The 288358-nt window shown below is 39.5% G+C and overlaps 3 protein-coding genes across 14 annotated transcripts; all 3 read right to left on the bottom strand.

Moving 5' to 3' along the window:
* Window positions 1-55854: 55854 nt before the first annotated feature.
* SMOC2 (SPARC related modular calcium binding 2) lies at window positions 55855-205232 on the bottom strand. 7 transcript variants are annotated; one of them, XM_037392066.1, is made up of 13 exons: window positions 204587-205232; window positions 158287-158458; window positions 144060-144166; window positions 142846-142945; window positions 135280-135327; window positions 130963-131046; window positions 130093-130167; window positions 103395-103581; window positions 96201-96283; window positions 63954-64056; window positions 62749-63023; window positions 60236-60276; window positions 55855-57489 (listed from the first exon to the last, which is right to left on the bottom strand). In XM_037392066.1, exons 1-13 carry the CDS (start codon window positions 204659-204661, stop codon window positions 57466-57468), a joined length of 1374 nt encoding a protein of 457 aa, XP_037247963.1. In that variant the 5' UTR covers window positions 204662-205232; the 3' UTR covers window positions 55855-57465. The 7 variants fall into 7 exon arrangements, with proteins under 7 accessions (XP_037247963.1, XP_037247964.1, XP_037247965.1 ...); XM_037392067.1 differs by having other exon boundaries at window positions 60236-60279; window positions 62776-63023; XM_037392068.1 differs by having other exon boundaries at window positions 62776-63023.
* A 16120-nt stretch (window positions 205233-221352) lies between these two features.
* Window positions 221353-251436, bottom strand: LOC119149992 (sulfotransferase 6B1-like). 6 transcript variants are annotated; one of them, XR_005104911.1, is made up of 10 exons: window positions 251110-251436; window positions 248656-248801; window positions 248104-248193; window positions 247295-247421; window positions 246775-246869; window positions 246200-246356; window positions 236941-237093; window positions 234949-236267; window positions 233892-233996; window positions 221353-221937 (listed from the first exon to the last, which is right to left on the bottom strand). XR_005104911.1 is itself a non-coding variant. In XM_037391999.1 (7 exons), the coding sequence occupies exons 1-7, from the start codon at window positions 251309-251311 to the stop codon at window positions 237062-237064; spliced, it is 849 nt and encodes a 282-aa protein (XP_037247896.1). In that variant the 5' UTR covers window positions 251312-251436; the 3' UTR covers window positions 236320-237061. The 6 variants fall into 6 exon arrangements, 4 of the variants coding, with proteins under 4 accessions (XP_037247896.1, XP_037247893.1, XP_037247894.1 ...); XR_005104910.1 differs by having other exon boundaries at window positions 233892-236267; XM_037391999.1 differs by lacking the exons at window positions 221353-221937; window positions 233892-233996; window positions 234949-236267 and having other exon boundaries at window positions 236320-237093.
* Window positions 251437-256517: 5081 nt separating this feature from the next.
* On the bottom strand, window positions 256518-263960 carry LOC119150215 (sulfotransferase 6B1-like). Its single transcript, XM_037392555.1, has 8 exons — window positions 263853-263960; window positions 263194-263439; window positions 261584-261723; window positions 260848-260937; window positions 260086-260212; window positions 259193-259287; window positions 258519-258675; window positions 256518-257547 (listed from the first exon to the last, which is right to left on the bottom strand). The coding sequence occupies exons 2-8, from the start codon at window positions 263393-263395 to the stop codon at window positions 257417-257419; spliced, it is 942 nt and encodes a 313-aa protein (XP_037248452.1). The 5' UTR covers window positions 263396-263439; window positions 263853-263960; the 3' UTR covers window positions 256518-257416.
* Between the last annotated feature and the right edge of the window lie 24398 nt (window positions 263961-288358).

Raw genomic sequence — 288358 nt, 5'->3', positions numbered from 1 at the left:
CAGAAGCTGGTCTGTTCTGGCTGATGCTACACCTCATACGACACTTCACAGTTAAAAGCAACTGTTGTAAGCAAGTTAGTTCAGAGCGCTTTATAGTATTTTTCTCATCTAGCTTTATAAAACTCAAATTTTAACCTTTTTACATTTGCTGTAGCATTATATGAATGTATTATATGCACATTTTAGTATAATGAAGTGTACAGTATATCTATTGTATGAACTATACCCTTACATGTTGGTTTAAGTAAATTAAAAAACATAATTAGAATAATTTTACTGATAAAAAGCTTAATTTTTGCCATTTAAAAATAACTTTTATTTGGAAAGAACTGCTTTATCCCATGATAAATAATATCTCCTCCCTTCTGTCTTTCAAATATAATCTTTATAGGCTACCTGTCCCTGTAGTTTAGCTTGGTATCCAGTTGCTGCAGCAAAGTGTTATTTGAACACAATCAGAACTGCTCAAAACTAATTCTATTGACAATAACTGTACTATATGCATATCAAATTCATACAATCAGATTGACACAGTTTTCTATGTAAACCACATTTATTTATACGTGGAGTCATTCCCTGCCACTGGACTTACACAGTATTTGGAAAGTTGAAATCTGCAATTTAGATTCAGCTACTATACTATTTTTGAACTATTGCTAGCAAATGATCCTTTCCGCATCATTCCTACCTGTTGCATTGCTCAGATTTTCAAGTTTTCATTTTCAAATTCAGATGTGTATATCCATCTTGAGCAGACTGTGATATTTTTGCTCTCTGAATCTTCACTGACAGAAGGCAGCCTTGGGTTATGAAATCAGAAAGAGCCCAGGTTGTAAGAAACCTGCACATTCATTTAACATATGGTGGGCATTGTATCTGAGTACAGTCTCTTTAAAGTGTGCTTAAGGAATGGAAATGAAGTGACAATTTACATCTTTCTAGCTCTGCTCGAAATATTACCAGAAGACTCTTAGTAAGAGAAAGGGAGAAGCAAGGACAGCGGTTGTGGTTGTGGTTACTTTAGCATCAGGATCTGTGATGGGAGCACTTAGCATAGTTAAGTTTTGCAAGATGGCCAAAGCAGTTGAAGAGGGCTTCTAAAAATATAAAATCCAAAAGGTGTTAGAAAGATTTAAAACAGGAGCAAAGAAAGCACTTAAAAGGCTGAGTCATTAGAAGAAACCTGAGCAGGATCCTAATCAAACATCTTATTTTTTGGCAAGGAAGGGGGCAGAAGCCTTTTGATAAAAGATTTTAAATTCACTTATATACTAGCTTAGCCCATATCAAACTATTGTGGCTTTCAAATGAACATCTTTATATTTATACTCCACCTGAGCCTTTCTTAACCCATGTAGAAAAGACTGCTCACAAACAGTGAATGCTCAGAATGATTGTTGGGGGCACAGATGAAACAGAAAGCAAATGCCCGGGTTTGGCTGTGGGGGACAGTAAGCCTACATTTTGTCAGAAAAGCACTTAGCAAATATGTGAATAAATAAAATAATATTTTTTTAAAAAAAGCTATTTAGATCTTTTTGTCTTCCAGACAAAGCTAATACTGGACTCCTGTTTCAAAACAAAAGAAAAAACACTTTCTCCACCCAATGGCTATGATCAAACTCATATTCTACACTAAAGTGCAAAGATGCCCAGTTTTTGCTAGCAGTTTCCATGTATCCACCCTGCTCTCCAATTCTGGATGTATTTTTGGATGAAGACTGTGCCAATAGCCACTTTTGAGTGAAGAAGTCAGAGCTATATTTGCTGGGAATGATTAAAAAGCTTTTTTTTTTCAGTTTCTTCTGCAGATTTGCATGCATTTACACAGGATATTTTTGCTTATTAGCTCTCAGATGGTTGGTCCCTTCCATGTGTCCTAACAGATGTATGTGGTGATACCTTTAGCTTACTGTGATTTTACTGTGCAGGTGACTTTTCCCCCCCATGTTTTCTCTTGTCTCAGGTGACATTTATACTATGGTGGTTTTATTTGTTTGCTTTAGGTCAGAAGTCTGGCTCCTCCAAAGGTGGCTCTGAGCATCTGGCCTTGCTTTTCTACCATTTTTCTCCTGATCAAATCATCATATGTATAGACCTGCATGTACTCTATACAATCAAAAATGTGTTTCATTTTCTGGTGAATCACTGCGGCTGCCAAACACAACCCAAATGGCAGTCTGAGGAACAGTGGCTCCCAACGGGGATAGAGAATGTGCAGAAATGTTTCCTTAAGGCACCTGCCAGAAACCTGCTGATGCATCATGTGTAGAAAAATATTTGGCAACAGTCTTTTCTTCGGTAGTGAGAAATGTTGCCTTTGCAGATATTTGCTTAATTTCTTTGGTCTGCCCATAAAAGAGTCTCGGTCTTTTTCTACCATGACCGGTTAGTGTACCTACTCAGCTAATTCTTCTGGTCATTTTAATGACTCTTGGACAGTTTGCTGATTTATTCTGCCTCAGCTTGGAAACAAAATGACTTATACAAGTCAGGCACCATGGGCTCCTAGTAACAATTGGTGTAGTTTGAAACACTTTGTTGAAATCTTCCTTAGTAACTCAGAGACACCCTGGCATTTTTAGTTGTTTTTTTATTCCTTCTCCTTTCAGTGAGTGTATCTTTAGATAAAATCATCAGATGAACACATTTTTAGCTCATTAATGGATACCTTTCTACTTAACAACTAACTATAAGGAGAAAACAAAATATAACATGCCTTTAGGGGAGACCCTGAACAGGCATCACTTATTACATAGCTACAGGTTGTGCAGGGGAACATCTCAGCACTCATGGCACTGCCTGCTCACCTGGCTAGTTAAACATGCTGATAACATCTGTCAAGCTATCATCATCTACTGCAACTTCCAGACAGTAGCTAACAACTAACCTGGGCCAACATCTCCTCTCCCACCTACCCTATCTGAATTCCTTGGCCCCAATGGAAAGTGACAAGGGTGGCTGACAGCAGAATGTGCTGATCTGAGTGAAATGTAGGTAGGAACAGCAGCCAAATGATTGCATAACTGATCATCTCAGTTAATACTTCTCTGCAGATAAATTTATTTTCACACCAAGATACTCTGCTTCTTTGGTCCATGGCAGCATATGGATGGGATGTGTTTCTAAAATGATGTGACATCTTCTGCCATTTAAGGTCACAGATTAGTACAAGGAAAAGCACTGAGGAAGGTTCAGAGCACAATTATCCATCGATCTGAATAAGAATGGCATCTGCAATTACTCATGCTGGGACAAAAGTCAGAAGAACCATTAATCCTCACGCTTCAGGACATAATTGAGCAACAGCCGGAGTCAGGAATAATTTTCCTCTATGACAGAGCATTGCACAATTTGTGTATTAGGGGGTTTTATGTCTACATTTGAGATGGCTGGCACCAGCTCAGTTGAAGACAGAAGGTCAAATTAGATGGTCCTCTGATTTCTTCTGTAGCAGTTACTATGTTTGTCACTGACAGAGTCACTGTAACAATCCCAAGCTGTCTCAGGCGTCATGTAGGCGTTAATGGCTGCTTCTTCATTCTCTGTTTTCCATCTGCTTTGGATAACCTGGAAATTAATACCACTTGAGTCTGTGGTGAAATCTTGTACCAACAAGTAGCAAAATGAGGATATGGAAGTGCAAGAGACTATGCAACAAATAAACATCTTCCACATTAGCCTGTTTATCTTTACTAGTACTCACTAATTAGCAAACGCTTTCTTATTAGGAAGACCCCTCTGCAAGAAAAAAAAAAAAAGTTCAACGGCTTTAGCATCACTTCAGTGCCTCACTATGAATAGTTGTATCTCTATGCTCAGCTCTCAGGTGAAGGGCTAGCAGGATTTTCATGAACCACAAAATGGAAATTGTGGAAATGACAATTCAGATAAGAATGAGTGAATAACTTAAATGCAACAGTCATGGAGGTTCAGCCCTGCACTCTGCTCTTAAAAGAAAACAATGATATTGATTGTTCAGCTAGTTCAGTACACAACCTTAAGCGAGTTAGAAATGCAAATTTGGTGCTATATAATTTGATTCACACTGAATGGGGGAAAGGGAAATCTCCCCAAGTATTTCCAGTCTTGCAAGTGTGCATGGTTTTAGGATTTATATTGCCAATGTCATTTCTGAGCACTACCAGAGCAGGGAAATTTTCAAATTACGTCCCACTTCAGGCTTATCTATTGAACGCTTATTTTAGCTTGAGCCTGATTTCTTTGTCTAGTCTGAGCAGTAGCAACCAGACTCACCCACTGCTCAGTATAAGCACAAAAAGCCTGAATGAAGTCAAAGCTTTGTAATCATCTAGTATAATGGCTGCCTAGACAGTCTTCTCATTTGAAGTTGATAGTTTTAGTCTCTACAGTTGCTTAAACAAGTGTTGTTTGGCTTTCATTCTGCTTCTTAAAGGTAAAATTAAATTCTGTATAGATTGTAGAATTTTTCTGACAATAAAAAATACCTCCAAAGCTCCATATTCTTTATATGGGATATTTATACAAAGGATTACTTTAATTGATATTTCTGAAAAAATGAACTCTAGAAAATGGCTATAGTTACACAGAATGTACATCTTGTTATCATAGTAACAGGTGTGAAAGAAATTTTGTACTATACAAAGTTATTTACTGAGAAGTTTCTGAGTCACTTGAGGCAATTTTCATGTAATAGAAGACCAGGGCAAACTGAAGCAACATGAATTTAAAGACATTTATGAGGTCTCCTTGTATTTGAGGATGTCTTTTCAGTGGTTGCAGTGAACAGAAATAAAAGCAAAGAAATTCAAGGAAACTGCAAATAGTATAGATGGCTCAATCCTAAATCAAGTCATTTTACATTTTTATAAGGTGCTTTTTTCAGAGTATTCCCAGGATAACTGTACTGAAATCTGGAAATTGAGACGTAATTTATTTGCTATTCTGCACGTGTCCACGTTTATGTTTTTCAGAATTAAATAGTTGATTGCTGGATAAAAAAATATTAAGAATTTAATTTTAGTAACCTTTAAAATACCCTATAAAGGACATGTAATATGGATTATCAAATTATTTATGTTGTAAATTAAATTTAAAAGCAAGCAATCTTCAGAGAAAGATTGACCAAACATAATAATTTTTAAATTAAATATTCTCCCCATTTCTTTCTGTGTATCAGATAAAGAGAAAATTAAGAGGTAGAAAACTCAATAGTAATTATTTTTTCCCCTCCACCCTCTTCTTCTTTTACCATTGTGGATATTCATGGCATCCGATCTACTTTATGTGCACACCTCTTAATATGTTTTCTAACCAGTGCTTGTGAGAGATAAAGGGAGACTGAAAGGAATTGAGAAACATAAAGGCACTGGGAGGGACATGAAGTGAAAGACGGACACTTCACAAATCAGAGATGGTAAGAGGTTTTGGAGCTGTGGAAGAACAAGCCTAATACATAATACGTACATTCTAACTGAAGTCTTGCTCTGTAATATCCACACTATCTTCCATAAAAAGTGATATACAGAAAGAAGCAGTCAAGTTTATACCCCATTGATTGATTTTATTTTTGTTTATACTTTGTCCTTTACATATGTTGATTTTGAAGCACCATGCTGCATAAGCCTCTGTACTTTTCATAGTTCTCGATTTGCTCCAAGAATATTTTATTGCCTCTATGCATTTTCTAATTACAAGCTTCTAATTATAAGTCTGAGTGGCATCTCCTTAAACTGAGTGCTGATGAATAACTAACAGCATTAAGTGATTTCAGCTGTTTTTATTTAATTTATCTATTACAGATTTACTCTACTGTTGAAAGAAGGCTTAAGCAGCACGTATACAAAAAGCAAGGAGTTTTCAAAGAGGAAAAATAAAAAATTTGTACTGACATATGTTCTCAGTTTTTTTAGAAAACTTCAAATTTCCTGAAATACTCTGAAACCCAATAGAGACCTATACTAATGCTTGAGTGATGGTTTCTGAGACTGAAAAAGGCCAGCTATTACATCCATACTTAGTAACTTTAACCACTTGCATGGCATTATTGATGCTAGTTGGAACACTTCATAATTAACTCATATATGCACATACCTTCATAAAATCAGAGTTACATTGTATGTGCAAATATCTATTCTGGTTTAACTCTTAAGATAAATAAAATGAAAAAAAAAACAGAAAAGAAATTGCAGTGTAGGTTTATTAATCAGTTCTAATTGTTTTCAATATTATTAATTCCATTGCGTAAGCAGTCAAAAATAATTATGCCATTTGTATTGAAAATATAACTTTATTGAGTCCAACACTGAAATGAGTGACTTGAAAATACTTTTTAACTATGAAGAAGCAGCCCTGTAGATATAGGGATGGCATTCTTTTCTTCCTCCTTTTGACCTTGCTCAGTAACATGCTCCCCACAAGGCTAGCTCTTACCTAAACCAGTACTTAGACTCAGCTTCGCAATTCTTCCACTCATAGACTGTAACTCTTGACCGTGGTAACCCATACCAATCACATTCACTGGGAGAATTAATTTGGCTTCAGCACCTGAAAATCTTGCCTTCAGGAGGTGGGATCACTGCTGTACTATGGCCAGACAACTGTCTTGAAGGAATGTAGTAAAGAAATTTAAAATATTAATTCTAATGTAGCCAAGGCTGTACACGTCTACCTTCCTTCTTTTCCTATGTCAGTCCTCCTCACCTTGCCTCTCCCTGCTTTATAGTTTGGCTTCTCCTTAACCCTATGACACGTATGCCACATGTCAAAGGCATCTCATTGTTAAAACCAGACAGCTCTTCTCTCTTGTGCCTTTAAGCCTACTAAGACTGGTTTGAGTAGACCACTGATGACTGAGAGCTAGGGTATAAACCAGCTGAGATGGTATCCTGCTTCCTGCATACCAACACTTTCTTGAATTAATCCTAACGATAAAAAAAATCCCAAACCAAACAAAAAAGTCATACAAACGTATGGAACACATGATATTGCTAACTTAGAGCAGGTTCAGAACTAACCTGGTACACATGAAAAATATGTCTTTCGGAACATGATAAGTAAATAGAAAACCACTGTATGGAAATTATTTACTCATGTGACATCAAACAATAGCCCTGTTTGGAGTGACTAATAGATGTGAGAGTTATGTTAGGCTTCATTCAGATTACAGAAAATCAATCAGTAAAAAGAATATAAAATCTTCACAACAGAGATGATTTGGTTTCCTGTGTGAGGAAGAGACATGCTTCAGGAGACTTATGCTTGTCCTTGTTTGAACTAACACAGATAAACCACACTAAGAAAATAGCCTAAAATTAATTAATTCTAACTCCAACTGTATGTACTTCTTTACAAAAAAATACAGTGCAAATCTGAAAAAAGGTATGTAAAGGCAGTTTAACGACCTCTAGCTTTTATTTCACAGCTTGCTGTATCTCTGTGGTCACGTCCATGCTGAGAATTTTCCTTAGCTGTTTTGTCATTGAAATGGCACTTCTACAGCTACCATGCTGGTAGTCACAGTGGAGACATTGGTACATAAAAGGCAACTGGACTTTCATCATCTCTTCATCTCATTGTACTCAGACTATGGCTGGATGACAGGGTGGAAGGAGGGACAAAGCTCACTATTTTCATGTCTTTGCCAGCATCCCCACTATTGCTTCTGCAGGGGATGTTGTATTTCTCAATTGGACAGAGAACTAAAAGCAAACAAACAAACAAAAAAACCCCAAACAAACCACCAACAACAAAAATCTCAGGTACAAGCGCCCTGTCATTTGCTGGACCTCTGAGCTGCCTGTACATAAACCATTCCTGAACTGGGAGATCTATAGCCTCATTACCATGGCACTGTTACTGTGAGCCATTCTGCAGTCAGGCACTTACACAGCACTGAGGCTGAAGCTTACATCTCCCCCATACTTCTAGGCTTTGTAGAATGTTTAGCATACAAATCCAGATTTTTTGGCAGAGTAACCTGCTTTGGTATTAATGAAAATCTTGACTCTGTATGCATTTGTTCAAAGAAACTGTGACCTGGACTCATATCTTAATTCTTCTGTGAGACCCATTTCTAAATCTTTACAAAAAGGACAGAACAACCCAGTTTTGATGGAGAAGTGTAATTCTGCCTTTTATTTCTTGGCCTGAGCTCTTAGGAACAGCATGTAATGTAAGGAAGATGAAAATTGTGCACACATTGATTCGGAGTTGTGGGACAAGAGAAAAAAAATAATCAAAACTGTCCTATCTTTTACAACCAACTGGCATACATTTCACAGTTTCCAAAAGCAATGTAAGTTACTGATGCATAAACATATTGAGAATAGTCTGTGCTCTGTTTATTTCTGCTGGAATGATGAAAACTATTGAGTGAAGGCCAAATATCAATCTTAGTCAGCCATGCTGTAGTGAAATAATTGCAGTTTCATTGATCCAATTCAATCCATCAGTCACGTGTACTGTCCTGGTAATTAAGTATTTAACAACCTCTGTTCTTCCGACACAAAAGGCTGTGGCAAAGCAATATTTGGATCAGGCTGCCTTGAAACAGAATAGCAAACTATTTTTGTGATTATTTGCAAAAATTAATTCCTTATTTTTGCAAAACTCAGTGAAGCAGTTATGTATTTCTGTGCCACTGCCAAAAATGCAGCACTTCATTTTCCTCTGTCCAATGACTCTGTTTTTCTATGTAGGCATTTATAAGTGAGAATAACTGTATAAGGGCTCTTTGTGTCTGTTGTGTCAATGATTTAAAAAAATCTACAGTATGAGGTGATTACTTTGACAAGGATATCTGTTAGACAGCAATATAGTCTACTCAAGAGAAGTGATGGAAACCCCAGTGTTTGAGACTGTAAAACTAAAGAGGAAATAGAGCCAAAAATATATGAATGAGAGAAATCCTTCCTTCTAGGTATATGACCTAGCGGACACAGAAATTTTTTCATCAGTGATTTTATTTTAAGGAAATATTTCATAAAGCTCCATTTGAAAATATTCTTATTGAAAAAAGCTACTATAATCTCAACAGAAAAACGTTTTTTTTCTTCCTTTGTCTTTCTTTTCTTTATTTGCTGCTGTTTTTATTAGAGAAAACCAAGAAACAAAACCAAATGAAATTGTTAAGATCTGTTTCAAATGCACTCCTATCTCCTGCATAGGAGTGCAAGGTTTGCTTCCATGTATGAATCCCATGTACTCAAACCATTTGTTTCTTTGGGCTCCAAGGTCATTGCCTTCATTCACACAGTTCTAACAGAGTTTGTACATAACGTGTCACCCTTAAAGCTGGTGGCTTGAAAATACAAAGGTTGCTTGATTTTTCAGTTAATGTCACACCATTTTCATACAACCAGCAATGTTGACCTGTTTGGGTTTTAGTTTGGTAGGTTTTTGGGGTTTTTTTTTGTCAAAACTATGATGTATGTGTTCAAAATATCTTTCCATACCAAAGACCTTTTTCTGTGAAGGAAAAAGAGCAAGATGGCCAAAACAATTCAGGTAGACTGGAAAGGTGAAAAGAATTGGAAAGAAGCTTTACATCAGGTTTGATGAAACAAAGAAACCAGGAAAATGCTACAAAAAATAAGGTAGCCCTAGAAAAAGCAGGAATGATGGAAACTGGCTTCTTACTTGAAAAGGTTACAATTATGAGACAGTGATAAACACATCCTGTATTTTAGTTCTTTCATGCTGTAAAAGCGCTGTGACGGTATAAATGCCACATTTCTGGCTATGTGAGGATCTCCTTGCCAAAGAAGCTGTGAGCCATACACTAAGAATCTCTGGAAGAGAAGCCTGGAGATGTGAGAGCGAGCATCATCTGGAGGCACATGAAACCCAGGCATATGCAGCAAATCTCAGCAATGCCAGGGATGAAGCAACCCTAGGATGCTGCTTCAGCTCAGCCTGGCTAGGAAGGAGGTGGTCAGGGATCAGAGATCACAGGGAGGATTTAAAGCTATTTTTGATTCTACTGGCCTGGCCTGCAAGCTCCTTGCAGTACAGTACAGAAGGACACGAGTGGATTTGATGAAGCACAGGGGTGCAGTCAGCTAAACAGATCTGTCAAATCCCATTGATTAAGTATGTTTTTCTCTGGACTGAGATAACAAAGCATATTTTGGTAGATGCAAATTTTTATTATTTTTGTGTGTGTGTTAGTATTTAGCCTGTGCTAATGCTTTGAACAGCAATGAGTCTCCTTATGCTTCATCTGCTTTGGAAATACCTAGAAGAGATAGTATACTGTTCCATCAGTGCAGAGGAACCTTGTGTCAGTCACTAATTCACTGATGCTGTAGATATTTCCCACTGATTGACTCCCCTAATATTCAGAAAGAACCTATAGTAATATAATTGTCTTCCAGAATCTATGAGGTAAATTAAGGTAAGCTACCCAAGCACTTACTCAGCATGTTTCTCTTTTTAGCAAAAGGTGGGTAGATAGGTCCTTCAACTCTGATCATCAAATTCAATGAAATACACATTTATCTTCATTTCCATTTCATGAAAAGAGAGTTAATTGCTTCATTCTCCTGGACCACAGCCAGGGTTTTTTTCCTGGATGGCTGAGTTACAATGTTCTCTTCTGTCTAAGACCAAGACTGGAGGTAATAGTTCTAATATAAAGATGCTCTGTTCTCTGGGAAAGAAATATGGAAAACACGTTTAATCAGGACATTTTTAACTTGCTGTATCTAACATAGTATATGTGGCCATATGGCACAATGTTAGTTCTCAGTTGTTATCTCTATAAAACAGCCTCTGAATAAATGTTTCTAAAATTTTTCTACTTCCCATACCATCACAATATGTCTATATATGTTATTTATATGCATGGATGGGCATACATACTTATTTATTCCCATACTTTCATCAGTTGACAGATACATTATCAAATGACTACTCATTTGGGGGAGTTGAATTTATGACACTTTCCACATACCTAACTTTCAGAAAATGCTGAGCATCCAGTGTTCAAGGCTGTAAGGCAATGTAATAAATTCAGCACTTAGGATTGTCAGTCAACTGTACAGATCTTAGCCATACATTACCAAAAGAAAGGTTTTCTTGTTAGGTTGGGGGTTTTTTTTGACTGAATGCTAATAAATAGTGTCAGCTGTAAAAACCCATTCCAGAGTGATTTCAGGGTGGAAATGGACACATTCACTTCTGTCTTGGAAACATAAGGATGTGAAAACTGATACTTATGAGGGATTTCTTGCAAAAGGCTGAAATTTAGAAAATGATTGGAGCGTCTCTTACATAGTCAGGAAAGAAGTTTTTTGGAGGTCTGGGCTTTTTTTTCAGAATGAGCAAATGTAGAAAGAAAAACCCTTATACACTGATTTACCTATCCTGTTGTATAGCTGTCATGGTTTTTCTTCCAGATATATTTTCTTGATGGAGGAACAAGGATCTGGGTTTAAACTGGTACTTAAACATATCTGCAGACAAGAGTTGCACAGTATCTGTCTCTTTCTCCTGTCTTTCAAATAGGACTTTAAATTGATCTTAACCTTGTTGGGGCCCTTTTGCTGTAAGAGGTATTTTGGTAAAGCTGTGTATCTTGCTAGGAAGACACAAGACATGGCTTTCCAGGACTTAAGTGCAAATCCAGAGATCAAGTCCATCTCTTGTGTTTGCCTTTCCCCATCATACTAGAGATTCAATCAGACCCATGCATTTATAAGGCCATTCAAGCTTTGGTGACGTTCTATTCTACAGTTTTTTTCTCTTTCTGGGAGAATTTAAAACAAATTAAACCCAACCCAACCCTTCCCTTCCCTGGTTTTCGTTCTTTCAAATACACCATATCTAAAAAACCCTTGGAGCCAAAGCATACCACCATTTCACATTCTGTTAATTTTTATCTGAACATGATTCACAGCACATTCAGTTTCCTATGCCTTAATACTACATGCATGCTGTATAAGCAGCCAGTTCTGGTAAGAGATACTCCAGTGATGTTAGTTGGCTAAGTCCTAACAGCTGGTTTAAAACAACAGTGAGGTGATGGCAGCCAAAAATTCCCCAGTAGGTTCCCTCTAAGCAGTTTCTTGTTGTTGTCTTCTGCTCCTCCTGAGCTGGTAGCATGCAGAGAGCCAGCAATGGAGTTGCACAAAGACATGGGAGCTGCCAGCGCTAGTGTCTGCACAGCCTATGTGCCATTGTACAGTCTTTGCTGCTTCATTGTGCCTCCTGTGTTCACTGGCCCTGAAGAAATTGTGATATGGATTGGTTTGGTTTGGTTTAAATGGGACACCAGTAAGTGAGGGACAGGCTTGACATTAAGGTTAGTTCTGTATCTGCCTAGGAATCTCTTTCCACCTATAGCAGGTTTGTTCAATCTGTGCTTGTACCCACTCACATGTGGCTCCCATCTCCACAGAAAATTAGCCTCGAAAGCAGCAGGAGAGGTAAGGCTAAAGGAGTGGTTGGCTGGATAGAGCTGACCACAGCTGAAGAGCCTCTCTGCAATGAAAGTTGATGGGATCATAATTTGGCCTGTTTTTACTTCACTTGTTCAATGTACTTCTAGGTAGGTGAGCTCCCCCAAGCTCACAGACCCCCACAGCCTTTCTGGCATCGAAAGTTTGATCTCAGACTAAGTCATATCCCTTGTGTTCGGTCTTAGGGTTTCACCCAAGCCTTGCATAGCTATAAAGCTGGCCACAGTGCATCAGAAGAAATAATTAGCAGGTCATTGCACCTATGGTTTTTTTTCTGACTGAATGCTTTTGAGACCTTAACAACAGAAGAAAAAGATACTCAAGGTTTGTTCTCCATGTATTGTATGTGTATCCTGGCAATAACTGTAGTACTTGTGACTCCTTTGATGGTTGAATGGGGTATTACAACAACTACCAGGTAGCCTTAAAAATCTCTGCATAACTCTGTATTACAGTAGCTATTGAAGAGTTGACAGCAGCTGTAGGAACAGACTGTACAGGTGCAAAGGTTACAGCATGCAGAGGGGAAAGTGCAAATATACTCAATCTTGCACTTACTTAGTATGTAACTCTTCCCGGGACTATCATAAGCTCTTTGATTTGAATTTAATTTCCGATCCACACATGATGTTACTCACATATTAGTGATTTGCAAACTACCGACAGAATTTCTTCAAGCAGCAATACCAGTGCATTCAGGTAGCTTTCTCTAGGCTTTGCATCTAAAGCCTCTGCAGTTGCATGTGAATTAAATTATAGGGACAACCCTCATTTCTCTTGCTTTCCTGTCTGGTCGTGTGTTCTTGTATTCCTTCAGTAAAGTATATTGTGATCTGAGGGTCATTTTGATGCTGTTCTCACCACACATATTTACTAGTGACATTTTCATGGTGTGTCCCCGGATTCTGGTTCTCTACTCTGCAAGGAAGCTTGCTTCATTCAATCATTTGCAGTTACTGCTGCCCAAAGAGACAGTCTTTTCTAGTGATACCGGTGCTTTAAGGGCAAGCATGTACTGCATAGGAAAAAGGGGTTATATTAAAAGGAGGAGAAAGTTCATTGGTTTGAACCATGTGATGAAATTACTCGTGCAGCTATTAATAAAACATCCTCAGAATGCTCCACTAACACATATAACAATTCTCACGTCAAAATGCTAGAGGAAACAGTACTCTAAAAAGTTGTTCTAACCCAAGCATCCAATACCTCACAGACATGAACAGAATGAAATCCAAATTAGTACTATATGGGGTTTTAACACTACCAATTTCAAAAATCTCAAAGCACTTTTGAATAAGATCAGCTTATAGGAATAATTTTAAGCAGAAAAGTATGAAAAATAGTTGGCAATTGCTTAAGGATATTTTCAGTTGTTAGTCAAGAATTTGAAATCCCATGATCCAAAAGGAAGGCCACATGGATTAGAAAAACACTTGACTGAGAGTGAAAAATGAAAGCAGCTATTTAAAATGTATCTAACTATTGGAAAATTAGGTAAATTGGCAGAAATTAATGTAAACCAGAAATTAAGACTTAGAATGTATTAAGGAAACTATAGGTTCTAATGAACAAATAGAATTGTTGCAGTATTAATCTTTTTCTAGTTGTCAGTGGTAGAATTGTTAATTGTAGTATGAAAAACATAGAACTGTTCAGGAAATACATTATCAGATAAAGCTTGAATAGAACATTAAAATGAGATTTTCAACATTTTTCCACATGCAATAAATAGGGAGAAAACAGAGGTTCTGTTCATACTTTACGTATAACAAAAAAAAAAAAAAGCATTTAAAAACGTCTTGATGTGATCTTAAGAAGTTATCTAGTCCATTTCCTGACCCCAAAAACACTTTTGTTATTTATGACAAATGTGTGTCTAATGTGTTTTTACAGACCTCCAGCACTGAAAACTCTGCATTTTCCTTTGGCAATCTATTTTAGTATTCTACCATTCTTGCCCTTATAAAGTTTTTTCCCATCTAACCTTTCCTAATATCTTTTATTTCTTGTTCCAGATTAAGCCCACTCTTTATTGTCCAATCCACCATGGTCACTGAGAACAGATTATTCCTTTCATCCTTGCAATTACGCATTTGAGCACTGTTATTATGTCCATTTCAGTCTTCTCTCTATTAGGAGAGACAAATACAGTTATTTCATCCTCTCATCATAGGTCATGTTTTCTAGACCTCTGATCATTTCTGTCACTTCTGCTTGGATTACCTCCAATATTTTCATATCTTTCTTGAAACTCACTGCTCAAAACGGAACTCCAGCTGAGGCTTTAACAGTGCTAAGAGCAGAAGGATTATTTAATGTCCTATCTTGTTTATACATCCCACTGCGATGTTAGCCTTTCCACAACATCAGAATATTTCTGACTTGTATTCGACTTACGATTCACTCAAACCCCAAACCGAGCTTCTAAAAAATGGCTACCATCCTGGGGGTTTTGGTGCTTTCTCCCCCCACCCTGTATCTCTGTGGCTGATTTTTTCTTATACTTGTTACTACTGAATTTCATCTAGTCTTTTTTTCAGACCATTTCTTCAGTTTGCTATCATTTTGACTTCTCTTCCTGTTTTTCTAGCCTCCAATCGACTGTAAATGTAATAATCTTATTCTCTCTTCCCTCCTGAAGGTCAGGCAGTCATGAAAATATTGACCACACCTAGATTCAGGGCAGCATGCGACTGGATATGTCCTGTTGCTGACCGTGGACTGTTGCTAACAACTGTCTGGAACTGCTATCCATGTGATTTTGTGTGCAGTTTGTGGTCAACACGTGATTTTCTTGGGATCCTCATAAGATGGTCAAAAACTTCATTAAAAGGAATATATACCACTTCTTCAGTCTGTTCTCCACTCTATTACTGTGTTAGAAAAAGAAATTAGGCATGATTTGTTCTTGGCAAATCCTTATTAGGTTTTAGTCTGATGAAATAGTTTCCATTTTGACAGAAGATACTAAACAAAAACTACTAAAGCTTGACATTTCAACCAGTGAATAAAGGTTAACTTGCATCGAAGATTTTAAATAGAGCTGGTTGAGTGTCTGTTTAAATTGTGAATATAATTTTCCAGTAAGTTTGGAAAGAGTAGGGAAGTTCCGATAAAACAGAAAAATCTTAATGTCATGCCAATATTCATAAAAGATAAGTAAGATGAATAAGTTATAGTCCTGGTCTTCCCAAACATTAGTCCAGTTATCTAACAACCAATGATGTTCATTAATAAAGATGAAGAGAAGGTGATACAATGGAAGTCAGTCTGATATAATAGAAGACATTTAAGATAACCTCTATGGGAAAAAGTATTTTCACAAAAGACTTTGTATTTTATTCATAGAAATATTTTTATTTATAAAAATGCAAGAATGCAGACAATATTGCCAAACTTTTGTAAAATATTTGACATGTGAATGGGTTCCACTTTAGTTAACAAAAAACCAAAACATCACCACCCATACAACCATAGTAGATAAATAGTTAACTGAGTAATAACCAAAATGTAATTGTTCACAGTAATCATCTCTGAATGGGTAGGTTTCTGTGGGGGTCCTGAGAGGATGAACTGGTACTAAATTTATTTCAATTTGTATTGTTTTCTGGGGAAGCATGTGAAGTAATTTCTGCAAAATTTCAGGGGACAAAATGATAATGGAAGTACTGATAAGAAAGAAAGAATTTCCTGTGAGGTGGGTATGAGGAAATCAAAAAAGATTTTAAAGATACCACATATAAAATTATGTATTTAAAAGCAAAAATTGTATCTCAGATGTCTCATAAAGCTCTGATTTTGATTAGCTGCAAGCCATGGTGGTGAACCGATCATATTGCATGACTATGGGGAAAGAATAGCATGTTGCGTAACGGCATGAATAAGAACATTGATTTAAAATAAGGAGGTATTTAGTTCTGTCAAGGTATTTCTGTATTTGGCACAGTTCTAAAGATAATCTCTGATTCTGATGTTTACAAGGTTGCTTAAAGTATGGGGAAACATGCCTTGCTCTTAAAGTCTCAAGAATTTCTGACATTTTTACAGAGATAGCTAAGTCACTTGACTGGAGGAAAACGTTTTACAAAAAACAACACTTGCAAATGGTGGGGATTTAAAGACTGTTATTATTCTTTGAACAATTTTGTTTCTGTGGTTACAAATGGCAGAATGAAAAAGTGTAAATATATAAAATATAAATAAGTAAATAGTGTGTCTGCATACTAAGCAGAAACTGACAAAATTTTTATAGGTTTACAAAGCTGGAAGAAAGTGAAGAAAATCGAAACCTTTACATTTATATTCCTTAAACTTTTATATTTTTTTATATAATATGTAATAAGAAATGCCTGAATTTTAGTCTCTGGAAAATGGAAACAAACTCTTATTTCCCCCATTTTTTCTCCATATCACCTCCCTTTTTTCAGTTAGTTCTGTTATAGAATCTTACCTGTTTTTTTATATTCTCTTTTACTTTTCACAGAAATTTATTAACACAAATATTTTGGTTTGTTTCTACAGTTTCTCAGATGTGCCTGTAAAGAAGGAGAGGCTGGCCAAGACACAAGCTCATTGAGTGTATAATTTGTACGTGACTAATACATGTCTTGCACAATCTCATACAGGGTAGGCAATCAATCTGAAGTTGATTTTTGAGGCATCTCAGAAATAAGCTCCATGCGTACCTGTGAAAAAATAACAGTTAGCTCTTCCAGGCAAGAATGAACAGTATCACCATCTCTGATGAAACCACAAATAGTGCAGCCCGTTTGTTTAAATATACAATAACTCATGTAGAGAAGTACATTCTTTGGAAACAAAAATGAGCTTGCAGTTTTTTCTAACCTTTTGCAGACATAAACATTAGTCACTTTCTGAGACTTTCCTGTAATCTGTCCTAATTATATGTGTACAGTATGTTTTCATCGTTAAGATGAACTAAACTTGCATAAAGGGTTTTTTAAACTGCCAATATTGAAACAAAACCACACTGATATACTGTTCAGTGTTCTATTTATGAGAGGTGTGTTTTCATGAATACTGACAACTTGCACGAGATTTTTGTGCCATTTTCCTTTTGATGATTCAGTTTTCTTATAGGACATGATACAACACCCAAAAGGTACTTCTCCCCTTTACAGAGAGCTTTAAAATTAATAGATGAAAAACACTAGCTCTCTTAGAACTCCTAAAGGCTGCTGAGTTGGCTAAAGCTCTAGGAACTGGAGACATCATTGAGTGATTAATCCAAAAGACCAACGATGCATTTTCACAGCAGAGATAATCCATTTCTGTGAATCACCAAAAAGGTATTAGGTTTTGTTTTCAAAGACAGCTGCAAAGGAGATGAAAGGAAAATGCAGGGTTGGGCTGACTGACAAGGTGACAGTATTTCCTGTGCTGCTTGAATAGCATCTCAAAGCTATACTGTTAATCTTGGGAGATGCCTCTAGTAATATGTTCACAGTAGAGATGACAACAGAGTGTCAAATACATACTTCAAGTTAGGCAAAGCCTGCTGAAGCTAGTACTTTATTGTGTCTATTCTTAACAGTTGATCAATCCATCAGCACAGAAGCCCTAGAACAGACAAGAAGATCTAATGGTAAATCTCTTCATTTTTGCCACATCAAGGAGTGAAAATTCACCACAAAGTAATAGAAAATGATAAAAAATCTGGTCACACGATAAGTTTGCTGTCTGGGGAAATAGTGTGTCTTTAATGCATGCCTATCCTCGGACATCTAATATACACTGTATTAGATTAAGGTTTTGCTAGTAGTGTATGATTTAGTTTGAAAAGTTAAATACTAGGAAGCCAGGAAAAAATAGATTTATCTATGGTATCTAAGGAACTTAATTCCCTTCACTTACACATGTGGAGCACATAAACATGTTGCCATGTAATTAAAACCAGTATGTACCATGTATATCCACAGCAATACTACTAACTTGACCATGCTGCTTTTGGTGCCTAGAGTCACACCTCCACATTATGCCATATGAATATATCACTTGCAGCTGTTGTTGGCACTTGGCACTTTTCAGTACTCTCCATTCTATTTAGCATTTTTGGATTCTCGTTCTCTCACTGCTGCTGCTGCTGTTGCCTCAAAGCTTTGTAAAATACAGCTCTGTTACTGTGTTGTGTTCTCTGGCAGTGATCAGAAAAAAAAGTAGCACTGTGAGTTTAAGCTTGATCTTATACATAACAATAACCAGGTTAATAAATGTGAGCAGTACGAGGGACATGGAGTACTTCTATCTCAAAGATAGCTCACTACCTTAACATAGTCAGAAAGGCTCCCCCAAGACCAGTATCCATCAGACTCCAAACCTGACTGATGTCAGGCAGCAGGTCATTCGACTGTACAAAGAGTTTATAACCTTCACCTACCCTTTTAAGAGCTTTCACTTTACAGAGGAACTTTTTCTCTTTTTTAAGAGAACTGCTAATTTATTCTGGGGAAACAGAAGCAGATCAAGAGCCCTTTCCTGCTTTGCTGAGTTGTCCCTGGGATAAGAAAAATTACTTACAAAAAGAACAGAGAGACAAGGCAGGTGGCAGATGCCTCCCACTGTCACTGCCACCCCCTCCTTCTTCTGTAGCTATTGCAAGCAGAACATTAGAATTTCTGCTGTTTACTTAGTTTGCATGGCACTGCAGTTTCGTTTGTCCACTTTAGATGGCATATTATTGTTCATTTGTCTCCTCTCCTCTGTTTCTACAGAAGCAGATCTTTACTATCCTCTCTCATAAACAACAACAAAATAAGACAAAGATCTGCCTTATGAGGAAAGAAAACATTTGCCTTCAGCTGTATGTCGCCCTCTTTATTTCCGAAACATTTTTTTGTAAACCAGAGCAAACAATGAAGAGATTTTACAAAAAGTCCTTTCACGCCTACCCAGAGTGCTAGACAGCTAGAACAAATTTGTCAGCATGGTATTGTGAAGTACATTCCTGGAAGCTGATGGGCCCCTAATCCCACCATTTAAAAGTACCAAACTGCAAGGCTGAAAGACTTGAATTAGACAGTTCAAAGTTGCAAGGTTTTAAATAGCTTCAAGCTGAAGTCTAACAATGGAAGAGAAAAAGAATCATCCAACCTCCCCTCTTCTGTTTACATCCTTCCTCATGCCTGTCTGTGGCTCTTATCCACTACAATCTCCACATGTCTTAAAAAGGTTTTCTGAAGATGTCTGTATGAATGACTTTCTACTGTAGCAATAGACTGAAAGGTATTTCTGATTTGAGCTAGTGATATACATGCACATTTTCTGGAATTAACTTAAATATTAGCTATCAAAACATTTCTATTCAACTTTTTGTTTTCCAGGTGCCTTTTTTATGCAAGACAGATTTTATCTTTTACAAATAATCACACTTTTCAGGATCTTGTCTCCTCAGAAGAATAAAAGTTTAGAACTGCTGTATCAAATTTAATTTGCAAATAAAAAAATTACTCTAGTCAAAAAAAGGCATGGGAGAGGTAAAGTCAGTATGAAAAGCTGAAGAGGGATTAGAGGGGAAGGGAGGATGCAAGTCTGAGATCTTCCCTGATTATTTTCCTTTCCTTGCATTTGAGTATTTTGTGATTTTGGCTGGGAAAGAAGTGCTGAAATGCCGTGACCAAAACCGAAATTGGGGTATTTTTGGACAGAATGGAAACAGGAAGGATTAATAACCTTAAAAAACAGCCCTTTTCTTTTGAGATTTCCAGCTTAATTTTGTAGTTCCAAGGTGCTATATTATTTTCAGCTTGAAGATATACAAATGTAGACTATTGAAAGACCATTCCATATTGCAAGCTGAAGCAGTGCAGTTTTGTCTAAGAACAATGCAAACGTGTGATGTTCTTACGTACTAGGGAGATGTGGCTGTGGTATGGAAAAGCCCTGAGAGGTTACATCTCAGCTCTAACTTGAGAGCAGATGCCTACAAAGAAATATTCAGGGCTGCAAAAAGGTGACAGAATTTCGGGGGGGAAATGGGGGAGGCTAAATGAACTACCACAAGAAGATGTACTTTTCAGAAATTTTACATCACAAGATGTACTTTTCAGAAATTTTACATCCTCAAGGGTGGGTGAGATTTGGGACTTCTTTCTCTGGAGCGATACTTATTTGACCCAATTGCTTATTTTCATCCCATGCTCATACCATGCAGCACTTGGTTGCTGGAAGCCATCAAGAACCATGTAAAAAAGAATGAATTTCAGGCACATGAGCGTAGAAGTTTTCCTAAGTACATCCCTTCCTAAGATGTGTTGAAATCCACAGCTGAGTGTCTGGTTTTCATACACTTCTTTTACCCTTCTGGTCTCAATTTCTTGATTAGCTCTGTCCTTACAGCACTAGAGGGAATAACTCAGCTGCTATGTTACCAGCCATTTTGCCCAGAGCACTGTCTGGTTTGACACAGCCTGGGCTTGATATGTTTTGACACATCTAGCTGAACAGAGATTTGAAGATCCTGCTCTTCCCTGGACACACAAAACCTTTATGGCTACATGCGCTAACGGTTGCTGGCCTGTGCTTGCTCCTGACTGTGCCTAGTTGTGTCCCAGGAACCGTTCTAACAATTTCACAGCACAGATAATCAAGGTTCAGAGCTTGTACACACCCTTGCCTATGCCTGTTTGATCTGCCCTGTGTGCTCCTTTTTAAAAGCAGAAAGTACATTTGAAGAAAATCAAAATGTCATCAACTCTAAACAATGGCATCTCCTACCTGGATGTAGTCATATGATTTACATAACTTTGGGGCAGACAAAAATTTATATAGATTTGGGGTTAATGTTTGGGTTTATGGGGGTTTATTTGTTTGTTTCTATGTTTTTTAGGTAGCTGGGAAGATCAGAGAGAAAAAAATATCCCCACATGTTGTTTAGTTCCTCTGGAAACAAAATGTTTTTGCTTCTGGGCACACTTAGTGAAAGCCAAAAATACAAGCTGCAAGAAAACTGAAACACTGCTAACAGAATAGGTGTGCTCTCCCTTCCTTCCTTACATCACCCCAGTAAAGGAGATCTAGTTTCATCTTTGTTCTGTTATCAAGAACAGCAATATTTTTGAGCTAAGGCTTGCCATGTGCTAGCAGAGAGCCTTTATCCCAGGCTGTTGAAGCTATTCCACTTATATACAATACTGAGATGTTTTGCTTAGATCAGGGTGACTATGGGTGACTGTGTTCTGGCTGTTAAGCTAGGCTCTGCTGTTAGGAAGGCCCAGTTTAGAGTTCTTGTTCCAGTTTGAAATTTTAAATTTTCGAAATAGAGATTTGAAATTTTAAAATGGTTATTTTTAAAGCTGTAAGTCCTTTAAAAATGGGTTACTAGCAATGCTTTAATGCAAAAAGTTTGCATTTGCATGACTTCTCTGGTTTTAATACATTTCTTCTTATACCAGTTTCACCTAAAGATAGAACCTGCAGTAAAAGCCTCCTGCTTGCTGCCTTAGAGACCATTTCTCTTCACTTGCCTGGTCTCACATCCCTGAAGCTATTGGAGCACTTGCTCATGTGAAAACCCATTTGGGTTTACTGTGGCAGGTAAGCAAGAGTTGTGCTGGGCCCAGGATAAAGGAGCCCAGGTGCCAAGTTATCAATGTGGTGTGCAGTTTGGCAGGTGGCCTCAACTCATTCTTCAACCCAGGAATGCTGTCTGTGCTACTCTGTGTCACTGAATTAAATATACATGTAGCTGTATTTAATGCTGTACTGCAGTGGTAAACACGGGTAGTCAACATCATGAGGCAACAGCTCTCTGCAGGCCATTCCCAGTGCATGGACCATAGTTTGGGAACCACTGGACTAGCCAATGGTTGCAAAGGGCTCTGAAGAGGTAATTGCTATGTCAGTGCTAAGTATTATTATTATTTTGCTAGCTAGCAAAACCCAAAAGATAATGATATGATACATAATACCTCATACTGTACCGGAAGACATACTTGTCCTTGGTTTTGGTTGCAGTTTTGTGGAATCAGAAATGAAGGGGAGCCATATCTTTCACTGCCCTTAAAATGAGAAAGGCAGAAAGAGGGTTCTAAAGAGCCACACATGAAAATGTCAGGGGAAAGAATGCTCATGAACAGTACCTGGCCAAGATTTGCATCTTACTGACCCTGGCTTGTCCTCCAACAGGACAGGACCTGGGGCACTCCCCACTCCCTCACACGCAGAAGCACTTGCAGAGAAATCTGTGCTTGGGGAAACACAGAATCTCTGTCTTCTCACATGACTGCTCCTCACCCTGGAAACATTGACCTTCACATTTACTGACATACACAGGTGAAGACATTTTTGCCCATTAAGTTAATAACTTCTGGATTTCTATTGTTGCATATAATTTCTATTCCCAGAGGATTCCTACATTGCTAGGCTTCCTTCTTTGAACTATGTGAAACACAGTTTAGAATCCTCACTTTGCAGAAAAGGAATTGCACCAAAGAAATGAAGCCCAGATTTTCAAACTGGATTAGGCATCTCATTTTTTTCTAGATTCCAGCAGGTGTTAGGTGTGTACATAGCTCTGAAATTCAAGTGATGGGCTGAGGTTCACACAGAAAGATACTGGGACCCCTTGGAATAGTTCCCAGCTTTCCTAAATCCAGATGGAACAATCTAAGCAGTGGGATACATTCACTGTTGCCAGCTTCTGACCTTTTACATTCATATTAGCAAGCTTTTATTTGCGAGCAATAACACCAAAGTTTTGAAGGTTGACAGCAACGATTTTTACTGTAATCGCAGAGCTGCATGCCCCAATGCTATAAGGAATACTTTAAAAAAGGTATGACCTATGATGACATTATTAGTGTTGGCTCTGCCATGGATATGCAGGGCAATATCAGAAATGCTAGTTAAATGTTGTTTGCATACTGCACCCCTCCCTTAAGCACCAACCTGTAATAATATATCACAAGACAGCAAGTCAGCATACATACATCTGCTAATCAGTTATTTTGTGGGTTGCGTATGGCCTTGCTTAAAGTGGGTCCAATCCCACACAGGCAGTACTAATCCTTGCAAATACAGTCAGAATCTATTTGCAGATAAGGGCAGGAGCAGTCAGTACCAGTTCAGGTTTTTATGGTTATTTAAATACCCAACAAAGAATCTGTAATCCCAGTCCTGCAATCACCCTCACATGAATGGAATTCAGTAATAATGCCTCGTTCTTAAAGGATACTTTCCAACAGTGCATCCTGAGTGGCTTTACAAAGGGAGACATGCATCTTCACCCTGTTTGACAAGCTGGGAAACCAATACACACAGAGATGTAATCGTACTAAATGAAAAGCCAGTAGTCCAGACAGGAATAAAACCCTGACAACCTGAGCCTGATGTGCTCTTCTCCAGTGCACTGGGGGAGCTGTGAAGAGCCATGCAAGTGTGGAGTCATGACTTCTGCCTCCAAATCTAGCATAAACCCCATTGTACTTATAGTCATTTCATTCCGTACAGCATATGAGCTCATTTATGTCACCAGGAATTGCTTTTCAATCAGCAGCTGTGAATGTATTTTACCTATTTTTAAAAAAATCTGTCTGTGGAAGAAAACACTATTTACAGTTACAGAGACACCGAAAGTGGAGAGACCTGAGCTATGACTTCCCTAACTCTTAGGCCCTGATTCTTCCCACAAATGAATAAGCTTATACATGAGGAGTCACAAATACTTTATTAGGGTGTTTCACACTCCAAGCTAAGTCAGTGTATAAATGAGGAATATTATTCTTAAACCTCTGCTTACAACAGCATTCAAATATTTATGAAGTGACTCAGAAAGTTACAGGTACAAGATCTACTGGGATTTAGAAACTGTGCTCATTAACACTCTTCTACCATTTGTGTGTATAAAAGCCACCCATGATTGAGTACAAAGTGGAAAAGCATGAATCATTTATTGGAATTCTGTTTTGGGTGAATAGAGTAGATATGGTTTGTTTTGTCAAAGAGGTACTAAATAATGACTTCTGAAAACCACATTCCCCTCCCCTGCCCCACCCTAATGTTATTAGCATTTATTCCAATTGTCATTGATGCTCAGTCTGGCTAAAAACATCTAGTCTTGGCTAGGGTTTTCAATGGCAGCTGGGTGGCTCAGACTTCATGGAAAATCTAAACTCTAATTGAAGTAGTAAAATTGTAATCTTTTCTAGGACTTGGAAGCATTAGCTCTGACCCATTTCCCATGAAAAAGGGATAAGGAGTGAGCTTTGCCTCATACTTCTGCAGTGCTGCCTAGTCATCCCACATCTCTTTTCTGTCCAGCACAGCAGATACAATTTTTTGTTGATGGGCATCCTTCCACATCTGGCTGTATCTATATTAGCTACATGGGTTAACTCATCCCACTGACAGCTGTCAGTTCACTCCATTCACCTCACTTCTCCTCCAGCCTTTCCCATACCACATTCTCCCAGCTGGATGTTACTGCTACAGCTAACCTGTTCCCCTAAGCTGTTTCAAAAACGAGCTGCCTTTTCAAGGAAAATGAACAGTTGTAGTTTAGGAGAGGTACATGCCTGTTCTTTGCTAGTCCCTGTCTGAAACAAGACACACAGCATTCGCAGTCATCAGCACAACTGTGGAGTAAATGGACTGAAGACAGCAATTTTTTTGGCCAGCACAAAGCCAGCTGCCATCACCTTTCCCTTGATACTTCACTAGCCTGGTTGTGTATCTTGTATGTTTATAGTTTACATATACATATATAAAAAAATATGATGGGTTTTTGTTTTTGTTTTTGTTTTTTTTCAGTACACCAGTCAGGAAAGTTAGCTACAATAGAATTGTCTTTTTTTTGATGAAAGGGGGAAAAAAATTGAAAGAAGTCAAAATTGCCAGACAGAATGGAAAATCTTTTCAGAAGACAACACAAGTGTAAGCCCCCAAATACAAGTGTGCGTTGCCAGGAAAAATTACCTTTGAGCCAATGTAACAATAACAACAACATGCAGAAACCAGTAAGAAAACAAATACAGAAAGAGTAAAAGAAAGGTTATGAAGACTCAGAAAGAATACAAAGGTACAAATAGAACTGACAAGCTGATTGCTGTTTTGTAAACCTCTGAGATGAGTAATTCAAAGGTTAAACTGCTAAAAAAATGCAGATGTTTTAGCATCTGTTCATTAACCTCTCTTTCCACACACTTTTACAAAGACACAGAACTGAACCCCGCTCCCTAAATAACATGAATATCATCAGCTGCTGGGAGTATCTTAGGAAGATAAGAACTCTTGTCTTTGTTGGCTGGAGGTGGCTAGAGCATTGGACTTTACAAGAGTCACCTTGCAAAGAGCTTTGAAAGAAAGGTAGCTAATGTTCAAAGCTTATGCCTGAAGGGGTCCATTGCATAAGGGGGCAAGTTCCTACAAGTCTCACTGGGCTTGTACCCAGCTGGATACTGCAGATGTCTGTCCACAGGCATCTGAACTTCAATGCTGGTGGGCACTGAGGAATTGGTCTGGTAGTAAGGAAAAAAGTGGCAATGTTGGCAAAGAAATTAAGAGCACCTCTTATCACAGTGTGCTCCCTTCTCCTCACAGACAGGCTGCAGAGAGTTTGCCAAGCATCCTTACAGGCATGCTAACCTGGCCAGCATGCTCAGGCCTGCAAGATCCTGTATACTCTGGAGGGTGTGTTTAGGCCTCTCCCTGCACAGACTATGAGTCTGGCCAAGGTGATGCTGACCTATCCCCAGTATATTCCTTTTTTTTTTTTTTTTTTTTTGTTGTGTGTGTTGTGAAGCCTCCCCTGAGGGCCCACACAGAGGCTCAAAAGGGGTGCAGAAATGCTGAGTTAATGTCCTGGAGAGACAGAAAGACTCAAGAGGAAAATGATGTATTCCTCAGGCACCAGCCAGAGCCAGTGAGGCCCAGCAGTTGGTGTCTATCCCCATGGACCCCTGAGCTCCAGCAATGACTCTTCCAGAATTTCTGGCATCTTCCATGCTAAGGCAAATACCAGTTCCCAAAGAAAATGAGGAAAAAGCCATTGAAACTCCACCATAGGGGAGAATACAAGGTTTGGCATTCATCTTTAGTCTGAAGAAATGTATCCTCATCTGAAACTCTTCTGAAGGGTGTAACCATGTTGTTTCTGCACAACTAGTCTGGAAAGCTCATCATCATCTGTTTTTTTCACAAGTCTCAGGGATTCTTGCTTCTCTCAGGCCTGCATATAATGTGATGTTTCCTCACAAAACTGTACCCTTGCATGTGTTGAATGCCTCCAAACCTCAATAGCTACTATTGGTTTGGGGCAAAATTCTTAGGGATGAGAGACAGAAAACCTCCAGTTTTCAACCTGAATTATCTCCCCACCAAATCCAAACTTCCCGCAGCCTTCAGCCATTCAGCCATTTGCTAATCACAACTTGCCTGCATCAGTGCCCAGTTCATCGAGATTATTGTTATTTTCTGTTTGCTTTTTTTTCCAGGCTGGTTTAGATTCTTCCCTTCTCTTAACCATACAATCAGACTCTTTTCCTTTGTGTTTTGATTGGCAAGTGTGTGTGGAAATGTTACACACCCAGCCACTTCTGAGCAAGCCTCCAAGATAGGTTGTCATTACCACCGGTATTTAACTGTCAGTGGCAAGTACTATGGTGTTACCTGAGGGACAGTAAATACTTAATTTGATGTAAAACTTTACTCCAGGAAGATGCTTGCCATTCTGGACCCTGTTAAGTGCTTGTGTTTGTGCTCTGGTAGATGAAGGCCCTGGAGAATTCTGTATTTTCCTTGGAGTCAGATTTAGGAGGGGTGTCTGGCTTATAGGCTGATCCACACTTGTTTTCCAAAGTTAACTTCATGTCATTTGGAATATATTATTCAAAAAATCACTAGTCTGAGAGAAAGAGAGCCTGAAAATGATTAAATACTTTAAATAAAAGAAGACAAATAATGTGAGAAACTACCACCAGCCTAAATTTTACTATCCATTACATTTCATGTTGGATGATTTAATTAATGAACTTGTCTGCAACTAGTTCTTTACAGAAAACGTCATGCATTTCATTATTTATTTTCTCATTGGTGTGGTTTCTTTGTTTTGATTTTTTTGTTTTGTTTAATTTTCTTCTGTACCCCCAGCCCACTGAAGGCGAAGCATGATGTTCAAAAGGCTGTTTATATTAAAAAACAACAAAGCAACAGACCAAAACCACAGTCCTGTGTTCATCTATAGCTAACAGTTAATAATAGATAAACAAGGACTAATAAAATAAAAGCTTACATGGCTGCTTGCCCAAAACACAGAACAAGCCAGATTTGGAGGTTTGGAAAAGCTGAGTTGTTTATTCTCCTGAGCACACCTCTGGAGCTAATACAGTCGCTAAAGGAAGGGAAGTCACAGACCATGTTTTGTATAGAAGTTTGTCCCACAGGATTCCTGAATCAGCCATGCAAAAGCAGAGCTGATTACCAAGCACACAAAAGAGTAACTATATATTTCTGTTAAATAATTTTTTATTTACTCTTAAATTAAAAAAATATTTTCAGAAGCTGCCAAGTAATGTCTTAATTACAAATGGGTAATCTTTTAAAATAAATTAAAGGTGAAATTTATGAAGACTGAGATCTCCAGGCCAATATAATCTCTTCAGTCCATTTTTTTTTGTGTATTACATTATATTTTGAGAATAGAAGCCTGGGTGTTGGCCTACATAAAGTCTGAGTACCTATTTAACTGTCTAGAGTTTGTATGAGAAAAGTGAACCAAATAGATATTGTGTAATAACCTATTCTGGAATAATTCCTATTAGAAATGCTATTCTGAAATAAAAGCCTTTTTATTCCATAATTGTTTAGATACTGTTGAAGTGGAGGGTTCTGGTCACATCCCTCAGTGCCAAAAAGCACTTTAAAACCTTTCTAATGTGCAAGAGATGTGAATGGAGAGAAGTGGTTTATTGCTGAAGATCCAAGATGGATTGCAAAAATAATTGTTTGTTAACATTTAATTATCTATAAAAGTATCAAAATAATGAAAACTGCTTATTTTAATAGCTGTGGCTACATGAATTGATATGAGATGCAAACTTACACTTCTCAGTCTTTAATACTGAGCTTAAACTCCTTCACTTTTAACATACAAAATTATGATGAGAGTCACAGAGATGCATATCCATAACAGTGAACAGCTTAAACTGTCTTCACCAACACAATTAAACCAGTTTTGAAGCTGTGCATAAGGATGGTTGCCACTGTGTTAGGAAATATGTGGTCAATTCTCACTGCTCCTGACTTGCTCTTGCTACTTCCACTGACTTGTTCTCAGCCTTGGACTTCATATCTTAGTCTTCCTGTTTCACAAAAATGCACTTAATTTTTTGAGATGGTTTAAAATTGCTGTAGGAAATCCATTACATTAGGACAAGGTAGGTTATATTATAAAAACTTCGTTTACTAATAGCCTAGCCAAATGTCCTGAGAGTACTGCAATCATTTCTTCTTATTACACAGGGGTGCTAGGAAGGAGAAAAGTGTTTCTTAGCCCTGCTTATCTCAGCATTTCTGTTTCAACACTACCTTGAAACAAAACAAAGGTGGCTGTGAGCCCAGGGATAAATGAAGCCAGACCTGTACAGACCATGGGTAGTAGGTCAAGTCATGTCAAAGACCTGATAATAATAAAATCTGGGCAGAAGGAAGATGATTTGAACTGGTATAAAATACTTTCAAATCAAATGCTAGGCATATATATGTTTGTCCCTGCAATGTGAACCACTGGGACCCATGTTCACATCATCTTTATCCACAGTTTCCTGTTATTGATGTGTTTAGGAGATCGCTTCTGAATGATACAAACTACCACAGAAATTAGAGAGGAAAGAAGAAGGACATGCCCTGTCCTTCCCCATCAGATGATCTTTCCACTATCATTTTATAAAGGTACTGCCTTTCTGTTAATTCACTTATTTTTTTCAAGTATAGATGTTAAGGAATAGATTTTTGCAGGCAATAACATGCTGAACTAATTGAAAAGCAATACTGTGCAGTGCAGAGACTGTATTGAAAACTGGAAGCCATAGGCTGTATAAGAAGGAGAAATATCTTTTGAGTAGGTTTTGGAACAAAGGTAAACTCAGTCTGCCCTCGTGCCTGAAGACTTCATTTGTCTTCAAAGTCATAAAAAATAAGTCAAGACGACCACTGCCATCTTTTGCAGTATCAACAGAACTAATCAGAGAAATCAGGTGAAATAATATAATTGTACTAAAAGATTGGAATTCATTGTTCTGGAAAACTATCAAGTGAAGCCAGGAGGGGAAAATCTGAGAGCAAGAGAGAGAGAGGCACATTTTATGCCCTATTTGGGGTATCATGATAAAAAGCAACATTCAGAGACCAATGTAGTTAATCTAAGATTATCAGTCTCTAAGAAGAGATACCACTTATGGAATAAGAGGGAAGTAAACGTGTTTTGGACAAACACTAGTTTTGACTCTACTGAAATAAATATCAAAACTTTCATTGTCTTCCATGAGCTTGCATTTTATCCAATGCACTCTTCAAGTCTGCTAATGTGTAAACCACTTAGGCATGCAAAGAATGCTGAATTAGCAGCCTGTCTTTTAACATTACAAAATTTACAGCCTTGCTGAAAGTAGAAGGCAGGTGAGAGTAAATGACAATTTGGGGGGAGGGACTAAGAGGCAAATAAAGAGAAGAGAAGGCAAAGCGAAAGAGGAATATTTAGTAATGATTTACAACAATACTATAAATAAGCAGCTCATGATGATAGGAAAAAAGTGACTGGCAATGAATAAAGTTTTCACTGGGAACAGGTATGTCAAGTGTGTGTTCAAGTGAACTATTAATGAAAACATTAGAAGTCAGCACCTACAGTATCTGGTGTTCATGGTTTAAAACCAATTTATCCATGGTGCTTATTTCATTATACCAGATTAGAAAAATGCCAAAGTGACATTTCTCAGATGGCCCCAGCAGAAGCAAGCTTTGCCATATAAGCAGTCATCTAGGCTCCAGATTAGAAGATGAGGGTGGTGGTGGAAATTGTTGTGAGCCATATAAAAAATTGTGGTAAAGTCCACCAGTTTTAAGAGTAGACTGGGTTTACGTTATCTGCAGACATCAAAATGCAATCAGATCTTTTCTGAGTCCTCTATCCTCATATGTTTCTTTAACAGCTCATAAATACTAGCCTGTGCATGTGGACCTTCTGTGTAGGGCAGGCGTGGGGATGATGAAGAAGAATGAAATGAATGCACCTGATTAATTCACAATAATCTCTGGGATCAGGGAGCTGGCTGTGATGGATGTGCCACAGTTCCCGAACCAGGGGGAGTTCTGCCTCTCACTGCCTCTCAACCAGAGTCAAGTTGGTTAAAAGAGTGAGACCTATTTTGTGTAAAGCCACACTGCTGGCACAGTTTCCTTAATTCTACATGAAATTTTCCCAGGAAATTTCACTGATGTGCATAAGTTCCCAAAACACAAAGGCCACACTTTAAAATACCCTCTGATAAGACACTCCCATTTGTCCTAATGTATCCAAGGGTGGCTTTTTTTTGTTTGGGTTGGGTTTTGGGTTGGGGTTTTTGGGGGTTTTGGGTTTTGTTGTTTTTTGCTTTTTTCTTGAAGGGGGTGTGAGGGGTGTGGGAGGCTGCTATGTAATATTTCATCTGTCCAGAAAAGACCAACTACAACTCAAGCAGCAAGTGAGAAGACCCTAATTATAGCAGCTGTTGGGATGAACTAAGAACCTCTGTCTTCTCTGAATTTTTTCCATCTAATGATGAAACATCTACTGATGGTTCAGCTCCTCTGACAGGAGTTCTGTAACAGATATAATGCCAGGTTACACTATATGCAACATTATCTCGGTATACTCAGAGGAAACAAGAATAGAAAAGATGTTAAAGCTCCAGGCCCAGCTGGTGCTGTGTCTACACTAGCACTCTAATGGCAGCACTATGATAGAAAAGAGAAAGAATTATTGGCATAAAAAGCCCTTTGTTTACATAAACCTTTGGAGGGTTCTGCAATGTTGACATTTAAATGTTGTTCTGGAGACAAAATCAGCAATGGCATTCTGGAATTGGACCACATACCAATATGCACTAAGTTGCTGAAGCTGGAGACTGGGGGTGAAGGGAGTGGGGGTGGGGAAGAAAAAATCTAGGCAGACCCAAAAAGTTAAACTCTAACAGTCTGAAAGATTAAAGAAAAAAGCTTCATAGAATGGTAGAAAAAGAGGCTAAAAGGGAACGAGACATTTGCTCCACCCGCTAGCCCAAGTGAGAATCATTCATGTCTGATTTGTCTGATTCTTCTCTACAACATGTACAGTGTGCTCTTTAAGACCCTAAGCACTAGCCTTTCCTGCAATGTTTATCACTTCACTGTCCCTACTACTTGAGAGGTTTTTGTGGTGTCAAATCTGAATCTTTCCTGCTACACTTCAAGTGTATCATTTCTGTTCCTTTCCTGGTGGAAGATGAGAACAATTCTTTCCTCCATAGCAACATTTTAAGCATGTGAACATCATTACAGTATCTCCCTTCAGTCTTTTCTAGTCTTACAGACACTAAATATATACAATTATATCAACCTTGCAGTCAATTTACAATCTAATCTCTTCCATTTAATAAGCTATAAGTAATTCAAGTTACTACACCGATAATGATATGCCAGTTTTTTTCTGATGGTTTTCCGTTCACAGTTACCTATTGAAAAATTATAAAATACTAACAACCCCCTGCCCTTTTAGTTTGAAAGACCCACACAAATAAAAGACAGAAATGAGTAACTGATTATTTAAAAAAAAAAAACAAAACCAACCAAACCAAACAAAACAGTTCAGCTGACTCATTAAGTACTGTTGAGATGTTGAAAGCAGGAGAAAACTCTTTAAAATCCTTTTACATAATTTAATTGTTTCAAGTGGGCTTCAGATAGTGACTTCCCAGGCCTCATGTGCAGGCTTGGACAGCTGTAGTTGTCTCCAAGCCTGCCTGTGTTACAGTGGCCATCCTGGTCACTTCCAGGCACAGCAGACAGAGGTGTCCTTCCATGCCTCTTTGACAGTTCAAGCTAGAAATGCCCAGGGCAGCAGCACAAAATTTTGAATTTTGCAGTGGAGCAGTCTCTGTGCCATGGGAAAAACATGCTGCCACTGTGGTATTTAAACTGTCTGGGTCTCATATGCTACTCTGGTACCATATGTATTACTAAAATTTCCATTTCAGGCCTTTAATAATCTATTACTCAAAACCTGCTTTCTCCCTCAGGGTCCATTATGTACCATCACAGTACATCACTGTTTAGTGATTCTGTTTCAAACATCCTCATTCCCAGGTCTTCGCAGCCTGCTTTTGTCATGAATTTTCTGTTTGCCTTTAGAAACAAGCATTGAACAAGCCAGGTTGGAAGTAACCCCAAAAGATCATCTGGTCCAACATTTATACAACATTTCCTATTCCTCCCTTTACCATTGACCAGTATTTATCTGCAATTTCGTAAGCTGTCAAATGATTAGGGAAATCCTAAAACTTCCCAAAACAAATTCTGAAGATTTTGTGGCATTTAAAAATAGATATTAACAGGTAGTGGAAGATTTGTGGTAACACAAGTATCTACCACTGTGCAAAAGGCAGCAAAAATTCCAACTTTACTGATCACTGCAAAAAGACTGGCCAAAAAGCTTTCAAGTCCTCCAACTCCTGGTTCCATTAACCCAGTTGGCAGCCTGTTAACACAGCAGTCAGCTGAAGAACAGCTTCTGGCAAGTGCCAGCGCCTTTGCTACAGTACAGTAATTGTGCTTACCGGCTCTCAAAAATACTTGGCTTTATAAACAACTGCTTCACTAAATGCCTATAATTTCTCTATCTGAGTCTGGGCAGAAATGCAGACAAACTGTCAACTCACATGACAAGTCAGAGCCTTACATCACAAAGGAGAGGGTTTCATCTGGAAAAAGTCTTTTCCACAGTACCATGCCCTGGCTACGGTCACCTTGCAATGAAGCAGTCAAAAGGAAGCTCCTCTGTAATATCTCCAGCCCCTGTTCCTTTCCAAGCTTCCATCAGACCTCTTGCAGGTAGTTGGCAATTGCAATTGCTTGATTTCCTTGGCTAGATTCTTCTAGTGAAGCACACAACAGAAGTGACCATGGCTTTACTTGACATGAGGAAAAATGGTTTTAGATTTTCTGTGTTAATTTAGGGATTTTCTGTGTTAACTTAGGGGTTTATGACTTGATACCCTGATCAGGACCATATCTGAACATATCCTGAATTCAGCCTAAAGCCCAAACGTGACCCAATAGATGCACAAAACTTTACCTGGATTTAGTTAAACTTAGGTAACTCCCCATACAGACTTGTTACCAAGATATTTCATAATATTTTTCATTTGTTTCTGATGCGGGGAAGGCCTGATTAGGCTGAATGGAAACCAAGTTTAAACTGCAGCAGGACAGGAGATCTGCAGACTGTGAGATCATAAAACACCAAAAAGGCCATGTTGCCTGGCTGGTCTTACATGTTTTCAACAGCAAAATCATCTCTTCTGGAAAAGTCACCCAGGATTTATTTGAATACTACAAAACAGCAATTATTCTGCTTCCTTGGACTGTACTGGGGCTGATCACTCTCTCTCTTAAAACGTATGTGTTGTTTATCCACATCAGCACCCTAAGGAGCTGTGACCTTAGCCCTCCATGTCCTTGCCCACCCCTGGGGACCCCTCCATGCTGTCCACAGCCCATGACCCTGTGTCAGCCCCTTCCCCAGCTACTCTGCAGCAGGGCTGGTCTCCAGTCCCCCTCAGCCTTGCCCTGCCTGGCCATGGGCCCTGCTGAGCTGGGCCCACCACAGGCCCACATCCCATCCTGGCCTCTGCCTGTCCCTGTCCCCAGGGATGTGCCTAGGTCTGGGGCTGCCCTGGTGCCCCTGCTGCCCACTCCTGGCTGCAGCTTGCGGTGGGCCCTGGCTGCTGGGCCTGCCCCAGCGGGCCCCCATGGGCATGCATACGGCCCTGCAGGGCCCGGACACTGGCAGATTCAAGAGAGTACTACTGGGAATTTTTTTCCCTCAGGAAGTTACCCCATGTTAGTTAAATTTCTTCTCTGTCTTCTGTTTGATTATCTAAGCATACTGTACTGTTTACTTTTCTCCTTGCTAGGTAATATTATGAGCATACAGCTCAGACTCTTTTCTGCACCTTCTCTGGTTCTGGAAAGTCTTTTCAAAGCTGTGAATACTCATGCACACCCTTGCTTTCCTACAAACTGTATCCATATCAGAAACAGAGATAACATTACCTCTCTGTTCACCTTCACAGGTAAGAAGCCAAAGGTCCTTTTGGAAATGGCTTTACCCAGATGCTAATATTTGCCTGTTAGACCAACGCAATAAATGTCCACCCTGACTTTTGAAAGCCATATTTTTACTTTAAAAAAAGGTGTATTTTGCTGTAGAGACAAGGTCCAGAGTTCAGTTTTCAAGTCCCTTTTACTCTGATGATGCCTTTGTTACTTTAATGGTAGTTGCCTGAGGCTCCTAGACCTGGCAAACATGAACAGCTTTTCATCTTCATAAAAATGAGCTGAGATCGTTCACTGAGTTTTCCATTGTTTATCAGCCCTAGTAAATATTTGTGGGTGTCCCTATTCATAAACTATTTCATATTTGCAAAGGAGTCTTTCCAAAAAATGAGAGGGGGAAAAAATGGGGGGAAATATCTGGAATGCCAGTGGTAGCTGCAGCCAGTGCAGTGAATGCCAAGGCGACTGCAATGTTCTCTGCGGTGGGTCCTTGAGTCTTCCTACCCTGTTCACATTGTCTTTTCTGTATCAAGAACAACATTACCAGTTAAAACAAAGCCTTTACCTTGCATGTTTTCTTGCAAACAAGGTTGACTGAAGTTTACTTCTGGAACAGTTTAAAGTAGCCAAGAAACAGACAGACAATCCTGACTGTAGCAGATCATGTTTCAAGAAACCCTCAGAGCCATTTTTTTTCCAGTCATGACCTTCCCATCACATAAAGAGGAGCTGAGCTGTTTTAAGAACATGCTTTTGTTCCATATGGAAATTCCCGAGTATGCCATTCATAGTCTTCCAGTCTGATGGAGATTTGAAAGCACTAACACTGCCTTTAGTGAGAAAGTATCCAGATTCCCTCAAGTTTATGCTCATTCCTAGTGCCTTTGAGATACAAGTGTTGTGTTGGAGGTAGAAAGAGACAAAAGAAATTGTTACTCAAAGATTTGATGTTTAGTTTGGGCCAAAAACACATAGTAAACCTGAATATCGTTATTGGGAAATGCCATCTTGATGTATTATTTTTTATGTTTCATTTGCTTTCATCATTACTGGCCAGATGAGGTCTCCCATAACATAAAGTGGTATACTTCATACAGGATCCATTCCTCATGCTGCAGCCCTTATGTTGGCCAGAGGAGACCAAGGCAGCTGAACCACACAACCTTTGTGGCAACATCTCCAAATCTGATCTTGCTGGATTATTTTTTTTTAATAGAAAGTTCATTTTTCTATGCAAACCAGATGTTTTCTTTTTCTCTCAAAAATAGTTCAAACAGAATATTTCCAGCTAGCTGGCCTCCACAATTTGCAAAAACCATTATGCTTATACTTACGCTTTTCTGGCAAATACAGCTAAACTTTGGGCAACTTTTTCTTCATTTGCTTTTGTCTGTGAAAATTTATGTGCCATTTATTTTAATTTCTATTTTTTATTTTCTTTTATTCTGCATTTGTACCTATAATAAGATGGCTCCAACAGGGGGGCTCATAAGAGGTTATTATCAAGCTAAATGAGTTATGCCAGTAATTTTAAATTTTGGGTATTTATATTTTTATTACTAAAATTTCTTTTAATTCATTTTAAGAAAAAAATAATGCCACTTATGGAAAGCAAACCTGCTAAAACAAAACTAAACAGAATGAGCTCAAAAGACCTTTTAAGAGACAAGAAAACGAATTAATTTTTCTTCTTATGCTCTGTCACTTAGCAAAACCCCCAAGACGTGCTGTCCAGCACTGGTCCACACTGTAAACATCAGTACACCACTGCTACCAGCTGCTTGGTAGTTCAAGTGGTTTAGATTTATGCTACAGATTAAAAGGTCTCACATTTCTTCTTCTCTTATTGTTCAGGTGGGATTCAGTATGTTTTTACTGGATGGAAATGCTGGTTTCAGCTTGCTTTTATTGAATAATAAAAAAAAAAAAAAAAGAAGAAGATCCACATGGGAAAAAAAAAAAGAAAAAGTACTCAAAAGATATTGCAAGTGTCAATCCCAGTGCATTCAGAATTAATTACTATCATGTCTTGACCATGAGACCAAACCATGTCCTTCTGTGCATATACGCACAATTGCATGGTTTTACATGATAACATATATGTTGCATCTTGGAAATCTGTTTTTATCCCCTGCACAGACAGCAGGGCAGAGGAGAATTTACCAAAAATTATATGTATATGTAAATGATATTTTTATATCATATATAAATATTTATATTTTAAAGCATTGCTCTGGGACTCAGAGGAATTGGGTTCTCTTTCTGGCACTCCCACAAACATCCTGTTTAGCAAGGCTATAATAATGCCACCATTTGAGGATGTCAGAGTAACAGATTCCATACCAACCCCAACCACAGTATTTCCTGTTTTTTGCAATCTCTACATGTTACTAATGCTTAGCATTTTTGGATGATTTTGGGGAAGGTAGGAAAAAGGAAGGGATATTGGGAGATGGAATTTTGGCAATAGATGTGCAGACTCAAATTCAGGAAGGTAAATATGAGAAGGCCCAAGTCCTGCTGCAAGTCAGAATGGGAATAAAACATACACATCTTAGTCATCCTGTCCCTTTTCTATTTATGAAACAAATCTAAGTCTCACCTCTAGCTGCATAATTTTGTCTACTTGGGAATACAAATTATTGTCACAGCTTATGTTAACTTAATATATTTTGGTTGCTCATGATAAAAGGACTTCTTTTAAAGAAGCTTAGGTAATATTGGTCTTGTTCATTGTGTTTTCCTCCAATGTCTTTCCCAAGATGACAATATTTGTAATAGAACAGTTGTCATTCTGAGTTTTTCATTACTTCCCTTGAGATAGCTGTCAATGCAAACAGCCAAAATCATGTAGCAGAAACTGCATTGCTCTTCTCCAAGAGATCCCAAGTTACCAGCATGTGGTTCTCATTTGGAAAGACTGACAAGGAACAGTGTTCTCATAGTAGCTCCAAACAAAAAACATTTACTTGAAACTGAAGAGTACAGTGAGAGGTGATGTCCTCAGGAATACTTTTTTTCATTTTTATGCCAAAAGTGGTACAAAAAGATGCATTCATTTGCCAGCCTCAGTACCTGCCAAGATACAGAGAAAGGTCACCTATGTGAGCTCAATTAACTGAAGAAACACAACTGAAAAGGGGAACATTTGTATCAGTGCATCATGGTATCAAGTTGAATTCATATCCTGGTTGAAAATGAAGTGTATTTAAAGGCTGATAAATTCTAAAGTATGATTTAAGTTCAGTATTTTCCCAGCTGTGGCCACATACAGTAACATTAAAACTATACTCATCTAATTGCCTTTACCTACAGCCATGAAACCACTTACAACCTCCCCTCGTGTCTAAACATGATAATAAAATCAAAACAAATTTTCCCGTTCCAATATGATCAGGTTTTTTCTATTTGACTTTACTGGTTATGCACAAAACATCAGCCATAATTCTGAAACCTGTGTGATGTTGTTGTTTAGTACAAATGTAAATTCTATTAAATATAGCTCTGCTACAGAATATCATACATACTATTTTATGTGCCTAATCCTTTTCTAGAAAAAAAAATATACATAGTCTGAGTTAAACGGATTTTATTGGCCAGCTTCAACATCTGAAAGATTCAGGTCCAAGACCTAACTCATCTTTGGTTTCCTCCTAAGTTATAGGACTCAGAAAGCAGAAACAATCTGACAAAGCAAGTAGGCAGAGAAGTTCTTATCATAGGTAGCTTACCCTTAATAGAAAAAAATCAAGGACCTATAAAGTCTCTTAAGTAAATTTGGATAAATAAAAGTTAAAAGTAAGTGTAGATCAGGACAGAAATAATGGGAATTAGGTCTTAAGCTTCTGGCACTGCAATGTGTGAAAAAGATGGTCTTGCTAGACATGATATTATGATTTTGTGATAGCAAGAGGCAGGGAAGTATTGTGAAGTAAAAAGAAAGAATTATAATATGTGGCAAACAGTTCAGCATCTTCTTATAAAAAAAAAAAAAAAGGACTGTATTGAGGAAATTAGAGGCAAGTCATATTATTTTTCAAAAAAACCAGAATTTCTGCTTTTAAAATTTTGGAAACTCAAAAAAGTCTAACTTTTATTAGAAGATTTTATATTTCTGAGTACCTGTATCCTCCTGCATTGAAATTAAGTTCAGTTTTAATAAAGTATTTTATTTGTTAAAAAATAATTAAAATCTGCTTTGAATGACATAAAACATTTTTCTTTTTTTCCTTTCTCAGTGAAAGTTCCCTCCATTGGCACAAGTAAGGATAAGAGTTTAAAAAATCTCAGTTTTTTTCCTGTAAAAGAATATAGTTTCCCGTGCCACTTGTCTTCTTCCATGTTTTTAGTTGAGCTACTTCTTAGTTCTTTGACTATTCAGAAAAGGGAAAACTTTCAGCTTGCTCTGAGATCAAACTTTGAAGTGACCATGTGTAATATTTTTGTTAGCAATATTGCTGATTACCCAGCTGATTAATCGCTTTCGGCACTAGTACAGATTACTTCCCAGGGCCACAGCCTGAGATGGGGAGTCAGAGAAAATCATATATGTTTTATGACAGCGGGTGGGAAACCTATTTTTCTTGTGTGGGGTTCTTAAAAGCAGGGAAATAAAATAGTTCCCAAAAGCTTTCCTGAACATGCTGAGGCAGGGTGTTAGATCCAAGGACATCCAGCACAACCGAGATTGTCTAGTCAACCACCCAGACATCTAACTCGCAGACATCACACTTGTAGAAGTTTACAAGGAGGTTAGGCACAGATGAGGGAACCAAGACAGGCAGTGCAAATTAGAACAGATCCGTAGGTACTCTGCCTACTATGTGTTTGAATTAACTAAAATAAACCTGTAAACGCTACAGAACAGCTTGGTAAGAAATAAATTACTTTGAATATGAGAAAGTCCAGAATATCACCCTTTAGATGGATTCAGTACAGTATTTTTTGGTCATATAGGTGATTTTGCTGTTCTGGAATGTTATAAACTATCATGAACATGCCAGTAAAACATGGTTCTATCACTGAATTTGCTCTCAGTGTCTCAATGCAATGTACAATCTGACACTTGATGAGACAGTACAAATGTATTTATCCCAACAGCATACAAGGATGGGCACAAAAGGCACCTTCAGACTACTAGGCAGGTATTCAGAAGAGAAATCTGGGCAAAAGGAGGAAGAAGTACATTAAACTGATTACAGTAATGATAAAAATCCAACCCTCCACATAGGTTCTGCTGGGAGGTAGAATATGATGGGATGGGAGTGGCAGCAGGAATTTATGCCAGATGTGGAAAGCAGGGAGAGGACAATGCTGGCTCACTGTAGGATGCCTGTTCTCCTCCTACCAATTTTTAATGACTACCAGTGAAAGAGTATATTCAAGAATATCTCTCCCTTGAGTGCTTGTGTTCCTGACAAGTATGAAATATAGGCAGGAGGGCTTGGCTATACCTTCAAAATGCGAAGCAGAACTAGTCAAAAAGCTTGAGTGTAATCTTTCTGCTAGTTAAGAAGATTTTGTCTAACAGTTATCATGAAAAATTACCTAGTTATTTTGTTTTGAGGTTTCCAGCAGAGAGACAAAATACTAAATTACATCTTAAGGTCTCCAAAAGTAAAACTTCTTTATTTTCTTGCCCAGTAAAATGTTTGAGGTATTTTCTCCCTATCTTTGATTTTTTTCTCCAGTGCGATTCCTCCTCTCTTTTGTTATAATAGTCAAAACAGCAAAAGAGAAAATAATTGTTTCCAGTCAGAAAGACTTTTTATATCACCTCCACTCTCAAAAAACTTCAGATTAGAAAATAATGCTCTATTTTATTATTTGTAACACTTCAAGTGGAGAAAAACAACTCTCTAAAGTGTCAATGCTCTGACAAGAACAAGAGGAGCCAGATTGTCTGACTCTTCCTAATAGGTAGAGAACCCTCAGAGACTACCGGTGCTGTTTTGCCATTGCCTTGAAGGAGAGACTAGGAAAGCGACTGCAGCCTTTTCCCTCTCTCACACTCCTGCCACCCATGGTGCAGGGTTAAGTTAGGCATCTTCAAAGAGAAAAGGTTCAGACAAAGCAACCATAAATCTATCAGAAATTGCTCTCATGGTGGTAGATTGTTAGCCTACTGGCACGCCACTGGGTTTGGCTTTGTTTAACAGCTTGGCATTCTACAAAAAAATAAATCAGGCCTTTAATTTAGATGCTAAGTTTATGCCTTCAAGTTTCAATATTTTCATCCAAGATTTTTAGAACGTACCCATTATTTTTGCAGATCACATAATCAGATAGTACTAATAACAATACCACCTAATTGGCTAGAGCACATTTCTCTAGTCCTAATGATCATAATAAAATATTATATGTGTCGATTGTTACACAAGAAAAAAACTAAAGAACCTTAATACTACAAAGGAGTTTTGTTCCTGCTTAGGTATGAAATTGCTTATTCTGACACAAGTCTGTGGAGTTGCAGTTCAGTGTCATCCCAATTAAACTAAACCTGCTATAACTTCAATAGAGCGGTGTTTGCAAGTGACGCTTTTCTCCTCTGAGAGCAAACGTGGAGCAATATTTCTCTCATACTCAAGGTCTAGATTTGTCTCCCTACAGATTTGGTTTCTGTGGTTGCTGTATCAAAACTGAGTCTGACCATAGTGAAAAATGTCAGGTTCTGTGCTATGTGTGAAACATAGGTCACAGATTAGACTAGATCTCTGTTCCTCATTTAAGTATATTGCATCTCCATAACAACGTAACAATTATTGGCAGATTAGTAATAAAAATCCCACAGTGCTTAAATCCCTCTCTAAGTGTGTCCTGGGAGAAGATCTGGTAGTTAAGAGCAAACAAACAGGAAAAATTACCATCAGTATAATACCAACATAGCTGGTTCTTTGAGAAAAAGCTATGCTCTTCACAGCTCAAATGCAAACAAGCTCCTGAGCAGTTAATTTATTGTATTTCCAAAAAATTGTCTTAGCAGATCCCAAACACAACAGCAAGAGAAGAATTAGGGTAATTGTTCAACACAAGGTATGGAAAGAAAGTATGAAGATCTTGGAGATAATAATTTTGTTCATCAACCTTCCGTCCCACAGAAGAAAGCTAGCATGAAATTTCTTGGAGCTTATTTTGGCTGGGAAAGAATAATTGGACTGTGTTCTCCATAGCCTGATCATGGTTTTAAATTAATTTTCATGTGTGTACAGCTCCCTAAGCAAATCTATTTACAGGAATTAAGCAAACCACATACAAAATCTATTAATTAGAAATTGCCCAAGAATGAAGGTGATATTTTCTAGCTCCACTTAGTTATTGAAATGTAATAAACGCAGGCAGGTGGGAAGGAAGTTAAAGTGGACAAAAGAAAGCCAGGCTTCCATTTCATGGTGTCAGACTTACTCTTTGGGCAAATTCCATGACTACTTATTCTTTGCTTCTGTACAGAATGTAGCTATTCTTTCTATTGGATTCTATTGAGGTTCTGCAGGGCTTAATGTTTTTTTGAAATGCATTCAGATTTTCTGATGGTATTGCAGAATGTCATGTATTAAACTTGGTTTGGAAGTGCATAAAAATACAAACCCTCAGTTTACATGTTCTCAACTGCCTTAAGACTGAACAAAAGTGGAAGTGAGGTGGACCCACCTCTTGGCAGACTCCAGTTAAGTTCTATGAGTTGATGCCATATCTGAATCTGGTCTGCTGTATGCAGAGACCTTCAGTACATGTGGCTAATTATATTACAAAATCATAACAACAGCACCTTGTGTGTAATGCAGAATAGACCCACCTTTTTCATACTGGGGTACTCTGAGACATGCTCAATTTTGTTGAGGTCTGGCCAGACCCACCTAACACAGATAAACAGGTCTTGCTACAAATTACACCTAGTTCTTCCTTTCCTCTGGGTCAAGCTTGTTACCCTTGTCCTATTTTTAAACCTGACAGGTTTGTGGGATAAGTTGTTCTTGGCGTTCAGTGATAGAATAAAGCTTAGAAAAGAAAAGGAGAGACAAAAGCATGATTTATTTGTAGCAAAGAAACCATCATCAGGCAACTCAAGCACTGAAGTAGTTTTATTCCAAATGTTATAAAATACTCAGGTTTGGACCCCAAATTGATATGCCTTTGACAAACCTCATGCTATGAATCAACTTGAAATTGCTATTTCTGTCTAACCACCTTTTCTTCTCTAGAAAAATATGTTCTCAGATAGTCCTTAATGAAGGGACAAACACTAAGTGCAGATGTTGTCACTTAAGAGAAATTACTGATTGCTATGGAGAGGCTTCTCCCTACACTGGAACAGGCATGTTACTAGAATAGATACCAGGCATAGGATCCATCCTTAGCAGTAATGGAAGGCTGAGATTTCTTCTTCACAAATTAGATATGGAAGAGCGATCAGGCCCTCCAACTAAAAGAAAAGAAAACCTAGCTTCAGTAGGAGGTAAATCACAGTAAAGGCTTAGCTCAATAGCTGACTTCTGCTGACTTCCAGTGGGTAGAAGACAACGGATCGTTTCAGTTGAAAAAGTTTCTTATGTCACTGGCTCAGTACCTTTAACCAAAACTATAGTGGATTGGGTGAATGTTTCCTAGAACTGAGAGATTCCCTTCACTCTGGTTTGACAAACACCTTGTCAGCTACTAGGAAAGGTAACTGTGGCAGCTATGTTCTAGAAATGCTATTATAGTCTAAATGCTCATTAATTTTTCAGGTCTGTGGGATGGTAGGAAAACAGTAATTTCCGGTAGCCTAACAAGATGTGAGAAAAGATTGTTATCTAGAATTGTTTACAGATTAAGGTACCAGAAGTAAACATGGAAGCTGCTTGTGAGGTGCTGTGGGTGAAGCACAGAAATGCCACATCCAGCCAACTCCCTGATGAATTCATTTCATAATTAACACAGGCAGGATTAGAAGCTAGATCTCACTCCCACTGGAACCAGTGATCATTTTCTCTGCTGAGCAAGACAATTAGCACAAGATTAAGGCACTTAGCACACAAGCTGAAACTCAGTTCTCTACAAGGCCAGGTGGAAGAGCTATGTTTAAGTCCTTCTCAGACCCTTATGAATTCTCATGAAATCAAAGCTGTTAATTTATCTCCTGTCAGTCCTGAAATCCTTAAGCCTTAGACAAAGAATCATTCTGCCTTTCCTGGGTGTAACATAACATAAATTTGTAGATGTGAACAAAAGACTTGGCTCCATGAAAGTTAGGAAATTTAGGTAACTTGTACTCCTCTCATAATTCTTCATGGTTTGACAGCAACAACATGCTGCTGCTGAGGTGAATAAAGCCTCCATGGAAGCTCTGTGCCACAGGCCCACTGCTGCCATGAGGGGAAAATGGGATATTCCATCAAACGGCTCAATATAAGGATGTCCCTTCAGGTGATGTATATGGAAAGTACATATCTAGGACACATTCATCTTTGGAGATTTAACACTGAAGAAACACATACTAATGACAGTTTCTCTATTTTTAAGGGTAAAGAAGAGAAACATGAAAGCTCCAAATTAACCGTGCAACAAGTTTGTAGATGTTGAATTGAACAAAGCCAGGAAGGAATATTTTACTAACCTAAACTGATCATTGTATATCAGATGCGGCGAAGGAAAGAGAAGAACAGAAAATAAACTGTTTAATTTTTCTTTTATAATTGAAAGGTAAGATTTTATGTTATTATTGGTTAGGAAAAATATGTAGCCACCTGAACACCATATTCAGTAATCATTACAAACACCTCTGCAGTTCTGATGTTTTAAAATTACAAGATCCTAAACAGCTTGAACACAGACAGAATTCTGAAGAACTGCTGTGTTCCTGTCCCCCTAAAGCACTAACTGGAAGCCTGGATATAGTGCACAAGCCAGCTCTTATTTATTAGTCCTTTTTGGGAAATTATGCCTAATATTAATAAATGAAACAATAATTTAAACCACACAGACTTCTGGTTTCATTTTACACAATAAAAATTCTTTGTGAGCTAGTGATAGTATATTCTGTAGACACTGGGACAGCAGCGGGGGGGACAGATGCTTCATCTGGAGGAAAGCTTTGAAGGATGCTATTATCAACACACTCTAGCTAGCTGAGCTTTAATATTTTGCTTTAATATCAATCAGTGAATGCAAGTTATGCTTTGGGACAAATAATTCATAGTTGTTGTGCTAGTCACCATAAGAAGAGACCTGAGTCTTTTGAAATACTCGATCATGCCTTTTGTAGAAATGTTTAAAGAACCTGAGCATCACAGGATGTCTTTAGATGTTGTTTTAAACTGTCTACGCTTGAAACATTTTGTTCCTTACTATGAACTGTTAGCTTGGTCTCCTAAGCAGATGTGATGTGTATATATGTATTCCTAGTAAATTTTGAACTCCTCAGACAATTTCAGGACAAAGGAGTGAAGAGCTTCAAGATATTGTTTCCACAAGTATCTTTAAAGTTGTGTTTTATTAGGTAACAGGAAATTCAGTCACACATGTCAAACCATCAGACATAAGGCCCTGCTCATAGATATAGTCTTTTTTTTTTTTCTATAAGCCTCCTTCCAGTACTTACCTGGTTCTATGTCTATCTATATAATGAGCTTAATGAAACCTGTTTAAACTGCCCTATCAAATAGTGGGACCTCTTTGCATTCCTGGGAAATGCATAAATAATGTAATATGTGGGGTGAGAACCCCAGCTAGACACATATGGGTCAGCCCAGATGTGGGATCTTGACCGTTTAAACCTGCAAGCCCTGCCCAGAGCGTCTCATTTAGCAAGTGCTTCAGTAAATTTCTATTTGTTTGCTGAGTTGCAGCTCAGGCTCTCAGGGACGTAGGGTCCAGGGCAACTTTCACTACTTATGGACAGGGAACAGGGGAACAAGCATTTCTTTGTCCAGCTCCATCTCTGTTGGTCAATGGGTGCCAGGCCAGTCTCTCAAAGTTTTCATTCCAACACAGCTACATCTCATTGCACAAAGGCAGATAAAATGAGAAACAAGCCTAATATTCACAGGATCAGTTGAAACAAGAATGGGTAGTGCTTGTTTTTCCTCCTTCTAGCTTTCAACTAACAAGAAAAAGTGCCATTGAGATTTGGTGACAACCAAATGGCACAATATTGTGCAAACTTTTAATCTTCATTCCCTTTAAAAATCTAAAGTAGCATGCCTGAACCTAAACACTGGAGCCAGTATTTCCCTCTGGAAAACAAACATCAGTAAAGTTTGGCAGATCCAAATCCTACAAATTAATCTCACCTCTAATTAAAAGTTATGTTGAAGAGTTCATTTTAAATGAGTGGCGTTAAAGGCACTTTACCTTTCTTCCTCTGTATGTATTACCCATCTGTTTTGAAATTCACAAGCTTGCGAAAGCCAAGAAGAACCACATAATCTACAGTCTGACTTCCTGCCATAGGGATCTACAGACCCTTGCTCAGTCACTACTGCTCCAGGCTCAGCGTTCTGGCTGAGTCAGTGAGTATCTTCAGGGATACACCAACCTTGATTTAGGAAGTGAAATTCTGTCCCCACAGAAGCATATGGAAAGTCTTTCCCACATCCTGGCTATATAATTACTACCTAAACATTTGTCTATGACAAACTTTCAGCAAATATGAAGAAATACAGAGGAACCTGGTAATATTTGCTTTGCACATCTCTGTGTTTAGGATCTGCAGTGATGTTATTTGATGAAGTGGTTGATCTCTAGAGCTCTGAGTAATTCTTCATTTCATTACATGTGACCAGAGATAGATTCAAAAGGACATACAAACACACTGTAATCTAGGCAATCAGCAATGCTGCTACAGATACCAAAACACAAACCAGCAAATTTACCAGGCTGCAATATCAGTTAATTTGCAAACTGGGAGAAATTAGATTTTCCAACAGAACCTCAAGGCAGAACTGATTCTTTTCCAAGGTGCAAGAATTAACATCCCTATTAGCAGATGAAAATGAGTTGTAGTGGTTTCATGTGTAGTATTATACATGGACTTTTTCTAAGAAATCCATGGAACATAGTCAAGAAATATCTACTGTCAATGCCTTGTATTGACTAAACCAGAGAAAACACCACTTTTGAAAAAAAAAAATCAGAAAATCTACAAACTAAAACAGTTTAGGAACTACTATTTTAGAAGCCTGTTGCCCTGTTCTTTGCATTAGCAAATTAATTGGACAGATAACCCCTGAAAGAGAAGCTGAGACAAATGGAAGAGAAATTGATGCAAAAATAACAAAGAAACTTCAAAAACACCACATAAAAGGATTATGAAAACACAGCATTTGCCCTAAGAATGTTACAATTAAATTAAATTTCATACATTATTTTTCTAAATAATGCTACTGCCTGAATCCATATTTGGGTTACTGATCTAGTGAAGTCTATGGGATTGCTTACTATAAAGTCACAAAGGTATGATATGCTTTCACACCTGCTGGTGCAATGACACTGGGGGCCAGTCTAGTCAGGCCTGCATGTAGCATTGGAAGTGCTGAATTTAAATTTAATATGTCCCATGCTTGGTGGCCCTAGTGACCATAGTAGGTGGGAGTCTCTCTGTGTTTGGAAATGTAGATTACAGCCTTAAATTAGGAGGACAATAGATTAGCACTGAAGGTGTCAATCTGTTGTCCAGAACAACAGAATTGGCAGGTCTAATTCTAAACCTGCAAAGAAAATGCATTTTCGCTGCAATGCCTCTGCCTCAGTTATCTTTTTCCATGTGTTACTTGCACTCATAATACTGTTTGAAATAATTTTTAGTGTTTTGCAAAGGTTTTGTCCCAGCTCATGGCCTGGAAAGTTACCTAGAATTTGCTACTATATGTCTTGCATTTTAGTTGTTTCCAGACCACAAGAGGAAAATATAACCAAACACAAATCTCCTGTGTGATGTACGTGCTTGTCAGGCAGACAAACAAAGAGAACTTGCTTCAAGTCAGTTGAGACATAAGTTAATGAAGCTTATTTTGATTTTCTGGAAATACTTTTTTCTGTCTTTTGGTGGCCAACACTCCACCCAGCCTGACCAGAACTCGTGCATAGCTTTTGGGGGGCAAATTTACTATTCACCACAAACCTCACCATAACTCTACCCAGTCAAAAAACCTTTATGGAAAGCCTTCAGTCTCTCTAATTTTGCTGAGAATTTCCGTATGAAACTGTTTTCAGAGTAACTAAATCAAACCTGAAAGCCATTATAAAACAACCTTTTTTTTTTCTTCCCACCCCCCCTTCAGAATCAATGCCCAAGGCTTTCTAGAACACGTGCAACCCAGTTTGTGATGCAAACTGCAGATTTGCCATGCTCCTGGAAACAGATGTGTGTATAGCCTGGCCTGCCGACCTTGTTCTGTTACTGGAAACAGGTTCTCAGAAGACTTGTACAAGGATGGTGAAACTCAGCTAGGATATAAGCACTGCATATAACTTTTGTGGCTCTATTCAGCAGGACAGATTTTATCCACTATTAGAAACAGTGGATAAACCTAATTTGCTGATTGGCCTTTAAATTTTAGATTATGCACTTGCTTCTAATTTGATTTTCTTAAGATCACTCACTTTAAAACTTACAATTTGCTGACTTTTCCCAATGCGTGGATCAACATTTTTCCTTCTGATTATGGCCTAAACCATTAGATTAGTACAGATGTCTGGATTACATATTAGATACTTTGATTTTAGCTTCACCCATGAGAAAAAATAAAATTAAACTTTTAAAATATATCTGTTCCATAAAACCAGCATGGCCTTGTTCTTGAAATTCCTATCTTGGATTCACATGCTCCTCATTACTCAGAAAGTCAGCCAGTAAGCAGAGATACATTCCTCTGCATCTGGGGCCAACTATGCCCTTTTCTGAGGTCTTAGTGTGAATTAAAGTTGAACTAATGGTTGCCCTAACTTAGTGCTGGCAAACGACCATTTCTCCTCCCTGCTCATGGAAGCCAGGCCTTGCGCACTTGTGCAATACAGAGTAGGTCCCATCTGTTTCATCTGTTTGGTCATGCCCATACTTATTAAGGCTGATGGAAAGTCTGCTCTGAGCCTGGCACCATTTGCAGGGATGGTTCACGCTGAGGCTTGTCCAGAGTCTCACTCAGTGTCTGAGCCCACAGAGCCATGATCTGAAGTGATGGCGCTGAAGCCCTGCTTTGAAATGGACTCAAGCACCACATTTAAACCTGGCACTTAACCAGGGGTTCATTTAGCCCATCTAGGAGCACACTCCTGACAGGGTTAAAGAGCATAAGGAGGAACACAGTGAATGGAGTATAACAGACTAGCACACTCGTGGCACGTAGGCTGAGGTGGAAGGGGAAACGGTAGCAGCGCTTTGCAAACAGGTTAGCTCACAACCCGCACTCATTGCACTATCAGCTCCTGGTTCCAGGGAACTGGGAATACTCGGATTTCAGAACACCTTAACTCACTACCTGTGAGAGTATGCGTATGTTGACTCTCACAGGAATGAGACATGATAAAGTGATGCTTCCATTCCCCTCTCAAATCTGGCTTACTCTTTAAATCCACACTGTGCTTATTGGAGTCCCAGCCTCTGGTCTTGAACACTGGCTTAATGCTCCTGGGGAACCAGAGCACAGCTGGTCTGCACAGTGATTTAGAGAAAGGTAGGGATCTTTATGTGGGAACAGAAACCTGCTTGTGTGTTAAGTTGTCTGAATAAACATAGGTTTTGCTATTAACTGCAGCACTGAGTATTTATTGGAGGCAATCCACAAAGGATATTGTACAGAGGGCATTATCTTTATATGCAGGAACCTCTGTACGCATTTTCCTGTAGCCAATGTATCATACTTCACTATTAAATGTTGTTCTTAAAAATCTGAGTTGAAAGTTCACCAAAAGGCAAACTTCATAGCACAAGAAAGCATTTTACAAGTTTCCACATGCAGTTTTGCCTTTGCACTTCCACCTGGATCATTTGTATTCCACTCCTTGCTATCTTCAAAACAAAGGCTGTCAGCCGCATCTAATTATCTCATAGTTTTGTGATATACTACAACCACATGGGGGTTAGGACAAAAATAGTGAACTGCCTTATACTCATGGCAGACACTGAAGGAATGGGAAATTTGTGAAATCCTGTAGCATAACAGTGCCACGTAGTAGATCAGCACATGCTGAATTTTGCTCGTGGAAACGTGTGTAAAAGATTATAAATGTTAATTAAACTTGTGATGCAATCAATTCCCTAAAAAAATTAAATTTTATTTTCCTAAAATATATTAGTTTTTGTTTTCATTGTTTCTTATTTTAAAAGTAGCAATGAATAGAATTATGATGGAAGCTAAATATAATCTAAATGCATGAAGAGCAAAATGTGAAAGTGCCATCAGCAAAGCATTGTCACAAATACACCGATGCTGCATGAGCATGTTAGATGTTAGATCTTTCTCAACTGTGTTTTCTATGGTCCAGAAGAAGACTGGCAACGCTGGTCAGTACAGAGAGCAATTGGTATATGTGTAGTGTTTCATGGTGTAAAAGACTGTTACAAGCCTAAAAGAAAAAGAAGAACCAAGATAAAATAAAATAAAAGATACACTAACAGTTGCAATCGACCATGGCTGCTAAAGTACCTGTTACTGGGTTCCCCCCTATGACAAGGTCTATACACTAACAATACAAACTAAAGCAAGACCTGTAATGGAAAATCTCTCTGAAACTTACTGCTTCATTTCTATGGCTCAGGCCATAATGACCAGTTTCTTAAGCAAAATGCATCAAAAGTGATGTTGAAAATTAAAAGAAAAAACGAGGTGTGGGGCAGGATATATGATGATTGAGTCTCTGCTCCAGTATTAATTTGTGTTTAGCTTCTAGTTAAAAGCAATGCTCGATGCTTCTGACTAAACAGCTGTGGCATTTGGACCACCACTTCACAGAGATGTTTGGCTCGTACTGGTGCCTAAATCCTCATTTCTCCCTGTGAAAAGGATGCTGAGCCCTGGGAAGTTGCCTTGTCACAGATTTCAGGAGTTCATGAGACCAGAGACTCCAGAGTTTAAAACAATCTCTCTCCCACCCAGATGCACCCCTACATGCCCTGCAAGCAACCCAGGACAACTGTGCCAGTTGTCATTTTCGTGCATTCTATAGCTGTACTGCCTGGCTCAACGAGAAAGCCTTCCAGGCAGAGATTGTCCTGGGAACGACAATATGGACTGGCTACACTGCTTACTGCCAGGACTTATGTTCTGGACAGTTAAAAGTCTCTGGGCCTGAAGTGGTGCAGCAGGCACTGGTTGTAAGACAGACTGGATGGGCACCCTCAGGGTCAATCTCCTCTTCCCTGGTCCCTCTCCCCCATCCTCCTCCAAGCCTTGCATGGACATGTAGCTGGCTTTTTTCCTCTCTCCCAGCTCTACCCAGGTGAAGCACCTTCCCAGACCCTCCTGAGGGGTATCCCAGCCTATCTCAGTTTGCTATTTGCATTAGTACAGCATGTGGTGAACTTGTTCCTTTACCTTCTCTACTGCACCACTGAAAATCTAAAGTGTGAGGCATTTCTTGCCATTAGCTAGTTTCCAAGTAATTTTCTGGATGACTATTCAAGGCTAATGAGGTCTGACTTCTTGTTATCAGGTCACTGCAACATTTCTTACCTTGAAAATAGTTCTAGTCTGAACTTGTGATACTTTCCATAGGCTCCAAACTTTCATGAACATACCTCTCATACTCTGTTTCTCTTTTTCTGTCTCACACATAGATACAAACTCTTAAAGATTAAAGATTTTGAGAAGTATTTAAACAATTAGTTTTTAGCCACCCCAAGAGTGAACATGAAGGCAACCACAAAAAAAGGCAATGAGAAACCAGTACTCTTGTAATCCTTTGCCATCAATGTGTTGATTAAAGGAAATGTTAAACTGTAGGGTATCAACCAAGCCTGTAGAGGATCTATTGGTACAACAAATGAAATAAAAAACTAAAAAAAAAATAATTAAAATATCTAATTACACTTCGCTTGCATCTTTACTGAAAAAGAAATACAAAAGGAAATTTATCTTTGTTGTGGTTCAGATTTCCTCATCCTGCTCAAATCTGTTCTTAATTTAGAAATATGCTGGTTTCTGCTTTCACATTTTCATTAAATGTTGCTTAGACTTCCTGAATCTAAAGGAAGCCTTGAGATTGGCTATGAAAACAAATGTTGCTTGGAACAAAGTGCTGGAGCCACTGGGATACAGAGAACAAAATTCAGACCTTATGCACGGACAAGGAAGCAATCCAAGGGCATGCTGGACCTCTTGTATAGGTCAGAAAGTCATGCTGTGTGAGAGAGATGCTGTGCCCAGGAATAGGAAATTTTCTGCCTCCTTTTCACCTGTGACCCTTCTATTTTTTATCTCTCCCGGGTGCCTTAGACTTTTCCTCCTTGTGGAAGTCTTATGGGCAGTTTGTTTTTGTCTTTACCATTTCTATCCTTGCTTCGCTTGTATTCCTCTTTCCTCTGTCATTCCTTCCTTTTTACCCTGTTCTCCCATTTCTAACTTCTATCTCTCCTACCTTACTTGTTCTTTCTCTATGACTACTCCTTCTTCACTCCCATATGTGGTTTTAGCACAGAGCCCTGGCCATCCTCTTCAGTTCCCCTGTGGTCTCTCCGTGATTCTCCTTTCATTCCTCTCCTCTCTCTCTGTTCCTTTGCTTCATTTTCCTTCTCCCTCTCTCTTTTAATTAGTGTTTTTTAAATTGCATATTCTTTTTCTTTCCTTTTCAGCACCTCATCCTTCATATATTTTGTCTTGCAAAATTTTTCTTGAAACCTATATAAAGTAGCAACAATACTATTCAGGCTCCTGGAATAACAGAAAGAGATGGGCTAGAGAACAAGTTTCCTCCTTCAATGCTGAGCATTCAACACAAAGAAATACACTCAGAATGAGAGAAGCACACCTCCCATCTGCAGAGCATTAAAGAGCTGACACGCACGGACACTGCTCCATCATACAGTGCTGAGCAGAAAGAGGAATTGTTAGATGGGAGTTAACTGAGCACATGCATCTGTTGAGGGGTCACAGTATTTTTCAAATACTCCTTACCCAAGACCATTGACTTCCACTCAGATGAATCATGATGTTGTCTCACTCTGAGTGTGGATTTGACGGATTAAAAAGCAAGAAGTTAGGGTTTGTCATTGATGATACAGGGCAAGAGTTTTCAGCGGATCACAGTCCACCAGGGTAAAAAACCTGAGCTATAGAGTAATATCCTGTAATTTACAGCATCTGTCATCGTGGGTTTTCTTGTGTTTTTTTCTGGGTCTTGGTTCCACTAGTGCCCTAGGCTAGGGGTCTCAGAAGACTGAACCCAAGCTGTGGGTTCAGGAAGACTGCCTGAGGACCTACCTGACAACAGAGCCAGAGGTGCTCCTCATGTATTGGTCAAAGTGGGGTTTGACACGTATCAGACTTTGAATGGTAAAAGAGATATGCTAGGATATTATTTCAGGTTTGAGAATGTTTGCATTCAGTCCCATGGCAGGATTGTTTTGCAAGCTGGAAAAGTTCTGCAGGTCACTAATTCACAGAGCTTCAACTGTGTTGCATAGATACAAATTAGTATAAATACTCTTATCCATATTAGAATTTTATTCATGTTCTGTGTGCATACAGTGCTAAATCCATTAGTTCATCAGGCTCCAGTCCTGTTAAATGAAAATGTAGCATTTCTTTGCCTCATACAGGGATAGCAAGGTACCCAAAGACTGTAAAATGACACTTAGATGAAGCATGACAAATTAATGTTTGGAAACCTAAATTCTTTCAAACAAATATGATGTTTAAAAATCTTGGGGAAAGAGCAAAGATGCTGCTACCTTTCACAATATCTAATGTGGGGATAAAAGTGGTGTCAAAATGCCCCTTTTCAGTGTTTACACTTCATGCTTTTTAGATAACGGAAAAGAAGTTTCGACATAAAAATAACCACTAAACCAAAAAATACTTTTTAAAGTGAAATTTCATGGAAACCCTCAATCACATTAAATCAATCAGTCATGGTTTAGTGAAAGCAATGTTTCTTAATAGAAACTTCATTCAGCTTTTTTTTTTTTGCCCCCCCCCCCGACTGACTACTTGGGATATAGGCATCTTCATGCATGTTCTTCAGGTACTGAGTGGCCTTTATAAATCTTTATAAATATCTATTTGTGGTGTAGTACAAAAGTGCAGCATTCCACCTACGATCCCATAGACTAATCTTTTATGAGTGATTTTCTCTATTTAACCAAGAATGGATTCCATGCCTGTGCAAAGAAGAATTCCGTATTTGATAAGAAGGAAGCAACCTTATACATTGAATTGATGTCAAGAGTAAAGAGCATTTCTAGAGAAAGGATGACCCAGATGGCTGTATTTTATGGAAAAGATTGTTCACATGCACAGAATGGACTCTCATTTCACTATCTCTCCTTCCAACAGGCTTTGTATTCCAGCAGTGACATTAGTCAGAGAATAGTGTATGATGAAATAGGGAAGGTAGATACAGGAAAGGCAAAATATTGCATATATTTTCATTGTTAATCCAGATAAAAAACAGATTGACTTCTCTCCCTGACACACCCCCCCTCATTGGATGTCCTGGAGAAATGTGTTCTGAATGCTTTCCACATGAGCTTTTGTTTAAAGAAAAGAGGAAAAAACACCCCACGTATTATTTATGCTTTTTAAACAAAGGACATATTTTCACTTAAAAAACTTGAACTGAAACAATTAAATGGGGCAAAGAGTACAGTTCGTATCAGTAATTTACTATAATAATTCTAATGTTTAGACATCAATAAACTTACTTGGTTGTTGTTTAATGTCAAAGTAATTACTCCAAAATTACATCAATTTGCCATCCTAAAGAAAAGAAATGTAATAAACCTTTCATTTTCTGCATTAAAGTCTCTTTCACACTAGTTTCAATAACCTAGTTATATAATATGCTGGTGTAAATATTTAAAAGGGACAATTAAATTATCTTTGCCATGGAAGATTTCTTAAACTATATTAATCCATCTTTTATTACTAAAATAAAGGAAAAGATTAATTAAATCTATCAAATCTTAGACACACTTAAATGTTTTTGATGATGTAATCTATATTTTTGTTTCTCCTTCCAGCTTTCTAGGAATGCCTGCTTACTCCATTAGCCTATGGCACTTGTGACAGGTAAAATCCTGGTCAAAATGAGAAAAGCACAGTGTATTCCTTTGTTATATGCGGTAGAGTGTTTAGCTTGAGCCTTCTCCCTTATTCTCATATGGACTGATGCTTCTTTGCTCTCTTATTATCTGAAATTACATTAGCAAGAAAATTTGTCATTTCGAGCAATCATCTAGGTCCCTGTTCTGCAAAAGGAGTATCTGAAAGCTAGGCATTTTGTTAGACTGTGACAAGACTGAGAAACAAGTGATTCTGCTAAAACAGCAACTATGAAATTGGCCTACTTCTAGGGCTGGAGATAAAATGTGAAAGTTGTCCAAAGTGTTGACAAAACTTGGAACATTGCTTACTGTGTGGCCTGTTGACTAATGGACGTTGCAGCAAGCTGGACAAATCATTGAACACATACACATTTTTAAAAGTTAATATGCTTCTACTTACAACTTCATAAAAGCTCTAAATAAATTTGTTCAAAAATAGCTGGAACTAGAACAAATATTGGTCAATGAGAAGCAGAGTATATGTTGTGCTTTTAATAAGAACAGAACTAAAATTGAAACTAAATTGTTGCACATGGAATAGGATAAAAACTAGAACTAATTAATTACTGTGGAACTAAATGAACACTGGTACTGTAGTTTGAGCCTAAGGGCCTATGCACATGGATTCCTTCTGGTATCAGGGCTGTGCTTGGTTAAAACTAGAAGTGCCTATTTTGAGAAAGCAGTGGTATGAATAGGGCATGAATGACCATAGGAGAGAATTCAATAAAGGGGCAAGGGAAGATGAGAAGATGGACATAAGGTAAAGTCATGAGTTTTCTTGTAAACTCAACGGAGTGGTGAAGTCATAACTGTGTGTACTTGCTTCTAAACATGGCTATCTGCGTTGCAGAAGAAAATCCACCAGCATGGTTTGATAACATATTGATCTTTAATCTATTAAGAGGACTAAATTAAAAGTTTAACAGTATAAAAGAATAACAAATACGTTTTAAAACAAAAATAAAAGATAACACTCATTTGCATCTTGGTTCCTCCTGCTGCCAAAGCTTAGAGTACACAATTTCTGGGGTACAATTCCATTGCATACAGTATTTCCTATCACTTCAGCATATGTTGAAATTGAAATGAACATTTAAATTTGCAAAAAAGCTTTTCTAGGCACAAGCTCAAGCCAGGGTGCTATTATGATTACCTAGTCACATGTCAGATCCCACACATTATTTAAATAAACCAGAATGAAATCACTGCTTGTTGCAACATTCCTGCTGTTTCATGTCAGCTCCTAGATGCCAGCAGTCCACCTACCACTGCGTCAATCAACCCAGCTGCTTGTAACTCACAGTTGTTAAAGAGCTGGACCTTTTTCACTTGGGTCCCCTGCTCTAAATTCATATCCTCAAGTTCTCATTCCCCTCAGGCACACACACCAAAAAGTATTGGGGGGAAAAATGACAGAGAAGGTACGAAAACTTCTGAGAAGTTCTTTCAGACAGCAAGGAAAAAGCCTCAGGCAGGGGTGATGTTAGTAGTCCCTCCTGATGGCAACTGTTCATCATTTCTTCAGCTTTACCTCTAGTGGACCCCAAGGCAAACCAAAGAGTTGATGGGGGCAGCCAGGTGTGGAGAAAGAAAAGGTTGAACAACCTGTTTAGCCTTCCTTGCCTCTTTATAGTTAGATTTACAGTTCTGACCCATATAAACTCTGCTCCTGCTTTGCGCTGACCACAGAAACATGCTTGGAGGCCCAGGCTGAACCAGACTGGAGTGACATTACAATCCACCTTCTCCTTATTGGTTTGCCGTATTAATAACACAAGTGAAAACAAACAGGGAAAAAAATACTACCAAAACTTATAAAGGAAGGCACCTCAAAAATGGATACAATTTTCTACAAGTATCCCAAGTGCAGAAAAACTGTTTTGAATCCATTAGTGGTTGCATTCTCATTACATGATCTTTGGAAAGCATCATAATAACAATAAATCCAAAATGAAATAAAATATTGCCAACAATGAAAAATCTGTTCTGTTAAAAACTGCAAACCCAAGTAAACAGCAATTTACACACTTTCCTCAGTCCTGCAAACCTGAAACATCCAACACTGCTTGGACACAATTGAGAGTACAGTAGACTTTTCAGCATAACTCTACTTAAATGACAGTATTGATTAAGAAAAACAAGGGATACTATTGAAACCAGAATACATAGAATCAGGTTTCTATGCTACTGTTTGCCAAAAAGCTATTTTTTAAAAAGTGGTTTAAATGCAAACTTTTACATCTCCAACACGTTTTACATATTTCAGAAAACAAAAGAATACACATACATTGTATGTGATAATTTTTCAAAACTAGCCATTACATTTTCACAGATTAAAAAAAAAGTCTGTTTAAATATTTCATTTCTACAAAGTGAATTTACATTTTTAAGTACAAAGTGCAAATACTACAGTTGTTTTTATTGCCTTTTGGTGAGGAAATCTCCCACATGTCAGAGATCTGCCTTGAATCAATAAGGTGTTCACCCTTGCTTCTTAGAAACTTGCTGAAAGGAAGTTTGAAAAAATTTGCATTATTAATGATGTTTTCAAGTAGTCAGGTATAAACATGTATCTGTATGTTCAGCAGTGTCCACATACCACTATCAGAACAAGAGTTCTGCAGAAATATATATAGAGAATAAAAAAACCCTGCCCTGTAGTCCTTCATGGCATCAACATCTTTACTATTCCTTACTTATGGACTCTTTAAATCTATACCTGTCAAACACACAGTTTTAGCAACTGCCTGGGCAAGTCCCTGGTGCAATATACCTTTCTATGGCATGTGATGTATAAGGAATGGGCTACTGGCCAAAGTCTTATGAAAAATCTATAGTTTCCTTGTAAACTTTTTGCTAGGCTGCAAAAGGTCCTCTGGGTCTCATTGAGAGTGTGTGCATGTATGTGTATGTTTGTTGGACAGGGTGGAGCTGAGCAAGGCTGCCAGCTGACCTGGCCACTAACCCAGTTCTGTCAGATCCATCACGTATTTGACCTCTTTTAGAGTGACCACAGCTGAGACTCAGTTAGCATATTACTATAGGTATCTATATGTCCTTTCTTTCAGTAAGATTGCATGTGCGTGTAGACATACAGATGTGCAGATATGTAAAAAAATTAATAATATTTAGGAATACATGCCGAAATACACACAAACATGCATATAACTGAATTGCCACAGGAAACTAGCAGAAAATGAACTCTTGAGTGCCCATCTCCTAAGTGATGCAAATCTGATAACTCCATCTTCGTAGGGTGGTTTCTTCTGAGTGGCTCCTGCCCAGCCCAGTTGCTTTTCAATAACTTCCTTTCAAGTTAAAACTTTAATGATGAAAGCCACCTTCTGCATTTGCAGCCTTGTATTGTTCAAGTACGAAACTGCCAACAGATGGTTTGCTGAGCCAGCCTTAATTCAAGGCTATCATTTGTCAGCAACAGCTTTTAAAATAATTGGTGCTGAGTCAGCAAAATTATTGAACAAAATTAAAAAACATGGACGCGCTAGCACACTTTTATTACACATTCTGCAAGTCAGGATCAGATTACAAGAAAGGGGAGAGGGCTTGTCATGCTTCAAGTGTAATGCACGTGTGCCAGTAATTGCCATTATATAATTAAAATAACCCTTTTGAATGTTTTTGAGTTCCGACGGGATAATTGTTTTCAGGCTGCCTTGTTTAAAGCATAAGTGATTTGTGGGGGGAACTTGAAAAGTTAAGACCACAAACATTTGTTTAAACAAACAGAAACTTATCACATCCCTCTAGCTGTGAGAATATTTTATGTTCCATCAAAGGTATGTAGGAGGTCTCTCATAGAACCCACAACCAATGTTGAGCTTGCCTTAGGAAGTGTGAACCTAACATCAAACAAATCAGAGATAAAGCAATTAACAAATTGACTGGCAACAATGAGAAGAAGATTTCTCTTGGCTCGTAGGCAGGTTCACCCTGGGTTCAGTTTTTAACAAATTAATCTAGGTTTCTGATAGATAGGAAGACATTACCCACAACTATGGTTTTGGGATATTTTTAGCCAAATTGCTATTTTCCCAGGTGCAGGGTTACTTGAGTTTTCTTATAGTAAGTCTGTATAAATATTTTTTAAAAAAAATTCATCATTTACTGATGCTTTTGTGGGCACTAATCATTATTTCCTCTAATTAATACAAAAGTGAGGCAGGAATGGTATAAAAATGATTCTTTTACTAGACCATTCAATAGCTGGAAGACTCACAAGTCCTTCTTCAGACCCATGCAAAAGTGCTAGGAAGTTGTGCCGATGTACAGAAAACTGCATCTTTAGGATTAGTAAACAAAAATAGACGCACACAAATGAGAAACCTTTTTAAAACTTTTTTTCAATCTTTTTTCCTGGGCTTCCACTTGAGCCCTTGATGTAAAAACTCTGCTTTTTGTGCCTTTTGTAGCTCTGAATGCCTTGAGTAGTCAAAACTCCACAAATGACACACACTGGTGTTATTGGGAAAAACAAAATAAAGTCTTTGTAGAAAATTAATGCAAAAAGAGATCATGGATTACGTTGCCAGGGCATTTGACAATTGCTACAACCATTCTGTAGACCTAACCAAATTTAGTTTTAAAACACATCAGCAGATTGATGCAAATCCTAGTTCTCCAGCATCACTTTGCTCAGCCAGCAAAGGAATTTGCAAGTGACAGCTCTTTTCTCTACGCTAAGATTTTAAAAGGTGTTTAAAGCCACCATATAATATGGGGGTTGTGAAATGTATAGATTTTCATAGAGCATGGGAAATGCATGGCTTTGTTCACAAAGTGTAATTGCAATCAGTATGTTTGTGTCTATCATGTGACATGCAAGAAAGTTAACGGAATTCAGTTAAAGGAAAAGGTAAATGAAAATAAAGCAGTGCACATTTAAAAGTGTATGGGAATGCTGTCATTCAGGAATAAAGAAGACTTATATGAGGGCTCAATTACTTTCATCCAATTATGACTAACATACATGCCACTTTACTAGGAACATCTGCATGCAGGCCTACTTCACTTTGCATTTATGCACATTTACTCTGCACCTGTCGTTGACTGATTCAGCTTTCCTTAGATAGAACTTAAGTCAAAATTTGTTAATCGAGATGCTGCTCTACATTTTCCTGGCAAGTCTGCAGAATGACAGATGAATGCAGTTTGAAGATGTAGGGATAACTGCTAAAACCCCCAGAAGTTCAGCTGGGCAAGGCAGGAATGGAGATCTTTCCTCACTACTCACCTGCCTGCTGGATGAAGTGCTCTCAGTGTTGGTTTTAGGGGCTGCTAAAAGAGGGAAAAGAAAACATTATAAATATAGCTCCTAAGTTATATGTACCATCCCCAAGAATTGAAGCCTTCATTCTGAAAAGGTATTTTTAGAGCAGGGTAACTACTTTCAATAAATGAGATAAAACTTTACATATCTTTCATTGAAACATCCACTCTTTCTCTCCTCAATACAGGTGTTGCTTCTTTCATGGAGTTATATGAAAGCTGAATGACAGCATTGCTTGACAGTTAATATGTGACATTTGCTTAGGACAGATTGCATCTAGTCAGTGTTGAGCATTTCCAACTTATCAAATCTTTAGTAGTAAATACAGCCTACTATCCCTGGTGGGAAAGAAGCATGGACAAGCAGACTGTCTGGAAAGCATTCACTTTGTTTAAATATATTGCACAGGAACAGCTCTACAAGCCAAAGACATTGTTTGCATTTAATCTGTAAAACAACATGGTTATCACTGCTTTTTAAGTTTTTTTAGTGGCAAAGCCCAAGACAGTGCTCTAAATGTGGGAAAAAAAACCCCACAGCTACATGAGTCTGCTGGCCCATTCAACTCCACAAGCAAATCTGGGAGGCTAGGGAGGTACTCACTCTCTGATTTCCATCTCAGTTTTCTAGTCAGTCAAGCTGTACTGGGACAAAGTGGAACAAAATGGGACCTTGAAAAACACTGCAGTAACTAGCATTCCCCTGAGAAAGTATGTTTTGCTTCCAGTGGTTCTCACAAGACAACTGGAACTCACACAGAATGATGCAGAGCCACCTCCTTATCTCATCTCTCACACCTCAGGTGATGGGGTCTCACCTATTCCTAGAAACATAACTCTAGCCATAGCAAAGTGGCAATTGATTTATTTTGTGCAAGTGAAAGGATTATCAGAAAGGAAATTTTAATTGTCAAACAGGAGAAACAAAAGAGAATGCTGATATTCCAACAAAAGCCAATTTTACTGTCTTGTCTTTAAAAGTATGTATTTCTAGGAAAGCAATCAAATGATTTGGTTTAGAATTTTTTTCCAACTGGTTGCCACTATGTTTTAATGCAAAAGTTCCGAGGTATTTTTTCTTTAAAAAAAAAAATGCATGTTCTTATTCTTGAATACAGTCTATTAAAAATCTCCAGTGATGGTGAATGTAATTTTTACTTCAGCTAGATCTGTGTGTGTTCTTCATATAATTTCATGCATCTTACAACTTCCTTTTCCAAAACAGGTAGTTTATTGTAATCTTTGTTTTTTCAATGGAATGAGCACAAGGAAAACTGGGGTTTGATTTCAGTCTTTCTATAGTTTTCCTTTATGTCTTGGGGCAATGATTTTGAACCCAAATTTAATCTACAATAAGAGACCAAGGAGTGTCAGCTGCAGCAGGACAGAAGTGTCTTGAAATGGATGCTAACATATGAAGTGACCATAATGGCCTTCACTTTAAAACACTAGTTGCCAAATAGTGTAAATGAAAAAGGTATTTTTCAGTATCCACATCTACAGCATAAAGGTAACATTCATATACATTTTTTTACTTTCATCACCTAAGTGAAAATTGCAAGGTATTATTATATAGGTCCACAAAACCCAGAAGAAAAACCCCTGGATTTGATATATTTGTTTTGAGAGATCTGTGTCTGTGAGCCACAGACATTTTACTTTATTAGTACAATGTAAAGCTGTTCCATCTTTCTGCAGTATTCCCTTTCTAGACTCGAATACATCCAATTTTGTGGAAACTGTTTTATTTCTGACCGCATTTCCCACTTGACTTGCTTTTCATTTCCTATGACACCTTTGTTTTACTGCCCTGACTTCATCTGAAGGTCCCAGACAAACAAAACAATGTGTTCTACAACTTCTTACAGTAATGGGATCTGCTGTTGTTGTTTACAATTAAGGTTTTCTAAATCCTTCCTCATTTTAGGAATTGTGTGATTGAACTCTGCAGGGACCATTACATGCTGTAGTTAGTCATTCCCCTTTCTACCAGTTTGGCAGCAGGGTAAGGTGGCTGTGTACCAGCAGCTGTTCCACCTGTTTGGCAGATGACCACATTCCTCACTGTATCTCTAACCACATTTGAGAAGTGAGAAGTCATTAGAAAGTTCAATAATGTTCTTCCTTCCCAGCAGGGATCCAAAAAGCACAGGTGTGATACTTCCACTCATTCAGGACATAGTACTGTAGTAACATTAAAATGACTTTTTGATGAATGTTAATGTTATTGTATCTTCTTAGGTTTCCTACTGTAATACATTTAATGGTCAGAATAAATGGGAAGTTTTTGATTCTTTTGGAGCAAAGTGATGATCTGCCTACACAGAAGCAGCTTTCCTGCCATCTGTCCTAAGCAACAGCTGCATTAGCTACAGACAGGTGTATTGTTTTATTTTGTATACTTCTGGCATATACAAATATCAGACTTCATCATCTTTGAAGAATCTAGCGAAAAGGATAGTTAGAAAAGGTTCTTACTATGGCGTTTCTTTGTTTCTGCTTTACCTTCTTCTTTTGTTACTCCCAAGCAGCCCATTAATTCCTGAACTGACAAGGATTTATCATTGTTTACATCACAGTACTCCACAAACTTCTTCACACATTTTTTGGGTTTTGATTTCTTTCTTAGGAATCTCTTAAATGGCTTGATTTCTTTCTTGCCAATGTCACCACTGGAATTTTTATCTAGCTGTTTGAAATACCAATGGACCACTCTCTCTTCCAGAGTGTGATTTGGATCAGGCTCTGAAACCCTGAAACAGAAAAAAAGAATTTAGTCTCCATTCTGATACGTAAACCTCAGTTTCTACCTTTATTTCAGAATAGTTAAATCACTGTCAGATACTTTGTTACAAAAACCTCTCTGCTTTTGGACAAAAAGCTTCTTCTAGCAAATGCCTCTTTTTTTCTCTTTGGACAACTGTATCCTAAATTTTACACTAAGAGCTGTAATCTGCTCTTAGGTAAGCCTCTGAAACTGTGTTGAGGTCAGCACCATGCTCAGAAAATAGTGCTTTCCCCTTTCATTTCCTGAAACAGAGAAAAGTGAAGAGAGAAATAAAAGAGAAGACAGTTTCATAGATCGCAGACACATTAAAACATGTAATATACCCAAATGAAGTAGGTCAACAGTCAGCATCACCAAATACCTAGGCTCCAATTGCAACCCATGATGGATGCTTTTAGAGATAAAATACCTAAATGTATTGAATTACTGGGTAAGTTATAACAATAAATGTCACCTCTTCCTCAGATGGTGAGCAACTGACCTGCAGACACACAAAGTTTGACAGCATGTACACATTTTTACTTCTATCTGTGACTGTTCGTTTTACAAGCAACTAGGCAAAATATGAATTGGGAAGGTAGCACACATTCATTAAGTAAAGCATCAGAGGAGAACAAAGACTGAGACACATTGTACCAGCAGCTATAGATAAACTTTAAGCTGTGCTGCTGCTGAGAATTCAGCTATCAAGTGCATCTCTTAAGTGGACATAGTCCACAGTGGTTACCATGAAGAACAGTTATCACCGTGGTAACTTTGAAGTAAACTCTCCCATATAAGTTCTTGGCAATTTACCCTTTGTGAAGGCAGAATAATTACTTCTCAAAGCCCTCAACAATTCATTCATCACTGCAAGAATCCTTTTAAAGACACACTAAAAGGATCTGGAACCTACCGGCTAGAAGACAATGATGGATCAGAGACTGCATGCACCATATCTGTAGACAATGCATCCAAAACACTAGTCAGAAACTCATTCTTCTTGGCCCCAGGACAACCTAGAAAACAAGATTTTTTTTATTTTTTTTCTTGTTTCCTTTTTTTACAAAATCTAAATTCTAACAATAGTTCAAACTTAATGTGACTCCCTTGTACACAAACGCTCACAAATTGTGGACAAGTTCATAACATAATTCAAAGACAAGCATCTAAAGTCAAGTACGTATCTGTATCATAGAGCAGGAATAGAGAAACATACTTCTGAATTCCACCAACTGAGAACCTGGTTTGCATACCACAGGTGCTTTTCTTTCAATTTTGTCCATTATTTTTCCTTCTTCAAAGTATTGTTTTCTATGGGTGTCACATTTTGAAAGGTAAAGCTTTGAAATTACAAAATACATGACACAGACCACTTGAAACACGGACTAGAAGCCCATAGCAGAACACTTCTTTCAGATTTCCACTTTTGCTCCTCTGAATTACCATTGGCTTTCTCAAGACACATTCTCCCAGTGCATTGGTCTTCCTCTCTGTAAAATGACAGTCAACTCCTTGCCCTTTTCACTTTTCTCTTGGACAGGGGTTAACTCCCATTATATGGCACCTAGCCCAATTGGATCCTGCTAAGTTGGTACGTTGGTTCATACTGTGACATCCTATGGTGATGACAGATCATCCTCATAACTACATTCCTTTATGCCACAAAGTTCTTCTCTGAAGGAAACGGACAGCACATTTCAGACACATAATACATCAGATAAACATATACTGAAAGATCCATTCTTAGAGCAGTGCAGCTCGAGCAGATAAATTCATCTGACAAGCACATGGATGTTGACACATGGAGGTTTGCTTATACAATACACCTGCTTCCTCCTCTCTTCCCTAAAGCCCTGAGCCAAACACCAAGTCTTCCCCTAGCCCTGCAATAGTTGAGTTAAACCAGGGGTCCTCAAACTACAGCCCACAGGCTGGATACGGCCCCCAAGGGTCCTCAATCCGGCCCTCCGTATTTACAGAACCCCCCCACCCCCTCTTTGCTGGGGGTTGGGGGGAGAAACCAAGCAGCCACAGATGGCCTCCTGCCACCTCATCCACGCGCCGGTCCCCTGTTTAAAAAGTTTGAGGACCCCTGAGTTAAACTCTAGGATGATCCACGGGCAGTGACATAGATATGACAAGCTTGAAGCTGGAGCCCACAGTAGGACTTTCACAGAAAATTCTGTGCTGGAGGCCCACTCACCCACAGTTCTGTTCTTAAGTGAAAAAGGGAAATGCTTTGAAGTGTTGTGGAAAAGGAAGATTAGTCAATCAGTAGGGATTCATTATTTCATGACACTTCTCAGCAACCTCTGGAGCAGGCAATAGGATTATCTGAGCCTGAAAAGCCTCATCTTGCCCAGCAAATTATTTTTTAATACATCCCATGTTGATCCAAGGAAATGAACCTGTGTTATATTAGCCCTTAGCTGTGTTGCAGTAAGAATAGCTCAGCTATTATGCATAGCAGCAGCACCCACTACATATTGTTGTTGAACACATTCATGCAGTTAGGAGTTCTCTGTCTCTTATGTGTTTGCTTTTGGCACCAAGGACATTTTATTCCAGTAACTGTAAAAGGCATATAACAGGAATTCACTGAAACAAGTTTCACTGTACTAAAAGTACACATCTGAAACCAGTTGTCACTCTCCTAGATATGTTCCTCTTCCCTTAGCCTTTAACCATGTGGGGTTTTTTTCCTATTACAACTGAAGGAAAAAAAAAAGAAAGAAAGAAAAAACCCCACCCCACAGCTATGACTATAATCCTAAATTTGAGTTCAGTGATACAAGCACTTGAGCTTTCTCTGTAAGGCACAGAAATTAGAAGGGTGGCAAGAGATTACTAGGAAGGGACAGAAGACTACACCAACAGGTTCCTGGTAGCATTCTGTGCGTAAGTGTGTTATCTAGAGCAAAGAAACTGCTGTAAGGCTCAGACACTGCAACTGTGTAATTTAGTTGTGCTTTGAGATTTAAAAGAAGCCACATAACTTTGCAAGTCACAAAAGCATGGTTCCCCAGAGATGAGCAGGCAGAGCCCAAGCAGTGACCATGCAGAAGGCACATCCAGTCATGTTAGTATGGCAACCTGTCTGAACCACGCAACTAAATGTCTGAGCAAACCTACTGAGCACTACATCTTCGTAGCAAGGATACTTGGCCTGTGGACCAGAGCTGGTTCTCTTCAAAGAACATGCAGAAAGAGGTCTGTCTGAGGCTCTCCGTGTAGACCTATCTTGAATGACACAGGCTTTATTTTGTTTTGTGCTGAGGTCGTGTTACTGTCATTAGGCAGAAGCCTGAATCTTGCTCCAAACATGAGTTGAGAATTGATACTGGCCTTGTGGAAAATGCAGACAATACCTCAGCATGTAACAATGCAGTGCAATATAGATAAAAGACAATTTTACTTTTTTTCTTTCTCTGTCCTTTTTTTGATAGATAATAATATTAAAATCCAATTTGATTTAGGTGCTCCACCTGAATTTTTCATGTCAGTTATGAGTGTATTCCTGAAACATCTGGAAGAAATGCAAAAGTATGCTCTAGATAGTTTCCACTGCTGTTCAGGGAGCTGCTGAGTGTACATATGCTACAAATGTAGAGATCAAAATCATGACTTAGCTTGCTATTTATGAGATACAGCTAGGTAGGGGAAAGTATCAACTCCTAAATTTACAAGAAATCACGGGAAAAGATTCCATAGTTTAAAACCTTTCTCTGACAAGTCTCCCTAAGATTAAGAAAGGTTTATAAATATGTGTTGCATGAAGTTGCAATAGCAGCTGACAGCAACAGAAATCTTCTTATAGAAATCTCGCTGTTAAAATGAACACAATCAGTTGCTGTGAAACATTCTGAACTATAACTCTGCTACTTAATGTAAAATGACACCCCACAAAATCCTCACCAGTTAAATACAGAGAAAATATTCAGTTTCTCCCAATTATAATTTTTGCTGATGTGTGGGCAATCACACAGCAATTTACTTCACAGTGAAATCTCTGTTCTTTGCACGTGTTATTAACTCTGAATAATTCTCTGGAGGCTTCACACTGAGCTTTAATTTTCAACAAACTGTGGATGAAATGGCGAGACTAGGGGAGCTTTAGCTTGATTGTAATGAATAATTCACTCTTACTGGACTAAATACAGAAAGGGAAAGACTAGTCTTTTATGGGAGCCTTATGCTTCTCACTATGGTTTATGTGCTTCAGTTTCTTCTTCTGCAGCTGCTTGTCCTGTGTGGATTTGACAGCTTACATAAATAATAATTTGTTGTTAAAGGGTTGAAGTTGAAACCACATGGAATTAACCTACAGGTTCGAAGATATAACACAGAACTGAATGTTTGCTTTAAGGATAGTTTTACCCAAAGTAAACCTTAGACCAACACATACATACCACAAATGACGGGAATATGCAAACACCTCATTTCAGCTATAATATAAAGGTAATCAAAGAATCGTCATTATACATTATATATCTCATATGTACATGTGTCTCTATAAATATATCTACCTTTAGTACTGAGGATGGATTTTGGGTGTTAAATCTGTGGGGCAGTTGTCTGTAAACCTTCTAAAATATGCACCCAAGTGCTTTGGAGCTCCCTGCTTGGTTGATACTAATCTACTACTGTCAGTCTTGGAAGATTATCTTTTACAACACATCTGAAGTCATGGCTAGGAAAGTATTAAAATATTTTCTTAATTTCTGTAAAAATGTGAATACAATAGATAGGATTAATCACTTTAAAAGGGAGTTTACAGTAATCTTCCTGCAAGAGAGGAAACTGTCTTGAGTCAGTCACTCAAGTAATTAAAAGCATGACAACTTCCAATTAGCAAATCTAAAGCTTCTTTTTTATTCCCTGTTTGCTAATATGACTATCAGGCTTAGCAGTGCACTCAAATACAATGACCACTGAAACACATTTGAAGAGTATAAGTAAGTTTTGATCTGCCAAAAATCAGAATGATCAGAACTACTCATCTTTCTTGGGCAGTTTTTTACTTCATTGAAATGATAGATCCTTAGAATTATAGAATTGTTTGGACTGGAAGGGACCTTAAAAATCATCTAGTTCCAACCCGCTGCTACGGGCAGGGACACCTTCCACTAGAGCAGGTTGCTCAAAGCCCTGTCCAACTTGGCCTTGAACACTTCCAGGGATGGGGCATCCACAGCTTCTCTGGGCAGCCTGTTCCAGTGTCTCAGTACCCTCACAGTAAAGAACTTCTTCCTAATATCTAACCTAAATCTACCCTCTTTTAGTTTAAAATATAGTGGTACAGCAGAAAAAAAAATTAACAAAGCTTGTCAGTGCTACTGGTTATCCTGGAAGAGCAGACACTACAAGGAAAATATTTTTTCTTGGGCTCTACGCACACTTATACGTACAGTTCATGAGTTTATTTCTGTTGATCCATATAAATCACAAGTTTGTGTTTGTCTAGATATGCTGAGGGCTTTGCTAATTTTTTGGAGGACTTCCTGAGCCCAATTACAGCAAAAAAAAAGCCCTTCAAAAGAAGAGCCTGGGAACAGAAATTTGTAACTTTGATGGAGACTAAAAGTCATGGCCTCAACAGTCAGTGATTTTATGGCTTGTTGCAGTTTGTTTCCTCACAAACAATAATTATCTATTAGTCTCTGTCCTAGAGGACCTTAGGAAATGATCATCTCTCTCCTTGCTAACATCCCTCAGGGATTACTTTTTTTTCTTTGTTATTTTTTTCTCTTTTCCTCTTCCTTTCCTTTTCTTTCCTTTCCTCTCTCTTCTCTTCTCTTTTTCTCTTTTATTTTCCTTTTATTTTTTCCTTTTATTCTTATTTTTTAATTATTTTTATTTTCTCTTCTCTTTTCTCTCTCAAATATTTTACCAATTAAATGAATTAAATTAAAACTCAGAGCTACATTCTCTTTCATATGTGCTTACCCAAATTTCAGAAATAATGAAGTAGAATAGAGCAGATGTAAGCTGGAAGGGAGCTACAGACCCATTGCTTTGTAGTCCCAGATATCGATGTCTTACAGGGAAGAAGCATTATTTCTGGAGAACGGCAGGAAGCAGATTTCAGTTCTCCGCATATATTTAACCTTATTTTTGTTATATTGTAAAATGATCTTTCTGTTCTAATTTCAGGTGGTAGAAACCAAGAGAGTTAACAAAGGATGCTCTCTCAAGGCCCGGTCTTTCAATCCCAGGCATTCATATCATACCAAAGTACATTGAGTGGGATTTGTTGAACTTGAGCTTGCTGAAATGAGGTGTCTCACCCGTAACAGTTATTTAAGCTCAATATAAAGGAACCAATTCAGAAAGCCCTCATCCTAACTACCTTAAACTTTTTCTTAGAACAGGATAGGTTCTCCCTTAAAATGTGTCTCTTCTTCCCCATCAACTACTGAGCAAGTCCAGCCAGCTAACTTACACTCCAGGTGGTGTAAAACTGCTTGTGATGAATTCTATATGTATCTGTTTTCTAAGTTCATTGAGACTCAAACTACTCTGCTATTCTTTGGGTAAATGTTGTGGAAAGAATAGATAATGTTCCTAGCAGAAATGTATATGATCCTATAAACAGTTTTTGCAGGGAACTGAATGATAAAGTTAGGCTAGGGCATTTGCTGATAGGAAAAGCAAGCAGTTCATTACATTTATTTCGATTCTTGTAATATTATTGTTAAACAAGAAAAAGAAGAATCGTCAGAACACAGGCAGCATGAAATAACTAACTTTTGATTACCACTTTTTAGTTTATTTTTTCCTCCATGAGACTCGGAAAGGTTTTTGAGAAGCTAGTTTCTTGCTGATAACAGTGCAGAAATGTCACTGTGAGAACAGGCAGGGATGAACCAGCTAGAACACTGTAATCCTCTCAGATGCTATCCAAAACTCAAAGCAGAACTTGAGAAGGTCTGTGGACCTTATGTGCTTTTTTTAAACGTTCTCTTGTAGACTCTCATCTTTCTAGTTTTGACTGGGAACAGGAAAAAGATCTGAAAACTCAGATGGTAAGGAGGTCTTGCTCCTTTGCTGCCTAACTGGACACAAGGCAGCTGATGTTTTTACTGGGTAAACACTGCCTACACAACATCTACCCCCGTTTTGCAGGCCAAAGACATTTCAGTGTGCTGAGAAGAATCTGAAATTCTGAGCATTTAGGTTCAGCCTGTGCCAATACAAACTCCTAACCTTTAGAGGCTTGTCACCTTACATTTAACATGATCTACAATAAAGCCATGTGGGTCCAGCTCCAACGTAAGACAAACAACATATTTGACGGAACTGTTGGCACAGTGACACAAGTCAATCAGCCCACTGATTAGGACATGGAGAGAAGAGTTTCAAGATTAGAAAGAGGCCCCCAAAAATGCCAGAAGAGGAAAGCGACTGGATCTCATTTTCAAAAGGTTATACTATTGCTTCACGTGTCCAATTTCATGACTGCCTGTCCCTGAGATATATAGCTGGTACTTCTGATTTCAGTAACACTTTCAACACTAGCTTATTACAATTAAATATTTTGGAATCCAGTTTTGTATAGTATGGCAAGCATCTGAATCTCTGCATTATCACTCTGAGAGTCTCAACAATTAACAACCAATATTACTTAGGGAGTCAAAACGCAGCCCTTTTTAGCAGACATTTATTACTTCCAATTCACTTGTATTTTCATCATGCTGTTACGTCTCCTCTCAAGAGATGGGTATGAAATAACCAAATTTAATCACCTCCATTTAAATATCCATTAAAAAGGAAAAGCTATTAAAAAAAAAGTATGTTGTTGCAATTATGGAAGTGACCCCAGAAATAAGGTGCATAATTCAGGTCTCCTGCTGGAAAAATTGAACTATGGGGACTTGCTTACTGGGGATGTTTTTTACATTACTTAATTAATCTAAGCAGTCTTCTCCTTGGAAACATGCATGAAAAACAGTCTTTTCTACAAACTGGTGTTGATTTCAACTTTTCTGGGTATCTCTCACTTTTATCATCAGAGGCATCAACTGAAAATCTCAAAAGCATCCACTCTCAGCTAAAGGCACAAAAAAAAGTCTCTATTCTTTAATGTTCATTAAAGCAAAAGATGAAGGAAATTCAGAGCTGAGTTAGAAACTATCAGCTCAGAGGCACACGTTTATGTGGGAGCAATATTCAGAGTCCCTGCCCACAGAGTGGAACTAGATTTTCAGAGAAAAGAGCATAACCTTCGTGCCTGTCTGCAGTTCTTACACTGTCATAAGACAGGATGGATGGAGATGTAGGGCCAATAGTCATTAAAGATGCCTTTCAGTCCCTCAAAGACTGCTAAATACATGATGGATTTCTTTTTTTAAAGCGCCTTTGAAGAACTGTGCTTTTTTCTTTTTTTCTTTTTCTTTTTTTTTTTTTTTTTTTTTAATGCAGATGGTACAGAGTAACCCTGACCTGTGGTGCACAAATGGGGAGTCCCATGGATGCAGTGACTTGGTGTCTCTATCCTGGAAATGGAAGCAGTGGCAGAACCACCAATTATGAAGTTAAGTCACTGCCACAAGGGCACAAAGCATATTGTTGAGTGGTGTGGGATGAGCTGGAAAAGAAGATGGATAAGGGAGAGGCAGAAAAGAGGTAGAAGACAGAAGATCTAGCTATGTTGCAAGCAGTCAGGTGAAGTATCAGAATCTTTACCCATGCTTTATTTTGCTTAAACAGATACCTATAAGTACTGAATTTGAATTAGGACACATTTTCATCTATGCTATCTGATTATTTTTTCTCCCTCCCTCCCATAACTAGCAAATGAAAGATTTAGAAATTGGATTTCCAACACAGAAAGGAGCTGGTAGTAAGGGGAGGTAGGCATGGCTAATTCTTGGAACATTAACTGTATACTGAATTTTAACTCAGAATTTTTTACAGCAGTGATTAAAAGAGGTTTATAAAATGGAAATCCTGGAAGCAACTGAAGTGAAATAAGAGTCAGCAAGAACGACTAAAGCATTACTTGAACACTATGGAATGAACCAGTCCTTGGAAACCTGGCATCATGAATATCTATCTCTCTTTATGTAGTATTTAATTTGGGATTGGCAGTTGTGTTACCTTCCTGGACACTTTCCCTGAAACATGACAGATTTCCTCTGCGAATACCATTTCAAATCTCAGTGGTTCATCCTTTACTAAATAAAAAAAAGCTGTAAAATTACTAATACATATGCATAAATACAGCTTTACAATTGCTGAGTATGAAACTTTTACAAGGTATGATATTAAGCAAGAATGAAATGCCTTTAGTTCCTGCTGAAGGAAGTGGGCATACTATGACAGATTGAAGGCTCAGGCCTTAATAGTTAGACACTATTCATTTAATTTAAAAATGAAGGTGCACTCCTAAGTCATCATTACCCAGATCACTTCTCCAGGGGTGACAGAGCAAGATCTCTGTAGCTACAGCAGGTTTCCAAACAAACTTTTTTTGCAAATTGACCTCTATTTGCAATGGATCCTCCAAGCCAAATACAATACTGTGTACCTCATTAAACCACAATAAAATAATGTTCAAGTAATTATGAGCTTGACTTCATCCCCCAAAAAGCAGGGCAATTCAGAGTTAATCATGTCACCCTTAATTTGCAATTTACAGTAAGTGCTGAGGAAATGAACACAGTGCTTGGTAGCAAAGATCATGCAATGACAGAAGCACAATGGAGTAAATTAAAGATGGAGATGAATGTAATTATGGTTCAAAAGTGTCTGCCAGGAAGGATGCAATGCAGCTGACTTCATGTAAAATAGTTTACAGCATGTGGTTTGATTACAAAGTGCCTTGGGTCGTTTTACATCAGGGAGATCCAATTACACGATAGCACTCCATTATGGACCATGAGGATGGTTTCCTCACTGGATCACTAGGTCGGATGCCAGTTTTACTGTGTGCAGTGTGGTCTGTTTCCCTCGTGTGCTGCACGTCTTGCATTTGGTCAGGAATGAAGCTAGGAATATCCTGCAGCCATGCCAAGGCCTGGATTTCCTTGTATTTGTGCAGAAGGCCACGCTGTCAGCTGCAGCAGAGGCTGTGGAGTTTAATGCTAATCATGTTGCCCAGAGTCAGTCACTTGGTATTAACAGGTAATATCCAATGGGGCTGAAGAGAAAGGCTATTGAAAAGTTAAAACCTTCTCAGGCTTACTGACCATGGGACTCGAGAGGAAACAAAGAGATAGTGAAACACCCTATCATACCCCTCCAGCAGTCAGGCTTGGTCTGAAAAAATAAAATACATGACCCCATTTTATACAGAGGCTGACATGACATGGCATGCTGCAAAACTGGTGTGTGGACACTGTTATAGGAGTGTGTGTGTCCTATTTCTGGAGCAGCCCATGAAATCTCATTTGTTGATAACACAGTACAGCAACACACAAAGGAGGTTCTCATGCATCTTGCTGTCTGCTGCTGCATAAATGGAGAGATGAGAACAAGACATCACATTACACCTTTGTGCCCAGGGCATTGCAGGCTATAGGGGAAAATACAATATGAATGTACAACAGCAGCATCCCAGATGCTCATACCCAGCAAAATCAAGTCCCTCTTGTGCATGCATAAATAACCTGATTTCCAGGTATGAATTTTGCAGCAGTAAGTGCTTGCCTGTTGGTGACGGGAACTGAAATAATGACTGTGATTATAATCCATACACCCCACATCTTCATTCAAACTCTCTTGTGAATACTCCTTTGGTATAAATATACATACTCTAATGTTGATTTAGTAAACAGCGGTCATTTTCCATCTCAAGCGAACGAATGTAAAGCACTTATTCAAAACTAGAGGTCCACACTCCATACTTGGAGACACCCAACACTGCAAATTCAAACACAGTCTCAGACCATGAATTTTATACAACTAGAGTAAACCAAGCCCTCTGCAGATGGCTATATAGGGCTTCACATGTTAGATTGTAAAAAAATCAATAGGTGTTCTAATATGGTTACAATCAGAAGGCAGAAGAGAAGGTAATAAGAAAAAATATCCTTAAACCTTTAAGAATGCCTAAGATTAGATTATGACTATCAGTGTGTGTGTGTGTGGATTACAAGGACAAGATGGATAGTTAAAACCCATCCATTTCTTTCAGCTGGTACAAGCCCATTCACAGAGGGTTTTGCAGCAGGATTCAACTGTGTGCCATCAGAAAGACCAAAGCTTAAACCAGAACAATTTACTTGTGTGAAGCAGAAGGACATAGATATATGGCAAGGGTAGTGAAAGGAGGAGACAAGCATGGAAATTAGAAGGGATCAGGTAGAAAGTCAAGGGAGAAAAGGAGGCATGGAAACTAGTGGGGAAAAAAGCTGCCTGAAGTTTCAAGTGAACTCACACGGACAGCCTGTGCTCTGACAAACACCTCCGACAGCACTGACAGAATATTAATCTTCCTCCCCCATTCTCCTCCAAACAAAACTGAGATAGCTCTGTGTTCACAAGAGTAGGCTTTTGGTGGTTTTGTTTTCTCTGCTTCTGCCAAAGCTATGTGGATAACATGGCTGAATCTTTGCATCTTTAGCTGCATTTGCAGAGACAGAGGGTTTATATGTCTTCCTGTTGCTTCTGGCACTCTTGGTATGTGACCATGAAGTAGCTCTCTCTAGGCCTGGCCAGGAGACAAAAATTCCATCATGTGGAAAGTGACAGGATTAAGTAATTTAGATTTTAGCCTGGTGCAGAACGAGCATTTTTTCCCTTTTCTTTTTCTTTCTTTTTTTTAAGAATAAAACACCCCATCCCATCCTGGCCAAATAGCTTGGTGATGAGGGCACGCAACTGAGATGGGGGAGACTAAGGTTCAACTCCCTGATCCAAACCAGACAGAGCAGGGAGTTGAAACCTGGCTTGCTGTTATCCCAGCGGAGTACCCTAATCTCTGACACTAGAGAGTCAGGTTCAATTCCCTGCTCTGTCTGGTTTGGATCAGGGATTTAAACCTAGGTCCTTTCCTTTTCAGCTGAGTGCTCTAATCATCGAGCTATCGTGTGTCCACAGAAGTGTTCCTTTTGTTGTGAGCAAACTCTTCAGAACAATCACAGTGTCAGCAACCACTTCTAATGCTACATTAAAACTTTTTCTTCAGAAAAATAACAATAGCATCAGACTGGACAGCATGTCCTTTAAGTTAAGGCTTAATCCTGCATGGTGTACAGAAATGGAACCAACATCTTCCAAAAAGCCTGGCAAGTAGGTCAACAAACAGAATAATCTCACTAGATCAAATGAATCCATGAGCTTAAAGAAAAACATGGGCTTCAGTGCTTTGCTGGATCAAGGCCACTGCACTTTGCATACCGAAGAGTTGAATTCTCAGTGAATAAGTTTTTTACCTTGCATGTTTGGGACTCAAGACTTTTTGCCTTACCAAACAACAGAGTTGTGGGAACTGATGCTTACGCAGTACTTTATCATTCTGCCATACTATAAGTCAGTGTTTACATTTTTTTTCAGTAATGCATACACACAAGAGAAGCCTGTTGTTTGATATAGGGACTCATTAAGTCTGTTGGAGTTTATTTTCTAACTTTAAATCCATTCTAGTTAAAACGGAGCATTTAACTTGTCTATTATTCAAGACAAATGTTTCACTTAGGAGACATAAAGAACGTAGACAATACAAGTTCCAGTGGGATAATGTTGAATTCAGAGCACAGTACAAAAAATAGGGGCTCTGGAGGGAATCAAACATTCAGATATCGTGGGATAAAGCAAAAAAGGAAAGATCATTCACAGGGGCAACAAAAAGCATAGGGTACTTTAGTGGTTCTATCTCAACTTGATAGTTAAATTTCCATTCACAACCCAGAGTACAAGCTTCACTTCAGTCACTTTTACTCTTTCAATGAAAAAGTTTTTGTTCAATTATCTAAATTTTACATGGATAGAGAACTCGAGGTTCTCACACAGTACCTTCAGAAACATCACCAAACCTGGTGCTTAATAACATGACTTAGTAAGGCACCTGGGACTGTCTGTAATATTAAATGTATCTTGGGTTGTTCTGATTCCTGTGATCTACTGAAGCAGAATCAATACAATCTATGAATTTCATGGGTGTATAAAGATAGAAACATCTATTGACAAGGAGAGAGGATGGGAGTTCCATATCCAAGTTTTACAATAATTTTGAGTGTCCTTTAGTTTTTATATTTGGGGAGGGGTTCTGCATGAAAAGGATCACTTTTCTTCTCTCACTTATTTGAGAGGTTCCATTAATGCCACTGACATGTTTTGAAATGGTTACCAGGAAACACTGCAAAAGAATATAACTGCCTAGCTACCAAAGCACATTTTAAGAATAAATTGCTTTTCTTTTATGACAGGCATTTATCTGTAGTCTCTGCTGAAAATATAACGAGTATAGAATGTCCTCACTTTATCTGTCCTGTGTTACAGCATTCTGCTTTATCTGTAAACAGAGATCACAAAGGCGGCAGCTGGGGGGTAGAGGGGCTGGGGAATGAGCATTTTGCTGTTGAAGGAACGAGTTCAACTTTTGGTTTGGTTACAAGTAAATTAACCCAGTTAATTCCTTCTTCTCTCCAAATTACAAGTGTTACTAAGGGAAACTGCTGAAGCTAAACAACTGAGAGCGAAATCAGATCTGTCAGGGGAAACTTGACTTGAGCCTATGCACAGGGTATGAATCCTTACTTTAATATAAAATACATTTGTAAATGAATACTTCAAAAAGATAAACATATTCCTCAGTATTAGGACTGAAAACTGGCCCATTTATGAGAGCCATCTGAGATATAAGGCACACAAAGTACCCTTCTCTTTCTGCACAGTTGAATAAGTTCTGAAATTCACTATAGAAGGAGGGAAAAGTTTTAACATCAAGACATTCACTGTGTCCCACAATGAGCTTACTTTCTGTATAGCAGCCTATATATCCTCCTGAATTAAGAATATGGCATAAGATTACAGTTAGGATAAGATCCAGTGGGTCTAATGTGTGTTTTTTTCACTCTCCCTCCATAAGACCAGGTTTGACTTGAAGCAAGAGGTCCAGGTTTAATAGACTCATTCAGGTAATAGTTTTATGATAAGAAACGCATGCCTCTCACATAAACCAGAGTTTTCTGACCTGCTTCCCAGGGCGACTTTACTTGGGCGGACTGTAAAGAATCAGAGCAGTGTGTATCTGTTCAAATTCCTCCTTCCCCCCCAGCCTTCCACACAAAGTGACTATCAAGTGAAGCCTGCCCACAAGATACCCCACAGCCAGATACGAATGAGAGCTAGCAACAACAAAGCATTCACCCAAATGCTTAGTTAGGTCTCCAAGCTTAAAGCTCAAGCAGCTGAGGAATTTGACAAAACAAGGTTTCACTGTAAAATAAACTGTACAGTTTTCACTCTCCCAGAAGAGTTCTGCTTTCCCAAATAACCCTAGTTTCACCAAGCCACCTGCCTATGTCAGGGAAATTAATGAACTTCAAAAGTAAAAGCAACTTGTGATGAACAGTGAACCCTGTTTTTCTAAACATCGGAAATGCCAGCACCACAGCAGCGTGCCTTCTTTTTTACCAAGCCATACAGGGAGCTGTAAATTAAAGCCTGATTCCTGGACCTTACATGGCCAGCCACTGCACTGCACATTCATCTCTTTCCTTGATTCAATTGCCAAGCTTGCAATAAGGTTGTGTGATGCATGCCTTAAAACACAAACTTGGCTCCAAGAGAACTGTGCACCCTGTTAATATAGGTGTCAAAATATCTGTCTTAAGAAACCGGTTTTTAATAGGAACTTCAAATGAGTGATTTTTTGTCATCCATATTGGATTAAACTTTTGCTATTGACAAACACATCTAGAGAAAAAAATGCTATGCATAAATCATGGACAGCTCATAGAATTAATGAAATGGGCTTGTAAACATGTGAGACACAGATGTTGTGGCTGTTTGCCTTGATTTTTTTAATCAAGAAGCAAAAACAAGAGGAAAAAGAAACCAGCATTGTGTCAAAGAAAGTGGACGGTCAAAAACCCCCTATTCTGCAAAAAAGTGTTTGCAAAAAAATAAGCTTAGCTCAGCTTGCAACAGGAAAGCATTGGAGTTTCATTAAAAAAAAATAAGAATTAAAAGTAATTCAGGAAATAAAGTAAATTTTCATTAAAAAAATAAAGTTTCATTAAAAAAATAAAAACTAAAAGTAATTCAGGAAACAAAGTGATTTTTTTTAATAAGAGAAACTAGTTTCCTTTGATTCAGTAGGAAACAGCTTAAGTTCAGCTAGAGAAACGTAGTTCCTTTCAAAATCTGACAGCAGAACTGTGTATCTAAAATTAATTATTTTTATCCATGACTTTGGTTCAAATCAATATGGCAATGTCAATGACATCTAGAGCATGAGCTGTCTGTAGGTGCCATTTGTGTAGTTTAGATAATCTCAACCTCTCCAGCCCAGCTGGTGTTCTAATTACACTGAAGTATGCTTTGCCCAAGCAGATAGGAAAACTTGGATTACACTAAATGATTACGGAGGAAGTGAGACATTTAACAAAAGTTCTTAATTAACTAAGTATCCTGGCTTGCCAGGGGAAAAAAGACTCATACTGTATACAGAAACCAGTCCTTTGATATATATACAGCACAAGATGCATCAATTGTGTCTTTTTGGAAGCAATCTTCCTGCATTTCTAAGACAAAATATGTTGACACAGTTGTAAGGGCTGGAAAGTTACATTTTCTCTCATGGTTAAGAACACTCCAATTTGTTAATAGGTCTGCATGAAAAATCAGAAAGGTAAGTATGCAGATACCAAGGGGTGAAAAATCTTGCCATTTCTAGTGATGTACATGTAAACTACCACTCTGTAGCTTTAACATACAGGAAATCATTCATAAATGGAGAGTGCAGATATGCTCAAGGAGTCACATCATATGTGCAGGGAACTTGACATTGCCTGAGGTTGTTGAGCTCACCAAAAAGAACTCTTCTTCCCTGGAGGAATGTCATACAACAACCTCTAGGCAGACAATGCAGGCACATACATGTGCCTACAGGAAAGGTGGGCTGGCCAGAGCAGTTCACCCCACTTCTGGCAGGGAAAGAGTTCAAAACCCCTGCTAGGTCTCACTGACAGGAAAAGATACAAAGAGCTCATTCATCACATCTTGCCTCCAGCCCAGGCTCATGTCTGAGCAAGCTGGCCTGTGCCACATGTGGAAGGAGTTGATTGTCCCAACTCATCTCAGCACACGAGTGCACACAGCTGGTGTCACCCCAACCTCCCCCCTGCAGCCACTCCAGAGTCTGGCATCTGAACTGCCTTGCTCTGGAGCAGGAGAGCAGAAGCAGAGGAACAGACCTCTGCTCAGATGTTTGGAGAGCAGAAGACACCTACACTCCAGGTGCCAGCAGCACTCTCCAGGAAAAATTAGTATTTGTGAGAGATACCTGGACTGTAACACTGACACTTCTTGAAACCTAACAACCCTTGCTACTGAACCTCACTTATTACTTCCCTTCTGTGAAATAAGCAATAAAAATAATAATGAAAATATCAGAGCTCTCTATACTGAGCCCTCTGTAGGGACCGGTAGGTACACTGTTCTGGTTATCAGCGTCATTTGTACCAGTTTCAATCCTAACAGAATGGGGTGAGATTCTTTTCAATTCAAAGCAAAGAATTAAAAGCAGAATTTGAGTCACAGTTTCACAGATTAAATAAAACAAATAGCTTTAGAAAAAGTAACTGCCCAGCATAGCAATAAACTATTATTTACTAAGTCAATTACAAAGCTACCTTCAAGCAGTTATCTATACAATCATCTGGATATTATCAGCTAATGTTAGAGGACGTAATATGTATGTACTTATTTTTTTTATTCTTAATAAAATGACACAACAAATTTTAAAACTGATGATAGCAAAACCACTGTTTTCTTAAATTTGAATAGTACAGCCAACTTGAGTGAGGCTAAGGAAAATTTTCATTTTTTTCTTTAAAGTATGTCACAACAGTTCATTACAAGCAGCAGAAATAGGATACAGCTCACAGAACGGGTTCAGTTCAATTCAATAAATGAGAAAATTCTTTATTGAGCTGGCTTCAATATATTCATAAGTAGAACCTGTTTAAGACCCTTTCATAGAAGGGTAAGTTGAGAAGCATAAGAGGATCTCTGTGCGTACAACATGTGCATGTTAGTATAAACACAGATTTAAATTTAGGGCTATATAAACTATCATATAAAAGCTTTTAATCTGCATAAATCAGAAACACATTATTCCTGCACTGTGAAAGTACAAGCACACCACACCAAACAAACACCAGAAGAAACTATACTCCAGTGCACCTTCACAAATCCTGTGCAAGCATGTTATCCAGGAAAAAAAGAATCCAAAACTCTCTTGCATAAATATTTTAGAGAGTTTTAAAACATTTTATTAGGATTTATTTTTTTTTTTATCATTCCAGCCTTTTCTTTGTTCCTGTGAATTCAGCTATACAGATCTCAGAGGGAGATAAAAATTCTAGCAAATAAAATACTTCAAATAACTTAAAATTTACTTCTTGCATTCAAAGACTAATGGATCAAGTACCAGATATACTGAAAAATTTGCAAGGGTGGAAATATGTGCTACATATCTTAACGGAAAACCAGGAATCTTCTTTTCTCAGTGGATCAGAGATCTTGTTTCATGATGATTTAAGTATTACTTCTCTGAACTAAAAGTAAGGGGATCGAAATCTCCAGCATACATGAAGGGGTAAATCTTTTTAGTCACTGGTGATTATTTCAATACACACATATACACATTACACACAACTAATGGAGGTTTTTATGGTGCCTTCCTGCTTGAAATGTTGAAAATGAGAGACACATAGAAGTAATGGCGAGTGAGACTTTAGAACCAAATGCTAAATGCAATCTATGTGTTAAATCCAAAATACATTCTATTCTTTTCACCACCGGATAAATAGTAGATATAGGACAGTTAACTACATAGTTGAATACGTCAGTCAATAGCTATGTCTAGACCCTGGGTTTCCATTATGAGAGTCAAATTTTCAAACTCCAGGTTTATTTTCTGTGGACAAATCTGCCCAGCTCTAGTAAACATTTTCTGTTGTAACTGTGGATGGCTACAAAACCTAGGAACACTTTGTTTCTTGGTACTTTTCCTCGTTATAAAGTTCACAGCACAGAAGAGTCTGTAGTGATGAGTAAGTCATAAAAGAAGATGAATATTCACTCTGGTTCTTAAATGAATTTGATTCAATAACCCTTGCTTTGCCTTTAATTGTGTTCCAAAGCTAATTTCAAGTTGGATCACTACCAGCAAATCCAGATTATGTACTCAAGGAACCCAACATTCAGACTTGTAAGGACAGATTCTGTAACTCTCCAGTTAGGCAATAGGACTCATACCCTGGGACTGAAAAACCCTGACTTTCCACTGATTCTGAGTGCCTGCATCTGATTTAGCAGTCAGAGACTACATAGCATGTAGAATATCAAGGGTTATGGAACCAACCTAAACCTTCGTTCTACAAACCCTTATGCCTGAACTTAACTTTACAACCACATGTAAAGATTCCATTGATTTTAATGGAAGCAATCACAAGAAGAATGTGGATAAATGTTTGCAGAATCTGGGTTCAGCAGGTCCTGAATTGTATTTTAGGAAGATTTACAATTAATTGCTTGTGGATGACTTACAAAGCAAGAAGCTTTACCAGAAGACATTTCTAGATAGCAAACAAATTCAAGAACTTCACAAGCATAAAGGGCAAAATTTGTAAATAATTTTTTCCCAAAATTATTCATGGATTTTTGCCATATGCTAACATCAGGAATCTATGAACAGTAGCACTCCTGCTGAGCTACAGAGAAGCAAATTTCTGAATCCTGTGAAGCATTCTGAATCCTTTGAAAGAATTCCCAGATGTTTGCATGGTGTAATTTCATTTCCTGCTCGAGGGCTCTCAGTTGTGGAGGCCTACAAGTTGTATTGAACCCGAGCAATAACATCGTGTATTTGAAAACCACTGAGACTGTCTCGTATACACTGTCATCTTTGTGAACATTTCTTCTACATCTCTTCACTGAGCCCAGAGAAATGCATTCTCTGCTGTCTAAATACCTGATGCAAAAAGGGACCTGGAGGAAAGCCAGCTGGCTTAAGCTCAGCCAGTGTGAAACAGAGGTGACATATGTTGGCAGACGGAAGCACTTTGAGGAATTGGCAGGAACTTTCACTGCCTCTTCAGCTGATGGCATCTGTCCACCCATTGTCCAAGTGGCTTTACAATCATCTAGACTGCAAATTTTCCAGGCATCATCTTGTTATTCTGTGTTTGCACAGTGCCCAGAACACTGGGATCCCAGACTATACAACTTTAAACTATTGTGATACAAACAATTACCTATACTAAGCACAGAGACTTCCCAAGCTCATTCCCATGCAGGTATGCCATCCTCTGTGGCTGTGCCAAGGTTGCAGCATTTCCTTACAAAGACATAGCACATATAGTCAATCATCTCTCTGATCCCATATGACCAGGAGGACACCACCTGGCATTACCATTAAGCCTCAGCTGGAAACTTTGCTTAAATACTGGTATTTTACTTTCTAAAATAAAACTAGTGAGAGCGTGCAACACTGATTTTGTCACTGATTTTGTCTCTTACACTGGTGACCAGTTCCACTGGTCTTCCCAGGTAAGCCATGCTAGTATTTAAGAAAATGGGATCATCGAATATACTCTCTGATTTTCAGAGACAGCCTTTTTCTCAAAAACAAATGAACAGAAAGATTAATGAAGCAGGATAAAGTAAAGATGTTTTCTTCAGAAAATTATATCTACTGATAAAAGATCAGAGTATCAACAATTTTGATTACATCTTGTTAATTTTCCTCGACAAGTGAGCTAAACTCATTGCTGGAGTTTATATGAACATATAACATATACCATCTATATGTTATATGCACTTTCAGGCATTACTCATCAGCTAAATCTGATATTATTTCTGTGTTATACCTTAACATACTCAAAATGTTAGGAAGTGGGAAGTCTTGCACTGCCTTGATTTTTCACAAGCCTTAACCTCATAACTCTGCCTGGATTTCAAAAAGTCAATGTTTGATACAAAACACAAAATTACTGGGGTGGTTTATTATCAGTACAGGGTATTTTCAAAGTTGTTGGGAACTGAAAATCTCACTGAATGCACTGGAAACAAAGTGCTCATTTTATATGAAAACCGGAACGCTTTTCCAAGTGACTAAATGCAAAGAATAAATACCTAACCATTGTTGTTCCCTCTTGAAAATACAGCTGCAGATATACATTCATTCAGAAATGAAAATATTTCTTTTTCCCTGTCCACAGATTAAACATGAGAGCTGTTTCTGCCAGATAATCAAGGAGAACTTGTATCCAAGTATGAAAACACAAGAAAACAAGATGTCCATTTTGCAGGGAACAGCCTTAAAAACCAATGGCATGTTTTCATTCATTTTATACTCTATCAGATGAAAAAGGAGAAGCCCCATACCATGCGTCTTAGAAGACATAGCGTCTTCTTATGCAACTCCCACTCACTGTCATGATAAGGTTCAGGTGTCATTTTTCATTATGATTAAAGCCCTGGCAGACTAAAAGGTTTTCTCTTTTTCTGTTCAGTTATATGAGTTTTTCCTGCCATCATTCAGATTGCGAGATGATAATGATTGCAGGCACTCTGGCAGAAAACACTGAGCTTATTCTACATCAATCTTCCCCTCCTGTGTTGTTTTTTCTACTCCTCACCCAAGAACCACAATCAAGTTGCCTGAAGTTATTACGAGATACCTCTCCCATGTCTTCACTGTACCAGAAATTATTTCAAGATTTTTTTTAAATGCATTTCTTGAAGCTTAGTAGCTTTAAGAATACAGCATCAAAGTTTTTTCAATGAGGGCAAATATTTTAATCCCTTTTATGTTCCAATGTGATTAAAGATTCCCTCTGCTTATGCTTATGCTGCGCACAGTCAATACCTCAGTATCTATAGGCATGCACTTACAAGCAGCTGTTTTAAAAGGGTCTGAAGTATTTTCACAGTAAACTTCAGGCTTCTTTTAAAAGACAATAAGTATCCCGATTTTCTTAATACTTACATACATTTTCTGCTGAGCTCTGCTGAGCTAAAAGAAACAAAGCTGTTTAACATGCACCATTTTGCACTTTCTTTTGGATTTCTTGATTAGGCTAATCTCTGCATCAAAACATTTCACATAAATTCATTTCCTTCTTTGTCTTTTTGGTATTAGAAAAAAAAAAAAGAATAAAGATAAAAGGAGAGTAAATATAATGCTCAACAGAAAGGAAGGTATCTCAGCTCTCCATTCTAGAGCATCTCTGTCCCCAGGGAGGGCTTAATGCTACGTGCTTTTAAGCAGCTGAACACTGACCAACAGAAATTTCTTGAAGTACAGAGCATTACTGCATGCACAGAGGCTCAGGGATTTCAACAGTAAGCAGGGCCGAGCAGTCTAGATGGAGTGCTAGTTTAAGGAGAATGAAATTTAAGATTTCATTAGACTAAAATGGTTTCAGGGAGCCATTAGTCATTTCTCTCCCCCTCCCACTGACCTGATATCCACGGTGTAGGTAATATTCCAAATACTTAAGTGAGATAAAGGAGTATCTGAAAAAATGCCATTTTTCAAACAGATGCTCTCATACCCAATTGGTATTGTCAGACTTATTTCCCTGCTAAAAGCACTTCAGAGTGGAACAGTGCAAGAAAAAAATGTTGCTGTGTGATCCAGTCTCAGCTGAATACCATCAACCACAGCAGAGACAAAGCTAGGCTGTATCTCACTGCTTGTGGAATACCACAGCTGTTCATTTTCATGATTTGTTTAGGTAAGGTGTCAATTACGTCATTTAACTTGAGCTATCAAAATATATTCAACTACTGTTGTTAGTCATACTTGCTCCCTCTACAGTTAATGGAGACAGGCACTTCCAGAAAGAGATTCAATCTAAAAGAGATAGCACTGGGACACACAGACAAAATGCTAGCATAAGGATCTGAAGCAATTGAATATTTATATATCAAAATCTCTATTCTACCTTCAGATACCAAAAAAGGCCATTTGTTTGAATGGGTAAGAATTAATGTCTTGTGGATTTTTTCCCCCTCTTCAGTGTGATGACTACAAGCCCATGATAGATTTTCCTACTCTGCTGCATGTGGTTTGACCAGTAATGCATTCTGAGTTTCATCCAGGAGAGCTGTGTAATTACATCTTACAGGCTAATCTGCCATGACATTACAAAGTCTGTCCAAACTTTCACTGTCTTGCAAGACCATACTTGTTTTTAGGTAGGAAGTTCACTGTTTTGACCATTGTTAATGGGTACACTCCTTGCTATACGATGTTCAGAGATAGTCAAACAAAATTACACCATGTGGAGGTAGGGAAATGTGAAATATAAGCACAGATTTATAAAGCAGCTAGAAACTTTTCAGTAAAAATTACATACAAACATTAAATCTCTAAATCAGCTCCATGAGTTAATAATACTCATGAAAATGAGACTGTTATCCATGATGCTGTTCTGTTTTTTAAAAGAAAAAGAAAAACAAAAACAAATGTATTCAACCAAAGCTTTTTCACTGCTGGATTTAGAACTCCAAATGTATTAAATGATGGATTGAATGTATGGATTTAAATGTATAGACAAATTAAAGTTAGGAATTAACAAATCTTTCTGCAATGTCTTTTTTCAGGTTTACTGAAGTTTTATGGTGGAACAGGTTTCACTTAGTTTATTAATTCTCACTGATGGCAAACCAATTTTTTTATGCATGTGTATTTATATATATACATTATATTCATGTATCTATATATACTTTCACTCAAAAATAATAATTTCCCTAGTAAAGATGGAAGAAAAGGGTCCATCTTTATCAGAATGAATGGCAAAATCATCAATTGCAGGGAGTAGCATTTGTCTACATATTTACATCATTGATGATTAAACCAACACAGCTTCATGTGAGTCAGTGGAGCATTTCTGGTGTCCACTTGGCCTTAGAAAAAGCATTTCTGGGGGAAAGCATTCTCTCACTTAATCATTCTTTGGCCCAGAAGGCAAAAAATACCATCAGAAACCCATTTGAAGAGTGCTAGTGCAGCACCAGTGACTGTACAGCTGCTGGGTGACAGCCCCCTGGGAAGCCAGCCAGACACAGGAGGACATTCTCCCTTTCTGGGCATGTGTCCCCTGGAGGTGTCCATCCCACTGCTCCCACTGAGAGCAGGACCCGATGGCACAGAGCAGCACAGCAGGCGAGGCTGCTCTGCTTAACAAGGGATTTGTCTGGAAAGGGAGGACAGCAACAAGTGAGGTAAGAAAGAGAATTTATATTCTTTGGCATAGCCTCCAGGACTTTTTTTTTAATGCTGAGAAGCAAATGAAGTCAGTGTTTATTAGTCCTAATATAGTCCTGTAAAATAAACATAAAATTATAGGTTAACATTAAATAGAGCAGTGAATGAAATGCTATTGCTGAGCCAGTAGCATCACCTTTAATTAGCCAGCTTTTCTCTTTTGCTAGTTGTGACACAGCTGTGTCTTTCACTGGCACTTTATTGGTAGCTCAAATGCTTTCACTGGAATTTTTTCAGTGAATTCATGCATAACTGGAAGTTGCAGCAGCTCCTATGTGCTTGAGCATTTTTTTTTATTTCAGATATTAATATTTCTGCTTTAAGTTGGGGAAAGATATTGTTTTGTTAAGAAATGACAAGTTGAGGAAAAAATAAAGCAATATGAAGAACTGTGGCCAGACCATTAGTAATTAAATACAGGATGGGGAAATGGACAGAAGAGGGTGTGCAGGAAATAAATGTGATCTGTAGAGCCCTGAAAAATAACTTGCAGGCCTGCCTTCCTCTGGAGCCAGACTGCCCACTGGGAGATGACAATATCATCATGTAGACAGACAACAGGGTAATAATGTTGAAGGTACTAAATCCAAAAGCCCAAGCAAACTGTTGGAGGTTAAAGAGACAGAGTTCTCTTTGGAGGTTCAGCTGCTCTGAAGCCACAGCAGTGGCCTGAGGGCTTATTGCTGGACACTTCCCTCATTACACAGCGGCCTGACCCGCAGACCTGCGCAGCTGCTGGAAGTTCTGCCCAGCCCAATGCCTCGCCAGGCCGTACTCCACACTCAAATTAGCGTCTGGGTTACAGTGGGGGGGCTTGGACAGAGCCAGCGCTCGCGGTACCAGCCTGGGTGCAGCGTGCACCCCTCTGCCCATCCGCCAAGCACACTGGTGCTGCGTTAACCCCACTGCACTGCAGACGTGGACATCTCCTTTTTGACAGCCACAACTTTGCCTGGCCAGCATCCCCCACCACTTCTGTCTCAGGCTACCAGCACAGCATCATTGTAGCGGACATAACATGTGCAAAGGGCCCTTCACTGAGCTGTCACTAACCTGTAGGAGGCCTATGGTAAGGTACCCAGATGATCAGGATAGCAGAGGGCTGGAAAGCCAGGCTTCCTCCTGCAGCCCCATACATTAGAGGAGATGTAGCTACTGCTTTGGAAGGGGAAGCAGACGTTCCCCTGCCTCTCTCAGCACTACGGAGCTGAGGAGGAGCAAGCCTGGCCCTCCAGCACACCTCTGCACCACACCACTGAACCTCACCTCTCCCGTCCTCCCTGCAGACCCCACCAGGCTGCAGACAGATCCCCTCCATCATCCTTGCCACCCAGCTATTCGGTTCTGCCATCGCTGCCGTGAAGTTTCCCACCAGCTTTGCACCAACATTTCCTGCTTATCATTCAAACACTTAACCAGGCAGGTCCGTTCCATACAACCCCCTTTTGCCAACTATCTCTTGGTAAACAAAGCAGTACACAGGGCTCAGGACAACAGCTACAGGCTCGTTCAAAACAGCCAGCAACTTCAAATGGTGGTTGACAACTCGGAGCTTTCGGATTCAATAGCAGAAAGGGATATTTTAAATATTAGCTTATGCAGCCAAAAAACTGGTTACATCATAAAAATACAGTCCTTTTAAATCACAGCTTAGTGGAGGAAGTTACATGCTAGCTGACCTAACAATCTGAAGCTCATGGAAAGGCAGGCGTATATATACAGTCTGCATTATGATCAGAAAGACTCAATTAATTGATACTTTTAAAAACAAGGGAAGTTTTCATCATTCAACCATTTAAGAAGTGTAGCAAAGTAAGATGATTTTCTACTCTGTGCCGGTACCGGACTACACAGAGGAAATGAAATACTGTGTGAAACCACAGCAAGCAAGATGAGGCAGACCAGTGGTGATACCTCGGCATTTTGGCTGAGAAATAGTCTGGTACCTTAGGAAATCTGATGTGCTCATGGTCAAAAGCAGAGGAACTGCAGAAGTGCAATGGAACCTACCTCACAAGGAAAAGCACTTAAGCCTCTATCACTTTCTTTATTTTAAAGATGCCTTTGAAGTAAGACACTTTATATGATGGCTGTTTGGCTGTGGGTCTTGCATCATTGTGGTTTGAATGTTTCCGACTATTTAACTTTGGAAAAAGAAGATGCACTGCCAACAACCAAAAGCAAACTGTACTTATCCACACATAATTCACCCATAACTTAAATCATGAGTTTTGCTCCACAAAATATAAACTGTTCAGAGTCAGTGCTGGGTTATCCCATCACAAACACAGCAAATAAAGCCTTTACAATAAGAAGAAAATTGGGCAGTTAGAATGTTTCTCTTTCTCTTAAGTAACAAAAATGTGAAATAAACAAATGAGTTACAGCTCTCATGCATGATTTTCAGGAGAAAATATTAACTGCTTAAATGCCAAGGTTAAACTAAGCTTATGAAGATCCATAGGACAAAACAACAGCTGAGACAGTCACTAGTAGGCTGTGAAATCAGAAACCAACATGTAGTAGTGCACTTCTGTCCCTTCTCTGGGCTGTTCTATGACCCTGGGAGCTACCAACTAGGCATCAGCACCTTGAGTAATGGGTTGGGTGGTTAAGTACCCCTTGATTGTACCAGTAACTTCTACTTGGCTAAGCCAGAGAATGGCACTGTCCGCACTGGATCTCCCCTTGACTGGTTGAAGCAGGGAATGAGAATGGAGACAATCAGTTATTCCCTGACAACCCTGGAATGCTCCTGCCCAGATCATAGCCCGAGTGGTAGCCTGAGTAGAATGATACCACAATTCTTGGAATTTTGAAAAATTACCAACTCAGGTTGTGGCCAGGATGGAAAGTCACTGATGACTGAACCCGATCATCTCACAGCCTTATAAACAGTGGTCCTAAAGTGAGACCTTTCTGAACTTTCCTGGACCACAGTGGGCTGTGACCAGCATCTCTCTCTGAGCACGACACTGCTCAGAGCTCGCAAACCACCAAGACTGCAATACTAGGGGGACTGTCGCAGAAAGCCAATGATGGGACCTGGACTGATACCACTGCTCCTCAATGTTCAACCTTTTGCCCATTAAGGAATGCAAAAGATATTAGATGTATTTCACTGAACTCGAGGGGAATATATAACAGGTATACCTTTGTTATAATATGCATTGCAAACTTGAAGTAGTTAGGTTATTTTTGTTATTTAATACAAATTTTATTGATTTGCTTTGTTGCTAAAATCCTACAGATAATCTTGAACAATAATCGTAAACAAATCCTTTCTCCACCCTTCAGATACAAACCATTGTCCAAGTCTGAGACTAAGATTGGACTCAGCCGCACCTAAACTCCATGAGAGTTCAGAAAGCAAGGAGATCCGTTCTGAACCTCATGATTCAATGGTAAAATTCCCCTTACTCTTTATATTTCTCTAGATCTAATCAATTGTCCAACTCTGAGAACAGAAATAGATCCAGCCGCACTTAAACTCTCTAAGAGTGTAAAAAACAAGGGAGTCCACTCTAAAACTCGTGACTCAACAGAAGGATCTCCTTTACCCTCTTATACCTTTGTTCATTATAAACTATTTCCAGATCTATTCTGACTCGATTTCAATTTGATTTATCTCTGTGCATTTACTGCATGTAATAAATCATAGAGCAAACCTTACCATCAAGTCTTGTACAGTCACCTTTCCACAAATTCATATTAAACTTATTTCACTCAAACTCTGGTGGTAATTCTTTAAGCAACCTGACCTAAACCACTCCTTTCAGGACAAATCCTTCTTGTATCACTGAATAAACCTTAGACATTAAAATTGGAAACCTTTCAGATGCTTATTAATTCACTGCTATCAAAACCGTGATATACCAATCTTTTTGGAGAAATTCTTTAGGAGCAAAAATTGTAATGAGAAGTATCTGAAGTGAGGCTTTTCAGAGAGCTGCAGGATTGCCAGAGTGGACAAATATGAGTCAAATGCTGATATTATTTCACCAGTAGAAATCTATAGTAACTTCAGTGTAATTCTACTGGATTCCAGCTGGGCTAATTGAGATCAGCATCTCAGGAAAAGGAAATATTCAGCAGGGGAAAGCTATGCTACTTTGAGAAAATAGAAAAGGGAGACATTCAGGACACTTAGTAGATGGACTTAATGAATTTGCATGTTCACCCAAGTCAGTAGATTGTATTACTGTTACAGTTTGTAAGGTACTGCCATTTCCAGACTACAGTTTTCCCTCCCAAATTATCCTTTTGTATGAGAAGTATCACAACTATAGGAACTTAAAAAAATGTAGTTTTAAAGAAAAGGATAAACTTAAACCAAAATGAAATGTAAAAAAAATTAATGGTCTGACTAAAAGCCTCAAAACCATGGAAACCCGGTAAAGTCTGAAAACCAGCTTGACATTGTATCCTCCTCTCATTTGTATGCCTTTTACTCCTTTGGATTTCTTTTTTCATTTTGTTTTGTTGATTTGTTTGTGGGGGTTTTTTTTCTGCACAAAAATCAAGGCTACTTCTAATTAAATAATGTTATGTGAGCAAAATCACATTTCCCATAGTACTTTTCAAATTTTTGCACTTACTTTTCAAATTTCAGGTCTTGGTAATGGGAATTATATTACAGGAAAACCAGATAAATTCGCAGACTAAGTAGAAATACAAAAATCTGAAGCTATATAAAGTATTACCCATAGTTTATCCAGCCCTCACACACAGCAGAGTCTAAAACAGAGCCTTCTTGCATTTGATGCATACTTTTGAAATAAGAAAAAGATTTGCCCTTGAGGTAAATTATTAGTTTAGTGGTCTGGCACTGTCTCAAAATGCTATCATGTCTTGCTCTTTTATATATCCAAGTCCTTTTCTTCCAAGCTGCTTAGAGCAGAGGCAAGACTTGGCTTTATGAACAGGTAGCTTATCCATTGTCTAGGGCAGTGATCTCCAAAGTGGGGTGCACACCCCAGAAGGGGCACAAGACAATCAGTTAGAGTGCAGAAACAAAATATTTTTTGTACTATTAATACATAAGATTGCATTTATTTCATCCTTTTTTAATTTCTATATTTGGGGTTGATTTACAATGTACTTAATATATCAGCCCAGTTGAACATTATATAGTTTATAAATAAATATACATTTATTGAGAGTAGATGCTGAAAAACTGAGTATTAAAAAGTAGTGAATACATATAGTGCTTGAATATACCTTCACTCACACCCCCAGCCTGAAAAACTACAGTTCCAGGAACTGACATATCTTCAGCTTGGCTGAATTTGACCTATTACCACTCATGATTTTAGAAACATGCAGGGGCACCTACACCTCATTCCATCATGCTATAGGTTTAGCTAAACTAGCCTTCATGCTATACTCTTTTGAATGCTCTTGACCAGCTTGTGTAGAAAACTGAATTTCTGTTTAACACAGCAGTTATCCAAAATCTGAAATAAACCATTCAAGACTCTACACAATATGTCAGTTCATTACAGGGCTTGCAATTTACTGTATAACACAGAGGAGAACAAAAGGTCAAAATAAGACCATTTGAAAAATGACCATGAGAAAAGTAAAAAATCCTTCTGTTTTCCCAGTATGTGACATTCTCTAGACAGTTTTCTGGGTTCATTTTCATTATCTCACAATAACTAGTTTCTGAGAAGGATCAAAACCACAAGTAACCTCAGAAAAATGCTTTGGCTTTAAAAAAAGGACAAGAAATCTAATGGGAAGAATTATTATTATATAACTTCTTACCCATTCCTAACAGATACAGGTGGCTTGGATCGTTCTTACAAATGTTAGATTAGCCTTCAATTTCAGATGCTTTATATTAAGTTACCCTTAGGATGTGAGGATATATTCTTAGCTCGGTTTAAATCAGTAGGAATTTTGCCATAGACTCCAAGGGGCCCTCACCTTCTACAGTTTTGCCTTAACAAGATATCAGTGTTTGCCAAAAACTGCATCTTGATTTATTTGCAAATTATTGCTAAAAATATTTGGCTTAACATGTAATGGGGTCAAATTTTCAGGTGGTATAAATCAGCATAGCTGCAGAACTATGCCAATTTAATCCACCTGAGGATGTACTAGTGGATTTTATCCTATTTAATATCATTCATAGCAGTGAAGTAATTGTTTTAAAATCTTCCTGGTTTTACACAGGAGGCAGTCACAGTGGTTTCACCTAAGGCTACTGCATTTTTGTGGGTATAAGCTGCAAATCAAGCAAACCCATCCTTTTAAAAATGTATTATTCTTTGAAATTAAGTACACAATTACCTTACATTTTTTATTCAGTCCTGGCAGTATTCAGCAATCAGATGCTGTATTTAATTTAGACAACAAAAATGCAAACATAGCTTTGCAAAATTGCTTAGAATAGAGAAACTTTGAGTAACAGTGGTTCATTTCTACTAAAAAGTTGATTCATATTAGACATTTGTGCAAATTTGTGTTAAACAATTAGCTACACCTGTGCAAGATTATCTTTCAACCTCCTTTTTTCAAAAAATTATTTAAAGTAAACTCAATTCATTTTTACTTGATGTAGTGTCTGCATCATAAAAGATATATTTGCCAGCTGGGGACTTGGACATTTAAGAGACTAGATGAGAGAGAGAAAAAAGAAAGCTTTATGAGGGAGAGAGAAAGAAAGAAAGAAAAAAAAACACCTTAACACAACTGCAACTGTGAAGTAACCTCTTCCACCTATTACTTCTATAGGCAGGTACTACATGGTGCTACAGAACAGAAGGAAGAGGTTCTGCTATCTAACCCGTAAGTATTTAAGAAATGTTAGGAAATTTTGGTATTTGTCTTACTTTAAAATACTATAAAGCATTTGGAAGTCAAAGATTAAGCAATGTTAACATATGGGAGAGCAAATACACATCATACATAATAATTTATGATAATTATGAAGTCACTTTGCTGCAGTGGTTTATCGGTCTGAAGCTCACATAATGCAAAATACCATAAAGTAGAAAAAGAAAATCAAGAGACCATTGCTTAACTAAATGACAACGAACTTGTCAGGTAGGAGTTTACAGCATGGAATGTTTTTGTTAATTGTTTCGCTGGAAAAGTTTGGATAAACGACTTTGACTTTGGATAAATCTTTATTACTGTACTGTTCAAAAGCACAACCAGTTTGGATAAGAAATAGATGTGTGAAAGCTTAAAACCCTTCACCTGTCCATGCTCCCTCCAAGATTCCAGCTAGCAAATGCTTCTTCAGAATTTTTAGCAAAAGGTAGGAGTGGCCAGCAAGTGATATCTTTCAGTGCAAAACTTGTTTCTTCAGCTTCCGGTCTGCTATACTCTCTTCTGAGTGTAAGTTCTTTTATCCAAGTCTGTAACTATGCAAGTGCTGTTTGAAATTGTCACAGATGGCCAACTTTCCATTGGTTTCCCTGTAGTAAGGACTGTGAAATAATATAGAATAGTTTGGATTGGAAGGGACCATTAAAGGTCATCTAGTCCAATCCCCCTGCAGTGAGCAGGGACATCTTGAACTAGATCAGGTGGCTCAGAGCCCCATGCAGCCTGACCTTGAATATTTTCAGGGATGGGACATCTACCGTCTCTCTGGGCAACCTGTTCCAGTGTTTCACCACCGTCATCATAAAAAATGTCTTCCTTATATCTAGTCTGAATCTACCCTTTTTTAGTTTAGAACCATTATCCCTTGTCCTATCATAACAGGCCCTACTAAAAAGTCTGTCCCCATCTTTCTTATAAGCCCCCTTTAAGTATTGAAAGGCCGCAATAAGGTCCAAAATATTTCCCAAATATCCCTGAAATACCTGCTAAATTCCCTGAATTTACAACAGTAGTAAGTAACATCAGTAAGCAAGTACTAACTGATGAAATGACGTTTGAACATCATCAGTCTGACTGTCTGTCAACAGAGGTGTATTTGCCACTAAGTTTCATATATAGGAGGATTTATGTGGCACATATGGTTCTTGCTCAACAATGTGAGCAGCTAAACAGCAGAACTGCAAGTCAAGAATGCTCCATCCCTTTTTTGTGAAGGAAGAGAAATAGAGACAATTTCCTAAAGGCTATGAAATTCAGGCTCCAAGGTGAATTTTTAGTGTAGATCAGTTTTTCATCTTTAAGTATATATATATATGTTCAGTATCTTCACTGATAAGCCATAATGTGGAGTGAGTGCCTCAATCCTTCGACCCTGCCTCCCACTGTCTCTTCCATAAAGTAACCAAAATCTACCTAAAAACCTAACCAGATTTTCTGCCCCATTGCTAGTTCTTTAGAAGACTGTTCCCTCACTGCTTTAATAGTTGGAAACCACTTTACAGCTCCCAGGTGACATTCATTCAGGGTAGTTCATACCTATTTTTCTTGTGTCAAAATTGTCATGGAGGAAATGTTTCTTTTATTCATGGTCTTAGAGAAACACTATTGCGTCCAGACCTTGTCTTGTTTGTCTAAATGAAGCAAATGCTAGCTGCCTTCTTTTGGAAAGTAGCTGCTTTCCGTGATACAATAGTGCTAGCTAACTTCTCCTGTGTATCCATTTTCCTGAACACAAACAACCAGAATTGTACCCATGGTTCTAGACAGAATCCAGAAAAAATAACAGGGCTATATAAAATGGTAGAAATGTTTCCTTGTCTGCCTTGTCTGACCTTTTCCCACTGTCTGTCCCATCATACCTAGCTAGATGTTTTTGGGTCACACTTGCCATTTTTTCAGCCACAGTAATTGGACAGCTTACAGTTAATCCTATGACTGATATATTTCTATGTAGAACACAACACATAATTATATATGGTATAATAACATATCATTCCTATTTCTTCTTTTTTTATTACACCTTGCAAATAAATTTGTTTCATCACAAAGAGTACTAATGTGTGCTTCATTCAATATACATTTCAACACTGCTGGGCATGTTTAGTTCAGAACTATTGTCTAGAAGTTTCTCTGGGTGGCTAAACTGAAATGTTGTTCATGACACCAAAAAAAACTGCCCACATTATTTGCTTCTTTCTGGATCTTTACAATAGCTGACAGTGATTCATAATTCCTTCATAATGTGCAATATCGCTAAATCTGCTACACCTCAAGGTATTCAAACATATTAAAAGGCCGTTTAAAAAGTGAAGCAAGTCAGCTACACTGACTTCTGTGTAGCTCAATTATCCAGAGATAAGGTATCTGACATGCTACTAACAAGTGTGAATAAAAGAAAATTCTAATAAACACCAAGGTTTGTTCCTACAACAGAGAAGGATAATACTATTCTGAGGCAAACTGTCAACGATACTCCTGGAAAAAAGTAGGTAGATGATGCATTTTTTAGGCTTATTTGAAGACAGAGGCCAATCTCCCATGGATTTTGTTAGAACAAGGGTTATGAAGTATGGACCAAGTTATTCTGGACATGTTTGCTGACTTCTCTGGTATGACAACGGCAAGGAATAATACCAGTAAGAAAACATAACTGCCTTTAAGCTACTGAGAAAAATGAGCCTTACTTTCTCTGACAATATCCCAGGACTTATATTTACATACATTGTTCCAAAGTCAAAGACTTCAGTCAGTGGCAAATCAATATAGCGATACCTAAAAGATATAGGGTAAGAAATTGCTTTCTAATGTACTGCAGTAAATAAACAAGGCATTGGAATGCATGAAACAAAATGTATCTATTTCACTGACCTTGAAGCTGGCGTCCTTTGTACAAATCCTTGGTTTTGGTTGGGTGAGCTCTGGCACTGTTATCACACTTAGGTTGTTCATACCTAAAGAACAGGGAGAGAATAAAACCAGCCAAGGTTAATTTGACTTACAAACTTGTGTATATTCAGTGATTGAATTTACATCAACTAATTTATTTCCAATACTGTAGTCCAAATTATACTTGTACCTTCTTTTGTTCAGGGAACAAGCCTGTTTTGCATTCAGAAAGGGCAATGCAAATTCATCTGCCTATTTTCTACTTACCTCAAAGAAACCAGCACATCTTTAATCTCCTGGGGTTGATACAAGCTAAAAACTTACGATCTATTCCAAAGCCTATTCTACAGGGAGGAAAACTGAGGAAGGAGAAAACGGTGGGGAATTGCTATAAGGTAATACATAATAAAAAATAACTTTGATAAACCACCAACCAAAACCAAAACCAAAACCAAAGTCAGACTCCCCTCCCACCTACCAAATCAAAAAGCCATAAACAATACGACAAACTCTGACATCTGACACAGGATTTATGTTGGGAAACACCACAGAAGCAATTTCAAAATCACAGCAAGTCAGGTAGTTATTTACTACTGCAGCTCTAAAGCCATGTGCTACTGTATTGTCTAAAAAAAAAAACAAACCACCAAACAGTTAGTTTACATAAGAAGGCTTAATCATGAACATACTAACATTCTGAACACGAGCAAAGAACTGGTAGGGTTTCCAGAAGAAAGGGAATTGGGCTAGAACTGCTTGAAATGGACTGTGAAAAACTGAATCTCCACCTGCTACTTGAATATTCTGGTTCCTCTATGCTTTCTGAGTTTACTTACAGTCACTTTGTTTGTCCAGCTGGTAGCAAGAAACTGTGCTATATGTACTTCCTACAAAGGTTGATTTACACAACATCTCTAGCAATATCTTTTATGTAAATCTGGGGGGCATGTAAGCATCTGCTGCTGAATCTCCTTTTTTCTTATGTCCCCCTATCGATGCCTAGTGGGTTTTCACTCAGCTTGACAGAATATTTCTGAGAAATTTTATTTTCTCATTCTCCTAAAGAAGCTTGAAGCTGCAGAATTTAATGTGTAGCATTTCTGAGAAAGTTTCAGATCTCAGTTAAACACACTTAGTAATATGACTTGTGCCCATGTACCTGTGTGTGCACATACGTATCTGTTCACTTCATGTAGGTTCTTCCATATTTTATACAACTGCTCATCTCTCTTTCAAATTCCCCTATTCTAAGTTTCCCAAAATAACATTTACTAAGCAGCATACTAAAATGTCTAATTAAAATACACTAGCCCAAACTTTTGAAACAAGACATTTTTAAAAGTATTAAATGGTGGCTGTGTCCTGGGTCCAGGCCAGTCTGCCCCTAAAAATAATACTGAAGTATTTTGATCTTAATTATCAGGCAGAATTTAAAAAAAAAAAAACCAAACCCAACGATATTTTTCCTTTGAGTGCTTAATTTATTTCTGAAACTGCCTACTGGCCCATCAAATTTCGGCTGCTGCAAGAAGGTAGTGCTGTTTTCACGGACATGGGAGAGAGAGCTACAGACACTTTTTTTTTCCTTGAAGAACAGAAGGAATAGAAGCTGCTTTGATAGCATGGGTTGGATTCAGATACCTGATGGATGACCACTTCAATCAGCCAAGAAAAGAGTGAAAGGCAAATCTCTAAGCGGTGCTCACTAATGCAGTATCTGGCAAACAGCCTATTAATCTGATACCTGATTCTGCATTCCCCTCGTCCTCTTCCACTGTTGTTTACTACTCTGTGCCTACACTTTCTTTTTTGGCCTCTAATCTTCTACCCTTTTGGCTTATATCTTTGTTAAATACACATGTAGTTCAGCACATACAAACTAAATCTATTAAAGTCCAATAGGTTTTAAAATGCTGCAATGTGAAAGGTCTATGTTTAACTCTTTAAAGCAACTGAAGAAAGAAAATTAATCAGAAATTTACCGTACAGGAATAGACATGCTAAGAACTGATAAGAAAAACACACTTGCCTCAGTTTTCAGGGGAAAAGGGTGGGAAAGGGATAGCATGTCAGAATGGAGCACTGGCAAGTTAAAAATAATGTAGTCAAAAGTCATCCCAATTTACTCTTTTGAATGTTAAGGGGGAAAGAATTCCTAGCAGTGAATGTGTATCTAGGGCTGGCAAGGGCTTATGAAGGCTGCTTTATACCTCTGAGAAGTCTGCTGGGAAGCACTGAGATTTACTGAGGTGTACAAAGCAGTAAAGGATGGAGGCTTTTGCAGTGTGAGCAACCTCATGAAGCAGCTGATTTATGTTCCTTTTTAAGTTTAGAGAATCTAGTGCAAGTACATTGGTGATTACTTTGCCCATGACCCTAGCTGCTAATAAGCCATATGGCCCAGTTGAGCAAAAAGGCCCAGGGTCACACTGTGATGTCCAAGAGGCACTGGGAGCCAGCTGGGGAGGACCATACTGATAGACTGTTGGGGTAATGGTTGGTTGTACCCTTTAAATGCATTACTCCCTTTTAGTCAAATGGATGTTTCCTCTAGTTTCATAAGAGCCAGCTTTATACCACAATTTTGCTATTTCTTGTGAGTTTTACTGTCTTAAATGTCCTACAGTAGTTCTTCATTCACATATCTTTATTTTAACTCTAGAATGAGATTTGTTTTTCTGGGTTACCTTCACTGAAAAATTATTTCCCCCCCCCCAGATGACGGGACATTAGAAGGTGAATGAGTTTAAATAACTTCCTTTCATTTTGGGAGTGTAATTAATGTGACTGCTATTTATTGTAGTATTCAGAGCCTGTTGATATGACACATTTCACCCTAATGAATGTATTCAAAACAAGCAATATGCAAAATGCTAAGCTGTTCTGGCAACAGCTTCTCAGATCTGTCTATCCTTTCACTGTTGTCTCCTTGTGATCCAATCCAGATTTGCAGAACAGAAACTCCAGGATGTAATGCATCCATCTTGCTACCAGGAGTACTAATGCTATCAGTTCCTGCAGTAGAGTTTTAACAGCTACTCTTCTAATTTGTATTTTTCAATGGAAAGCTGGAAGATAGCGTACACCATTTTGCATGAGGCCCTGGTTCTTTACACTAGGCAAGACTCACATGTTCACTCTTCCTAATCTGTAAGAAAGAATTACAAAAAGACAACTGCATATTTATTGTCATATTCTGACTCCCCTTTACTTCCCTCTGCTAGAGAAAAAGTTTAATTTTGTCAATATAGGAAAAAAAAAAACCATCAAGAGGTAATTAATTGGATTCCAGCCCACCTAAATCTTTCTCATAAATGAGGTCTAGACACTCTTCTTAAACTCCAGGCAGTAATCCCACCTGCTTGTTTACTAGGACTGTAGATTCCTAGATAAAGCAGTCATTCTTTATTTAGTGTGAAACTCCTAAAATTGAGTATTCTACTTATGCATCTGTGCTCAGGCATGTCCTCTCCAGGGATATTACTAAATATTAATTCCTTAGACCTCCGTTGAGAACTGCCCATAAGTCCAGCAAAGCTCAACAAATTAGAAACGGTCAAGACCACAGCAGTTGATCTTATGAGTATCAGTCATCAGGCAGAGCACTCGTCAAGCAAAAGGAAGATTTGTGTTTAAACCACATGCATGAAATGACTGAATCCAATTTGTCAGCATTCCAGCTTTGGAGACATGCAGCACAGTGAAAGCCTTCCCTGCCACCTCTTCTCCCACAGCTGAGTGACTGTGCAGCTGCCAAACACAAAAGGTCAGCAGACCAAACAGGAAAAAAAGGAGACAGAGACTGATTCTAGATACATAGGTAATTCATCAAGGGGTTGGGAAGAGCTAGAATTCCAGTCTGTATGACAGTAGAAGCCAAAATGATACACACTGCAAGCACACCATATATATGAATAGGAAAGTGAGCTGGTTGATTTTCAAGGATCACCACCTCCAGTTTCATGAATGGTTCATCTCAATGTGCAGGACGTTTCAGGAACCCTGCACAGATGAATAAGAAGCACCTAACAAAATTCAGACTTAAAAAAAGCATACAAAGAGTGGAATACAAAGTGGTGATACAGGAGGAATATACAGACAATATGCAAGTGTGTTGGGATGTGGTTAGGAAAGCCAAAGTCCTCTGGAGCTAAATCTGGTAAGAAGCACGAATGGCAACAAGGAGGACTTCTTACATGCCTATCAGCAGCAAAAAGATGACTAGGGAAAATGTGGACCTGCTGCTGAGTAGGACAGGGGACCTTTGTGACAAAGGACAAAGAGGACGGCAGAAGTACACAAGGCACCACCTTCTCCTTGGTCTTTCCTTGTAAGGCCAGGCTTCAGGAATCCCAGATCCCTGAGACCAGTAGTAAAGTGTAGAGCAAGAAAGACTCAACCTCAGTTGAAAAGAATCAAGTCAGGGATTTTTTGAACAAACTGGACATACACAAATCCATGGGACCTGATGGGATGCACTCACAAGTGCTGAAGGAGCCAGCTGATGACCTTGTGAGGCCTTTATATTTGAAAGGTGGTAGTGACTGGGGGAGGTTCCCAAGGACTTCAAATGCAAAATGTCACTTCTATCTTCAAGAAGGGCAAGGAAAAGCCAAATAACAAACCAGTCAGCCTTACCTCAATTCCTGGGAAGGTGATGAAGCAAATCCTCCTGGAATCTATTTCAAGACATATGAGGGACAAGAAGGTGACTGAGAGTAGTCAGCATGGATTTATGAAGAGGAAATCACACTTGGCCAACCCTGCAGCCTTCTACGATGAGATGACTTGCTCAGTGGATAAGGAAAGAAGAGCAGATATTGTTTATCTTAATTTTAGCAAGGCTTTTGACACTGTCTCTGATTATGTTCTCATAGACAAACTGATGAAGGATGTGCTAAATAGATGAACAGTGGGGTGTGTTGAAAACTGGTTGAACTACCAGTCACAAAGAGTTAGGATCGGCAGCAAAAATTTCAGCTGGAAGAGAGTCACAAGTGGAATACCTCAGACTTCAGTGCTAGAGCCAATATTGTTTAACCTTTTTATTAATGACCAGGATTCTGGGACAGAGAACAGCTTTAGCAAGTTTGTGGATGACACAAAATTGGGAGGAGTGGTTGATACATCTGACCTCAATGGACTGGAGAAATGGGCTGGCAGGAACCTCATGAAGTTCAAAAAAAGATAAATGCAAAAATTCCACACCTGGGGAAGATTAACTCCCTGGACCAGCACAGGATGGGGGCCAACCAGCTGGAAAAGAACTTTGCAGCAAGGGCCTGGGATTTCTGGTGGACAGCAGGCTCAATATGAGGCAGCAATGTGCCCTTGCAGCAAAGAAGGCCAACAACCTCTGGGGCTGCAGTAGAAAGAGTATTGCCAGCAGGTCAAGGGAGGTGATCCTTCCCCTCCCATGCACACTGGTGAGATATATATGGAGTGCTGGATTCAGCTCTGGGCTCCCCCAAAAAGACCCCAAACAAGAGAAACATGGACATACTGGAGTGGGTCTAGCAAAGGGCCATGAGTATGATTAAAGGACTGGAGCATTTAACGTAATAAGGAAAGGGTGAAGAACTGGGACTGTCCAGACTCAGGAAGAGAAGGTTCAGGGAGGATATTATTTGGGGGGTGGGGCAGTTGGGGTGGAGCAGAATAAAGAAAATGGAATCAGACTTTTCCCAGTGATGTCCAGTGACCGGAAAAGAGGCAACGGGCACAAAATGAAATACAGGAAATTTTACTAAAATATAAGAATTTATTTATTTATTGAACTGTGATGATGATCAAACACTAGAACAGGCTGCTGAGAGAGGCTGTGGACCTCCATCCGTGGACATATTCAAAGCCCAGCTGGACACAGTCCTGAGCAATGTACTCTAGCTGACCTTGCTTTGAGTAGAGGAACTGGACTAGAGGATCTCCAGATGTCCCTGCCAATCTTAACTATTCTGTGATTCTATAATAAAATGATACTCATAACGAAGAACTACAAAAATTTCAGCAGAATCCTCATTGCTTGATGAGCACAAGAAGATGATTTGGACACAAATTAGAGAACAGGAACTAAGACTCCATAAAATAATTTAACTATAACTCAAAGAAGGATTAGCACTAAGAACAACAAACAGTGAACAAACTTAGGGAGGGAGAACAGAGGAAGAGCAGACAATGGAGCCTCTGGAACCTCTAGAGGACATCTCTAGGTCCTCACATGTACTGATTCTATAGTTTCAGGACCAAATCTGGACTTTTTGTTTTGTTTTGTTTTGCAATATATGGATCTAAACTTGCCAGAAACAGCAACTTTAAGTCATGCTCACTTCAGCTGGTACTGTAATCGGCATGGTCTAGACTACAGTATGAACAGCTATCAGTAAATCAGCACTTGAAGAATATGTATGACAAACACTCCCCAAGAATATAATAGTTTACAGCAAGTGGCTTATAATTTTTTTTCACAAACCTTATACAAACAAAGAAAAATTATTTTGCTTAAGCTTGAAAAGATTTATGATTGCATCAAGATACCCATACTGCCTGCCAGCTTTACATGAGCTTCTATATCATTCCTGCAAGGGCCAAAACCTTAATAACCAGCCTAAATAACATCCTTTGGAACCTGATACTTGCCTTGCCTGCATCTGCCTTAGGTGGCTCACAGCACTTTACCATGTATCCGGATCAGCACAGACGACTGAACTCCAAGCTTCTATTTATAACACACTAAAATGATATTTCCGCTCTATGGGTTCCCAAGCAGTCATTCCATCAAAGCCAGTCATATGAAATAGTTGAGGAGGTTGCTGGAAAAATAACTGAACATTTCTGAGGTTGGACGTGGTTTCTGCCATACACCATCTTACTTGGTTCTATATTCAGGGTAAGGAGTGTGAGGTTTCCTCTGGCCTTATTCATGATCTGCTCCAAGCCTTGGCTTCCCAGCACAAAATAGAAGTAAAAAAAGAGGACTAGGGAAGCAAACTGATTGTGACATTGCAGTGAAATAGTCTGTAGCCATCTGGCCTTAACTTTTAGTGTTTCTTAGAAATATTTCACTTCATAGTAGAATATGATGTAATTCCACCAGCAACAGAAACCTACATGCTAGTACATGCACAATAAGGTAACTTCTCACTACCACTTTTGAGTACTGGATGTGTATTCCCTTACCTGGTTGATGTACCAGGGATGGGACGTCCCGTATCCACCAGAACACACCAGCAGTAGCCCGTGGAAGGATGGCACTGCACTGGTTTGTAGAGGCCACCCTGAGCACACTCTGGAATGAACACATTGTCTTTCTGGGGCTGTTTAGCTTCCTCCAGGGCTGACTGAAGTTCTTGATCACATGATGATGCTTTTGGAAGGAAAAGAAAAAATGCTGAAGAAGCTATACGGAAAGTGCCTGCCAGATTAATCAAAGAGTTTTTATATCTTTCTTTGATTGTATATAAGGACTGTGTTTGAAGAGGCTCGTTACAACTCAATTACCAGCCACACTGGTTTATGCTGTATACTGTTAGGAACTTTAGTTTCCTTTTCATGGAGCTGCTTCATAATACAGTCCTAATAATAACTTGACACACCTTTTCCTATACCAGATATAATCTATGAATAACCAAATACTTTCTCTGCTGCCTTTAAAAAATTCCTCACCCGCTCCACAGTCCCTAAACTACTGATCCTTTTCAGAGGGAACAATAAAAATCCATCTTAGGATTTCTTATATGAATTATTAATCTAGATATTCATTTAGATGTTTATAGTCTGCTCTTTCTTTCCAGTTTTGGAACAATCTCTTAATACAGTGAAAATTCTTCCACCTTCTTTTCTGGGTATTCTGGTATTGGTGATGTATCATTTGCTCTGGAGACCAAAGATCCACAAGAAAAAAATACTTTTTCTTTACCTCTGCATTAACAATATGTCCCAGATCTCTTCTGGATATGAGAAAAGCTTACATGTCTACATATTCCTAGTCTTTATGTGAAACTATGAACGAGAAGCAAAGAGAAGAAAACCCAGGGCCTGAAAGTACCAGTCAGTTTACAACTATCAGTAAAAAATAAACCACCTCTGCTGAGGATTTTTGATCACTAATAAACTGGTATATGTGGCACTGCAGAGACAATAAATAAGACAGACAATTTACTCAAGCCATTATTTCTCCAGGAACTTGAAAGTCATTCTCCTATCATGTGAAATTTAGATGGTTAATAAAAGAGCTTCTGTATAATTCCCAAACTAACCCAGTGAACAAAAATTAAATACTTGAAAAACAAGAACGTTAAGCACACTACACATACATAAATTACTGTCAGGAAAAATTCAAGTTAGTAGAATTTCAATCAATAAAAGATTCTCTTTAGTCAAAGAAAAGTAATTTTAATGTTATCAAAAAAAAAAAAGTGGGCAATATTTCCTCTTCTTTCAAGTAATTTAAAAACCAGTGACACACACTTATTCTCTGAATCTCTAGCAGGATTTACTTCTTGATTTTTCACAGTTCAACCCATAGAAAAATAAGTTGAACCCTGACTGGGTTTTCTAGCATATCTGTAATGAGTTTCAGCTTCATTCTAATCTCATTTACTCTTATCCACAGGGTTCAGAAAATACTTTGCAAATTGTAGGCAAAAACAGACAGAAAGTCACTAGTTTTGTCCAGAATGTTACTGCTCCTTGCCAGCTTCTTGCAGATGACCAAAATCAGTAAGACTTCTATCGCAGGAGAAAAGGTGAGAGGAAGTTAAAGACCTTCATATTTTACATGGCACACAATTCCATCTACACAATGGCCTGGTTTCCAAAACTGTGTATTTGTTCCAATCCATGCAAAAGGTTTTTTAAAAAAGCATACTTCTTTCTAACTTGATTGCAAGGCACAGATGAAGTGTTTTGTCCATTCTTTGGTTAATTTTTTTTTTCCCTCTTTGTTTCATGCAGTATTTGAGCAGGAGAGCTAGATAAATTGTTTGATTTTGCATGTTTTTGTCTTGGTCTGCCCACAGACATAATCAGAGATTGAATAGCTCTCAAAGTAACAATGTTTAGATAATAAACTGTATTTAAGAGAATCAGTGTAGTGAGGACAGAAAGGCTCCTTTAAAAGGGGGAAAAAGCCAATTATTTGCATGTCAAAACCTTCACAGAAATAGCTATGGTTTCACAAATTAGAAATTCGTCACCAGCGTCCTCTTAGAGTAGTGAAAATAAATCTTTCCCTCAGTGAATATGAATTATGATGATTATCAAGTTACAAGGTACGACAACCCTGGAAAACACATCACTTAGCTTAGTTGTTCACTTTTTATGTTTTGTATAATCAAGCAAAAGGGAGCAAATGGGGTGAAGCAGCTGCAGTGAGAGGGAGGAAACTATTACTCCTCTTTAAACTCCACTGAATTCTTTTCTCTTTCATACTGATAAACCTTGGGACCATTCCATTAGCTACTGTGGCCTCTTGTTTTACATCCTTGTAACTAGCAACACAATCTGGCAGATGTGCAGGTATTATCTCTCGCAGGCCCTGAGGAGTGATATATTTTCATGCTCTCAGCTTTGTTTAGAAAATACAGTGGCGTATAGAGACTACATAGTCTAGTCATCCAGACAGACAAAATGTAACAGAGAGGGTGTGATGGAGAATTCCCAGTGCAGAAGCAGATATGAAGTGTTTCAGCTGTGAGCCTAAACTACACCACCTGATTTCAGGGAGGCTCTGGTTTCCACTGATTGAAATATCCAGCGAGGGACTGCACTGCTGACTCAAAACCACTGGAGTTATAGACCAGTGCAGTCACCTGTGTTGTGGTGTACTAGGAGCTGGTGTTACAGACCTAGATAAATGGTCTTTACTCTCCTGATAGACTTACTAAGGCAAGGTTTTCTGCAAGCTGCTGCTCAAGGTAGAAACTTGTCTCTTTTGCATGAGGTCAGGTTTGTTCTGGTCCTTTTTCTCCCTTATGTCTGGTTTTAAGTCTCAAAGGTACAGAAAAGCAGTATTATGGGAGAGATTTCAAAGGAGGGTTGTGAATGTGACTTAAGGCTTTAGGAAGGACAATCAGAAGACCGGTAGCACTTAACATTGCAAGTGAGATTGGAAACAGGACAGCCAGTGACAGTAATCAAAGGAAAGTTTAAAGATAAAAGGGAATGTTCTTATGGCACAAGTCTATGAAAATAGACACACAAAAAAAGCAGGATTCATACCAAACACTAAGGTAAAAGTCCTGAAACTAGGAGGATTCTAGTGATGAAAAGTCTGCCTTTGAAGAACAGCATCAGCACAGGCATTAAAGACAAAAAAAAAAAATAAAAGAAACTATAGTATTTTCAGGAAGGACTTTCCCCTTCTTGGAACCTCTAATTTCTTACTCTTACCCCTACAGATGGGAAATTGTAACAAGAAGAATTTATCATCAGTCTTAAGCTAGTTGTCAGATAAAATGTAGATTATTTTTGATAAATTGGAAAAAATATAGATTAGTGTGATGGACACTACATCTGTCAGCTCTCTATGTGCCAAATAACTAAGCCTTATTACAAATCTGCTGAACCTGTTCATTCATTTTATTCACCAAAATGCAGAATAGTTTATTTGCCTCCCTTACACAATGGCTAATGAGCTTCAGGGCAGCTAGCAGGCAATCTGCTTACTGACTGCCCAAAAGAGCAATTTCTGCAGAATCCAATGCTCTTGTATGATTTTGACATGACTGTTTGTGCTACCATTGCTACTTCCATGTTTGTTTTCCCCACTACAACACTGTTTCTACATGAAGTAAAGGAAAATCACTCTCAGGTGCTTACCTATGATCCTGTCTGCTTTTCCCAGAACCAGTATGTTAGTCCTCTGTGTAATTCTCTCTGATGGAACCATTCATTCCCTTTCAAACTATTTTTTTTTTCTGTTATTTACATCAGGAGTACTGGAAAGATACAATTGTAGCCCTTTGATGACCGAGAGCTCTTACCCCAGAGCTACCAAACCACTGTAAATAATTGCCTTTGTAATGTCAGAAGAGTCATGGTCAACAAACATTTCTTTGCCAGAACTAGTGACAAATGTCATTAACTTAGAAAATGTCTGAGTTTGTCCAAACAATCTCTGATCTGGAACCACAACAGATGGATGCCAGAAGTTCATAAAGTGAATAGTATGGAAAAAGATCTATGCCACAATGAACGTAGGATAAATACCTCAAACATTAAAATGCATCAAACTTTCTATGGAATGTGTTACTACAATAACATTCCTTCTGGGAAGAGAAAAGCATGGATACTCCAGCTGCTTCTTTTCAGGTAATATGCTTAAACTGTTGTTATTTCACTTAGTTCCTTTGTTTTTATTTTACTGGAAAAAACGGATGTTTTTCCAAGCATCTTAATTTGATGAAATAGACATGTCTGAAAAATCCTTTCCATGTAGTCTACCATGTTAGCCAGCCCCACTATAGCTCAGTTGGGATCCTTAAGTTCAGGTTGATAAACTTTCTGTAGATTCTACCCAAAACTATATTTTATTCCATGTTCATAAGCATTAGTGATTCAACACACAAATTTCAATCATGTCAGAAAATAAACCTTTTTGCCCTGTTTTACACCAAGAGCCCTTGTACCACTTAATGACTATTTAGTTACTCAGAAAAAGGAATTCTTGCATGATGAAGTAAAACTCTTGCACACCACTAAGAATGAGGTTAAAAATCTGCTTTAAATCTATTCTATGTTGCTCTTCCTATGTCATATTTCTATTCCATTTCTTCTCTTTTTATTTTAAATATTAGTTAAAAATATACTTTTCCTGTTCTCGTTCAAGGGGCCTTCATAGTCCATTACAACCCACCAGCTGAAATGCTGCATCTTGTGCCAACAAGAAAGACACTCTAGCTAATAACAAACTCTGTGGATAAGTTTCACGTTCTGTATAAAGTCTTCAGTTAATTCTTGTTTCCAATTATCCGTAAGAAAACAGTCTGGATTTCAATGAATCAATTTACATGAAGAAAAAAATACCTCAATAGTAGCAGGGTATAACACTGTAAATCCTTATTTATGAAAGACTCCATTTATTCATCTCCGATGGGTTACTTAAACTGTTAATTAATGGTTACTAGGGAATGTCCTAGAGGAGAAAAGAGGTGGCTTTTCTGGAAAAGTCATCCTGAACAAACTCTGTAACTGTATATTTGTCTGTAGCACATCTAAAACATCAAGTACCATGCTATGTAAGTTACGATAATAATCTTGTTAGTCTTGTAACAGGAGATGGTTTAGCCCTTTGTTTCAGAAATTCTGGCAGTTATTGTGCAGTGTCTTATCACAGCTTCTCCCAACATATGGATTTTCATGATTACAATTAATCTTGATTATTTTTTTTTTTTTGCTTAAATGTAAATCGCTGTATTTATATCTAAATTTCAGTGTGTTCTGCAGAAACAAGTTGCCAAATCTGCAGAAAATTACAGAGGCGTCTGAATGCTACTTTAACATTTCCTGCCACTATACAAACATTTCCTTCCAATTTCCTTAACCCCACAATGTGTATATGACAAACAGAATCCATTCCAAGAAATTCTGTTTTCAGTTGATTCCTTCTCTCCCCCTTTTCTTATTATCATAATGGGCCATGAAAGGACAATTAAGATAGCCTGGTTTCCAGGGTAAAGGGATCTTTTATTAGGGCTTGAAGCTCAATGTCCTCTACAGAAAGCAGGTAGTAAGAAACCTGTGAACAAAAATACTCTGAAAAGTGATACACATGCTCTGGAGGACTGCAGTGTAACATTACAGTCAGTTAATATTGCAGTTCTCCCATGTTTCTATGAGGATATACAGACAGAGTGTGTTTATGTCCAAATTTCAGTACACAGAGACTCAAATTGTACGAAAATTTCTGCTAATCAAAATATTATGCAAATCATGTCTCTCCTAGTTAACTAAGCCTAATTTAGGCACACCTTTAGAACACCTCAAATACTGATTTAAACAAGTTTTGTGCTAGCTCATTTCACAACTGTAATAAATAGGATGGATAAATGGCCACCCTAAATAGTCACCTGTGCAACCCTTCAACAAATTCACATCTCACGGGGATAAGAATTTGATCCATTTGGTTAGGATGAACCCTTCTTGAACCTGTGAAGTTAATAGGCCCTCAGGAAACTGATTACAATGTGTTTTTATATTTTCAAATAGTTTTTATAGTATTCAAATTTCATTGAATGGATTTCCACTTACACTACACCAAATTGTATTTCCACATATGACCAAAATGTTTGCTTTAGCAAGGCAGTGGGAAGCGGGATGATTTCTGTTCAAGCTATGCTCTCCCTGCAGAGGGATTTAGGTTGAGTGGATAGTAAAATGATCCATTCCAGCAGCAGTCCTGTTATTCCTAAATCCAGCAAACATGCACCTTCAAGGTGAACTTGTAAGTTCTTTACTTCTGTTTGACCAATTTCATCACCCAGAATCCATCATGTCCGCTCTTGCTATAAAGACAGCTAATATAAATGACAAAAAACTGCTAAATTATTTCATTCTAATGAAGGTGAGGTGTAACTCCATAGCTACACATTCTGTCAGGGTTTCCAGCTTTTCATTTAGACCTTCTCTAGCATGACAGAGTCCTTCTCTGAAGAGGCAGATGAGGTGGCAAATGTGGTTTAAGATTCCAGCTTCATACTCTTTATGTACCCAAAGTTATCTCCTCATCCCTCATGGCCAGGGCATGGACACCTCACACCAATCTCTCTTAAGACCTGTTATTACAAGAATTTGCCTGCCTGCCCTCACTTGACAGTTTCAAATAAACTTGACTAACAGAAATCAAGTGCAGCTCAATGCTACAAACAAATGCAGGAATTCATTTACTCATTCTACTAGATTCTTACAAAGATTATTCATTAACTTCAATCAAATGAAGAGTATTTATGTGGCCCAATCTTCCCTAATAGAAATCCACAGAAAAATACCCACTAAATTCAACGGACAACACCTCAGGCCTCAGCTAAATATATCCACGTGTATGTTTCCAGTTAAGCCTAATGTTTGCTCATGGACCAAGTACTGATTGTAAGGAATAGGTAACTTTAATAAACACTCAACCTTAGCCCCAACATCTAGATGGAAACCAAAACCTAAGACTAAATTACAGTATCAATACTCATCTGGCACCACATGTTTTGATTTACATTAGGTTCAGATACGCACCAGCATCACGGTTCTCAAGGCCTGGAGAAAGCTGGCAACATTCCTACCCGTATTTTTTCTTGTTTGTGAAAACCCGTGAGAACCAAATATTTCAGGCCCCTTGTGTGCATTTGCAGAGTGCTCTCAAATCTAAAGCTGATCACTATTTTGCACTTTTGGAGCCTGGGTAGATGATTGTGGCTAAACACAAAGCTCATGGCTTCAACATAGCCCTAAAGACTAATTTATGTACTTTACTCTACTGAACAAAGCAGGATAAATCACAGACAGATGGTCTCATTTATCTGTGTGGTTTCATATGCAAAGGCACTGCAATACACTGAAGGATCATCTGGAAATGCACTGAGCCCATCTAAACAAAAATCCAAAACACAGAGATCACCAATTCCCATTTAGCTTTACCTGAAAATAATATGATCACAGGCAATCTAATCTACCTGTCTACACCAGGATTTTCTCAACTTTTACCCTGGGTTTGAGTAGCCAAGTAGCACTATGTCAAATCAAGATTTCTGCAATACACATATTCTGGTTCTACCAGTAGGCAAAAGTTTTTGGGCCCATAAGACAAAGACCTCAGGTGAAAATAGGATGATTTGCTCATTAACCAAAATCCAAGCCCACTTGTCTACTGGAATTTTTAAAAGAGTTTCTGGTTTACAGAAGGTTTTGCACATACCTCTGCAATTCTTTATTTTTCTTAGAATTTGAAATTCTAGGAGTACTGTGAGAAAGACTGTAACCACAACATGTAAAATGAAAAGAACTGTTTTACCACAGAAGTCTGCTATTTTAGCATTTTGTTTGTTTGTTTACTTTTTAGCCCAATTTCTTGGTTAAAGAGATGAGAAATATTATGTAAGTATTCACATTTGTAATCTCACAGAATTCTAACTGATTTAAACTACTCAGTTATTTGCTTACAATCCTTTCTCTCCTTCACTAAGTTCTCACACTGCCATTGTACACATAGGGGGTCAAACTAGCTACCTGTTTTTAAAGAAAATGTAATTCTATATTTTGCTATTCTTGTTCAGATTGAAAGAAACAGTAGTTTGACATCTGTCCACTGACTTGAGGACAACTCACAGAGAAGCTCGTCTTCATTTACAAGCATGACAGAATCTGTCTGTAAATGTTTAAGTATTAGCATTTACTTTTGCTGTAGATAAATAACAGAGAAGCATTAGACTATAACATTATTACATTAGGTTATAAATCTGAGTTGTTTCAAAGATGCATTTTGCATTAGAGCCAAAATGTATATTCTGAACATCCTGAGTCAAACATCTATTATACCATCTATGAAATGTGAGAGAGCAGTGAACCCAGCATAGCATATTTTTGTGAAATCTTTAATGGCAGTGGTGAAAGTGATAGTAAACCTTTGCAAAGTGGGTTGTATTAGCCAAACTTGATCCAAGGACTGTTTACACCTTACCCTCTACAATGGATCTTTGAATGCAACCTTAACACAAATCAAAAATCTTTTTAAGCCAGTTGGTCAATCACATGGCATAAGACTTCAAAAGGAGAGTGAAAAATCTTCTGGTCATCTGAGATCAGGTCCCCCATCCCTTTTTCTCAGTGGCTTGAGGACATTCACTCAATTACAAGGATGGATTGTTATCTCCAGGTGCTCTTGCTTGACTTTGTTAACTTGGCTCCCCAAAAATGAGAGAGGATACTGTGCAAAAGACTGCCCCATCCTGCAAAGATACATCTGAAAGCAGTTACTTGTTAAATGGGATGAATATTGGTTTTCCTACGTAAGAGGAAATATCGATTCCCATTATTGCTAGGTATTGCCTCACCCTACCCAAAGCAGAGCAGCACCACAGCATTCAAACTGCAAAACCAACCAACCAAACAAACAAGCCACCACCCAAAATTAAAGCAAATTAAAATCACCGACTTTTCCAAAACTGTGGCTAGCTGGCCAGTTTGCTATAGCAGTCTAAAGGCTCATTCATTAAACAAAATTGTGCAAAGCTGCCATTCTTGCTCTATGAGTATATTGACCAGCAAATGTTAGTCTTCTGCCAGTGGAAAAATCTCTCATTTTTAAAGAAATATTTGAAGTGAAAATAAAGCTGGTTCACTTTTTCCACAGAGCTGTGAAAATTAAAGTCTTTGCCAGGTGGGCTGAGGGTAAGTGTTTGAATAGCTCTACTAAATATTACAAAACAAAATGTGCAAACTGGGATGCCTAGATTCATACTTTGGCATTAAAATAAACCAGCCAGCTTACAGGAATGTTTATCAACCCAGCACTTCCCCTCCGTGAAACAGTTGTTTCTGTTCACCACTTGGGAAACCGAGATACTTACATCAGTGCCTGGATATGACTTTGGATACTTGACCTTAGGAACCAAGTAATTTTAATTTCAGAGGTGTACAGTGGCATCTCTGGCTGCAGTTTGGGCCATATTCCTGCCAATGGTCCACACTGCTAATGCTGTTGGCACCATGCAGTGTTTTCCAGCCTTATTGCTTAACTCCTGCCTGAGATGGCTGCACTCCACCTACGCTTTATTTTCTGAGTATCAACTAATTTCCAATCACCTTACAGACACAACCATGACTACTGTCGCAGAAGCCACCAGAAGCCAGGAGGACTTGTGGCTTTTTTACAGGAATGTGATCTAAGGTGCACAGTGAAAAAATATGCAGGTTTATTACAAAAATAAGAGAACGTTACTTTGCATTTAGGTAGTTCTCCCTTATGTGTCTCAGAGTGTCTTACAAAATGGTCAATATAAAGTGCACCTCTGTCTAGTTCATAGCAGACTGGATGGCATTGCATAACAGTAAGGATTTGGCCCTCTGACACTGAGCAGGAATACAGAGATTAAACAGGCTGTTGAAACAGAAATTCTCCTTTTTTTCCTCAGTGTTTCAGGGAATGTTACTTTGACAGGCATAATGCAAAATTTCATGTTACCATCATTCCCACTGCCTCTTCTGCGGCTAAGCACCTCCAGAGATCTCAGATGTGTACCCTTCAAACCTACTTGATTTTAAAAATCCCAACATTTAAAAATGTTATTAAGGCTGTGAGTTATAATTGCACCCTTAAAAGCTAATTAATGACAGATGAATTAAAAACCGGCTACTTTTATACTGGCTTGCACTTCATCTTGTGAAAGAGAAGGCAAGAAGCAGGTGGAAAATGAGGGTGCATATTATTGCTCATGTCTCTAATTACATTGTATTGTGCAACAAAAGTCTTTTAACAGGGCAGGAAGCAAATTCTGTAAAGTGCTATCATCTGTTGAGCCACACTGCTCCCAGAATGCATTGACTCTTGTATGAGATCTGACAAATAACATGAACATGAAACCTGGTCAAAAAGTAACTGCACTGCTCTAACCCTGCACAAATCCAAAGGCTCATCTTAGATGAAATGCTGTACAGGTTCCCCCACCCCAGCACATTATATCCAAAATACACTATTTATACAGAAGGTAGGAAGTCACTATTCATAACAGGAGAGGTACAGGAGTCAGATAGGAGACTGTTTACTGCTTTCGGCCAAGTTTTGTGTGCAGTAGAGAGAATGAGCCAAAGAGTAAAAGCCAATAAGAATATTCAGCTCCAACAACTTTTTAATATAGTTTTATGTAGCTTTTTTTTTTCCCCCCTTTTCTCATATGGCCATGGTTAAACAGCTCAGCTTGTGCTTTGGTTTCAACAGCAAAGCCAAATCTTTGGCTTGGCTTTACCTTCAAACTTTGGAGAAAAACAAGGGTAATCTGAATTGAAAATAAAAATGCTAATTCCACCCCACTTTCATCTCTGTTTTCAAAAAGAAATTGTTCTCTGAGGTGTAGATAATGCCAAATATAGTGTGATAGTGAAACATCCCTATGCTTTTGAAGAATGGAAAGCCCCTATCCTATTGAACATTCCAGGCCACAATTTCTACTCCTGTAAACTGGAACCATTCCAGTGTACACAGCAGGGATCACCAACAGAAAAGTCAGTCCATAGCATATCCAGAACAATTTCAAAAGCTTCTTAGATGATGCACAGTAGCAAAGTCAAAAACTTTTTGAACCAGTAAAATTAGTGTTTTAAAGTGTGACTAACGACCCTTAATCCTTTACAACCCATGGTTACTTTAAGTGCTCAGAAGATTATTAGTTTTAAAAGTTTAACATACCACACAAATGACCTGTATCAATGGAATAAGCCTTGCATAAATACTTCCCAAAACTTCATTGTATGTGAGAGTAAAGAACGGGTTTCAGAAAGCGTTAGTTTTCACAGTGTTTGCTTAGCTTGCTTTCCACCAATATTTTCAACCCTTTCAGACCTGCTCCCATCCTGTCTCCCCACACACACATGCACGTCTACCTCAGGCATCATTTGATTCGAAGCTTCCTATGACCAAAAGAGAAAATCTAAAGGAATTTTCTTGGCTGAACTGTTCAAGTAAACCAGATTCTAAATATTTCACTTTTTCAGATAGCAAGCATCACAGGAAACAGCAATGTTGGCATTCAGTCACCTAATAAGGAAACATTTTTATTATCACTTATGTGAAGACAGTTCTGTTATTTTTTCTACATATTATACATTGTATGCTTTGTTTCCTTCTTAATTTGGGAAGATTAAAGGTTGTTTGATGGCTTGAAAATAACGCAAAAGGAAGCTTAATCCATGATGCTCCCAGGAGGCTGTGAAGCTGTTGCAACCGGAGCTGTTGCTGATTAAATTTGTCTATTGTTATAAAGCATTCTGGGCCAAAACAATCAACCACTGGCATCATTAATGAAGCCCACAAGGGCCTTTAGTGGGACTTGTTTTCATCAATCAGGAGGAACAAACACAGGCTAAAGAAGACTGGAAAAGCCTGTATATTTACAAACCTGCTTGCCTTGGGTCACTCTTGTGAATACGGTACGATCCCATAGCAAGTACCATAGAATATTAGAAATTTTTCCTTAAACATGTAGGCTCATTTAGACAAAGATAACATAGAGGTGAAGACACTAGCTCTCCCTTGCACCAAAGTCATGGGCATCCTTTTTTTTTTTTGCTTGTGTTATATATTTATTGCAATCATGAAATGGCAGGTACAGTTTATAGACAGAAGGGGAGGAATCTTTGAAGTTGTCAATCAGTTGCAACAAAAAAAGGGTGAAAATCAAATGTCATGATTTACATGACTGAAACAAAGAAACTAACAAACAAAACAAAAGGCAGGAAGTCTAGATGCAAAATTGAAACTGAGAGGAAGGCTTTGGGTTTTGCCTTTTCATTTAAAGAAATGCAACTATTTCAGCTGGTCAGTACAACATCTTTTTCTTTACTTCCACCTTCTATACTATGTTAAGTCTGTAAAGCTCCTTATCGTATTCAATAGTCAATGTACTAGACACTGTCTCAACCATCTCTCTGCTGAAACTTTTGCTTCTGCTTGCACTGATCTGTCCAGGCTGCAGCAGCCTTCCCAGCAGCAGAAGCAGGCTTAGAGCCCTGGTATTTCTGGCTAGCTGCCCCAAATGTAAGCAATGAGACCACGCTGTCTCCCTGCACTAGCTGACGTCAGATGCTTTCGCATACAATACTTTGTAGGCTGCTTAAGTCTCCCCAGTGACATCCTGAGGAAGTAAAACTGGCACAGAATATAGGTCAAGACTCTGCACACCGGTCATTCAGACTGACAGTGTTGATGTTATGACACTTAAGCATTGAGTTTTATTTGAAAACTACAAATGAACTTCCACAAAAAACTCACAGCCTTGACTACGGAAACATTCTTCCTCAGAAAAACACTAAATTAATGCTGAAAATATACTCCACTAGCTTTAGGATCAAACACCTAGTTGCTTCTGCAGTATCCTTCAGTATCCTGCAGTATGGATACAACTGGATACTGTACCCTTGAAATGGTCCCTGAAATCCTACATAAATAGGTAATGACACCTTTCCACACTTACTCAATCTAGGAATCAGACTCTCTCTCCTATCCATTGCACTGTTCAACTGGTTGCTCCGAAGAACCCTCAGCTTGGTTTTGGAGTCACTGCATTTTCAGAATAAAGCCTACAAATTCACAGCGTGATCTACAGCCTTCACAGTCATTCTCCCTCATAAGGCTTCCAGTTTATGCCTTTGGCTGGAATAATCAAAAAGATCAGGCAGAATAATAGAGATAAAAAATCAGTGCTACAAGAAAAGCCTAAACCAGCAGCATTTGAGATTGAAGAATGATATCTAGGCAAAAATCAAGAAATATGCAGTGAAGATCAGCTATTGACAGACAAGAAAGCAGACAGCAATGAAAGGACTGGAAACAGAACAGGGAATACTACGGATGCAACCAACAGTAAGGATGATTAATTAAGCCAGAGATAACAGAGATTATGACAAAAATGCAGAAGGCTCCAATAAAAGCAGATATGAATAAAGGTGAATTAAGCTTAAAGATAGTATTCTGACACACAAACTTTCTTACTCAGTTATACCAGGAACAAAAAGTTTTCATCTACCCTTGCTGTGGACAGGGGATGCTCCATATAAAAGTCACATAGGCTCATTTTGACAAGCATATTGAAAAGGTAAATGTACCATAGCATCCTTGAGGCTAGCACTATGGTTAGTCATGTGACATTATATTCTCAGACATGCATGAAGGTATTCACAAATATTCAATGTTTCTGAATATGAATATGCTTCAATGTGCAAAACACATGACCTCATCTGGAGAGCATGAAGTTGTTAAGAAAGGTAATAAAGAGAAAATACTTTCTTCACTCTTTCAGCTGGCAATACAAGTGGGGTAGCTGAGCCCTTGTGCTGACAGCATATCCATTAAAGTCCAGAGGAATTCCAGCTATGCAATAGCAGCAGGATTGGGGTGGACTGTCCTATTATCACTGATCCAAGACTGATACACACCATACAAGCTACTTAAAGAAATGACTGTGCACTGTGTTCCAAGAGAGGCAATAACACCATCACCAGTCCTGCACCATTAATGTCCCCATTTAGAGGAAAATTAAAATAAAATTAAAAAATACCCCTCCAGGCCTGATTCTTTCCTGTCCTCACAAGGCTTCCAGTGGCATCACCCTTCTAACTGTAGTGCAGTCCCTCCTGTTTACACTGCCCTTTGTAAAATGAGGTTTCATGCCTGCTGAAACTAAAACATCTCCTCCTACAGTAATTTGTTATTATTGTTTTGGACTGTTTAGTTAAAGGGATGAACCACAGGATGTGTGACTGCATTAGAAGTCACTGTTTCATACTTGGGATGCTAGTGGGGAAAGGGGGAGAAGTGACCTTTCAAACCGCTGACATTTATACTGACAATTTTGGCTTTGCTGCTTCTCTGTTGTATCAACTCAAAGGAACTAAAAATCATGTCCTAAAATTTATCTTCAATTGCCTTTTAAACCTGATTAGAAACTGCAAGAACACTAAAATTATAAATCCCTTAAGCTAGGCAGGATGTAGCCTTTATTCAGCAAACAAGAGAGCAATGAGAATAATTATTTTCTCATTACCTTCAGGCAGTAAAGGCTATTGAGATTATGGCTTTAAGTACATGACGGGAATTTTGGGAAAGTCAGAGAGGAAACATCCAAGATCAGAAGTTACTTACACTTCTGCTTCCCAAACCCATTAGGTAAGTAAAGCAAAAGAAATGGTCCCTACCTCCTTGCCAGCCAGAATAACTGGGCACAGTGTGTTGTGATAGAAGGGTGAACTGCACCATGACAAAGTGTGATGGTCATGAACCTCTGTAATTAATCAGAGCCCTGCCTCTGTTAAGAGTCTCCATTGTAATGGATACTGTAGAAGAATTCACTAAATAATAAATAAACATAATCACACAGGATTAACCCTTATCAGCCTTTGCATTGATGGGAGTTTACCTCAATACAGACCTGAAAATTTGGCCTAATTCTGATTCTACCTTCTTGCCAAAACTGTACCTCAGCTTTTGGGGGCACAAGAGGCATTAATTTAACTTTCTATGTCTCTGCTTCTAGACCAAACATCAATCAGCCTGTTGCCCTGATCTAACTAGGTGCACTGGAAAACAATTCATGGGCATTACAGGTCCCTCATATTTGAGGAATTTATGTATTTCTAATGCATTCCAGTCCAACAAAAACTGCATCTAACAGTCATCCAAATAGAGAAGAATGAAAGTCCTTTAATTTTGATAAATTGTCATTACTCACTGAAAGACAATAACAGTGGTAAAGTTAAATAACATTACTATCTCACCAGAAAACAATGGAACAAGGTAACCCACTGTTCAAGTGGCAATAATGCAATTGTTTTCATAACTTGTTATGACAGTAATACGATTGGTTGAAAAATTTCATTGTGATTGGCTTTGGTGGAAAACCAGATCTTTAAATGAAAAGATGTTTTTCATTCAAAATGTTTGTTTTACAAAAAATGTGTATGTTTATGGGGGAAAAAAACCCAACAACAAAAAAAAACCCAACAAAAAACCCCACCCTACAACAGGTTGTTTCTTTGTGTTGAACTTCCCAGAGAACAATAAAATCCAAGATGTTTACAAGTTTTTTGAGGTATCTCTAAGTTTTTAAAAAGGGAAGAGACCATTATACCCTGTATGTATAGCCAGCCTAAAGATCCCAGCCCCTGAAAAAGAAGGAACTAATGAAGTTTCAAAATTACAGCTCCTACAAGGCATTACAACGACTAATCAAGATTTTGAGTCTTGAACAAAAATTATTCAGCTTTTAGAAAGTTTTTTTTGTTGTTTGAATTTTCATCTTGTAATACAGTTTTTCAGCTGAAAATGCGCATCTTTTTTAAAAAAATTCCCTAAGAAGAAATTTTTTCCGTAGAAGGCTGCATTTTCAACAAGTTTGGTATATTAAGCTTTGCCCTGTCTTTTTCTCTTGTGTTTTGTAATGCATCGAGAGAATTTAAGATCTGAAATTTAATTTACAGCCTTAATCTTATTTAAATATAGTTTTATTTGTGGTTGAATGCAGATACTTGGCCTGACGTTCTTAAACTAAAACAGGTATTAAAAATAGCTTAATGAAAAACAGTGGTCTGTCTCTTCAACCACTGCTTCTTCTCCAGTAACACAGAAATCTAGTGCATTATGGCAACAATAGTTAATGTTATTTCTAGGCAGTGCAGAGTGCAGGGAAAACATTGCATCTAGTATTTATCTGGAACAGTTTGCTATGCAAGAGGACAGAGCATGATGGACAGAGTGGAGTGAAGTAGAAAAGACGCCAGTAATAATACAGTACTTGGGGTATATAGAGCATCTTGCAGATGAAAAGATCTCAAAGTGGTTTTACATACTTTAGCAATATAATTTGACTAGAATAAGTTCCCTTGTGCCAATTATGACCCTTGGTGTGGCTTTTCATGGAAAGGAGACTCTACACCAGTCTCAAACAAAAAAAAACCCAGTGTATTGCATTAAGGGCAGGCTAGGGGAAAGGATCCATGTATGACAGGATTAACCTGAGACCTCAACAGTCCATAAAAGCAGATGCTGCAGTAAAGGTTTGGACTGATGCAACCGCCACATTGCATATGTATCCAACCCACAGGCTTTGGGGTGAATTCCACTCCTCCCACAGAATTCCCTGTAGGAGCTGAATTTCTCTTGCTTTTGTACCAAATGGAAGATGCTACCGTTACTGATGAAGCCTCAAGATGTTTGTGCATCACATGGCAATTTTTTCAATTTCAATTGTAGCACGAGCTGTCAGTCTTTTCAGGAAGTTTGTTCAGAGATATATGGTTTGGCAAATAAGAAAGTTGGAAGACATGTGATAAGTCATCTCATTAAAAATCCCTCCAAATTTAAACCACTGTGACTTCCCATAACCTGACCTACCAGGGAACATCTAGAAATCAATTCAGACTGTCAGAAATGTGCACGTCAGGAAACTGAGGCAAAACTTTGACTCCAGCCACCAGGGCTTACATGGTTACTGGTCCTTCCATGGTCTGTACTTCCATTAACAGCAGTCAGCTTTTTTTGCAGAACGTGGACAGATCACGCAGTAGAATTTCACAGTTCACATAAGATATTAACAGGGGAATATTTTGCCATAACTGTATTTGGCTTTTTTAAAACACTTCTTACTCAGTTATTGGAAAGATGGATACTTGGTCATTTGACTTATCCTCATGGAAGAAAAAGAAAATTGCCTTTCTCAGAACAGTCTAGTCCAGGGGTCCTCAAACTACGGCCCACGGGCTGGATACGGCCCCCCAGGGTCCTCAATCTGGCCCCCGGTATTTACAGAACCCCCCGGTCCCACCTGCCAGGGGTTGGGGGGAAACCAAGCAGCCGCAGATGGCCTCCTGCCACTTCATCCGCATGCTGGCCCCCTGGTTAAAAAGTTTGAGGACCCCCGCTCTAGTCTGTCTTATAAAACCAGAATTATCTTGCCAGGAAATCTCACTGCATGACTGATTAATTAAGAACAAAACTTAAAATTGGGGGGGGTTTAATATTAGCATTTTTTAGAGATTTTGTCAGCTCACAGAGGAAGACATAAGGAGTTCTTAACCTTGCAAAATGTAGGAGAGAGTTTGGTGGATATCCTTAGTGATGGAATAACCTCCATCACACAGTTTTTTCTTCAAGAGCATAACCACCAATTTACTGAAGTTTTGAACATATGGGTCTCAGAGCTCTCTGACATTGAAGGTATTTCTTTAATTTTGTAATTATTTTTTTTTTACTGACTTGACCTCAAGAGTAGTACTGGATTCTTAATATTTCAGGGGAAAAAAAAAAAAGATAATTGTTTAGATGCCAGTTTGTGAATTTAGATGCCTAATTCTACATGCTCACAATTGACCTGGGCCTCTTTCCCAAGAAAGTGCAACAGAATCAAGATAAAACTAGCCTTTACTGTATCAGTAAAGACAGACAAAGGTTACTGTCTATGTTTGTTGCTTTTAGGGTTATTGGCTGTGGTGGGGCCAGGGAAGGGAAGGCATCTCTGCATGAAACATGGACATTTTCTCCTATCAGGTCATTGGGATGATGATGGAAGGCTGGCAGCTCTTACTGTCGACTCTGCTGGACTTCCAATTGCCTGCAACATTTGGAAGACATATCTTCCATATATCATCCAGCAATCAATATAGCCACAGCCAGATCCAGACTGTCTTGGCTGAAAGATCTATCTTTTTCTCAGAAAGATTATATCTTTAGATATTATCCGGTCCAATAAGTTTCTGTGCATTAACATGATTTATGCGAATTTATTTTTTTTTTTGCATCTGTTGTTAAATTATAGACTGTTAGTGTGACAACCCTCTTAGGATTTCTGATTCTTACTGATGCTTTTATGATTATGTGTACTGATGTCTGGTAAACTGTGGAAAGCTGAAGGTAGATGGGAAAGTGCATGTCAAAAAACTAAAGGAGAACTTCAAGCAGGACTGTTGTGTCATTTACTTGCCGCAGAAAGTAATGTGATATAATTAAAATGGTCAGAAAAGATTGCTATCTTTTGGCATACATTTTTAACACATGCAGTAAAACAGAAATTAACAACCTTGCACAAAAGAGATTTTTTTTCTTTTTTTCTTTTTCTTTTTTTGGGGGGTGGGTTTTTTCTTTTTTTTTTCCCCCTACAGTGGGGGTCTAATAAAACCCTGGAACATCTGAGTAAAAAGAACATCAACTGGATGGAAAACAGAACTCTAGTTTTTTAATGGCTTAGGATGGGAGGATCTTCCCCTGTAGTGGGAGGAAAAAACTGGAAATGTCAGTGCTTGATCTTTATAAAGGTTTTTAAGTAATATGTAAAATTAAGTTGAAGATAAATGAAAATGCTTGTGAAAAGGATTATTAAAGATAGAACAGTACTAAAATAAGCATGATCCAGCATCCTGAAAATTAAGAATGTATCATAATATACAAGCTCTCTGTGTGTGTGTGGGGGGTGTGTCTGGAAAGTTTTATCTTCTTGGAAGAGGCTGAAAGAACTGAAAGAAAATTGTAATTCTTTTTTACCAATTTAGGACAGGCAAGGCAAGTAAAATAAAGGCAAGGCAAGGCAAGAGGACCAAAGTGTATCAAGTTATTTTCTTCACAGATCAAGAGGGTGAAGAATACTGTTCTTTCTTTGTGTGTAAGCTAAAACAAGACTAGGATATAACTTAAAATTGCTGCTGAAAAGTAAGACAACCATTTACTGATTGGCCCTAATGGTGTGAACAATCAGTAGCTTCAAAGCCACCACTTTTTCAGCTGCTGAGGCATATCTTGACACCAGTGTTCTAAAAAAAATACTACTCTGAAACTGTTCTGACTCTTGACAGAAAAATAAAAAAAAATGGAAGATAACTACCTCTTACTCTTCAAAATATTTAAAAATTAAATAGTAGGGGATATAGATGTGACAGTGCCTCACACATCTCCCTCCCCAACAGTTTTTTAACAATGTTTTTATAGTGAAATACAAATAACAAGTTATACTTCATTCTAAATAATTGAGTTCATTCAGGAACTCTAAAGGGAACACTTAGTGAGTTAGCAACCAGAGCCAATCCAAAGAGTCTGAGAAGGCCATAAGACTTTGGCCTGGGAGCCTCCATTCCTCCTCACTATGTTTTTCTTAAATTCCTCACAACACTTTTCTCTTTATGCTCCATGCACAACATGCTGAGATAATGGGCCAAACAAGTATTCTATCAGCTGATGTCTTCCAGTACCAACAACTTTTACAAGGCCCAAAAGCCAGATCTGTGGCATCACAAAACATTTAGACTTCATCTGTAGATGTCATGAAAAAATGCTAGTGCCTTTTCTTGTGTAGGGAATTGACCTGCAGATGAGCCCAAGCTATAAAGTTCACAGTAATAATATCTGGATTTGACTTGGTCCAAAATTTGGCAGACTGACTGCCCATTTGTAGTGGACTGAGCTTCCATTGATAGAATCCATGTGTGGACTTAATACTCCATTTGTATGTTTGAAGAATTATTTAAAATCAATAGTTCTGCCTTCTACTTCTCTTTCAGGGCTTGAGCTGAGGTTCTTAGGGCTCAATTCAATGCCATTTCAGGTACTCTGGACTATCAAACCTACATACCAGAGCATCACAGATTTCCAGTAGGCTGTTGTAGCTCCTAGCCCAGGCAGATATCAGATACCCTAGGCCTTATGAAGACACAAGACGCCTATATTTCAGCAACTTACTCCTATGCTCTTGGTTTCTCCAGCTACAGCTAATGGCTGTATTTACATCACAAGTTTGGGAATGCAAATCTCATCTTTGAGTGTGGTTGATACCTCACCAACTGTTAGAACAAAACACTGTCTTTAGGGCTAATGAGGTAAAAACACGGAAACACTATTTGCTGTGTAATTCAGTGGTTTGCAATTAATGAACCACTCCTACTCAGGCTACTGTCCTATGCAAACCTACTCTATATATTCATTTAAATTCAATTTCTGAGTGTCCAATACAGACATAATGCATTCAGAGTAAGTAGCACTCTTTGGACATACATGTATGTTCTGCTGTAAAGTCCTCACCTGCCCTTCTTTTAATGTTGAATACAAGGAAATTTAAGAACGGATGATTGGCCAGGGTTCTGCAGGCCAACACACAACTTACTAGGGATCCCTGCTGAAAAATGGAGACAAGTAGCTTTTAAAACACTTTCTTTCCCCTCTTCCCTGTGTTCTTCTCTCAGTTGGTTACGGTATCTATTTTTATTTCCTTCTGTTATAAATTGTTTCATATCTCAAATATCCACATTGTGAAACAAGCCTAATTCAAAATAGTTTTAGAAAATTTCTAATGAATTTGTAATAAAAATGTAACCGGGAACATGCAACTGGATCTGAGTTTTTTCTCACTAGCTCGCACATCTTCAACTGCAGGTAATTTATCTTCAGTCAATATTAAAAGCAACATCTGGAGAATGCAACAATTAATGAGATTAAATACAAAGTCACTGAGCTGTTACTCATTTTCCTGTCTATAAGTTATTTGGTTTCTTATGCTTAGAAAGGAATGTGTATTAGAACTGATGTGATTGGGCATATACACAAACTCTTAAATTTATTTCCTTTGCAAGAAAATGCTGGGTTTGTTTTTTCATGCAGGCTTTTTTTTAACTTCAGGGCTGCCAGGATAGGCATAGCAGGAGAATGTTAGCCAGGTTCAGTTTGGAATGAATGTGAGCATTTGAGTATGGAACAAGGTTTCTCTTGGTTCTTTGTAAGAAGGTGACTTTCAGGGAATGATCAGTGCACAGGGATCCCACTGGAACAATTGCTTCTGAGAAACAAAACAAAGCAAGCTAACAAAACAGAAACCTCACTGGCAACCAACATAGTTTCCATGTGAGAAAAACTCAAATGTACAAATGCTTTAGTCAGATGACAAGGCAATAAAAACTGCATTCAAATCTTACAATGTCATTCTGTCACATTAGTCAAGTCTCACTGGCAGAATTGGCAACAGATTCAGACTGTATAGACAGATAAATGCAAGCAGCTATTTGGTATAGATGCAGACACGCAATTGCTAGTAACATTATCACTTTTAAATTCCATGGTTTAGTCTACTAAGAATGTATTCATGTATTCACAGTAGACATTACACTAACTGCATTTGCATTTGCAGCCAGTCTATGCTACATTACTATATATGCACTTCAGTGCTCTCCCAGATGCTTCTTTGAGAATGAAACTCCTGTTGGATCAAGCCCCCTGGGGCTAATTGATAAAATCTTGTAACAGATTTTTAAAGCCCTAAAACTGATGGTCTGTAGTAGAAGGTCAGCACTAAACCACTACTCCGTTGTGCCAGAAAATTAAATAAGAAGCTATGTGTTCCTTTCATATGTGCACAGCTAAAACAAAAAATGAAATTGAAGATGGTTCTACATTATCAAAGCATCCAGGTACAGTGGCTGAAATCTGGGCACTCCTGAAGTCACTACAGACATAGTTAGAGAGGACAATGAATTCTGATTTAGGATTCTTCGTTCAGCATGAAAAATGTCCTAATCATATGATCCACTACTTTTTGCATTGCTTTTTTAAGAATTTTTACAGCCTGACCCTCAGCAGGCTTTATGCCAGAACAGGTTTCCTTTGGGCCAAGCCTATTTTATACCGGATCATATATGGCCTGTCCTCTAGCACCTGCTTAACACATATGAGCATCAAACTGGCAGAAAGCACGAAGCTGGCACAAGCGCTATATCACATGTCTGTGCCTGATCCAGATGAAATGTGAACTACTGGGTGAACTAGTAGCATGTAGCCAGCATATGAATGGTTGTTCAAAAGCTGTCTGGGAGTTCTGCCACTGACTGTGAGGGGGCCCTAATTTCTACCCACTCATTTCATGTGTTTAAATTTTAACACAGGAATCAAAGTTCAGTAACGTACAAAGAGATGCAACAATTTCTTCCTGTCTTCTATTTTGCTGGCCATACCAGATTATCAACAAAACAAACACCAATCTTTCAATCACTTTACGATGCTCATTAAATAAACTACACAACTAATGAATGAACATATAAATAATTAGTGCTAATAATGCCATAATATTCAATCTTCAAGGAAACAGAACACCAAAATATTAATAACAAGAGAATAGAACTGAATAGTAGATACTTGAAACTGTACTGTGTCTTAGCCAATGATACATTATTTAACCCTGGGTCTTATAACTTGAATTATATTATCACCAGAACCTCTGAAGACCTTAAGCATATATGTAAAGATATTCCAGATTATGGATGACTTTTTTGCATCCTGCATTTGCAAAATTAGTGAAATGTCACATTGAGTAATTCTTATTTGTGTGGTGTACAGACAGACCTTAGAAATTACTCAGTACTTTAAGAATTTTTTTGACATTAACAATATTACCAGTTAAACTCACCCTACTTCTTTTTCACAGAAGTCACAACAGATGATTAGAAAAAATTGGCTCTTAAATTCAAGCTAATAAAATGAATCCTAAGTTTCCATTGGCTATTGTGAAAAGGATTAAACTACTCTTCCTTTGCCTATACTCAAACTCAAAAAAGGGCATACATCCCCTGAAAATGCCACACTTGCTTCCCAAAAATCCCACAGGGATATGAACTGCCGGTAGAACAGATGCAGCAAGGAGAATCTAAGAGATCTGCAGTCCAACCTGACCTCTCAGGGAACTGTGTGTTCCCTGTTAGGTGATGGGAAAGTATTTGCGCTGTCATGTAGCGTTCTCCACCCACATCAAGGCTGCACCTAGCTGTGAACTACAGTAACTGGGAACTGCTGTGGACAGGGTCCAAAATATCCAGTTTCTTCGAGGCAAAAAACTTTCTATCCTCTGGTCTTTAAAAAAAAAAAACAAAGCTCTGAAAGAATAGTACCTGGATCTTCAACCGATAGCGGGTTGGGATAAAGTTCATCTAAAGCATAGATCCCTTCATATAGGCTAGAGAACTAAACGAGTGACTGCACTCAGCGGGGTGCAGTTCTCTCATTAACGGGCCAAGTGTCTGTGATGCCCTTACAACGAGGTGGCTGCTCTCTAGGCTCCACTAATGTCGCTGCCTGCATCCCCTCAACCTACAGCAGGAGTTTAGTCATGGAGTTCACACAGACAGCAGCATCTGAAAATCATCTTCAACATACAAAAAGAGCTAAAATAGAGATGTTTCTACCCAAATCCATCACTCCAAACAGATCATATTGTTGTTACATGACTGGATGTTGAGGGTTTTGCCAGCAGTAACATTTTGTCATCAAAAGCTAATAGATCAAAAATCACTCTAAAAATGCTTTTAGTGAGCAGAAAAGGCCTATTTCTCTGAAACAATAACAACAAAAAAATGCACTAGAAGTCATTATAGAGCATGGATATATAATCCAGTAATTTCATGCCCTGCATCTGTAAGTCTTCCAAATGCCATTACTCCGTGCTAAATTAATTTAGGATGATTTAATCAAATGAAAACACTGGATAACTAATATAAACTAGAATTTCCTGAGCCATTATTTTCTATCTTCCAAAACCTAAAAGCTTATGCTGATTCTACTAGTTAATTATAAGAGTAATTAATAATTTGCAGAGTAGAGAAAGCAAACCCATTTCAGGATGAGTACAATAAATTCAATGTATTCATTTGTGATCCTAAACTCACAAAACATTCTGCTAAGGAGATGGATTTCTTAAGGTCAAGCCAAGCTTCTTTATGACCATAACATAGTAAGACATATATTCAGATAAAAACTAGAAAAAATAAAAGCAATACAGACTAAAATAGTCAGCTTTCAAGTAGTATAGTTGGAGTTTGCCTGAAATTTTTAGCAATATTATTTTTCTTTATTTATTTTCTACAGGCAGGGCTAGGTCATAGTGTTATTTGCACCTGAAAAATTTCTTTGAAAGCACTGGGGTTAGTATAGAAGAAAGGAAAATTTAGTGCATTATAAATAAATTTGGTTTCATCTTTTGTTTTATAAACAGAGTTCATATGCAGACATAAATTCTTCTCATTTTACTCAGGCAAATATCTTTCAATAAGCTTTGTGGGGTTTGTATGACCAAGTCTGAATCAGAGTTTTCTATGCAAACTGAGTGAAGAAGAAATCTGTATTTATCCCTTATATTGAAGCCTGGGTGTCCAAAGGTCATTAGTTTACAATCCAGTGGATTCAGTAATGAGGTCCCTCCTATTCTATACACATAGAAGCCCAGAGTTTATTCCCTGTGGATGTTCCCAGAAGCCTTGGCACCACACCAAAAGGTAATAAGGGGAAAATCTAACCTAGTCTTTTCGGCACCTTAGAAAACCTGTTTACAGTGAGGCTCAGCAATCAAAACAATGACCATGTTACACTTTGGAGTCTGGAAAAGAGGTGCTGCCTAGCACAGCCGGTGAAGACACTGGTTTTAGCACCTAGATTCGTCTCGACTGATTATGTCATATTACATAGACAAGAGAAGTTACAGCAAAGAAAGCAGTGGTCCCTTCTGGCACATCAGCTATGCCTACAAACTAAAGCAAGGCTGGCTATGTAGTGTCTGCTGACTTACTACTGCTGGTCTAGGTATGTCAATACAGACTGTAGTATCTCCTAGCCCTCCAGAGATGCCCTGTACATAATGCAGTTGTGAGCAAGTCCTGTGGTTAGCAAATCCAACACAATTGTGCTTGTGATGCTAATGCACCATGGGCTAACAACCATAAGACAAGTAGACTATGCTTCTGGTTTCTCTTCCTTTGTAAATATGTCTTTAGATGGACTGAAGGTTACAAGTTTCCAATAACAAACCCACCTTTTCTTTAGTGGTTTTCTGGTTTTTTATGTGCATGTTGAAGTTTTGGCCTCCAGGAGCTGCACTGCAAACTCAAGAGTTCTTGCTTTAGATCTAGTCTCTAGGACCGTAACAATTAAATAAACACTCCTAAAAGCAACATATTTCTATACACATATTTTACACGACAGAAATCCCAAAGGAATTCTCTTCTTACTAACCCTGACTAAAAAAAAAGATAGAATAAATCTCCAGCACAGCAAGTGTTTGCTTCAAACTCTTGTCTACACCCTGTTTAAAGTTCTTCCCTTAAGTGCCTACTGGAGAATCAAGGAGAGGAAAAAGTATTAATAATTATTGCTTTGATGTTAAAAATAGCTTATAACAGCAATCTGTAAACCTCTTAGTAAGGGTATATCTTTCTTGTGATGATTGTCTTTTTTAAATCCTTTTGGGCTCAATTCAGCAGAATATTTAAGCACAATAGTTAATGTAAAACAATTTCCACTGGATCCAAAGTGTTCTTTTGGGTGATGTACTGAATCACAACCTATATGATCAATGTTTCCTTTCAAATTAAACTTTTTTCCAGAGAAAAAGAAACTGGAAACTCAAGAAGATTCTCTAAAGTTTATTCCAATGAAAGCAAGGAACAGTGAGGAAGACATCAAAACGTATAGTCCACCAAAGCATTGAATGTATCTGAATATTTTAGAGGCTTCGTTCTTAGGATATTCACCTGACATTCCTAGCCTAGGTTTACAAAGCTCAATTCTGAAGAGCGGTGAAAAAAAGCCAAAAATCACAATTATAAAAGAGGCAACATAATTAATTCACACTGAACTGGCGATCAGTCTGTCAATAACAGGTGAATGTTGTACCAAAAAGCAGGTAACGCTGCCTTTCAAATTCCTGTTAACTGACAGCTGGTTTCTGAAAGGATTTTCAGGTTTTCCTTTTAAGTATTACCACCAAACACATGTAACTCACTGTCATTTTCCAAGCACCTTGCTACACGCCACCCAAACAAAAAAGAAAATACAAGTAGATAACAAAGAGGCAGAGGATTAAAGAGGATGCAGAAATTTATGTCAGATCTACTCACAGTTGCAAACAGATGTGAGCTAGAGACTTTAGTGGAGTAATATCAATTTACACCTAGTAAAGCCTAGCCAAAAATATTTCCATGTAAAAGGAACATATGACGCATGAACCTACAAAATCATCACAATGCAAATCAGTTAGTCGCTATCATATGACGAGAGTGGAAGCATAATAGTTATTAAAATGGCTTTCACTTAAATGACTTCAGTATTAACTAGGCTTAATACATGTCTTCACAGGAGCTTTGCAAAGTCAGGACAACACAAGTTTCTTACCTGAGCTTTTATTTGTTTTGTTTTGTCTACTCTTAACTTGCTCAGTCCATAAGGTAGGATAACGAGAAGCTATATCTAGAAAAAAAAAAAAATGACAGAAAATGTTTGAAAATATTACAGTATTTTTTTTAAGTTACTAGCAGCTGAAATATAAGTGTCTAGTTTTAAAGATACATGGATCTAAAAAAGAAAAGGGCACACTGGTTTGCATTATTAGTACAGTTAAAAACTTTATTAATGGCATGAATAGTTCCTTCCTGACCCCATTCATATAAAAGGTTGAAAGAAACACTTTTAGACTAAAATTATGTTTTATCAGAATAAAAATCTCCCAGTGTGGACCCAAAGTACATAACAGCCTCAGATCAGACTCTGTGAGATTTGCAGTGAGTGGTAAGGCAGCCACAATATAAGATTATCATTGTATGTAGGCTTTGAGCTTTGCATTTACAATGCACCAAATTTCCCCGGACACAAATAAGCCTGACAAAACATCAGCCTTTAATATTACTAAGTGATATGCTGAGGACAGAATTAACCCTTTAACTTTCTTATTTTACCATACAGTTTTAATCTGCACTCTGGCTCAAGTTTAAAATCTTTCTCTGCCCTGAATAGTGATGATTAAAATTGCTAATGTTGGACTCCATAGCTACAGTGTCATCTCAAAACTATCACATAAAATTCGTTGCTTGTAAGTAAAGACTCTATTGTATTTGCTGTCTTTATCTAGAAAAAGGTACAGATGCTTGCAATTTCTTGCAACTGCCCAGCAGCTGAACTAATTCTTAAGGTAGCATTTGATGTTGTAGTGTATGGTCCATACTGCAGACTTTAATACTACACCATTAAGTTCTTGTTGATGCTCACCTTCTTCATCACCTTGAGGCTGAGTCTCCAGCGCGGGAGCTGAGGCATCATCTGAATTCAGAATGGAAAAGATTTGCAAGGAGACTACAATTATGAGAGTAAGCTAAATAAGTGTACATACGTGATTGATACTAATGATTTGCACATAGCCCCGGCCGGTAAACAAACAATAATTTAAACATTATTTATAGGTACTACACAGCATAAATATATTACATCTACAGACTATGGATTATAAATGGATAGGGTTTGAGGTTATGGCTGATGAAATGATTGCAGGGTGTTTGATGAGGCATGAAGTTATCAGGTCGCTCCCTGGACAGTCATCATTTCCAAAGAAGTAATTAGATAAATGTATAGAAGGAGTAAGACCTGTGAAAGCAAAAGCAGTCTGGGTCAAATGACTGGCTGCAGACATGTTGACACCTTAAAATGAAAGGAAAATTTCTTCTGGCACAGCAGGATCTCTTTAACAGTCAAGCTGATTTTATAAGCAAGATTCACAGATTAAAGAACCAGAATGTTGTTTGCATAATTCTTATCCTCTGGTCAGCAGTCTCCATCCATCCACTACCAGCCGTTGCTGCAAGAAAAGAGGGAGGGAAATTTACAGAAATTATAAGAGGATGTGAGTAACTTTAGGGTCAGTAAAACACAGTGGAAGTAGTGCTGAAAAAGAAAAAATCAATATAAATAATTATTTAAGTTGACATTCTGTGAGAAAGGGCATTACCCAAAGACCCATCTTTACCTTATTACTTTTTTGTTATGTAAAATTATTGTGGATATTGTGTAAACATAACTTAGCAGGCCTTGCTAGTACCTATTTTCCAGTCATTGCTGTTTCCTGTAGCACGGATCTAACTCCCAGACTGAGGTGTCCTGCAGTAAACAGCATCCTTCAGGCAAGGGTTTTATCAGAATTTCTTGCAGTTTCACAACTGGATCTCAGACCAACATTGTTTCCAGATTGTTCTCTTGGCATTTTCACAGAAGCTAGAACCAAAGGGAAGTGAGAAGCTTCCCCTTGCACGTAGCCCTACCGGGGTAACAGTGAGCAGCAGCTGTAAGGCTAACACACTCTCTGTTTCCGTTTCTTCTTGCTACTGCAATCCGGAACAGCCTCCCCACGTTTACTTCTTTGTCACCATCTTTATGCAGATCACGCAGAGGATGACCTTTGCCTCTGGAGACCACAGCCAGGTTCACAGCAAATACAGATACCAAATAAACACTGACAGCAGGTAAAACCAAATTTGCAGCCGTGGAACACTAACCTCCATGCTTTTCACAAAATCAAAGCAGCAGCAAGGAAAACTTACTTTCACTGCAAAATGTTTTCATAAAGAAACTTTTTCTAAAGAGTGCTCATTCCTATGTCCATGCAATGACTGGATACTTTGCTCCAATGCCATAACAGACCGCCATTTCTCATCAATTTTGCTGGCATTTTTGTGGTGTCTTCTGGGTGGTGGAATAAGACTACTGATTCATTTCAGAGAGGCCATCAAGTACTGAGAATCAGGACATACATTTACATCACCAATCAGTATGTGATTCAGAAACCCCAGAATTTCAAAGCGTAGCTTACGGTAGATAAATCTTAGCAAAAGCCCATCCAGAAACTTGGGTTTCAGTATAAATGACATTTTTCTAATCATCTTTGTTACACAATTTCAGTTTGTGACACATTTGATCTTATATTCCTACCCAAAATTCAGATATAACACCATAACTTTAGCAATTATCAGTCCAGTCAAAATTAGTCTCTTGAACTTTGTTCAAGCAGCATGTAAAACAGTCTACAGATTTTTTTTTCCCTTTTTTTACAAAAACTTAACAGATGTTCATGACTGAGTCATAGAACTGGCCTCAGGTCTCCCCCCGCCCAAGAGAAAGAAAGAGAACAAACCAAAGATTTGGTATAGGATATCTGTATAAAAGGTATAAATTTTACTCCAGAACTGGAGGAGCTACAACAGTTCCTGAACTGTTTTGTAGTTCCTTTATTTGCAGGAAGACATAAATTTTCTGTTTGCACTCTTTCAGGTACATCATCTTTCAATAAAAACCTTTGCGGTAAGAATGAAGAGGCATGTGGCATTTCATTGATCAAAACAACGTTCAACAACTCAACGAGAGTCACAAAGGTAAAGTAGTTATTCTTCACGTTAATTAGATATCTCACAGGTTAATTGTATAGGTCTTCCTGGCTGGCACATGCATACCAGTCCATATGTGTGTACATTTAAACAGAAATCATTCTGTTTGCTGTCAGAGTCCAGTTGCCAAGAACATAGTCCTGCAGTCAGCTAAGAATCAGAAAAAAGGGATGTGATCCCATCTCTGACAACTGTGCTTTTCGGATAATATGAATATTTTCCTTGGATAGAGGAGGGAACTGCAGTGCCAGGGAAGATACTTTAGCAATTACGTTTTAAGCTTTATTCCTGTTTGGTTTATTTGCAAACATGCAAACAGAGCTCCTGACCTCCAAAGTCTGTATCTGGAAATTTTCTTTCAGTATTGGAATACCCAGGGAAAGCAAGGTGCATGTCTGCAACAGATATGGCCCACCAGGTCATCTTCTGTGTCTGTGGGACAGGTTAGAAGAGACTGTCTCTGGCTAAACCTATGCTGTCTCTTGAAAGTCGCTTTCTCAGGACCACACTTGAAGGTCTGATGCATGTCCTTCGCAGCAGTAAGAATGTCATGAACCTGCCTAAGCTTGCTGAGTTTCAATACGGGCAGGTACTCCATCCAGGCACCCCTGATTAGTCCACAGGAACATGCAGAGGAAAGACGAGCAGGGTGTTTTATGGTTATTTCAAAAACTACTGCTGGACCCTTTCAGGTTGAGCTACAAAACACTTCTTACTACAGTGACTGTGAAGCCAAAGCACATCCCTTTAACTTAGATAGCTGATCCTGTTCACTGCTCTGTGATGGTCTCTAAAGAGGTTGTGATTTCTCTGACAACATGACTTTATTTAAAACATAAGGCAGGACTGGCTGGCAGAAGGGTGGGAGAGGAAGTTCACAGCCAGCATCTAAGGGCCAGGGACCATCTGGGAACCAGGTCAGTGGCCCTTCATGCTGCAGATTTGTGCTGGAGAATAAACACAGGGCATGAGTAAAATGCAACCATGTCATTTTAGATGTGAATATATGTGATAACAGAGGGAGACTTGATAAACATTTAAGTTCCTTGTTCTATGATTCTTCATTCAGGGTTCAACGGCTCAGCCACCACAGTTGCAAATAAAAATAAAGGATTCCAGACAAGTTTTATATATGGGATAGTTCATTCAGTTCAAAGCTGAAAATGAAACTCCTGACCTAAAGCAAATAGGTAACTTAAAGTTAGTGGAACACACAGTTTGTCTGGAAATACATGAAGGAACAATTTCCAGTACTTTCTAATTATTAACCTTAAAAGAAGTACTGATTTTCTCAACCTAAGAGTGCAATGGAAGTTTATTTAAATGTTGGGTATATTACAATGCTGCAAAAATTCCTGTAAAAAAAACTATTTCAATTATATATACAGTGCACCAAACAGATAGCCATTAACATTAGCATGAATATGAATAACTTATTTAAAATTAATTTATGCTAGGTGTCACTGACAGCAACATTGAGTATTTTGAGCTGAATTAAAAATTCTTTTAAGCATTTGGAGAGTGTAAGCTTTAATTTTGTTTAAAGCATAGACATCTCCCTCATTTAAACCTACCAGATATGCTGGAATTGCATCAGATTTTCTCCTGCTAACAAGATATACACTATGATCTATCTCTAACAACAATCACCGGGCCATGAATGTAAGCCATCAGATGAATTACTCACAATATAGAGCAAAGTGCTGGGTCCAAGATGACTCAAGCACCGATTGCTATGGAAATAAAGTGTGGACTCCGGTTCCTGAGATTTTGGGACTGCAGAATGCTGTCTTTATCAAACAGACAGAATAATCTGTCCTCCAGGGCAAGCAAACAGTATGGGAAAATACTTCAGAGTATAGCTATGGGAAGAAAAGTTATCTTCCAAATAGCACAGAATAGCAAAGTCTGTAGGGCTGAGACTAGAAAAATGTAATGTCTGTGCATATCTAGACAAATACATGCATACATATATATTCATTTATACTTATAAGTTTACTAAATATGTAGAATGCAGACATAAAATGAATAGTAGGTATGCATGTATACATATATGCAGCTATAATATATGATGAAAACATATTGATAATTTAATCCTATGGAAAATCACAGTGGTGATTTTTGTTTCTATTTAAAGGCCAGCTAAGATGTTTACCTGTTTTTCCTGCACCTTCTCGTTGTGGCAGCTTCTCACTCACTGAACCTGCAATCGGAAAAAAGGAATTAACCAGAAAAATATTAATTGCACTTTTAATGTTTTTCCTAAGAAACACAGTACCACTTCAATGATTGATTCTTGTTTATTACAGCAATAAATGTCAGCAAATTCTTCCTTTGCAAATAAAAGATCTCAGCTTTGCCTGACTTCTGCATTTGCATACGATCAATTTACTGTCAGACGCTACTTCTTGGCCACAGCAGGACTTGAGAAAGAGACAACATTAAATACTACATAGACACAAGGGCAAGAACATGCTCACATGCTGCAGAATCAATGTCTCCCTTCCCCACTGACCCAGCGAGGACAGGTCCTGCAGTCAGATGCATGGCGCGGGCACTGCTACCTTGCAGTCCCCTGTGCAGGGCAACATCCCTTCTGCTCACAGAGTCTTGCCCACCACACCTCAGCTGCTCTGAGGGGCTTCTTCGGCCCCTACCCAGTCCTGGCTCACGTTAAAACCTGCCCCTTTCTGCTTTAAAATTCCTTATACAAAGCCTTTGGGAAATGCTGTGCTGTTGTGGAAAAGCGTGTGTGTTGGGGGAGGCAGGGACAGCGCCTGCTTCTGAGTTTGAGCCTGGGCTGGTTGCTGGAGACACCCCCAGGGCTGTGGCCCTTAGGGAAGGAGACAGCAGTGGTGGGAAGGTAGTTACGTTTGCAGGAGATGGGGTTTAACAGCTTATTCTACCAGCTTGGACTCCAACCCAACATCCAGTCTTGTCTTCAGGTTGTCAAGAAATGGAGAATCTACTGGTTTTCTTAGTATTTTAACAAGAGGTAGCTGTCCTTAGGGTTTAAAATAGAAATACCTCCTTATTTCTTGCTTATGTCTCATTATTACAACCGTTTGTATAATTCTAACTCCTAGCCACTTCTTACCAACATACGTATCTCTGCTGCATTAAAAACAAACCTTTAAAAGTGATATTTTTCTCTCTGAAGAGCCACATGGAGCAAACAAAAATTAAAAAGCATAATGTCTATCTATTCTTACCACATAGTCTCTTCTTACGTACACCTGCTTTAATGAAAGAAAATGCCACATCTGACAGATGCTCAGAAGTGTGTGAAATTATTTCGTTACCTTCATTTTCTCAATTTATTTCCTTCTGGAATAAGTACATTCCCTGGGTTTAAAACAAACAAAAAAAAAACCCCAAACCTTGCAGCACAATAAATCTGTTCTAAAAGGCCAATTTAAATAAGCGAAGCCACTAAATCACAGGCCATGTTTGAAATGCTGAACTGATGGTTACTTCAGCATGGAGTTTAGATATGGGAGTCTGCCAGAGGGAAGACAGCTAACATCACAAATCTGGCATGCTGATTTTAACACGGTCATAAAAGAATGCAAGACAATGCAGCCAAGCTGATATTACCTTCTGAAGGATTCAGCTTTTAATACAGTTTTTATACATTCATATCAAAAATATTCTAGTTTCAACTTGCTTCCTTTTTTGGTGGCATTGTATTTTTATTGTATTACGTTTGAACCACCAGAAATTCAATGTACATAGTGATGCATCAGTATTAATTCAGACAGGAAAAGTAAAAGTAATTATCATTGTAGGAATTATATCCAAAGGTATTTGGGATAGCTTGCGCTAAATAGGCTGCAATACTAATCCATGGTGTTCACTCTGAAGAGGAGGCAGATTCCTGCATTTATGCTAGCTGAAGCCAGAAGATCTGAGCTTCTCGGTGCTTGGCATGAATTTGATAAGAGGCTCAGCTTGAACTCAAATAAGATGTTCCAGTTTTATGAAGTACTGCATACAAAATTACAGGTTCTTCTAATTGCACTAAATACCAGTGATCCAATCTTTCCTCAAATTTCATCCAGTTATAATTAACTCTGTACTTTCTCAATGTAATTTTGATACACAGGCATATCATTGTAATTCTCTTGCAAATGCAGAGATTTTAGGTTTGACTCTCACCCACACTCAAGCATTTTACACCAATTTGTGAGTAGCAACGAGGTCTCAGCATGGGGAATGTGTGTGATGAACTGCCCCTGATAGCCCCCTTGTGCTAAAAGGAGTAAAGCCTCAGTCTGACAACAGTGCTGTCTTTCTATATATATTTAGAACCAGTATTATAAGCTGAACTTAAACTTCAGTTTATACCTAAGTAATTTCAGACATTGGTGAAATTTATATAATATTTCACATCTTAAACCAAAACCAGAAAAATCTTTCCAGATTTTGTTAACACCAAGATGCCTTCAGATTACTCCATCTGTATGTGAAATGGTACGAAATTAGAACTATATATTTGTGTAGAGTCAGAAAGAATTTAATTATTTTTTCTATGCTTTGCTTTTTTACCCTAAATTATGATGGAAAATTTATGGATAGAGGAGGAGCGTGGCATTCACAGAGGCTAACTTTATCATAGTGAATCTAACTTCACTATGAAATTAGATGAATGCCAGGAAAACAGCTTCACTGGGCTAACATTAATTTTTTTTAATAGTCTTTGGAAGCTAAGAGAAATATTCACATAATTTCCTGCAAAGGGAAATCTGCACCCTTCACATAATTTCACCTGAAATTTTCCATTTATGCAGGAAAAATTTTTCTTGTTGTCTCCAAGTTTGAGGTGAGGAGGAGGGCTGACTGAGCTTGTATCAGTTTCTTCTACCACTTTCTGAATATATTTAAGGTAGAAGTACATCTAGATTAAATGGTGATAGGAAGTTGCATTTGCAAGTTTCTAGGAAATTGTATCTTCAATACTCACGAAAAGTGCTCACATTTTCAGCTAGATAAGAAACAGAAATAACAACTTATAACTTATTTAAAGGTCAGGCAATACAATCACTGCAAGCAACCAAATCACCACATAAATATATTTATGGAATGAGAGAGGACAAGGAGGGATAACAAATTCAGCAGCATTATTTTAACAAGGAGTATTTAGTATCATTCTAGCTTGTGCATTTGCCTAGTCATTTATAATTCTGATGAATTAAAAAAAAATAAAAAAAATATTCATGCCTTAGTTTATTGCAAACCCCACAATTCAGCCCAGCTTCACTCTAACAACTTCTGAGGCACAATAAATCTTCCAAGGAATGGGATGTGAGTTTTGTGGTCTCTGATTTTAGCATATCCATATTCTATCATTTTGATCATATGTGACTTGGTCTTTAAAAAAGAAGGTGAAAGTCCATTGTTATACAGTTTAGATAATGATTTCTGATCTACGAAAGAATATTTGATATGTAATCACTGAATGCAGATATCAAGAAACAGGAAAGTAAACTTCCCATGCTGTTCTTTATCTCACATATGGGTGTGCCTGACTGCGTATGTATAGGAAAAGTCCTGCATATGGGGACAAAAGATCTAGATATTCCAAGGATGGATATTTTTCCCAGCTAACTGAAGCAGTATCATGCAAATTTAAGAAGTCCACTGCCTTCCCCAATATATTTCTTTTAATTACATTATCTGATGATAACAGGAAGAGTTCTGAAATTTTAGAGGTACTTGTATTTTGGCTTTAAAAGGTGATCCTACCATCTTAATTGTAAGGTATCAAAACTACACAGAATAAGAATATATGTCTCCACACCTCTGCAATCTCACTGGCAGAAGCCCAGAATAGTTAATAAGGCATTAAAAACCTGCAATAGGCAAACATTGTATTTTCCAACGATAATTTAACACCTGCTTCTCAGTTTCTGACCCATTTCCCAGGACTCTGTGCCTATGGAATTTCTACAGTTCCCTGCAGTGCTGATAACAGAGATGGGGAGCTGTAAAAACGTCTGGTTTTAAGACTGGTGTTCTTTAGTGAAAGTATTGGGGGACATTCATCATTTTTAGGGAGCTTTCTTTTTAATGCTGTCATGGGAATATGTTTGATTTACTCTGCTTCTCACCACTGCTCCTGCAACAGTCGAGGTTATTTCCATGGAGCGGAATGACAATCTGAGATTTATCATGTCTGTTTTAGCAGTATCAAGTGCTGGTGAGGGAACAACTGGAAAGGATGGAAGAAGAGCTCTTCCAGGTAAAGATGTAGCAATTAAAGCAAAGGGTTTACATATTTCAGTGGGAGAGTTCTGCATTTTAAATGCTGTTTATAACCTTCATCCTTTCACACTTTGTGTCTCTAGTGAAAAAGACAACTTCAATAAGAGCAACAAGAACAACACAATGAGCAAAAAAACAGCTTATGCAACTATTGTGCATAGATAGATAACAAATATACACGTGACGCTTTTCTGTCCCAGGACATGAGATAGCTTTAGGAAGCATCACGTTAAGCAGCTAACCAATATTAACAGTTAACTTAGAGGTTTATTTCATCTATCCAATATCATATAGTACATGTGAAGTATGGACAGGGGATGGAACTGGGAAACCAAGCTCCTAACTGCCCATCCTAAGTTCTGCTCCAGATTTCCTCTATTAAAATCCAAGTTCTTCCAGGCTGCCATGCTCTTCTTTCCTATTTCTGAATATTCACCAAAGTCAAAGGTGTTTCTACTGGGAGAAAATGAAAGACAAGAAATTACCCCATAATTTAGGAACAGCACAGTTGATTAGACATGTATTCAAACCCTATCTGAAGTTACTGAAGTACTAACCTAGAACTGAAAAGAAACACTGAACATTTTCATTAAAAAGATCAATTTTCACACCTTCCATAATATTACATTTCCTGTGACAAAATCATTTCAAAAACATGTTCACAGTTGACACTGCCTGCCATGTTGATTGTCTGTGCACATTCTCTAAAGGGAAAAGGTGGCAAAAGTGATCCTGGGGAAAAAAATGTCTGGGACACACAAACTGCAAAAATTGCAAAAATGCCTTTGAAATAGCTATAGCATCACGTCTGCAGAATACACAGCAGCAAGTGAAAATACATAAGCGCACTAGTGTCAGGATGCCACCACTACAGCAGATCTGCCTGCAAAATCAAAAAACAGCAAGGCAATGCCTGCAACAAAGCTAGTAACAACATGGTGTGTTGGACTGACCAGGGACAACAGCGTTGGAAGAAATGGAATCCCTGAAATACTAGTTAAAACAGGAGTACATCTACTCAACTTCAGTACACCCACTAAAATTTTGATTGTAATTCCCATGCACAGTGGTACTAAAGAAAAAGTACAGAAGGGAATCAACGGTGATCTGGAAAACATCAACAGTCCTTCTGGGGGAAAGAAACCTTCTTTTATCGTAAACAGATGGCAATTTTGAATATATACTGGGAAATGGGAGAAGGGTGCAGTTGTGCTTCAGGCTTTCATTCTGCAATATAAGAGCAAAGTTTTGCCTTATTATACCACATAACTTTCTGAGAAAATCTGTAGCTGCCTCCTCTGCTGAATGGGATGGTTTCTCCAGACCTCTTAAGACTGAGACCTTAGCCACTACCACTGCAAAATCCCCTGGCATTTCAAATCTATTTCCAAACCCTGCTGTAGTTGGACTTCTTTCCTGAGGGATAAAGGAGAAGTGGTGAGCAGTAAAACATGACAGCACTGATACAAGCAGGGGAGGAAATGTGCAGAGATAATAGGAGAAGGTCTCATAACAATTGGAAAATTATGCACACTCTTCCATGGAACAAAATCATACTCTGCATACTTACCTGGGCCCTGGAGTAGTCCATATATCTCTGAGCTACTAAATTAAAATTGAGTGCTGCTATCACCTTCTCCTTAGCATTCCTGTAAAACTACCTTCCCTTCCCACCCCTTCAAAAATGAGCTGCAGCCGTCTGGCAGTTTATCTGCTAAGCACATGAATATACCTTTGAGAGGAACTAAGAATTGGTTCCTGTAAAGATACAATAATTCTGATATTAATCTAGTAATTAACCTGGAACTACACCGCAGCTTCTCCTCAATAAGACTGAATACAAATAGAAAAAGTGAAAGTACAATAACTCAGTAACATTTTGAGCCAAAAATAATGCCATATGCTGTGCCACATTTGCCAAACAATTAAGTGTTGAACTTCCAGCATCAGCTTAACCCCTTTTTCACTGATGTCAGTGAAAGGGATGAAACTACAGATTGATCTTGCCACAAAAGCCATGAAGGCGTGCTTTCAGAGAAGCCTTGGCTATGGACATGCAGAAGCACGTCTATTCAAGAATACACTGAAACACAAAAATACTATCCTAACCATGTGTCTTCTGAAGAGGCAATCTAGTTATAAACAATAACTACACTAAAATGAATGCACATTTTTCTCTATTTTAAGGTTCCTGCACATTATATATTATTTTTCATAACTGTCATTCTGCAGCGACTTTTCAGACTGGATCAAAACTATTAATCTGAAGAGTATTCTTTCTGGCTAAAGTTCACCTACAGGCAAGATGCATGGAAGATTCTGCAAATCGTTTAAACAAGATAGACCTTAAAAGAAGAATTAACTTTTTATAATTTTTGTTGAAACTTTCTCCATGATCTCTTCTTTCCTCCATCTATTTATTAAAAACATCAATACTGTGCTTGAATGACTGAAGTAGATCAGACGAGGTGAATTCCCTCCAAGGCCTTTTTACCAGCTTCATTTACATTACAGGGTTATTTACAGCTTTTTAAAACTATTTCTCCTGCTCTCTGACAGAGAATGGTGCTACAGCACAAACAGAAATGCAATACATGGAGCTCAAGTATATTTAGAGCTATTTCTGTGCAATTCTGTCAGCCCTAAGGAAGGTGAATAGCAATTCTGGCAACTGTTCATACACTCAGGATTTATATTTATTAACAACGTCAATGAAATAGTGTCAGAAGCAAATTCCTAAAAAACAGTGCACCTGCTAATTATATTAATGAAAGATAAAAGGCAGTACACATAGCAATGAGTCTGATTTGCTAATTCATTTCTACAGACAATGATTCCATTATGTTTTTAATGCTTTGTTTCGTTTTTATTTCTCCTCTGGATTTGGTCATTCATGAAAACTGTGGGAGTTCTTTCATTGGGCTATGTTACAAATCAGGACAGTCACACACCATATCTTGGGGGGAGTGGTTTTCTTTTTCTGTACTCAACATACTTAAAATACAGAAAAGGCAAAGCCCTCTGAATTTTTTTTTGCAATTAGTTTATGTGCAAGCAAATTTTGGCATAAAGAAAGGACTATCTCAGCAAGTCAGTTGCACGGTTTCATATATTGACACACGAATTTCATACAAATAACCACTGTAGAAACCCTCTTCAACAGCCAGATTACAGTACAAGTAACGTAGATGGATCATAGAATCACAGGGAGGTTTAGGGTAGCAGGTCTCACACAGGGCTAGCTTGAAAGCTAGATCAACCCTCTCAGAGCCTTATCCAGTTGAGTTTTGCAAATCCCCAGGAATGGGCCATCCACAGCTTCCACCAGCACCTATTTCTGTGCTGAACCACTCTTCCAGTGAAGAATTTTTTTTTCCTTAAGTTTAACCAGATGCCACAGATAAACTCTGCTATTCATGACACGATGTCATTACCCTGCCAGACAAACAAGTCTTACCTGGGCACCGGGGAGTTTTGTGGGCCACAGCAGTACCACTGATAGGACGACCATTGGGAGTGACACACCAGCAGTATCCAGTGTAACTGTGGCACTGAACCTGTCAGCAATGACATCAACCATGTGCAGTTTGTCAGACATATGCTTCTTATCCCAAAGTGTTCATGACACATAAGTGCAAAAGACTAATCCAGAAAACTATATTGACAAAACCTAGAACAATAAACCATAATGGACCTCATCTCAGTTCTATGTATGATTCTCTAGCATAAATAACAGTTTATTTCAAGAAAAATGTGGTAGATCCTTCAGAATCTAATGGAATAGAAGACTTTTGAAATATGTGGTTGTTTACACCCTGATTCAGAATAGTGAGGTGCAGGTGTTATGAGAACCTTACAACAAAGTTCCTCAAGGGACACATAAACTGTTCCTGAAGCAAGCAATCTTGATTTTTTTTCCACATAGAGAACATATTGTTCCACCCACTGAAGGAGCAGGACAGAGTGCTTCTGCCAGCATTATTCATATCCCAAGCTGTCAGAAAGGAAACTCTTGGAATTCCTCTTAGAAATCAATTGCATTATATTTCCTGAGGGCCAATATCACTTCCCTCACCATGCTCAAAATGAGAAGGATCGTCTTCTGCACAACTCTGCAACTGAAATGCAGTACAAGGCAGAAGAAGGTGATCTTGTTTGGAATATATATCACAGGGTAAGCTTTTACCTGCATCCCCCTCTGAATTCCATGACCTAACCTAAATCAAAGTCTCAGACCACATGGTTTTGCAGAAACTCAGCTGAGAATAGGGAAGAATCCTGTATGATTCACGCTTCAGCCGTAAGATATGGACTCTGGTCACAAGTTTTCTGGTTCAAATCAGGAACAGATCAGAAATTCCAAACATTTTACCATCTGATGAGTATTCAGGGGGCTACAAGAATGACTCAGCTGCCTCAGCCTAGAACAGGGACTGTATCACATGAACAATGGTAATGTCTGGCTCTTTTGCTGGCCAACTGAAAAAAAGAAAAAGGACTCAGCATAAAACACAAATTTCCCTTCCATTTGTTAACATCAGTGGTAGCATAAATTACATTTCACTTTGAAATTAAATTTCCCTTCATTACATTTGTCTCATCTTCATCCTTTGCAAACACACATATCCTGACTTTCCAGCCATGCAAGATAATGAATGAAATATTTTCAACCTGACTGTATGTGCCATCATCATTGCATTCTGGGATAAACACTTGTTGAAATTCCTTGCGAGCTTGTTCCTGGGTGTACTTCCTCTCAGCCACACATCTGGAAACATCTAGAGAAAGGAAAAAGACAAGTCAGCTGGATGAAGCAATATGAAGAAAAGATAGGTGACAATCTATATTAAGAAAAAGGAAGAAGACTCTGAGACACACATAAAGAAAACCAGAATTATAATCAGTGAAAATGTACAATCAGTTGCATTACTTTTAGGAAAGAAAACCAAGGGAAGACAGTAATTTCTAGACAATAATCAAGAACTGGGAAATGAAATGGAGAGATGCCTGGAGAGACAGCCCTTCTGCTCCAACTGCTGCCAAAGGGCAGAAACCCAGACAGGGCTTCTCCTATCAATTTAACACAGCAATAGCTGCTGCATTGTGCCCCACAATATTCTTTCCATGCTGGTGGCACCACCAGCTATCTAGTGCTTCAGGAAAGGCAAAGCAGGCAGCAGGAATGCAGCTGCCTTGCATTTCCTACTGTGAGTTTAAGCATCATTTACTGCAGTTATTCAGCAATCTCAGCTGCGACTACAGGTGTGCCTTTTTACCAGGCTGGTAAAAGAAATAGAATAAAATATATTGTACAGCATAAAGGCTTGTTGAGGAGGTGATTTAATAATAATTTTGGACATGCTTAATTCATATTATGCTAAAATTTAATATGACAGTTTATGATTTAGGCATGGCACAAGTCAAGTCTACCACATGGTCCTTTTTTTCGGCTGTGTGGTTTCTTGCACCGTCTCCGACATTGCCTGGTACTGGTTTCCATCCAGGACAAGGTAGCAAACTAGACAGCTTTAATTCAGTGGAGTTACTATTAGCAAATAAATTATATTGTCTGCTACATATACTTTATTTCAATTAGGCAGCCAAGGGCTGAGAAAGTCACATAACATAGGCAGTTGTACCTTTTTTTTTAAAGCCGCTACAAATTTTAGCACGTTGCTGATGCAGAATCAATACTTTAGGATCTGCTTGAGCTAAGCAATTTCAGGAGAAACGAGAATACCAGGCAAGCTTAAGGTAGTATTAATGATTTCAAGATGTGACTGCAACATCTGAATTAGAATGATCTCAAACATATAAGCAGAGAAATTTGCTGCTTCTGATCCCTGTTTTGTTTAAAGTCTGTTTGACAGTAACTGGCTAGTTTCCTTTTAGTGTTAAAACTGTCTAGCAATTACCTGTGAGACAGGGGTGTTCTGGTGATTTGTGAATGTTTGGGCAGTTCTTCAAAAGCATGGGGATGGGCTTTCTAGTCCATGCAGGCTTTCTAGTCCATGCACATTGAACAGAATCTGAACAGTGAGGCAACAACACTTCCACTTCCCCACCTGACACCAGCATATCTTAACAGGGTCCCCAGGAGCACACAGGTGAGCCACCTAAGACCCCAGTCCCCTGAGCATCCTCTCTGTGCCAGTATCACTCATACATACATGCACAGAACCAGCAAGGAAGCTTGCTCCAACAGCAGAAGTCCTTTGTACAGGATAAATCCTTCACTGGTCATCTCCACCAAGCTTTGGACAACTCACCTGGCAACATTAGCATAAAATATTCCCTTCAAGTCCTAGGCAACCTGGGGTGGAAGTGTACTATAATGAGGACAGAAAGTGGTCCTCAGCATCTGCATCCTGAAAACAAAATTGGGGCCCTGTAATTCTAATCTTCGTATTGATTTCCCTTCTGGTCTTGAGTTGCATGCACTACTTCTGTGCATCAGTTTACTCTTCTCACAGGAGCATTATGATAGTGTATGTTGGTAAAATGCCCAAAATACAGTTGTTTCACTCTGAAAAACTATGTTTCAGTCTTAACAACCTTAATTGTATTATGCTCTTTCAGAAGGGATATTCACAGAGATGCAATGTTACCTAAAACAGGCAGAGAAGTTCAACCATCCATAAATGTAAGAGAAGTAATAGTGAACCGAATTAGTTTATACTCCGGTACTTTATGTCTGAAGGGAAAATTATAGCCAATGTACTGTGCAGCTCAGGTAAAATCTGTTAATGTATGCACCACCAAAGGTTTTTTTGAGGGAAAAAAAACCAAAACACTTTAAGCAAACTTTTGTGTCGTAAGCCACCTTCTGAGCGTGGTTTGGTTATACAGTACTTAGTAACATGTGGTTTTAATGTAGCTAGTATTTTAACTGAAAATAAATCACTCCTTTGTTGGACCTCTGTCCTCATTTTTCTAGAATGACATGTGGTTTAAATGTCTAAAAGGAAAAGTGATATAAATTCCATCACATAAGGTCTCTGGTATAGTACCAGCAGGGTTGTAAATTAACTCCAATATTTGAATTATCATAAAAACATGCCAAGGAGAAAGAGAAGTTCTCCAAAACTGTCCACAACTTGTTCCTAAACAGCCTGATGCTCTAATGGCCTCCTATTTGTGGATGATCTAATATGCTATAAAATCAACAATGACCAAATTTAGTGGAATATAAAATTCACATTTGAAGCTTTCTTTTGTATTATATAACCATGGAAACATTTTAAAGTTTTTGGGCATTACTGTGCTTCGGTATACCCAAAATAAACCCATGGGGAAGATCTCTTATCAAGTTAAGCATCTGAAACTGTGTATAGTCAAAATATTCCCAGTTCTGTTTCTTTTATTTCACCAAGGCATTACCACAGGGGAATAACTATGATGCAGAGATGTGGTCCAAACCTGACAGAAAAAATATAATTGGGTGGTCAAGAGAAAAAGACAACATATAAAAACATTCTTCCTCAGAATACTAATGAACATAAAATTATTAATTCAGGGAAGGTAAATTCCTTCCAAATACAACACCACTGAAGCCAAAATAAGTTATAATATTTTTTATAATAAATTTGTAAGACTACACCATCTGAGCATCTTCATTTGTGTCCTGGTTGCAGTACCTTCTAAATCTACTGTGTGATTTCATACAAATTTTCCAAAGGAAAACAAGAAATCAAGAGATTTAGGTGCTAGACACTGATGTAAAATAACAACTGAAAAAGGACAAGAAAATTAGTTCTTGCCATGACTGGGAGAAAGGCTGAAACATGAGCTCACATGCAAGTATCAAACAAGAGATAGATGTAAGGAAACCTTGCAGCTACTAACAAGCAGAAGTCAGTGATGGGTGAGAACCTGATCCATAGGGAAACAAATATTCCACATGGCCATTGCTCAGGCTCACACAGGGACACCATATCTGGGACTCACTGTGCAAAGTCCTGTGAGTGCACTCAGACAGTTCTTGTCTATGGGCCCCTCTGAGCACTGTGTAACTACGAAGACAACTCACATGAATCTCAGATTATTAGGATGAGTCTGGGCTTAAGTGGCTTGCCAGGAGGAGGTTTATAGGAATATTGACATCTAAGGTGATACCAGTGAAGTCTCACATACCGATCCAACTTTCCTCTTTATCTAGACCAGGAATAACCCAGATCAGGATGGACCCTGAATATTTTGAAAGAAGACTGAGAACTAAAGGTGATGGAACTTACCTGGTACCTCTGTCCTGATTAATCAGCCCACAGCTTTGATTTTGATCGTCATGCACCCTGACCAAAGCAGGTTAAACTCTTTGGGGGTGAATGGCATCACACTGTGACAAACCACCTGAGAGCAGAAAGGACTCTGAGTCTATCTGCAAGGTGTTGGAAGGATGGAAAGCACTGTGCCATTCTATGCATCACTGAAACAAGTCAGCCTTGTTTCACTGTTGTTATACTGGATTTCTAGCTCAAAAAAAAGCCACTTTTTTTTTTTTAATCTGTTTTTGGTTAAACTTTTGGAACCATCTAGTGGAAAAATAACGGGCTTGAAAATGTTACTGGGTTCTGACTAGAATTCCCACTATACTTTATTTCTCTCCACAGCTTAAGTATTAATAAGGGAGCCAGCAGGCTCAAGCCAGAATCTGGTATATGACCTAGCGAAAAGACTTGTTTGGTTCTAAGACCTGTAAAAAGCTGCCTGAAATGAAGCCTTACTTGCCTATACTCAGACAATGGGGAAAACTAATTTTGCAGATATGTATGCCCAGCTGTAATTTTGAATGATGTCAAGACTGACTCAGTAAGAGTTTATCCTCTCAACTCGAGGTAAATGGGTTTGAAGCTTGCTGGGAAAACAATCGTAGAAACTGAGCATGAAGATGCACAAGTTTACCTTTAAATTAGCTCACTTGGTCTGTATCAGCTGTCCAGCTGGGCTGGTACTGGGCTGGGCTCGATGCATTTTAGCACAGTACATTGGCCAGTGTGTTGATTGTACCACTGAGACTTAGCACCAGGACTGCAAAGGCAGCTAGAGGTTTAAGAAGGCAAATATACCATAAGTGAAAGCAAAAATGGGTGTGTGGGAGTGGACAGAAATACACAGAACTGAGGAGATTACAGAGTTGTAGCTGTTTGGGCAGGTCTTTCTGAATTGCCCTTTCTGAATTCTGGCTTCCAGAGGAGAGCAGTGTCTGGAAGGCACAGGTGAAATATAAAGCCATCTTAATTTTCTGCAACAGGCAAGACTTTCACCTATGAAGTTGAGTGGTGCCAGTACACTGCTGCAGGGTCCAGAACCAGATCCTGGCATGTGACACCTGGGAGCATGGGACTTCCTGAGACAGCACTGAAGTCAATAGGAAATTTCAGTACCCAAGGAAGTTCTGGAAACAGAATTAGCTTCACAAAGCACACAGGACTGACTTGGAACTAATCTCGGTTTATGCCTTATTTCTAACACTACAGCACCAAAAACACTGAGCTTCAGAAAAAAAGAAGAAAACATCTATCAACTTCAACTCTGCTGGCTAATCCTTGAATAATATATCACACAGAGAGAAGTTTATTACTACAAAGGAGAAGTTTATCTTTAAAACAATGACACAAACTCATCAAGGGTGTAAACACCATCTCTAAAGTGACATTTAATACAATTGAATTTACAGCAACTTTGGGGCTCCACAGGGAGATCTAACCCAGACTCTCTCATGGAAAAGTAAACAGCTTGCCAAAAGAATAGATAAATCTCCTGCAAAGGTTTTGATTTAGTTCATCCGGTATTTCTTGGTTTGCTGTACATTTCAGTAAGAATAAAAGTACCTTTCCCAGTCCCAATACACTGAGCAGACTTCACTTGCTTTCAAAGAGATTACTGTGTGTGACATGGGCTTGTTATGTATTTATTCATAAAATACACTTCAACGGTTTATTTAGTTATTTTATTATAGATGGAATATCCCGCTGAACAGATCAGAAACATTTACCACTTTGTTAAAACTACTTATAAAGTGGTTAAACTTAATCGTTTGAAGAAAAAGTTCCCCTGAGGGCTTTCCACAGATACTTAGCTGTTCTTACACTAAAAAGAAAGCTTTCCTAAAATCACATAGACCTAGCATAGAGACAGATAATCCAAATACCTCTTGCTTTTCTCTGTAGGTTTCCTATACTGCCCCTCCATTATGCCAGAATACCTACATATACACACTTCCTTGCCCTTAAATTTAGAAATAAACAGTGCAACAAGCTGTTTAAAGTCAGCTATCTACCTGGGCGCTTTACTGAATTGTCTAACAATGAACCAGATTTTTTCTCTACTTCTGTGTTTCTTTCCTACTGCTCTACCCTTTTGCTAACTGGTAGTGATGCAATAAAAGTCAAATGGTCATAATTTGTCCTTAATTTAGCACAAAAGATTTTTATTTGGAGCACAAGACACCATTGGGTTTATGTAGCATAAACTACTCATAACATTAAGATTTTCTATGATATTTGACCTAAGTTTCAAAGAGCTGATCATGTCTACCAACAAAGCATACAAATAGCTGTGGCCTCTAGTGATCCGAAACACATAGCAAGCTATACATGCTTAAAGTTTCAATTTCAAAGGTGCGGAGATTACTAGCCTCCTGGGTTGGAAAGGATGTCAGCACAGACATTTAGCCTGACACAGCCATAAAATAAAGACTCACTGCTTTGTGACAAGGGCTGGCTGACTCTCTCACTACTTATTTTTATTGCTGCATTCTGGATTCAAACAAAACAGCAGAGCAATCTTAGCTTAAGCTCTCCTCAACTGGCATCTAACAGAGGCAGGCAATGTGGGATGTCTTTGTTGTTTTCTTTTTGTTTTCTTTTCTTTTCTTTTTTTTTTTCTTTCCACATTTTGCAACCACCCAGCAGTTTTGATAGCTAACTTTAAGATAAAATAAGGAATGTTGTGCTGGATTGCTTCTTGGCACAATAATATTTCTCTCAATTTCCTAACAGTCACATTTGGAGAGATACAGCCTGACTAGAACTGAATCAAATGTTTGCAACAAAAAACAAAGCTAGAGCTTTCTGATTTTTTACATACCAAAGGCTAGATTAGGTTTTCTGAGCAGAACAGAGATTTGATAAATAGTTTGGAGAAGTCTAATATGGGCCAATTTATAATTCTTGCACTGAAAATTGGAGAAAGCTTGCATTTGTGGTTCCTAGCCTTCATTGAAGTATTATTGCTTTAGCACTAGTAGTTTCTACTTCACTTGCTTTAAGATGTTCATTTTATATAAAGCCTGAAACTCAAATTGAAAATATATGAGCAGAAATGAAAACTTCATGAAACAAACAAACAAACAAACAAAAGGTTAATTTCATACAATTGCAGTAGCGAATATTTGATTCTAAAAAGATACCTTTTTTGTGCCTACGAATGCTTTTATACACCTTGTTTCTGTGCAGTCTGGCTTTGGCAAATTCTGCTTGGAGAAATATTATCAATAAAAATGTGAGTATCTTAAAAAGAGATCAATTCCACCTCCAGGAAATTGTGGATACTATTTCAGTGTTACTTGTCCTGTATTCCATATATCAGTAGACACATTTAAAAGAGCAAAGGAAATTCCACAAAAAAATATTCCGAATGTACTTAAAACTTTATACACCCCTATTAAATACCTACTAGAAAGTATATAATCAGAAGCCAATTGCTTTTGTTTTCAGAGACTAGATAAATTATAATCTCTGTATGTAGATACCTTTTGCTCACCAAGATGCTGAATGGTTTTTTTCGCAAATATACAGTATTACTACAGTGGCTTGATAGATAACAACTTGACACATAACATACATAAAGTACCAAAACCAAAATAAGTTTGGGGCTGATCAGGGTTTGTATCAGGATTGCCAGTATTACAGACTGGAGACTTGCAGTCACCCTATACATTAAATGCAGTGTCTACAGTGAGAAAAATGACAAGACAGCTCCTAGTTAAGAGTATTTAAAGATAAAAATCAGCCCTATAATCATTTTTTTACCAGAAGGTTTATTTAAAAAAAAAAAACAACCTGATACCACTTCTCAATACATTCTCATTTTAATATATTTTTGTCCAAATAATAAACCTGCCTCCCTCTCTTTTTTTTTTTTTTCTTTTTTTTCTTTTTTCCTTTTTCCTCATAGAAGTTGGGGAAAAAATGAAAATGCAGAGGAGAAAAGGGAGGGGTGAGGTCAAGTGAAAACTGTTCTGCTTTCAATCTGTAGAGTGTGCAAGCTCCCCATGTCTGTTGAGGATTATTTTATAGACTGACACCTTCGTTCTTTCACTCATTTCAGTTAGGAAAAGAACCGAACCAAACCTACCCACTATGTCTCTCTCTCTCTATCCAGACAAAACATCTCAGGAGTATGTTCTCCCACAGAGCTGCCTTCCAGCGGCAGTTGGAGTGGCCAAGCCAATGTCCCTGGCCCAAGGGACATGCCCAGGCACTGCACGTACATACAAGTCTTGCTCACGCCCAGCTCACAGGCAGACCTGAGCTTGAGGGCAGCCTTCCTGAGAATACAGGATAAGCTGTGCACTCAGAAATCATGTCCAGTATTTACAACCTGGTTCTTTAGCTCACAGGCAACAGTAACATTTCCCCAAAGGATGCTTAGATTCATGAATCTAACCAAGATTAATTTATGAGCCAAAAAAACCTTCTGCCCAGTGATGTCTTCTTTCTCTTTCACAAAGGGAAAATCATATCAGCATGTTTATCCAAGAACAGAAAGGTACCTTAATTCATATAATTTCAAATAATTTAAACATGTCCTTCATTCATTCATTAACTCATTGTACCGATAGTTCAAACAAGTGAAACTTTTCACTCTCGCTGAAAGCCTCATTTTAATGAAACAAATACTGAGTGTTTCTTTAAGGAAAGTAAATAGCAAACAGTAAAATACCTCTTTATGGAAAACTCCACTCTAGTTTTGATGTGCTTCAGTTCTTTATGTGAATTGTGAGAATGAAGATAGTATTTTGTTATGTCTATGATAGCCCATAAAAGAATGGCATTTTTAAACAGCCAGGCTCTTTAAGATACCATAATGAATTAAGCTAAACATGAGCTATCTAGGGTTTCCAATGCAGAAAGGGGATCTACACAGTTATAGAATAACAATGACACCACTGTGTGTGATGGCTCTCCATGGCGTGCTCACAGAGCAGCAAGGGCTGGCTGGGGCACCTCTGCAAATACTGAACACGTACTCCTCAGTGCCAGCCAGGCTGAATGCTGAGCCACTCATGAATTAAGTATCACTCTGTGTAAAGCTCCTTACATTGCATTTTGAATACAGACCGCACAGAGATGCATCCAGAGTCCAGTTTAGCAGTCACATGTAAACCCAGGCTGCTTCTGCATGATGACAGTGAAGTAAGGCAATGTGGTGCAACTCAGCAGTTGAAATGTTATAACGATCAATAATTTGTATCAATCTTCCAGCCATTAAAGAAGTCTTATTTTAGTGAAGTATTGGTAGAGAAGACACGAAACTCAAGCACCTCAGCGAGGATGTTTCAAGAACTCTATGTAAGGGCAGAGGTATGCTGGCAGGACTATACCTGTGAATCTGTTTTTTCCATTGGTCACAATGTCAGAACACCAAATATTATTACTGAGCCCCTTGCTTAATACATTCAGAATATGAGTCTCCCATGCCCCAGTTATGGACCTGGTACATTCACTTAAAAACAACCTGAGAAAGGGAACAAGTATTCATGTTGTTATTTAAGTAATGAGAAGAGAAAAAGAGGAAAAAAAAGAAAAAAAGGGTATTTTTAAGTGCATTATCCTGCAAAGCTTGCAGCCCACTTTCAGGGCAAACTTACAGTTAAACCAACAGGAACTCCCCTTACTAACTCTAAGAGGGACGTCTCCATGGGAGACAGAGGCTTTGCAGTTCAGGTGAAGATTGCCAGTAGCCACAGACATCTAGAATTCAGTCACAGCGTTGCACATGCTTTTCAGCTTCCTACTGAAAAGCTGCCTAAGTCTCAGAAAACATTCATATAAAAAGCTCAAATATTTAAATGAAGTCCAAACTACCCCAGATGAACTACAGTACCACCTGCTCCAGCTCACCCTTACACCATCAGCAAAACTGTGAACTGAACTGCTGCTGGCCACTAGTCACTGTTCGCTTGATGGTCCATAAGAGACAAATACTGTGGTCCCTCCACTAGACACTCCGATTACAGATATTTCTTGCTTTGGACAAGATGCAATCACTTAGTAGACTTTCTACACTTAAGACCTGAAGTTGCTGAGATGAGAAATGAAAAGCTGTCCAATGGGAATGGAATTATTCTAAGTTTCTGAACTCTGAAGACTTTTATTTATACCATAGAAAATCTTCTACTAATGTAGCTAGGACTAAGGTTGTTGTCATGTAAAAAGGAAAAAAAAAAGAGCAGTTTCATTGAAAAGGCCTTCAATCTCACTTGCCTCCACCCAGCATCATAATTTTAGGTTTCAAAGTTAATACATGTTATTTACTGTTGCAGAAAACTACTTGAAAAGCCTAAAATTATTTGAAAACTGCTGCAGGAAAAATATGAGTTTGCATTTTAAATGTTCACAGGAAAAAAAAAATTCAGTAGAGGAGAATAAATAGGGTAGCAAACCTGATAGATTTTAGCATAGGTTAAACTGAGAGGAGTCTGCAGAAATGAGTTTAAGAATTTCCTCTTTTTCTATTATTATTTATAATGCAACTTTTTCATCACAATAGCAAATTTGAATATTCTTTGTGCCATTCTACAGAGATAAGGCTAAATTTTACAGCGATTCTGAACAGTTACCAGAGAAAAGAAGAAAAAAATAAAGGAAAAAACCCAGTGGTTTTTTTGTACATGTGGCATGTACAAGATGCTCCATGAAAAAAACCAGCTTCTTTCAGGTAGTCTTATCTATCATGATTTGTGACAGACATTCAGCCTTGCATTTGTAAGATAAAGAAGGGGGTCCTCACCTAGCAATGCCTCTCCCATTTCTTCTGGGGAAGATGCTTTTAGCTGATGCGTTGTACATTTCTGTTCCCATACAAGCACAGCCTTTTGGAGTAACCTATACCATGTTTCAAATCATGTAAAACCCCCATTAAATATAAAACTGTTGCTACCGTCCCTATGGGAGCCTGCAGTGCTGGGCAACACTTCCTACTCATAATGGGCAACTGCATTGTTCAGGGATATAAATTAAAAGGGTTTTTTACCTTTTAGAATAAGGCGCTTTTTTGCTTGCTTGTTTGTGTTTTTTTGTTTGGTTTTGGCTTTTTGGTTTTTTGTAGAGATGATACTTCCACATGATTGGACTTATTTCAAGACTAAGAAACTTCAACCTGTACTTTTTGCATGCATTGACAGGGTATCAAAGACTTCGTTCTGTAAGTTACAAAACCTTCCAGTGCAACAGCCAGAGCTCTCCGGTCCCATCCTCACCAGCTGTAGTGGAGGGAACAGCGGTGAGTGCTAAAGGATGTAGCCTCTGTGTCTTTGTGAATGGTTTAAAAGCAATCATATTGCTTTTCTGCTTCTCGTATGTTTTGTTTCTTTAGCTATGCTGGGCCAGACTTACTGTGAAGCATTTGTGTGTGCGTGTGGGTGTGTAGTGGAACCCCATTACAGGTGATATTTAACAGTCCTCCTAACACAATAATTCTCAGCTGTCAAAATACATTTATTTATTAGATTTATAATCTTGTTGCACAGTAAACGTCTGTGTCAAGCAAGTGGCAAATCTCCAGAACTTCAGAGCTTAGATTTTGTTTTGAAAGGTATCCAAAAATGTCGATGTTCATCTACAGCATATGCAGATTATTTGAGACCTTTGAAACTGCAAAAGAAGGCTGGAAATTTTATGAGATAGTAACTTCTTATAGTGTTTCCAAGCTTAGCAATAGATTCCAGCACTGCTTGGAAATGGACTGGGGGAAAAAAATCATAAAGCTTTGTAATATCTTCAGAAAACCCCACTACCAGAACAGTCTGTTTTGATGCTTTTTTTGTCAAAGGTGAGCTGTTTTTCAGAACTGAGAGGAAGGTTCAGGTTTGTTTAAGCTGTTTTAACCTTGCTGCAGCCATCAGGAACTGATGATCAGGACAGGAGTGCAAGAAAGCAACATGGTTTAAATTTTGCCAGTTTTCTGTCATTTAGTTTAAGATCCAGAATTTAAAATGGTTTGCTTTAAAATGTTAAAGCATCACCTGAGCTTTTCAATATTGTTGTGAATAAAACTTGAATTAAAAAAAGCAAAGCAAGCATATTTCAAGTAAACTATCCCTTTGCAATTTTAGTATGTAAGCGCTCAAAACCAAATAGATGAGACAAATGTTGAGAAAAGGTGAGTAGGAGAAAAGATAGTCAATCCAAACTTGGGTTTTTCAAGAAAAAAGACACAAAGAAAGCAGCCACCAGTCTGGTGGTAGTTCAAACTCCCTTATGGATGTAAAAGAAATCACCATTCTGAATATATATGTGAGAAAATATGGACTCAAAAGTATTTCAAAAGGTTGTCAACACAGATTGTCAAGGTGTTTAGATTTCTAGTGAATAGACTGAATCAAACAAAAAGCTGATCACCATGTTTTCAACTAATTAAAATGGTACCTGGAAGTATTTAATTTTCAGACAGGATTTTTGTGAGGTGAACAGGGATTTTTACCTGATAAGAAGACTGGAGGAGACAGACGCAGACTTAAGGCTGGCTTTTCTGATCAATGATGGATAAATATCAGACACAGGTTTAAAGTTCTGAACCCTGTACAGGTACTATGTCTTTTCTCCCTTCATAACTTCCACATGCAAACATGCATGTTTCTTTTTTTCCTGCATTAGCAACCTCAAAACTTGCTCCAAAACCAATGTTTTAAAGGGACAGGATAGGGGCATGGTGTCTTTTTTTTTTAGGGGGACAGATGAACACTTCCAAAAGGATTTGCTTTCATTCCAACATGAAATGAAAGCAAATTCTGAAACCTTGAAAGTTGCTCTGAAATGGAACCATCACTTTTTGATTAGCCCTACTAAAACAACCCTCTGCTCTTTGGTCAAAGTATCACCTGTGACAACAAATTTCACCACCCAAAAGCAACTGGCTCAAGAGAGGTCTTAATCTGAGGACTTCCTTAGCTCTTTCAGAAGAATGTTTGATGGGACTATCAAAAGTAGCTCTAGCAATGCTAACACTGAAACTTCAGATAGGCTTATGAATCTCCTTTTTCTTCTCCAAAACATATTTTTACAGCTTGAAATATTTCTGATTATTGCAGCCACAGCTGGGAATAAAGACATTGGTCACTTCAAAATCTGACTGCTTTAATTGAATAAGCAATACCGTGAAAATGTAAAATTTAAAAGAGCACTGATCTGTTGCTGATATTGACCAAGTATGTTATTGGCAATCATGTGTCTATTGACAATCAAATGAAAAAATACTTAAACATTAGAATGATGTTTGCATTAATTTAATTGTAAGATTTAAAACATCTGATTGATGAGGGCATGGTGTGTACTTGCTATTAGCAATACTTAAGCTGCCTAAGGTGTCTAATTCCAAGTCTACAATTGTACTGACACACTATTCATTAATAAATAAACGGCAGATGAGCACTTCTCCAAATTATAGCTCTTGACTGCACAGAATTTGCCAGCATTGCTGAAGACATCTTCAGTAGAGCAATTCAATACATCTTTATGGAAAAAAAAATCTTGCAGATGACATTGTCAATATGGTAAGAGGAAAAAACAATTGAAACCACTCAAAACTGATTTGCATAAAATTCTATAATGCTCTAATGTATAAAATGAACAAATACAAAGTGCACAATAATCCTCTCTGTCGTTCATGAGTGTAACAAAAGCTTTGGCTCAGGTAGCTTCATTATGTTATCCTTGTTCACAAAAGTAAATAGATCCATCAGCTAATACAATGGCTTATTATGAAAGAGCTGAAGAATGAGCATAGGATTTCATCTAGGCAGAAGATGAGACAGAATGTTTCTTTGAAGCAGTCTTGATGCTTCAGAGGTTTGCTGGAGCTAATGGAGAGAGATGATGTGGAAAATTGCCTCCTAGAGGTTCAATCGGTGTGGTCCCTGGGGTTTTCTCACCACCAGCCCCCCTGCCCCTCTCTTTTGGACAGAGAGAAAGGGAAAGTAAATCTTTATGACCACTGCTATTCTTACATCTTAGAAAGAAGATCATTGTGTTGGGAATCACCCTACATTTCAGTAAGGAACTGCTTTCTCCACCACCAGGCTACTCTAAAAGTGAAAAGATTTAACTGTGAATACTTTGTAAGTATTGGAGCTGAAATGCTACAGTTGCACATTGCAGTTTCTCTCAGCAGAGATTAGATGTAAAAGAGTAGATGATGTAGGTAGAAATGGCCTGTGAGGGCTCTAAACATTACAAACCTTTTTCTTTTTTTTTCCCTTCCCTCCCCACTGCCCTTCCTCCAAATGACTGCAGGTAGGAAACACAAGACTGAATTTGACCATCTTTACCTCAAAATACCCTACTGCAGTAGCAAGAAACCTCGGGAGATAACAATCTTAAGTTACTCTGAGCCTGCCAATGATACGGTCCTTCAGAATAAGGCCCTAACCTTGCAATTGCCTTAATAGTGACTTATAGTGTAAATGGATCAGAGAGTCATACTTTTGCTCACGGGTAAAATTAATGTATCTTTATGTAGCATATTGTTATAGAATTAACAGGATGGATTTCAACCTACTTGCTTTTAGAAAACTCTTCATGTACAGCGCTCCTAGTTTTCAACACACAGAAATTTTCAAAAACTATTTAAAGTCTGTTATTTTTCATTATGATGAAGGAAAATTTGATTTGCTCACCTTTGCAGTTTCCCCGGTAGGCTATTTCCAGCTGAGGGTCTTTGCATTTCGCTCGTTGAAATTCACACCGGGACAGAAAAGTTCTTCCATCAGATGCACAGAGTGATTTCTGAGGGGAACCTGCACAGTCCAGGCTGCATTCTCTGTCTTTGTCTTGGTCCACTCTCAAAAACTAGAAATTAATAAATTATTGTTTCAGGAATGCTATTTCCATGCAAAAACTGTTTCGTCATCCCTTTCCCCAGGGAAGATGTACAAATATTACCCAAAACTGAAAAGAAAACTCTGCCTTTATAGCCTATTCAAATACTAGCTGATCCATCATATCTGGGGTTATTCAGCTGCTGCTTTGAAATGATAGTGATTGCAACATTTCTTTAACATACACAACATCCACTATCACAATTAGGAAATCTCTGAATCTCCTTCAACCATTATGAAAACAGTGGCTTGGAGCTGTTACAGCAAAAATGGTTATGGCAGAAATATTCTTCATAAGAAAAATGAGACAGCAATGGAAACTTGTCTATTTTATTAGCTATGCATTAACTACTCTAAAATAACAAGCTGAAAAGTCTGTTCTGAGATCCAAATAGGATTTTTAACATCAATGCTTATCTAAAATTACACCTGCAATATCTCCAATGGCCTCAGTGCAAGAGGTCTGAAAAGAAAATGAGCGAGGTAGGAAAATCTTACAAAGCACCTTACGAAACAAAACAGATCATTTATTTTTGCAATGTTCTTAGTCAAAATCTAAAGATGCCTCAACAAAACAGAAATTTCAGATGTGTTTTATAGAAATGTTTGTATTTGTGTGTATGCTTGCCTATAAAAATACATGCCAAGATTGACAAGGGAAATGTTATAGGCTTGCAGTTCTTCCAGTGAGACCACTCTTGTAACATGAACTATGGAGTCCTGCACCTGGGCCACAACCCCACACAATGCTACAAGCTTGTGGAGGAGTGACTGGAAAGTCACCTGGAGAAAAAGGACCTGGGGGTGCTGCTTGACAGCCAGCTGAATATGAGCCAGCAGTGTGCCCAGGTGGCCAAGAAGGCCAATAGCATCCTGGCTTGTAGCAGAAACAGTGTGGCCAGAAGGACCAGGGAAGAGACCATCCCCCTGTGCTGGCACTGGTGAGGCTGCACCTTGAATTCTGTGTCCAGTTTTGGGCCCCTCACCACAAGAAAAACATTGAGGTGCTGGAGTGTGTCCAGAGATGGGCAATGAAGCTGGTGAAGGGTGGTGCTTAGGAGCATGGTCTAGTGTTGGACTTGGCAGTGTTAGTTTTACAGTTGGACTCGATGATCTTAGAGGTCTTTTCCAACCTAAATGATTCCATGATTCTATGAGTCAGCTGCCATTCCAAAATGTCCCACAATGGCAAACAAGGAAGACAAAACCTGAACTAGGCTGTGTGCTGTGTGCAAAACAGTCTTGAGCCAAAAAATTCAACTTGTTACCAACCAAAAAAATCTTCTGACTGCTGTTTTGAGCATGGGCTGAGCCTGGCATGGGTTGCCTATGACTGCAAACCCGCAGGGATGTCCCTGCTCCAGCATGTATTGCCCATGGGGCACAGTCCCTGGGGGCTGTTCTTGTACCAGTGTGGGTCACCTGTGGGCTACGGTGTCTTTTTCTGGACCGGCACAGGGAAGTTCATGTCCTTTTCTCACACTGGAGAGCCCTGCAAGGTCCTGGCTATTCAAACCCTGTCAGTTCTGCCATTGCACCACGTTCTCCCTTTCTCAGAAATTCCATCTCATCTCCTCCAGAAGAGAGTGAGCGGGTATAGGCTGACAGAAGTAATTTTGTTTGTTCCTATTGTGACTTTCATCAGATGCTCCCCTTTCTAGTTCTGCCACAAAGTCACACTGTACCTGGAGTAACTCTTCATCCCTCCACCCCCAAAATGGCAGGCAAGGCTCATGAGTTTGGCACCGCTCTTGGCACTGTGGAAAGCAGGAGCTGCTCACCCTGAAACGTGCTGCCAAAGAACTAATAATTTCTGAAGTTGCTGCATGCCAGCCAAAACCAAAGACAGCCAAAAGCAAAGATAGTACTTTATCCTCTGAGCTCCTGAAAAGCGGGGACTAGGGATGAGGTGAACTTGAAAAGTCCTCAGATTAATTTCTTCATCCTTTTTCTGTTTCTGAATAAGCACAAAATTAAGCCAGTAATACAGCTACCAGGAGATAATCATTCTCCTTAGCATTAGGAGGCACCTGATCAAAAGCCTTCATCCAGCTGAAGTTTCAGTGGTGCTACTTCATTATCACAAACCTCGGATACAGAAAATTTTGAACTTCAGACTGGAAACTTGGACTACTAGGAGGAAAATTTCAAGCAAAAAAAGAGAACAAAGAACAGTATTTCAGCAGGAAAGAGTAGTACAATGTAAAAAAATCAGAAAACATTTGCTGTATATAGTTTCCCTGCATTTTATTACACACACAAAAAAAAAATTATAAAGACAATCATAAATCTCTTTAATCTTCATACTTAAACAGTGGCCTATTTGCATTTGCTGTCACTTAACATGAGGAAATACAGATGTCTATCTAGAGAGTGTGCCTGAAAGTGGAGAGACAATCTGAAAGGTATCACTTTAAATTAGTCATATGGTTGCATTTTGATGAGAATTTTTATATTTTAGTGGCACAATAACATAAAAAGAAAAGCTTCCTTTTCCTGATGTTTTTGAGCAATTTTTCATTTTTAACAATTATCTCCAGAAGCAAATTACTCACAAATCATTCACAAATTACACACAAACCCCAAACCTTTCTTCTTGAAATTTAGCTATAGAGCTCCAAAAGTGGAAAAGAGATGCTCCTTTTCAACCCATTTTAGTGCTGTTTTGCAGATCCTTCTTGCTTACAGAAATCAATAATTAGCTGAGCTGAGTGGGTAGGGAGAAAAACTGAAGTCATCTCCCTTCACCTGCAAAATGAGCAGCAGTGAAGACAGGCTTTCGTGACACTGCCCGGGCGCCCTGATGAGCTGCAGGCTGGGGCCCCCCAGTGAGGTCCTCCAAGCCACCCTTCCTTGCCTGAGGCGCATCTGCAGGACACCAGGTTCAGGCCCAGCTAGGGTGGTAAAAAGGACTTTTCATGGAAAAATGGACCACATGGGGCCTCTGGGAGAAAAACCGGATCCAGTCCCCTGCTTTGCCTCAGACTTCCCCTGTGGATTTGGTGATGGCAAGTCAATTGATCTCCCTTTTCCTATTTTGTGAAGTAAGGATCTGAGTACAGCCTTTTTGTGGGTATAAGACTACCCCTCTGTAATGCCTAGGCACTTTGCCACCCTTAATTTATCCTCAGCAACATCCCTGTTGAGCAGAGAATCATTTTTCCAAAGCACAGGAAGGCTTCACGACCCACAGAGAATCATGTGGTGGATCAGGGAACTGCACCCAGGCACCACAAAAAGCAGAGCAACAGTCTAGCCTCTGTCCCATTTTTCTCCCAGACTTTCCTCATCTTTTCTGTTTTGAGTTGTTGCAGGACTTACAATGGGTATGCCTGATCACAGCGGGCAAACCACAGTAATACTGTGGACAGAAAATCTCCTTAATCGTCCCAGGAACAAAATCCACTCCCTTAAGAGCGTGATAGTTCACAGATAAAGCTATATTTTAAAAAGCATTTATCCAAAGAGTTGTATTTAAGTATTTCATTATTTCAAAGCCTTAGAGGAGATTAGGGTAAATTATGGGTTCAAGGATACTCAAGCAACCTGGAAAAGCAGAGGATGGAGACATACCCAAGAGACAAAACCACTTGAATAGCTTGTTGGTTAGCCAAACCTCACTGGAGAATTTGGGTTGTACATTAAACAATTTCCACCAACCTAGAGTAACTGAGGGATTTAAGAGCAGGAAGGACAAAAAGGCAAGCAGCTGTGAGAAAAGATAGCATACAAGAGAGACTAGCAAATGTACTTACTTAAAAAAAGAAGATAGAAAGTATATGGTTGGCATTTGGAAAGTACTCCCTTGTCATCTTTGCTACAGCAGCATAAGATGATACAAGCCTAAAAAAGTATTATTTGCTCACATGTAGCCAAAGGAATCAATATGTCAAAACTACTAGAAATGCTGAAACAAGCAAGGGCTATGGGATTTGCCATTTGTTTCAACAGGAACAAGCGGAGTCAGTGTCACAAAAACTGGGATCATACTGATGCACATTTCAGAGCTGTACTCTCCTGTGAAAATATTCCTTTTGATTAAAATAGAACAGTTGAGAGAGAGAGAAAGATGGTTCTAGATGGACAAGAAGGTGACTCACCCTGAATACTGGCACATCTATTCCTGTCATTAAGTTCATTTAACAAACAAATCTGTTATTGTACAAACGTGATTCACTGAAAGACGAGCTTAAAGCAGCATTTCTGTTGAATGCTGGTAGCAACCGAAATTAAGTTGACCAACCTGAGGTGGAACTATTTTGAACAACCAGCAAAAATGAGACAATTATGGTTAATGCCTATTAAAAAGCAAACCACTTTTAACAGAGAGGTGTTCCTGCCCCTAATCACACAGAAACCAGCCTAGTCAAGTGTAAGAAAATTGTTTTCAACTACAAATTTGAGCTTATGCTACAGATTAACAGGCATGGCTCCTCAACTGGAGTTACTTTAACTTGTCTTCTGCTTTATATTTTAATATCATTTAAAAAATTTTACAGCCTCCAATCTATTTCAGCCTTTCCAAAGCATTACACTTTACAACACCCAATTTCCAAGGGGCCTACTATTCTATACTAGGCACTGCTTTAAATTCTCAGGTAGTATTTCTGGGAAGAAAGAACAGTAATGGGACTATATTAGAAAAATTATTGATTATTAAGTTTACCCCAGTTAATAAAACCAAAATCACTATAAACTGCATGTAGTCATTGACAGATATAAGCATTGATAAAATATTATTTACTGTCATGTATTTCAAGTGTCACGGAATTACAGTGTTTTCCTTCACTGTCTCATGCACCAAAGGGTCTTAATACCAGTTGAAATGTGATCCCCTCCCCGTATCGCTAGTGGCCCCAGTGGTCTGTCATGCTTCTGTTACTGGAGTTTGGTAACACTGGAATTGTCAGAGTATGAAGTAGTATACTTGAAACCTTGCTTATACTGGGGAAAATTATTTCTGCTCTGTTTTCTGCTCTGCTTTATCTTTAATCTCTGTTTTTGTCACTGGTCCCACATCTGGGCTGTGGATTATCAGGATGCTTATTTCCTCAACCACAAGCAACATGTTACAGTCCATGAGAAAGTTTTTTCCAGTACCTCAAGAGTAGGCATTTGATGGTTTCTTTACTGTGCTATTAAACCATTTATCAAGATAAGATGTCCATAAACTTGTTCACTGTTATGGCATAACACATATATTCTCTTTATCCTATACTACCCATGCTTATGCAGGGATTCAGTGTCATTGTCTCTGGTCTACATCCTGCTGCCACATCACTGCTACAGCAGAAAAGACCTTTGATGAAACAGAGTCACATGCACATTTCTGCATTTCCAAATCTGTGATCCCACCATCTACAGTGCAGAGCAATTCCCCTTCCACCTAGCGGATCACAGAGAATATTGGGATAAAATTGATGCACGGTTAGACAGTCAACAGTGGATACATCTACAAACCAAACTGCCAGTGCAAGAAAGCAGAAGAGTCCAGAGCAGTGTTACAGTCCGGACATGGGGAGCACAGACATCTCTCTCCATTGGAGGAGAAGCTGACGACAGATGCATTTAGGCTGAGGTGTAAAGATTAGTTATTGAATCTGGCTCACAGCTTTTTAAACAGTAATGGGAAATGCTCTGCTCTACATTTCACAATATAGCGCACAGCTGTGGATTGTCTTTGGTCAGAGGCCACTATTTGATTAATCTGAGCAAGGCAGGGGAGTGTTCCCCAAATTCTTTTTTTTTCTGGCCAGCTTATAAGAAAGATTTCTTGCCGTCCTGTAGAGACATCCTTAACACAAACAGGCTGCACACAAAACATAACTCATAACTATGCTAAACCTATTTTTATGTTGCTCTAACATAAGTTTTCCTACTACAGTTAAAGTCCCAGAAACTGCTTCTTTTCTGTCTGTGGAAATAAACTCCATCCTCTTCTGTAAGATCAGGTTAGAGTCTGTGCACTAGGAAAAAGAAAGCCTTTCAAGTTCGTGGATTTGGATGGTTCATCAGAGGTTTTCAACTTTTCTTCAATTTATAGACCCCTTCGATTTCCATTGGACCTACACACCCACCACTAAGACTAGGTATTTAAACCTACTGAAAACAGGGTTTTATTCTGTTGCATTTTATGGACACCTTAAAACTTACATACAGACCTTCTCTCCAACCAAGTGTAAACTACTTCTTCAGAATCTAAAATGAAGTTCAAGCCTGCTTGCAAAACAGGAGAATAACAACTCATCCTGGCAGACTGAGGGCCAAAAAGGCCTGAAAAACAAGGAGAAGAGAAAAGATGGATGCTAGACATCACTGTTTTGCTTGGAAAAGCCTAGTGCAGACTATAGCTTTGAAGGCAATTTCTTTATCCTGTATCTGGTTACTGTAAGATGTTGAATAGAACGGCCTGACTTCCCTGCTGCTGGCATGGGAGGTCTGTGAACAAACTATGGAGCAGCACGCTCTAAAGTGGTTCTGTGCTTAGGGCTTTGTGCTGTTGAAAAATGTGCTGATTTACAGTGATTTATGCAGCCATGCTGTTTCTGTCTGATAGCTGCCTGAAGGGCAGATGTGGAAATCTCCAAGCTAGGAATATTTTGTTCCCTCTGGGCTCATTTGCAATGGGAAAATGAGTTAGACAATAGTAATGTGTGTGTGTGTGTGTGTGTGTGTATGTATGTGTATATATTTATACACACATACCATTGTCTATATATATCCACACGTGCAGGCTATAATATGTAAAGTCATATTGCCATGTATATTTCAGAAAAAGGTAATGATGTTTAAACATCAACATGTTACTGTCTGCATTAGAGAGCGCTCTAACCAGCTAGTTTGTTTCAGTTAATCTGCTTTATTAAACCGCCACTCATTTTTTTAATATTTATTTCATTACTTTTTTGACCAAGGAATGAAGAGAAAGGTACATTTACAGAACAAACCCTACTCTCATCTCAGTGCCATGGAAAAGCATTCAACCCTAGTGCTGAAACATATGGAAAACCTAAGCTCCCTTATCCTTGTTATTGAGTTATTTAGGACAGTACCAGAAGACAACTTCAAGATGACAACTGCTGTACTTAACCTATCTAACCGATCAGTTCCCCTTGCACTGTCTCACTGAAGCAAAACAGTCCTTCCTGACTGTTCCAGGACAAGCCCAGAGCTGCCTACTTAAAACTGTGAGCTTCTCCTTTGCCCAAACATACAGGCCATCATCATCGAGGTTAAGCTCGCATGGAAGAATTTACACAGAAAGCCACCACACACAGGCCTACTCAGATACCATTCTGATGAGCTAGAATGAGCCCGTTCCTGCTATTATAGTGGGCAAGGTCATCTGCACTTACAACAAAGAACCTCATCAAAACATTTCTGTGCCTGTTCTCCATGGTAAAGGTTCATGGTGTAAATCAGAATCATATTCCACTACCTGACAAGTAAGCAGACTACTGACTTCAGTGAGGTTATCGCAGACATCTAGAAGCGATCATCTGTTCTTGAAAGTTCATTTATCCCTGTTCACATAAAAAAATTATTTTTCCAGCCACAATAGTGCAGCACTCTCCAGGGCAGCCCGCCACGATCATGATTTCATAACTAGTTGCTATATATATATAGCTATATATATATAAATATAACTAGTTGCTATAGACTAAAGAAACTAGAAAACAACACCTTTAGGATAAGATTTACCTTAGGAGAAGATAGATCATATCCTAGAAATGTCCCTTCCACTTTCTGAACTGGAGAGACTGATCAACTAGCTGTCCTGTAAATGGTTGAAGTCCTATGAGATTGACCCAGCCCGTAGTGTCAAAGAAAAATAAAGGGGAAGAAACATTAAAAGTCTAGGGTTCCAGATGACCAAAACAGAGATGGCTTTAGGTTTCAAAGAGAACATTACCAATAAAGTCTCTGTAGGTGTCTGTGCATCTGCAAGGCACAGAAAAGGGAGAATTGTCTCTAATGCCTGCTGAGACATCATTTTATTGAAAAGGACCCTTTTAAACCTCTGAACACACACACCACCTTTGCCTCATAATATATCATTAAACTCTTCATTGTAACTTATGACAGCAAACCTTTTCCAAGTAAACTTTAGCAAGGATGGTTGCAGGAACCAGCTAGAGCATGCAAGTTCACTGAGTGGGGAGGTGAGGGTTGGTTTGCTGGGGGTTTTGTCGGGTTCTGTTGTTATCGTGGTGGTGATGGTGTTGGTGTTTCATTTTTTTTAATAAACCTTGGGTCAGTACCCAAAGTCAGTGCCACATTACCTATCGACTAGGACAGTGTTTTGCTTTACTCCCTCAGTGCCTGGAGTGCAGTGGAGCTCTTGGAGACTCACTGCCAAAACTACAGTACCATCTTTTTATGACCAGCACAGAAAACTGATTATTAAACAGGGTTGTGCTTCGATTTATATGTTTTGCTTTGGCATGTTATTTTTTAAATGTTTGTTGCTTCAACAGGTGTTTTTTTTAAGTGAGCTCTGCTTTACTGTGTTGATGGAGGGATGGCAGGGCTGAATGTCAGCACATCCATCACTTCTTTTTACTGCTGTTTCACAAATAACTAAAAAAAGACAAAACTTCTCAGTTGTGCAACCATGTAAACTAGGAAGGACTGAGCTGAAATTGAAGCAAACCCAAGTGACACACATTCTTTCATGCTTTGAGGAAAGGATGGACATCAATTTATTACACATGCAAGCCCAAGTTTCATCATTACCATATCACAAATAAAGTTCCTCCCAACAGCTCACCAGCTGAAGGAGATTTCATGTGATTTGGTGGCTCAATGGTATTTTAGTATTTCTAATCTACTAATGGAAGTATTCTGGGGTTTTGGAGGCAGAGAACCACAGCTAATATAAAGAATTGTTGGGAGGCAGGGAGGAAAAGGACGCTGCAATGGGTTCAAAAGTACCAGTTGAGCAGTTTTTTTCTTCTCTTCAGTATAGTTCTGATCGAAAATGAACTGAATTGTTTTGGTCTCTGGAGGCACAGGGGAAGTTACAGCAAAAGAGCTTTCTGTACTGTTTAAGCATTCTGAGTATAGGATACCAGGAAACACTACAAGAATAAGGGATCTAAGTCTTTTCTTTTTTTCTTCCATTTGGCTTTGTCTTGGAAAGAAACTTCAAGGTAGTGCAATCATACCTCTTGAAGGGCTATTCTCTTGAATAGCTTAATTCTAGGATCTGGTTCCATCCCTACTAAGGTAAATACACAGACTTCAATAGCAGCAGGCTTGGGCTCCTATTAAGTAGCATTCAGCCCTGGTGAACTACCCTTTCAGAAGGACTTTTCACTGATTCATTTGAATTTTCCTACAATATAGTCTTCGGAAGCACAGACTACTCACTCCAAATGAGTCATGCCAGAAGCTGCAAAGTCTAAGCATCAGAAACAATGTATGAACAACCAATTTGTTAGCATTGACCTCATATAGCTACAACTGAACAAATGGTCTTAATTTTCAGGACACGATAAGCACTGCCAGTGACACTAAAACACCCATTATCTGACTACATTCATTCACTTCCAAGACTAAGAGTCCTCCATATTTCCCAAAACTACTCATTTTTGCAAACTGAGCCTAGTGTAATCACTATAGACGAAAACAGCTCACACATTTAATACTGTATTCAGAAGTAATAAAAGTGCATCACAGCAAGGACAGATAGACTGCACTTCCCCCTCCCAAAAAAACAGTTTACCTGGCTTTTCAGGGGTCAAAACATCTCCCTGTCATCTTTATTATACTTATTTTGAACTCCAGTTTAACATAAACAGCTGGTTTCTTTCATTTTGCACCATCAAAAAAATTCACTGGTATCTAAATGTAGGGTATCAGCTTGCTGTAAATGGTGCCTGAAAATTGAACTGTAGATTGCGATGGAAAGCATGACAGTCTCAAATACAGTGCTGAAAGCAGAACTGTTAAAAATGTGGTAAAGAAGAAAGAGAACTCTTATCAGGAAGGTGCTGTCCTTTGCACATACGTACAGCAGAGATCTCAGCCTTTTTATTTCTTCAGTAAATATGTAGGTTTTCTTTCTCTGTGTCCAGTGGCATTACTTCTCTTGGTTTCAGAGTATTACCAGCAAAGCGTAGAGGTTCAACAGAGTCAAAAAACACTTACAGATAAACAGACCTTGTGTCACCAGAGACAAATTTATACTGAAACTCAAACTGAAAGGGTTTCTAATCTGAAGGTATTCCGTTCTACATGTACTGCAACCCACTACTTTCTAGATGTGTCATGTGTCCAGTGTTCTGCATTTTTCCCAAGTCACTGGTAACTTTATGCCCTTCATTCTTGTGGTATTGTTATTCATAATCTTTTCTTTGGCTGGTTGCTGTCATTTATAGTGTTTCTTCTCAGTTGCCAGAAGTCACACAGGGAGAAAGTAAACAGAGAAACAGTGGGATGCATTGTCTATGTATTGAATTATCCTCTAGTTTACTTAAGCTTTTCATGAGTACTGACCCAGCTTTCAGAATACAAGTGGACTAGCCCAGTCATCCTGTTACCCAGTTTCCTCGCACACAGCTAATGTGCCTGGTTGGTGTCTTTAATAACCACAGCTACGATTTGAGAAAATAGACACATTTTACTTTTTAATCTTGTTCAAAGGCTGCTCACATGAAAAGTATTTTGGCTTCTAAAATGTTGAAAAGCTATTTTAAAGTGCAAATAAAATCTAAGCCAGATCAACATCTCTGTATTTGAGGGATTTATTTGGGGATTGAAGAATATCAACACACACCCTTAAAGTGTCTGAGGTAGCTTAAAACAATAAAACTAAGAGCAATGACCTATTACTTAACATAAGAAGCATTAGGCTGAATGTCTGTCAGAAAGGCCAGAAACCTCCTCATCCACATAGGACAGGCAAAACCCTGAAAATTAGCTTCTAGGTGGGCTCAAACAGTCATCTCCAGGGTGACGTATTGCCACCCTCATCATTCCCTGGAATCACGAAAGGGAGGCCTCCTTCATAGCTCACCTCTGCTCTCTTCCCACCACATGCCCAAGCCCCACTAGCTCTCCACCAGTCCAGCAGCAATTACACTGGGGGATGTCAAAAAGACAACTTCATAAGAAGCTCTTACCTCAGTGAAGAGGACAAAACTTACTAAAGGAATACGGGGACCCCCTCAAAAACTAAAGTGAAACAGTACTGGATGTTGTGTTACAGGCCTGTAGGGAACAATCTCCCTTTGTGGGGGGACAGAAAGGCTCAGCTAAACAGGGCTTTTCTATATCTGAGTTTCTATGCAACTCTATTTAATGCCTATCATGATCAGCAGGCAACTGGCCACTCTCCATATGGCTGGTTGCCTTCTCTTCCTGGGGAACTAAAGAACACGGAGGGCATCTCAAATGACGAAGACACAGTATGAGACAATATCACAACAGAGCATTTCTTTTTATAATTTAAATCAAGTAAGCAACTGATTCACGCAGGGCAGAAACTCGATAAGACATCAAAGGTCTAATCCCCAACCCATAAAGCTAACTTGCTGACAATAACTGCAGAGCTCTAACTCTCTTACATTTATCACTGCCATCAGCTTCTTCAGAACAAAGTATTTTGGAAGGCAGGCAGGCAGGCAGCTGAGTCTGGGAGGCAGATTTTGTTCTTGTTAAACTGTTGATCTTAAAACAACATGTTGCTAGGTTTAAATACTGTCATCTTTAAAAGGAGAAATCATGCTAAAAGCAAACAGTTAAATAGATAGTACACATTTGGAATACAGAAGGGTTTAACAAGGCAGTCTAATGAGAAAAAAACCACTTTCCATAGGGACACAAGAACCTGGCTGTGGTTTTCTCAAACCACTGGCAGTTCTACTTCCTCCCAACTTTGGGGTTTTATGGAACTCTTGTATGTTTGTTTGTATTTTGGGCAAAAACATTTTTCCTTTAATTTAAACCATTGTTTTCCAAGGAAAAAAAGACATTAGGAAGCCATTTATTTCTAATTATTATGAAGACTTTTGCAAAAGAAAACCCTTGAATATGAAAAACAAAAATTTGTGTGTATCTAGAAGTGGGTGGGAGGGGTCAAGAAACCATGATCCAAACCAGGCAATTTACCAGAATAAAAATATTTTTTTTCCAAGTTCTGTGTCACATTCTAAGTGGCCTTTGCTTTCTTTGTAGAAGACATTTTCTCTGCTGTTCTTTGCCTTGTACATGGCAGTTGATGAGTAGCTCTTGAATCTGCCCTAAAAGATTACCCAGCAATACCAGAGAATGTTAAAGAATCGTCATACCAGCAGTGCAACCCTTTAGTCCGTTTCCACTGTAGACTCGTATGTTTGAGATTTCTCAATAACAAAAGGAATTGTTACAGATGAGAAACCTGATGGAGGAGAAACTGCAGTTTCCGTTTTAGTTCAGTAAGCAAAGACCCCATAGTAGGTGCTGTACTAAAAAACACGCAAAGAAGCTCTAATGACAGTCACATGTACTGTACTATGGATAAAGAATCAACAATAGAAGAGACTACTGCACTCCAGAAGTGGAAAAAACCCAATGCTGTTTCTAAACACAGCGGAGCTGAAGACACACAGATTATATCAGTTGATTGGGATCCATTGATAAAAAATCACTTATATCACAGATACTTTAAGACTTTTTTTTTTGATGGGATGCAATCAAAAGCAATTCTTACACACATAAAGGAGCCTAGATATTCTGTATTAGTGATAAGAAAACTCTTCCAAGGACTCTGAAAATACAACAGATAAAAAAACTAGAGGTCTAAAGAACAGGTATTTAATTTTAATCAGACTTTCTTGCAACTCACAAAGTGGAAGAATTGAGGCCCAGCAAGTTCCAGTTCTTACCAACAGCTTATCTAAACATCATGTTTCTACAACCCAAGAGTGAAGATTTCTGGAGTCCAAAGTGTCTGATGCAATATTTTATATTTGTGGCTTTTAGTCATACTAGAAAAATCAAAGAATCTTATCCTCTCGCATTATTTTTGTTGGAAGCATATAATTATAACTCCATGTTACAGATATTGTTTATATGCAGTGGAACTGACCAACAAAATATGGACAGGGTGGCACCTATGAAATATTTTCCTATTTCATTGTGGAAAATAACTCCCTGATACAGTTTTTCACAGATGATAGCAGTTGGAAGAATATTTAACAGAGCCCATCCCCTTCTAACAAACATACTTATCCCACCAATTCCACATCCTCTTCCTCCCCTGTGTACAAGCTGTTGTCTTTCTTGGACTCTGCGACCTGGCTCTTGCAAATCATATTTTGTCATTTAGTGCTTTTTGGCTCAGGCTGAGCAACTGTAGCCACAGCTTTGTTTCTCCGTTTTGTGTAGTGGCCTAGAAAGTCAGCAGTGAGATGGCTAATTTCAAGCAAATTTCATTGGTGTGGGAGGAAGAAAAGAAATAATGAAGCCATTTTTAAAAAAGCATCTTCTTTGCTCCCTGCCCTCTGCCTCGAGGAGAGGAGGAAGAGTAGATGCCACAGCAGATGATAAGATGATTGTCACCTCCCCTGGCATTGTTGCCTGAGGGAAAAGGAGCATTAAGTGAAAGACCCAAGGGCAAGTGCTCATTCACCTCCCTTCCCCGTAGGAAGAGCCAAGCACTTAAGCAGAATTACAACCTGCCCACCACAGGCTACTGATGCTTTCTGTGGACAGTGCTTGACCACATTATAAAGCAATCTGCATAAATATGACAAATATCAGTGCAAACATATTCAGCCATGAATATGGCTTGGACTAGATGAACAAGGAGATTTTTTCAGCCTCCTTGGCAAATGCAACTCACAGTTTAACTGTTCAGAAAACAGAAGAGCAAAGCTTTTATGTGAATTGAATGTGTCCATAATTACTACTGGAGAGGCCTTCTAGTTAAGATGCAGGCTTGGAAACCTAAAAAAATCTGTCCTCCATCAGATCTAGCACAGGTTGCCTTTGATACATGGACTAAGTTATTCCTCTGTCAATGGACAATCTGCCACTTGATCTTTTGGATGTCATCCACTAGGCTGATACCCCTAGCCACCTCCCACAGTACCTGAGGGCCAGGCCCTCCTGGTTTATTAAGGTTCCCTGAGCTCCATTGCTACTGCAGTCTACACCACAGCTCCAGCCACAACTTATTTAGAGCAGCATCACTAGCTGACTCTGACACATTTGCCATAGGTTTGTGTCACTGGCTTGGACTCAGGCTCCCAGGTAGGGAAGTATGTTCAGTGGTGAAGCTGTCTGAAAGAGGTACTGAAGTGCCACAGATTGCTGACACAGATGACTCAAATTGCTTTGTGGCATTTTCCCGTTATTGAGACAATCCACAGGAAATGGCCACACCTTTAAATAATCCTTTTGGATACCCAAGTTTTAGAAAATTAAAAATCTAAGTTCCTCCACAGCTGCAGTTGATACCTAAATATATGTCCTTCTCACAACTTGCTTCTAAAGAAGAGAAATTCCACTAGCATCAGTTTACAGCCAGTGAACTTAGTCACAGAGATGTGGTGGCTTGTCCAAAGTCACAAAGGAAGTCTGTGGCGATGCTGGGAATTAAACCCAAGACTCCAGAAACTCATTCTTGTTTTTTAACCACATGCATCATCCTTCTAAATGTTCTTTCCTACAAAAAGATTTAGTCATGGCTGAAACAGGCCCGGCTCATTAACAAAGTAAGGACACAGCAAGAGAAACTGTATGAATCCCTCAAAACTGGCATGTGGATTTTCTTGTTAAAAACATTTGAGGATGTTTTGTAAACTAAATTATGACCTTCTTTGTTTCCATTAAAAAAAATCTTTGCTGAAGGTCATTTTTAATGGGATAGAGGATGATGTTCCAAGGGAAAAGCATGGACTGAGCTGTTTTGGCTCTGCATGCCATTAATTCTCTCAAGTTTTGAAAAACAGTGCGGTACTGAGCAGTTTTTTAGCTCTTTTAGGGCAAGTCCTGAATTCAAGGTCTCACAGAGATCTCCACTTTTGAGCCTCAAAGAACAAAGAGCAATAATACATTTAGTTTTTAAGAGGCATTTACCTGCAATGTTTCTTCCTTAAAAAAAAAAATAAAAGAGGTCTACCTAAAAATCAAGGCAACATTTGAAGTCAGGACTCCATCCTTTCTGCCTACAATGAACTGACTAAATTGCCAGCAAGCCAGTTTAGCTCTTGGTGCTTCTTTAGCCCTCACCCCAAAAAAATCAGACTATTATTACTTGTCTTTGTGAAGCATTTCATAAACTATGAATGAAAAATGCAATATAAGAGCAAAACATTAAATAAGTGCCAAAGCCACAAGATCAGGCTCTGTATGAAGCCACAGACTACTTTCACTTTAGTTCTCTTGGGCTTATTTATTGCTGGGAATGGATTACTTGGCTTTTCTATGACGGTTTAGCACAGTGTTTTATTTAGTTATGGGGATTTTAGCTTTAGGAACACCTCAGTTTTCAAATACTTTTTTGATGTAGCTGCAAGATTTAGAAAAAAAAGACAGCATTGTAAGCATTTCCATCAAAACACAAACTATATATGATACATTAATGTTTCCATAGCAAAGTGATATTGTTAAAGCAGAAGTATATTTTTCAAGGTTTTCCTAAACATTGCTCCTTAGCACTAATTTGTCTAAAAGCTATACCATAGTGCATGTCAACAACAATATCTCAACCAAATTACAAGTTTACCAGAGAAAACCAGAAAATACTCCAACCAAAAAGGATATGCTCCTTAGGATGGCTTCCATATCCAAATACTTCAATATTTTCTTCTCCCAGTTGGAAAAGCAAAGAGAATTAGCATGACAAGGAGTTGGTATCATGATTTATCTGCAGCATACCATGCTTTTAACATCACAACATCTATCAGATAATCAAAATAAATGACAGTGGAAAGTCTTGAACACAGAGCATGCAAGATGTATGTCAGCTGCTCTAAGAGGAATTAAGCTGAAAATTGGCTAAACTCTTTACCCTCCTTACACCAAAAGTCTTATTAAGGAAACTGGACTCTGCTTGAAGTTGAGAATGTTTTGTTTCTGTGAAATATTGTCAAACCACAAGAGGATCCAAGCTAACTAAACATGGAGCAAGAGATGTTTTTGTATACCAGCCCAAAATATTGTTACTGATTCATTGGTAACTTATGACTGGTTTGGATATAATCTTAACCAACCATCATTGGTTTTGGGAGGTCAAATGACATGAGTCAGCTGAAATTAATATGATAAAGAACAGCCCACTCTTACTGGCTTAAATAAGTTTAGTCAAAGCTTTGCTTCTTGCAACAGTGTTCCAGTCCTAACCTTTGAGAAAAGGCAAACACCAAGAGGCACAGCAAGCTCCATTTATCATACAATTCCTTTCTCCCTAGCTGAAAATATAACAGCCTTTTACAGATGGAAATGAAACATAGTATGTTTTCATGTGCACAGAACACCCAAAGGAACAATAGACAAATGCAGTATTTTTTCATATGGTAGCTGTCTTGCATACACAGCTTCACAAATTGTTGCTGCCCATTACTAAACATTCTTCTTTTTTCTTCCCATTTCTAAGCCTAAAAAATCTTTCAGTCAAGAGATACTCCAAGCTCCTTGAGCAAGGCTGACATAACCTTGCACAAGAATCTAGTTAAGATCTTGTTCTTTGGCTATAGTAAAGTCACACCCAGTAAATATTAAAACTTAAAGTCTTGAAGTGACAGAGAATTATTTAAAGTAGAGGAAAATGCCATGATTAAATTTAAACCGTGAATTTTAAGATATCTCTAACAATCTCTGCAGAAGTAGTACAGACAAATGTGAGGTTTTAAGCTAAATCTTGAACTCCAGATAAAGGAGTGAGTGACCTGGTGCCACCAATAGAAAGGAGATGGATTCCAGAAGTTATCTGCTGTTAAGCATATATAAAATTCCAGTAAAAAGAGTGATTAAGTCTGGGGGAAACACAATTCTCAGCAATGAACAGTCTTCTAATTTAAACCCTTAAGCCCTAACTTGGATTGCCTTAGTTGTCAGTGTAAGAGAATATACACTGTTATCTAACCACTATAAAAGTGTCTAGCTTTAAAGTTTTAGGGTTGTACGAGTTTCCCCAACGACCCTGTAGGTTGCCTTTTACCTCTGATTTTTACTCAGTTCTGTTCTCCTTTTGTTTATGTATAATATGTAAACTAAACACTTTGAAAATAAAATTGTGTTCTGGCACAGCATAAACGTGTTATCAGTTTCATCTCTCTGATGAATCATGTATGATGTATCATGGATATCATAAAAAGCTAGAGCCAAAAGAGACTTGCTTTTTTTGTGATACCTGTTTAAGCTGCTATTACGAAATTGAAACAACTCTGCTTTCTGAAACTGCTGCAAAATTTGCCTATGATCTCAAAAGGCTTTAACTAGTCATGTACTTGATGTATACAAAAAGAAGATCCTCTACTGTTCCTTAAAGGATTCACACTGTCTGCAGGCTTTGAAATACTGCTGTTCTCGAGGGGAGGCAGTCTATGATTGCTCATCCTCACCTGCCTCAAAGTTACAAACTTGAATGGCAGCTTAAAAGGAGGTGTCGGGATTTGTATGTTCCTTAGCCAAGACCAAATCCTTTGCTGAAAAAGATATAATCATCTTCTTGCACTCTATTTTATTACTGGCCCAGAGCTATCTGAAGTACCAGGGTTTTTTTCTATCTGGTAGAGTATGCAACATGACATTTCATGGGCCTCGCTGTTTTCTCTCGTGCTCCCTTAGTGGATTATATTTTCATGCTAAGTATTACTGAACTGATAACTGCACAGATCTTACCCTTGATTCACCCTGGTTTATGTTGTTCTTGGCTAGAAGTAAGAATGAACAACCCCCAATGAGAAGTCCATCCATCTTCTTCCAGGCGAATTGCAGCTGCACAGACCACATAGCATCTTTAGAAAATAAAAATCTGTAACACAGTTTCTCCTTGCTGGCATAATATGGCGCAAGTCAAACTGCTTTCACTGGGACAGGTAAGTCAAGCCCGCTTCCCCGACCCCCACCTTGATTAAATAGAAGAATAGTAACTGCATCCAAATAAAGACACAAGTAAAAGAACAGTAATTTATTTGTATTCACTGTGAATCTGAAAATACACAAAGGTTAGATTCAGCAAGCCTGGAAAACTACACGGGAATATACTCAACAAAAGGATCTTGTAGCAATGCTTCCAGGAGTTTCTGCTTCTGGGCAGGACAAGAAATACCACAAGAATAGCCACAGCTTAATCCAGAACTGGATATGCATGCAAGAATAATGGAGATGGAGGGAAGGGGAACGACAGACAAAAACACAGGACTGTCCAACCTAAAGAAAAGCTTGGGTTTCTTTACAGATCAAGTTCACTTGAAACCTTTATATAATTCAATAGGGAAAACTGGAGTGGAAATCAACCCAGCTTTAATATTCTCTTTACCTCAAATACTTGTCTAATGTTAGTTCCTAATAGCTGATGAGTGATAGCCTTACAAGTGAGAGCAAACAGCACAATGACAAAGCTAGTGCCCTGGCAGGGTGCAGCAGGATGTGGCTACAGAAAGTGTGAAGAGAAGGCACTGGTGGCAGTGGGGTTGGGAAAGAACCAGTGAGGTGGGGAGAAGGCAGCAGGGAGGATACAGCAATGGCACTGAGACCTGCCTTAAAAGAAAGATCTCAGATGGCTATTGGAGAGAGCTGTCATTCCAACTCTTTCATATTTTGTATTTGCTAGCTTATTTTCATCATGTCCATGCCCAAGAAAAGACTTGCAGATAGATTATCCCCCAAAGCTGATGCAAAGAATACATGTCATTTTATATTATTAGCATACAGAGACATTGTACGGAAAGCACAGACCTTTCCTCACACGTCATGTAATGGCACCGGTTGCACTGACTTCAGCAAAGTTACTCCTGATTTACATCCATGTAAAAATAAGTCAAATGTGTTCAAGGAAATACTCTGCACAGCTGGGACAGTTTAGACACATGAAATAGATGTTTGTAACACCATGTGATTAAAGAAAAACCCAAACCACAGAGTTTAGAACTGAATCCAAATCATCCTCAAGCTTGGTGTGGTTTAGATCCAAGATTTTGATTCAGACCCTTGTCTACATAAATTGTAGCAATTCACATTTCACTGTGATTTTAATTAATATATCATACTGAATAGATCAGCACCTACTTTGGATTTTACAGGCTTTGTCATAACTGGTAAATGAAGCTGTGGAACATGAACAGTAATGAGTACTGGTCTAGAACAAAAGAGAAACATGGAAAATAAACACGTTAACAGGCAAGTGCCAACTTGATGTTTCACTGAAATGATGATTTCCATTGTCTATGACCCAGATGTGAACATTAATTTGCTGTATCAGCAAATATGTGATAATTAGAAGCAGTCACTACAGAGTTTAGTAGTAGGGACATCTATGAGAGGACCCAATTAATTTCCAGTATGAAAAAAAATGTCATGGCTCCAAAACCAGTTTCTGCTTAAAGTTTGAACTCTACTTCTATGAGGATTATCCATCAACCTCAGCTGTTTCCTTGCTCAAATATTTTTGAGAGGGATTGAACTCTGTTAACATCATTAACAGCAGCAATCTCATTTCCTTCCATAGGACAAGTCATTGATCACTTACACATTAGAAAGCAGAACTTATCTATTCTGAAAACATTTGAAATGCAAACAAATTTTATGAAAAGTATTAAACAAAAAAAATACCTTTTTCATTCAAAGGCTCTGCCTTAACTTTCAGCAAAGGCAGAGATCAAATAACTTGCAGCTGAAGTCAGCAAAACATAAAACACAAGTAAGATTTAGCTTTTAAAAAGAAAGGTAGTTTATCAGATGTATTTACATACTCATTAGCATTAATGAGAACAGGAGTGACCCATCCATGAATATGTACATACTTAGTATTTACTTCCTTCCCTGACAGCCTAGTATTTTTCTGAATTTGAAAGTATGTATGTACTGAATAAAATGTATGTACTGAAATTGATTGTATAAGAAGTAATTAACCCAGTCATAACATGAACTCATCTTCTCAGTCTTGAGAATCAGTCTCCAAATAAAACAAAATATCTCAACTATGCAGTTAGTTGTGGGAAAGAGGTTTCTTTCCTAGAGCCTAGGCCGGGAATCCCAAGTTTGAGAAAGTGCTTTTGAATTAAGTTAAAGATCTACTGACTCCAGCCACAGATGTTTTCTCTCAGAGGTGGTATAGGCTGCCAACCAAGTTCACAATTCAGAAATTTATGGAATATGCAGAATACATCTTCATTTCCCCTTTCACTCTGAACTATGACAATCCAGTCATTTGAAGAGTTTTCATAGTACCGTAGTCAGACAGCTTCAGACTCTCTGCAGCAAGCAGTACTGAAGAACAAAAATGCAAAACCGAAGCTCTATGCATGATGTTAGCACTTACAGTTACTAGATACCAGTCTTTTTTCTCAACACAACACTTTCACAACTAATCAATATTTCATCTTTTCCCTGTGTAAGTATATCCTGCCTACTTACTCCCACCCAGCCGCTTACACCATTTCCATAGATTTCCCCTGGGACAGCAAAAGGAACAAGTGTCTGGAGGTAAGACAGCAACCTCTGAATCAGATCTCAGATCCAAAACATCATGCCAGCCAGAAAAACAGCAACACTTACAAGGACATTAAGTGATTATGTCAGCCCCAGCTGGATGATCCTATATGACAAAACTATCTGTTTATAATCTAAACCAAGCAGTGCTATGCCACATGACACTGACGTGAGTCATGTGAGCACAAAGCATGAAGAGGGTGAATATGAAATATGGTTTCCTGAGTCTCCACAACAGTGACACCATTCACTAGAAGAAAACTACCAAAGCTATACTTGTTTCCAAACATCCATAAATTAAATCCAATGCTTTAGAGTGATCCATACTGCGACACTTGTCACATCTGTATGTTTTTGTTTGCTTTTGTAGCAGCAAACTCAATGCTTTCACAAGCTGGGAAGACCGTTTTGGTGGGTTTGTTTAAATAGGGGGGGTTAATACATCAGTCTGTTTATGTGTATATCTGCATACTTATCTACCTTTTCAGAATTAGCTTACATGTGAAATCATAAGTTTCTTGTCTGGGGGTTTTGGGGTTTTCTTTGTACAAACCATGTGCCCTGCTACAGTCACCTTTTTGAGTACCTCACCAAAAAAACTGAGCCTGGAAAGATTTGGGGATTGAACAATTTCAGTTAATGGGTATCTGAGTCAAGGTCACATTGCCAAGGAAGCGCACAGGAAGCGTGCTTTACTACTGCTCATACTATGATCCTTATATTAAACATTAAAAAAGCACACAAAGTCAGATTTATAGAAAAATAGATTATTTCAGTGACTTAGGTATGCTGCTATTCAGTTTCAGTAAAGAACAGAGTGATTACTATGGGAGCAGCAAGGGAAGGTGTTTTACCCAATATATCCAATTTACCCAAGAAAATACATTCAGTAAACTGAATTAATTACCAGTATCTTTCTTCAAATAGGTACCTAGAAAGTAGGAAGCAACTTTGTTTCCATTAGGCAGTGGTGGAAAAATTCACCTATATTTGATTCATAGCTACAAGTAACATTTAGAGTCTGATTAAAAACCAAGTCAATACTGAAATAAGTGGGAAAACATCAGCTGTTTCCAAGAAAACCAGGTGACCCTTTGTCAGCCCAGCTATATCTTAAGAGAATATACAGAGATAAAATACAGGCTTCTGGAAGTAGTTGATTTTGATTTTTCTGACCTTTGGCTGCTTGGAATTTTCTTTCTACATTTAAGGGTGATAAGCGTTCATAATGAAAACCCAAGCATGTCTGCAATGAGTCTTCACTCTGGCACAGGCAGGAGACTCTTAACTATTTTGCATTAATAAAGCTACAGTGATGAATTCACACACTAGCAGTAACTGGCTAAACAAAAATTCCTGTGGTCTTTTATTGTGGCTCAGAGGATGAGGGAACTAGAGTCCCAGCTATCTCTGTGACTGGTGGGCAAAAAGCACCATTTTTCCAAAACTGTCAGTGTGACATTTGCAAAAACACAACTGTGAAGTGGAATAGCTCATCTGTGTTACTCTGCAAGAAGAGCTTTATACACTGCAGCTAACTCTTAAGACTCCAAAGACCCATCTCTATCTAAACATCAGTGATCTTTATGGCTATTTGTCATTAAAGATGATAACTTGTCCACGTGAATTTAATACACTTGGAAAACATATTTCCAAATAACTGATTAATTTCAGCTTTTCTGTTAATTCCTGGTTTTGGACTCTGTACCAAGCCATTGTAAACTATAACAGCATACGCAGCTATTGCTTTTTCTTGCAAGTTACATAATCCAGATCAGCAGCACTTAAAACGCTCGGGTCCAGGGGTTATTTTCCTCAAGGAAGTTCACAACTTTCCCTGCACTGTGCTATTGTCCCAGTGAAAATATAACTACCTACCGGATAGAGTTAAAGAGATTTGCAGCGTGTGTTTTAAACACATTTGACTCCCTAAAGCGTAAATCATTAGCTAGCTTGATCAGCCTGTTCATGGGACACATTAATTGGGATAAACAAAAGATAAATAAGTATCCCTTTTTCAGCGCCAGCAACTCAAAAGACATTTCTTTCCAAGATCGGGAGTTGAAAGTTTCCAGGTGAGATCAATGTTGCATGATTTTTGCCCAACCGATGGCTAGTTGTCATATTTAGTTGGGAAATTAGTTGGCAACACATTGCACCTGTACAAAACCAGACCTGAACACAATGAATTGTACATCATTTCCCTTTGATATTTAAATGAACTGTAGATCCAGCACAGAAAGGCATCCCCATCTACATTTGGTTGCTCTTCCATTAACTCACACTAAAATCCTCTTTGCCTTTATATTGCCATTTGTTATTTCTAAGAGTCAGGCATCATGTGGGATTCTTACGAACTGTAAGCCTACCCAGGAAAGCTGTAAATTACTTTATATCACAGCATTTCAGTTGGTGTGAGTGCAGGTAATAGAATTTCTGCTGAAAATGCTCAGCTTCAGGAATTTTCCTAGCAACTTAAGAGGCTAAGAATCAATTTATTATTTTATCCTGTGCTTTATCCTTTTTAGATTCTATTAGTAGGAAACCGCCATGGACACAATCTTAATTTTTTTTTCCTGAACTAGTGAACCCAATCCAGTTTACAGGAGTTAGTAAAGCGCTGCTAACAATAGTGCCTTTATTCTCAATTAAGTATGATCTTCATGCTTTCAGGAGCCAGTTAGATGTGGATCTGCTCTGTTATTAACAGACAAGAAAACCGAAGAGGCGGATGAGGTTTTTTTGTACGGACCCACTTGTAATGCAACCTTCAGTGGAGTTTATCCTTCCAATCCTGAAATGTGCACAGACCAGAAAGCATTTTCTGTCTTTTCATTTCAGGAAACGTGTACGCTTCATCTGAGGACACCTTACATTTTTTCCTATGGTAAAAGTCCCTATTCAATATAGGATCTTCTAGGGTGTTTTAGTTATTTTCATTTCATCCTTGTAGATGAACAGTCTGACTACTAGCTGAATAATATGGGCACATCAAGAACCATTGAGGAATGCTGCCTATTGTCACTAAACACAGTAGCATCTCACAGAAGACAAAATAAATAGATGTCACTAAGCCATCACCATGATCCCAAATCTATAGGTCAAACTCTTCCAAGTTGCAGCTGTGCAATCACTTCCATTGGAATAAAGTTTCGCTGCTACAACAGGGAATAATTTTCCTCCTGTTATCTAATGCACATATACAACAGCTTTTATCACAAAAGTAAAATAAAAGGTGGAAGATTTAAGGGGTGTTGGGAGCTGGACTTCAGCATAATTCCCCAGAGTTCCCTTTTGAAACATGTGCTGCAAATTCTCTGATACAGGATGCTCCAGTATTCTACAAAGACTACGCAATTTAAATACAGCAGTAGCTTTAGCTGAGAACATTGGCACTGCATTCACAGCAATTTTGGGTCAACTCACAGAAACATACACAGGGGATATAATGGCTTCAGCTGTAACTCTTCCTTTTTCCATTGTTTCTGTTATGTGGTTTAGGGAACATCTTTTCAACATTCTTTGCGTGCTCCCCTTCCCACCAGCCCCTGAAAGGGGGGTGACTGTTAGTCTTCCAACCATGAAGTTGTGGAATGAATTCCACACATCACTAGTGTGGGAAGATTCCATCTTCTGAGAGCAACCACAAAGCTCTGAGCACCAAGGTTATGTTATGGCATGCAAGCTGGCATCAAGTCCATTCTTAAGTTCAGGCCCATGGTCTTCTTCACCTCACCACCACGTAAGATTTTCCTGGTAGTTGCTCAAACTGAGTGACACAATTACATGCCTAACAAATCCTAGCTTCCATCCCATTGCTCCCCCTGAGAGAGGATTACATGGGCAGCAAAGCTTTATTCTCACATTAGCTAAACCAAAAAGGTGAGGTTGAAAAATTTCAATTTCCTCTGGACAAAGAGGCGGAGAAGTTCTCAATTGTTCCTGCCAGATAGCCACCAGCTTCTGCTGCCTCCAGGCCAGAACAGCTTGAGATGCACTTAATTTGGAAGTCCCTGAGAGGACAGGATGTTTCTCAACTCTTCTTTCCAACTAATTCACGTCTCCTCAAGCAGGATTTCAAAAGTTCCCTTCACCAGGTTAAACTGGACGAACCAAGACAGCTGACCAGCACCCCTGACACCGCTGCTGCCTTACAGGGGTACACACACCACCTCACAACAGCACTTCCAGTAGTTTCACAGGAGTTCACAACCTCACATTTCAGAAAGTCCTACCTCATCACAAATACACAGAGATCTTTGCCCTGAAGATGTTAGAAGTGAAGAGGATAGGGCAGGGCACTGATGTAGCCACAGTGGTTCTGCAGAGGGATCTGCCCCCTCTCTGAAACCTGGCTGCATGGGAGACTTTCCCTTTAGGCAGCACAAAGCCAGAAGGGCTCAGGCTGTAGCCACATGCTGAAATAGCTGCTCAAGGCTTGTACAGTACTGGCAGCAAAGAAGAGACTGAGGCCACCAAAATGGACTTCCCCTCAGTGAGGCCACTGTATAGTAAAGGGCCTGAAAGACACTGGATGGCATCATGGAAAGAAAGCTTAATTCCCAGACAGGGTATTGATCTATATTTTCAAGGCTCCTACAGGATAGAAACATTATGGCTTTTTGACCCTCCAAATTCCCTCCCTGATGCCACCTTGAGCAGAGGAGTTAAATCATTTCCTGGATTACTGTTTGCTAGTGCTGTACAACAGATCATAGGCAGCCCCTACATGAGGCAAGATATAAAAGGCATAAAACAGGAGACTACTCCTGTCCAGAGCTGCAGTATCCAGGTTCCTTTCAGCTCCAGAGAGCAGGGGGAGGGCATGTGCTCATTTCATATTAGGCAAAGAATTATTTTAAAGTCATACTGGGAAAAGCTACCACCTTAAGAACAGCCTTCATTAAGTATGGTCTCTCCACTAGATTTTGTTTCTAGCCTGAACATTTAGTTCAAATCAGGAATACCAAATATTGCCTTGATGATTTAGGTAACAAGCACTACCCACTGGCACCAAATGAAGCTGTTCCCATAGCAGGTTTAAGCTGCTAGTCACAGAGAAACAACCCACTGAAAGCCTACCCGAGAAATCCCGGTCTGTTCTGTCATCAGCAGCACTGAGCAAAACAGCAGCTGAGAGCCAACAACCCACACAGTATCCATGCAAACATGCATCAACAGACTAGCCCCATCCCTACACCTCAGCTCTACCAACAGCTCACCCAGACCTCTCTTCAGCTGATGTATCAGACCCTCTGGCACCACCAGCTATAAAAAAGCCAGAGAGAGGGTGACCTAGTTGCACAGCTGATCTCCATGAAATGGAAATAATGCAAATGGGAAACAGGTTTTATTTCTTCCTTCCCCCCATTAAATCCATATCATCACTTCATTTGATATGCTACCCAAAAATGTGTGTTGCTAAAAAGGTATAACTCTAACTATATTTTGTTAAAAAAAAAGGTTATTGCAATGAGGTGACAAAATCTGCACTAAAAGGAACCTCAGTGAGGAACTGAATGGATCACTCAAGGTAAATGCATTTATTATGAAGGCAGATAGGACTCACTGATGCAATTTTGTCTCCACATATACTCTTACCATGTAGCTCCCATATAAAACTTTTAATCATTTCATGAGCTAATACCTGTCCCCACATATTCTCTTACCAAATAGCCCCTCTATAAAACTTTTAATCATTCAGTGAGCTAATGCCTATCCCCAAGAAAGGCATCAAAGCATGTCAAAGAAGCTTTCTGCACCAAAAAAATCAGTTACAAAAATGTACAAAGCAACTTTAAAATTTCTTCCTATCCTTTTATTCATTTAATTTGATCAAGAATGTAAAATCTTCTGCAAATCCTGAAACTGAATTTGATTTAGTGTCCACCCTTATGGCTAGATATGACAGTAACATAAATTACTTTGCAAATGCTTTCAGTCCAGAAGTTTCTCCTAAAGTCCAGAAAAAAATCCTGATATGGTGAAGTAACAATGCAAAAGCAAAAATATCATTTCTGGTAGAGCAAGAAATGATAAATGGATATTTGTGTTTTTCTAAAAGTCTTCAGGGAGTAGAAAGTATCTCTCAGAATTTTATTGTTGTCTCAGAAATGCTGATTGCTGGCAAGCACCTTTTTTTTTCATAACTGCATTTACAAGGCATGAAATGTGATCTTTCATCAACATGAGATGAGTTCTTGTGGTCCCACAGCTATTTCTGATGAGACCTTGCAAAATAATAGAAACCGATTTCACTAAGCTATTTCTGGGCTGAACATCTGAAGGCAAGTCACATGTCTGTTAGTTACCTGTAACATGCTTATTCAGTTTAGCCTTCTGAAATTGGAAAATGTTGACAAAATGATGTGATGATTACAAGCATAGTAAACTATGGCATCCCTGCAGTGCCTGGTGGAGAACTGTACTGCCACATGAGGTTGGATGTGATCTTGAGCAACCTGGTCTAGTGGAAGGTGCCCCTGCCCATGGCAGAGGGTTGGAATGAGATAATCTGTAAGGTCCCTTCCAACCCAAACCATTCTATGATTAGGGTTGATGTGGGTCGGCGTGTTTACACAGTGTTGCATGAATCTGAAAGCCATAGCAGCTTGGGCACCATGCCATGGTAACACAGTTACGCTGAGCTATGTGGTCTCTTGTAACTCAGGAGTGTTTGTACAATACTTAGCTGTGCAGCACAGAAACAGTTACAAAGCATCCATCCTGCTTCCTTCACCTGTACACACAAGCACAGGCATGTACATTGACAGACATGGGCATGTCCCCTCTGCAACTTCTGTCTCTGGCAGCCTACCCATGCTTTCACAAGGTTTACTTGCACCTCTCAGGTTATATGATGTGGAAAGCAGGGAAAGCACAATGGAAAGCAATTTATTCATTTCCTGTTGCAGCTTGCTCCAGCGCATACTCAGGGAGACTGTGGATGGGGGAACTTTATCTGTATGCTGGCTATCATATCAGATATATTAACATGAGTGATCAACAGCCCAGTAACTGCTGTTTCGCAAAAAGTACTCAAGATTATGTGGGAACCTACAAAGACTAGCGCTCCCTAGGCATACTGGGTGATAGCTGTGAGACTGTGGGGCACACACTGCTTCCAGTCTAAGACAGTCCTCTATACAGCTGGTTGCATTTTTCTACAGTTTTTCCCACATTCCCCCTTCAGTATGGTCTGTTTTCATGACTAAGGGGATGTTGAGATCCTTAGGTTTGGGATTGTGCTAGCTTCTTTTTTGTAAATCTCCTTCTCCAAGGGAAAAGCCTTCACTCATTAAAAAAAAAAAAAAAAAAAAACAAAAACACACACAAAAAACTTCAGCATAACATACGTGATCAAATGAGAGGTTTATTTTCTCTATTGCTTGTGTATTTCACAGCAACTCAAAGCTATAAAATTTGTATTATACAAAGTACAATGCTACACGGTGCCAGCTAGAACACAGAGGTGTTTTACTGGGGTTCTTACACTGCCACCAACTAACACAGTTTCCGCCCTTCAAAACTGGAAACAGCTTGGTCTTTGCTTGCCTTAAGTTGGTTTCTGTCACCTTTCCCAGATCAAGAATCTGGCTGCTAGGATTTTTCGTCGGAAGAATTACTTCGCTGATTATACAACTATTTTTTAGGGTGCATTCCAGACTGTAGCACTTAAATATAATGTTGGATGTCCAAGCACAGGTCCTGAGAGCATGCCCTTCACAAAGCTTTGGCTGCCTGGGCTCAGGGTCAATGTAGAGACAGCCCAGCAGTGGGCAGCCCCTTTGCCCCCGATGTCCCTGGGGAGAGGCTCCCAGGCAGTGACAGAGAGGGGACAACCCACCTGGGGCTTGCCCCTGCCCATGGGAGCTGCTTTTCAGCTAAACCCTTGCTGCTCGGCCTCTGCCTGACCTGCTGCTGCTGCCCTATCCCCATTGCAGCTTCACCGTGGGTTCTGCTCATCCAGACCCAGACACCAGTCTGCGGGTGACAAGACCAGCCCATCCCCAGGGAGATGCCTGATGCCCGGGGCTGTAGCTGCCCAAGGCCCACACAGCTGCCCTGCTCCTGGGTGGGGGGTGGGCCAGGATCTGGCTGCCCATGGGGAGCCCCCACCACTCCCACTCCCTGGTCCTCACAGTGCCTGACACTCTCATGTAGACTGCTTGCCTTTTACATTACATTTTTTACCATATTAAGAGGATTTTGGCAGCTGTGGTTGTTCAAGTAGAAAGGAACTGGTCCCCCGAGAGGGATGTGTCATGATTTGCTTTGGACTGAGGAAGGGGAATTCATTTTTAATTGAATAATATGAGGAAAAAAAGCCTTACATGTGCTAATTTGTTGGATTAAAATGTATTTAGACTGGGTTATAGGGATGTTTTGACATTGGGTAATTAGGGTAACTAGAGAAGACATTTGTAAGACTGACTATGTGGACACTAAAGATTTTGATACGAGTAAGGTCACTGTGACACTAAGATCAGGCAAGCGATATAAATGTAAAGGAACTGTGCTTACCCAATGAAACAAGCAGCTTGAAAAGTAATTTTCTATATAACACCCATGATATCTTTAAGAATACATAAATGAAATAACTTGGAATTTTTCTAAAGTATGTTTGAAGAATGGATCTTTGGAGACATCTCACTAATCATTTCTTTAAACTTTTATAGATTATCTTATCTGCCATGCAAAGAAGAGTCTGAGTATGAAAAAGATAAAAAAAACTGGGAGAATAAAATAACCACTTTTATTTTATGACGTTTGTCTTTGATGATAATTATATAAACAGATTTTTCCCCCCCTTTTTCTGCAGGGGTAAACCCAAAGCTGTCTGTGAACATTGTAATATGCCTGATCAGAAAGTTAGCAAAATTCAAATACCAATTTTGCCCATACTTCAGATGTACCTGAGAGATTTTTCTGTATTGACACATCAGTTAAACAGTATTTATTATGCCTTCTAATGTTTCAGGAATAGAGCCCAGTTTTACAAGCTATTTCAACACTGGAAAACATTCTGTAAAATCAGTAAACTCTTTGGACGTTTTTGCCACTCTGTATTGAAGTACAGAAGAATGAATTGCCTTTATGAACAGATGGCTTGATACACTGTTTCTTAAATTAGCCACATCTTTTATAAATTCCAAATCTTTTATCAAAAATGTATATTCTCATATTAAAAATGGTAAAGGAACTTTCAAAAGGAGAAAGAGTAATTGCAAAAAAAGGTAACACTGAGCACTGCTATATTGTCTTCACTATTGAAATAAGGTGGTTTGATCACTAACAAAGAGCTAAGTTAAGGAAGTTGAAGAGTTTGCAAATTTTGCAGAATACATTTCAGGTTAGGAAAGGTTACTTCTAAAACCATATTATCTCCTGTTTAGTTGATATCCTGTGACTGGTACACCACAAAACTATACACCTAACTATAGTAACCCATAGTTGCATCCATCTTACACCACACATGAAATACTACAGCTGCTTGAAGTTCCTTCCAATTAAAAACCCCTTCTACTTAAAAATAGCTAGATTTCTAGCACTCTTCTCTTCTGTCAACTCTTTTAGGAAACAAAACTCTTTGCATTACTACACATTTCTAGAGTACAATGTAATGACTACTCCATCCTCTTAAGCGCACCAGCACTATAAACCCAGGATTTCAATAAAATACACAAAGTTTATACAAAACTTTCAAAGAGAAGAGCTTTTTGTTAAGAAATATTCTCTTCAAAATTACAACGTTTCATAGGCAAATTGCCTTTTCAAAAAACATAAGAAATTTGCCCAGATTTCTCTGTTTCTTTCCTTTATGCTAATACTGGTTTTAATCTCTTGCAGCTTTGTTCACATAATTCTTGTCATGAAAGAAAACATTTAGCCATTCAGCTAATCAGATTGACTGAGGTTTCACTTCTTTTGTTATTGATAACAATTATTTTTAAATCTCAGATAATGAAAAACTATCTATCCATAAAAGAAAGAAACCAGTTACAAACAAAAAAACAAAGAAAGGAGTCAGTACAGGCATGTGCATGACTTGGGCAAGAGGGGAGCATTTTCTCTAGACTGCCTGGAGCTAGATGGCTACCTTGTATATGATATTGATTAAAACATTCTTCTCATGTGCTTTTCTTTTTTATCTTTCAAATATGTATGCACCTATCTTTGGATATACGTGACTTTATTTTTTCAGCCCATCTTATAGTTGGTATTATATATATGTAATATAGATACAGAAGATATCTATATCTTTTTTGGCCTTTCACAAATGCTTTTTTAGTCAATGAGGGAACCATCCTTTTCACCAACACAGTTCCCCCTGGCTCCTAAAGAACTAGGCTTTACAGAGATGATGGTAAATAAACAACGACTGGACAACTGTAGCTGTGCCTGGTGTGTGAGCTTCTTCTTAGACTCAGCCATCAATCAGAAGGGCAGCAGTGATTTACCAGTCACTTAAGAATAAAGCAGAAATATTTGTCCAATTTTTTGAACCAAACCTGTCTCCTCTGGTTCTGAGAGCCATTGTAGGCACACTGTGACCAGTGTGGCTTGGCCATTACCAGAGCCTCAGGACTAGCCTCCAAGCCCTAAGATAAACTTTCTAGGAGGAAGGAGTCCCCAGACAAATTCCCAAATGACCTACCACGTCCAATGGAACCGCACTTCTCCACTGGACAGATCGCCACCCTCTGCAGGGTAAGGGAAGCATCCATAATGAAGGTGAGTGCCACTGAGAAATTATCACTCGGGTAACAAAGCACTGGGTATATATTTTATTAGGTGATGAGCAGAAAAAGGATAACATCTGGATTCACAGTTCATCAGGCTAAATCTGCCAAGTCTTCAATTCATGTTACAGTGTATTTGAACAACACCGTAACAGTTAAATGGACTCCAATGGCACAGATCCTAATGCAGTTTGGAAAATGAAATAGCAATCATGAAGCGGTGTTCACCTTTGACATGAAAAGCGTGATGAAGAAAAAAGTGTATCTGAGAGACAGTGTATAGTCAACAGCTGTTTAAGAAAGCAAAACAGTGAGCAGCAGAGATCTCTGGGATAGAAAAAACTTAAAGCCTTGATAAATATGCTGCAACAACAATGCAAGTGACCCTTACACTGAAGGACCAACCCTCCATTTCATAGCACCATTCACAGCTTCAGGTTAATGGACATGAGGGAGTACTGGCCACATTAACTGAAATAACAGCATTCACTAGTTTCATGCATCATACAGTTACTAAGATGGAGGCTGGCAGTTGAAAATAAAGACTCCCACACTGCATGCTTTCATACACAATCTGCAGAAGGAGTTTTAATACAATGCACAAACACTTCCGAACAACAAGCAGATTCTCAGCTAATGGAGCAGCAGGTGAGCAGGAGGAGCCTCACCTTATGCATTGCAATCAAACTCGGCAGGATTCCAAGCCATGGGGGCACAGCAGGACTGATGGAGAGGTGTGAGTTTAGAAAACAAAGTGTATTGTGAAACTAACACACACTGAATGGGTTTGCCTATATAATGCAGTCAAGATGAGTAACAGGTATCTTAGCGTTCCCAGTTCCCTGAGCTTCTCTTAATGATTGCCTTGATGAACAACACACATACATGGCCTCAGCTCTAATTTAAGAGTTGTATGTGCGGATAATCTATGTGACTGTGACGAATATGAAACCTTTAGAGATTGCCTTATAGCTTGCTTGTAAGAAAATAAATTTATAAAAATTAGTCCATGTTATTTATAGTCCATTTTATTTTGGAACAAACATACCATTTGGAGGGAGAGGGGAGAAAAAGGAAAAATACTGACACTAGAGCTCTTTTCTTCTCACACTTTTAGCATGAGTACAGCTCCCCATTCTGTTGACCTTTATTACAGGTTCTGCTCACTTCTATTTCAGCTGACTCAGTGCCTCCACCACATTCACGTACCTTTCAGCCAGCGTTTGGCTCCCAGAACAGACTTTGAAGCCTTCACACAGCATACCACTTAAGAATGGCTGGCTCTCAAAAGGGAGTCTCCCCTTGCTGCCAAAATCAAAACCATTATTTTCACCAAAAATACTGGACCAACACTTTTGTTATAATGGTTTTGGTGAATGGAGGATTTAGCTTCAACTTATGAATGTCCTGTCAAGAGACTGAGCTGTATTTGCCCTGAAGAGTGAAAGGTGGACAGGATTTAACAAGCTTTATTTCACAAGTTAGTGGCTATTTCAGTGGAACTTTAAGTTCTGTAGTTTTTTGCCAACAATATGCAAGAAGCATTAATATGATGACAAGGTTGATTCAGGAAAGTAAATACCACTCGGTAGCAGCAGAGAGCAGGGACGGGTGATTTTGTGCCATTCCTCTGGTATATGCCCAGTGGTATCCTTCAGCTGATCACTCTCTACCTGTATGTACAAAAAGCTAACAACATGATTCTTTTATATTTGAGGGGCAGGGGTATGAACAGTCCCACCACACAGACATGTACAGATTGACAGATTTTATCATGTCTCCAAGGCCTCATGTCCAAACATGCTCATCGACAGTATCAGTTTCAGGTACTGCAATCATCTCCCCAAGCTCCTCTGCAAGCTCCTGCCCTTACAGGGGACACCCACAGTCAAGTTAATTCTCCTTCATTCCTTTCAGTAGACTAAATAAAGCTTCCCTTGTTCCAGAGTCAAGAGGACAGACACATGTCCAACTTTGCATTGCTCAAACTCCCACTGGACTCAGGAGGGTGCGGTTTGAGAAGGTTGGATGCATCCATTATTAAGACTGTGGAATATTTGAATCACCATCATACAAAGCCTCTGGCACCTATGTGCAGCTGTACCTTCAGCTCCTCTATCCGTGACACACATGACACGATCAGAGAGCTTCAAACTTACTTCTGTTGAGTGCCTGCCTCGGGCATCTCCGCTCTCCCAGTCACAAGAGGGTGTACAAAAGCAAACTGATATTCCAGAGGGCCAGGACAGAAGCTGCAGTTGTGACCCCTCTTTTTATTGGGCAGGACTGCAGCATGATGAGGCAGAATCATTTCTGGTCTCTCAAAATTATGTAGTAGGGGGGCAAACCAACTTACTTCCCCTCACCTATGCTGTCCCACTCTTCGAACTGCCTTGCAGACACCTGGCGCACATCCCACCACTTATTAAACAATGCAGGACACAGAATGTGTGCCTATGACATATGCAGCCCTCAGGCCATTTTACAGTCACAAAGAACTGATAGGAAATTAAGTAATTAGCTCAAATTATACTTTGTTAACAACATCTAAATGACACTCCACTAAACAGTAATGTTCTAGCAAAACCAGAAAGAAATATTTAAAATATAATCGCAAAGTTTTAGAAGGTGTTGCATTCAAGCAAGAAACATCAGGTATGAGAAATAGAAAGCATCTATTTCTGCCTCTCAGACACACATGCACACCTGCTTTGCTGTTGCTGACAGCAGATAGCTGCAGGGTTCTTCCTGAAAGACATCCTGCATACCACAAAATAGCTGTAGAATATGAACTGTGACCCCCTACAGCTTTGATAGACTTGTCAGTTCCTCTCAAGCTTTTCCATCCATCATGTGCACTCTTTCTAATGTTTAACTCACTGATATGAAGATCCCTTGAGGGAATTTCATTGCATCGCTGACACTGCTTTCGTTGCTGTCAGGAGGAAATAAGGAGTTTTTACATTTGTAACCACCTAATTTCATTGAGCACTTCTGATTGCTTCTTACTCGTATTAAATGAGTGTGATTTCCCGATATGTTTGTAAAATGAATCTCACTTTGGAGCTTCCTCACCCCCAGGTGTGTGGACAAGACTCAGGATAGCAGTTTTAAAGAAATAATTTACTTTAGTGTCCAAGGAGAGAAACTGTAACTTCTTGATTGCTCCTGTCATAATAAGCAATTCAAACAGTAAAAGGCCTTTCTGTTCTCTCATCATTTAGGATAATAGTCAAGAGAGCTACTAAAATAAACCCAACTATTGCCTGAGGCAGTTCCTGAAGTGGACCTGACTTGAGATTTGAAGGGAGGTGGTGTTCTTTTCAGTCTTTAGATAACACAAACTTATCAACTACCAAACACATCTGTCCTGCAGCATCTCCGACACAGTCAAAACCTAGCAACTCAGAAATCCTGTCAAATGAAAACTAACACTAACCTCCTATGCATTGTCCCCTTTCTTAAACCAAAACACACAAATAAACAAAAAGGAAAAAAAAAAAAATCAGATCAAAGGGGTCAGATCAAATTGCATAGACTTCAGGAAAAAATGTCTTAAATTCTGGTTATTAAGCCCAAGGAAACTTCAGAATTTTATGGGAGTTTTCCAATCACCGTTGGAAAACAAAAGGAAGAAAAGCATTGTGTTGGAATGTATATAGTCCACCCCTGCATACACATGTATGACTGACATGGATAGTCTTCACAAAGGAGATAACAATCTAGGGAATTTATTACAGCTGACGGATAACATTTTGAAGCCCCAAGTAGCCTATAGGAAGAAGATCTGTGCTCCTTGATAATGCTTGACACCACTTTGAGGTTGTCAAGAGAGACTTTGGACCAGTTTTCCTAGAGGGTTCTTGGTGCTGCTGCTATAGAAAAAGAGTACATTCAAGAGGTGGTGAATGCAGCAGCAAGAACAGCTCTGTTTTTTGTCTGCATCCACAGGATGGACATATCTTGCATCCAGACCCATCTTTTCTTCCTCAAGAAAAGGTGGGGAAGGGCAGCAGTTAGAGAAGCTTCCAGTTCCATGCTAAGCTACATGCAAAAAGAGGAAAAGGCATCCAAACATTCCCTTTATGCTTTGCAGGAAAGACCAGGCTGCACTGGTGCAGGGCTGTGGGGTTTTTTTAGGGGAGAGTTTTGCACCACAAAGGGAAACACATTCCACAGCCTGAGAACCCCAGCTTTAAAGCAATGATAAGGTTGAAACACTAGGCTTTTGCAAGTCAGGAAATACCAAGCAGATGACACTTGGCCCTCAGCACTATGCAGAACCCTTTGGCCAGCAGCATGACAAGACCAGGGAATAGAATCTTTTGCTCATCTCTTCCTGTAGTGCTGAACTGATTGTTCCAATTCTTTACAAAGGGTAGACTGGGTTCAAAAGGAAAAAAAAAAAAAAAACAAACAGGCAAGTCTAGCCAGCTTGGATACTATGCAGAGGATGTAAAGAACTAGACCACAACTGTCCAGCTAACTCCATTATTTGTGTTCAGCCTCATCTGTAAGCAGGTCTCATTCAAGATTTACTCTTATTTATTATTGCACTTGATAACGATGGTAGACCAAGAGGGCTAACCAAGAATGAGGCTCTTTTGCCCAAAACATGGTACAAACCCAAACAGCTCACAGTCTATACATAGACAAGGCATAAAAACACTAGGGAAGAAAATGTACAAAGGGAAGAAGATCAACTGTATGGAGAAGGAGAAGGTTGGAGAAAAATCTGCAGAGGCCAGAGACAGCCCAGTCAAAAGTGAGTCACAAAGGATGTCAGCTTTGAGTCCCTTGGGCTTATTCCTGCTAGTGGGGTTTCTGCTAGCTCTTTATTTTGGTTTTCCCTCAACACTGTATGTTTTGTGAATTGGTTATTATCTCACCATTTACTCTATCAGATCAGCAGTGCTGTCTGCTGTGCTTCTGTGGGTTTGTCACCAGCCACCCAGACACATAAAGCAATCTCCATCAGCCGTTTCATCTTGGTGTCAGATCTGGCTTTACCATCTAGTAGAAAATACTCTAACTTTCTCATTGCCTTGCATCTCTCCCAGTCTTCCGTCTAATGAACATAAACGCTGACACTTCAGAAGAGCAGCACTGTATACCCATTTTGCACTGGAGAAAATTACTGCACTAGGTGCAGACAAGTAGACATTTGAGCTCTGCTTTTTGTTATTTTTCCTTCAGAAAGAAATCCATTATCAGTGCATGAACATTGCCTTGTAATTTTATTGCAAGCTAATAGAAGTCCATCACCAAGCAATGACAGAACTTTTGCTCTGGGAGTCATTCAGCACCTGAAAAGGGGAAACTTAAACAGAAGAGCAATTTACCAAATGAACATTTCTTTCAAAAAATCTTTCCCTTTCTCGTAGAAATGTAATTTATGGAACCTTTCAAGAAGGAAACAAGATGGAAAGATAAAATCTCCTGTTCAAAGTTCAGATTTGCAACTAAATCCACTTAGGCTGAAATCTATCAAGAATTTGACATGCTTGAAAAATGCCTTCTCAGGAGGACCCAGTCTGAAATATAATCCCATTTAATACAGTGTGGAAAATAAGTTGTCCACTTTGTTTTGTCTTGTTCACCAGAATTCATGTAATAAATGCTGCAAAAAGAAATAATATGGATGCATGTAATGAAATGAATAGGCCATAGGCATTCTGCAGGCTGAATGCCTCCTGGTGTCCCACAGTCAAGAGCAGCTCATATGTTTGGCCATATTTTCCCTCCTGTCCACACCAGTCTGCTCTGAGCTCTCACGAGTGCTAATGGATAATTAAAGTCAAGGAGAGCCATGTCATTAAGGACATTTTACTTTTACAGAACCACATTCTACCTTTCAGTGGTTTCTGTTGAGATTTTTCCCATTTGAGGATCTATCTGATGGGCACCTGAGGGGCACGTACTAAAAAAAGAAGGTCCCCAGTTTTCCCCCTCCTCCCCTGGGGACTGGCACAGGGTAGAGAAGCCAGGGGTTCCCCTACTTCCAGCCCTCCCCAGACTGTGCTGCACTTGAACTCCCTCCCGTGGTGGATCCCTAAAGGGTCCCAGAAGAAGACAGGTGACCTCCCTGCCCCTAAGGATACTGTGCAAGTGATGCCACCAAGGTGTATTCGCAATGGAATGGACAGGAGGAGAAAGATCTGTATAGACCTCCCCTCTCTGCTTTTCATCTTATGTCTCTGAAGTCTGTGATGGCTGTCTCCCACAAGGAAGCCATCCTACAGACCAGAGATAATTTAATAAACAAATAAACATATGGTCAAGTCAAAGCCTTCTTTAGTTTCTTTGTTGCCAGTCTTTTTTCATTTCTGTATCCTCTTGTGGGAACAAAAGTTTCTTTAGAATATATGCTAACCTCCACTACAACGTAGCATACTTGGAACCAGGTTTCACTTATTTGATTTAATTTTTAGATATAAATTTTTACTTTGAAAGTGACATTTGCTACAGTGATTTTTCACTCTGATAGGCACATCAGTCCACATGATGGCTACTCACTGGCCTTGGGCGGTGCCATACAGCACTATTGGCACGACAAGGTGGCCCACAGTGACCACAGCACTTGGCAAATACAGCCTTACAGAGCCTGGGTCAGCTTTGCTGGCACTCCTTCGGCTGCAATAAGTGGCACCAATGTGGGTGCTAAAGCAGACAAGAACTTATTAAAACACTCTGACTAAATGTATTAAATACTTCTTCACCTATGCAGATGGACATGAGGAGAAATATATTAACTGGGGCAACTGCCCAGTTCAGAAGCCATATTGAACGTGTCCTTACAATACCTGACTCTGATAGTAACCCTCCTCTTAAGAACATTAGGTTCATCTCGCAGACCCAAATGGGAATCCAGTGTGTTTGGATGAAGGCAAGTGCACTGCAGCCAGCATGGCATGCATGTATCAGCCTCACTGAGAAGAGATTCTCACATTTTAATATCACCACCTTTCCAACATGCTGCCAACACCATACTTTCACTTTGTATTTTCCAAAAATGGGTCCCGGTTCTACCATTAGCAGAAAGATGCCACTGTCAAGAGCAGCACCTAGCAAAGAAAAAAGTTTGGGAATCATTTCTCTAGACTGCATGACCTAGAACCCACACTTTGTGCCCTGTGATACTTTAGGACACGTGGTCTGGTTTAATAGCGTTTTTGTTCACGTAGTCGTGTTATGGTTAAAATATGGCTAGATGGTTTTTGTGTGTCCACCAAAATGTCCCCCTCCCTTCTCCCCCTCCTCCAAAGTAGTAATGAGACTCAATGACAGACTTTTACTCAGACTAAATTCTACCACTCCTCCGCTTTACTCCAGATAAGAGCAAGAGAAAGATAATAAAACTGAGTCATTCCCTTCCCTCCCCAACATCCACGTATGCCTGCAATCCATAGGTTTTCTTTGTACTGCAGCTTGCTGCACAGATCATACCGAGGCCATCCTGATTACCATTAAAATTACTCTTTATCTGATATTAATTTAATTTCAGAAAAATGTACAGACCTCTCCTGAGCATTTACGCTGCTTATTCACTGACAGTATCTTGCTTTAATCCTGAACAAAGGTCAGGATATTGATAAATGTATGATAAACCTAGCCTGAGCAAAAGACTGTGAGCACTTTATGGCAGCAATTCTATCCTGAAAATCTGTAAAATACAGCAAGCAGCCATGGCATAAATAAAGAAAGAGCATTCCAGAGCAATGGAATTTTTCTTTGTTTTCATGTAAGTACTCTTTAGGTGCTCTAGGACAGAAAGTCAAAGATTTATAGCATATGTATGACAGCTAATTTGTATACAGTTTAAAACGAACACCTAAAAGACAAGAAGGTATACTATTACAGCTTCAGAAAAAAATTAAGGTAACACAAAAGAAAAAAAACTGTACTCAGTGGCTCTGAAGATGACAGAACAAGCAGCCTAAAGTAAACGAAGAAAAAAATCTAGGTTTTGGATAGGTATGAGGTAAACATTCTTGAGCGAGTTTTGTAGCAGCACACTGAGCAAGCCAGGGAGAGAGCTGGAAAGGATGGCCTTCAGGAAATGTTTTCTCTTTCCGCCCCAACAAGAATTCTAGGATGTATTCTCTATTAGCCTGGATTTTCAGCAGCTGATGAAATACTTAGTGGTCATTTTTAAAAGCTAATAAATTAGAAAGGGGGGGGGGGGAGGGGCGGGAAGGGGGAATTACTGAGGGCAGTTACTAACTCATCAAGGCATTTTTTTCTGCAAGGACTGGCTAAAACTTCAGTTTGGGGGACAGACTCCACACAAACTTACTTCACGGGTTCTGTGGTAAGACATGACCCTATGTTAACTTTGCTTCTTTGAAGACCACTCATAATTTGGTTGTCACATTAAGAAAACTGCCAATACTAAGTGTTACCACATCAATCTAAATAGCAGTCCCTATGCTTTTGGGTAGCTTTCACCTCCCTGTAACCAAAGTTTGTATCCTTGTATCCCATGCACACCGTTGCACTACACCAATGGCTGTAATTCAGAGGAATTCCCTATGTAGATGGAGCAACTAGGCAAAGATTGGAAAAGTGCAGGAAAAAATGCACCTATTTATGCTATACTTGCTCATCTCTGCTCAGTTCTTTTCTTATGTCCAATTTCTTGTTACATCTTAAGTTATCCCTCCTTTTCCTTTGGCACAAATTATTCTGTGCAGCATCAGCATATTGTAAACTGTAAGTTTTTTCCTGACGCATTTCCTCTTTTCAGGCTTACAGTCAATGCTGCACTGGAAAGTGTTTTATCTACCACTGTAGATAAATATGAAGGCAGTGATTATCAACTAATAACCAGAAGTGGATAGAGAAATGTTAACAGAAGCATACCCCATGAGATTACGCAGGGTCATTAAGACCAGAATGATTGGCATCACCAGAATTTTGTTGTAGAAGACAGCAGAGGGGCAGAGGAGGGGAGGGTAGTATTCACACAGGTCAAAACTGTTTTGACTATATTTCTGAAGAAAACATTCCAACTTCTCACTGTGAAATGACCTTCACATGGATCTTTCATCTGAACTTTTTAAGAATCCTCCTCCAAACACAATATTGAACCAACCAGAAAATTAAGAAGCTTTTGGGGTTTGATCCTAAAGGAAATACAAAATGTTTGGAAATCCCCGAGTCCTTTGCAAACTGTAAGCTCCATGCATTCTGCAGCTTCCCCAAGAACATACAAATTTATTCAGAACAAAAATGCCACTCCTGAACCAAACGCAGGCCTTCATGTGCCATTCAAAAACAGGTCTTTGATCCCAACTCTTTCTTACTCAGTTTTTAATTTTCAGGCGCCTCCACACGTCCTGGTCTCAGCCCTGACAGGAAATGCAAGTACCAAAATTCCGTGAAAATGGCTGCGCCTGTGGTGAGGCTGGTCTGGCTGAAGAAATGGAAACACTAGCAAAGTCCTGCGTGAGCCAGATCTTGAAAAGATTCATAGCCCAATTTCCAAGCCAATAGGGTTCAGATAGGTTTTGGATAGCAGCTAAACCTTTGGAGGCTTCTCAAAATGAACCTTGAGACTTGCTGACTGTCAAGGAATACACATGGCTGTTCCTCAAGGTATTCAGTGGGCAAGAGGGGATGGATGAAAGCATCACAACTGGTCAGAATATGCATAATCTACTTCTTTTTGTTTCCTCTGTCCTGCTCTTCCCTCCCCACCCACATTCACTTGTGGTCTTCACTTCTACTTTTAAAATCCTACGGGTGTGCAGTCAGCCTTCCATCTCCCTTATGTCTTTCGCATTATAAGGTCCAGTGTATGTCGGCTGCATACAGAAAAATTACTTCTAACCCCTGATCAAAAGTTTTGCTGACTCTTTCAATAATAACTCTCACAGGTTTTGGTTTTGTTTCTTTAGTGAGAATTGTCTTGAGAGTTTATTGCTAGGAAGCGTTTTTGAAAGTGTTTTATTTTCAGAGCTGATGTACCCTTGGCTGTACCAATGCCCATTTGCAGTAACAATGCTGTTAGGATCTGGAGCCACTTACAGTTTTATTTGTGGTCTTGGTTTTTCAGTCACAATTAGAGTAACTTTTCCAAATGTTTGGGTTTGCAGGCGCCATCCAAACGGGTCCTTAACTTGGAAAGCTTTGATTGTGTTTAGCTTCCCTTTACTGAACTACCTTAGTGGTCCATCTTATATTGGTGAGTGTTGTGGAAGCTATCCAGGGCATTAAATGCTTTTGAATACTCACAAAGCATGTGCCAAGGGAGAAAAAGAAAACAATTGTTCCCTGAAATATTCACTTTCTGATGAAAGGAACTTTTAACAGGCAGAGGTGTTCATTTCAAGAAGTGATTTCAAGCAAACTTTCTTCCTTTGTAAGATCTAAGATCAATATTGTATTGAGAAGGACACATGGTTCAGCAAGGCTTTGAAAGAATAAAACTAAATAGTTTGTGGTATGTTATAAGTCATCAAGATTTTAAAATAAGAAACACTTGTGCCCTATTGTTTGTACAAGTACATGCACACACAACACCGCAACTGAGATAAAAGCTAAGCTGATGGTTCCAAAAATACAGCACGAATGATGCCAAAGTAAGTGTGGTGGTAAGTGCAGTGATCATAAACCTACTTATTCGAGGAACAAAATGAGCTTCCTACAAAACATTGTGTTTCAAAACAAAAGTACCTACATACTCAAGATATGACTGTTCCCCTTACACGATATGCCAGTAAGGCTCAGTTCTCATCGGTTTCATACATCCAGAAAGAATGAGCACATGTCACAAAGCAGAATAAAAATACAGCGTTGCAAAAATGCTCAACAATGTGTTACAAGAATTTGAGGCTATTACCTGCCTTTCCATAAACAAGGTAAAAGGACAAGGCTACTTAAGATATTTTCTGGAATGTAAGAATGTTTTACATTAGCATTTGACACAAGGGGAGGAAAAACTAGGAGCAGCCAAATTGGCTACAGTCCATCCAGATCTCATGGTTTGTTATGAGACAGCTCTCAGCCTACCTTTCCAGAATGAAATTCATTGTTCTGTTGCCAATGTTTGTTTATTCGAAATAACAATAAATATAATACTAAATAATGTTCTCCTCCCCCATGCATCCCTGTGGCTCAGTTAGCAATTCAGAACTGCAATATTATGTTTCCCCTCACTTTGCCTATTATTGCAATATGCTCCTACTCAGGAGCAACTTTAGCAGAATATTTTTTGATTACAAGAGGCCAAGATTGATACAAATTCAAAGTACCTTTGGGCTACCTCTAACTTATTGAGCTCCCAAGAACTTCAAAACTCTTGGACCCTGGTGCTCCCCAACATTCAGGTGTGCATCAACCCACCCCTCACGTGCCTCCTGTACCCTCACACACAGACAGGGGGGACCCAAGAGAGTTCTGGCTGCATCCACAGTTTGGGCAGAGGCACATATTAAAACACTCATACACCCACTTTAGATACAGCCATGAGGACCAGGGGACCAGACTCCAGACTGCCTGATGTATCTCAACTACCTACTGACTCTTCTGATGTATCCACCTGCCAGAAATTATCCTGATGGCTATTATCAAGGTTGTAAGAAGCCATATGCTCATCGGGTCCTGCAGACCTGCAGTCACATAAGACTATTAGGCAATCAGAAATCTCTTGGAGGTGTTATTTGTGTGGAAATTCTGTCATTTCTTGCCATTGGACTATTGCAAATCTTCTAGTACCTGAAAATCACATATTGACCTGAACTATAGACATGAGTGGTTGTTCTGGGTATTTATGCCCAAGAGAAATGCAAAAATATTATTCCTGGTTACACAGGGATACAGCTCTGTAAACTACTGAAAGTCATCTCTGCACACAATACTCACTCTGCTTCTGGAGCTAGTAAGCACGTGAAGTTAAAACAGCCCAAAAATCTGTTTAGACAGATGAAAAACATAAAGACAGATGCTGATACTCCCCTCCCTGTGTGGCCATCATTCAGTTTGTCGCTTAGAACCCAGACCTGTTCAACACACAGGCAAGGAAAAAAACTCTGATCCACGTAGTCACCTTTTGCAAAATTACCTTAACTTTAGAGTTGCTTCTGCTAGAGGGAACTTCAATTTTATTATTACTTTGTTCCTAAGGTTCATCCTATGGCAGATTTACCTTTGCAGTTAAGGAGACTGTGCCTGTGATATTAGCACCACCTGGCAAGCTGCATATACCTGTAACAGCGTGATGCCATCAAGGGTGTGTGCACCTTCTCCATAATCATCCTGCAGTTTTCATGAAGCGCAGGTCTGCAGTGAAACACACTCTGTCCCTGTGGCCTCTGGTTATTTATGAAAATACCAGTCTTTGCTATTCCTCCAACCACAAATAAAAAGAAAATCTTCATCTGATGTGTAGAAAGGAACGGTAGTTCTCTGCCACTGGCACAGCAGGTGAAAAAAGTCATACATTTTCTTGGTCTTTCTACACAGCTTGGAGGTTTTTTTCCTTACAATTACAATTGCAGATACAATCCATGAAATATTTGAGAAGGGTACATGTGGGAAGGGGTTATACATTCTGAGGACTATAAGTAAAATGACTGCAGGAGTAAGGAATGATTTAGTACTGTGGTATTTGCTGCTGCAATAGCACTGCTGGTTTTGTTGTTTAAATAGGGAAGTATACAAATAGTAGAAATAAACCTGCCTCATTCAAAGTTTAGTCTTGTGGGAAGATGTAAAAAGTTTGTATGCCTAAGTCTGTGTGCGTCATTTTCTTCCTATAGGTGTCTGACTGTTCATTACCCATTTAATGGACACATTTCTAATGTAGTCTAGTAATCATGCAGGCTAGCCATCTCTGTAAGAAGAGCACAGGCAGCAGAAAAATTAGTGTGGGCTCACTACCTACAGTCCTCTACTAACAAGGCTAACTAACTAACCCTACCAAAATGTTCAAGTTCAATTCAGTCCAAAACCTTACAGTCTCCAAAGACATTACCTTTTTGGTAGCAGAGGGTGGGGATTCCACCAGGATTGATTTTTCTGTTCAGGGTTCATAAAGATGCACTCTAATATAAGGTACAGAAATGAAAAATACACGCTCTGGATGAGTGAAAAATGGAACAGAGGGACTTCAGACATCGCTTAGCTAACAATGAAGTCAAATACATCTGCATGAGCCTATGACATTTGATTTTTAAAGAGTTTGCACAAGTGCCCTTGGCCAGATTTTTCTTCGCTTTTGTGAGGCAGGAAACCGCTCACTGAATGACAGCTACATTCAGCAGTGATTTATATACATCTATCAATAGGCTTTGGCATCATCTGGGTCATGTATCATTTAAAGGTGATACAACAGTCACAACCACTGTTATTTTATATTTGGACAAATTAATTTTCATTTTTCCAGTTGGCTTCCACACTAACATTTGGAACTTTTTTATGTACAGAAAAAAGAATATAACATGTAATCCCTTGCAAATTCTGTTTACACTTTTATGAAAGTGAACTTGGAGTTAAATTGCAATGCTAACCTGTTAACTAGAATAGTATATGTCACCTAACAGTCTGAGAATGCTTCAAATGAGGGTCTTAAAAAGTAAAAGATGAGAATCACTTGACTTTCTCCATCCCACACTTTGAAGTGCCACAAACTGTAAAATTCATGGAGCAAACTCATTCCTTTAAAGTTTTCAATTAACATCTTCTAATCTACCATTTAAAAAAAAAAAAAAAAAAAAAACCAACAAAAACCCAGACAAGAAGGCAAAACTTCTTCTGAAGAATTTCAGGTATGAACAGCTCAGACATCCCCCACCGCTGTTTCTCCTTGAGCTGTCCCTATCCACCCTTACTCAAAAAGAAAGGAAAAAAAAAAAAAAAAAAGAAAGAAAGAAAGGGAAAAACCCAACATCTCAGTATTTTACAGAAATTTTCTGAAAGACTGAGAAAAAAATAGGGTCTATTTCACTTTGCAACTGCCTGCAACTTCAGCATAATAAACTCTAAAGGGCACAGCCCTCACCAAAACACTTAAAACAGCTTGAAAGAGGTACTCACTGCCCGTTATGTTTACTCAAGCACTTGTTTAAAAACACATTTAAGGAAAATGTTTTTATTTCTACAGATTGCATTAATTATAGCTTTGCAAACACTGCAAGCTCTACAAGAAGACTGAACTGAGCTATTAGCTGCAAACCTCAGGTCTTGGCTAGAGAAGTGGTTATGGCTTATTTAGCCAGCCTAATGAATTGGCTCGCCCATCTCTACGCAGAGTTCCATGTTTAGCATCATGGAGCCTGGAATAGCCAAACTGGGTTGTTTCACGTCGCTTATAATTAAAAATAAAGTAAAATCGGTCAACCCAAGACGGTCCAAAAGCGGACTTCACTACAGCATTATTCCTTTTCGCGAAAATAAAAGCATTAGCACGGAGGTTAACGCTGGCCCCAAGCGCTGCGGAGACCCGCAGTAAACTTCCACTTCGCTGCCGCGGGCCGTGCCCGCCTTGGCGAAGCGCGCAGGGGCGGCGGTGCCGGCTGCTCCCCGCCCTGCCGGGCCAGGCGCGGCGGAGCCCCCATCCCCTCAGCTGGGGAGCGGGCAGCAGCCCCCGGCCCGGCAGCCGGGGGGCGAGCGCGGCCGCCCGGGGGTGCAGCGCATCAGCCCGCTCAGGTGCGCCCCGGGGGACCGACCCGGCGGGCGGGCGGTGCGCAGCGCCCAGCGGCGGGCGGCCTTACCGTCAGGGCGGAGAGCTTCTGGGCCGGCACGGCGGGCAACAGCTCCGGCAGCAGCAGCAGCAGCGGCACCCACATCCTGAGGCGGCGGCGGGCACGCAGCGGCTCCGGGAAGCGGAGGAGGGGGACTCTCCTCGGGATGGCGCTCCCCCCCCCCGACGCCTGCTTTGGCTCCTTTTCAATCGCTCCGGCTGGGAGGTCCCAGCTTGGGTCCTCTATTTGCTTTTTCCCCAGCCCAGCCCTTGAAATTTTAGGGACGGGTGTGCAGCAGGGAGGCGGCGGTTTCTCCCTCTCTCGCTTCTCGAGAGCCAGCCCCGGCGGGGAGATGCTCCCCAGCCGCCCCGCTCCCGCCGCCCTCCCGCCGCGCAGGCTCTGCCCGGGGGGCTCTGCCCGGGGGGCTCCGCCGGACCCCGCCGCCTACCGCGGGGCGCCGCGCCTCCCTCCGCCTCGGGCGGGTGCTGCCTAGCCCTGGGGGTCGCTTGCTTCTCCCCCCACAGCCTCGTCTCCCCGGGGCGGGGGAAGCGGGAGGCAAAGACTGGGACGGGAAGGGGGAACCCTCCCACACCACCGCTCCGGTGTCCGCCGCCGGCGGGAAGGCACTGCCGCGGCTGCGGAGCCTGGCGGTGTGCGACCTCACCGAGCCGCTCTTCCCCTTTTCCTCTTATCCTCCCCCCTCCCCAGCCCGGCCTCCGCTTTCTCCTCCCAGACCCACAGATCCTCGCCGATTAACCCTCCCCGGTGCTCCCGGGGGGACGCCGGCTTGCTCCCCACGAACGGCTCGTTTTCCCCCCGCCTCCTGCTGAATCAACATGTACAAATACCGGCAGCCCCTGAGGGGGTGAGAAGCGCCCCCACCCCCGGCCCGCTGCACCCCGACCCCCTCCCGGTGCGCCCCGAGCCCGGCCCCGCCGCTCGACGGGTACCGCACGGTGCGGGCAGCGAGGGCCGGGGCAGCCAGGGCTCTGACGGGGGCGAACCCCGGCAGCAGCGCCCTGTGGGGCCGGGGGCAGCCGGGCGTCGCGGGGGGCCGTCAGGCCCACTGGCACGGCAAGGAGCGGCCAGTGCTTGCCCGAGGCGAGTGGCCCGGGGAGGTGCTGGTGGCTGCGCTACCGTGCAGCGGCTGCCAGGTGGAACCTTCCCGCCCACGGTTTCGCACTTTTCGCGCTTATCTTTTAGGAGCCGAACAGAGGTCTTCGATTATTTCCTTACTGCGAACAGCCTGAGGGTCTCCTCTCCGCCCCCGGCTGCCTGAAAGAAACCCTTTCGCCGAAATTTTGTCACGGGAGGAGACCCCCGCTGCCCCCCGGAGACTCGCGGCTCGCTGCCAGCCTGCAGAGACCCCCAGGTCTTGGGGCGCTGCTTTATCCGTAGGGGGTGCGCATTTGTGGGAATGGAGCCAGGCGTGAAAAGACTTTAGGAAGGCTGCAAAATGGCACGTTCCCAGCACACAAGTGATCGCTTCCCCACGGGTCCAGATCCAACCTTGCCAGCTTGTCACACCCTGGCACAGCCTCAGCCAGGGCTGGGGATGGAGCCTGCTCTCCGGAGCAGTAGCTGCATGCACGATTAAACCAAGGCAGAATCAATATTAATTACAGACAGACTCGGGTGCCCTGCTCGAGATACCTACTGCTGACTTTTCCAGATCCTACGATGTTCAAGGCATGCAGCCATCAAACTAGTTACAGCTTCTCCAGGTCTCGGCTGAGCACACAGAGTCACAAGAATTTGGAAAGCCCCCTTTTCAAAACTGTGCGTTTAAGCAACTCAATTATCAACACAAAGTATGTGCATGCATGCGTGTGTGCATGGCTTGTAATATCTCCAGGGCTTTTTAAATGGTAAAAAATGAAAAGAAAGCTATTGTATGCATTTGCCCGAGTTAGGACATGCTTGAGACCCTTCGCTGCACCACACAGATCTCCACCAGTCTCAGGCTAGCAGCGTCTCACGCAGAGACAGCCGCTTGCCATTGGCTGCAGTAGGCAGTGCAGGACGTTTTGCCAGCATGGGCTTCACAGCCCTTTAGCCCTTTCCTCTCAGCTGGGAGGTGGTGCAACTTGTCCAAGTTGGTGCCTCTGTCAGAGCCAGAAGGAGCTTTTTTTCTTGTGATCATGCAACTGCTGCTTTCATACCTCAAAGTTATTTTCTACATGTACCTAGTCCCCTTTTTTTCTCGTCAAACCTCTCATTCCCATTGCCTTGTCAATGTCTCACCTCTTCAGAATCATCATCCCAGTCCTCTTCCACCTCTGCCCATCCGAACCAGCCTGTCTTCCGATTTGGGTCCAGGTCACCTTCATCACCAAGCAGCCCTACAGGCCCACGCCTGCTTTCCCTTCTGCCATGCTCTTTGTATCTTGCTGGCCTTACAGCCCCTTTGCCTTCAGCTCAGAGCCCTCCTGTGCACTGCTGACGTGCAGCTGGGCAAAGGCAATTCACAGCGGGACACCCCCTTTGCTCTCGGTTTATCTGTCAGGACCTACAAAACAGCACAGCAGTTTGGATTTGACATTGCAGGAAAAAATCCATGCTCAGAATAGATCAGAAATTGATCTAATAAAAACAAGCTGCAGGTTTTTGAGGGTTTATAACTTAGTCAAATGTGAATGGATTTCCACAGAGTTGGCAATAGCCAAAAGGTCAAAACTCTGCAAAAAAGGAAGTCTAGAGTCCAGAAACTGGTGGCATTATGGTTTTACAATAAAGATGCCTTCCAAAACATACACTATTATTTTGTCTGCTGTGATTTCCCCAACCTTTTTTCTCAAAAGAGACTTGACTATGCCACTTAACATTTCTTCTTCCTTTTCTTTGCCCCCCATCCAGAAGGTCATTCATCCTCAAGTAAGTATTTTTGAAGGCAAATGTGAGACCAAGTGATAAAAAACTGGCAAGTTTTAAGCAACTGAAGATAGTGGTTTATAACGTAAAAGACAGAGTGATTTTAACAAGCAGAGCTTCCAGCCACCACCATGGTGGTAAGAAACCCACCTGCCTCCAAGAACTTCCAGTCTAATTAGATAAGGGATATAAAAAGGGAAATAAATGTTTTTCTTCATTGTATCTGGGGAAGGACTACAAGAGAGTCACATCAGTGTTCCTTGCCAGTGCTGATCTTGCATTTAGAATGAGACAGGTTTTGTGAAGGACTCATGAGTCCGATCACAGCCGTACATTCATTGTGAGTGTCCCCTCTGCATGGATGCCACTGAAGGAAAATTGTGGTTTACATTACTTGCAGCCTTGGTCCCCATGGCCAGGCAAGTTCTGCATCATGTGTCGGCATAAATTTTGACCTGGCTGCCACTCACACCAGGACCATGTCCAGACTTGGTCTGTGCTACATTTGGAACTGTACCTAAGTTTCCTGAGGTCCTCCACCTCTGCTCTCGTAATGAGACCCACATTTTCTCCTTATCCTCCAAGTCTTTCTAGAACTGTTGTAGAAGGCAAGTTATATTGCTTAGATGAACGAGCCTCATGGAGCAATCCTGTGCAGTTTAACAGCAGCGGATCCAAATATACAGGAAATACTTGGCAGAATTTACTGGAGCATGAATGCTTTCTTTTTGTGCTTTTAATTAGGTCAAAAAAAATCAAAAGGGAATTATCTCTTTACTGTAGAATTGTGCAGGCTGCTTTGAAATCCTGTGGCCAGTTGACCATCCTGCATTAAATTCAACAGGATTGTTCCAATAAGGATCTTGGAAATCTTAACTGTGAGAAAGGGAGAATTATCTGGCTCTTAACTATCAAGGCTACAGGAAATAAATCCTCTTAGGTTTCAATCTAGTGCAGCAACAACACGGATGGGCCACTAGATCTAATCCATGTTACTTGGCTGGGGTATGTAAGCATTCAGGAGTCTTATTCTCGTAGCAGGATCAGGTGTTGTTTGGCAATTCTTAGAAAGAGATTCTTTTTCTCCCATGGATTTCTGACACCCACCTTCAAATTAGCAAGCAGACCTTGTGCTCTCACTTGCTTTTCAAGTTTGCCCCTTCTCAAGCAGCAAATGCATTTTGCAGCCCCACTTGGGATATACCAAACACTTGGTTGATTTTTGAAGTTTGGAAAAATAATGGGAAATAATACTAAAAGTCAAGCAAGTCGTTCTTGTAATACTTAGATAATATACAGGCACTTACAAAAATGCAGACAAGTACAGAACAGCTATTGCTATGCTGTGGGGCTAGGGTCCACCTCTCCTGGTGACAGAGACCAACTGGGCCCATAGCAAATAATGACAAAATAGAAGTCTTTTTTTTTAACTTATAAAGCATTATCACTTAGTTTCTTATAAACAAAGATACTAAATCAAAACCAACTGACATCAATGGTGAGTCTCCAATGACTTAAATATGAATATGAATGAAAAGCGCACAAATCTTAACCCAAGACTCCAGACCTACCATACTAGTGGTATCACTGAACTGTGGTCACAGGTTTTCATGCTTGATATGGGTGATATCCCATATATACCATATATTTAGTTGAAAGGAATAATAAAAACCCTTTGCTGTCCTGCTTCTTTGTATTTGCTGTGAGTAATAGGGAAGATGGAGTCCAACAGATAAGTTTGTGTGACTTCTTAAGCAAAAATAAAAAATTACTCATTCATTTAGTTACTTTTTTAAAGTAGAAAATGTTTTTTGTAAACTTCTTAAACATCAGTTGTTTTAATATAACTATGAACTAGCCGCTGATGATTGAGCTGTGCTCTGTGCCATGTGAAACATGGCGTGCAATTTTTAGAAGTATTTATGGGAACCAGGGGCTGAGATCCTGGTTTTTGAGAGCTACACAGGTGAGCCAAACCCTCATCCCAAAACACCAAGGCCCATGCATTATAGGATCATTAAAAATAAAGTCATCAAACCAGCCTTTTAGAAAGGGGACAGAATGTAAAAATCAAGTAAAAGTTGTGGAGGATCAGTCCTGTGTGTGGCTGGTTGTCCATGGGAAAAAGATAGCTGTGAAAAGCGTCAGCCTTCATTTAGATTTTCCAGTTTCAGCATGTTGCATTTTTCGTAATTAAAGCTTACTGTGTGGAGTTTTATCACACTTTAGTGAGCAGTCAGTATGAGGAAGAGGACTTAATCCTTCAGGGCAAAAACAAAAAATCCCTGCTCTGCATCTTGTGGGGTGAGAGCAGCGCTGGTATCTTTCCCATCTGCCAGTGACATAGTTCTGCTGCGCTCTCCCCATCACCCAGTGCCAGCACGCTCTTTAGACTTCTTAGAAGGTTGCTTGTTGCAACGCAGAGAGGCATCGCTGCTGACTCACTCACTCGCCTTGCATTAAATCACCCTCCTGGATCACCACGGCCCTGTGGCCACAGGCACTCCTCTTTACCCAAGTGTAGAACTTGGGATGGTGTGGTTGGGATCAGGACCAAACCCTGAAAAACCGGTTGGCTCCTGAGTTAAAGGAGCACCCAAGGATGGCAAGAAGGATGTGAGCACCAATAAAGAGAAGAAAGAAAATGAGGGAAAAAAAAGACTTTTGGAAATGTTGCTGACAAACTCAGCCTGCTGCCTGATCATCTGGAAACAGCCACGGGATTCTGCATGATGCTCGGAGGCTTGGAAACAAACCATAATGTGGAGAATGTCAGCAGGAGAGTTCTGCCTGGGGAAGAATAAATTCATCCCCAATGCTTGTAACTAGATTTGCACCAACCGTGAAAATTGTATAGGAAAACAGCTATTACATGAAGTGAAATGCTGGCTGTAAATGCTTTTCTGAGAGCTGGTGGAGTAGCTGAAGTGACATAGGATGTAGTGGAAAATAATAACACAAAATAACACCAGAAAGTGTAAGTCATAAAATAGCTGCAAAATCATTGGGCACATAAGTAGAACATGCTTATCTCATATTATTATTATTCCCTTTGCTTGGCCAGCCTTATTTTCTAGCACTACCTGTTTGCCATATGGCTCATCATCTTTTGGAGGAAGTTCTTTGTACTTGCAAATAAAAGAAGGAGCAAACAGTTTGAATGTGAAGATGTAAGAAGTCTTCTTGCTGGGAAGATCCTGGGCAGCTGTCAGAGTTGTGCTACTTCAGCATCCCATATGCACTGTTTCTCAGAAAAATAGGAAGGGGTCTGTTGTGGGGTTAAATGAAATGCTTTCACATGAAAAGTGTGGTATTTTACCAGTGGAAATTTCATGCAGTCCTAAATGTGGAATAAAAACCTAGGTAAAGTGCTTTAATATTTCTTATTTTCAGTCCCCAGCACTGGCATTTGTATTGTGTAGCAGCTTGCTATTTCAGATTCACAGACCTGTAGTAACCCAAAACGCATTACATCTCATGTCTTTTCCTCAGCCCTGTGTAAAGCAAGCTCCGTGGGTCCCGGCCAGCCTCCTGTGGGTGCGGGGTGTTTGTGAAGCCTTCACCACACTGAGCAATCTCAGCCCCAATCTCAGCCTAAACGGGCACAGCACCAGAGCCACACTATCACCGCCAACTGAGATCAACCCAGGACAGGATGGAGGCGAAGCCACCCGAGCATGCAGGGCAGACGTCCTTGTCCCTGCACCATTCTGCCTCATACAGAAACAGAGGGCGTTGGTCTCCAGGGTTGTTACTGTGGCACCTTGCACAGAGATCAATGCATTTTAAGGAATTATGAGGTATAAAGCAAACAGGCATAGGCTACCTGTTCTTTACCCCTTCTCCCCTTCCTTTCTACCCCCTCCTCGTAATGAGCACACAGGGAAGAAAAGTGTATTTTCTCCTTTCTGCCCTCAGTGACCGTGCAAAGAAAGCCAGGACAAATCTGCACTAGATGGGAAAACATAATTCATGACTACAAACAACAGCCTCATATGTGGGGGTGAAATACTGGAAATGTGAGCAAGAGGGTGGGGAGGACCCTATAACTGAGAGAGAGCAGGAACGGCTGCCCCACAGCCCTTATGGGAGGTGCAGGTCTGCAGCAGATGCCCTCAGACAGTTTTCAAGTGCTTCTGAAGGTAAGCAGAGCAACAGGCACTTCTGGTGGACAAGTGGCATTTATCAGCATGCTGTGAGCTGTGCAAAAATGGTTATGGTTAACCTAGCCAAATTCTGCTTTGCAGTGGGTAACCGTGGCTTTTAGTCCATTGAGAGTCATCTTTTCCTACCAAGCTCCCTTCAGAAAGAGGAAAACATTGACAAATAATGCAAGAAGCTCAGTTAAACCTTCAAGAAAAAAAATTACCACACTTTGGGCAAAATACCCATTTCCTTTTGTGTTTGTGATTGCGATTAACTGGTTTTACCCAGCTGGTAAGTACAGGTACATTCTCACAGACGCGGTGGCAGCAGTGAAACAGTGGCTATCATGGCAGTGGACATGACTACCTTTCTGCTTTTAATCATTTTTTTCCATTTGGATTTGTTCAGTGTTTCAGAGGCTGTGACTTTCATGAACTTCCCATTGCCTTACCAAAATCTACTGGTTGCACCTCATGCCACCAGTTTTGTTTTTACTTTTGCTGACTACTAAACTAATTAACGATCATACATTTTGAAGAACAAGTTGGTAAGTGCCAAGGTTTCTTCAAAACCCTTAAAAAATCCTGTAGTGTAATGTGAAGAACTCATTTGGGCATGTGTTGCTTTACCACTTTAGAGAAAAGACAATATTATTTTTTTGTTTTAAAGCAAGGCAAAAAGCAGCAAGTTTTATGGGTTTTGGCAGGCTGGTCTTTTGCTAGCAGTTCCCCTCAGGCTGCCTTAGTGGTGAGCTGCTGGCTCTGCGTGTCTCTGAGGCACACCAAGGTAAAGTGTAAAGAGGGTGGCAAAGAAACAAATTTATAGCAAGAACTAAGTGGAAAGACATCACAAACAATTGAATGAGAACCTGTCTGCTTAGAGAAACAACCTGCCAAGGCTTTTTCAGTGCAGGGCTGATGTTAGGCGAGGAGTTCATCTCTCAGAGCTGAAAAAAACCTTTCTTTCTCCTTGTGGTTTTAAATCTCTGACAGGCTCCGTAAACATTAATCCATAAGGTGTTTAAAATTTTGTGCCTCAGCAAAGATTTGTGCAGGTTCTGTGGTTTGTATTTATTTCTATGGAGTGACTATGGCACGAGAAGAAAGATTTTTGCTTTTGAAGCGTAAACACTGGCCCACTTGAGAGACAGAGATATGAATTACACTAAATATTTAGCAAATGATTGGTTTCTACTGGGAGAACAAAGTATTTTGCATTGGAAGAGATACAGAAAAAAGTACGGAAAGAAATTCCAGTAGTTTCATAACTATTTTTCTAAGAAAGAATGTGAAACACTATCTGTTAACTGGCACCTTGTAACCCTTAGGTCATTTGGCCTTTCCTGAGCTCACAAGAACTGATCAGAAATTCTTCAGTGAAATATGATGATGCGTGTGCTTGCGTCAGAAAACAGCAACTTTTTAAAAGCTATGCTTTCCATGGAGTCACGTCAGTTGCAACAAAATCCTCGTCAGGAACGATTTCTTGGGCTCCAACAAGTGCTTCTGCTGAAAAACAGACAAAGCTCTGCCCCTGAGGCTAGCCAAAAGGCTGGTGTTTGACATGTCCAGAGGTACAGGAGACCTCTCTTCAAGCTGCTGTGTTGCCTGATTGATGCCCAGCTCTCCCAACTCCCATCCCGACCACCAGTTCATCGAACTGTCCTTGAGCAGCTCTGACAGATGAGCACAGAGGGACAGAGGGATCTTTTGGCAGCCAGCTGGGCCAGAAACAGGGAAATGTTTTGCTAGGAGAGGAACTCAGATCTGATGCAGCTGATTTGAGCAGAGAAGGGACAGGCACCTTTGTCTGCTGCGTGCCAGGTGAGTGTCCCAAGCAGCTGGCTGATGTGGAGCACCTGCTTGGTTTCTCAGGAGAAGTTTTTGCTGGTATTCTGTCTCAGAAAAAAAATGCCTTGCAGCTCTGTTGGCAAAAACCACTTGGGTTGCCAGGATGTGTTATTTCATCCTTGGAACCAGTGCACTGCTGGGAGTTGCATCACCCATCAAGGGTTTATTGATATAAAAATTCCAGCATAGCTATACTTGCAAGCTCTTCCTTGTATGCACTATGCCTGTGAAAAAGAGTATTTAAAACAGTTGGCATTAACAGAATTTTTTTTACACATTTTTACAGAAATGTGGGATAAATAGTAAAAATAAGTTAGGCTAACAAATTCAGTGCCTAAGCAAATATTATAGGGTGCTTTGTTAGACTGGGGCTGACATTGGAGTTAGGGAAGAAAAACAAACAACAGTGTTACTTTTCTTTGAGATTTGTCTGTGGCCAGCCCTATTAGCTGCAACTAGAATCTAAATGTCATCTCAAAAAAAAAAAAAAAAAAAAAAAAACCAACAAAAAAAAACCCCACCTGTGTGCTGTCCTTAATTCCTGTAAATCATATTGACTTCAGTTGCATTCCTCTGGTGTAACTGAGAACAGAATTTGGTCAAAAAGTATTAGTACTGCTCTTTTGCCCACAGGTTTTACATATTTCATGTGGAGATGTCTAATTTCAGATAGCTGATCATCTGCCACCTTGGCAGTCAGCATAGATCACCAAGGCCAGACTTGATGTTGTTGACCTCAGTACTACAATCAGGGGGGAAATGTGCAGAGATAATCTGAAAAGAGCAACAGAGGGCAGATCTGGCTTCCCAGGTGTTGTTGCAACAGGTCTGGAGTATGCAGATGTCCCCTGGCAGCATGGGTAGCTTGCTTCAGCAGAGTTCCTGAGAAAACCATGTTTGCCCCGTGGTTCAGTACACCAGTGCCTAATCCACACCATTAGGATGGCTCCAGAGAGCAAACTCACGCTGGTTTAACCCAGGAATATCCACTGTCCTTAAGTCATCTCTTGTGCCCCGACCATTACAAAACTTGCCCTGCCTCACTCCTACGCAGCTCTCAGCTATCGCTTTTTTGAGGCTGTGCCTTCCTCTGGCTGGGAGGCAGGAACTGGCTTTTCTATCCGAGATGCCTCACCGCTGCAGGTGCCATTACAAATATTTTATTAGTTTGTTTTCAGAAACCTGGAGAGCAATAGAACCTGAGGTAGAATGGAACAGTGCTTTGCAAAGGCTCTGGAAGGTATGTCCAACTTGGCACTGAGCTTAACCATCCCAGCTGGCAGGAGAGCAGCAAGTCCTCTCTCTCAAAGATGAAATCTGTATGTCTGCCAGCTATCTGTAATTACAGGCCCCAAAGAGTGTCTGCTCCAGTGTAACTAGAGATCTATGGGCTTTGGCATTTCATGTATCAATTACCGCTTAGTGCTACATCACTAAGGCCAAAATGGGAATTTCCTTTGTGGGGAGACCTCCTTTATTAATAAAATATGAATCACATTCATTCTCCAACATCACTCTCAGCTAGCTAATTTCATTTCTGTCCCCAAAGCAGAGCTCCAGTCAAATGCTCCTAGGGAATATCCCTTCTCTCTTGCTTGTCTCTTTGCCTGTGTTTAATTCTGCATCAGTATGCACAGTCATCCTTTTTCTCTCTGCAGCTAATTCCTACTCCCAAACGATAAAGCTCCTTTCTGAACAACCTCTGAGGATCACTATGGGTTGAATCAAGGTTCAGACCTCTGGGCTTTGCCATGCCTCCCTGTGACAAAGAGTACTTCACAGTCACAGCTGACCATATAGTAGCACCCATAGCATGGGGTGGTGAGGTGTAAGGGGGTTCCTGACTCCTGACTGGCTGGAGTCAGGAGTTAGGAAGCATATCACTAGCTTTAGGCTGAACCTGAACCAGTATAAAATGTTCAAAAACTGTTAAAGAAGATGTTAAACACTCAGATGGCTGGCCAAGGCTGGATGCTGTCTTGTCTGCACTGTACAGCAGATGGCAACAGAAACAGCTTTAAACTGAAGTGTCGGTGACATAGATGTACAGGTTGTGTCTGAAAATTGATTCACCAGGTATTACGGGAGAACTCTGACTTCCATGCGCCCTTAGGAAAGAGCCCTCGGAGGCTCAGATGCTTGTCTAATGCAGATTCATGCATTCACCTTTCTCCATTCCTGCTATCAGGTATGGATCCTCTGCTGGAAGACAGGTCTTTTCCTGCCTGTGACTAAAATGTTATCACAGGACATTAAGAGAGTGGAAGATTATGAAGAACATTTTGCCAGGAGCCTTCTGGCCCCCAGAAGGAAACAGTGAATCCTGGAGAGGTGTTCAGCCTCACTAGGGGCTTACACAATCCCATTGGAGCAGTGACTACCACAGACACTGAGAATATGTTTAATTTGTTACCTTGTGGGTGGAAACACTTGTGTAATGAAGAATTTCTGGAAGGTGAAGGAGAAAGCAATACAGCAGCTGTTACAAAACCATCTGGCTGCCCTTGTCCTTGCATACACAGGGGCATTTTCTCAGCTCCTGTTCTTTAACTTTTCTCTCAAGATGAAGCCAAAGGAGAGCAAAGTGAAAAAAAAAACAAGTAAGAGGAGAGCCGAGAGTGAGCATATGTTCTTTCCCCAAATATCACCAATGACACGATACTGAAACTGTTCAACAAGCAGCAGACTGCCTTTGGCCTCAGTTCTGAAGCTGGAACACCCCATGGCTGGTGAGCTGTGAGCTCCAGCCACAGCCTTCCCTGTTGTCGGTACATGCAGCATGGGTTTCACCTCTTTGGTGTCTCTGTGTCTGGTGATGCAGCTGGTCTCCTGCCGCAGCTCTTCGGTGCCTCCACTTGAGCCTCTCTCCAGTACCTGGGTAGTGACATTCGCAGGGCATTTAGGACCACAGTCTCTCCAAGCCTCTAGCACTCTGTCAGCTTGGACTGGAGCTAGCCAGCAGGGATCAGAGAGATTGAAAGGGCTGAGAAATACAGTGATATTATATAAATCTTGTTTCCTTGTGAACTTCAAAAAAATTATATTCAAATAAGCCAAAAGTATGGAGAAACAGCCTTCATGTGTTTGCCACTTGCCAGTTAGAAACCTCTATGTGCAGTGATTTATAGTTTACTGCTAACCACACTCTCATTGAAACTTGAAATTGTTTCGCACCAGAAGGTTTTCACAGATTTTGAAAACATTTGGTTTTGGTCTGATGGGACTTCTGAATCTTTTTGGGGGTTGTTGGCTTTGTTTTTTGTTCCTTTGGTTTAGAATTGCAAGCTCCATCGCTTCCTTTAACCTCCCTCACCACTTCTTCTCATTATTTGCAAAAATATGAATATTATTTTCCATGCTTCTAAACTTTTTTTTTTCTTTTTATGAACGGTAATCAAAAGGAATTTCTCTGGCCTTTGAGGAGTCAGCCTAGGTGGGTTTCTGGTCTCTATACTGGAGCCTGAGGTCCACAGCTAATTTTGAACCATTGAAAATTAGAAGGAAAGTGCAGCTAAAATTTCAGTTGGTTTGGTTTTTGAGCAATCACAGACAGGATCAAAAACCTACTAAGGCAATTCTTTTACTTCTTTTGACCATTCAAAGAAGGCAAACTTCTTCTTACCTTGTTCACTCATTATCTTCAGTGTCTATCCATGAGATTACCTATGTGGATTTGTCCCAAAAAAGGAAAGCTTCAGAAAGCTTATGTTAACACCTGAAAATGTAGCAGGAAATAGAGTTGTAAACATTTATACAATTTTATTTGGATTATGCATTGCAAATCAAAGCAATTTGTGCCTTGATGGGGTTTTTGTTAGGATATGTCTATATGTAAAAATCATAATATATGGCTTAATGCAATTATCTTTTGACTATTAAACCCCTGCTCCTAAAACTCCTGAGCCAAAACAATGCCACAAAAAAATCATTTTTACTATGAAAGCAGAGTTATCTTTTTAAAGGTTGAAGATAAACACCAAACATAACATGAAAGAAGCTTTCTTTCAGGAAAGGTTAATCACCACTAGTTTCATCACTGGAATAAGTATTTTCTTGTTACTACTATAAAATAGAAAACCATTTCATTTTTTACAGTATTTGTAGCCCCATCACTCAACTATGATAATCCTTGAGAAAGCTTCTGCTGGAAAGAGCTGGCAAAAATTCTTATAAGTATTTTATTCTTAGAAGTATAAACATACATTTTATATATATACACACACACATATATAAAAAAGTATTTTCTATAATATGTATATACATATCTATAAACATATATTTTCTATAAAATACATCTCATCTTCAATGATAAAACTAACAAGCATGACTGTTTTGAAAGGACTTTTTTTTCTTTTTTGTTTCAAAACAAGAATCCCTCAGGAAATTTCAGTGGAGTTGAAAAATTCCCAGCAAAATGTTTGATTTGGTCAAAAAGCCTCTTCAAGATTAGATTAAAGAATTTCAAGCAGTTCTACTGTAGGCTTTAAATTGTGCCTTTAATCCAATAAAAACTTCATTTAATGAAAGCCATCTGCAAGTCATATCATTGTTACTCCTCACCCCATTTTTATTGCTGCTTGAAGCATCTTTGTATTGGCAGTTTCTATCAGTGGCCACTGGCTTCCAGCAGAAGCCTAGTAGTTAAAACATCAGTCCTGCAATTAAGATTTTCTGCTTCTTGCTGCCTTTTACGCTGGCTTGTGATCACTGTACAGCTCATTTTGCCCATCTGATAAGAGGATACTGTATCTGCCTGCCAGGTGTGTTGTAGGGACACAGCACTTAATGTTTGCAGAGAGCTGCTGTGGTACTTGAATAGAAATCCTGTAGAAGGGCAAAGTTTCATAATCGAGTTGCAGCAGAGACTCATATAACTGTCCGTGATGCTTCTCCAGCCTAAAAAGTTTTGCTCAGGATGCAGTGAAATGAAATGCTGGCTAAGCTAATTTAAGAAATCCCAGCCTTTTTTCCTACCCCTGTGCTATGTCTCACAACCCACTTGCTTGTGCTAGGATCTGTTGATGGGGCCACACTGTACTTATCAGTACGTTGACCTGAATGAGAAATTATCTTGGTGAAGGGAGACTTATTTTAACTAGGTAAGTTTCCTGATCTGCTTTCAGCATCTCCCAGAAAAATTCAGAGTGGAACAACTGACAGGGCAGTGCACTGCAGTACACAGGCCGAGGCAAACAGATGGGACAGGCAGGAGTCCTTAACCTGATGTCAGCAGCAAAACCCCTCACTGACCTGGACCTCAGAAAGCCCCCTCTCTGTGCTCAGTGCTGCAGAGTAGTACCTCCCTGCACACCACCACGTTGCAAAATATGCACAAAAGATGGTAAAAAGGAATCATAGCGATTCCCTCTGCAGAGCTAGGGACCCAGTGGCATGAAAGTAAACGACTCACCAGCAGTGACTCAGACAGCAGTAAGAGAGCAAACCTGAGTGCAAGTGCCCTGCATCTTGATTAGAAAGCCCATTATTCTTCCCACCCTGCAGTATGCATTTTAGATGCTTTTCCAACCTTTTCCACTCTTCCCACATCTAAAACATAGCTTTGGCTCCATTCTGATTGAAATTTCCTGTGACTGAGATGCTGCAGGTGCCCTAAAGAAGATTCGGGAGCAAGCCGTAATTTTACAGAGGTTGAGGACTCATGTATGGCACAGGAGTATGAAATTAAAGCAGGGCAGTTTGCTTGGAAAAGAATTTCTTTTTGTGTGCACTTAAGCTCCCACAAAGAAAAGAAGGAGCCTTTGAAATAATTATCTCCATATATGTTGCCATTACTAAAAAATGCTCGCATTAAGAACAAACTATGAGAACAGTCGAGAGTAGACTCCTGGTGAAAATGTCATTACTGTGTCAGTCTTGTGAAGGGAGCTCCAGATATGTCCCTGAGAGTCTCTCTGGAGGAGTAAGGATCTGGGCTGTGCACCTGTCTATCACAGGACATTTTAAAGATACTCTTCCAAACATTTAGAAAATTTTTTCATGTTGCTGGACACCTGAAGGAATGGATCTCATCTTTAGATTTCCTGTTTCAATTTTTCTGAATGCTACTTTTGAATATATATATATTTTTTATTTTCTTCAAATTCAGCTAGATGTCTACATTTCTGAAGAGGTGAATCTAGGGTCACTTTTGTGTGTTTTAGTGGTTATGCATAGTTATCTACTTCTCAGCAGCACTTTCCAAGAGTTTTTGAAGCAGAGGAAAGCTCATACAGCAGGAGCATGAGGCAGTTCTCTTTTTCCTTATCATCCATTAAGTGAAAAAAAAACAAAAAACAAACCCCAAAAAGACCCAAAGAGACAAATGCCAAATTCTTCATCATCACTACAATATGCCGTTGACCAGGACGTGTATTCTTCTTGGGAAGGGGAGTGCTTTCCCCTGACATCAAAATGACAGCTCTAATTACCCCATGCATTTGTGATTTGCTTTGGAAACTTATTTTGACACATGTAGAGCCAGAAATTAGAATAGCTTAAGGGAGAAAGGAAACCTGTCACAGATGTGAGTGGCAGAGCAAGAACAAAAGATTGTGAGTTTCCTCTTCGCCACCACAGATCTCCGAGTTGCCATCTTTTTTCATAGCAAACTAGGAAATAAAAATTCCTGAAAGAGAAGCTTTGTCTTATCAAGTGTGATAACATCTGACAAACTGCATAGATCTTCCCCTCTCCCTTCCCCTCTCTTTTGCTAAGGTTGGGGCTAGGCCAACGACAGAGTAGCAGGTCAGTGACCTATTAGCCTCTGCCGTCATTTTACCCCAGGCCCTGAATGATGTCTGCAGACAGGGCCATTGGGAAGGAGAGGCAATAAGGTCACCACCTCCCCATTTCCTTTTCATTGCTATCTCTGCAGCAGCAGCTTCTCCAGGCTTGACTTCTCCATGAGTAATTGATGTGTTGAAAGTTAAGCATGTGCTGAAGTGCTTTGCTGGCATGGGGCCAGCATGTGCAGCACCTGGAAAGGTCTTGTCCCGGGTAAAGGACTACAGGGGCTCAGAGCAGCTGGCCATATCTCTCCATGAAGCTGCTGAGAAGGTGGGCTTCAAATCCACCATTTACCTTCGGCTTCTCCCTGCCAACCCAGCCCAAGGAACTGTATGCTACCCACGCAAAACATGCAGAAATCCATCCACTTTTAAAATGTAACTTGATAGCTGATTTTCTCTCTGATTGAATACAGAAATGACACATGTATCATGATCTGCATATGTCTAGTTGTGTCTCACCACTCCTGTTGCCCCTTTCTCCTTTGAATCCATTGATCAATTTGGTAGAGGAATAGCAGTCTCTGGGAAAATTAAGATCCTACATATTTCATTAAAGTAGGTGGCCAGAAATAAATGCCAAGACAGAGTCAAGGAATCATCCAAATGCTGAAATATCAGAATCATCTTCAACAATACAACATGTTACTGGGGAGCCAGGCAGTATTATCCTTAGTGCTTCCAAAACAATTTCTAGGTCCTGTGTGCCTTTAATCAGAGTGCATCATATATTGAGCTGGCTCTTAGAGCTGGGACTTCTGGGAAAGAAAACTAAGAAAATGGTACCTCGTGAATTCCCCAAGCCTCCCAATAAAGCGGAAAGGTACCTCTGGTATTAATAAGCAAAGCAAAACAAAGAGGGGAAAAACTATATAAATTCTTTCTGCTTGACCAGCCCTCAGCATTATTGCACAAAGCAGGGTAGTCCTTTGCATTATGCTAATTGAACAGCTTTTCTGAGTTTGAGTAAGGATTATATACATATTTTGTGTTAAGGAAACAAACCAACTGAAGGATTCCTTTAAGAACTTACTTAAAAAATTGAACATACCCTAAGTGATTCGTTTGAGTGCTCTTCTAGTAGGCTGAAAAACACCAAAATGAGTAACAGAAAGACTGAAATTACTTCTACTGTAAAGCAGACTTGAAAACAGCTTCATTGATCTTTTAATTATGGAAATTGCTATGCAATATAAAATCCTGGATGGTCCTGGGGAAAAAAAGAAAAAAAAATAAAAGGAGTATTTTAAACCTTTTTGAACAGCTCAAAATGCAAACTCAAAGCCAGAGTTACTATAAGTTGACAGTCAAGTACTTACATGGTTGTCCTGTTGTCCCTTGTTAGAGAAAGACATTTGGACAGTTTTGCTCACCTTACCACTTCAGCTTTCTGGGGAAGTACCGTAACCTTTAATAGTGTAAACGGTGAAAGAAGCATCTCAAAGAGGCTTTGGCAATTTCAAGATATGGAATAGTGAGATTTGATGCCTTTGCTGTCTCACATGGAGCAGTGCGTTGTTACAGCCACCCTTCCTGTTACAGCCAACAGCAGCATCCCCTTGTTTAGATACATGTCTGTGAAAGGCCAAGTGCAAGACTTTGGAGGTCCTGGAAGACTCCAGGTGCTCCTGCAGACACCAAATGCAGTCCAAGAGCCAGTACTGTTCTTCAGCAACTTCTGTGTAACGTTATCTGTACCAAACAACAGAGATTTGCTCAACCACTTCATCTGTAGAGTAAAAAGATAGGAGTGAAAAGCTTCCATTTTCTAAGGTTTGCCAAGCACAAAGCGTGCTTAAAATATATTGTAACCTGTAGCTATTGATTTTACCTTTAATTGCAGGTGTACTGCAATGAGCACCTACTTCTCTTGCTCTTAAAAGGGAGGCAGAAGTAGAAGCAAACAACAGCATTTTCATTTAATGTTACTTTTAAATTCCATGTCTATATAGGTAAGTCAGGTTCAGACTGTGGTTTCATGGCTAAGGCCAAGGGAGCCAGGGCTCTAAGGTAGATACGAACTCAATCCAAAGCCCACTGAAGTCAACGGCAGCATGTTCACTGCCCATGGTGAGTTGCAGATCATGTTGCATAGCTGTAAATATGAAGATTCACTTGAGGATGAAATATGAAAATTCATGTGAAGTTAGTAAGTGCAAAAGGAGAAGGTGAAACTAAATGACATCATTACCTCATGAAATATTAACACAGACTTGCGTTTCTTAAAGCAATGGTTTTTTTCTAATTTTTTCCTCTGCATTGTGCCACCCTGCAGAGCACACATGGCCCACTGCCACAATTGTGTGTCTTAAGCCTCTGGTACCACTCACTGACTGATAAAGAGGTCAGAGGGGGAGTCTGGGTGATGATAGTGGAGAGAAATGTTCCAGAAGAAGTCTTACAAAGGGCTGTGAACTGTGGAAATTCACTCTCTCACTGTCACCAGCTATTAGCAGGGCCATTAATAACAGGACATCCAATGTATAGGTGCATTAGCTCTTGTCATGCTCAAGTAATGACCTTCTACAGGTAGGAGTGATGGGTGTCTTTATACTAAGGAATAGCAATAGCCCTGGGCTATCTTCCCTCTTCCCTTCACTCTGACTTGCAGAGGGAAAAGAGATAGATCACACACACTTTTCTGAAGCAAACTTTCCTGGGAAGTTTTTTAACTCTTTTGTGCAACAGTCTTCTATGTTGTTTATGGCAAGTGCTGTACCCAGTGGTTTTAACACTCCTACTTTCAATGTTAACAATACTAAACGTTCTCCATTTAGGAATTTCTAAATGTTCACTGTTGGGCTACTTTGGTTTGAAACTGAGACTTTTGATACCATTTCTATTCTCGATTGGGTGTTTTGTGTCCCCAAAGAAACTGTATAACTTGCACTTGCACGTACAGTGGACACTTCTCAACATCATGGTGATGTTTCAGCCTAAGACTTGCAAATAAGACAATTTCAAGTTTCACAGCAGAGCACCGACTTTTGAAATTTTAAAGCTTAAATTTTGTGAACTGCCAACACTACAATAGTCTTCTATGGGTTGACTTGAATAGAAAATTGCTGAGAAATTCAAGTGACCCTTTAAAATATATTTTTCTTCATTATTTATTTTGGTTCATAATTCCATGTGTATTCTGTTCATAGATGATAGTACATTCTCTAACCAAAGTAAGTATTTTTTAATTATCATTATAATTCTTTCTTTTGATAGCTTTTAAAGTTTTCTGATGAGAAGTGTGTTTTTCTTGTAAGAGAAAACTGTCCTTTGGCCTCTAGAAAGAAAAAGAAATAAGCAAATTGGAATGAGGCAATGATAAAATGCAAATTTGTGGTTAAAATACAGAGACGTTTGGCATATTTCTTTGCACATCTAGTGAACTCAGCAGAAAACCAATCAGTCTTTAAAAAAAAAAAACCATGGCATTCCTATTTCTGTCCTACAGATTCTAGTGCTGATAACCTGAGCTGAAATATGAAGCTCCAATGAAATCTGTAAGGATAAATCACATTTCTGTGAGCAACTAAAATGAGATTTTGCTCTTTGTGGGCATATACAAATTCATGAATCCATTTAACACTCCAGAAGATCAGAACTGAAAAAATAATCCAAGAATCTTCTATAAGTGCAAGGAAATATGTATGCTTATGCCATTGTCTATTTTCCTTCAACATTTCAATCTCTCCTTAAACACTGAAGTGATTGTATTTCACTGGCACGAATGCCCAAAGAAAAGGATTTAGTAAAGTTTGTTGAATATTCTCCCATAAGACTATTACAAAAAATGCACATGCAACAATTCTTGCAGGAAATGCTTTCCTGTTTATCAAACCCAGATAACAGAAATGAGATCATACAATGCCACAAGCCTGTCACAACCAGGCTCAAATTTTGAAGATAGAAAATTTATGGAATACAAATTTTGAAGAAAGTATATGCAGGGGAGAGTATCGGTGTGAAAACTTTGAGGGTTTTGTGGATTGACTGAGAATTGGAGATGATGTCCACAGCAGTAAATACTTTATGTCTCGAATTGTTAGCATGCATCTGAAAACACAGAGTGATAGAAGAAATACTTAACAGGAATATTTTCAGAGCCTTTCCATAACATGTGCACATGCATGCCTGGAGCACATGTGCAAACTTATTGTCACTGTACTGTTAGTCTGTCATAAACACTGGGAATATCCTGTTTGGCCATGGCAGAGGTATGGGGCTGGTGCACACTCTGAACCTCTCCCTGCAGCACCCATCACAAAGCACCATGGAAAGACAAGGCAGCAAGTTGAATCTGTATGACTAGAAGTAGAGGAAGCCTTATGGCACAGCATGTATAACAAATAAAGATTTTGTGTCTTTTAGGGAGGACTAGAATTTTATTAATAAGGGGTTGCTGGGAGGTAAACACTTCCTGTCATATTTTCATTAGATAATCTTATTTGGACTTCCTTTCTTGACCAAACACCCCAGAAGAAACCTTCTATGTGTTGTTTAAAATAGATCCAAATAAGCAAGGCAAAGATAGAGGTCTGACCTGAGGGGTAGAGAAAAAAAGAGACAGGGATGCATCCGGAAGGAGATGTCTTCTGCTAGGAAGTCAGTGGAAAGGTGGTACAGGTATGTGCTTGTGCCTACTCTTTTTGGAGCTCATTGGGCTCTCTAGCACCAATCCATAACGGAAAGCCACAGAGAAGAATGTGCTGAGACTGCAATTTCATTTCCTCTGAATTTTAGCTCAAGCAGATAATACTGATGACAGTGTCCTTTTTTTCTTGGGAAAGTTAGCATAGCTAACTGTTCATTTCTTCTTTCAGACAAGCAGCCATTACAGAACCACGTCTGTCTCACTCTACTTGACCTAGATCTTCCTGTCCTAGCTGCTGTGCTGTGTGTTGTTGAAAAGGCATAGGTTAAATACTCTGCCGTGTATAGTCCATGATAGTGCTCAAGTGACTGCTTGTTAAGGGCTAGAAAGAGACTGTTCATCTGGATTGCCACTTTATAGACAAAATCAAGCTCCCAGATTTTGATTTGTCATATGATTTTCCTACCTAATAAGAGAGAGCTCTGCCATGCTCCCAGCTAGAGGAAAGAAGGCAAATATTTTCCCTTTTATCCTGAAAAAGAAGTAGGCAGTGTCTTTCCACATGCTCTCTGTAACCTTTGCGGTTCACCTTTTGGTCCTTAAGTTTATTATAAAAGCTCAATTCCTCTTACAAAATCACGCTTTTATGTCTTCTGTTTGTCTGTGTAATGTCAGGTCATTTGACATGACTTTCAGGCTGGCCAGGGTGAAATTAAATCACAACTTTCTAAAGCTATTAGCTCAGGCTCTCTGGCTTGTATAGCTCCCATTAACTAACTGTTTTTTGTGAGGCTGCCTGTCCAGTACCAGTGGCTGGGGAAAATTAAAACAGAGTAACAGTAAGTCCTGTGGTTGTGGAATGACATCACATGTGTTTGGTGTCATGCTGGGCATGTTGAGTGGCAGTTTGTTTCCCTTTGAGTGCCTTCTTTGGCAGTCATGATGTGCTGATGTGCTGTTGGAAACAGTTGTTCAAGAAAAGTCTGTGGAGTAATATTAATGAGTGATTCCACAAGTCTCAGGTATCTACCAAACTGGCCCTGGTGAAGGAGAGCTTATGTCTAAGTAGAGGAGAAAAATGAGGAAAGCACATGAAGTTTATGGAAAAGACATAAACATGACCAGATAAAAGAAAATAAGCTGAGAAGAGGGAAAATACAGGACAGAAAAGCGAATGTTGGGACGGTACCAAACATACCAAGAGCACGAGGATTGACATCAAAACAGTAGACTTTGCTATCACTGAGTTAGAAGAAAGCAGCATGCCCTTACTCTGTAGTAATGATGTCAGAAGGAGAATTCAGCAAAATGTTCTGTTTCAGGTTGTTCATGAGGCATTTGTCTTACTCAGGGAAATGGTCCCTGAATGTGGCCCCTGAATTAATATAGCACAACCAGTTATCAAAAACATTATTTTAAACTAAATTCATGTTAACTATATGATCTTTGCTCTCAGTAATTATGTACAGGGTTGTTAAACCCTAAAAAATGCCAACAACCAGAAACTCTCCGGTTTACCTCCGCTCACCTTTAAATCAATTTTTTTACATCAGAAAGGAAAACACATCGTCTGATATTAGCTGTGTGGTCACACATGTTGTTATTCACAGTTTATAAATAATTACCTGTCATCTGCCAGCTTACCTCAGTTATGGTCTGGACACCTACAGAGTTGATAGATTGTCCTGTTGGCAGCCCATGTGGCATGTAAGTGCCTCTCAGGCTTGACTCAGGAGATCTGCATTTATCAGTCTGCAGCTCTTTAACCTGCTGACACCCATTCCTAACAGGATAATTTTGCACTTGAAGTAACTGGGTGAAAATAGATGAAGCTTCTAAACTAAGCTAGAGCAAATTCAGTAGGCCACCATGAGGTCACATTCTTTTCTTAGAGTGCTTTGATCCTACTACCATGTCTTTGAATTCACTGTTTTTTCTTCTCTGCAAAGGTGTAAACCAGAATGACAAGTTCTCTGTCTTTTCTCTGTAGCATATTTCATGAGACTAGGAATTAGGAATGGAAAAGATTTTATGGATCATAGCATAGAGACCTTTAGATGTCTCTAGTTCAGCCCCTCTACTCCAAGCAGGGTCAAGAGCAGCTCACTCAGGGCCTTGAATCTGTATTCTTCCCTTGCAACTGCAAAATCAACAGTGTTATCCTTTGAGCTTCACCCCTGCAAAGAACCTCTGCGGGTGCATAATCACCCACCTGTTTCAGTGGAAAGTCCTCCTGTTAGAGGGTGATTGCAGAACTCAGCCTTGAGCCCACTGCTGGGAGAAGGCATGGCAGATACCAAACTACCTCCCGACCCCCTCTTTCTTTGCAGGAGGTCAGCAGGGATATTCTTTTACCTGTTACTTTTAGCAGAGGTATTTCAGCATGTAACTGCCTCCTACCTACCCACCAGGAGGACGTCTGTCTACCTGTGATTTTCATTTCTGCCATTGGTCTGCCTGTATCCCATTTTGTTGATTTTTTGGCCAGGATGCATGTCTCATGTTTGCTCAGGCCCTTGTCTAGGACATGGTGGTGAACACATCTAGTTTATCCTGGAGGGGACTCTGAGCAGAGCTGACACAGATTAATAAACTGTCTGTTTTATTTGAAAATTTCTAATGGTAGCCAGAAGCTGTCTGGACACAATTAATAAATAAAAAAGTAAATAAAAAGCCACTACACTTCATTTGAACTTAATTGGCATAGGAAGAACTCACAAGGGAGCTATGTAAGGTTTTATGGGGAGTTATTTTGACAGAAGCCGTCATTTGTTACAAGACAGAAAAAAAAAAGAAAGAAAAACCCATTGCCAGAACTTTGTTTTTCATTCACACTGCTCTTCTACATTACAAATCAGCAAATGATGAAATCCAGACATGAAGAAATACAAGGATTCATTGGCCATTGGCTCTGGGTATAAATTTGTATTTCTTACTTATTGCTCTCATTTTTTGAACTCACAACATCTGCCATTATTTCAGAACACATTTAAATTGGAAGAGTAGAGGAGATAAAGGTATTTAGGGTGTAGAGGGAAAGAAATAGGGAGAAAAGGTTAAAAAGCGTAAGAAAGATGAGTTAACAAGGAAATTTGAGGTTTTGGAGGGGTATGCATGTTTCCCATAGGCTTCTTTCTATTTTAGTATGCCCTGTACTTACATATTGGTGTTTCCTAATTATTTGTGCCCCACTTGTCTTAAATTGTGTTATATCAGTTATGTAAAATTGCTGTTAATTAGGGAAAAAACATCGAGTAGTTTCAGTACAGAAGCCCTTTTCAAGATGGGAGTCTTCAGCTGAAACGAGATGAGGGCTCTATCACTGCATGCTAAAGAAGATGATCCTTAGATCATTAGGAATCTATCCATTAGATCCTTAGGAATAGACTGCAATTTATCATACAAATTATCTGTTTTCCTTCTGAATAAAAGATGCTGTCCACATAAAATTTGTATTATATATGTTTATACTTATACCTGTATTTATTACATGGTTGTCTTCTTCTATTTCTCTGCCACCACCAAAACCTACTTTTTCTCAAATACAAAAACAAAAATTACTTTTTCTCCGGCAGTTGCTGGGGCCCTTGAGGCACTGCGTTTTCCTTGGACAGCAGTGACATCTGGTGCTCACAGCCTTAGAGCAGGAACAGCCTGTGCTTCTCACTTGTCAGGTTTTGAGCATTTTCTTGTTATTATGCAATGGAAAACAGTGCCAAGATCGTTAACGTAGTCACACCACTGTATCTATAGTGGTTTGGGTCTGCGGGGTGCTGGGGGAGCCTCTTGAATGTGAACATTTGTATGATAATCTCTGTTGAGGTAGTGCTGACCTAAGGGGGGACCAGGAGCCACAGCAGCTTTGTCACACAGCCGGGATGTAGTCACCATCCCTGGAGGTATGTAAAAGACGTAGATGTGGCACTTAGAGACATGGCTTAGTGGTGGACTTTGCAGTGCTAGGTTAACAGTTGAAATCGATTATCTTAAAGCTCTTTTCCAACCCAAACGATTCTATGAGTCTATGTTCCCACATCTCAGCTGATCGTGAAAGCATCATTTGGGTTTCTGGCTTAGGGGGGCTGTTCAAACAGCATTGCCAGGGTTTAGCCTTCCAAAATGCTCTGTGTAAAGCCCCGAATTCAGGGTTTATAATGTCCAATATGTTTCAAAAACTGCTGCACCTGAAGGAGCATTCAGTCTTTATTAACATGAAATGAAGTATTTGGAGTATCTCTAATTCAGTTTATCATTTAGTTTACACAGTAGTAGCTCTAGTGGGATTCACAGTGTGCTTGGCAATGATTTTCCTGCCACTGTATACGTGAGACACTGGCCGGTCAGAAGGAGCCTCACAAGAAGCAGGATACCACTAACCAGTTGGTTTCCTCTATCTTGCATTTCTGTGATGCACAAGCACTGCTGAATTTGCAACCGCAGCACTCGGTGCAGTGAAACCAGTGTTTGCACTGCTACAGCCCAGAATGTACATTACTGCAGTTTCCCTTCTGCCTGTTTCTGCAGTTTCCATGGTGCTGCCATGCGATGCTGTGCAAGCCACTGGGAATGTGCCCAGAGCAGGCAAAAACCAGCAGTGTCTCTACTTTTGTTCCAAAAAACACCACAAACAAAACCAGGAGTTCCCCCCAGCTTGCTGCCTTCATTTCCTGAGATTAGCAGCTGGCTGGTATCCTAAAGATGGGGAAGGCAGAACTGTAGTCTGCATGCAAAATCATATAGCCACAGAGATCCCACAGCAAGCATCTTTTCCTGCCAGAGCTGGAAAGTCACTCTGCAAGCACTGTCTTTTCCCAGTGGGACTGCAGGCATTTTCAAGAAGCTCTGCCTCTTTCCCTTCCATAGAAACACAATCTCGGTATAACATATTATCTCCAATAGTTAGGTGTTATTTCCTCTGATTCTGTTGGGTTTTGGAATTACAAACACTTCCTTCCCACAAAAGTCTCCCTAAAGAATTGGTGTAAGTTGTAGTTGATTTAGTTTGCAATTTTTGATAATACAGTAGTATATAGAAATTGGGTAGTGTCCCTTCAAATGGATTGTGAATCTAGTATCTGCTCTTGCATTACCTGCCCAAACTTTACAATAGCAGCCATGCTTGCCTGCTGCCAGGCATTTTTTGTACAACTTACCTGTGCTCAGACCATTTGCTCAGACCCCTGACGCTGTGAGAAGGGCATACACTAACCCACATCCAAAACAGGGCTCAGCCCTTCAGGAGGGATCTTTTTTTGCCCCACGCTCTTTGACCACTGGCTCCAGAAAGCCGTTCTGGGTTTGTAAGCACCTTCTTCGCTCAGCCAGCTTGAGACGGTGCTGTTTGCCAGTGGTGTGACTTAGAAGGCACTGGGGGGCTGTTGGCCTGTTGTGGCAATTATGAAGTGTCACTGGGGCCCTGGACCCCGTGCACCACTTCCGTGATCCTCCTGGCCCCACCCATGGGACCTCCCACCCCCACTGCCCATTCCCCCACCACACGTGTGGAGATGTATCTGGATTCAGACAGAAATCCCCACTGCTTTGCACTACGGCTTTTCATCCTTGCAACAAGGGTAAAACCGAACATGGCGGTGTGAAGCACACAGATACTCCACATCTTTCATCGTCAACTGATAAACCACCTCGATACATCCATGGGTCTGCTCCTTCCCATGCAGGAAGACCGAGACATCTGTTCATACGTGTTTTACACTGTTTCAGGTGTCAAAATCTTCAAAACAAATTTGAAAGCCTTTTTACTATCATGACACTTTTTCAAAATCTGTTTCTTTTTAACAGCCTCAGAGCTCAGGATAGGATCTGGAAGCCAAGCTGCATTCCCCTGAGCCTGGGACTCCCTTTCGTAAATGCTTGGCAGGGCTCTTGCTACTCTTGTATTAACCAGCACTGCTCAGGATCTGGTTGCCTCCATGCATCTCCAGGTAACAGTGAGGGTTGCACAGGTGTGATAAGGCACAACTAAATGTTTCTTGGAGCAGCACCAGTTTTTTCACTAAAGTTATGTAAACTACATTGATATGGTGGTACTGGGCAGCCATGGAACTCCTGAATGTTGTCTCCAAGCCATATTAGAGGGGAACTTTTATTCTAGCCGTCACTTCCCCCTGAGCATTGCAGCATCTGCCAGAGCCAGGAGGGACTGCCATGTACGTGGGAGATGTCTTCAACCTGGTCAGTCAGCAGACGACAACCCAGAGACCTGTATCAAACACCCTAGATGGAATTGTTTACAGCTATGTGATCTGAGAGCAGCAGAAAGGTCCTGTTCACTTTCTCCTTCCGTGTTGCTTGTGAAGAGGTATGGATGTTTTAAAACTTTATACTGCTAACCAATGGAAGTAAAAATAACACTGAGCCAGATGGCTATGGCAAGCCTCACAGAAATCACCTTTTCCAGAAAACCCCAGCTCCTTTCTGAAAGGGATTTCAGCTTTCATTCTCAACAACAGGGATGCTTCTAATTACAGTGGTTGTGGAGAAAAGCTAAAAATATATTTTAAGTGTATCATACAGAATGAGAAACTAGAAGGCAAAAGAGAGAAATACCCTTTTAAAAAGAAGCACACAGCCTTTAAAAGGCTTGTCTCTTTTGAAGCCCAAATAATGAATTACATGAATTTATACCTTGTGTTCTTGGAATTGGCAGTTGCTGTTAGATACCTATGAGAAGGAGATCTGAGAAGAAATGTGTTTCCCTTCCCATTTTATTGCTATAAAGCACAACACTACTTTGTAACCATGAACTGTTGTTTGCCATCTCCTCCAAATTAGAAACAGTAGTTCCACAAAATGGTGTTACGGAAAAAAAGAGATGGACAGGTTTACTGCTTGACTTGCTTGGGTTCTGCTTCCCTCTGGGACATAAAATATTTTTGTTTCCCAAGGGCTAATTAGTTATCTTTTCTGTGCCAATCTCCCTAGCCATAAACTGGGGGTAATAATGTACCCATTCTGTGAAGCTAATTACATGTAACGATATTTACAGAGCTCCATGAAATCTTCCTTGAGCACCACAGATGTTCAGATTTGTGTAAAATACATTGAACATTTTCATACATTTGGCAGTGTTCCTTTAGATTGTCATGCTTTGGCCTCAAAGGGCTTCATTTGAGCTATGGCAAGGGCTTGTCACACAGAACATCTGGAGATGAAACAAAATCCGTGATGTTCTTTCTCAGCTCTTGGCTGAACGGGCTGTACAAATGGCAGACTCCATCCATGGGGTGACAGCCACCAGCTGCCAAGGGAACAAGTCTGATTTGGAAGAAACTGGTTTTGCCACCAGAAAACCCTTGTTTTGGGTACTTCGGATTTATAAAGCACTGCAGTTTCTGCCATCTAATGCTACATAAGATAATCCGATGCAGCCATGATTTTTCCTCACATCTACCCTCCAGTATGAGATTGAAAAATCAGCCCCATTGCAGCTGATATTTTACATTTTCCATTGCTACAATGGAATCAGTTGTTCTTGGTACTAATAGCACAGAGGAGTCCTTTTGGCATAGGAAATCCTACCCACATGTTGCACTGCAATGCAGAAGACAATGGGAGAATATATCCAAAAGCCTCTCCAACATTTCTTTTTGTGGAGTACCCTAAAGCTGCCTATTAACAGCTGTCTTGGAGAAAAAAAAAGAGAAAACATGTGGAAAAAAGGTATGTTAAATACTTAGTGAGGTTAGTAAAAATAGTACAATCTGTGATTGCTACACTTGAAAAAACTTCAAAGGGAAAATGTGTTCTTTATTTCTTTTTTCGTGGTAAAGATATTTAAAGCTGCCTGGTTGTTTATCAAGATGTATCTAACAGGCCTTCTCATAGTCATGTGACTGCTTTGCCATGGAACTGCATTTATCACACCACTTTTTATACTTTGCATTTTTAACATTTTGTATGGATTACCCTTGTGCTAAATAAAGGAAGAAGCATTTGTTCGCTTTGGGAGGTACCATCTGGTTTGAGTTTAATCAGGAGGAGGAGGAGGACCAGCCTCCAGTGCAACAATACAGAAGGAGCCCAGAGCACCAGGGTGGGTGAGGTTTGTCCATGCAAAGCAACCCCACTGGCCCCATCAGCCTCACTAAAAACATGGCTCACGCCTGGGCAAGGGACGCACAGTGCTCTGCATCCCCACTAGCCTAGCTCTGAAAACCAGTAAATATTTTTTTTTCCCCTTGTGTCCTTTTTGAAACATTGCAGCAAACGATTTAGGAGTTCAGGAATGTCTCTTAAAAGCATTGACAGGTATGCATAGTTACCTTGCAACTGCTAGAGCACAGCGAAGGCAAGGCTTTACTGAAATCAAAATGCCAGCAGCTTATCAAAGGATCTGGAAGCTACACGAAAGGCAGAGGCCTTTTTGAAAATAATGCAGACCCCTGAGACACAAATAAGTATTGTCTATTGGTAGAGTAGAAACAAGAGTCACATCCACTAGATTCAACAGCTATCGCCTGACCAAAAGCTTGGGCTGGTCTTTTTAATGGACTCATTTCCCCACTGATCTTGTGCCCTTGTTACTGTCACTGTTGGTGGGAGCTGTATATGCACAGCACAGCTGAAAAATCTTTTACTTTTCTGTGTTTTGTCTAACTTAAGAAAGCCCTAAAAATTTTTTTCAGCAAGTATTTAGTAGGAAAATCTGTTCTTGTTACAGAATTCAATAGAGCTGACTTTTTTAAAAACAGTCAGGGACTCTGGAGAGGATATATTTCCCTTTGTGTTTACAGTACCTCCTACAACACTCCTGTTTAGTTTAGGGAACCCTTTTAGTTTCACCCCTATCAGATTCTATGAACATTTTTGATATTCAGTTAGTACCATTGTCTTTTAAAACTAGGCTAAAATGTGAACCGCATTGCCTAAATATACCATCCATCTCTAATGGCTATTAATGGATTTATGAATACCATAAAAGCTTTCAACTGATATGCTTAGTTATAGCACAACCATAACAAAACCCACCTGGAAAAACTGAAAAGATATAATATCAGAGATGTTTTTAACACTAGTTTTACAATGTTAATACCACAGGCTTTCTGGGTAGAGCCTATGTAGTGTTGTTACCCTACCTGTGCTTGTGGGGGATTGCAGAACAGGTTAAAACAGTCATGTGGGGCTAGGAGAGTCTTCCCAGGCCTTTGATTCCAGCTGGCAGTCCCAAGTCACATCTGCAACTGCATAAAATTAAGTTTCCAAGCTGCCCAGCACAAGCTCCAGCACAATACAACCCCTTGCCAAACACTATTCAGTGACGTCCAGGGAGATATATGTCCAAGGGGAAGGGGGTGGGGGGTGGGGGGGTGGGGTTACCTCTATCAAAGGCAGGGAGCAAGTCCTTCCTCTCAGAATACGCTGCCTATAAGGTCCTCATGCCCCCTGTTAGCTAGAAGTGTGGGCACACATAACAAGCGGATTTCCAGAGGTTGTACAGGTTACAAGCCCCTAAAGCAGAATGAAGCCCAGACAAACAGCAATGTCTGACAATACACAAGCAGCTGGATGCACACTACCTTTTCACACTACGTTTTCAAAGACAGTTGACCAGGCGTGGCTTTGCAGTGATGCAAACCCTGCCTATTTCAAAAGAAAGATTCTTGAGGTAATATGTTCCAGCTGAGTTTACTTGTCTTTGACAGTCCTTTTGCTCCATGCATGTGTGCATGTATACCAGACAGGCTGACCTGTGTGACTTCCCCTGATCCGGTATGCAGCTGGGAGCCATTGCTGGCCATCTGCTGAAGCCTGAAGGGTGTTTCACCTGTTTCTTTCGTCCTTGCAAAATGGCAGAAAAACAGGCAAGAACATTTCTAATAGTAAGCTGAAAATATCTTAGTGGATGCTGGTGAAAGAGTGACTGTTGCTGCAGGACAGGTCCATACTGCTCGATAAGTTGAGAATAAGCATGTGAATTATAAGATTTGCTCTAAGTGATATGTTCTCACAGGTAAGTTGCAGTAAAAGGCACACAGGAAAATGGAAAACCAAAGATATACAGGGGGTGTAACCTTTACAGCTCAATACAGCTTGGACTTCTTGTCTGACAACAAAATCCCTAGTGATCTTCCCTCTTATTTATGTGGGGACTGATTGCTTTCCCTTTCACCCCAGCAATCTAAACCCACTCACTTCAGAATCACTCATTCCTAGTGGAGTGAAGATATGGCAAGCCCAGGGCTGGTACTGGGTGCAGTTTGACACGATTCATCTCCATCTTCATCCGCATCTGCAACATCTCAAGTAGGAACACAGTTGCTGTAGTGCCAACGGAAACTAGAAATTGCCTCAACTCATCTAAGATCAGACTCAACCTTTGCTAGTCAGAAGGGTTACTTGCTTTCCAGTAACTACAGAGAAGCCTTATGATGCTGCCCCAAGTGCACATTACCCAGATAATCTTTAAATGGTATGAAACTGAAACATATGAAACTATGAATGTGTGGAACTGCCCAGGACTTCTCAGCATGCCAGACAAGGAGCAGCTGAAAAATTGTTCTCAGACATATCTCTGTGTAAAACATCGGCTGGCTTTCATAATGTCATAAAGATTTAAGTGGCCTTTAAATTAAGTTTCTGCGGGAAGTCTGTAAACTTAGGTTCATGGAAGAGAAGCTGCTAGAAATGGGAATTTCTTTTTTTTTCTTGAATTGTTCTGCAGAAAACACAGATAATTATACTGTGTTATGTTAACCAACACATATACACTATTTCATATGCCGTTAGCTTTCAAATGCCTTCCCAACAGTGCCTTAGCCTCCTGCCAATGTTTCCTCTCAGGCAATCAGAAGACCCTGCTTCCCAGGTTGGCACATTTCTCCTCAGCCCAATGCCAAAAATTTTGAGCCAGGTTGCAATTACCAGAAGAGCTGTTATGAGCCATTCAGCCTGCAAGTAATTCTGAGGTGAAGAAAGCATTTTAAAAGTGACAGGCTAAAAATAAAATTTTAGTAAAACCAAGATCACTCTTCTGGGCTTGTGTAGGCAGACCAGTATTAGCAAGTATTTTATTGTGCTGAATGCTGTTCCGGAGAATCAACACTACATGCTTTGCAAAAGGTTTGTAAAAATTATTAGCATTTTCAGCTGTTTCCATCTGGAAAGGCCCAGATGGAGGCTCATAAAGAGCCCTCATATTCCAGAAGTGCTGAGAATAAGGGAAAGAGGAGATCTAACTGTGAAGTTCAAATGCTAGCTGTACAGCTTCAAGAAGCCCCAGGGCTCAGAGCCTGTTAAGACAGAAGTGTTCTTGGACATGTCTTGAAGCAGCGTTTGGGTGTCTAGAGAACTTTAAGACAAAAATGGAGTCATTTCACCTCTGGGGTTATACAGCATGTGAGCTGTGGTTTACAGGATGAAAGATGTTACATCTGTGTACTTTAACTCTTGCTTAAAGTCAATTCGAGACGTTTAATCCATCTTCATGTCCCATAAGTCACATACAGCTTCATCTAAAAGCAAACATAACATTTATGGAATTAATGGAATTTCTCACAAGCATATAAAAAAACAAGTGATTATTTTTTTTCCTTCACAGAAACTTTGTGTCATGTTTACCAGTAGACAAAATTGTAAGATTCCAGCTTATTCTGCTGAGCCTTGGTGAAGAAAACACAAGATTAATATCACGAGGAGTGTGCAGTAAGTAATTGATCAGTATGCTCAGTTGACAAGCTATAATTCACAACTTTTTTTAAAAAATATAGTCCATTTTCCCATAACATAACCCTTCAATAGATTATTCTTAAGTAAGTGATAAACAAATTGTTTTATTTTTGAATGGAACTTCCTTAGAGGGTAAAACACTCTCAGGGAAGAATGGGTACTCCCAGAAGGTAATACCTCAAGACAGCACTCTAACAAAAAGAGTAACAAACTTTCTGCTGCAAGCACTCTCTACTTTAGGAAGATACTCAGACCACCAGCCTAATTTGATACCTCACTTTTAGGTAGCTGAACCTAGGTAATCTTGGTGCTACTTTGTATCATTCTGTAAACATCCACACTTTTTTTTTCTTTTTTTGTACACCATGAGCTATCTAAGCACAATTGTGAAAGATACTATTAGTACTAAGAACTAGAACAGATTTTTTTACAGCTGCCTATAAACAATTGTCAGCTCACCTTTTCCTGAAAAAATATTCCCAAATGTTTTGGAGTTTCTGAGAGTTTCTCTTTCATAGATTTAAAACTGGTCTTCTTTCCAGCTCCTTTGATCTCCATCAGTCAAGGAGACCCAGGGAGTTCAGCTGCCCTTCTCATTTCCAGCATCTGATTCTGACAGAGAATTTGTACAGAATTATATTTTGCCTGTACCTTTGGTAGAGTTACAGTACTGTTTCTGTAGACTTGACTGCTTTCCCTGAGTGGGCTTGCTATTAAAAGTCTTTGGGACCCAGCTCTGCTGAAGAAATCTGAGGCAGAATAGGTAGGAAACCAGTGGGCAGATGTTCCTCCTTATGCAAGGCTATTTTGCCCATACAAAATGATGAACACAGGACATGCTGCACTACCACTAACTTCCAGGGAGCTCTGGTAGGTTCACTGACACAGCTTACAAGTCCAAATTCCTAAGAGTGAATGTGCTGGGAAGATACAGGGCCATGAGCAGAAAGCACGCTTCCCAGGGAGCTGACCCCAGTGGACGGGGGCATAGCGAGCTAAGGCAGCAGCCTGTCTAATAGCTGGGTGGCATCCCCTATATGCCTACCTCAGACATTTTGAAGACACTTAGAAGACATTTTTTATTTGAAGTAAGACCAATGGGAGAGGATGCATGTAAGCAGTAGTTAAACACTTTTGCCAAAAATACAACATTTCACGTTACTGCAATGCAGTTTTCAATTCTATCTATAGGATACATATTTTATGGTTAACTCTTCTGTTTAGTCTTAGGCAGTTTAAATTCCATGACAAGATATTGGACCTTTTAAAAAAAAAAAAAAATGCTACATTGGGCAAAATTTCCCTCCAAAGTATCTTTATATATCTTTATGTACCATTATGATGATGTTAGGTGGTATGATTTTAAGAAATATTCTATGCTATCATCATCTACTGATACCCATGGAGAATACATGGTCTGTAATTTTGAAAATGAGCCACTGACTCTACTCATACATGCCAACATCGTCCAGACAACTTAGGAGAGGAGGTGAACCTGAGTTGTCCTGATCTGCTGAAAGACTAAGGATTTACACCTATGTGTATATGTGCACACCTTGGGTGCTGAGGATCATTACAGAGAGCACTGGACATATGGCTTGTTAATACCAAAGTGCTTTTGCTTGTGAAGCCTAGGTTCTCTAGCACATTTTTTGTTTGAAATTGGCAGAATTTACCCTTTGCAAAAGGATGTCATTAGAATCACGTCATATTCAAACCCAGTTTTTAATCTTTCAAAATGCATGTCAATATATATGGTAAGAGCCAAGATACTTTCCAAGAAGAAGAGGGCTTTTTGACTAGAAAATTTATGTAAAATTTCCCATTTTTTTTTTCAAAAAATATGTTTTGTTATCTCTGTTTTCAATAAAAGCCAGCAATTGTATTGCATAAATACACATTCTTTTAATTTCACTTGCAAGAACAGCAGTTTCCTGATTATTTCTATTTTGAAGCATCATTGAACTGATCTTAGTGGGTCATTATGACCTGTTATACACAATTTCAGTAATACACTGACTAAAAGCTGAAATATGCTTTTCTTTAAATAACATTAACTCCACCTCCTTTAATTCTTCATAGCTTACTGACTTTAGATGCCTGTCTCATCCAAATGCAGTCAAGGCAATTTCCAAGCCGCTGTTGAAAAGAAAAAATGTATTCAGCAACAGTGAAAGACACATTACATAAAGAAGAAAGGGTTTCTTCTTTTTCTTCTTCACCGCTACCTTCCTTTCCTGACCTTAGGTTTATATTCAACTGTGGGATCTGAACTGTGAAGCAAGGATTGAGGAATAGAGGAACACTGAAGCTCAATGTCCAGGCATTACTAGCTGGGATGAATAACCGATTGAACTCTGAATTGTTGCCAACTACTTAACTGAATTTACTTTTCTTTAAACTGACTGGAGGAATAAGATGGAAGAAAGACTTTCTGTACAGCAGGGGGATACTCAGAGGTGCTTTATTAAATTTCAAGTCTGGAAGAACCCTCTAAAGAAATTCTTGAAATGTTTTGGCATGCATCTCTGTGGTGTAATTAACATCATTAATGTCTACAAGTACCTGTTCTGTCAGAACCTTTGATCTCTGTACTTTTGAACATAGTAAGAGTTTTTTCACAGTAGTAACCTTTCTCATTGTCATGTTACCCTTTTTTCCCTCAAAACATGCCACTGAACAATTTTACTGCTCAATTTTATGCAGGATATAGAACTCAACATGTCTTCTCTTTGGAATAATTACAAAAAGCAACAACAAAGCCTGAAAATTAGGTAATCAATATTTTCTTCGTATTGTGGGCAAGGAAAATGAATGAAACTGCCCATACAACAAACCAGTCTTAGCTAGTGAATATTTTTTCTTTTGATGCCAGAATATGCTTTTACTGAATCATACATTACTAGCATGTTTTTAACCTAGTGTTTGGGGATTTGTTTTTATTAATATAAGCAAGTTTTTAAGCAATTAAACCAGTCCAATTGCTGTGATATTGTGCTTTGCACAGGTTGTAAATGATTACATGTCCACAATAAATAAGACGTAGAAAACACTGTCCAATAAGAAGTCTGAGGAGTATGTCCAACTTGTCCTGATATTTCAGTCCAGCCTCCCCTTTTCCCCTGGAGTCCAGGCAGAACAGTTCTCTCATAAACAAACATTGCTCAGGCAGCCCAGATGTGCTTGTTACCAGCCATCAGAAAGTTGGTGAGAGATAGCGATGGGCACAGGAACTGCTGAAGCAGATACAGTGGCCTCACCCTGCAACTCCCTTCATCAGGTTCCAGCTGCAGCAGCACACGTGTACTGCATTAGCTGGAGAGAAGAAGCTTAATGCACCAAGTCTCTCACAAAAACAGCTCCTGTCATTAGACACTAGTTCAGCCATTTGCTAAGAGAGCTTCACTGTGGAACCACATCACATCTGTTTCTTTGGAACCTTAAAAATAATACATGAGAATTACCTCAAAACCTGGGAGAACTTAGGGCTAATTTTTTTGCCTAACTACTTTTCTGATGGAAAAACATAAATAACATAGTGTCAGAAAAAGCTCAGAATTTGACCAAACAGAAAGTCAAATTCTAATTTCATGTTCATTGCCAAAAAGCTACGCTCTCTTTAGCTACAACTATTTTCACTTGTACACACTATTAATCAGAACCTTGCTAGACAGTGGAAAGTACCTCTCCCATTCATAAAGCTGTGTAGTATTCATCCCAGGAGTACAAAGTAGAAGTAATGCATCTTTGATGTTCTGGATCTTATCTGAAAAAATAGGTCTGCAACTGTATGGCCTGGAAAGAAACTGTTAAATACTCAGAAATTAATGTATTTTTAACATTTACTAAAATTCAGTACTATTTGAAAAAATAATGAACGTATACCTTTGCTAGCAAGCTGTTTCTTGATAGCAAATATGTAAATTCATTATTTTTCAAATAATGAATTAGGTTTGTGCTAAAGCAACCAGAGGGAATACAATAAACCTTAAATGATTCCCACTGGATTTTAGGCCTAAAGTTCCCTTTATGGAATCGTATCCAGTTTCCCCCCCAGTCTAAAAGGCTGTAACTTCCAGCCCATCCACAACCAGTCAGCACTGCTGTCCCCCTCCGGTTGTGAGGGTGAGAGATGCTGGCTGGCTGTGCATGCACAGTGTTGTGTCTGCTCTGTTCCCTTTCAGTGGCCAGCCAGGAGGTTGCCCATTTGCCTTGCTGTGCCTGCTCTGCTCTGGGTGAAGGAGAGCCCTGAGCTGGGAAAGCCATCTGGAAAGTGGGTGCATGACCCAGCAGGCAGGAAGCCTGCAGCAAGGGCAGATATTAGGAGATGCCTGAAAAAAGCAGAAAATGACAGAGCCAAGCTTCTGAAGCAACAGAAAAATTCTTTCTTAGAGACCCAGAGGCACCAGGGGTGAGGTTGTGCAAGACAGCTGGGACAATATGACAGCTTGCTGCCACCAAAAGTGAGTGTTTTGTGCCGCTTCAAAAAGCTGGGGGTGTCAGACAAACACAAGAGCTCATGCAAAAGGAGAAGACAAGTACAGTCAGAGGAGGGAAGTAAGCCTGGCCTTTGGGGCAGCCACTAGCTCAAATTTCTCAGGAATACTCAGCCTGTGTGGAGCCTGCTGCAACCCAAAACACCATGAAAGTTGCTGGACTGAGCCAAAAAATTGTGAGGAGAAAGCAGATTTGCTTAAAAGGTCTGTTATATTATCATGTTCTCACTCAGAAGAAACTGAGTTTCCGTATTTTAAACCTTGATTGTTCTTATCTAGCTAAACTTAATGTTAGAAGTTCACAGCCCTCTGGGTGAATATGGTGTGTCCACAGTAAAGAAAAGTCCAGTTAGGCTCACCTCTAAGCTTTGTACAGCTCAAGGTCCTTTCACAGTTAAAGAGCTCCTAGTCTGAATTACTTGGGATGAAATAAGACCGAGAGCAGCCCCCCAAGGAAATTTGTGGGAACAGTTTATTTGGCAGGGATGAGCTGAAGGCAGCAATAACCTATGGACCCATTATAGTTGCAGCTGCAAGAGAACGTGCATCCACAGTTTCTGTAAACATCACTTCATCACTTCACATTCAGAAATGTATAATTACCCCTCTAAAGCCTACATACGATCTCAGAAAAGACATTTTACACAGGAAATGGAGAACAAATCAGTATGAAAATGCTATTAATAACAGTAGTTTTAGATTAAATAAAAAAGAAGTTTCACCTTAGCCTTGCTTTGAAAAACCACAAGTGGGGTTTGAAAAACCCCATGAGGTTGATAGTGCTTTTCTGGAAAATAATTCTTTTGTTTTCTTTAATGGGTTTGGAAATGAATATAAAATAAACATTTTACTAGAAATAGGTAGCACGGTGAACTATAGATAATATTTAAAAAACAAGGAAGAAAAAATATTAAGAGCTGCGTGTCTTAGGAAGGGGGGTGTTTCTTTATAGCCCCCGTTTTCAGCCTGTATACCCATAAGCATATATAGACTGGGAGGTCTGGAGAAATAAATCCTTTAAGCAGGGTTGGGTAACATCAGTTGGGAAACTATATGATAACAGAAATCAGAAAAAAATGGTGACTGTATCTGTAGAAACAAATGCAAAACAGTCAGGCATGACAACTTAGTCAAAAGGAAATAAAATTCATCAATTCCTCCAAAAAAAAATTGGAGGAACCAGTCAAAAATAAGTCTTCAAAAACTAAAAGAATTTAGGTTCCATCCAATGTTTTTACTGCTTTTCAGAGGTGTTTCTGTGCAATTGTTACATTACCTCCTAATGACCAAATGCATTTTAAGCCTTTTAACCAGCAGGAGAGTCTGAGCTCATCTCTCCAAGCCATATTGCTGCGATTTCTGTAAGAAATATTGTTTTAGAAGCCAGAAGCCCTTTCCTTCTGTTGAGCTGAAAGTTAGGCTGCATTTCTCTCAGCTTACTCATTATTCACCACACCATCTAATTAAGCGGGTTGAATCTTGGCCACATCACGTTTCAAATGAGTCACATAAAGGATTTTCTAACAAAGTTCTTTTAAGATTGGTTGGAACTTCAAGATGTTATGACTCAAATGTCAAATATCTAAAATAATTTTGATATTTACATGAGACACAATTTTATACATTTCCTCCCCGAGAAATAAAATTCTGAGTTGAGTATGAAGTGGCTGTAATGCAGATCAAACATCACCTCCACTTGTTTTTCTTTAAATGGACTGCTAAGATATTTCTCTAAGTGATTAGGAGGAAACATTAAGGTATTCAGTAATCCCAAATTCTGGGATTGAAAGGCATGGGAAGGGAGAGGAAAAAGGCCCAAGAGTCTGGGTGTCCAGTGTGTCTGTACCTCCACCCAGTACACAGGAATGACCTATATCCTGCAGTGGAAGAAGTCTGTGGAAACACCAATCCTCCTGCCCTCCTGATGGAACAACCCCTGCTTCTCTGCCTCCACAGCAGACTGAAGTCATCATTAACCTGTCGTGGACATTATTGTTGTGTTATGTGCAGTCGCACACTTCTGGATTGCAGCAGCTTCAACAGGCAAGCAAGACTCACCCATTTTAGGAAAGATGTTGATAATCACATCATCACTCCTGGTTTTGAAGGATTTCAGAGCTTCCAAACTTCCTTGGCTGCTAAGAGCCTTTAAGCTACAAAATGCCTTTGCAGGAAAAAAACATCTTTTTGCCTTTTGAATTTTTCAGTGACTGTTTCCCCATTTCTGGTCAGCCTTGTTCCCTTGTTCATCTCCTTGCAGACACTGAGATGCACATGGCTTTCTGTTATTTAGATAGCTTTTGCTATCACCAGTATGAAATAGTAAAGGGCATGTATTTAGGAATAGATTAAAATGTTGCTAAATCTAAAATTATGGGACATGGTTGCTTGTCTCTTTTCATCCATGGAAGCCCAGAGTTAGACAAAGTCCTACTTTTCTGGGAATGAAAACCTACAAACCCAGAATTGCCATGTTCAGAGAAACACACCTCAGTGCAAAGCAGTTTCACATGGGCAGCTCTGGAAGTTTAGAAAATCTGACAGAGAAGCAGGCTGTGAGTGGTTCAGCATCAGAGCTGAACCTGCAACCCTCAGGGAGATGTAGGGCAGGGCCCAGCGGCAGGGCCTGACCACCCCAGCCAGGGCAGCCCCGGCCCCAGGGGACACTGGTGGGCTGAGGATGGGTCAGGACATGGGCCCTTGCATAGCTCCAGCTTGCAGGGCCTGTGGCTAGACAGGACTGTGAGGAGCTGGAGCCCACCCTGCTGCAGCACTGCTGGGGCAGGGGCTGACAGCCCTGGGAGCTGACATGGTGTCCTGGGCCATGGGCAGGGTGGGGCGACCCCCAGGGGCCTGAGCAGGGGCAGTCAGGGCTTTGACAGGGCCTTAACAATTTCCCGGTTTTGTTAATTGCATTTTTGGTTGCTGGTTGCTCCATTTATAATCTTAATTTGGTGCGGGAGTCCTGCAGATACATGTCTGGAAATATGGCGGAGGAATCCCTCTTCCAAGGAACTGAATTCCCTTTGCCAGATGGAATTGATATTTCCTCAACTTTTCTGTTTTTCCAGAAGAGTGGTTGTGACAAAAGGTTGTGCATCATGTTCTGCACAGATGTAGCAAGGACATCTGCACCACCAAGGAGGGTGTGTAAAACATACTTATGTAGCATACATATATTTATTGTCGAAAAAATGCAGTTTTAATAGTTTAGCAACAGGGTCATCAAGGGGCTTCTTGCCCCCATCCTTCCCTTCAAAAGCCATGGTTCTTCCCACTTGCCACTTACCTAACTGTCCCCAGAGAGGCCAATGGGAGCAAGCCACTCCAGAAAACAAATAGGTGTTCATTACTTGTTCATGCTCATTACTGAGTTTGTGGCAGTAAGAGCTCAAGGAGTCCCACTCTGCACCACAGTGAGTAGTTTGCCAAAGCATCAAAGGCCTTTCTGACCTTGCTGCATAAATGTCAACACCATGGTAACTGTAGCAGTTCTAAATCTAGATTGTCATGTTCTCCCTCTACACAGACATTTAGGGGTTCAGACGTCACTATGCGCCAGGAGGAGAGATGCTGTGTTGGTCCCTCTGCCTCGCCATTGACTGCTGCAGAGGCATCACTCACCATCTCAGGCCATGAAGCAGCCACAGGGACACCACGAGGCTGGTACTATGATGCCTGTGCACCATGTTCCTCCAGCAAGGATGCCGGACATTCACTCAAGACACACACATTTTATTTGGTTGCACCAAGCAAAGTACATGCCCTAGACCCAGACAACACCTAAGAATTACCATCTTAATGCTTGTAGGTGCCAGATAGATCTCTGAGGGATTTCTCTCTTTTCTCATGGGGAGAAAACATGGGGACTGTCCACCTTTGGAGAACCTTTGGAACATGACTTGCGGTCATGCTGCTCATCTGCTTATTCTCAGGCCTTGCAGTACACATCATATTTCATCTTTTCCGCCAGCTTTGTTCCTCCTAGGCAAGCTTCAAATTTTCGGTCCATTTCTTCATTCTGAGCTTTAGAAAAGAGGTCTCTCCAGTTCCCAACAACTCCTGGTACAAGAAGTATCAAAAGCTGAAGGCAGCCAGTCCTCAGACAGAATAATATCTAGGCAGCAAGGGGGTAGAACCTCAGAATCTTTGCCCTCATGAGGCTGGAAGGATCGGATTTATGCCCCTGAGGTTGCCTGGAAGAGGCAAGATAGCAAAAGTAGAAGTACAGGCTGCAGCCAGGCCACAAGGAGCATTGCTGGTGGGCTGCCTGCATGCCTTCCCCCCGCCCCCCTGCCCCACACCCACACCCACACACAAGGGGGTTTCCAAGGTGATTTCATGAAGCTTTTACACAGAAGAGAGTGGAGCCTGGTTTTGTCACAAGGGAAAGCTCATTCATGCATTCCTCCTCCTGAAGGAGGAAGTTATCTGAGACAGTGGGACAGATGGTAAAAAGGGGAGTAGTTAAATCATTCTTCCTCCAAGGAGTGGTGAAAGAAAGGGATAAAAGCAAGCCCATGCCCACGGTAGTCAGAAACCAAAGACTCATGATGCCATGAAGTACAGCTGGGCTGCCAGAGCTCTGACCCTGGCCCCAGGTAGGTCAGGGACCATCTCTGGGGCCACCACAGACACACCCGTTAAGAGGAACTATATTGAAACCATTCCTTAGTTCTCACTGGGTACGTAACAAGAAGGTGCCTGCGAGGTCAGCAGGGCAGTGAGAACCCTTGAGGTTCAAGAGACTCTTGTCCCATTAGCACACCTTCTCCCAAAGGTGACTTTCATGAAGTGACATGTGCAGCCTGGATGCATGACCAGCCTCATCACCACACTGCTGGGCAATCACCACACCACAACCCCTCTGTAAAAAGTAACCATGCAGCCCAAGCAGATTTAGTTCATAACTGCTGGCATAACCTACACCAGTGTTGGCCTGCACCTTCACACCTCACTTGGCTAGCTAACCAGGGCTGCCACAGGGAAATAGAGCAACATGGAAGCAATGGCTGAGGACCTTAAGCCTGGCACTCTGGTACGTTTCTCCCAAATCTCGTTAATGGCAGAAGCTGGCTGTACAGTATGCCACAGAAGAGATCTCACCCACACTTGTCTTTCCAAGAAAGCCCAGTGAGCTCATGGCTAAGTGGGGAAACCTACTCAGAACTCCTTCTGGGGTTCTACTTTAGAAGATAGATTCTCCATTTTCAGAGACTTACCCTTCCGGAAGAGGATGTCCCCAAACTTTCCATGGGTTTCCTTGGATTTCTCTTTCATAGCCTGGAAACCGGTCTTCTTCGCAATTCTGGGGAAATCTTCCTCACACAGGGAGAATCCAAAGAAGGCAGCAATCCTTTTCATTCCCAGTACCTGGTCCTGGCCAGAGGAACATAGCACAGAGGTGAGACCAAAAGGCTTGACACCATGGCTGTGGTATGGAGCAAGCATCTGATGGGAAGTGCAGCAGAAGAGGCTGTTTCCCATAGTGTCACCAAGGAACTCTAAGAGCTCTAACAGAGGGAACCTACATGGTATCCTCAGCTCCAAGGCCTTTTCTTCTCTCCCGAAAGCAACTGTGCCTGTGCCAGGTATGAGTACTTCTACAAATAGGCAAGGCTATCCTCCTCCTAAACCCCACAAGCTTCACCCAAACATAAAAGAGTAGCTTAGAAAGGCACAGCCTTCTAAAGAGGCAGACAAGCTTGATCCAAGAGTTTCTTCTTCCCCACAGCCATACGTATCAGGATGGGTGCACAGTGTGCTCATCAAGGAAGAGCTGGGTGAGATGCCACACCTCTTTGAGTTCCTCATAGCTTATCATCATGATCCTCTCATGATCAATGTACTTGTTCCATTCCACTAAGTGGTCAAAGTAGGAACCCCAGGCCACTGCAGACAAAGAAGAGATATAGTTGTGCAGAGTATTCCCCAAAACAGGCCCTTATGAAATCAGAGGAGTCAGCCCAGACAGCTCTCTAAGCTTGGCACCAGGATGGTGGAGTGGTGACTGGCTCAACATGTCTGTTCTTTCAGCTGAGGGCAGTGAAGGATCCCCCAGTTCTGGCCACTAGGTAGCACCGAACCACAAGTTCTATTGCAGGAATGGAAAAGTCAGGCTAAAGCTTTCTCTTCATTCTGAGTTAGCGAGAAAAGAAACTGATTCTTTGGTACTCCCTGTTTCTGCCATAACATGTGCCTGTCTGCCTCTCCTGGGAGTGCCTTGGTAAGACATGTTGGAGTAGGACTACCATGCACAGGGTCCTGTGTATGCCCCTCATGTAAGGAGGAATGACAGAGGATGCAGGGTAAAGTACATTTCCCATTCATGAAGGCTACAAAGTACTCATCCCAGGAGGCAAAGGATGGCAGCACTGGCATGTTGTTGTAGAAGTGGTAATAGGAGACAGCGGTGTCTTTGGGGTTCCGAACCAGCACAAGGATCTGGAGGAAGAAAACACATAATTTGGTTCTGATTTGGTGACTGATCAAAACACCATCTTCTGAAGACATCACATAGAATCACAGACCATATAGAGTGCTGGTCTAATTCCTTGTCTTGACCAAGAAATCAGAGCTTTGGCAAGCCACTGGCTACTAATGCAAGCTTCAGACTGAAAACAAGATGCTTTTCAGTGATGCCTTTGGACATATTTCTGAGCTAGTTCCAATCTAGAGAAATGAGTTCATGGGCTACTGAACAGGAGAGCCACAATCAGGCTGTGGGTTTACCCTGCTTCTATTTGCAGCAATTTCCATTCAAGACTATCTCAGCCCCAGCTTGTGATGGATTTTCCACAGATACCCTGGCCTCGGAGGCAAGTTAAAGCCAAAGCAAACTGCTTTCCTTGCTTGATTTTTTGACACAAATGTGGAAGCATCTTTCTGAAGGACATTTGAAGGAACAGTGACAGCCAGCAACAAACCCACGGATAGTAACCTCTTGAGTCAGCAAAGCTGGTGCTGTTCACAACCCCAGCATAGAGCACTCTGCCTATTCAGCCTTGGAAATGTGCCTGTGCATTGACCAACCCAGGTGAAAGTGCAGAAAATACATCACACAGACAGAGGAAAGCTAATTTGCCATGGAAAATCTTTTGCAGTGTGATGCAAAAAGAATACTCACCTTAGCCTTGCTTTGGAGAATGGATGGGGGCAGGAGATGAGGTGGCAGATGGGTGAGTATAACTCTTCTGGAAGGCAGTTTCTTCATCCTCTTTAAAGCAAATAGGAAGAAATGTAACAAGGCAGAAGTAGCTTATTCAGTGACATGTGCCTTTTCATGAATTTTGGGTAATAAGAAAACATAAGACCATAGAAGAAAGATTTTATCCCTTAGAAAACCCATGGGGATACCCTGGTGGTGTAGGCTTCTGCCAGCCTCTGCCACAAAGCACTATTTCACATGAGACAGGTCTAAGGAAAGGACACCAAGAGAAAGGTCTTACTGATCAAAGCCACTGGGTCAAGGGCTGTGAAGCCCCCTGTGGCTTCTCAGCACTGTCTGTGCACTGAGGCCCTTGTGTTGACACACCAAGGGCAATAGCACATGGTACTTGTGTAGACCATAGCTATTGTTAAGGCTCTAGGCTCTCCATTACCTCTGAGATCAGCCATTGCCTTTCAGCTATTGCTACCCATAAGAAGAGCAATGCCGATATTTTAAGTCCCTGCCAACCTCATATATTCCAGGATCTCCAGATTCTAGACGTGGAAATATCTCTAGCTTCTTTTCAGCATTTATTCGCTCTTTCATTTCTTCTTCTGTATATTTGGCATCAGTTGACTCCAACTCGCTCACCATTGCATCAAGCCAGTTGGTTCCTGAAAGGATAAAGACACCAGTAACACATCCATAGAACTGCATTTTTCCATGTCAGCCTGGCTGACAGGATATCCTGCCAAATAAATGTGAACCCATATTCTACTTTACCCTCTCAACAAGTGGGTGTGCTGGTTTTGGCTGCAATAGAGTTAGATTTCCCCATAGTAGCTGGTATGGGACTATGTTTTAGATTTGTGCTGAAAACAGTGTCACTAATACAGGGATGTTTTAACTATTGCTGAGCAGTGCTCACACAGAGCCAAGGCCTTTCCCATTTCTCACCCCACCCCACCAGCGAGTGGTCTGGGGGTGCACAAGAAATTGGCAGGTGACACAGCTGGGACAGCTGACCCCAACTGACCCATGGGATATTTCATGCCATATGATGTCATGCTCAGCAAAAAAATTGGAGGAAGAAGGAAGCAGAGGATGTTTGGACTGATGGCATTTGTCTTCCCTAGTAACCATTATGCGTGATGGAGCCCTGTTTTCTTGGAGATGGCTAAACACCTGCCTGCCCATGGGAAGTAGTGAATGAATTCCTTGGTTTGCTTTGCTTGTGCATGCAGCTTTTGTTTTACCTGTTAAACTGCCTTTATCTCAACTGACAAGTTTTCTCACTTTTACCCTCCTGTTTCTCTCCCCCATTGCACCAGGGGGGAGTACCTATTTGCTGGCTGGGGTTAAACCACAACACTGGACAATAATCAAGAAGAGGATGCCAAACACCAACAGGGACAAAGCTGTCAGCCAGATGTTGTGGAGTGCTACCCTGCTCACTTCAGAAGTACATCCCACCCCTCAGTGGAAACAGAAGCAGACCACTACTGCTCTTTCCAGCTCTGGCGCCTTTTGGTCACCTCAGACTACTCCCTGTGGAAATTACCCAAGAGCAGTGGAGCCCCCCGCACAAGGCCAACTGAGTTGTCCCTTGGCTGTTTCTGCTCTCCTTCCACAGTGCTATCTTTGGGAACACACTGTTCCCTCCTCCCAGCCAGCTTGGGTTTAGTCTCTTCATGATCAACACAGTTTGGCCTCATTCCCAGCCCCCAGCTAGGCTTCCATAACTGGCATCAGAACGGGTCATCAACCAAACCACCAGACCGTCAGGATCCTGTCACCATCTTTGCACCAGGCTTAGCTGTCTTGGTCTCTGCAACCTAGAAAAACTGGCATGTGAGGGCCTGTGCTCAGAAAGTCTCAGTCTCAGTATTCAACTAATACCTTCTGGAATGTGCAGGTGGACCCTCACACCTTTAAATCATTTCTGCCTGTGCTGCACACAAAGGGGATGTATTAAGGACCAACAATTCCTCGTTTTCTGAAAATTTAAGATATTTAAGATATTAAGATATTTCTCTAAAGTGAATAGGGAAAAAATGAAGGAATCTAAAATGCCCATAGTGAAAGAGAGGAAATAATCCAAGAGTCCTGATGGCATTTATGTCTTTCTTTCCATTTAGATACAGGGGCATCACCTGCATCCTGCAATGCAGTAAATCTGTGGAAACTGCAGTTTGTCTGCCCTCATTAGCAGGATATACTCCCTGTATTGCCCTTGCAGTAAGTAGGGTAAGAACATACTTTCCTGTATTAGCAAGACTGGGGAGAATATCAAGGGGTGTGATTATCCTGCTTTACCCAGCACTGGTGAGTTCACCATTTGAATACTGTCTGCAGTTCCTGCACTGAAGCACAAGTGATTTTGAGAATCTGAAGTGAGTCTTGCTGGGCTTCAATTAAATCACTGGGAGCTGGAGGAAATGAAATGCATAGAAAGGCTTGGTTTGGTCAGGATGGAGAAAAAAAAAATATAATAATGCATGGGGGAATCTTACTGCAGTCTTCTAGTACTGGAGGTTATAATGAAGTCAGAGCCAACTCTTCCGAAAATTGGCCAGAAAATTACAAAAGGGCCATACTGCAAATCACAAGGGGATGTCTGACTGCACAGAAGTACACACACAAACAAACAAACAAACAAAACTCCCAAGAAACAAGCCCCAAAAAGACACTACAGTGGGAAAACACTACAATAGATTTCCATTGAGTGGTGAATGTCCACCCACAAAGTTTTAAAACTCTTCTGAACAAAGCCTTGAGTAACCAAACCTAACTTTGAAGGTTAGGTCTTTGAGCAGGAGGTTGTATTATTTGACGTTCAGAGATGCCTTACAACTTAACTAAATGATCCTATGCAGTCTGATGTAACCATAAGCTTTTCTCAGGTATTATTGCTGTGTTAAATGATGCACAAACTTCCAGAATGCAGCATTGTGTGCTACGTATCAAGAAAACAACACTCACCTGTTTTAGGATAGCCTGCTAGAATCACATCGTCACTCCTGGTTTCAAAGGATTTCAGAGCTTCCAAAGTTTCTGGGCTGGTAAGTATAGCTGGGTATAAAACACCTCTGTAAGAAAAGAGCGTGTCTTCTGGGGAAACCTTGTCACTCTGTGAAAAAGATTTATCCAAGATTTCAATGACTCTTTCCCGATTTCTGCTCATGTTTGTATCACTGTGGAACTCTTTTCAAACAAACAGATACAAGCTGTCTTCCCACAGTGCAGAAAAACTTTATACAACATAGTAGCAGATTGGGTGTTGACTCAGGAACGAAGGTACGAGTCACTGATTAACTCTGTACTCTGCTGACTCCTTTTGAAATTACAGGACCGGATGCTGACAATAGTGACATAGAGTCTGTGCTGCTGCTGATACTTGGAACAGCAATCTATTGGGGCAACAACTAATAGCATTCTAAATATTAACCAAAGAAAGACCTATAAAGAATATTCCATGAAATATTTTTAACTGAAAATGCAGTGCAATTTGCTGACTGGAGAAGCAGCATGTAGCAGGCACATGGGTAGGGGATCTCAACCTTGATTGCCATTGACTCCATGTCATGGTTTAACCCCAGCCAGCAACTAAGTAACACCAAGCAGCTCTCTTCTCACTCCCCCGCACTCCCCACCCACCACCCACCCCGCAGTAGGATGGGGAGAAGAACTGGAAAAAAGTAAAACCTGTGGGTTGAGATAAGAACAGTTTAGTAGTTAAAATAAAGTAATAATAATAACAGCAATTAAACCAACAACAATAGTAATTGTAATGAAGAGGAGAGGGAGAGAGAAGAAAAAAAACCAAACCAAACCAAACCCCAAGTGCTGCACAATACAATTGCTCACCGCCCAATGCCCAATGCCCAGCCAGTCCTTCGGCAGAGATCCTGCCCCTCCTCAGCCAGCTTCCCCCAGTTTGTAATCTCCGCATGATGTTCTATGCTGTGGAATACCCCTGTGGCTGTGCTGGCTCTGCTCCCTCCCAGCTCCTCATGCACCTGCTCACTGGCAGAGCATGGGTAACTTGAAAAGTCCTTGATTTAGAGTAAGCACTACTTAGCAATAATTACAACATCAGTGTGTTATCAACATTATTCTCATACTCAACCCAAAACACAGCACTGCATCAGCTACTAGGAAGAAAATTAACTCTACCCCAGCCAAAACCAGGACACTCCACTAATGGATACACATCCAAGCCTGCAACTGCTTTCCAGATGGTGGCTCTACCCTGCAGGCATTTACTGTAACATCATCATTTCAGGTTTCTCCAGAGCTAAGGACAAGTAACACCTAAGCCATACTTCTCATGATTAAATACCCACATTTGAGACTTTTACTTCACCAAATCCTACAGGAGGGTTCCTTTCATGTGAAGATCTAATACTCAGGTATGGCATTAGCTTGGGTCAAATTCTACCTGTATGACTGCAGTTTTATTTCTCTCTACACACGTCCACAACCTAATCTTTGGGTAAAATTGTTCTTGGTGTGGGAGTTACTGGCATTCTGGCTGATGCCTTTTCAGAAGATAAGCACGATTTTAAGACCTGGAAGGAAGATTGCTTACAGTTACATAAAAAGATTCATTTCAAATTATTTTTCTGGTCTCCCAAAATGCAGAACCATCAAAATAGACCATTTTATTGGAAATATTTTCTCTAGTAGTGCTACTTTACTCATAAAAACTGGGGAAACTCTTCATATATTATGCCTTCTACCAGTTTTGTTATTGTTTTCAATTTTCTGCCCATGTGTTTACTCTGAGTTGCAGAGGAAAATTTCCTCTCATTCACCAATAGTAAGGAGTAAGAGCGTCAAGAAAATAGCATCTTTCTTCCTGCCTCCAGAGCCAGCTGCCTGAATCCTGAGGGAGCCAGATCACCTCAATGTGAAATCTTTAACAGCCTGTCACCTGAGCCACTGCAGACACTGGTGCCTCAGGGTCCTTTAGCCCTTGGACCCTGAGCCCAAGCACAGGGGAGCACAGGGGAGGGCTCAGAGCAGCCCTGTCTTCTCTGGAGAGGCTCAGGGGAGCCAGGTGTCCTGAGGGTGCCGGGAGTCCCAGTCTCAGAGCTGTCTGCCCATCAACTGAGTATCTTGGGGCAAGCAGGCAACCCTGGAGGAAGGCTGTACGACTGTAGTACATCTCACATGGTCTCCAGGGAAAACTCTGAGTTGTTCAATTCATCTACCTGAAAATCTGCCTTGGATGGAAATGCTGTTAGCAGGCACATTTGCAGTACAACACAAAAAGATTCACCTTAGCCTTCTTTTGGAAAATTGATTGGGGAGAAGACATGAGGTGTGTGATGGGCTGGTATAATTCTTCTGGTTTCTTCATCCTCTTTAAAGCAAATAGACAGAAATACAATGTAAAAATCCTCTTTCCTCTTCAGTGGAAGTATATAATTTCAGGAAGCATAGGTTAAAAGGAAAAGAAAAAAGACTAAACCAGAAAGAAAGATACTCTCTTTTCTTTTGTTTTTGTTTTTGTTTTTGTTTTTGTGTTTTTTTTACAATTGGCAAGCATCTAGCAGTGGTAAAGTTTGAAAACCACTGCTATTATGTCAGTCAACTATGTCTTACCTTGTAAACAGATTCTCAAGTTTTTCTGAATTGATTTTTCACCTCTGATTACTTTTCACCCCCTCAAAAGTTACTCATCCTTCAAGTCTCCCACATTCATTTTCTGATATGGCAGGTTGCCTTTTCCATCCTCCACTTTCCCACCTCCTTACCCTACTGAATGCAAGCATCCACAGAGTATCTCTAATGGAGCAAAAGCACATGAGATGTTACTGCTCTGAACAGCTGTGTCTGTCGGGGTGAGATTGTAAGGGCAGAAAGGGACTGAACCCCTAGCTCTGGGATGACACAGGAGAGGATAAACTTCAGAAACAGGTCATGGTCTTGTTTTCCATCAGATCAGCAAGGGCGTGTCTACTGTTTATTTTAGTTTAGGTGTTCTCCAACTAGTTTTAATCTAATTAGTTTTATAGAGTAGTGGTAATGTAGTATAATTGATATCTGAGGAACTACTGATAGAGCTTGTGTTTCCCCTGTGAGCAGTGTAGCACCCAATCTTTCCAAAGATCGCTCCCAGACTCAATAACAACTACCTAAATAATTTCTCATCTGAATATGCTGCAAGGTTAACAGCCTTTGAAGATCAATTATTTCCCTTTCTTAGCTAAAGTAAATGTGCTACTCACATTTACTTCTCAATGCCCAGTGTGCCTGGAAAGCCTCACCACAAGCAAGGGCTCTTAGGCAGTACCAGTGTCTGAAAAGTTGAAATTTCAATAGGATTCAGCCAGTGAAAGTACGGAATGTAACTCTAAAATCTGGTATGGATCTAATCTGGGAAAAAATATGACTTAAGGAAGTCAGACTTGGTACACTCTTGCCCGTTTCATAAACTGGAGTGTTTGGTGACAATTTAACAAGAATTAACCCAGACAGGGGATCATTAAGAACATCGAATGCCATATTCCAAGATGCCTACAAGTACAGATCTAGAAGGGACTTAATGTGACTTTCTAGTCCTCCCCTGTATTGTTAGAGTACATCAAGTATGCTTATCTTCCTCCTGCCAGATACTTCCTTAAATTTCTCTGCCGCCTCCCTAAACAGCATTCTCCAGTTTAGTCTGACCTGCAACCATAGGCTGTAATAATTATTGCCTGTGTCTTAGGTATGATCCTCCTGTCACTGTAGGCCAGAACAAGATTTGACCTTTTTTCGTACACAGCACTTTCACCATGTTAGCCCTTGCTGAGTGTGATTCCTCAGGTCTTCTCATGCCAAGTGCTGCTTGACTGGTTTGCCCCCATTAATTACTTGTGCCTCTGGTTTTGCTTTTCTAAACGTAGCATTTTAAACTTACCTCTACTGAACTTCATGTTTGCCAACTTGTTCTTGATTTGTTGTGGTGTTTTGAATTGTTTCCCCATTTTACCCCAGTACTTTCAGCCCTCTGTTCTGATCCCCAGACTGAAAAGTCAGTCATATATGATACTTTACTGTCTGCCCACTGTGTTAAGAACAGTGTTGAACATGATTAGGACTCACCACTAAAGGATATTGCTTTAATTGTCCTCCCAATTTTACTGTCAGCTGGCACGTACAGTTTGACCATGAGCACACTATAGCCACCAAGTTCACAACTGCCATGTAAACAGGCAGATATTCTGACCCTGCCTCTGAATGCCTTTTGTCACTGTTGTATGAATTTCTAGGAACACAGATCTACTTTCAGTATTTTTATTTTATTTCTATAACCAAATTTGCAAGTTGCAATCTCCACATATGAAGCCATACATTTGTTGATCTAGATTGTGCCTCTTCTGTCACATAATTTCAGAACCTCTCTGATGTTATCAGCTATTGCATCTTCTGCCTTGACACAGAGTCAAGGACCTTTCTGCTCCTCAGCCCACCCCACCATCAAGTAGGCTGGGGGTGCACAAGAAGTTGGGGGGACACAGCCAGGACAGCTGACCCCAACTGACCCAAGGCATAGTCCGTGCCATATGATGTCATGCTCAGCATGTAAAGCTGGGGGAAGGAAGGGGGGAAGTTTGGAGTGATGACATTTTCCTTCCTAAGTAATTTTTATGCATGAAGGAGCCTTGATCTCCTGGAGGTGGCTGAACACCTGCCTGCCGGTGGGAAGGGGTGAATTAATTCCTTGGTTTGCTTTGATTGTGTATGTGGCTTTTGCTTTACCCATTAAACTGTCTTCATCTCAACCCACAAGTTTTCTCACTTTTACTCTTCCAATTCTCTCCCTCGTCCCACCTGGAAAGAGTGAGCAAGTGGCTGGCTGGTGCCTAGTTGCCGGCTAGGGTTAAACCATGACATCTTACAGATCACTACGACTACCTGAAAAGAGGTTGCAGTGAGGTGGGTGTCAGTCCCAAATAACAAGCAATAGAACAAGAGGAAATGGCCTCAAGTTGCACCAGCTGAGGTTTAAACTGGATATTAGGAAAAATTTCTTCACCACAAGGTCTGTCAAGCACTGGAACAGGCTGCCCAGGGAAGTGGTTAAGTCACCATCTGTGCAGATATTTAAAAGATGTGTAGACATGGCACTTAGGGACATGGTTTAGTGGTGGACTTGGCAGTGCTAGGTTAACCATTGAACTCAATGATCTTAATGGTCTTTTCCAACCTAAATGATTCTATGATTCTATAACTCAGCACTTCTCAGGCTGCACCTGGAGTACTGAATCCAGTTCTGGTGACCACAATTCAAGAAAGACACAGACAGAATGGAGGGGGTCCAAAGGAGGGCCACAAAAATGAGAAGGCTCAGGGAGGACCTCGTCACAGTATTCCAGCATTTAAAGGGCAGCTACAAAGAGGATGGAGGATTTCTATTCACAAGGAGCCACATGCAGATGACAACAGGCAATGGGTGCAAGGCACAGCAGGAGAGGTTTCATCTTAATATAAGAAATAAATTCTTCACAGAGAGAACAACCATTCACTAGAACAACCTCCCAAGGGATGTAGTAAGAGTCCTCATCACTGACAGTTTTCAAGATGCAATAATCTCATCTAGGCACCCTTTCCCAGGAAAAGCTGGACCAGATGATCTTTTGAGGTCCCTTCCAATTTGGGCTGTTCTATTATTCTATAAAAGCAGTGCCTCTGAGAGGATCTTGCCTATTAACACCAGCTCATAATCTGGAATCCATCTTGAAATTTTACATTCAGCGATTAAAATCCCTAAGAATGCTGATCCCCATTCCCCTTCATTCTCCTCCCTCTAATTTTGACCCAGTTTGTGCTGAAGTCATGGGGAAGATATCCTTTGTCATCAGTTAAGGTTGTGCCAGAGCCATATTTTTGCTAGTGATCTTTTCTGTGAAGATATTGCTTGTTTTGAAACACTTTTGGAAAAAAAACCTACATATTAAATAAATTTAAGTAGTCTAGAAAGACTACGTTTGTCTAGAAATAGAAAAGGGGCATTTCCTTCTAGGTGATAGCTCCAGAAACAGGACTGTTAAGTTTATCTGAATATGGTTAGTTGCCATCTTCTTCAGCAAATGAGTGTAGCCAAAGCAAGCCAAAGATCTCGCCTTTAAAACAAAAGCCCACTATTCATCACTGTCACTGTAAAGGCTGCTACAATGGGATTATTACAGTAATTCTAAGGTGTTTGGATTATTTGAACTAATTTTCTGGCATATAGCATTCACAAAATCTGAGAGTGCATTGGAAAGCTCTAGCTCTAACCAAATTCAAGTACTCCTCAGGCTTTACAGTACACGTCATACTTTAACTTTGTTCCCAGTTTAGTTCCTCCTAAACGTTCTTCAAAGGCTCTGTCCATTTTCTCGTTCTGATCTTCACTGAAAAGATTCCTCCAGTCACCGACACCACCTTTGAAGAAACAAATAAAGTCTTGAAAACCAATACATTTTATTATGTTTTGTTCTATAGATCTGTCACTCTTGTTCCATTGTACACTAAATGGAGTTGTTCCATTTTTCAATATAAAACTTCACTCATTTTTGCAGCAATATAATTACGTGAAGTCAGTGGAGCTACAAATCTGTGAAACTGCTATAATGCAGAAGAATATACTCCTTTTAGGGAACTCTGTCCAAAAAAAGCAGCCTAAAGTCCTGATTCCCTGCAGCTTTCTACTCCAGTGAGTTATGACTGACAAGGTGGAAGATCATGAGGACTTGATCAAGAATCATCTGGCAGGAAGCAGAGTTGGGTTTCTGTTTCCTTGGCAGCTTGAGTTTTTATCCAGTGACTTCTTTAAAGTAAAATTCAGAAATAGATTCTGACAGCCAGATCGCCCCCCTCATGTCTGTGTCCCCTATACTACACAAACAATAGTAGTTTCTCCTTCTTTATGTACCTGATTTTTGTATGCTAGACTTACTTCTAACCTGTGAGTGTGAACAGAGGATTGGCAGTGGCCCTTTCTGGAGATCCTACACTCTCCTAAAAAAGTGTTATCATGCCACTCAGATTGCGTTTGACCCAATTTTGCCTGCTCCAGCAAGCCTCTAATGGCTGGAGCATCAGTGATCTTGGTGCAGAGACAGGAGTTCAGGCACGTGACAGTTCCTCCCTCCTGCCAGTCATGTGTGGGCCTCTAAAATTTTCTCTGTGTGGTTGCTTCTCCTGTGCTAGCTGCAACCTTCTGCCAGAGCCTTGCTGGGTCTCTTCCTCTTCTCACCACTGCTCCTTGACTAGTCTTCTCAAGCATAACAGTGATAACCTGCTTGACATCAATCTATAATGCTAGTATGTGTGCAAAAAAGAAGCAAAGGTTTGGTGGCCCAGGTTCTTGGTTGTGTGACATTTCTACCTTTGGACCTCTTGGAGCTTCCTACCTTTGCGAAAGAAAAGATTGCCAAATGTCCCATGGGTCTTCTGTGAGTTCTTCTTCATTGACTGGAAGCTGCTTCTCTCTACCACAGTCTGAAGCTCTTTCTCAGTCAGGGGAATCCCAAAGAAAGCAGCTATGTTTTTCACACCCAGGACGGGATTCTGAAAAGAGGAATGTAACATACCACATGGCACTTGAACAGATTACACTGTTTTCTGAGGTGTTTGCACGTCCCTACATCTCCCTGCTGGCTACGTATATGCAGTATTCATGCAGTGAATGCAGGAGTGGAGGTGGTACATAGTGTTTCTCTTTTCTGTAATTATTTCAGAGGATATATGAGCTGTCTTCCTATAGATCACAAAAGATTGCATGTCATTGACAGTTGAGGAAAATCTACACTGTTGAATATATAAAAGCTCAAAAAAAATTATTGAGGATTTTGATTTACAGTGACTTGGGCTTATATCACAACTAAAGAGAAAACAAGAATCATTTTCACAAACAAATTTTTCAAAAGGCTTTTAAGTTTGAATTTCACCTTTCCTTCCCTTATATTAAAATTCTCTCTCATACAGTATCACACAATTTGAATACACTACATGAAAATAATGGTTAAATGATTAGGAACAAATGGTCTTTGATGTATAAAATATTGGTAACTATTGGTAAACTCACCTCTTTTAGCTCTTCGTAAGTTATTGTCATAACATTTTCACAAGTCGCATATTTGTTCCATTTAGAAAGGTATTCAAAGTAGCACCCCCAGGGCACTAAATAAAATTAAAAAAAAATAAGATGAAGCATAAATGAAGATTAGATAAGCTCCTTATGAAATCAACCAGGTTTTAGTCCTTAAACTGATCCCTCAGCCATGGACAATATTAATCATGTCTATGCCAGAGTTTACACCCTTTTGTGCAAATTATCGGGGTTTGCTCCAGGCTGTTTTGTCACCTGCACATGTCTCAGGCATATGAAACAATTTGTAAGTTGGCACAGTAAAACTTGTTAGTATTTCAAGACAGATGTGAGTCCACCAAAGAGCTATTAATACTCAAACCATCTCTGACTCCCTTAATCCAGTTCAAAACCTTGCTTAACCCTCCCTTCTACTGGCCATGTGATATGCCAGACTGAGGAATTTATGAACCTTTAAACTAGTGAGATTATTTTCTTTCTTTTTTAATGCACTAGAGTTAGTGCAAATCATTTCTCTCATCAAATTTTATGTGTATGTGTTTAGACGTCTGCATGGGCACAAGATAATGGACATTGGAGAGGCGGGCTGAAGGGGATCCAAGATAAAGATAAGGAGGAACTGCTTCTTCCAGAGAAAATAGCAGTTTGTGTCAGTTAAAGTAGTTTGTGGGAGTGCAGTTTTGATAAGGTCTTATCCTCGGGCAGTAAGACAAGTACAGTAAACTTTAGTTGAAAATTCTAACTTTCAACCTTTAATCTCCATTTTTGTTCTGTAAACCAAAAAATATTAGTGAAGCTGATTTACAAAGTGCAATTATTTTAGACAAAGTCAAAGCCTTGAATAATTCACACAGAATAATATACTGTACATTTCTTTGTCATGAAATCTACGAAGAAATCATCCCAGGTGTCATAGGAGGGAAGAGTAGGTATGCCATTGGCAAAATGGTAAAAAGATGTCGCTAAATCTTTTGGATTGCGCGTCAGCAACAATATCTAGAAAAAGATAAAAGACATAACAGACTATAGTATGAAGAAAACAATAGTCTACTTTATAATTTCAGTTTGGGGAACTTCTACTATCTTGTATGGTACTTGCAGAAATAGCAAATTCACTGTAAATTCAGAGGGTGAAGTATTTCACTTTGCTTCCGTACCTTGTGTAGATGATTGCATATAATCATTAAAATATCTTTTGCATTTTAAACAAATTATGCAGAATCTAAGTATATTTTGCTCAATACAAGCATCATTAGTTTTTTAGGTAGTGGGGAAAAATCACAAAAATACAAATTCTCTCCAAAACTTGACATGCTAAAGTGGTTGTGACAACACCATAAAATACATCCCATAGGAAATTGTGTCAAAATACATTTTACTACTGGAGGATTTATTGCACACACACACCCCCATCTCACTTATGGAGACTGATACAAAAGTGCCAATAAGGACAAACTAAGATTAAGTGAGTTGAATGGTAATACTTAAACAAGCATGTAGAAATGGCCACCCTGCGCACATTAAGTATAAGAGTGGTTCTGAAAACTGGCAGAAAAGTACTTGGCTTTAAAGTAAATTGGCTTAAAAAAATCTGTCAGTGTGTTCTTCAAGACATTAATATCAGCACTCACCTTGGCTTTATTTTTGAAGACAGAGCTGGGAAGATTTTCAGGAAGAAGATGAGTAACCATAATTCTTCGAGAAGCTCGTTTGTTCATTCGCTTTCAGAATTGGAAGGAAGAAAGTAGACAATTCAGTTAATACAACTATTCTTTTAATCAGCCTATGATAAAATATTGTCTTGCTAAACTTATCAATAGTTATTGGCTGATAGAAGTACTAATTTTTTGTAAGTGTTATCCTGGGATCTTAGTGGACTGCTCTGAGGAGCTCTAATCTTCAAAGGCCCCTGAGAATGAGCAATTGGAAAGAAATTAGCCATTGCTAAATCACTTCAGTGATAATGAATTTAACTTGTTCTGTTAGACAAGCGATCATATCTGAAGGTAAGATGCAGAGTCTAAATGGGGGTATATGAAAGCTGAAGGATCTCAAAAGGAGAGAGAAGGGGTGAGGAGGAAGAGCTAGTAAAAGCAGCAGAAGCCAGTATTTCAGTATGTGGCATTTCATGAAACTCTTCTTAAATAGAAAACATGCTACACTGAATTTCTGCAGTTCTTCTGCATCTAATGAGTATGTGCTCCTCTCAAGGCCTCTGAAGTGTCCATTTACCCGTTAGCATCCTGACCAGATGCCACATACAGAGAAGTGTGAGAGTTCTTATCAAACAGTTGAATTTTCACACACCATATATTCAGTATTTGAAGCACAAAATTTTGACCGCTTTCATATGTATTCTGTGCCCACCTCATATTTCCCAGTATCTCCAATTTCAAGGTAGGGGAATTCTTCTAGTTCTTCATCATTCACCCTGCTTTCTTCATTCTGTGTTTTCTTTTCAAATATGGCTACCAGATCACCTAAGATTTGACCTACCCAGTTTGTGCCTGAAAGGAAAAAAAAAAAAAAAAAGATTTTTTTTTTTTTAAACCCTTTAGAATAAACAGAAATGGATTTGCCAGGAAAGTCAAGAGGTAGGTGAGTTACCTGGATTCCTTTTATGTGATACAATCACAGCTGACTATCTGGACAATCACCTCTCAGGGTCCTAGCTTTTGCCTTTTTAAGGATACATCTCTCCAACTCTAATGGCTCAGTACATCAGAAATTAAATTGTATATTGTAAACTAACCATTAAAGGAGAAGAACCACAAAGATTCAAATAGGAAAACATGCATTAATATAATAATTTTTTGTTGTGACAAATATAAGTGGGATTAATGTGATAAACCTATACCTCAAAACTTATTATATATGGTTTCTGACATGCTGCACAGGATTCTCTTGGAAGGAAAGATGGGTTGCAGAACTTCAGCACAGGGGGGAACAGGACTAGATCTGAAATTTGTGCTGCATGTGCTCATTTTCTTTACCAATCAGCAAAATTTCTCTAAAGTAACATTTCCATAACACTTTTTTTTTTTTTTCAGAACATAAAAAAGAGCCTATAGAGAACTTGCATCTTTAGTTTACCATTTCTTGACTTCTGGACAAGAGATTCCCACATCTTTGTCACTACAGTGTTAATAACTGCATTATGGTGCATAGCATTTCTTCAAAAATAAAACACGACAAAAAAGCAAAAACTTTACAGTCCTGTCAACTGTGACTATTTACTGTAAAACAGTGTGAATCCAATCACTAGAGAAGAGAAAAAGCTACATTAAAATCGATATGAGACACATCCAATCCAAATGTGTAGCTCCAATATGGGACAAAATAGGGTGCTTTCAGGCAGGAGTGAAGATGTAGTAAAGACCACAACCCTAGCAAAAATCCCTTGATTTCCCAATAGTCAAAAATCTGTGTGTTCACTTCAAGTGTTACAAAAATAATTTTTGATACTTATGCATTTCAGATATTCTTGACATCTATGTGAAAAAAAGAAAGAGAATATGCAGTGTGGCATGTGAAGGTCCTAAAAGCTCCATTCTGTATAGAAAATATAAAGCTATTAACTTTACAAATATAAATGTGAAAGCAGATCCTGCACTATCAGGAGGTCTAGTTATCTCTGGTATGAGAACTGTACTTTAATTATCTCTAATTTGTACATTTAATTTCATAACTGTAAAAAGTAAATATAACAGAAACCTTTACATACTATAGAAAAGAAAATCAGATGTCTTTTTCTCAGCCACTTGAATAATTCCCTATATAAAATCTTCATCATTAACTTTGTTGTGCTTTCTCAGAACAAAATTAATTCTACAAAATTTTGTGAAAAGTCTAAATACTATTATTTAGTTAAATATATAGCATTAAATATAATAATATATATTATATATATATTTAGTACAAACCTTGTTATTTGCCATTACATTACTTGATTTATGAAGAAAGTAAATTATATTCACCAGATTTAGGGTATCCTGCCAAAATGACATCATCACTTCTGGCTTCAAGGGACTCCATGGCTCTGAATACTTCAGGACTACATAAAGTAACTGGGTAGAGAATCCCCTTGTAAGAAAAAAGCAGTTCGTCATGACGCAGGGTGTTAGCAGCAGCTACTGCCTTATCAACTAAATCAGTAAAATTTTTCCTGGACTTCTCCATTCTTCTCTCTCTCTTACACACAGGCTCCGTCACACTGTGAAATCCTATGCAGAAAGAACCACAGGTTACCTTTTAAAAGGGTTTAGGTTGTTTTGGGGGTTTTTGACCCTTTGAGCAATAATTTACTACTCTTTCTGAAACCATACAGAAATACACACCTCCAGTCAAAGACCTTAAGTGATTTCACCCTTTTGAAATCAGCAGAAGTTGAATATAAGCAAACAAGAAAACACAATTGCATTCTAGGTTAAAGGGCTTAACTAACTTCAAAATACCATGCCAAAAAATCTGTGATTACAGCACAGAGTTTGTAAAAAATTGTATCAAAATACAACTACATGAATTGCAGGCTGGTGTTAAAGCAGCACGATCACATTTCTCATAGCAATTGTGCTCTTCCCAGTACTCGCTCTGCTGGGACCTTTTGTTTTTTTGTTATATTACTCATCATACTCACCCAAATGGGATCAAAACCACGTTGCAATTGGGAGAGAAAATACTCGGTGCACTAGCAACTGAGCTGTGAACCATGCCACGAGGATGGCTGACTGCTCCCTCCAGCTGGTGCCCAGGAGGGCACATGAACACACACACTCTTTGACCATTGTTTGGACCGCAGTACAGAGTTCCAGTTTTCTAGTAGTTACACAAAGATGACTCATCTATATGTGTTCTTTCCTTAATGAGCTCAATTGTTGTTTAACAACTGATCAGTCATTACTGCATTGGTCATAATATAACCTCAGCTACAATGATGAGCATTTATAATGCACAGCAGGTGCATTGAACTGTCATGGACTGAAGCTAAGAAAAAGTGTTTAATTGGTATTTTTACCTGCTGGCAAAAAAAAAAAAAACCAGTGTTGAGGCAATACACAAAATTTGGGGTGGGAGTGGTGTAGAGAGTTTTTCTTACGTAGTATTTTTCTCAGTTGTGATTAAAATGATTCAGTAAAAAAAGGCATGGTCTCAAGATTTGGGGTGGGGGTGGGGGTGGCACAGAGAGTTTTTCTTGTGAGAGATTCCAGACTGACAGCCCTAAAAACAGTTTTTCTTCTCTCTTCTAAGTGGGGAGGGGTGAGGACTGAGATGAGCTGTGGACTTGCAAGACTGTTACTGGTATAATGCAGCCGTGTTCTGGGAGAGCTGATCCTGGAGACAGAGGGTGGGCTGAGGCAGACCAGCTGGGGAGCTTGCAAGGATGCCACCTCACCCCTGGGCACTGCAGCAGTTAAGGGGTGGGCAGTAGCCACAGACCTGCACAGCCTTCTCCTATGCACCGCACAGCAGAGGTGGCTGCACAGGACCTAATGCACTGGCCGGGCATCAATTCAGAAATTCGGCAGAGCAGAGAGCTGGTCTGGTGTCTCCATAGTGAAGTGTTTTTCAGCCTGGATCCTTCCTCTCCCTCAGAGCCCATGGCTGGAGGCTTTTAAAATGCTTTACAAGTAACTAACCCTCCCTGGCTCACCCCTGTGCCTGGGGCTTCAAGCTTGCTGCTGCGTCTGAGGCAGGTTGCCAAAATTATTTTGATATGTTTGTCCCTCACCCTCATTCCCTAAGGAAGGAAAAAGAGGGGAATTGGTATGTGAATTATTAATGTATCTCATGCAATAGCATAGTGTTGGAATAGGATTTGCATGATAGAAAAGAGAGCTCATTTCACTCCCACGTTTCACTCACTGCAGAATAATCCAAAGAAACTTTGATAGAGAAAATACAAAGGATTTCCAGTGTAATTTTGCCAGAGAGGGCGATCAGGGCAATTATTCCTTGGAGGCATGTTTTAAACTTAGGAACTAAAAAAAAAAAACAGTATTAGTGTAGAAAAACCAATTAGAAGACATAAGTCATGAGGAGGGATTTTGAGGGGAGTTAAATTTCCTGGTAACAAAACAGCAGGATCAAGATTTAATAATGTGAGCCTTTGATACAGTCATCTGCCATGACACCTGAGCCAGGAGATGGGAGGAATGTCTTGCACCATACATGTTACACCAAGAAGACTCTCTGATCCTGCCAAATACTGAACCTAGAGACCGATGGAAAACACCAGTTCATTTAAAGTTTCTAAGAAGCAGCTTTAAAAACAAGGAGATTATAAACAGATTAAAGGATTTGGTAATCTCCAGATTAATGGTATTTGTTGTTCAAGCCACCACAATGCCTCTAAAGGTTTCTGACTTCCCATACTTATCAGACCTGGTCTTTCCTGATTTTGGAGCTTTGCAGAAAGAGGTTGGTGACCTTTTCTGTGATAGCTGCAGGACACTGCCAGCTGACAGTTGCTTAGTGGACTGATCTGCCTATGCAGATCTATTCCTGTTAAATGAAACAACAAAGAAATATCCTCAAACCTTGTGCTTTCATGTGGTAAATGGGAAGAGGTGGGTTTCTATAACTATTCCTATGACCTGCATTAATCTCAGACTCTGGAGAAGGCTTCCATAAATTAGTCCTCCAAAATGACCCAATAAGATTTAAGATCCATTAAGACTGATCCATTCATGGAAGTACCCTAAAAGCCCACTGATCATCCATCTGCAAAAAAACCCCAGACTTCAGTGGAGGGACATTCCCTGGGACCCTATGAATGAATCCATGAAAAGTAGGGCTTAAAGTAGAATTGGCTCTACAATGGAAATGCCATATGTGGCATTTTTCCCTCTGGATAATTTAGGATGTGCCTGATCAGAGGGGAGTCAAAGCCTTCAAACAGAGACCAGGATGATAAGATGTCTTGGTTATGTTCTAAAATTTTGCATACCCACAAAGGAGCACAGAGAAACAATGGAGTGGAAGCCCAAATAACACCCTGCCCAGATACTCCCAGGCCCACCACAGTAGCCATCAGCCCACCAAAAGCCTGTCTACACAAGCCCAGAGGGGCACAGAGAGACAAAGACAGGCAGGAACCCAGGTTAAGGACTCAGACAAAGGGACACCCAGTCTGGGCCCCTTCTAGGGCTGTCCCAGGTGAGCTTTAGCCCCAGTGTCCTGGAGAAAAGGTGACCCATCAAGATGATGGGTGCTGGAGTACCTTTTGAAGACTGGCAGAGGTTGCTGCCTGGGGTACAAGCATATTAAGGAACACAGGGGAAGAGCTTTTCATGATCGCACAGGACTTGTCAGGAGTACATGACAGGTGTGATAGAACTACCATAAAACAAATTATTTACCAACTTGCATGACACTATTGTAATTTACTTAAAAATACAGGAAATACTGAAACAGAGATTAAAAATAATTAATCCTCAGTACAGGATCTGGGCTCATTTTCTGGACTCCTCTAAAAACAAATGTTTGATCTGGGGTCTAATCTGTTGTAAAATTTTCTAGGATCCTCCTTCACCTTTTGTTTTCCTCCTGAATTGTAAAGCTTTCTTTGTGACAATCGCTGACCCGGACAAAGCTGGTCAGAACATCAGATTAGACCAGTAGTATACTCAGCTCTGTTTTTCTGCTGCCCAAAATTTCCCATATATCTCTTCTGAATTTCAGCATTAGCTTTGCTGTCTCTGACAAGTTTCCACTCTCTTAATCCCCTCTCTGGAACAAGGTAGGAAATCAGCAATTTTCCACAGCTTTCATCATCTCTATTAACGTATTGGCTAGTTGCCAAGGTACAGATGCAAAGGTTAACTGCCCTTTCCCTCTTGTTAATACTCCACTAGGTAATAACAAAAAAACATGCCAGTAAATACAGAGAATTTCATGGCACAATGCTGGAGAAATCATCTTCTTATACTAACCTGAAGAAGTCAGCTGTATGTTAACAGACTCCTCAAACCACCAGCAAAAGAGATTTATTTCCTTACTTGTTGGTTTTACCTGATCTTTCCCAACCCTATTGGTGAAATTAATTTAAAAATTTGGAAGTCTGACTAGAACTTTGTTACCAAATAAATGTCCATTTGGAGGCCAGTGACCTCAAGAAGTCACCTGTTGCCTCATTGTGCATCTATACAACCTGACATTAAAAGAGGAGGGGTGGAAAAAGAAAGGAGGGAGCCAAGAAGAAAGTCCCAAACAAACCACTCCTTGATGTTATGGAGGATTTTCTGATTCTTGAAAATGCACTAAATGTCTGATTTCCAGCAAACCTGTTGTTAATCCTGTTATAGTCTATGCCCCTGAAATAGGCAAAGCTCGGGAGCCTTTAGTAAAGAAGTAATTGAGTCACACAAAATGTATTGCGGCAATACAAATGAGGTCAAATATAGAATGCAAATGTAAAGTACACTAAATAAAGCTGATTAAAAATGTGTCTTGAAACAGGTTATCCAGATGCATTAAAAAATTAATCCTGTCACAGTCTTTGCAAAAAAAATAAAAATTACTTTTTAATTTTCAGTATATGAATTTGAATGCACAAATCATGATTACCAAAGCAAATGCAACTTGCTCAGCAGGGCATATGTGACATCAGTGGATATATTCCTATAGGAGCTGGAAGCGTGCAGCTTAGGTCTTAAGCATAAAATCAAAATCAGGTATATTCACAGAGAAGATAATTTAATTTCTTGTCTGAAGACCATATTTTACCTGTTTTTTCACTTACCAAAGACATTTAGTTTTATTCAAATATTGTAGTATTAGGACTGGAAAGTCATGCAAAAAGAACTGCAGAGTGTTTTTCTCTGATCTTTTTCAAAATATATTTCTCCATGGCTTTTGTTGAGTCCCAGTCATGATACTGTAAATTAATCCTTCAGAAAGTATAAAGAATTGGCAGCTAATGGCCTGTGGGCTAATTCACATGCTGACTAGCTGGCTACCAGACCGATGTGGACACCAGCAACAACAGTGTATTTACTCTTGGCCCATGATCTACCACTTTCTTTCACCTCCTGCTGCCCTCTGAAGGACTAAGTGAGCTGACTGAGCTCAGTGTGGTGTGGTGTGGAGGAAGGCATGGGCTGCGGTGTGTACTGCTGGAAGCAAGGCAGGGACACAGGATGGGGAGATAGAACTTTGTATCTATACCCTCTTACCCTCATAGGGTACGGAGATGACAGTACAGGAGAGGTGAGTTGATGTAAGGGAATAAAGGCGAAATAATAATTTCAGCATCTCTTCCCTAGAAATACACAGTTCACAACTATCTGTGGGCAGTTTAGCAGACTGAACATTAACAGTAGCTAGTGCGGAACTGAGAGTTAAAAGCTCAGGCACCACTGTATGATAAGCGCTCTTCTGCTTTTTCCAGGGTGAACTTAGCAGCATAGCTCTTTTTGGTAGCATCACATCTAACAAACCCTGAGAAACACAAGATGGCTCCATGCAGAGCTTCTCCAGATGTCTGTGATGCATTTGATGGTGCTCTGCGTGCAGCACTGGACCCAGGCTGGCTCCAGCGTTTGCACTGCACTGAGCCTTAGCAAACAATTTTTCCTAGAAGCAGCACATGGAGACTCTAGTGCAGAGAAACCTAACCACTTCCTCAGGGACCAAGCTGATGTCAACCAGGCAATTCAAGCCCTGCAAGACACAGGCTAACAAAGCCACTGCATCAGTATTGGGCTTCCCAGTATGTCTTCTGATAGCCATATAATCAGACTTAAGCTGTGCCTAACCCCACTGTTGAGGCCTTCGAAGAGCAAAAACAGATAGTTAATGACAAAACTCCCAAATACCTGCAATTTGCACCATCCTAATTTAAAGTATTCTTAAACTGATGGCATTTTCCTTGATATACCAGTGAGAACATTCATTAACTCCTTCCAAAGTTCAGTCTTTCCAGGCCTTACTTTGTCTCCCCCACTAGCTCCAGCCAGAAATGAAAGAGTCCTTCATGATGGTAAGAATGTGTAGACACCTGGGTCTGGTCCAGTTTCAAATCTATCTCACCATATAGCTTGAAACTTGTGTTTCCCATATTTAATAGCAATTTTGTAACAGCTGTAACTGCAGCCTTTATCAAAATTACCAGGATTTAAAAGTCAGTACGCCAAGACAACAGAAAGGCTCCTGTTAGTGTAGAGTGCCAAGTTAGTAAATTATTTTTTACTCCTGATTAGTTCCAGTGCTGTTCCCACACTTAGTCTCTGTCTTGTGATCAGCAGCAAAAGCTGTTTGGTAACTGGGATCCTTGAATACCTACAGAAAGGAGTGAGGCCAATTGACCAGAGGCCACTGAGACTAGCTCTGATGGGTCACCCTGTTCCTCAATGAATCAATGACATCCTTCAGGTTTAAGGTTATAAATGGATTTTACTTGAAGGACACCTAGAATAAGAATGATCATTAAATCATACAAAGAAGTTCAGATTGAATAGCACAACTCTTTTGTGAGGGCCTTGTTATAGACAGACCAGATCATATTGTGGGAAACTACTGTTTCACTCATTAGGTTTTAACCCCCACACTTACCTTTTTTCCCAGCTGCGTTCCTACTAACTTTTGGTAGCTGCTGACTTGGAAAAGAGTAGAGTGATCTCCAGTCAAGGTGACACATACCGTGGAGGAAAAGTGGTAGAAATGAATTGTATTTACTCCACACAGATGTTAATGCAACATCTGCAAAGAGCAGGCAGCAAAAGCTGTCATGTGCTGTGTGGGGAACTAACTACTGCAGAAGAAAACCTGCATAAGTGCATTGCACATTGCTTGGAAGCATTCTTTCTTAGTCTGGACAGTTAAAAGTTGGTTTGTTTGGGGGTTTATTTGGCTAAGTTTCTGTGCTCCCATGTCTGAACTATGCAATTTTCTTCCGTTGCTGCTTAAGAACCAGTGGAAGAAAAGCATTCCTGGGACCATAGGCAAGACAGAGTTCCCATATTCAGAGAAGGTTTTTAAGAGCCTTGTCCTACCATGGTCTGCAACAGCCAGTAGGAGAGAAAAAATCTGTCTCACAGCCTTTACCCCTGGTCTGGAGGAATATGGTGCTGCTCAATCACTGCATGAGCATGGGAGGTGTTGAGTTCTGTCAGGTGCATAAGGCTGCAAAGATGGTCCAGAGGTGGCATATGCATTGACTCCAATGTGCGTGAGGACCTCAGAAAAGCAGGTGGACACGAGATGTCCTTTGGGTCAGCACACTGACTTCACAGCACAAGCAGCTGTTACAAGCCTTGCTGCGCCCAGGCAGGGGTGTGCTTGTGGAAGAGTAGCTGAAGCTTAACTAGGAAGTTTCCTCTGAGCTTCTGTGAGAGTCACAGAGACCAACACCCTGAGCAGACCTCAGCAGACTTCCACAGTCAGAGCAAAGACACATCCCTCCCACGGAAACCATCTGTCTATCACAGACACAGTATAGTGAATTGCCTTGAACTCCAGGGGGTGAAAGTCTCAAAGTCTGGGACCAGTACTTCACTTTTGACTTCAGAGCAGACCTAGACAGAGAAAAAAATACCCAAGACCCAAGTCCAAAGCCGGGACATCTACCCATCATTTTTCCACATTCATACCAGTCAGGTAAATAAACATCTGTGCCCAGTCAGTTCCTTACAGCAGTGGATTAACAGGTAAAGCAATCACTAGTGATTACAATATTCCCAAAATTATCAAAAAGTTGTTACCTGTAGGTAACTAAATTACACCACTCAGTGATGTAGCCAGCAAAATTATGGCTAAGGGTCTACCTCTTGCTTCTCTGACCAGGAACGAACCTTACAGCAAGGCAGGTCTGGGACTTGTTAGAAATCCATGAAGCAAAGGCAGCTGTAAAATGTAGCTTTATTGTATTGTGACGAAACCAACAAGAACAGCAGCATCTAGGAATGACACACATAAACATGATCTGTTTAGTTTATGACAACCATTTTTATTAGGCTAAAAAAAAGAAAACAAGAAGCTCAAGCTGTCATGTTATGTGTTAATAAAATTCAGATTCCTGCTGACGCAGACTTGCAAAAAAGTACAAGGCCTGGCAGATAATTTACAGACCAAACTTTTCTAGTAGATATGCATCAAAATTACCCAAAGCTATTGAGACAGAGGTTGATATTCTGATATAAAAAGATAACTATACTTTAAACAGATTGAATTACTGATGTGTTAAGATCTTCTTTATCATCAGTGTTTAATGCAGAATTAATTCAAATGTTAATTAAGTCATTGAAAATTTTCCATTTATTTGAATCATAATTGGATGAGAGCTTAACTGTGGCAGGAATATTTTTGCCAGGAAGTTACCTGAATTGATAGTCTTCAGAAAGGTCTTTAGGTTTCAAATGCACTTAAGTACTCCAGAAAGACTAAGAGAATTCATTAATAAAAGGGGAAATAAAATATTCCTTTAAGAAGGCATATTGTGCAGCTGGGCTGTTGGATTCCTTTGTATGTGATTAATTATAATACTGTTCAGTAACAGTATGCCAAAGGTCTTACATTTAGCATTAATGTCTGATATACATTGCAATCACTATAAAGGCAGCTGTAGTCTGAATATTACAACACTTATCTGCAACATCGACTTTTGTCCTGTGTACAATGCAACTGCGTTCCTGCTCAGAGTTCAGGGAATGATTGCTTTAACAGCTCTGTTTTATCTCTAGGGCTTTGAAACACACATCATATTTTAACCTGGAGTGGTTGCTGCTAAAAGTTCCTTGTACATTTTCTTTAGCTTCAAGCTGTTTTCCTGAAAGATTCCTCCAGCTGCTAATACCACCTACAAAGAACCCTTATTGACACTATAAGATGTAATGCACAGGGTTTAGTATTCAACATATTTATTTTCTTCAAGAAGCATTTATATCTCTATATATGGTAAAAGTGAAGTGGTTTTCTTTGCTTTTTAAAATTATTATTGGATTGGATTCCTTTCCAAAGTCGAGCAGTTCTGCTTGTCTGCAGAGATCCGCTGGGTGAGGTCAATCTGCGGCCAGCTTACTGCTTCACTTACCCAACAGATGTAACAGTTGTGGGGCAGGGATGAGTGAAAAGCCACAGACCAACTCCTGGGTTGTTATATGGGCCAAATAAAGTTAACTAGCCTCATTTTTTATTCACCTTAATAGACCAGCTGGCTGGCAATTGCATTTCAAGAGCTATGCACCAGCTGCTTAGTTATTCCTGCACAAAGGCTGCAACTTTAGAGTTACTTCACTACAAGATGGCACCAAAGGTCTGGAGGAAAAGGCTTACAGATACTTAGAAATAACGAAATATTTTCTTTCCAGAAAGCCAATAGCTCCTCAAAAAGCTCCCATAGGCTTTTTCAAAGAAAAGAAGAAAAAAAAAAAGCAAATATTTCTTTGGAAGAAGGACTTAATGATCTTAATGGCTGGACAAGGTCTGTCATGCTGTCATCTAATATCTAATGTTCTTTTAGCCACAGAGGAGGAGTGAACTACATCACCAGCTCCCTGTCATCCCCCATCTTAGGTGAGTTTCTGGCGAGTGAGATGCACACAATTTTAAAAGAGGAAAGTTGTCCAAAAAGCTGTGTGCAAAGCCAGTTGCAAGACAGTTCTGAAAATAACCCTTAAAGCTGGGAAAACTATTGAATTTTTCACCATTGTACAATGTGATGTGAGCAATCATCTAATACTTATGGAAGCAAAATTTTGCTTATGAAGCTGGTAATAGCACACCTAACAATAGGAAGGCTGAGAATGTCTTCAGAAAAGCTGAAAATTCACCTTTATAGAAGAGAACATCACCAAACACTCCATGAGTGTCCTTAGAGGTCTTTGTCACAGATTGGAAGTTACTTCTCTCTACACAGCACAAATGTCTTCTTCATTCAAAGGGAATCAAAAAAATATTCAACGATATTTTTCATTGCTAAATATGTATTCTGTTAGGAAAAAATAAATGCACCAGATGATACCCAAGGAAACACAGCATTTCCTCCCTCTAGCCTTCCAGTTCTCAGGGTATCTCTTTTTGCACCATGTTGATGACAAGGTAAAGACAGGGATACACACAGATGTTCCCAGGGCTAATTCAACTGATTACTCAAATGGGACTCTGTATGGCTATAGTCCTGTGATAAAGAGCCCGGTGCATTTACAGAAACAGTGATGAACTCATGCGTGTTCCATTCAGCAAGACAGTTGAAATAGGACCCCCACAGCACTAGGTAAAAGCAAAGCATGTAATAAGGTAATAATTCGATGACGAAATGTTATTGAAGACTGAGTGCATACTTTCCAATCTCAAACATGCATTGGAACTACAGACAGAGCTCCTTTCCAGGCAAAATCATGCTCTTCTTCTACAAGAAAAAGCTTTAGAAATTAAAGCCTCTTGACTGTTTAGGAAATACAGCCAAGATGATTAGCTCAGATTGTTATTCTAAGGAATAACTATGGCAATTTGATCCACTGGATACATTGTTTTGGAAATAACTATCGCACTTCAGTCATAAAATAGAGTTAAACAAGCAAATACTTGTTTACCTGAGTTTTTTTTATTATCACTGCTGTTATCATTGTTTTCTTATTCTTAACCATGCTGTTATTAAATGCCAGTATTACTTTCATGTTTGAAAATAATGGACAAATACCCTTTAATAATCAAAAGCCATGCTGAGTAGTGCAGGCTCCCTTACTGGCTAGAGTTTTCAGCTGAAACAACTGAAGAGCAATTTATGAAAAGGCAGCTTTGAAGGCAAGATAGTGTTTGTGTTAGAGACTGTTCTACACTGGTGCTCAAGACAGTGAAACACCAGTAACCACGAGTGAATCTATCCATTAAGAAAGAATACAATACCTTTTACAGCTGTGAAGTCTTTGAAGAAACTGTCCCAGGATTCATACGATAGAAAAGGAAAACGACTACGGGAAGATAATAAAATATCACAAAATCTTTTGGATTTCAGAGTAATAGTGGTATCTGAAAGATATATGTTAAAATACATAGGCAGGTATTAGGAAAGGGCCGTAGTGGAAAAATAACAATGGTCATTTTAACTACCACAGAAAACATTTCTTGGACCATGTACATTAATCTTGAAGTCCTGATCTCACATTATAGGCAGAGTTCAAATTACTTCACTGTCTTTCACCTTGAGGAAAGTTTTTAAAATATATTTATGAGGTAGATGTAAATCAATTATATAGAATCTAAGTATATTTATGGTGAACAGTGATTCTATTAAAGCAGACCAGATAAAACTGTTGTGGTTTAACGCCAGCAGCAAATAAATACCACACAGCCGCTCACTCACTTCCCCTTCTCCCCTGATGGATGGGGAAGAGAATCAGAAAAAAAATCAAGTAAAACCATGAGATGAGAACCATTCAATAATTGAAATGAATTAAAATATACTAATAATGATGATGATAATAATGGGAAAGGGATAACAACAAAAAAAAGAAAGAGAAATCAAACTCAAGGGGGAAAAAAAAAATCAAAACAAGTGATGCACAATACAATTACTTACCACTCACTTCCCAGCCAGTCCCTCAGCAGAGATTCTGCCCCTCCCCAGCCAACATCCCCCAGTTTATATACTAAACATGTGGTCATATGGTATGGAATACCCCTCTGGCCAGTTTGGGTCAGCTGTCCTGGCTGGGTCCCCTCCCAATTTCTTGTGCCCCTCCAGCCCTCTTGCTGGCAGGGCCTGGGAAACTGGGAAGTCCTTGACTTAGTATAAAAATTACTTAGTAACCACTAAAAAACATCAGTGTGCTATCAACATTATTCCTATACTGAATCCAAAACACAGCACTGCACCAGCTACTAGGAAAAAAAGTAACTCTGTCCCAGCCAAAATCGGAACAAAACAATAAAAGACCAAGAAGAGTTATATTTGAGTAAGATGCTAGTGTACTTTTCAGGATGGCTTGCACTCAGAGTCCAGCCTCTTGCAACACCATACATAAATGGTCCCAGTAGGAGACTACTAAAACAAATGTCAATTGGCTTGAAAATCCGCTGAAGGCAGCACTCACTTTAGCTTTATTCTTGTAAATGAACTCACATAAATTTTGAGGAGCCATACAGGTGCATAAAAGTCTTCTTAGGGGTAATTTCTTCACCTACATTAATTAAATTCAAAGAAGAGAGAAAGTAGAAAGCATAATTAACATAATATTTTGAAACCCTTTTGCATCAGCAGAAGAGTTTCAAAATCCTTAGCAAAATTTTCAGCTGAAAGAGGATAAATTGTTGAGCTTTTTCCTGGGACCAAGTACCATCTCTTTTCAGTAACCTTAACCTAAAAGCTCTTAATAACAATTGTTTAGGATCAGAAGACAATTTTTCTCCCATTTCAAAATATGAGTTCATGTTTCTTCTTTATGTGATGAGAGAAATTCAAATGTAATGGGTGGGATCTTGGTGGGTGAGGTGAGAATGATTCATCCTTTTGGAGTCAAAGCGGAGAAGCCTGTGGAGGCTAAGAGAGAAGGAACATGAGAAAGAAGCTGAGATTAGGCTGGGAAGGAGAAAAGTTGGAACAATGCAGAAAGAAGGAGAAAAAGGAAATACCTCCAAAAGTCCTGACCATGGATCTGAACTCTGACAATAAAATAGCAGAAGTTTTTGACTGGCACTATGTGTGTCTAACTTCCTTGAGAGCATCTCCTATAGCAAGGTCTTTTCACACATGGTGACCGAGCTGTCCACTTGTCCCTGGGGCTTGTCATTCTGCATTTGTAATAAAGCATATTAGCCACACAGTGCACAGAAACCTGAACTAGTCATACAGATGCTGGACATCAGAAAGCAGCAAGGCAGTAGCAAATTGAACTGGCTTGCTGGAGGTAAAACAGAAGTTCCTTATGGGACTATGTCCAGCATTTCATCTTGCATTATATAGTCTTTTTGTTTATCTTTGCATAAAATGTCTCCTTTATAAGCTCTACAGAACAAAACTGGACTGAATTTTGGAGTGTCTCACACAATTCTTCTGAATCTTTTTCTCCTTACAGGGCTACATGATTAGGGAGTCCCTGCAGTTGTCCATAGTCCTTACTCCGGAAGGATGTATACCATATGTCACATGTTTAGTTGAGAAATGACATATAAGCTTAAGTGTCAACCTTGTATTTCTCAGGATATCCAGTTTCAAGGTAGATAAATTCTTCTAGCACATCTTTCTGAATGATTTGTTTCATTTTTGTTGATTTTTTTGCAGCTGTTGCTATGAAGTCACCTAATATTTGTCTAAATCAGCTTGTCCCTGGAAGCATAAAGAGCAGAATTGCTTTGAAAAATCTATGAAAAAGTCTTCTATGCAATGTATGAAATGGTACATGAATGCTACCAGTGACATCTCATTAGGAAAACAAAACTTACAGAAATGTTGGCAAGTACCCAGAAATATGCCTGGTCTGCGGTACTTAAAATATTGCTGAAGCCTATAAAGAAGTAGTTGAGGCCTCTTCTGCTCTGGTAGAGGAACAGGAGGAACTATTTTACTGGACTTGTATTAAACCATGAAATAAGAAGAGGTAAAAAACATTGACCATTTTTCCAAACAAGCTTCCTTAGTTCTTTCTCTTACTGCTAATTAACAAGATGATTTTAAGAAGGATGTTGACCAGTACATCACAGAGTAAAAAAAGAGTTATTTATGGATTGCATAGGAATATTAGTAAAACCCATAAGGAAATACCTTGTGTTTCCCTCAAATTAAGTTCTCTAGCCGATCCTCTTCGTTGCTTGCCAAAATACATCTTCGCTCAAACTGACCCCAGCACAACTCCTGGTCAGTGGAATTATCATAAGCTTGAATTTTCCCTTTTGTCAGATCCAGTATTTATATGAGCAGTTGTAAATCATTCCAACTTTAAAGTACTCATGTCAGGAAGTATAACAACAAAGTTAAAACTGGTTTAAGTGCAGTATGAATGGGATGCATGTCTGAAGGCACCAGGAGGAACAGTAGGACAAGGTTTAAGAGGATAACCCGTATGAATAAGGAAGGAGACTGTTCACAGCAATGTAATTGAGGAACGTGGTGCTTATTTCAAGCCCAGGAGGCCTGTGTTCTGATAAGAACACAGCACCACAACTTGTTGGCAGAAGACCCTGCATTGTGACAACAGGAAGGTATCAACAAGATTATGGCATTCAGAAGACTTGTCTAACAAATATAAGGCTGAAGTAAGCAAAATTTGGGACCCAAAGTATCACACTGAACTAGTCATCACCCATTATGGGGTAAAAAAGAACTGTCCAAAAACTAGTTTGCCACTGCTAATCAAGAACGACCCAAGATATACAATAAGAACTCAATTTATCCTCTATGTCCCTGGCTGTACCATTCAAATACAAACATCTTGCTGCTTGAAAGTATATAGGTATGAGAGAATGAATGCAAATAGATAGAATAAACTTACCTTGAGGATTTTTGTAAATTAAATATCACCTTCCTCTCCCTGAGGCCTTGCACAGGTTTTTGTTACACTGACTTCATACACACACATATACTGGAAAGATGTTTTGGCTGTGGGATAGCCTATATTGAGCAATTAGAAAAATGAAGGATAGCATTTTACATTCTGGAAAACTAGATGTCCTTCAAAATGTTTATTCACTTAATTCTGATAACTCTGGATATACCTGATATCTATGTGCATGTCCCTTTCCAGTCTGAGTTCCTGTGGAGTCTATGGTTTCCTAAGACAAAAAATGCAAAGATTTGTATTTTTGTAGTGTGGAAATATTTCATATAGTTTATAGAAAAGGGAGAGAAAAAGTCTACAACATACAGTATTACACACGAAAATAAATTAGTTTTATGACAAAGTTTGTATTTTGTTTTTTTATTTGCAAATAGGAATGTCACTTTCGATTCTCGTTCATGTAAAACATAAAATAAATATTTCATAGTTTTAAATGCAACACCATAATTACATTAGTAGCAGCAATTACTATTATTGTTGTGTTGTTACTGTTGCTATTGTTATCACTGCTATTATACCAGTTCTGATTATCAGCACTATTATGGCAAACTCCTTTGTGGAGCAAGAAAAACATACCCGATATAGGAAAGCTTTCCAGGATAACATCATCTCTTCTGGCTTCAGAGGACTCCATAGCTTGGAATACTTCAGGCATGCAGAGTACTGGCATAGACAGTCCCTGCGCAGGTAAAGATCAGGTCTTTATGTTCCAGTCTGTCAGCAGCAAGCATTGATTTTTCCAACACATCAGCTAAAGCTGTTTTAGACTTTTCCATTCCTTTTTCTTCCCTTCTGCTGGCTGAAAGTCCCTGTTGATGCATAATCATGAGCAACAGAAGCAGCTACAGGTCACCTATGTATGGGTTATTTGTGTCAGTGCATTCTTAACTCCTCCCTTCCTAGCCCTTTGCAGAAAAAGATCCTGAAGTAGCTGCAGCTGAATCATTTAACATTGTCTCTTTGACCTGACTGAGAAATAGACTCCAGAGGAAATACAAAGGGTTCTATTTGTTTTTAATGATGGCTCAAAGGACAGCTAACACACAATCTGCATCTTCAGGTGTTTATTCTGATTTCATCATTTTTAACATGGCTGCTGGCAACGTTCATCAGACATGAGATAATTAAGAGCAATTAAGCTTCCTACTTTGACTACAAGTGAATATGGTAACATGCGTGGTTAATCTGGGGAGAACATGATGGGTTTTTCCCAAATAATCTGGAGAGAGGAGATTTTGAATACCCAAATTTGGCAAACAGTGCCAAAAAAACCTGTCTGTGTTGGTAGGTTTTAAGTTGATTTTGGCAGCACCAGAGCTTTGGCCTGATATACAGATCAAGGTGTAGAGAAGACAGCAGGAACTGCAGCGGAACTGCAGCAGGAATGCAGCATGTTAACAGAGCCCTGAAAAGAGATTTGATGGCTGAGAGGCTGGACATTCTTTGCAGTGTCACCGAGGGTCAGATCAATGGGCTCAGTGTGATAAAGAGAGTGGATCAATAGGCTCTAATTAAAGTGCACATTGTGTGTTTTCAGACTTCTGCCTTTCCCTAAAAAATAAGATCTGCTGGAACAACTTGGGGGCTGCACTAGAAGATCTTCAAAGGCCCCTTCCAAACCAAACCATTCTACGAACTAGTCAACATCTTGTTGCCGCTTAGGCAATAAAATGGTCCTGCTTGGCATGGAAAGGTGCTGGAAGGTCTGATAGACAAGGATGGGTTAAGTGTATCAGCAGTACTCCGATCCCAAAGGTAAATTATATGTTTACATTCTGTAAACAACGGTCCATATATAAAAGTGTTTCAAATGGGGAGCTAATGATTTGGACTAGAATTTTATCATTCCGAGTGTTACATAAATGAAGAACTGCCATGTTAGAAGCAAGAGGAGCCATAGCTAATTGATTCATGCTAAAAGTATCTAACCAGCTCAAGCAAAACCCTGCAGGACACTGTGGTACTGAAAGCTGAGAAGCTTTCAAAGGGCAGCAACAACCTCATGGAAGAGAAATTCTCAAAGGGCTGTTAAATACAAGTATTTCCAGATTCAAGTCCTTAGGTCACAGGTTATTGGAGACTGGGAAGCTATTTTGAGGAATTATCATTATATGCTGGATATTCTTTTGGCCACACCTGTACATAGGGCGCACAGCTAAATGCAACTTTGGTCCATTCTACGATGGAACATTAGGGCCTCATATTCTATAAGGACTTCATTTTAACTTGGCCTCACGTCACAGGATTCTAGCCAGAATCAATATTTGCCCTTTAATGGATAACTAAAATATCTGATCTAAAATATGGCTTGAGCTTCAATATATGTTATATTATGCAATGTTTGTTTAAAGTACACAGTTAAGCTTGTTCTCAGGTTACAGTTGGTGAAAGGATCAGTTTTCAGTCTTTTATTTCACTGTTCTGTTTGCTTAGCTGACAATTATAGTTAAAAATAGAGGAGTTTAGCCTACTCTGGATGGATGTACTTGTAGGGTCTGTGAGTATGGTTTCGTATTATTTTATGAAGAATGAATCATGTCACTTCTGTCAATCATCCCAAAGCCTTCCAGACTAAGAATTTGACTTCTTGCCAAAGGCTATATTTTTATGACAATTTGAGTGAAAATGATCTTGCTACTTTTAAGCATAAGGAAAATGGTTGGAAAAAGAGTTTCTTCCCTCCTTTCTATGGTCATTAGGATTAGGACTTAATTACTGAAGTCATGACTCAAGCCGTGCCTTCTTTAGAGTTTTAATAGGCATGGTATAATTCATATGAGTTTTACTGGGTTGCATTTTTGTCTGCATGTTCGAAAGAGTAAGTTAACATAAAAATTTTCAAGCCTTAGCCTAGTTAGAGCTTTAATGGGCATAGTATAAATCACATGAGTTTTATCCAGTTGTATTTTCTTCCATATGCTGAAAAGAGTAATTAAAAATAATAATAATAATAATAATAATAATAATAATAATAATAATCTCTACATGAAGTGTTATCATTACTTCTTGTATAAATGATACAAAATTACCAGAACGGAAGCCACAGCTACCACGAGCCCACTTTTGCTTTACTTGCACAGGTAGCTGAGCTGAAGTACATCACTGGGGTAAGGAGTAGGGATTTGACCTCATAATTTTCCATTGAACACAGAACATTGCACTAAACCCAGGTCACTACAGAGCATGGGAGCAGCCAGGAGCAGATGGGCTGAGTCCTGTCTCCTGCTAATGTTGGGCAAAGTTGCAATCCAATCAGTAGTAACATCTCCTGTCACATACTTGGGTCTTAACAACAAAAGGGTTCTTAAACAACAACAACAAAAAAACCCAAACCAAAACAAAAAAAAAATTCGATAGTTCAGCTGCTGAAATAGCCAGGTAGAAGCAATAAGGGAGCAGTGACACAGCCTTTTTGTTATGGCAGCTATTTAAGCAGACTCAGTAGAGGAGATTTTCTTTAGCCACCTTTGCTCACACCGTATCACAGAAACACAGCATGGCTGAGGTTGGAGAAGGTGCCTGGCAGTCATTTAGTCCAATTCCACTGCTCAGAGCAGTCACCTACAGCAGGTTCCCCAGGACTGTGCCCAGAAGGCTTGAATATCACCAAGGACCGAGATTTCCCAGCTCAGACCTTCACCATGTAATACACATAAAGCATAATTGAAATATCATATGATGAACACTATCTTATTCCTTAGGTAGTCTTACTGGCATGAAGCACTGCAGAATTACTCAATGTTTATAGAGATATAGAATGTGCACCACTGAATGTACATATATTTCATTTATGAGACCCAGTTTGGAACACAGGAACAATTTAGAATTAAACTATTTATATGGTTTTGGTGAATTTGTATGCAAAGACACAGAGGAAATACTATTATTATAAAACTGCTTTGGAGCATTTCAGAGTATTTGATTGAGCTTCACTTCAGCAGAAAAATTCTCATCAGCTCTACTGCTGATACTTAAAAAAAATAAGCAAATTATGGATGATACATGACAGGAATATTGCATTCCAAGAGGGCAGATCTACCTGCTGTCTTCCATACTGAAGCCTATGAGGCTGGAGAAAGTTGCAGGCACTTCTATGCCAAAAAGAAGTGAAATGAAATAGGACTGAGAATAGGACTGGTCTTAAAGATAAAAGTCTAATTAATGTATTTTTATGGGAATTGAATAATTTTATGAGACCCTGCTGATATAATTAGGCTAATAATCCTTTCACTTACCGCACCACATTCTGGAAACCAAATAATTTGAATTATTTTGTTTGAGCCCATTATTGCCCTAAAGCTGATATTAAGGAAAAATGAGGACAAAATATTTATGAAAAACACAATTTTTTCCAGCATTAAGTAAACAAAGGTTTTAGCTTATTTGCTTTCTATTTTTTACTATTTTGCCCTGAGGCTGAAAGTTTATCCCACTTTATATGGTGATCCCATACAAGACCTTCTTCTAACAAATATTCTTCATCTATATACGTAGAATATAATAACAAGACTACCACTGGTCTTTTCAAAACTCCACATCTATTAAATAAATACCATCCCCAGAATTTTAATTCCATTAATATCTTCACAGCTTACATCACATGGCGAAGAAGATACTTCATTGGTATGCATCTACAGTTGTATCTTTGGTAATTTGCCTTTGCAGAAGAAAGAATATTGTCTGTGGCTTTTCTTGGCATTTTTTTCCAGAACCAGAAGTTACTTTTTTTAACAATGATTTGAACACCTTTCCTTGTTACTAAGAACTGAAAAAGTTCAACTATTTTTTTGACCCCCAGAATCTGGTTCTGAAAAGTAATAGCTGGTACACTGCAAGTTACTGGCACTGAACATATTTTTTTGGGGGGGCTTTGGATCAGTCTGGTGCTGGAAATGTCTTTAACAAATTTATGTGAAATTCAGATAGACTTCCCAAAACATTTTCAAGTAGTTTAAATGTTCTGATTTGATATCCCTGTTTTGAAAACTGTGCATTCAGAACCTCCAAGATATTAACCAGACTGCAGCTCAGAGTGAGGAGCACACATACTGTTTGTTTACTTCACTGGAAATCGCAGGGTGCCAGCACAGATTTCATGAATGTCTTATGAATGATAAGATTTTGGCAAGGTTCACACTGCCTTTATATGGTGTAAAGTCCTTTATAAATAGTTGCTTCTCCACTATCTTTTTTTTTTTCTTTTTTTTTTTTTTTTCCTGGACTGAAGCAGCCATTCAGGCGTTTTCAAAGCTTATCCCATTTTACCCCAGCCTCTTCAGGAACAAAATAAGGTTTCCATCAGCAGAGAAAGTGCAGAAGAAAGATGTACTGGACATCCAGGGAAACTTTGGTCTCCTCTTTCTTCTAATAATTAAATGCATGGCTGCCTTGCCTTTTTCTTATTTTCTGATATCATCGAAGTTGGAAGTGGGAAAAGGGAACCCTCTGTAGCAGCCTGGGTTGGTCTGAGAATTAAGAGGGTACAGAGAATAACAGCACCTGTGAAATTGAACTCAAGGATCGAGGGAAGGAAGAAAATAGCTGACACTAGCAATGGAGACAGAGATGGGGAGTTTTCCTGAGCAGTCTGGAAAAACACAGATATTGCAGAGCAAACACTTAGGCTTATGACTGTAGGAAGAAAGAAATGGAACAGGAGCAGTGGAACAACCTCTTAATAAAGATTTTTTTAACAACAAAAATGGCTATGTTGATCTATGAGATATATCCATCAGTTAATACTGCTGTAGCTAGCAACCTGCGAATAAATGACTGTAGTTCCTTCAAGCTATGAGACCTCTGATAGGCCAGAGCTGCCACACAAGTGCACATTTTCTCTCTGTACTAGCTTGGACTCATTAAGCTCAAGGCTTTCTTCGTACAGTATAGTTGCTATTTATTCCAGCTTTAAGAAGCAGGCACCAGGATTCATTTCTGCTGATGTCCTTGTGAAGAGCTATAGCATGGCCACAGCTCTATATGTGAGTTAGTTCCCCCAGGACTCTGTTACAGTCAGTGAAGAGACGTAATGACTGCCAGGGCATCGTTCTTCTCACCCTGAACCAGCTAACTGAAATGAGTCACATGAATTGCCTGCCTGAAGTAGAAGCACCAATGTCTCTGGGCATGCTTGTGGAACAGAATAGTCATTAACCACTCAAGAGCATGTCTCCATCTGAAGAGCTTTCAGCCACCACCATCAGCCTGTCTCAGAGCTAGTAAAGGGGTACAGCTGCTGTCATTTAAGCTCAAAGAGTGCAAAAGCAGCTTTCACTCTTGGTGACATAGTAGGTGGGGAGGTTCAAAGAAAGGCAGAGTGCTTGTATAATGTGAGACTTCCCTGGATCTCCCAGTTCAAGATATGAGTACTCTGTCTTTTCTTTGTCATATATCATTTTTCACACTGTCATCTCTTCATTTTTTCTTTTTTCAATCTATTGCAACTATGTCCTACAATATCTGGCAAATGAAATGATTCTGTGAAACAGGTAAGAAATTGGTTTATAAAAAAAAAACACCACTGAACAACTGCATCACCTCGTGCTGAACTTTTTGATATCTCCAAACAGAAAATAAAAATATCCGGCATTTTTTCTATATAAATGGCTTGTGAAAAAAATGGAGCAAGAAGAGATTGTGAAAGAAGTATAAAAAAATGGTTGAAGGAAGACTGACCTTGGCTGTTGCTACCCGGAGTGTATAATTCAAATCCCTCTCAAAAATAGCTGTTGCAGTTTGAAAGATGGATGAATCAGGGGGAAAAGAGAAAAGAACGGCAAAAAAAATGTGGACAACAATGGAATAGATTTTGAGTCTTTGCAATGGATTTAGTCATGCTGAAGTTTACAGATTGGACATTTACTCTATGATAATGCTTGTGTTCGCTGCACAGAGGTTTCTTCCTGCTGTGCAGCACAGCTACATGTAAGTACCTGATAAAAGCATTTGCCCCTCTTTGGAATTAATGACCTTCCTATCAGTGAACTTTCCACAGCGTACCACAAACACAGGGAGGCTGAATTTCGTATTATTTACAGTGGCAGCTCTGTGTAATAGAGGAGAACATGACTCTGCAGACATTTTCAATGAGAAGACGCAGTTTCATCAAATTTAGAATGTCTTCAAAGACAATGTCATACATTAAATTTACCCATTTTTGCATTATTATTTCTACTTTAATTTCTTCGACTTCATTCTTCTGAATTTCTTGCTATACGATGACACAGTGCTCTGGCTAACATTATATTTCTGTATCTGTTGCTGCTGCCTTCAGTGGAGAACTGTTTCTGGTCTTTCCTTCTCTGGACAAGTCTTGCTGATGCAGATCCAGACGCAGTGTGTTGAGACTCCTGAAAAGCAGTATCTTCAAATGCAAGAAGAATAATTTTCAAAAATAATCAAAGCAAAAATGAACATCATAAGATAGATATCCACAGTGACATGTACATATTTCCCATAGTCTCACATGGGAATTATGGTACAAGCTGTCAAACAGAAAATGCCTTTCAGAGCTCTAAAACTGACTGTTGCAATTGCATCAATCCCCAGCTCCCATCCTTTACGTCTCAGAGCTCTCATTGTGTTTAAGTCTGGAATACAAAGCTAGATAGTTTTTTAAAACTTCACATACGGACACCAGCCAAATATCTGGGGGCTGTTATTTTGATGTTCAGATGTGCATTGTGCTGTTTAGCATACGGATTTTCTTTATAATCAGCACACACCCAACATTTCCTCTCCAGATGGTAATGGGAAAAACCCTAAACCAACTGTTATTAGTTACCTCATTTATCGCTCATTTTGGAAGATAGTTATCGTGCCAATAGGCATAGCATGAGACCCAAAGAACAGTCCTTCTCTTGCAGACAGCTGGTTATTAGATGTAGAACCCTAGAAGAAAGATTTTTGAAAAGCTCAAAGAAATAGAGTGAAACACTCCTGTGAAAAAATCAGAGAAACATGATTTCCCATTTTATGGACTATATAGTCCATAAAATAGTCCCCAGTTATGCAAAAGTTGTATAATAAGAGTTATTTTGTATTATTTTTACTGCTGGATTCACCTGTTACTTTCTTAACCCCTTTAGGTGTACAAATCCATAATCACAGCATTATACTAACAAACCTTTTTCTTTTTTCTTTCTGGAAGGAAAGAAAAAATGTAATGTATATCTGATTGGGCACATGGATTTCTCTGTGCTTTCTTTTATAATTCATTGTTCTTCCAGTTTTATGTCACACTGGATAATCCATATTTTGACCTTTGTTAACACCTGACATCTTGCTTTGATTTTATTAACAAGAAAGAAGTTTATTAATGTTTGTGCTGTTACATAACTACCTGTGCAAGTTTAATATTAATTTTACAGTTGCATTAAGTAATACTCAAAAACTCTCCTTTGTTACATGAAATCTCAAGAAGACACCATTTCTGCAAGTACTTCAAAGGGTGAAAAATGTTCTTCACTCCAGGCAGATAACCATTTTGAAATGAAATTGCTGCCTTCTACACTTGTGTGCACTTGTCCTAACAACTGCTTTTAATGGGGAGAATTATGGCCTCCCATTCGTAATTACTCCTGAAAAAGCCCCATTATGTGCAGAGCGACAATTGTTGTTAAGGAATTTTATTTGATAAGTGAGCAACAAATGTTCTGGTTCACCACCTTTTTTCGACCAGCAGCAGCAGGCACTGAGGAGGGAAACGCTGGGAAATTCTTGAGGCCCATGTCTTTGGAGCGGATCACAGGGTGCAATGAAGCACAGGGCAGACAATGCTGCACCCATGGAGATTAAGTCTTCAAGTCCACAATGTTAAATTCGGCAGCGTATGGGTCCACGTGCGCGGGTACATAAACAGGATAACTCTGACACAGTGAAAACCATCTCTCTGGCTGCATTTTAGTGTAGCCTTTCTCTTAATTTCCTCCCAGACCTTCCGCCACTGGAGGTATTCTTTATTCCCCCTTGCTCCTGTCAAGTCTATTTATTTGTATGCGTCTACATTTGGCAGATAAATTTATTCACTTCTGACCATTAATTAATAATAAAATCCCAGTGACTACCTCTGACACAGACGATGGGAAATAATTGTCTCAAGGACAGTGGTGACATCTCAGTATCTTACACTCAGAGCCCACAGCAATGTTACCTGACAGAATCCATCACTGTTCCAGCTCTCCCTGCCTGGGAATCTGGTAGGAAGGAAAGATGAACAGGTTCAGCTGTCAGAGAAAACTCTCCCTGACATGGCACTGGCACATTAGGTATAGCAGAAGAGAAGAATTGAGCTTTTCAGTGGCCATGGCCCTCACATCCCTTACAACTCCAAAACTCCCCCCCTTTAACGGAAGAGCTGGTGGATTTGGTCTATACGAAATGGAAAGATGAAAAAAACACCGAGTACCACAAACACCATGAAGGTATTGTTCATGGAATGCCAGGTAAGGCAATTAAAAGTGTAGAATGGGGATTGTAACTCCATTTTCTTTATATTTCAGATGGGCAACAAGGCTAATCTAATTTCCTTGTCTTCACAATATTCTTCCATATGATATGGTATGCTAGTGTTTTCATGTTTGGGGATAAAAGTGTGCTTTTGGATGATTCTGGGAAGCCAGTCCAAGACTCCTTTGGGCACGTTAAGTTTTTACTGCTCATTTTCTCCTTTGCATTATATTAATTATGAATTAAAGACAATATATTATACACACACACACACAAGTTCATTGTATGTACTTCTTATTACCATTCACTTAGCAACAATGATTTCTTTTTTATTTAATTTTATTTCATTTAAATTCGTTTTTCACTCGACTCCTTTCCATTCCATTTCATTTAAAATACTTCCCAATCATTTTATACTTTCACTTGAAGCTCAGAAAAATTACATATTCACCAGATTTAGGATATTCTGCTAATAATACATCATCATTCCTGACTTCAAAGGACTTAAGAGCTTTAAAAATTTCTGGCTGCTTATCATAGCAGGGTACAAAACTCCCTGGGAGCAAAACATCAGCTTTTCCACGGACAGATTATCGAGGGCAGTTATAACCTTGCCCAGCATGTCAATGAACTTCATCTTGGCTGTTTTACTTTTTCCTACGGCTGTGTAAATTCATGCAAGCAGGGATATGAAGCGGCAGCTAGGTTATTTGTTTCTCAGCAATTAAGTAAAAAACTTGTATGTTTCTAAAGATAACACTAATAAACTGTAGATAGTTTTGAGGACTTCCAACAAATTCATGTGATTTGACCCCTGTATCAGAAGTGCTGGCAATGACACAGCTATCCTTGTACTCAAATGTACTCAGCAAATGCTGAGCATCTATCTCACTTAATGGGGCAGGGTACAGCGATTCCCTGACCAGCTGTGTAAGCAGGAGAACCAAAGGGCAGATTTTTCACCTCAGATATGATCCTGTAGGAATGATTTTGGCCACAGTCTCTTGTCTCTGCACAACATCACATTATCAGGTGGATGCACCAGCTTGGGTTAGCACTAGTTAAAATGTCTTTCCACAAACCTCCATTACTCAGTGTAAATGAGGCTGGAATCAAGCAATAGCATATTGTGGATATGATAAAAAGAAGTCTAAAAGCTCTGGAAACATTTGGATAGCAGGGCTGGCCAATAGCCATAAATTCCAGA

Source organism: Falco rusticolus, chromosome 6, assembly GCF_015220075.1.
Source record: "Falco rusticolus isolate bFalRus1 chromosome 6, bFalRus1.pri, whole genome shotgun sequence".
In the NCBI taxonomy this organism is placed as follows: domain Eukaryota; kingdom Metazoa; phylum Chordata; class Aves; order Falconiformes; family Falconidae; genus Falco; species Falco rusticolus.
The sequence above is the reverse complement of the archived record's forward strand: the minus strand, read 5'-3'. Positions and strand labels throughout refer to the sequence as shown.

Excerpts from the sequence above, each read along its gene's own strand:
- SMOC2 (XM_037392065.1), bottom strand. The coding sequence starts at position 204,661 with ATGTGGGTGCCGCTGCTGCTGCTGCTGCCGGAGCTGTTGCCCGCCGTG. Across the intron at positions 103,582-130,092 it reads CAAAACAAATAAAAGCTCAG|CATCATCATGTGATCAAGAA; the intron begins GTAAGAAACTTG and ends TCCTTCCAAAAG. Across the intron at positions 57,490-60,235 it reads GCACTTCATCCAGCAGGCAG|CAAGTTTCTAAGAAGCAAGG; the intron begins GTGAGTAGTGAG and ends ACTTCCTTTCAG.
- LOC119149992 (XM_037391996.1), bottom strand. The coding sequence starts at position 251,311 with ATGAGCAGAAATCGGGAAAGAGTCATTGAAATCTTGGATAAATCTTTT. Across the intron at positions 248,194-248,655 it reads GAGATCCTGGAATATATGAG|AGGATGAAGAAACTGCCTTC; the intron begins GTTGGCAGGGAC and ends TTTGCTTTAAAG. Across the intron at positions 246,357-246,774 it reads GCTATGAGGAACTCAAAGAG|GACCAGGTACTGGGAATGAA; the intron begins GTGTGGCATCTC and ends TCCTCTGGCCAG.
- LOC119150215 (XM_037392555.1), bottom strand. The coding sequence starts at position 263,395 with ATGGAGAAGTCCAGGAAAAATTTTACTGATTTAGTTGATAAGGCAGTA. Across the intron at positions 258,676-259,192 it reads CTTACGAAGAGCTAAAAGAG|AATCCCGTCCTGGGTGTGAA; the intron begins GTGAGTTTACCA and ends TCCTCTTTTCAG. Across the intron at positions 257,548-258,518 it reads CAATCTTTTCTTTCGCAAAG|GTGGTGTCGGTGACTGGAGG; the intron begins GTAGGAAGCTCC and ends GTTTCTTCAAAG.